We start from the raw sequence: 243793 nt of genomic DNA, 5'->3' as shown, positions 1-243793 counted from the left end.
TTGAAAGTAGGGCTGTATACCCTGCTCTGATAGCAATTGGTACCTCCTTTCATCATCAGGGATTGATAAATGAAAATAGTCTGGATTGCCCTGTGTGTAGGGATGGCAGTCCCACACGCTGCTCTTTGGAGAAGCCCAGCGACTGAGATACTTCAGTGTATTTGATTGAACATGTGTGAATATTGACTTTGCTTGTTTTCAGCCTATGTTGACTTTCCGTAGAGTTGATTTAGGGACATGCTGAAAATTTGCAGAATCCTCAGTAAAATGAATCTTCAGTAAAAAAAAAAAAAAAAAATGCTATATGAAAAATTGTCAGCTCCAGGCTGTTCACAAACAGACCGGGGTGAAAACATAACCTCCTCCAACTTTGTTGGTGGAGATTAAAAATGCCTTGATCGGGCCTGATTCCACGGCTTCAATCTGATCAGGACATCCCTTGAGGTGACCCTTGTGTTTCATTTAAAGAAATTTAAAAGTTCAGCAATTAGCAACTGGAAATAGAAACATTTTCCTTGTCACAGAATAGCGTGACTGATCTTTTGCAATTTTGTTTCCATCTGTTTTTGAACAGTTTTACACAACCATGCCATCCGACTTGGCCAAGAAAAAGGCAGCAAAGAAGAAGGAGGCTGCCAAAGCCCGTCAACGTACCAAGAAAGCAGATGAAGTAATGATGAAATTGAACAACCAGAAATCCAGAGTAATGGAGCAGAAAGCAATGGTGAGCGAAATGACCCCTGAACACATTTCTGCTTGAGGTTATGTCTTTGCCAAATTGGATTTGTGGAGACTATGCATTAAATGAAAAGTTGCGACCTTGTGATGTGTTCCACTTTTATCTTGAAATGTATGCAAAATTATTGAGATTTTTATTTTGATAGGTATTGACAGTTTGACAAAGGAGCTGGATGAATTTGAGCTACGGAAGACAGAGGCGCGGGCAGTGACGGGTGTTTTGGCGTCGCACCCCAACAGCACTGATGTTCACATTAGCAGTCTGTCCCTCACCTTTCATGGGCAAGAGCTGCTATCGGACACAAGCCTGGAGCTCAACTCGGGTAGACGCTACGGCCTTATTGGTCTTAACGGCACAGGTAACCGTGTTCCAATGGCACTGGGAGTTTTTGTTGGGAGCTACTTTATCCAATAAACTGGAACAGCATCTCTGCTAAGATGAAGCGTTTTACAATGAAAATAAACACTGCTTGTGGTTAGGATTATATGATTGTGCAAACTGTGTTATCATCAACTGTGACCTGCCTTTTCTTTTAAGTGTGCTAGATATTTAATTTTTTACAAAATTGAAAATTTTAATATGAACTTCAGTCATTATGAATTACCTCTTATTTCTGTGCAAATCATAAAATTACAGCTATTTGTACTGCAGTTGAAGGTTTACTTAATGTTTGTTCCAATAAGCGACCATTAGCGTGTATGTAGGTGTAGTGCCTTTTGACTGTTTTGCATTGTTTCATGTTATATTGTCAGTTTTTTTTTTGTTTTTTTTTTTTATCTCCCACTGGCCAACAGCCCAAAGGGGAATTGTGTTGTAGTGATTTCCATCAGGCTGTCCCAAAAAAGGGTATAAGCGTTCTGAAATCAACTCCTTACATTTTTAGGAGGAATTCCGTGAAACTTGGTACAAGTCCTTGTTATAGGTTGGTAATATGCATAGTATCATATCATTTGAGTTGGGCCCATTATACCAGAGTTATGGCCCTTGATTAATAAAGCTAGATTCTGTCATTTTCATGTCTGGGTGCCTGCATTCTGAAATCAACTCCTCACATTTTTTTTGATGGAATTTCACGCAACTTGGTACAAATCATTGTTATAGATTGATAAAATGGTAAATGGACTGCATTTATATAGTGCTTTTCCATCTCCATCAAGATGCTCAAGGCGCTTCACAATTATGCCTCATTCACACAAACAAACTCGCACACCGATGTCAGGGTGCTGCAATGCAAGGCGCTTACTACACACCGGGAGCAAGTTGGGGATAAAGGACCTTGCCCAAGGTCCCTAGTGATTTTCTGGTCAGGCTGGGGTTTGAAACCGAGTTTCCTCTGGTCTGAAACGCAACGCTTAACTACAAGACCATCACCTCACCTGATAATATGCATATTATCATATCATTTGAGTTGAGCTCATTTTTACCAGCATTATGGCCCTTGAGTGTGTCAGTTTCATGAGTGGGTGTCTGCATTTTGAAATGAGCTCTTCTCACACTCTTAAGAGGAATTTTGTGAAACTTCGTACAAGTTTTTGTTGTATGCTGGTAATACACATCATTTGAGTTGGGCCCATTTTACCAGAGTTATGGCCTTTAATAAATGTAAACTCTGTCAGTTTCATGAGTGGGTGCCTGCATTGTGAAATCAGCTCGTCACACTTTTAGATGGAATTTCAAGCAACTTGGTACAGGTACAAATCCTTGTTATAAGTTGATAATACACATATTATCATTTTGTTGAGTTGGGCTCATTTACCAGAGTTATAGACCTTGATTAACAAAGCTAGATTCCATCAGTTTCATCAGTGGGTGCTTGCATTCTGAAATCAACTCCTCTCACACACAGATGAATTTACTGTAGCTTGGTAAAAATCGCTCTAGGTTGATAATATGACATTATAATATTGTACAATTGACACATTTTTGCCGAATTATATCACAGAGTAAGTCATTTTGTACAAGCAAAATATTTAAGAGGCCTAAAACCATAAAAGTAACAATGGTAATAAACATAAATGGGTTTTAATACTAGTCTTAAGCGTCAGTGGAGGTTGCCTTTTGAATCCCAACAGGCAGGCTATTCCACAAGGTAGGAGCACTGCAGGAAAAGGCTCTAGAACCTGCAGACGTCTTTTTAACCCTTGGGACACAGAACAAGTCTGCATCCAACTACTGCAGGGTACTAGTAGGTGCATAAGGCTTTACAAGTTTAGCAAGATAGATGGGTGCATGACTATTAGAGCCTTATATGTCCACAAGAAAACCTTGGAATCTGCTCTTAGTCACAGGGTGCCAGTGAAGGGAAGCCGGAACTGGTGTGATGTGAATCGAACCTCCTGATTTTCATCACAAACTCTGCCCTTAGTTGTCTGTACCATCTGTAGACATCTCGTACTCTTATGTGGCCATCCAAAAAAATGAAACATTACAGTAGTCAATTCTGGAAGAAATAAAGGTGTGAATAAAATTTCTGCTTCCACAATTGAAAGGACAGGTCTAATTTTTGGAATATTACACAAATGAAAATGGGCCATCCTAATGGCCTCCTTTAATGTCCAAATCAAGACAATGACTGATCAAAGTTTCACTATGGTTTTTAACTTTTTGTGTGTGTGAATACTTTGAGCACTGTGGAACAAATGAAAGTGACATTTTGAATTAAACAGTATGCAGGAAAAAAAAAACAAAAAAAACTCTTCACCCCAAATCTGGAAATGGGGTAATTTCCAGAAACTTTCATCACCTGCAGGAGAGAAAGTTTTACTGGGTCACCGTTGCTTTCATTGCCAAACCAAATGGAAGCAAACAGTAGCTTTGTTTGTGACATGTTTACATTACACGTTAATTATCTTGTTGTTAGGAAATCCATGCTTCTGTCAGCCATGGTCATCGGGAGGATTCCATTCCAGAGCACATAGATATTACCATTTGACACGAGAGATGGCCCCCAGCGAAAAGACGGCGCTGCACTGTGTCATGGAGGTCGACGAAGAGAGAATAATGCTGGAGAAGGAGGCGGAGAGGCTTGCACACGAAGACTGTGAGTTAATGCCCTGCCTAGCATGGTTAAGAATGATCCCAAAATGGTCTAATCCAAAGTTTTGGAGTTGAGCTTTTCTAATGCAGTTGCATTGTTCCTGTAGTGATGTTAAAACTTCTCTTATGTAGGCGGAATGTGAGAAGCTGATGGAGCTGTACGAGCGTCTGGAGGAGCTGGACGCAGACAAGGCGGAGATGCGAGGCATCTCGAATCCTCCACGGTTTGGGTTTCAGTGCTGCTATGCAGCAGAAGAAACTGAAGGACTTCAGTGGAGGCTGGAGGATGCGTGTCGCTCTGGCCAGGTGAAGACATGTTTATTGAATCACCACACTGTGACCCACGCTGATCCATCCTTCCATCTCTTAGATGCTGCAGCTGGTCTAATTTCACCAACTCATTGCTTGATACTTCAGAATCTTAATGCTCCTTTATTTCTCCAGAGCCCTGTTCATTAAACCCTTCATGCTGCTGTTGGATGAGCCCACCAACCACTTGGATCTGGATGCCTGCGTGTGGTTAGAGGAGGAGCTTAAATCGTAAGTGTGTATAACCCACTTCATCATTTCAGTAGTCCAAAGAGTTGGTTGTACACTGAGCATCCTGTTGGTTTCTATCAGGTTCAAGCGAATCCTTGTCCTTATCTCACACTCTCAAGACTTCTTGAATGGTGTGTGCACCAACATTATCCATCTACATCAGAGAAAGCTGAAGTATTACACGGTAAGAACATGTGGCAGCTGCCAGGTAGCCAGAAACAGTAGTTCAGGTCTTCTTGGATCGAGATCAGATTATACTGTATGGTGGGGTGCGTTACTAGTAATGTGCGTACTTGGATTTGAGTGTCTGGATGTTTTGGATGACCCTGCAAATCTATTTTTATTTTCAGGGTAACTACGACCAGTATGTGAAGACCAGAGAGGAGCTGGAAGAGAACCAAATGAAGCGCTTCAATTGGGAGCAAGACCAGATAGCACACATGAAGGTAAATGAGAGGGACCAAGTGTTGGGTTTTCTTCAATACGCGTTAGGGCTATGTCAAGTTCGGCGAATTAAATAAAACGCATCACCCTGCAGCTGTTATTTAGTTGTTGCTTAATTAAAAAAACCTAGCTAATCTTCTATGACTAATCAATAAGAGTCTGTCTGATTATAACATGCATAATTAACACAGATGCACTGAGTTTATTGCTGGTAAGAGACAAGCAAGCTCTACATGTCAAGGTAGCTGTCCCAAACTTGCTGTGCTTGTTATAAATTCTAGGTAAGCAGGTTCTTGGAAATGTGCACTTGTGTGCCAATCGCCCTACAAAAATGGCATCAAAAATATATTGTAACTATTTTACAGAGATGCCTCTTGCAAAATTACTTTATAATTTCTTGCTCGTCAACAACAGTGTATGTGTCGGACATTTATTGTGAAAGGTTATAACGGCATACATGTGTGACGGGGGTGGGGGGAATCTAAACCGGAAGGTATGGCTGCAAAAACAAAATTGCATGTATGGAATTAGTTCAGGTTACAGAAAAAGATCTTAAGCATGTGGGTCACTCCTCTGAGTCTGGTCTACCGAAACAAAACGGTGCACTATTTTCCTGTGTCAAGTTATGCTGTGTGTATATATTGTGCAATGGGAGCGGCTGTCCCCATAAGTGGTCAAATCCTGTGATAGGGTTCACACGAGACTGCGCTGCCCTGTACAACTAGACAATTAACTTCTAAATCTGATTATTTTTAATACTGCCAATATATGCTGCATAAAGTCCCCCCCCCCCCCCCCCCCATGTCAACTTGTGGTACTGTACTGTACGTGGTCATTTGAAGCCAAGTTTGCTTTGACATCAAAATATCTGAGCAGCCAATACTTGTCTAAAATATTCTATAAAAAAGGTCACAGAAGAGAAGAGTGTGGAACAAAACACATCAAACTGAAATGCAGCCCTGTGCAGGAGCTCCATACTCATCTGGAGGAAAAACCACCTGGCCTCCTTCTCCACTCATGGAGGGACAAAATGTGACAGACTGTATTTGTTATCGGTATCAAACATCATGTCTGCTACAATATGATACAACACCCGACATCATGCCATCTCCGTATTGTCAGTTTGTCTGCTGTATATGTATTAGTTGCTCTAAGTTGCTTGAAGGGGAAAAAAATCTAGCTGAGCACTTGAGGATGTACTCACTGTTTTTTCTAACATCTCCTAGAATTACATTGCCAGGTTTGGCCACGGCTCTGCAAAGCTGGCACGACAGGCACAGAGTAAAGAGAAGACACTGCAGAAGATGGTGGCGTCAGGCTTAACCGAAAAAGTCGTGAATGACAAGGTATTATGTTCGAGCTGCTGAACTGAAACGTCTGACTTACTTGCTCACACTTTATTGAAAAAAAATGGCCAAAGGCTCATGGTTTTGCTTTGCAGTTACTAGCTTTTCTTTCTTCTGCAGACACTGTCATTTTATTTTCCTCCCTGTGGGAAGATTCCTCCTCCTGTTATCATGGTTCAGAATGTGAGCTTCAAATATAGTGACAACACTGTAAGTACAGTTCACATTTAAAGTGTGCATGAAGCTTTTGTTGTCTACATTTATCAGTTGCCCTCATCTTAACATCTCCTACAGCCATACATATATAAAAATCTGGAGTTTGGTATTGACTTGGATACACGAGTTGCGCTGGTAGGTCCCAACGGCGCAGGAAAGTCCACACTGCTGAAACTGCTCATGGGAGAGGTAGGTGTGGTTTCTGGGTTATCCCATCCTTAAGGTTCCCTAGAATCCCTGCTTCATCCTTTTTCTTTATTCTCTCCGTAGCTCCTACCTACTGATGGCATGATCCGGAAACATTCTCACGTCAAGATCGGCAGATATCACCAGGTACCAGCAGGGTTGCGTTCACTGCATCGTTTCCCACGGAGCGGAATTACAATCTTAGTGACGGACATCTTTTGTTTTTCCTGATCTTGTAGCACCTGACGGAACAGCTGGAGCTAGATCTTTCTCCTCTCGAGTACATGATGAAGTGTTTCCCCGAGATCAAAGAAAAAGAAGAAATGAGGAAGATCATCGGCCGCTATGGCTTGACAGGAAAACAGCAGGTAACTTAAAATCAAGTCAACGTGATGGTAAAATTTGTCTGTAAGAACGGACGCTTACAGCTGTGTACATCTTCCAGGTCAGTCCAATCAGGAACTTATCAGACGGTCAGAAGTGCCGGGTTTGTTTTGCCTGGCTGGCCTGGCAGAACCCTCACATGTTGTTCCTGGATGAGCCGACAAATCACCTCGATATCGAGACCATTGACGCTTTGGCAGAAGCCATCAACGAGTTTGAAGGAGGCATGATGCTTGTTAGCCACGATTTCAGGCTAATTCAGCAGGTACGTTAAAGCTACACTGTCACATTAAGGCCTGAGTGAACCACAATAATGCTAAACGTTGACGTCTGTTTTGGCCAAATGACATGCACCGTCTGTACTCTCAACCTCATGTTACGTGGGGAAGAAACTGATTGGATGAATTCACACCTAAAACACATGCAGGCTGCTGGTCATGATCGCAACCAGTGTGCAGCATTGTTGTAATCTACCCAGGACTTTTATGTTTTAAAGTTTTTTTATTTTTTCAATTCATTGTCTTTCTAGGTGGCACAAGAGATCTGGGTGTGCGAGAATCAAGCAATCACAAAATGGAAAAGGGACATCCTGGCATATAAGGAGCACTTGAAATCAAAGATTGAAAAGCAGCAGGCGCATGACATCTAAAGCAGCATCCTCAACACTGAGGCGCTGCTTTGTCTTACATCATGGATTTGACCTGCGGGGGCAAGAGCGGTTTGCAGGGGCAATCCTAAACTCGGAACAGAAACTCTTCCTACGCATCTCGTTGGACATGCCGGTTGTACACGTGTTGTATTTCCAACAGTTTGACAGTGATGCACCATGCTGAACCACACCTAATCCCCCCAAATCTCACCTCAGGCTGCACTCTGATTGGCTGATTCACCTGATGCATTTTTGGAATGCATTCCCTTGTACTATCTTCATAGGAAAGTTATTTTGTCCAAATGTTCTGTTTCACACATGTAATGCAGCAGCTTTTAGTTTTATATTGAAGTCAACTTCCCCTCTGTTAAAACGGGCAGTCACGCCTCATTTAACAATGTAATGCAATAAAGGTTTAAATAAATGGAAAAAAAAACAGCATTTAGAGAAGACTTTAATTTCTTTTTCTGAATACAGTGCTTGTATCAAAAATCACCTCTGGCGGAAAAATAAACTATCTTTGTTAATGAGGACAAAACTGATGACGGTGCTTTGGATTTTGGCTTGTGGTCCTTATGGCTGCATAGATCCGATCTTACATATCGACACTAAAAATTAAAACCGACTTCAACATAAAAACCATAAACGGAGCACAAGATGGAGATCAGGACAATATTTTGCATTCTGTACCTTACTTAAAGATATTACTACTGCAAGGATATTTGAAGGGTCTTGGGAGTCCAGCCAATTAGTCCACACTTTTTGGGGACTTGGGGAAAAGGTGTATGACAGGGATTGTGGGTGGGGCTGCAGGAGTATTGGTTACTAGAGTCATTGCAACATGCGATTGTGTTTCTGTATGACCAAAGTAGGAGCTGTGTCCACATTTTCAAGATTACATCAGACATGTTGCCAGTGGGCATTTGGCTACACCAGGGCTCCCGCTTGTCACTGATCCTGTTTGTGATGTTCATGGACAGGATTTCAATCCACAGTCAGTGACTGCGCATTGTCCAATTTGGTGACCTCAATTCTGCTTTTTTGACCTCTTGCTTTTATGGACCATGTGGTTGGTTCTGTTGGTTTCATCATACTGCGACCATGGTCCTCTGTTGGAAAAGGGTGGGTTGTCCCTCTGGTTTGGGAGTGTTGTTGCCCCAAATGGAAGAGTCTTGGTGTCTTGGAGATCAACAGACTGGCAAAGTATGATGTTCTGCATATGCTGTAATGGCCAGTCGTGAAGTTCCTGTCCTCACCTATGATCGTGAATGTTCGTTCGGTAATGACTGAAAGAACAAAGGAGTAGATACAAGTGGCGGAAATGAAATTTCTCCTGTATCTGGGCTTACGTTCTGGGACAGGGTGAGAAGCTCTAAGATCCAGGAGGAATTGAGGAGATCTTGCTTCACATTGAAACCAGCCACCTGAGTTCCCCTGGTTGTCTCTCTAGGGAGGTTTTCCATCCACGTTCAACTGGGGGAAGGCCCAAGGAAGACCCAAGACATGCTGGAGGGTTTATATTTATTAGTTGGTTTAGGAACACCTTGGGATCCCCCAGGAAGATGCTTGGTCTACTGCGACCTGGACCCGGATAAACGGCAGAGAATTAATATACTATACTGGGATGGAAAAAACATACATGATTATGAGCTTTAAAAGACTGAGGGTAAAGCTGTATTCACTTCAAGCTGGAATGGTCAGTTTCCAAAACTGAAGCGAGACGGACATTCATGTCAAACAGTTATGTAAACATTAAAGATGGCTGCTTTATTTTGTTATTTTTTTAATAGGCAAGACTTCATTTGGTAATGTGCACTGACAGATTTAGTGGCACTAGCTGCAGTGGGAACAGTGCAGGAGTGTTAGTCGTGCTGTTTCCAGACTATACCAGGTGGCAGCGTAGAATTCTAAGGCTACAGCTCAGCAGCAACTGCACTCGGGTGCACGGGGATTAAACACGGGACATCGGCAATCACTGGGCTTCGCACTCTTCATCTGAGACGTCATCAGGGGCAATCCGGCGAGTGTTGCTGGCACGGACGCTGCCGATGTTGGCCAAAGAAAGGAGGCTCGCAATACCAGTCTGACTCACACCGGTTCCATCCAGGTTCACCTGAGCAAGACGTATGTTCTTCAAAAATTTGAGACCTGCAGATGACACATTTTGTCATTTAGGTTGTAGCCAAACCCTTAAAGGTCAGCATGCGTGTGTGAGACCATACCGTTGTCTGTGATTCTTGTGCGGCTGAGATTAAGTTTAACCAGCTGTTTACAGTGGATCAGACCATTCCTCACAATGTTATCGCCCACCTGAGTGCTGGCTAACCCCAATACCTAGAAGACAGATCAACAAGGTGCTCTAAAGTATGGAAGAAAATAGTTACATTTATTCAGCAGAGGCAGTGCATGTTAATTCCTGCTGTAATGACTGGACAGATAGTCACCTGGCTGCCGTCTTGTGTCCTTTAACAGTTATTTTGTCAATCGGTCTCTATGGCACAAGCTTGCATTAATTTCTTAAAGACATTGGACTGTTAAATATCGCTGTCAACAAAGTTGGAGTTTATGTTTTCACCCCTGTTTGTTTCTTGCCTATCGTATCCTGAGGCAAGAACGGATTCAATTTTCAAGGTCAAAGTCAAGAAAAATCCTTTTCTTTAACACTGAATTTTTAAAAATTTGTAATTTCATTCTTTTTGGGAGCATTATGGAGGATGGTATCCTTTATCGACTGACAAAGTTTAAACTGGATCTGATCCAGATTACAGATTTTGTGTCTCAATCAAAAGTGCCTCAATCACTCTTTTCTGTTATGAATTTACCTACACCACCAAAATTGAATGGAGGTTCCAATTTTATGCCTGTCTTCCAATTATTGGTTGGAAACCAAGTACCAAAAAGCAATGACAAATTGTGCATAGCAGAGAAAACCAATGTTCTGTGAAAATGATCTGAAAAAAAGAATTCGGAAATGGAAAAAGAAACATAACACCAAAAAAAAAAAAAAAAAATTCAGCTGTATGAACTAAATACATACTCCTGACATGATCTAATTTAGTTTATGAAAAGTCACTTCTAACAGGGCTTTGACCTTGAAAAATATTTCAAAGGTAAAATTTTGTGGGATTGGAAATTAGTATTGGTGGAAGCTAGCACTCTACAAGCACGGTGCTCTAGTTTGTGGTATGAAATGGGCTTTAATTGGTAAACCATTAATGTGGGTTCTGCTTTTTTTGTGGGGTGGGGGTGGGGGCAGTGCTCACTAAGTTGGAAAAGGTGACTTGGACAATGATGATTTCGGTAGTCTCACCTCTGTACACCACCACAATAGAGTAACAAGTCATCTTATTTTCAGATTGCCCAATTATTTATGACCTATTAAAATGGAGGTACTGTGTTAAAAAAAATTCTAAAGGGGAAAATGTGATATTTATTCAAGATGAAACCTACAATACAAGAATGGCATGTTGCATTCTGTAGTTTGGTGAATGCAGGAATGGGTGGCACCATCACATGCTCTCTGACCAGTATTACAATGCCGGAGATTGCAGTTTTTGTTTGAGCACCAACTTCATTAGAACCTGAATTTCAGCAGATAATGCCAATTTTGAAATGCTTTAAATTCAAGGTAAAAATTTAAATGCCAAATATGGGTTCTGTACCTCAGATCCAATCCTACCATATACAGTGGCTTGCAAAAGTATTCAGCCCCTTGGTATTTCACACATTTTAATTTGTTTATGACATTTCAAATACAAACGTAAACCAGGCTCCTCAATCTAAAAATTTCTAAAATTATCTTCCTTAAACTCAAACTGAAAGTAAATCTCTACAATCTGACATAAATTAATTAAAAATATAGAAGCCAAGATGATGGGTTGCATAAGTAATCAGCCCCTTTGGTATAATACCTGTAAATCACTTTTATTGCCAGTTTTCTTCAGACAAGTCAGGGGATGGATATATGAACATTTCCAAGTCACTGAACATGTCTTATTACTGAATAGGTCTTTATTTACATCAGTTATGAAGAAATACAAACAGTATGGCACTCTATGGTAAATCTGTGTGAAGTGGACAGTTCTGAAAAACTGAGTGACTGTGCAAGAAGGAGAAGAGTGAGGGAAGGCACCAAGACAACCCAGAAGATGTTACAGGCTTCTGTGGCTGTGATTGGAGAAATTGTGCACAGTGCAAGTTTTGGATTTTATATCCTGTACAGCTTCACAATGAAGTGGAGCAGAGGAGGATTTTCTTAAAAAGAAGACCTGAAAGTTCACCTACAATTTGCCAGAAGGTACATATGAGATGCAAGCCTAGATTTGCTGTTTTAGTGAAAGAAGATCCTCCTCTATATCACTTCATCATGAAGCTGTATAACTGGAGATACAAAACGCAGAATTTCCACTGTGCACAATTTCTTCAATCACAGCCACAGAAGCCGAAAACATCTGGGTTGTCTGGGTGTCTTGGTGGCTTTCCTCACTGTTCTTCTTGCACAGTCACTCAGTTTTTGAGAACTGTCTACTCCACACAGATTTACTATAGAGTGCCATATTGTTTGTATTTCTTCATAACTGATGTAAATAAAGTTCAAGACATTCAGTGACTTGGAAATGTTCATGTATCCATCTCCTGACTTGTCTGGAAAAAACAAAACAAACAAAAAAAACTAGCAATTAAACTGATTTACAGGTATTATACCAAAGGGGCTGATTACTTATGCAACCCATCATCTTGGCTTTTAGATTTTTAATTAATTTATATCAAGTTGTAGAGATTTGTTTTCAGTTTGAGTCTATGGAAGATCATTTTAGAAAAAATTAAAATGCGTGAAATACCAAGGAGCTGAATACTTTTGCAAGCCACTGTACTTTTTCTAGGATCTTAAAACAAAAAAGTGGAATCATTTTGGTGTGTTGTGAACAAAGACGCAACAAGCACAGTTTCCTGCTGCACGATGTGAATTCTTGGAACATGAACAACCCAAAGTTTTGTTTTTTCTCTCCCACTGCTGACAAAGACAGATGTGAGCCGTCACCTCACCTGGAGGTGTGGCAGACAGACAATGAGTTCAGCCGCTCCTCGGCTGGTGACGGCTGTGCGGTCCAAACACAGCTCCTCCAGCTCCTGCAGACCACGCAGAGGAGGAAGTCCTGCATCCGTCACCTGAGTATTACTGAGAGACAGCTTCTTCAACCTACACAAAGGACCCAACAAAAATGTTTTTGCTTAATTAGTAAGACTTTAAGACAAATTGCCTAGATGTCCAAAATGCTAAAGTTGTGTCTTTGAGTGCAGTAAGCAGAGTAGAAATGATGAACTAGAGGAAGGACCTGATCAGGCTGGAGAGCTGGCTGACACCCTGGTTTGTGACCTGTGTGTAGTCTTTCAGGTCGAGCTCGGAGAGCAAGGAGAGTCTGGAGAGGAACGATAGCCCACTGTCTGTCACACAGTGACGCCCTGGAAGGGTCAACTGAGTCAACTTTAGATCTGAAAGGAACAGACAGACATTAGGTCCCTCTTTTTCACTGGTTTACTGTCTGCTGAATATGAAGGTTCCTTCATCAACCTGAGATGATCTGCAGGGCGTGGTTCCCATCCACGACAGGGATTCCTGCCAGACTCAGAGAAGACAAGGCAGGGTGGGTGGCGAGTTTCTCCAGGGAGACTTCTGTCACTTCTGTTCCATCTAAGTAGAGAGTCTGCAGGTTGGTCAGCTCGGATAAAGCTGACACATCAGTAATCTGATGGAACACCACCCACCACGACAGGGTGAGTTAAAGTGACAAAACTGAACCACAAATCAAAGCAAGATTTAAATCTGATGTGCTTGAGTGGAGCTGACGGACCATAGTGTGTTTGATGCTGAGGAGCCACAGCTGTGGTACGCAGGTTGGTAGGACGGCCAGGGTGGCTTCAGTCACTGCCGTCTGGTTCAGGCTGAGCTGAGTGAGGCTGGACGGAGCTGACTGGAGATATAACATCATCCCAGCATCCGTCACTTTGGTCTGATCCAGAGAAAGGAAACTCAGGTTTCTCAAACCTTAAAAATAAAATGCATCGTGATGACAGTGGTTAAAAGTTTTATGCAAGAGGTGGAGGAAGCAGCACAAAACTGTAACTGCACATGAAGAGCCGTCAACAAGTCATACGAGTGCTGAGAAAAGCAAACCTGTGACATGTTGCAAACAGGAGTCTGTCAGTTTGCTGCAGGAGGCCAAGTTAAGGTGCTGGAGCTTCACCAGGTTGGACAAGACTGACAACCCAAAGTCTGGAATTGGGGGGGGAGTACAGGTTTAGGTTATTAAGACAAAACAGCACAAAATGTAACCAAACATACTTCAAAACAATAAATAAATAAATCACAGTTTCATCTGAAATATTTGCCAATAACTAAATCCTAAGAGGAAATAAGTGGATGTATTGTTATTGTCATATTGTATAATGCAGGGACAATTCTTCTTTCAACAACTACACCTTATCTTAGGTCTTGAAGGTGTTTAAAAAAGAAAAAAAATGTTGATTTGGAAATAACCAAAGTTTTCACCATTACTGCTAGGTATGATTTGACTTTTTTCGTGATTATTATTATTATTCTAGTGGTGGCAGCTCTTTGGACTTTGCATTGATGGTTATCAGCAACAGATTCAAATGCAACACTTGATCTCAACTGTAAACACTTTATGGGGCAACAAGCCATGATGTTCTTCAGCATTTAATTCCAACATCGTTCACGTGACTTTAATGCAGACACTCTGAAATTTAAAATGCAAATTTCCTCTTCAAGCTCATATTCAGTATTTGTCAGTGTTTTTAATTTATGGACACAACCAAATGCACTATACCAGTGATGAGAGGTGAGTGGACCAGGCTTAGATATTTCAGGGCTGTGAAGGCCCGTAACTGCCGCAGGAGCTCATTGGTGGAATAAGGGTAGCAGTTAAGGACAAACTTCTGCAACGGGCAGCCGAAGAAGAACTCCAGGATGCGCGGACGCAGGAGCCTCTCCCGGATCATGTGGTTGAGCAGAAGCTCGGCTAGTTCTGGGGTCAGGCATGCAAGACTGCTGCTGTACTGCATACTGGGAACTAAAAGCCAAGTGGTTGAAAAAGAAGAAGCAAACACCAAAGTGACTATGAAACAGGTAAAGGATATCTCATGATTCATATAACTACATTGTTCAGTATGTTGAATATTCATCTGTCACCCATCATGAGGTGGACGGTCCCTTGTGTTGCTAAGGCACGAAGGGATGGCACGCTGGGTGTTCTGAAGGGTCTTTTACTGGGCGATGGCTGTTCCTGGGAAGCAATGAGGTACTCAGGCTGAGCAGCTCTTTGCAGACGCTCCACCGCAGCCAGACCTGCTACTGCAGGAGCCTCCCGACCTCGTACATCCTCAGGTTCTGCTTGATCCTCCACTGGGCCCTCCCTGGAGATGCACCAACACAACAGTATGCCAACAGACATTAGTTATGTTAAAGCTGCTCAAAAGAAGGATACAGGCTCATATGAGGTAGTCTGTAGAATATTCATTTTAGACTCCCACCTGAGTCGATTGCCTTGCTCTGGCCACTGGTGCCTGGGCTCAAATCTTCCATGCATCCTGTTTTCTGGAAAGAAAGGCAGCCTCGGCATCCCTACACACGTGTGACAATAATTCATAAAGATATACCAACATGCCAAAGATGAGTCTGTAATGTCTGTTATTATCCAATCTATCTGGTCTTGGGCAGTTTTCAATTTCTATGTACTGTACTATGTCCGATCATAGCTGAGTTGGAGAGGTCAGAATTTATCTTTGAAATGAAGAGTAGAGCAGGTAGCTGAGTGGATAAGGAGCTGGCCTGCCAATATGTAGACCTGGGTTTGAATCCTGCTCATGCTTCCTGTCTATGTACTTGGACAAGACACTAAATTTACATGGTCTCAATCCTGCCGGCTATAAATGGGTACCGGCCTGTCCAGGGGGAGTTGTAGATCTCACTTGCTTGATGTTGTGGAATCTGGAGATGAACACCAATGGGCCTCAGGGGCTATGTAGGATGTGCTGAAGAGAAGAAGGCTTATATTGGCCCTGACAGCCATTGGTGCTGGTCCTTGTATCCACTCCCTGTGGACAGGATGGCACTCCAATGCAGGTTATTTCCCCAGTCAAGGAAAGTACCCATTTACAGATAGGTGGACAAAGACAATGCAGATTAAGTGTCTTGTCCAAGGACAGAGACAAGTAGTGTGACTGGGAATCAAACTCAGGTGGACATATTGGTGATCATCTACTTACATTCCTGCTCTCCAGTATATGTTAAGACTAGAAAAATTTTTTAATGTAGTCTGGTTCTATGTTAAGGTGTAGATGAAGGTCCTGGGGGTCACACCATGAAGTATGGGAGGTGGTTCTCCCTCTTCATTATCTTCTAAATCAGGAGCTTCTTCAGCATCACCAGAAACCAATCTCTGGCCTTGACCTGTTGATCAGCACAAGAAAATCAACAGTCTGCTGTGATGCTCTTAAACAAGCCTATAAATGTGTTGAAACAACTGAAGGCTGTTGTCTGTGCTGAAGTAACGCAAAGAAAAATATGTTATTTTTACCCCAGAAGTGAGAATGCCCAGACGGTGAAGGGAGCCCTTCATAAACCGCTGCCGGACTGAATATCTGGTCTGGTAATGGCGGGGGAACAAAAAAGTCCTGTCTTCCTGCCACCTCCTGGACAGGGACATGTGGTTGAGGAGACGCACCACTTGAAGCGTGGTCATTCTGTCCAACAGGTGGCTGATCTGCTGGCCTTTGTGGATCCTGTGGTGTCTCTGGAGGAGTGATCTGTATACACAATGCAGCATTGGGTGTGAGGCCAAGCGAGCGCAGCGAACAAGTTAGCTCCGCCTCCCCAAAGCGTTTGCGTGGGAAACCCTGGAGGAGAGTAAAGGCAGGGAGGGAGGGGTGGCGGTCAGAGATGTGCTCCACTACAGTCTGCAGAGGGGCATCTGCTGCAAAGCGCTCCCGCAAGGATTCGCCGGACGGCAGCCGAATCTGTAGCAAAACACAAACAACAGCAAATTATCTTACCTGCTGATAATAATAATAAAACTATTATTACCATTATTGTTACTGCCACTTTCACCAGCATAACAATATTGGGAAATTATGGAGTGGAGTTAATATCATTGAAGAGCCTGTTTTACCTTAACCAAGGTATACACTCTGCTGGCTGCCCACTAAATTGTTCTTTAATGATATTACAGTTCTTTGGAGGAACCACTGGTTCTTTTTTGAACTGCTGATTGGTCCGCTGTGTGTTTTTGTTAATTTAATTTATTTTGGGTTGTTTTTGTTTTTCCTTTGCTTTGGTTATGGGTTGGATTTTGAGTGGTGTCCAAAAAATGAGGTGGGCTTCATAGATAATTGGCAAAGCTTCTGGGGAAAACCTGGTCTTGTTAGGAGAGACGGCATCCATCCCACTTTGGATGGAGCAGCTCTCATTTCTAGAAATCTGGCCAATTTTCTTAAATCCTCCAAACCGTGACTATCCAGGGTTGGGACCAGGAAGCAGAGTTGTAGTCTTACACACCTCTCTGCAGCTTCTCTCCCCCTGCCATCCCCTCATTACCCCATCCCCGTAGAGACGGTGCCTGCTCCCAGACTACCAATAACCAGCAAAAATCTATTTAAGCATAAAAATTCAAAAAGAAAAAATAATATAGCACCTTCAACTGCACCACAGACTAAAACAGTTAAATGTGGTCTATTAAACATTAGGACTCTCTCTTCTAAGTCCCTGTTGGTAAATGATATAATAATTGATCAACATATTGATTTATTCTGCCTAACAGAAACCTGCTTACAGCAGGATGAATATGTTAGTTTAAATGAGTCAACACCCCCGAGTCACACTAACTGTCAGAATGCTCGTAGCACGGGCCGGGGCGGAGGATTAGCAGCAATCTTCCATTCCAGCTTATTAATTAATCAAAAACCCAGACAGAGCTTTAATTCATTTGAAAGCTTGTCTCTTAGTCTTGTCCATCCAAATTGGAAGTCCCAAAAACCAGTTTTATTTGTTATTATCTATCGTCCACCTGGTCGTTACTGTGAGTTTCTCTGTGAATTTTCAGACCTTTTGTCTGACTTAGTGCTTAGCTCAGATAAGATAATTATAGTGGGCGATTTTAACATCCACACAGATGCTGAGAATGACAGCCTCAACACTGCATTTAATCTATTATTAGACTCTATTGGCTTTGCTCAAAAAGTAAATGAGTCCACCCACCACTTTAATCATATCTTAGATCTTGTTCTGACTTATGGTATGGAAATAGAAGACTTAACAGTATTCCCTGAAAACTCCCTTCTGTCTGATCATTTCTTAATAACATTTACATTTACTCTGATGGACTACCCAGCAGTAGGGAATAAGTTTCATTACACTAGAAGTCTTTCAGAAAGCGCTGTAACTAGGTTTAAGGATATGATTCCTTCTTTATGTTCTCTAATGCCATATAACAACACAGTGCAGAGTAGCTACCTAAACTCTGTAAGGGAGATAGAGTATCTCGTCAATAGTTTTACATCCTCATTGAAGACAACTTTGGATGCTGTAGCTCCTCTGAAAAAGAGAGCTTTAAACCAGAAGTGTCTGACTCCGTGGTATAACTCACAAACTCGTAGCTTAAAGCAGATAACCCGTAAGTTGGAGAGGAAATGGCGTCTCACTAATTTAGAAGATCTTCACTTAGCCTGGAAAAAGAGTCTGTTGCTCTATAAAAAAGCCCTCCGTAAAGCTAGGACATCTTTCTACTCATCACTAATTGAAGAAAATAAGAACAACCCCAGGTTTCTTTTCAGCACTGTAGCCAGGCTGACAAAGAGTCAGAGCTCTACTGAGCTGAGTATTCCATTAACTTTAACTAGTAATGACTTCATGACTTTCTTTGCTAACAAAATTTTAACTATTAGAGAAAAAATTACTCATAACCATCCCAAAGACGTATCGTTATCTTTGGCTGCTTTCAGTGATGCCGGTATTTGGTTAGACTCTTTCTCTCCGATTGTTCTGTCTGAGTTATTTTCATTAGTTACTTCATCCAAACCATCAACATGTTTATTAGACCCCATTCCTACCAGGCTGCTCAAGGAAGCCCTACCATTATTTAATGCTTCGATCTTAAATATGATCAATCTATCTTTGTTAGTTGGCTATGTACCACAGGCTTTTAAGGTGGCAGTAATTAAACCATTACTTAAAAAGCCATCACTTGACCCAGCTATCTTAGCTAATTATAGGCCAATCTCCAACCTTCCTTTTCTCTCAAAAATTCTTGAAAGGGTAGTTGTAAAACAGCTAACTGATCATCTGCAGAGGAATGGTCTATTTGAAGAGTTTCAGTCAGGTTTTAGAATTCATCATAGTACAGAAACAGCATTAGTGAAGGTTACAAATGATCTTCTTATGGCCTCGGACAGTGGACTCATCTCTGTGCTTGTTCTGTTAGACCTCAGTGCTGCTTTTGATACTGTTGACCATAAAATTTTATTACAGAGATTAGAGCATGCCATAGGTATTAAAGGCACTGCGCTGCGGTGGTTTGAATCATATTTGTCTAATAGATTACAATTTGTTCATGTAAATGGGGAATCTTCTTCACAGACTAAAGTTAATTATGGAGTTCCACAAGGTTCTGTGCTAGGACCAATTTTATTCACTTTATATATGCTTCCCTTAGGCAGTATTATTAGACGGTATTGCTTAAATTTTCATTGTTACGCAGATGATACCCAGCTTTATCTATCCATGAAGCCAGAGGACACACACCAATTAGCTAAACTGCAGGATTGTCTTACAGACATAAAGACATGGATGACCTCTAATTTCCTGCTTTTAAACTCAGATAAAACTGAAGTTATTGTACTTGGCCCCACAAATCTTAGAAACATGGTGTCTAACCAGATCCTTACTCTGGATGGCATTACCCTGACCTCTAGTAATACTGTGAGAAATCTTGGAGTCATTTTTGATCAGGATATGTCATTCAAAGCACATATTAAACAAATATGTAGGACTGCTTTTTTGCATTTACGCAATATCTCTAAAATCAGAAAGGTCTTGTCTCAGAGTGATGCTGAAAAACTAATTCATGCATTTATTTCCTCTAGGCTGGACTATTGTAATTCATTATTATCAGGTTGTCCTAAAAGTTCCCTAAAAAGCCTTCAGTTAATTCAAAATGCTGCAGCTAGAGTACTGACGGGGACTAGAAGGAGAGAGCATATCTCACCCATATTGGCCTCTCTTCATTGGCTTCCTGTTAATTCTAGAATAGAATTTAAAATTCTTCTTCTTACTTATAAGGTTTTGAATAATCAGGTCCCATCTTATCTTAGGGACCTCGTAGTACCATATCACCCCAATAGAGCGCTTCGCTCTCAGACTGCAGGCTTACTTGTAGTTCCTAGGGTTTGTAAGAGTAGAATGGGAGGCAGAGCCTTCAGCTTTCAGGCTCCTCTCCTGTGGAACCAGCTCCCAATTCAGATCAGGGAGACAGACACCCTCTCTACTTTTAAGATTAGGCTTAAAACTTTCCTTTTTGCTAAAGCTTATAGTTAGGGCTGGATCAGGTGACCCTGAACCATCCCTTAGTTATGCTGCTATAGACGTAGACTGCTGGGGGGTTCCCATGATGCACTGTTTCTTTCTCTTTTTGCTCTGTATGCACCACTCTGCATTTAATCATTAGTGATCGATCTCTGCTCCCCTCCACAGCATGTCTTTTATCCTGGTTCTCTCCCTCAGCCCCAACCAGTCCCAGCAGAAGACTGCCCCTCCCTGAGCCTGGTTCTGCTGGAGGTTTCTTCCTGTTAAAAGGGAGTTTTTCCTTCCCACTGTAGCCAAGTGCTTGCTCATAGGGGGTCGTTTTGACCGTTGGGGTTTTACATAATTATTGTATGGCCTTGCCTTACAATATAAAGCGCCTTGGGGCAACTGTTTGTTGTGATTTGGCGCTATATAAAAAAAATTGATTGATTGATTTTGTTTGTTTGTATGTTGTCTTTTGGTTTAATAAAATACTATATGGATGATATGACAGTTCTATGAAACATACCATGAGGATACAGTTGTTATCAACATTCCTCTCCATCTTTCCTTCAAGCTTCTGTCCTTCACTTGTAGGAGACGTCTCTGTGATGGCACGGCTCTGGTTCTTCTCCTGCAAGCTTCTCCGGTCATCAGCTATCCGCTTTAGCACCAACTCACGTTCCTAGAAAGTCAACAAAACAAGATGATATCATTGAAAATTACACATCTAATGGGTTTCCCTCTCTGTGTGGTACCACACTAACAATCAGCTAAATCATTTCCTTTTAGCTTCTCGCAGGGTTGCTCAGGGTCCAGGTTGGATCAGCATGCTGATTTGGCATGTTTCTTTTTTTGTTGTTTTTTTCTTTTTATTGAACATTATAACATACATTCTGCTTACAGCTGGTACACAATTGCCCCCCTCAAAATAATATCTTTAAACATGAAAAACACTTTAAACAAAAAGAAAGAAAGAAAGAGACTGACTGTACCTTTTGATGTACACAAATAAAATTAGGTCCAAGACATAGTACTTATTTACACTGTACCAAAACAAAGTTTTATGATGTTACCAGTGTAGTGAATATAATAAGATACCAACCATCCATCCATCCATCCATCCATCCATCCATTTTCTTCCGCTTTATCCGGAGTCGGGTCGCGGGGAAAAAGGAAAAAAAAAAGGAACAAACATTCCAACTTCTGTAGCTATGAACTAGGGTTTTTTTTTCTATGTAGGTCTCAGATAAAATCAGACCTAATTGGTTTTGCGTACTCTATCCAGTTTTCCCAAATTCTTTTAAATCCATCCCCCTCCAGTTTCAAAGAAGATTTTGCATGTTTCACATTGGATGCCCTTCTGAACTCAAGTCTAGATGTTTAAGAAGAAGAGGGCAGAGTTGGCCTTGAACAGGAAACCTAGTCATTGGGAAGCAAGCATGCACTTGCACCTACAGTGGGGAAAATAAATATTTTACCCCCTGTCAGTTTTGCAGGTTTTCCCACCTACAAAGAATGGAGAGGTCTGTTATTTTTATCGTAGGTACACTTCAACTGTGAGAGACAGAATCTAAAAAACAAAATCCAGAAAATCACATTGTATGATTTTTAAATAAGTAATTTGCATTTTACTGCATAAAATAAGTATTTGACCCCCTACCAACCAGCAAGAATTCTGGCTCACACAGACCTGTTAATTTTTCTTTAAGAAGCCCTCTTATTCTGCACTCTTTACCTGTATTAACTGCACCTGTTTGAACTTGTTACCTGTATAAAAACACCTGTTCACACACTCAATCAATCCCACTCCAACCTGTCCACCATAGCAAGACCAAAGAGCTGTGTAAGGACACCAGGGACAAAACTTTAGACCTGCACAAGGCTGGGATGGACTACAGGACAAGAGGCAAGCACCTTGGAAGAAGACAACAACTGTTATGATTATTTATTAGAAAGTGGAAGAAACACAAGATGACTGTCTGATTCTGAGAAAGCTCAGAACTACACAGGAGAACCTGGTCAATGACATGAAGAGAGCTGGGACCACAGTCACAAAGATTACATTAGTAACACATGATGCTGTCATGGTTTAAAATCCTGCAGGGCAGCAAGGTCCCCCTGCTCAAGCCAGCACACGTCCACACCCGTCTGAAGTTCACCAGTGACCATCTGGATGATCTAGAGGAGGCATGGGAGAAGGTCATGTGGTCAGATGAGACCAAAATAGAGCTTTTTGGAATCAACTCCACTTACCATGTTTAGAGGATGAGAACAACCTCAAGAAAACCATCCCAACCGTGAAGCATGGGGGTGGAAACATCAAACTCTGGGGCTGCTCTTCTGCAAAGGGGACAGGACGACTGCACCGTATTGAAGGGAGGATGGATGGGGTCATGTATTGCGAGATTATGGCAAACAACTTTCCTTCCCTCAATAATAGCATTGAAGATGGGTCATGGCTGGGTCTTCCAGCATGACAATGACCCCAAACACACAGCCAGGGCAACAAAGGAGGGGCTCCGTAAGAAGCATTTCAAGGTCCTGGAGTGGCCTGGCCAGTCTCCAGACTTGAACTCAATAGAAAATCTTTGGAGGGAGCTGAAACTCCAAACCTGAAAGATTTGGAGAAGATCTGTATGGAGGAGTGGACCAAAATCCCTGTTGCAGTGTATGAAAACTTGGTCAAGAACTACAGGAAACGTCTGACCTCTGTAATGGCAGACAAATGTTTCTGTACCAATTGTTAAGCTCTGTTTTTCTAGGGGGTCAAATACTTATTTTATGCAATAAAATGCAATTTAATAATTTAAAAATCATACAATGTGATTTTCAGGATTTTTTTTTTAGATTCTGTCTCTCACAGTTGAAGTGTACCTATGATAAAAATTACAGACCTCTCCATTCTTTGTAGGTGGGAAAACCTGCAAAACTGACAGGGGGTCAAATACTTATTTTCCCCACTGTCCCATGGAAATAAATTACCAATCTGTCTGAATTTTATTAGTAATATTAAGGTTCACTGACCCGTTGCTTGTGTTTTTTCTCTGCCCTGGCCTCCTGAGCTACACGTTGCCTCTCTTGTTCTTCAAAGTTGCTGTTGTCATGCTTGATGCGAGATACCACTGGTAGTGGGTCTGAAGATGGGGAATAGGGCTGCGGTGGTCTCAGCACCAATGAAGGGTCTGCGATTCAAGTCAGAAACACTCTAATAAGATGTAACCATAAAGTAACATCACTGATGTAAACCTAGATAGATAGATAGCTTTTATTGTCATTGTCCTTATAACAACGAGATTTCTGCACTCACATTCCACATACAAACAGCAACTGATCTACAATTATTACTTGTTTACCGTAATAATGGTACACATCAGAATTAAGACAACACATATACATTTGACATTGTTTATGTGCACTAAACTTGAAACAGTCCGTTTTCCAATTGAGGCGATGTGAGTGTGTTGGTAGCCGCTGCAACTGTCAAGTCGCGCCGCCTGCCAGCTTGGGAAGAACGGGGGCCTGCCGCAGGGGGGGAGGGGCAGGAAGAGAGGTAAGAGGAGAAAACTGGAGCATGCTTCAGTCCATGTGTAAGTCTGTCAGTTTATTGTCCTTGTGGGTTGAGATAAGAATGGAGCCAAATAATCTCACCAGAGCCTGAATAAATTCCTCTGGAGGTAAACAATGGGCAATTGACCTTGAGGCTAGATAGCCTGTAGTGTTGCAGCCGAGCAGTGAAAAACACTTTTAACAGTTCCCACTTGAACAGCCAAATCCCAATTATGAATTAAGAATATTCACTGGCCTCTGAAACCTTCAGCTTCAACTGCAAGGCAGGCATCAGCTCCAAGGTGTCATCCAATTTGCATCTGAGTTCAAGAGTCAATGCAGTCTGAGAATGCACTGCCTTGCCAAGCTCATTAATCATGACGGACAAGCGAGGGCCCGTGGTTCTTGATGCCGCTGTCTTGTCAATTTTCCGGCAGATCAGGGCAGCACATAAGCCAAAAAGTACCAGCCCTGCTGCCATGAGACTAAAAAATGAATAAATCCTCGACATCCTAAACAGAGAAAGGCGCCAAGCATGCCACACGCCAGGAACTCCAGGAGTCGAGGATATAGCCCGCAGGATATGTTCCATCTGGGCAGGCAGGATCCCCCGGTCCTGACCTTCTTGTAGAAAAAATGGTGTAAATAGCGTTCAGAGACCAGCTGATCAATTCCATGGTTAATCCAATAGCTCCAGAATCCAATATACGAGGTCTATTAGAAAAGTATCCGACCTTATTATTTTTTTCAAAAACCATATGGATTTGAATCACGTGTGATTACATCAGACATGCTTGAACCCTCGTGGGCATGCGAGAGTTTTTTCACGCCTGTCGGTTACGTCATTCGCCTGTGGGCAGTCTTTGAGTGAGGAGTCGTCCACCCGCTCGTCGATTTTTTTCATTGTTTAGGAATGGCTCAGAGACTGTTGCTTTGTTTGATAAAAATTTTTTCAAAACTGTAAGGCACAACTGAGTGGACACCATTCAATAAATTCAGCTGGTTTTCGGTAAAAATTTTAACGGCTGATGAGAGATTTTGGTCTGGTAGTGTCGCTTTAAGGACGGTCCACGGCGCCTGACGGCGATCTGCGCTTTGAGGCGGCAGCGTCTCGCCGTTTCAAGTTGAAAACTTCCACATTTCAGGCTCTGTTGACGCAGTAAGTCGTCAGAGAACAGAGAACTTTCAGAAGAAGTCGGCATGAGGAGTTTATTCGGACATTCCATTGTTAACGGTCATTTTGTAATGAAAGAACGTGCGGGCAGAGTCGCATGTCGGGCTGGACCCGACCGCGGGGGGTCGCGGCAGGAAAAACACCTCCGTTGGAAATCTTAACGGGCAAGTTGGAACATGCCCAAGCTGTTAAACAATTTCTCAGTTACTCACTTGTTGAAAGCCATTAAAAGCCGCCTGAATTCTACAAATGGTTTTCAACACGGAGGTGTTTTTCCTGTCGCGGCGCACACAGATTTGCCGAGTCGTCACGGAAACGACTCGGCGAATTTGCGCGTACGTCTTTCATTAAAAAAATGTCCTTAAACAGTGGAATGTCCACATAAATTCCTCATGCCGGCCTCTTCTGAATCTTCTCTGTTCTCTCACGATGTCCTGGGTGAATTAAATTAGGATGTTTTCAGCTCGAAACAGGCCGACGACAGCGCCTGGAAGCGCTGCAGGACGTCCCGCTCCGTGGGAAGTCCTTACACCAACAGAAACACCCCATAATCTCTCATCAGCCGTTAAACTTTTCACAGAAAACCAGCTTAATTTCTCGAATAGTGTCCACTCGGATATTCCTCACAGGTCCAGAAAAAATTTTGATAAAGCAACGCGCGCCGTCTCGAGCAGCGTGTGAAACAAAGGAATTCAGCCGAGAGGGCGGGACCACATCTCACTCAAGGCCTGCCCACAGGGAAATGACGTCACCGACACGCGTGAAAAAATTCACGCATGCGCACGAGGGTTCAAGCATGATTGGTGTAATCGCATGTCATTCAAATCCATATAGTTAAAAAAAAAAATAAAAGGGTCGGTTTATTATCTAAGAGACCTCGTAGTTTTGAGGAATTCACAGTCTGGTGAAGTAGGGACTTGAAGGTTAAAAGCAGAGATAAGGGAGAGTGGAGGAGATGCGACCGCCCTCGTCGGAGTCCCAAGCTTTCATAAACCATTTATGTCCTTACAAATACAAAAGACATAATTATATACATATTACATCAAAGAGATTTGATGTGTTTATGTAGCTCCAATTCACAAAACCGTATCCTCTTAACAAGGCTGAATTAGTGCAAAGCATTTCCATTTCCAGCCACAGCTTACAGTAAAGAAGAAGAAACAATTTACTACAACTACTTTGAGTGGTCCAAATAGCTCGAAGCCACACCTCTCTTGTTAAAAGGAAACATATAATTCAGACGTACTTGAGTGTGCTGCTTCTTTAGGAGGGTTGAATGCAGAAAATGCTGTTTCAGCTTGCTGGGGGGACTTGTTGACCAACGTATGCCGTGGATACTGACCCTGCAGGAGCCTATCATTGAACCGAAGATGATAATAAATTAACATTACTCTCTCAATAATAGTCTTTTATAAAACTTTCATTACATTGATTATTGATAATTCTCATTCAAAATAACAACAGCTGGGGAAACTCACCACTCGGTGGCCTCTAGAACAGAAAAATGTCCCGCCTGCACAGCAGCCTGGATCTGTTCCTCTGTGAAACCCATCTCCCTGAGGGTCAGGAATAACTCCCCAATAGTCTACAAGAGACAACACATTATACATGCTACTGAATGGCACAACAGCAAGTTAAAGTGCTGAGCACTGAATACTACTTTTGAGGAGTTCTACATTTCTGAGTGAAAAAAGTGACATTTGTGTGCTTCACACTTGACACTTCAGCCATTACTACAAAGACAATGTATGTGAGAAAGAAAGGGAGAGAGATACAGGAAACAGACCGAGAGAGACACAAGCAAAGGTCACCCATGTCTAAACCCAGGGACATCACAATCTATATTCCACAGCATGTAGCGAGGACCTTGAAATATCCAAATATCAAACTTTTTTTTGGTCTATTTTACTGAATAAACTAGTTAATTATCAAGTTATAAACCTCACCTCAAGTCTTAGGCATATTTACTATACCTAATAACTAATACAATAGAAAACTGTTAGCTATCCAATATTCATCAGTACATACATTGTAGATACATAAAATGTGCAATCACATTTCACTTAAAAAAAAAAAAAAAAAAAAAAGCTGTTAGGCTTTTAGGCTGTTGCTATCGATACAGTTCATACACAAACAGCAAATTGCTGTTAGCATGGCACCATTGTAATTTAAATTAAGTAATGTAATGGGGATACAGGACAAGTTGGCCCCATTTGAACTTGGCCCTGGGTATGAACTGAGCCGAGAGCTAACCCTACCCTAGGCCGAGTTCATGCACAACCCTAACCCTGCCAATGTTGTGAGGGCCCATTCTGTCAACCCACTCAGGGAATTAAAACTTAAAAATTCATTTCTTGTTGCATTTTTACATTTGATAAAGTCATTCTGAAAGCTTTCTGACAGCTTGTCTGTTTTGTTTTGTTTTTTCCTTTAAAAAAACCTGTCAGTGTTTGCATTGATCAGGGTCCCCTATTACCTACGTTTTTTTACTTGAAATTCATCAATTGGCTCCTGTACAGATTTGAGCCATGACATCCCTCTTTATCGTGCAATAATCACAGCAGTTTCTTATTGGCTGCCGTACATACACTGCGGTTTGTTAGTGAATGGCCTACAAAGTTAGGGAATACAGTACCATATCAATAATCAATCAATAATTTTTTTAAGCAGTCCCCTGCAATATAACAGTATGAGAAAATCAGGTTGTAATTACAATCATTTTATTCTTGAGCTTTCAACAATAACTGTCATTGTTTTGTCATATCAGATAGCACACCAACAAAAAATATTTTTTAACTTGAAACTGACAATCATAACTTCATTATAACTGTTGTTGTTACTGCTATATTATTATAAATTTTCTGAACCAGCTTAGTCCTGTTAATCATTTTATTATTAGGGTTGTAGTTTGTCCTAACATGTTTCTGAATCTTATACAACTTTACACTCAGTATTTGTTCTCCACTGAATCTGATCAGACAGAAGCGCCTTCAAACTCTGTTTTGAGACTAACGTAACCTCATTTTAGTCTCAAACAGGCTAAAGTCAGCAAAGTTAAGCTAAATGGGCCAATGTTAGCTCAGTAAACTGTCACGCCTCTGTGACAGTGAAGGGTGTCAACAAACGCAGTTCGCCTGCAGCTAGCAGCTAACATTAGCAAGGCTAAAGCAGCTAGTTAGCTAATGTTACTGTTCAACAACAGTGTCATATTCAAACCGAGTTAGTTAGCTGCAGCTTACCGACGAGGCAGCAGAATTCATGCCGCCGTTTCAACGGTAGTGTAGAAAGAGTAAAGTGAAACTGACTTTATTTTTCTTTAACTTTGTTGACTTCCTGTTTTTGTCTGCTGACCGCGCAGCCACTGATCTATAAAAAGCTCACAGCACGGCTCCACTAGAAGCTGATGAACTCTGATTGTTTGTCGATCACATATATCAGATATGTCTGACGTCACGGCAGATTGTACGGGACCGCCCCCTTAAACGACAAGAAAGAGCCAATCACAAGCCGCGGGGCGTTAGACCACCGTTGCCTGCTGAAGGTCAAGCTTGTAGAGCAAAGACTGATTTTATTTAGTAAGCTCAATGTAAGTACATAATATAATTGTAAATACATTACAAATACATGGATGACACAAGAAAGTGAAAACAGTTATTTCCATTGTGAGCCAGGGACAAAGTTAAGACAAAGATTGATTGATTGATTGAATGAATGAATGAATGAACAAAAACACATAACAGAGAAAACACATCTTATTTTTCTGTAATTAAACATGTCACGTTAAAAATAATTCTCATGTAATTTTCATTTATTCGATTAGATTTTTTCCAAATTCACAGATCAGTTATTTTTTTCAGTATACATCCAGTATGCTGACTTCACCAAAAAAAAACAAACAAACAAACAACAACAACAAAAAAAAAAAACAAAGGAAAAAAGATTACTGCATTTAACACAGCCAGTGTAGCAGCAAACCACCAATAGGGGTCACTCTTTCTCTGTGCATATTAATGTGACCTCAGCATCATGGATGTAAATCTGGAAGTAGGTATGTAGGAATCCACTCAAAGAGCAATTTAAAGATCCAAAGCCTTGATATGATTTGTGCTTTTACAATGCCATTACAATAGTATGTCATAACAATAATAATAATGTGAGATAAAACACAGTGATAAAGTGAGATAAAACCTTCATAAACTGGCTACTGAACAGATATACAACTGTGCTCAAAATGTTACATACACTCATCATTGACATGAATGCTATGGCAATACTGGGCTTTCAGCATTTTGTTTGAACTGTTCTTTTGATGGGGAAGAATAATTGTGCATACATGCATACATGTTGCATGTATGCATGTATGTATGCGGTGAAACAGTCTGTTTCACTGGGACTATGATATTCTCCTCATTGTTGGTCTTTCATCCTGCCTGTGAAAATACTGGGATTTATATGATTTATAACCTGCATGTTGTGTGTCTTGCGTTGAATGAACTGTATTTCTGTAGCATGGTTCCATCTGATGCTGAAAATGCTTTGCAGTGATGCCTCACACTCACACACATGCGTTGCATGACAGTGCTCAACTGCACACCAGGGACAACTTGACGAGGACGTTTTGGGGACTTGATTTTGAGAAAATACTGAGGGTGAGTAAGATTAGGAGAATCACTTGCACTGTGAGGGAGCATCAGTTTTGACATTTTGGCCATGTGATGTGTTTCTCTGTGCATGATCCAGCACGTAGGTGCCTGAGTGTTGAGAACCCCAGTGGCTGGAGAAGGCCAAAGGGATGCTCTGTTTTCATCAGGCTGTGACAAATAGATGCTTATTTTAGATAAGTAGTGATGGACCAGTTGTCTACCTGGGTTTTTCCATCCAGGACCCAACGTCTGTGGTGTTGTGGCATCAGCGCACATACTCCCAGACATCCATCCATTTTCTATCCTGCTTATTCCAATTAAGGGTCGGGGTGGGCTGTGTGCCCACAAGCCCACCATGTTGAACCCCAGACCATCACCTCCCTGTGTTGTACTTTTTGTTTTATCTTGTTAACATGACCAGAGCAGATGGTCACCCCACTGTGCCTAGTCTGCTCGAGGTTTCTTTTTATGATCAAAACACGCTGAGGAAGTTTTTCATTCCCACTGTTGGTAATGTGCTTACTGAAAGGGTGGGTACCTTACTTGTGTATTGTGCCTTGAGGTGACTTATGATTTGATGCTGTATAAATAAAATTAACTGAACTGACATAAGGTGGTGTAATACACTGAACCTCTGACAAAAACAAAACAACTTTACTGTCATTGTGAGCACAGACTATGTTTTGGGTGAGACAATATGGCGGATAATCACTTCAGTGGCCCCGCCCAATGCCGTTGGATTTGAACGTAGGCGAGGCTACGAGCTAGCAGCGCCCTCTGCTGAGGGAAGTGCAGCAATACTGGATAACGGCCAAGTAGGCTCAAAGGTCACGACCGAGAAGTGAACTCCAAAAATACTCATTGAGCATGTCAATGATTTAACTTTAGCGGTAGCACGAATTATGGGTCAGTAATGAAAGGCGGATGTGCACTGCACTGCGAAATAAGGTTTAAAAAAGTACACACACACACAAAAAAACCCAATAACAACAAAAAAACATGCTGTTTCTGGGAAATTGTTCTTTTTTGCCTAAAAAAAGTAATCTTAACAAGCAGGTTTTACACTCGAAAAAAATCTCATTTTAATAACATATATATCTAACGTTGTCTTAATATGATATTACAACTAATGCGTAGTTAGATTGTACCACTTTCAAGCTACAACAATGAAACCCCACCAGGAACAAGGTAGTTTTTGTTTTAAGGCACATACATCGATTCTGATGTCCATTTAGTTTTTGTCGTTCCTTTTTTTTATCAACACCAAGTTTGAACTTCTCTACAGATTTATACTGTATGACAAATAGAAACCGTTACACGAATTTAGTGATTTTCCATTTGTGTGTGACTTAAACGGAACGATCACAGAAAAAGGAATCATTTTTTGCGCATGCGCACCAATTTATGTCCAAAGGAAGCGGTGACAAGCTACCGTAAATTACTACAGGAAATAATACAATGTTCCCAACACAATAAAGGCATCAAAATTTCATGGAATAAATAATCGAAAAAAAAAGTTTATGTTGATCTTGGCTGCTCAGTTTGACACCTCCACAGTACACATAGTTTTGAAGTATTTTACTTCTGTGATATTACCCCAAAAGAACGTGGAACCAGTGACTAACCTTAATCCATACACAAAAAATGCTTTAAAACAGATTGCAGGAGCAGTTATCCTGTTTTAATTAAAATAGCTGAATGTTAAAAGATTTATTGTATCATTTTAATTTGTGAGGTTATTGTTCTATGCTTTCTAGCATTTTCAAGTGTGTTTTGTGTGTGCTGTACAAAATAAAAATATATTATTGCAATTGATGAGGGAGAAAATTGTGAGATATTTATTCATTGTTTATTCAACTGACAATGATTAATATTACAGATAACTGTACTTGTTTTATGACAAGCCACATACATCATTTAAGATATCCCGTATTGTGCACTGTTATGTTTCGAATTTATTTGCAAATATTTTATTTTTTTAATCTATAGCGATATTGTGCTATTAAAAAAAAGACTAATAATCGTGTTCGAGCAGGAGTATTTTATTTCATTGACCACCGGAAGTGCTGTGTGTTCTTATTGTGGTTATTTTGACGGTTGTCCGGCTAATCATTCAGTGAGTTTGAGGTGAGTACCGTTGGATTAATGAGCTGTAACTTTTTAAATTGTCGTTGAAATGGTAAGGCGCTCGGGAATTTCGCTTTATGAAGATGCAGCTTATCTTTAAACTGTCATGATTTTTGAGATGGAATTGTCTGTTAAGATATTTTCCCGAGTAGCGGCTTTGAGTGTCTGGTCCGCGGTCTGGTCCTCGAGTTGTTAGCCGGATTCATACACACACACACACACACACACACACACACACACACACACACACACACACACACACACACACACACACACAGAAAATATATGTTTGAACATAATGTGGTGGTAGAATACGGAGAAATGAGGTATAACATATAAATAATAGCGTGAAGTTCTTGGAGTTATTGTGAGATGATCTCTCTTCCGAGAATTCAAATTATGTTTCTCAGTTAAAACTACCAGTCCAAAGATTCACAACCGAACAAAACCTCATTCTAGCTGACAGGAACCAGAGTTAGAAAACTTGTTAACTAATTAACAAGTAGGTTGCCTGTTGCACATTTTAGCAGATTTTGTCACCATCTAGTGGGTGATGTGAGTATTTCAGGGCTTCTGTTACATTTTCTACTTGAAACCTGCTTGAAACTCAAAATTCAGTTTTTTAAAAAAAGAGGCATTTATAAAGGTCAGAAATGCATGATTCTAATCCAGTTACATTTGTTCCGTAAGTCTGATTGGTTAATCGTGTGAGATTTCTGACCATAAAATATTGTGTTGACTGTGGCAAAATATTTGATCATTTCACTTTTGATGTGTTACTCTGCGTCCTGACCCTGTTGCTAGACAGATGTCAATAATGGCGCTGAGAGCGGCAGAAACTGGTGGAGCGATGATGATGCTGAAATGGGTGAATTTAATCTATCGTACGAAAGTATTGATGTGGATTATGATATAGAATTACTCAATGCAGTTGACGAGATGGCGAAATCTGTGGTTCTGCTCACAGAATTTCCAGTTTGGCATGAAGACGCTGTTGCTATGGTAAGCTTCGCTGACCGATGTAAATATTGCGATTACTGCTGTGATAACCGAAAAATACAGTACTAACTGTGATTATTTGACAACTCGGGACCAGGAATCTAGCAACATTTCTCTAAAACTACGGTCTGCGTTACAGTTGTATCGAACTATATTATAATGCGGGTTTAGATGTAGCCTGGTGAAGCGGTCTTTCGCTGAAAACACGGATCCAGGTTGAATTACTTACAGAAAAATAAACCACGCAAACGATGGAATTGGATTAGAATGGGAATAACCCCCTTGTGTCTGATGATTTGTGGACATTAATGCTGAATTTTAGGGTTGCAAATATCCGTTTTACTGGCCACTGTTTCCCATATGATTTATTTTGCTTACACATGATCACGTGTAAGATGCTTCAACCAATGGGAGACCACAAAATCTGGACACAAAGTGCAGTTTAATTTATTTGACTGTACTGAGATCGGTTTGTCCTTCCTTCGTCCCTGTTTGGCTGAAATTAACTGAAGTGTTTTCCTGTCAGTTTATTTAGGCTGCTGTGACTACTCAGACTCTAATGCCGTGTTCACACCGGGCGCGACGCGAGCAACAGCAGTGACAGGTTGCCATGTAATCCCTATGTAAGGACGCGTTTTGGCGGCAAGTCACGCAGCGCGACGCAATGGACGCGAATGAAGCGACGTAAGTGAAGCAATTTTGAGCGATTGGTGCGATATTGCGTCACATCACGTCGCGTTGCCCTCCTCCCCAAGTTCAAAAATCTGAACTTTTTCGTCTTGTCGTGCCGCGATGACCAATCAGGGACTGAATATGTAGTGACGTGGAGATGTCTGGAGTTTGACTGAAAATGTGAACATGTCCTATCTCTGGTAGCAGCCTGTGAGCAGGACTTATGCCTCTTTTGTCCTTTATTTCACAATTATGACAAGAGTTTTTGGAGCGAGCAGCAGCACCACAGCAGCAGGGAGCTGAGTTTTTTTTTTTTATTATTTCATGTGCGCGCGCGAGCGAATCGTCTGTGGAGATCATTTTACTTAACTACACAGATGTATAATAAAACATCTGTGTAGTTAAGTAAAATAATCTCCATGGACGAAAACAAGGGGTGTGGCCAAGTGGTTAATGCGCTTGGTTTCAGTGCAGAAGGTTCCGGGTTCAAATCCCACCCCTGCCACATTTCTCCATGTAAGGTGGAGTTGCGTCAGGAAGGGCATCCGGTGTAAAACCTGTGCCAAATCAACTTGCAGATCCACCTTGGATTTGCTGTGGCGATCCCGAGTGCAAACAAGGGAGCAGCCGAAGGGACTTAATGTATAATAAAACAAATGGTGACTGGTTTCTAACGTGAACGGGACAGGAGGTCCTCAAACTGGGTCCCGCAGAGGAGGAAAGACCGCTGAAAGCAGCCGTCATCCAGACGCAGCTCCTGCAGCAAATAATGATACTCTCTGTATTGGGAGCTTTCCACAACATCTCGCTCCATGTGATCAAGCTCCGTCATGTTAACTTGACTGACAACCGGAACCGGCGAGCGGAATGGAAGCTCCTCCTATTTGATGACGCACCGGGGCGAATTTTCACAGCAAAAGCAGAGCAACACACCGGGCGAAGGAGGCGTGTCCGTCGCCACGCGACCCCCCGCAAATTTGTAGCATCTGATCGCGCCCGGTGTGAACGCGGCATAAGGTTTGCTCATGTAGCAGCTTGCTCTGTGTTGTTTCTGTTGTGACGCCTCCCGCTCGCTCCCCTCGGGACTGCAAACTTCTGATCTCCGGCATGGGAGGCGGATGCTCTGACCAGCTGGTTAAAACCCAGGCTCTGGCCTCGTGGCCACAGAATAGTTGTAGCTGTTGGGGAGTAAGGTTTGCTGACTATTGCACAGTTACTCCTGCTGGCCTCTGTCACATCCAGAAAAAAAACAAACAATAAAAGCAAAAGGTCTTAATTCAGACACAAACCCTTTCCCAGTTTGTAGGTGAATGACTCTCCTGCCTTCATACCAGTTTCATTCGTATTAACTCATGTTTTCCTATTTAGCTGATGTTATTATGGCTATCAAAGCTGTGAAACCTTTGTACAAGCAACCTGAAGTTGCTTTGTGTGTGTGTGTGTGTGTGTGTGTGTGTGTGTGTGTGTGTGTGTATAGTTGTAGTAGTAGTAGTAGTACTACATATGTCACTGACTAAAAAAAAAAATCTAATATTGAATGATTGAAATATCACAGGGCAGCACGGTGGCTTAGTGGTTAGCACTGTTGCCTCACAGCAAGAAGATCATGGGTTTGATTCCCACCTATGGCCTTTCTGTGTGGAGTTTGTATGTTCTCCCCGTGTTTGCGTGGGTTCTCTCCGGGTGCTCCGGCTTCCTCCCACATCCAAAGACATGCAGGTTAAGTGGATTGGATACTTTAAGTTGCCTGTAGGTGTGTGTGCAGGTGTGAATGTGTTTCTTTGTCTATATGTGGCCGTGCAACACTCTGGTATCCTGTTCAGGGTGTACCCTGCATAATGCTCTATGACTGCTGGGATTGGCTCCAGCCCCCGCGACCCTTAATTGGAGTAAGTGGTTGAAGATGAGTAAGTAAAATATCGCATGGTAACAGGCAGTATAAACTTAAATTTCACGGATGTGTACTTGATTGCTCGGAGCTCCTTTAGCACATTGAGTTGGAGCCATAAAATTCCAGCTTGAACTTAGTTTTCTTTCCAGAGTAATAATAATTTATATATAGTGGCTGGGTATTTGTATAGTTGTCATAAGGTCAGCGGTTTTAGCCAAAACACTGGCCGAAAATATGGTATCATCACACGTGGAGGACGTTCATTGTTCAGCTTCTTTTTTTAAATTCCTAAATTAGATATGAGATAAAACTGTTCAATAGCTAAACATTGACGCTTCATACCACAAATTAAGTGATAATTTGAAAAATAGCATATTGTTTTCCATATCAAGTAGAGGAATAATGATGGAATCACTGGAGGGGAGGGGGCAGATGAGGGAGAAATTATGGAATTCTTTCATTCATTCTTTAGTTGCTTATTGTATTTGATTTATTTTTCCCCCACCCATCTGGGTCACAGTGGTAGCAGACTTAGCAGCTCATCCTACACTTCCCTATCCTCAACCAGGCCTTCTGACTCCTCCTAGGCATTCTTAAACCAGCTGGGAGATGTAATTTCTTCCAGCCTATCCTGTGTCTTCTCCAGGACCTCCTCCCTGGAAGACCTCCCGATGGAGGCGACTAGGTGGCATCCTCCCCAGATGCATGAACCACCTCAGCCGGCTCCTTTTGATGCAAATCAGCATTGGCTGTACTCAGTTTCTCCCAGCTGTTCGAGTGGAATTTAACTTCTTAATCTGTCCCTGAGTGTAAGCCCAGATTCCAGACTGAGGAACCTAATTTTCGCTGCTTGTGTCCCTGATGTTATTCTTTCGGTCATTACCCAAATCTCATGACCGTGGGTGAGGATAGGAGTGTAAATCAAGAACAAAGGCTAAAAATGACATCACTGATTAGTCTACACAATGGTTACAGATGTTAATGAGCTCATGCACTTGGCTCATTGAAAGGAAACATGGCCCAAACAAAGGTGTTGGTTGTTCCCTCTCAGATGTGGTCCAAGAATAAACAACATGGGAAGGTGATAAAAGGATAACGTACAAATAGTCTAAGAGGTTAAAGGACATGTTGCACGTTATTTAATGTCCCGCTTAGCAACACAACATTCAAGTATTCATGATTGTAAGTCTGTCCACGCACATGCGTTAATAATTAGTGGTGGGTGATGTATTGTATTGCTAATTGGCCCTCTTGCTCTGCGAGTCAGCAGGTGCATTTCCAAAAAATGTCTTACTTGACATTTCTCGCCGTTTCTCGGCATGCATGCGATGTACATTTTAGGAAAAGCGGAAACATCTGAGAGAAGTAGTGAAAGAGTGAAAGTAATGCTGCTTTGTTTGATAACGAAGCTTCTGAGCTTTCATTTAAAAGTGATTGCTTGGATTTACCAGATACGGTTGGGAACGTCACCCTGACATCTGGCAGCAAATTTAATTATAATTATGATGATGATGATGGAGCTGCAGCAGGGTTTGATGAAATACTGCCCTACTGTTTGTAGCCAGTGGTTCAGCAGTGGGCCACTGACCTGGAGGCTGCAGCTGTTGGGGATGATTGTGGGGGAAATGCAAAATGGTGAGAAATCACTGATAATTAATTTTGTATAACTGTACTGTCTAGATCTGCACTAACAGCAGATGCGGACAAAATGATTAGCCCCCTGTGAAAGTTAATGTCATCGCAGGTCTTCCAAAATTTCCCAAGTGATTATTTATTTATTTTTATTTTGTAAACACAGCAAGGAAATTTCAACCCATTTATAAAGTTTTATTTTGGATGCTTACAGAAACATTATTTCACAAAGAGCAAAAACCTTGAGGGTCAAAATTAATAATTATTTTCATACTGCATATACATCGGAAGATAAGACTCAGTTATACCTTGATTTTACAAGCTTTGATTGTGTCAATTGGGACCTCTTTGATGGGGTAGACCTGGATATTATTCTCTGGCTGCCAATTGTGCATGATCTGTGCGTGACGACTTCTTTGATGGTGTGGACATATTTAATCTTGGAAATCATTCTAGAAGTGGGTGAGTGCCCTGTTCAGTTTTTTTCCTTTTCATATTGTGTTCTCCTCAGTGTAGCTGGTAGGCTTTAATTTTACTTTGAAAGAGTCTGTGTACGGAGTCTGTTCTGTGTACCAGAGCAGCACTGTTTTAACCTCGTTATAGCGCCCACTGTGAATGTCCACATGGAACTCTCTACTGTGTTTCAGGCTGCCTGATCACATAGATGTATTTCTTAGATTTTTCAGTTATATCAGTGACAACACTTATAAGTGTGCACAAAGGTGAGCCTCTAGCAGAGACTGTCTTTAATCTGTGGCTCAATTCTCAACGTTAGCAGCTACAGGGGAGGTGATGGTCTAGTGGTTAAGGCGTTGGGCTTGAGACCAGAAGATCCTCTGTTCAAGTCCCAGCCTGACTGGAAAATCACTAAGGGCCTTTGGGCAAGGTCTTTAATCCCCTATTGCTCCCGTTGTGCAGTGAGCACCTTGTATGGCAGCACCCTCACATCAGGGTGAATGTGAGCCATTATTTGTAAAGCACTTTGTGTATCTGATGCAGATGGAAAAGCGCTATATAAATGCAGTCCATTTACCATTTACATTCCATTCAACAGCGTGCTGAGACATTTCCTCAAAGGTACATAAATGCTGTTAGAAACATTCCAAGAAGTGAGTACTCACGAGTACTTTGTTTTCGTCAGTCTCTGTAGCTGTTTGTTGTGAATGCTGCATAGCTTGAGACCGGTCACGGAACTGCACGAAGTATTCCCGTTGTATCGTCAGATGGTCACTAACAGCTTAAATCTAAGTTATGATTTCTGTGCAACAAGTTCTTCAAAACATTTGGAAAAACTTTGAAATTAGAAAATACACAAAAAACAAATTGGCAGAAACAGGGGTCAGTGCCTGTAACAGAAATGTAAGAAACTGGCATATTTTAATGTAAGGCCACAGGAAAACCAGCGCCAAGACATAAATAGAAGAACACAAGGTTACGTCTGGCTAAAGAGATCAGCCATGGAGGGTGGGTGATTGGGTGATAAAGCACAAATCTGCATCAGTCTGGGAAATGACACTGGATCTACAGTCTGGTGCCATTCTAATGGAACATACGTAAAATGTGAGTCCCTGAGGTAAACTCAGATTCCCCCATATGAGGTTAAATGTCAGGTAAATGACCTGGGGAGATGGCAATCATTACCTTAACAGTCAGTCTACAGCAATGCAACTTCAGACAACATTTCTCATCCCGTCAAGTGAAAGTTGGCCTGGCGATTAAGTCGTGTGTTGCCAAGAGTGCTAAAGCTTGTCGGCTCAGTCACATGGCCAGCAACCTGTTCAATGTGGCTGTAAATTAAAAAAAAAAAGTGTATCTATGACAAAGCTCCATCCTACAAAGATGATCTGTCAACTGCTGTTCAAGAATGTGGAACCAACATGATGGAAAATATTCTTTTTCCTCCATGAAGTCCTTGCATTAAAGAACAGTCACCGCAATTCCCCCCCCAAAGTTTTTTTTTTTTTCTCAATTGCCACAATATTGAGTTATTCCATCCGTTTTCTCTTGTCACTTTTCCTGGAAGGAAACCTGCCATTAATTCCAGTAATTAGATTTTGTTAGTTTCACATACGAGGTCTGTGAGAGAAGTATCCGACCTTTTTATTTTATGCAAAAAATATATGGATTTGATTCATATGTTTTTACGTCAGCCAAGCTTGAACCTTCGTGCGCATGCGTGAGTTTTTCCACGCCTGTCGGTTGCGTCATTCGCCTGTGGGCAGGCTTTGAGTGAGCACTGGTCCACCCCTCTCGTCGTTGTTTCGTTGCGAGGAAATGGCGGAATGATTTGGGCTTTTTTTCCATCAGAATTTTTTCAGAAACTGTTAGAGACAGGCAGCTGGAAACCATTTGAAAAATTTATCTGGCTTTCGGTGAAAATTTTACAGGCTTCACAGAGAATAAGGAGTGTTACTACAGCTTTAAGGACGGCCCACAATGGCGCACGGTGCGCGTGCTCCGAGCCGCCATCGAGAGGCAGAAACCACCACATCGTTTCTAAACAGATGGCTGTGTGGAGCCGGGACCGTCGTGTGCAATTTCTCTGGTTATCACAAGAGCTGGACATCAGCCATTTTCTGGCAGATTTCACTTTTAACAAGAGATTTTGTCATGGAAAGCCGCGCAGAGGCTTCACACGTCAAAACAGATTCGCTGATGGAGCGAGACAAAGAACACCTCCGTTTTGGAGTGCCCAGCTCTCCACAATTTCTCTTATACTCACTCGACTGGTAAGCCACTGAAAGCCGAGATAGGCATGTCCCAACTTGTCCTCTAACACTCGAAATTCATATTCAATTTTATTCAATTTAGCTTTGCAAAGGGACTATATGACCCATTCAGAAATACTTTCATTATAACTTTTACACTTTAATTTATATTGTGATATATACTGTTACCGTGAAAAGATTCAATTTATATTGTGATATGAATTTTAAGTCATTTCGCCCAGTCCTACCTGTAGCCATGACCACTTGGGATCTGCCTGTCATCATACCTGTACCCTTGTCTGACGTTAAAATGCTTCTGTATGTCTCCCTCTGGAGGCTTGGACCCGTTGAAAGGGCTGCAGCCTAGAAACTAAGATGTTACAAGCAGTTAGTGGGAAACATTTGTAACGCACTTGAACAAAATCCTCCAGCTGCCCCTGAATAGTGCACGATGGAAAGATTTGACACATTGCAAACTTTGAACTGAGGAAATCTGAGGTCAGCTAGTGAAAGAATTATGACTTTAGTGATTTGTTTTTAATCATGAAATAGGTGTTTAGCTCCAGAAGAGTTCCTCTGTCACATGCATAAAACATTTTCAGACGCTGTGTGTCGGGATGGAGGAAGGATGTTTCTCCTCTGCTGATTCATCAGTATCAACTCCACGTGCCTGTGAAGCTAGTTGACACAATATTTTGCTGGTCCCATTTCTGCCTGAAGGACTGACGAAACCTGGTGCCTCTGTTGAATTGTCCTCATTCTCAAGGTCTCAAAAGATAGTGGAATCTGTAATGTTTGTCAGGGCGAATATGGCCTTGTTTGATCTTTGGGTGGAGAAAAACGCAGTCAAATTCCTGCGCTGTTCAGCTTCCTCTGTCCCGTGATCCTTTGTGACATGCGAACATCTCAGCTGTGTTCTTGTTCTTGCAACCACAGTCCCAGATGTTGTTTTTATTATTATTATTTTTTTCTTTGCATCATTTCAGTGAAGTGTGTTGAAGAGACTCGATATGAAGTCATTTGTGACAATGATTTGCGTTCAATTGAGGATAAAATATTATGCACAGTTTTGCAGGGTTTCTGCCTTTCCAGATTTGAATTGCTTATTCATGCAGAAGAGGAGGAAGGAACAGGAGATAATGAGCTTGCAGGTTTTTGGGGGTGTTTTTTTGCTTTGTGATCACAGCTGTTTTTAGGTGAACGTTCAGTGACAAATTCTCATTATTTGACCTGCAAACAAGCCTGAAGGGCTCATTTAAGCAAATCCCAGACCTATACTCTGTTAGCAATGTTTATTTTCATTTCATAATGGCTCAGCTCTTGCTCCATTCTAGTAATGTGTAACCAATTAAGTGGTATTTACCATATTTTTCCAGTATGTCATTTTGGGAGGTCCTGCAACTTGCATGCTGAAAAATTGCGCATTCCTTATTAATAATTAATTAATGAGTACTCGTATCGAACTTTCTCAGGAATCAAAGCACTAAACAAAAATAACTCTGTAATGAAAGAATGAATGAATGAATGCCAATAACAATAAGGTACATTACAACAATGCACCAAGACCCCAACTTAAAAAGCTGATAATACAAAAAAGTGGCTTACTCTCGGGTGTGATTTACATACAAGGGTATTTTATTCCTGATGGCCTGAAGGGGATTATGTTGTGGCAACTTTCCATCTGTCTGTCTCTCTCAAAAAGGGTATAAGCTTTCTGAAATCAATTCCTCTCACACATAGGAATTTTGTGAAACTTGGTACAAATCCTTCTTATATGCTGGTAATGCGCATATTTTTTATATTGTTCCATTTGGGCTCATTTTACCAGAGTTATGGCCCTCAACTAATAAAGCTACTCTGTTAGTTTCATGAGTTGTTGCCTAAATTCTGAATTCTCTCATTTTTAGGAGGAATTTTGGGAAAATTGGTACATTTTCCTTGAAATGTTATCAGAATGAAGTCAGTACTTGCACAAAAGCAGAATTTGCCAGCAGGGATATTGTGCTCTCAGCGCACTCTTGTTTGTTTTCGTGTGTGTGTATATATATATATATATATATAAAAGTACGTCCCTTCGGCTGCTCCCTTGTTTGCACTCTGGGTCGCCACAGCAAATCCAAGGTGTATCTGCATGTTGAATTGGCACAGGTTTTACGCCGGATGCCCTTCCCGATGCAACTCCACATTACATGGAGAAAAGTGGCAGGGGTGGGATTTGAACCCGGAACCTTCTGCACTGAAACCAAGCGCATTAACCACTTGGCCACCACCCCTGCTTCGTGTATATATATATATAATATGTATATATGTATATGTGTGTGTGTATATATATATATATATATACAGTTGAGCTCAAACGTTTACATACAGTGGCGGATTTTTGTTTTTTTGACCATTTTTCAGAGAATATGAATAATAACACAAAAACTTTTTTTCACTCACAGTTAGTGGTTGGGTGAAACCATTTATTGTCAAACAACCAGGTTTACTCTTTTTAAATCATAATGAAAACACAAACTACCCAAATGACCCTGATCAAAAGTTTACATACCCCCGTTCTTAATACCATGTATTGCCCCCTTTAACATCAATGACAGCTTGGAGTCTTTTGTGGTAGTTGTGGACGAGGCTCTCATTTTGTATCACCAGTTATCCATCTTCATGATGAAGTCATATAGAGGAGGATTTTCTTAAAAAGAAGACCTGAAAGTTTAGCTACAAATTGTCAGAAAGTACATCTGCGATACAAACCTGGATTTGATCTGTTTTGGTGAAAGAAAATCCTTCTCTGCTCTTCTCCACTAATAAGCTAAGAGTAGTGATGCAAAATGCAAAGCTTGCACTGTGCACAATTTTTCCAATCACAGCCACATAAGCCCATAACTTCTCCTGGGTTGTCTGGGTGTCTTGGTGGCTTTCCTTACTCTTCTCCTTGCACAGTCACTCAGTTTTTGAGAACTGTCTACTCCATGCAGATTTACCATAAAGTGCCATACTGGTTGTATTTCTTTGTAATTAATGTAAATAAAGTCCGAAACATATTCTGTGGCAGCTTTACCATCAGAGAGCCTCGTCCAAAACTACCACAAGAGACTCCAAGCTGTCAGTGATGTTAAAGGGGGCAATACACAGTATTAAGAACAGGGGTATGTAAACTGTGTGTGTGTGTGTGTGTGTGTGTGTATATATGTATATGTGTGTATGTATGTATTAGGGCTGACACTATTAGTCAACTATCAAAATCGTCTGCAACTAATTTAATAATCGTCATTTTTTTAGCTTTGTTTCTCTCTCAAAACCGCCGCTGTACCTTCCACTGCTTTTCTCTTTTTTTGTGTGTGTGTGTATGTAAATTGTTCTCTGCTCTGCTTCACAATGAGGCTGTGAGTGGTGATGCAACAGATAAAAGGTGCACTATGCACAATTTCTCCAATCACAGCCACTGGAGCCTGTCACTTCTTCAGAGTCATCTTGGGTGCTTTGGTGGCTTCCCTCACTAGTCTCCTTCTTGCATGGTCAGTTTTTGCAAACTGCCTCCTCCTCCTATCTGTCCCCTGACATGAATCAACAAAACTGTGTGTAAAAGAGATGATCTACTGAAAATCCATCAAAGAATACTCCTAGCTGTTTCCAGATTAGACTTAGTCATTGGTTTTTTTTTTTTTGTTTCAGTTGATGAAAATGTTGACAAATATCTGGACATAAAAAAAATCAACAAAATTGGTTTGTTTGTATTTATTTCTGATATTTTAAATTGTGTATATGAAATTTAGGGGTACCATTATGTCTCACCATGACCGTACGACCATAGCAATAACTTTTGTTATGTGTCTGAATAGAGAGCTGTTCCCCAAGAGAATGATGACTATATAAAGAAAATTAGGCATTGATAGGTGGAAGCCACTCTGCCATAACATCCATACCCATTTTGTAAATTGGTGGTCATTATGACAGTGGGTATAAGTATTCTTATTTTCCAAAGCACAGTTTGCTTGTTCCTGAAATACTCCTTTCTCTATTTATTATTACTGAGACTGGGGACTGTGGTACTAGAGTATATTCCTGCCATGGGAAGGGATATCTTTGTAGAGAAATTACTGGCTGGTCGTGTATGGGGAAAGGATGGCCAATCAATTGTCCTGAATACATTTGGTGCTGAACTTGTGACTGCTACTGTTGCTCGAGTGCTGCAGAAAACGGAATGTCCTGGGACACTTTGCATTCCCATCTGTGCATTAAGAAGAACTTTTGTGATTAAATGCTCCGCTAGCGTGCGAGTCTTGGCATCCAACTTTTTCAGTGACTCGCTGACGTACTGGCTGAAGTAATCCGTTTGGTCAGGTTTCTCCTGTTGTCTGCTCTGTATAGAACTACAGTTGTTTTATGACGTGTACTTCTTCCTCATTGAGATCCATTCTCGATGGCTGACACCTGTTCTTTGGCAGTAATTTGATTAAACATGTGGTTGAAGATGATGCCATATCCATAGTACAGTTGTCATCTTCATCACCTCCTTCAGTGTCGATGCCCAAACCATCATCATCATTCCAGCCCAGAAAAAGTTTGCTCTCTGGAGTTGGTGATTGTCTGAAAAGAAAAGAGGAAAAAAGTCACCCGTTGTGGGTGAATAACTTACAATATTTTTGTTTCAGACTCCACCCTTGCCAGTAGACTGGCAAGCCATAGCCAATGTCTCTGAGAAAAAGGAGAATTATCCCTGCTGTATTGGCGCTTTGGATGGCAAGCATGTGGCAGTTAAACAACCTGCTGGCAGTGGATCACAGTTCTTCAACTACAAACACTTTTTCAGTGTCCTACTGTTAGGCCTGGTAGATGCGAACTATCGGTTCTTCTGTGTATGTGGATGTAGGGGCATCAGGCCTTGCTGGTGATGTTGGTATATTTGCACAGTCAACTCTCAAGGAAGTATTAACAAAAAACAAATTGCATTTGCCAGGCCTTGTTTCCAAGGCAGGTATCTCTGAAAAAGTCCCCTGCCATATCGTAGGCGATGATGCATTTCCACTCTCAGAGAGAATCATGAAGCCATATCTGCAACGGCATTTGAACAACCCCAAGAGAATTTTGGGGGGAGGTGATGGTCTAGTGGTTAAGGCATTGGGCTTGAGACCAGAAGATCCTCGGTTCAAATCCCAGCCTGATTGGAAAATCATAAGGGCCATTCGGCAAGGTCTTTAATCCCCTATTGCTCCCGGTGTGTAGTGAGAGCCTTGTATGGCAGCACCCTGACATTGGGGTGAATGTGAGGCATTAATTGTAAAGCGATTTGAGCATCTGATGCAGATGGAAAAGCGCTATATAAATGCAGTCCATTTCATTTTTAACTAGAAACACTCGGAGAGTGCAAAATTCAGCCAAGGCCATGGGGTCACTGATGCCATAACATCTACACGCTGTGGAATCATTGAACCTAAAAAAGTCTAACAATGATGTTTGCTAGTAAAAAAAAAGTTTCATCTGCTATGACTGGATAGCATGTATCCTTAGCGCTTGGCATCACAGTTTATTGCAACTTGCACCTTTCCCAGAAGCTACTGTCATCTGAGCACTGATATTGATACTGCATGTGCTTATAGACAAAAACAAATAAGAGACAAAATTCAATTTATTATTCAACTAAACTGCAAATATATGAATTTTTTAACATTTATGAAACACTTCTCTAAATAAATAACAGTAAATTCTGAAAAAGAACTATTTTTTAAGTGTTGCATGTGCTACACAAGGCCATAGGGTCACTGACCCTAAAGAGATCCCCTCCTTAGCACAGTGATCTATTCAACGATTCAGTGTTACAACCAAAACTATGATACATACACTTTTCTTTCCTTTATATTTGACATCCTTGACCATGAAACATACCACTAGAACTTGGAATCACTTTTATGTCTTTATTAGTTCAAAAGTTATTGTATAAAAACAATTTTTCGGTAATGGCGGTTTTCTGCTGGATCTAGCTCCATAACATTTGAAGCTACATCAAATCTGATGACACCTTACTGAATCAGTACAGACTCAGCTACAATTTGGTGTTAGTTGTGCATCTCTAGCTTCATTTGTCACCTCACACTGACACATTTTCTATTTTCCCTATATTTTTGCATATTCTGGATCACCAGATCTGGAATCCGGATCCGATCATCACCAAACTTTGTTGTTTGATAGACTATATTACACCCTAATTTTTTTCAAGCCTTTCTGCCTTGTTTTTGTGGAGTTAGAAACTAGAATGTCAAAATTCCCCCATCCCGCAATGGTGAAGAATCCTTAAAAAATTCCTGGATCCGGATCGTGATCTGGATCACCACTAAAATTTAATCACTTGTTCCTCTTGTCATTTCCAACCACTCCACAAAATTTCATCAAAATCTGTTCAAAACTTTTTGAGTTATCCTGCTGACAGACAGACAGACAGACAAACTCAACCGAAAACATAACCTCCTTGGTGGAGGTAATAAATAATAGTAAATTCTGAAATAGAACTATTTTTTAAGTGTTGCATGTGCTACACAAGGCCATAGGGTCACTGACCCTAAAGAGATTCCCTCCTTGGCACAGTGATCTATTCAGCAATTCAGTGTTACAACCAAAACTATGATACATACACTTTTCTTTCCTTTATATTTGACATCCTTGACCATGAAAACATAGCACTAGAACTTGGAATCGCTTTTATGTCTTTATTAGTTCAAAAGTTATTGTATAAATATCAAATCTGATGACACCTTACTGAATCAGTACAGATTCAGCTACAATTTGGTGTTAGTTGTGCATCTCTAGCTTCATTTGTCACCTCACACTGACAGATTTTCTATTTTCCCTATATTTTTGCATATTCTGGATCACCAGATCCGGAATCCGGATCCGATCATCACCAAACTTTGTTGTTTGATAGAACATTTGACTATGTTACACCCTAATTTTTTTCAAGCCTTTCTGCCTTGTTTTTGTGGAGTTAGAAACTACACTCAACAAAAATATAAACGCAACACTTTTGGTTTTGCTCCCATTTTGTATGAGATGAACTCAAAGATCTAAAACTTTTTCCACATACACAATATCACCATTTCCATCAAATATTGTTCACAAACCAGTCTAAATCTGTGATAGTGAGCACTTCTCCTTTGCTGAGATAATCCATCCCACCTCACAGGTGTGCCATATCAAGATGCTGATTAGACACCATGATTAGTGCACAGGTGTGCCTTAGACTGCCCACAATAAAAGGCCACTCTGAAAGGTGCAGTTTTATCACACAGCACAATGCCACAGATGTCGCAAGATTTGAGGGAGCGTGCAATTGGCATGCTGACAGCAGGAATGTCAATCAGAGCTGTTGCTCGTGTATTGAATGTTCATTTCTCTACCATAAGCCGTCTCCAAAGGTGTTTCAGAGAATTTGGCAGTACATCCAACCAGCCTCACAACCACAGACCACGTGTAACCACACCAGCCCAGGACCTCCACATCCAGCATGTTCACCTCCAAGATCGTCTGAGACCAGCCACTCGGACAGCTGCTGAAACAATCGGTTTGCATAACCAAAGAATTTCTGCACAAACTGTCAGAAACCGTCTCAGGGAAGCTCATCTGCATGCTCGTCGTCCTCATCGGGGTCTCGACCTGACTCCAGTTCATCGTCGTAACCGACTTGAGTGGGCAAATGCTCACATTCGCTGGCGTTTGGCATGTTGGAGAGGTGTTCTCTTCACGGATGAATCCCGGTTCACACTGTTCAGGGCAGATGGCAGACAGCGTGTGTGGCGTCGTGTGGGTGAGCGGTTTTCTGATGTCAATGTTGTGGATCGAGTGGCCCGTGGTGGCGGTGGGGTTATGGTATGGGCAGGCGTCTGTTATGGACGAAGAACACAGGTGCATTTTATTGATGGCATTTTGAATGCACAGAGATACCGTGACGAGATCCTGAGGCCCATTGTTGTGCCATACATCCAAGAACATCACCTCATGTTGCAGCAGGATAATGCACGGCCCCATGTTGCAAGGATCTGTACACAATTCTTGGAAGCTGAAAATGTCCCAGTTCTTGCATGGCCGGCATACTCACCGAACATGTCACCCATTGAGCATGTTTGGGATGCTCTGGACCGGTGTATACGACAGCGTGTACCAGTTCCTGCCAATGTCCAGCAACTTCGCACAGCCATTGAAGAGGAGTGGACCAACATTCCACAGGCCACAATTGACAACCTGATCAACTCTATGCGAAGGAGATGTGTTGCACTGCATGAGGCAAATGGTGGCCACACCAGATACTGACTGGTATCCCCCCCCCAATAAAACAAAACTGCACCTTTCAGAGTGGCCTTTTATTGTGGACAGTCTAAGGCACACCTGTGCACTAATCATGGTGTCTAATCAGCATCTTGATATGGCACACCTGTGAGGTGGGATGGATTATCTCAGCAAAGGAGAAGTGCTCACTATCACAGATTTAGACTGGTTTGTGAACAATATTTGAGGGAAATGGTGATATTGTGTATGTGGAAAAAGTTTTAGATCTTTGAGTTCATCTCATACAAAACGGGAGCAAAACCAAAAGTGTTGCGTTTATATTTTTGTTGAGTGTAGAATGTCAAAATTCCCCCATCCCGCAATGGTGAAGAATCCTTTAAAAAATTCCTGGATCCGGGTCGTGATCCGGATCACCACTAAAATTTAATCACTTGTTCATCTTGTCATTTCCAACCACTCCACAAAATTTCATCAAAATCCGTTCAAAACCTTTTGAGTTATCCTGCTGACAGACAGACAGACAGACTCGACCGAAAACATAACGTCCTTGGCGGGGGTAATTATCGTTTGTCTAGGGCGCAGCGTGTTGTTCAAAATGCATTTGGTATATTGGCCACTCGTTTTCAGCTAGATCCAGATAAAGCTGTCCATCTCATTTTGGCCTCATTGTGTCTCCACAATTACTTAGTACAGTGGTGTCCAAAGACATTCCAGAAAGGGCCCAGAGGGTGCATGTTTTCTTTGCAGCCACTGACTCCAGCAGGTAATTTTACTGAGAAACTCATCCCATCTGCTCAAAGTGAAATCACCTGCTGGAGTCAGTGATTGCAAAGAAAACCTGCACCCTCTGGGCCCTTTCTGGAATGTCTTTGGACACCACTGACTTCGTGGAGAAAACGAGCACAGCTACATCAGTAGGGTTGGGTATCGAGAACCGGTTCTTTTCGGGTATCGTTAAGAAATGATTTGATCCACTGATATCAATAGCCTTTTTGCTTAAAGATTCCCTCATTGGTCCTTCAGAGCGGCTGTTGTTTTTGAGGGTGTTTGTTGTGCATCTCTAGCTTCATTTGTCACCTTACACTGACACATTTTCTATTTTCCCTATATTTTTGCATATTCTGGATCACCAGATCCGGAATCCGGATCCGATCATCACCAAACTTTGTTGTTTGATAGAACATTTGACTATGTTACACCCTAATTTTTTTCAAGCCTTTCTGCCTTGTTTTTGTGGAGTTAGAAACTAGAATGTCAAAATTCCCCCATCCCGCAATGGTGAAGAATCCTTTAAAAAATTCCTGGATCCGGGTCGTGATCCGGATCACCACTAAAATTTAGTCACTTGTTCATCTTGTCATTTCCAACCACTCCACAAAATTTCATCAAAATCCGTTCAAAACCTTTTGAGTTATCCTGCTGACAGACAGACAGACAGACAAACAAACTCGACCGAAAACATAACGTCCTTGGCGGGGGTAATTATCGTTTGTCTAGGGCGCAGCGTGTTGTTCAAAATGCATTTGGTATATTGGCCACTCGTTTTCAGCTAGATCCAGATAAAGCTGTCCATCTCATTTTGGCCTCATTGTGTCTCCACAATTACTTAGTGCAGTGGTGTCCAAAGACATTCCAGAAAGGGCCCAGAGGGTGCATGTTTTCTTTGCAGCCACTGACTCCAGCAGGTAATTTTACTGAGAAACTCATCCCATCTGCTCAAAGTGAAATCACCTGCTGGAGTCAGTGGTTGCAAAGAAAACCTGCACCCTCTGGGCCCTTTCTGGAATGTCTTTGGACACCACTGACTTCGTGGAGAAAACGAGCACAGCTACATCAGTAGGGTTGGGTATCGAGAACCGGTTATTTTCAGGTATCGTTAAGAAATGATTTGATCCACTGATATCAATAGCTTTTTTGCTTAAAGATTCCCTTATTGGTCCTTCAGAGCGGCCGTTGTTTTTGAGGGTGTTTGTCGGGAAAATGATCATTTCTCTACATTGATTACAGACCCACTGCAGGGTCTGTAACTAGTTTCTGCAGCATGACTCTGCTTTGAACCTTGAACCAAGGAAGCAGCGGATTGAAGCACTGCTTTGTTGGTTCATTGCTTCACTCCTCTTCAGAAGCAGCAACTCCGCTTCTTAACCCCTCTCAAAACCATTAAAATATGTCAATTGTGCGTCACTTTTGTGCGGATTAAAGTGACTAACTGGGACTCCTGTCTTGTTGCGAGAAAAACGAGAATCGTCCTCTGTTCCGTTGCTCCAAACGCTGCACCGCTTTTTGCTGAGTTGAGTCTGGTCGGAATTAATAACATCAAAGCGAATCACCCTTTAAATCAAATGACACCTCTTTCCAAATGTTGTAATACAAATAATAAACTGCAATCGATCAAAAATGTTTTTATCGTCCCAAAATGAGATGTCCTGCGCTGACATGCAGCTGCCCAAGACTGTATGGCTGCAGACCTGCAGACTCCAGCAGCCGTCTGAGTTCAGCTCAGATGTATGGAGAGACTTTCATGCCATTAATGTCTGAACGGAAATGCTTTTGACAAAAACCACAGATTTTGTTTATTTCTATTTATGTCCAGAGATCAAGGATCCACTGACCATTTTCATATTTATCTACTTTAAGACTCAGTAAAATGTTTCTTGACATAAAAACCTGTAAAGCCTGCTTGTAGCACACAGAAAATTTACAGGAGGTATCAATTAGGGAATTGATAAGGAATCGGATTGATAAGTGGAATTGAATGAATGAATGAATGAATGAATGAAAACTGTTTATTTCGAACATTTGATACAACAACAATTACAAGATAGATCAGTAAAGACAACAACAAAAAAGTTCCTACTGTGTACCCAACATGTCCGAAAAGGGGTAGGGTGAAGCATCAGCTTATTTATCCCTACCCCTTCTTCCCCACAACCAGTAATACCCTTTGCCACATATACACATAGATTCCTACACACCTAAACCGATATCAATATATATATATATATACACATATATATACACATACACATACATATACACATCAACATACATACACATATACATACACATATATACACATATACATATATACACATATATATACACAAACATAAATATACACCTACACATACCTACTTACATACAAAATACTATATATTTACAAGCCGAAGCAAAAAACAAAAACACCCTAACCCTCATTACCCTTCCTCCTCCCTATACCCAGAAAAAAACATATTTTTGTACCGCTGTTTGAACTGGTTCATGCTTGGACATTGCTTGAGCCCCACTCCCAATCTGTTCCACATCCTCACCCCACAGACAGAAATACAGAAACCTTTTAATGTTGTTCGTGCCCACTGATGCTTTAAATTAAATTTCCCCCTCAGACTGTAATCCCCTGATCTGTTAAAAAACATATTTTTAATATTTGCTGGAAGTAAATTGTTTATTGCTTTATACACAATTTGTACTGTTTGAAAATGAACCAAGTCTGTGAATTTTAAGAATTTGGATTGTAAAAATAGTGGATTTGTATGATCTCTATAGCCAGTATTATGAATAATTCTTATAGCTCTTTTCTGCATTACTGATAGTGATTGTGTTGTACCTTTATAAGTATTACCCCATACCTCTGCACAGTACTGTAAATATGGTAAAACCAGTGAGCAGTAAAGAATGCGGAGTGAGTTGTGGTCCAGAATATGTTTCGCTTTGTTTAGAACTGAAATGCTTCTTGACAGTTTACTTTGTATATGTTTTATATGAGTCTTCCAGTTTATCTTATCATCTATTATCACCCCCAGAAACTTATTTTCATGTACCCTTTCAATATCTACCCCCTCGACTTGTAACTGAACCTGTATGTCTGTATTACAATAGCCAAATAACATGTATTTTGTTTTACTTAAGTTTAATGATAATTTATTTCTGTCAAACCATATTTTCAATTTTCCCATTTCTATACTGATCCTCCTCAGTAACTCCTGCAAATCCCCCCCTGAACAAAAAATGCTTGTGTCATCTGCAAATAATACTAATTTTAATATTTTGGAAACATTGACAATATCATTTATATAAATTAGAAACAGTTTTGGACCCAATACTGACCCCTGTGGGACGCCACAAGCATTGTCCAAGCATGATGACGTATATTCCCCCAACTTCACAAACTGTTTTCTGTTACTTAAGTAGCTTCTCACCCAGTGCAACACCAACCCCCTAATCCCATACTGTTCAAGTTTATTGATTAATATGTCATGATTAATTGTATCAAAAGCCTTTTTAAGGTCTATAAATATTCCAACTGAATGTAATTTGTGGTCTATGGCATTTGTAATCTCCTCAACTGATTCTATTAATGCAAGTGATGTTGAACTATGTGCTCTGAATCCATATTGACTATCAGTAAGTAATTTATGTTTATTTATGAATTTGTCTAATCTATTATTGAATAACTTTTCTAATAATTTGGAAAATTGTGGAAGCAAAGAAACAGGTCTATAATTTGTGAAGTGGTGTCTATCCCCAGTCTTATACAGCGGCACAACCTTAGCTATTTTCATTGGATTGGGAAATTTACCGGTTTGAAATGATAAATTACAGATGTATGTTAATGGTTCTACAATCCATTCAATGACCTGTTTTACCACCACCATATCAATTTCATTTAAATCGGTAGATGTTTTATATTTACAATTATTCACAATGTCTATAATTTCATTTCCATCCACTGCTGTGAGGAACATTGAACAGGGATTTCTTTCTGAGATTATTATCCCAATCCTCAGGTTGGGAATCGGGAATTTTTTCTGCCAAGCTTGGTCCAATATTTACAAAAAAATTATTAAAACCGTTGACTACCTCATCCTTATTTTCCTTCTTGACATTATTATCAATGAAATACTGAGGGTAACTCTGTTTTTTATTACCATTTTTGATAATGCTATTTAATATATCCCATATTCCTTTAATATTGTTTTTGTTATTATATAATATGTTACTATAATATTCCTTCCTACATACCCGTATAATATTAGTTAATCTATTTTTGTATTTCTTATATCTATTTTCTGCCTCTTTAGTCTTTAGTTTTATGAATTCTCTATACAGTGTATTTTTCTTATTACATGCATTTCGTATCCCTTTCGTCATCCATGGTCGAGCTTGGATTTTTTGTTTTCTGTAGTCTTGTTTAATTGGACAATTTTTATCATATAATGATGTAAATATTTGTAAAAAAGTTTCATATGCACTATCAACATCACTTTCACTGTATACCTTTTCCCAGTTTTGCTCCTGTAAATCCTTCTTTAGTGTGTTCATGTTTTCCTCTGTCCGCACTCGCCTGTATTTATTGATAATGGTATCGATAAAATCTTATCCATACCTATCCCTGTACATCAGTGGATGACACAGACGACCACACTGTTGTCCCCGGGGCCTGGCGGATGGATATAGAGTTGACTGTTCTGGATCCTAACCACAGCAGGAACGCAGCTCACACTGCAAAAACACTCTTACAATCTGATTACTTCACGTCTGAACCAGCTTCAGTTCCCTGGCAGGATAACATGATGGTGCCATCTCAAAATTCAGCACCAGAACCTGTAAATCAGCAGGTTACATTGAGTTTTATTAACACATCATCAGTAGAATTGTGAACAGTGGAAAAGTATTTCAGTAGGAGAATTAAATTCGGAGCATGGTAAAAGGCATGTATGCTTTTCTCTGAAGGGTCTCTACTTTTATTTATTTATTTATTTATTACGTGAGTTGGAAATGTTACACCATATGATATTGCAGGAATGTAAATGAGGCTCACATAAACTTTTATACATGGGCACAATATGTCTCAACACAGAAAACAAAGCATATTTAAACAGGTTTTTTTTTTTTAAGTTAGATCATCACTGACATTTGAAATTAAATTCTGGCACTGGCACGGTCTCTGGGCTTTTGCGTAACAGCTCCTCAGCTGCCTTATCTTCCTCTTCTCCCAGTCATTTGGAACAGAAAATTAATTTCTTATATACAATTACATTTTTGTGTGTCTTACCAATGTATAGACATTGATCCAGACATTTTAAGATTACACCATGGTGAAAAATTACAGCAATAGTAAATATTAGTGATTCACTGGTTATAGAGCAAACTAAAAATTTGGATCCTTCAATGGAGAAAAGGATATATTTGTCAAATCAATGGAACTACTGTATGCTGTACAGCCTCTTTGTGATCTTTTTATATAAAACAAAATTTAAGGGGCGTTCATAAATGCACAATTGATATGACAATATCTATAAAGTAAGTCCCTTCGGCTGCTCCCTTGTTTGCACAGCAAATCCAAGGTGGATCTGCATGTTGAATTGGCACAGGTTTTATGCCGGATGCCCTTCCTGACGCAACTCCACATTACATGAAGAAATGTGGCAGGGGATTTGAACCCGGATCGTTCTGAACTGAAACCAAGCGCATTAACCACTTGGCCACCACCCCTGCTATATGACAATATCTGTATGTTTTAATTAAACTTTTTTCTTCCCTTATGTTATGGTATGACTGTGGATAACAAAATTTCTGTGGAAACCAGAACACAAAGTCGTATTGTGGCTGTCCTCTGGACAAAAGGCCGGTTAACCCTTTGACGCTGAGTGAGATGATGAGTTGGCACTCTTACCAGTGTGGTCGAAGTTCCTTGCAATTTCTTCGATTGCGAATTATCTCTTACCTTTGTCCTTAAACTCCGCAGACTAAATATCATAGAGACATGGAAATTTGGGCCAAATTTTTCCTCCAGCTGCAGTTCTGTAACCATTTCACTATGCGACACCATGTTGAAATCATGTGCCTCGGGGAACAGTCGCGATTGGTCAGCTACATGGACAGTGCAGCGCAGAGGAGGTGCGACCACCACACACACTGTTCCACTGATCTTGTGTAGCAGCAAATATCAAACACGCTAGATCCTGTCTGTGCACACTCGGTACAAAGACGTCACCCCCCACACACGGAGAGGAACTGGCTGCGCAGCCAGTTCCTCTCAGTGTGCGGCAGGTTTAAGTGCCATATGTACCTTTTTTGGCTACAGTGGTAACACAGTAGTACAGCATAGGGTGCTCCATGAAGGGGCCTGCTTCCCTGTAGATACAAAGGGCTCAGTCGAGTCTAAGCTCATGAAAACACAACCGTTTGTTGCAGGTTTGGTAAAAAACATCCCTAAATCCTACACAGTGTGGCTGTCATGTTGTCTACATGCTAACATAAACACATGATGATTTCCCAGGAAGTGAATAAATAGATGATTTGTGTTTGACTGCAGTATGAGATTTGTAGGCTTTTGTTTGGCTTCTTTGAGCCTGTGGGTGTTTTCTTCCCATTGCAGTCGAACTCTCATGAGAGTAAATGGTTATTACACGTACGCTGTGTCAGAGCTTCACAATTGCTTTGTTCTCTGAGAAAATGGCTTTGTGCAGCTGGTGAAACATGAACAGCTTTGTAAGTTTGGATTTAAAAAGGTCTGCGCCTTAACACTGTCGTAGTGGACTGCACTATGAAACAAAGGTTGTTTAACACACGTACACAGAATAATAATTTATTGTCTAGAGAATGTAAAAGTTGGATATTTTCTCTGTTCTTTTGTTTTCATGACTATGATTTTCATGCAATGCTTGTCAGAATTGTAAACGATGCCATCAGATTGCCCCTCACTGAACAGAGTTCAAAATGACACCATTTTCAACAGCCAAAGGGTTTTTCTGCATTGTTTGTTCAGAAAAGTAAAACTTTTTTATATCTGCAAAAATAATGCTGATATCAGTAAGGCTGATATATTGGACCTATTGACAAGGTTGGGTAGGATTACTTTGAAAGAATACATGTGGATTACATGTATGTATGTACATACATTTGGATTACTTGTAATCTGATTACTTTTGGATTACATTTCAAAGTAATCCTACCCGACCTTGCCTATTGATTTATAATGGAGATCCATGTCGCAGAGCTCCATTGGGGGTTTGATAAAAGTCCAGAGCAGAGAGCAGAAAGTGACACAACTTTTCTACATGACTTCTTTCCCAGGTGTAGAAAGTCTAGTATAACATTGTAATGATTTAATGTTGCCAGGATAATGTCAGATGTCTTCAGATCATTTTTTATTTGTCTGCACACATGAATGAACCCAGAGTCTCACGCATATTTTGCTGCTCAGAGATTTTGATGCCAGCCAACCACACAAACGCACTCATCTTCAACCACTTAGTCCAATTAAGGGTCGCGGGTGGCTGGAGCCTATCCCAGCAGTCATAGAGCGCAGGATGCCAGTCTGTTACAGGGCCACAAACAAACACATTCACACCCACTCGCACACCTACGGACAATTTAAAGATTCCAATCCATCTAACCTGCATGTCTTTGGATGTGGGAGGAAACCGGATCACCCAGTGGAAACCCACACAAACACGGGGAGAACATGCAAACTCCACACAGAAAGGCCACAGGCGGGGATTAAACCCATGACTTTCTCGCTGTGAGGCAACAGTGCTAACCACTAAGGCCTGGTTCACACGGCAGGATAATTAGGCCGATATCGGACCCGATCTTCCCCTTCCGACAATCTTAAGATGCCCCAACAATCGTGATGACGCTAAAGATAATCTTATCAGATATTCCTGTCATGTGTTCAAAGCGCTCTGATCTGCTTGCAAGGATGTCAGGGGCGCTCCGATCGCAAATCGGGGATATTCAACATGTTGAATTTTTTTGGCCCGATATCGCAGCGTGTGTTGTGTCCTCTGACCAAAACGAGCATGCATCCTGCTGAATGTGATGTGCAACCAATCAGAAAGCGAGGTGACGGACGTACGGAGCAAAAAATAAAATCAAAACAGCTGTTCTGACTTACCAGAAAGTCCGGTGGTCGTGCTGTCTCCACTCCTTTAAAGAACGCCTTTTCTTTTTCTTTTTGTATTGTTTTTCCTTCTGTTTTAAATAGTCCACAAAGTATCTCCATTTGTTTACTCTGAAGTCACATTTAATCTCGAGAGATTTTGCGCGATTTCCTGTCTGAGCTATGAATGTTTGTGTGTGGTGTTGTTGTCCTTACCGTGTGGCTGAACACTACACACTGTACGACCAAACCTGTTAGAGCTATGTTTTTTTTTTTTTTTTATCTTCACATGTGTGGTCTCTCAGGTTTTGGAAACCTAAAGATAATTTTAAAATCCTGTCGTATGAACCAGGCTTAAGCCACCGTGCTGCAGCCAGCCAACCATTAAAGCAAACATTAAAGTATAGTTCAGATTGTCTTTGAACATTGATGAGGGCGGTGTAGATAATCCGTGAGCGGTCTGCAGGGAATTTCTGCTCTTGATTCAGTATTGCGTCACTCCAGTCAGTTGATACATGGCTGAGATTAGATAAAGATCACCTTTATTTATCCTGAAGGTTAGTTCAATACATAATTACAGAAAATGTTAGTATTAATAGAAATCAATCAACTTAAAAAAAAAAACTAAGTACGACAAATTTATGCAGAATGACTGGTTGCACACAGTGGTGGGCACAGATCTGCTAATTAGCAAAGCTAACTTTTTTGTTAGCTGATTAGCTTTTCAACTAACTTTGAAAGCCATCAGCAGACCAATTAACTTCTGCTAAATTTAGTTCTGACAACTTTTAGACCGCTAACACATTTTTGCAGGCATAATGAATAAAGCTTAACAGTTAAAAACATTTGTAAAGCCTGAAATCATGGATTTTAGTGCCTACATGTTTTGTAGCAGACAGACAGCTATGACAGGTAGAGCTCCATCCTCTACCAGCAGAGGAGATCTGGCTACAGGAGAGAAAGGAAGACGGAGAAAAAAAGATCATTTATTGTCACATCATACAGTCCTGCACACAAATTGAAATTAACGTCACCTCTGTTGTTTTACAAAGTGAAAATATCAGCTATATGTTTTAGTTTTAAGGTAACGCACTAATTTTGAAGGTTTTAGCATTTTCAGACACGCATGCTGAAATGGATTATGGGAAAATTGGTATCCTGTCATCAGTGGTTTGTCGGTATATAGGCTAACAGACAAGTTACTGTAATGTGTGTGTTGGTTTTTACAAATAAATCTGTATTTGTAAATGTCTTTTTTTTTTTTATTTGTAAAAAAAAAAGAAAAAAAAAGGCAGTTTGAAAACTGAAAATTCTGTTAAGTGATTCAGCACTTTTATTGAATGTGTGGCAATTGGTATTCACACCACCATCTACTGGATGGCCAGTAGATGGTAATTTTCCCATAATGCATGTCTGTATGTGTGACGGTAAATGCTAAAACCTTCAAAATTAGTGCATTACTTTAAAACTAAAACGTATAGCTGATATTTTCACTTTGTAAAATGACAGAAGTGACGTTAATTTCAATAACTTGTCTGGAATTTATTTGTTTTAAAATTTTAAGTCAAAACTGTCTTTCTGTGCATGACTCCTGTGATACGCCTTCAAGTCTGTATGGGTGTGAAAATAAATGTTTTTTTCTTATTTCTCTCTTTCTGTCTTCTGTTCCCTTTCTTTCTGATCACCAGGTTTCTTTTGCTGAGAGAAGGCTGATCTGAGACAAAAGTGCTGGCTCATTGTTGTCAGTAACTGCCAGTGTACTGAAGTCAATATCACAATCACAATCACAATCTGGTCAGACCAGATTACTTCAGTCTGGTGTATCCAGCCAATCAGCAGCTGGCTGAGCACACCTGATTTGGCTCATTGTGTGCATTCAGAGCAGGGTGAAATGGACCAACCGATCCTTAATCCAGATGTGGATTCTTGAGTTCCCCACATCCCCCTCGGCTGCGCCACAAGATCATGTTTGATCTTTTCTAACAGTATCGCTGCCTCCAAAGATTACACCAGAAGTATTCCCACAGAGTGAAGATGCTCAGAGTATTCAGTAAATGGATTAATGAAAACTTTTTAAAATCTTTGTTTAGTCTTTAAAGGGGTCTGATTATAAACCGCTTCAGAGAGCTGATGGAGGTCACCAGGTCTCGTAAAAGTCCCCCAGAGACTCCAAGGTGATGGATCTTTCTGTTCTTGGTGAGTGGGTGTGTCTTGCAGCTTCAGCAGGAGTCATGATTTGGGCTTCTGTAACTCATGTCACAAAACCAAAATACATAAGTAAAGCTCCAAAACTAAAATGTGGTTCTAAGATGAGGTTTTTACATGCACAGTTAATGAATTTTGTAATTTTTTGAGGCTATTTAGTAGAAAATCAGTCGTATAAAATTGTAAAAGGTAGGTGGCTTAGTTTGACCCTTTTAAGTATGGATAATGGCTTCTTGTCAATTTGTATGACTGAAAGTTTGTGCCCTGTACTCTGTAAACTTTTGTTAATAAACCATTTTCTTCTTAAAAAAACAAAAAAAAACAAAAAAAAAACTCCCTTCTGTCTGATCATTTTTTAATAACATTTACATTTACTCTGATGGACTACCCAGCAGTAGGGAATAAGTTTCATTACACTAGAAGTCTTTCAGAAAGCGCTGTAACTAGGTTTAAGGATATGATTCCTTCTTTATGTTCTCTAATGCCATATAACAACACAGTGCAGAGTAGCTACCTAAACTCTGTAAGGGAGATAGAGTATCTCGTCAATAGTTTTACATCCTCATTGAAGACAACTTTGGATGCTGTAGCTCCTCTGAAAAAGAGAGCTTTAAATCAGAAGTGTCTGACTCCGTGGTATAACTCTCAAACTCGTAGCTTAAAGCAGATAACCCGTAAGTTGGAGAGGAAATGGCGTCTCACTAATTTAGAAGATCTTCACTTAGCCTGGAAAAAGAGTCTGTTGCTCTATAAAAAAGCCCTCCGTAAAGCTAGGACATCTTTCTACTCATCACTAATTGAAGAAAATAAGAACAACCCCAGGTTTCTTTTCAGCACTGTAGCCAGGCTGACAAAGAGTCAGAGCTCTACTGAGCTGAGTATTCCATTAACTTTAACTAGTAATGACTTCATGACTTTCTTTGCTAACAAAATTTTAACTATTAGAGAAAAAATTACTCATAACCATCCCAAAGACGTATCGTTATCTTTGGCTGCTTTCAGTGATGCCGGTATTTGGTTAGACTCTTTCTCTCCGATTGTTCTGTCTGAGTTATTTTCATTAGTTACTTCATCCAAACCATCAACATGTTTATTAGACCCCATTCCTACCAGGCTGCTCAAGGAAGCCCTACCATTATTTAATGCTTCGATCTTAAATATGATCAATCTATCTTTGTTAGTTGGCTATGTACCACAGGCTTTTAAGGTGGCAGTAATTAAACCATTACTTAAAAAGCCATCACTTGACCCAGCTATCTTAGCTAATTATAGGCCAATCTCCAACCTTCCTTTTCTCTCAAAAATTCTTGAAAGGGTAGTTGTAAAACAGCTAACTGATCATCTGCAGAGGAATGGTCTATTTGAAGAGTTTCAGTCAGGTTTTAGAATTCATCATAGTACAGAAACAGCATTAGTGAAGGTTACAAATGATCTTCTTATGGCCTCGGACAGTGGACTCATCTCTGTGCTTGTTCTGTTAGACCTCAGTGCTGCTTTTGATACTGTTGACCATAAAATTTTATTACAGAGATTAGAGCATGCCATAGGTATTAAAGGCACTGCGCTGCGGTGGTTTGAATCATATTTGTCTAATAGATTACAATTTGTTCATGTAAATGGGGAATCTTCTTCACAGACTAAAGTTAATTATGGAGTTCCACAAGGTTCTGTGCTAGGACCAATTTTATTCACTTTATATATGCTTCCCTTAGGCAGTATTATTAGACGGTATTGCTTAAATTTTCATTGTTACGCAGATGATACCCAGCTTTATCTATCCATGAAGCCAGAGGACACACACCAATTAGCTAAACTGCAGGATTGTCTTACAGACATAAAGACATGGATGACCTCTAATTTCCTGCTTTTAAACTCAGATAAAACTGAAGTTATTGTACTTGGCCCCACAAATCTTAGAAACATGGTGTCTAACCAGATCCTTACTCTGGATGGCATTACCCTGACCTCTAGTAATACTGTGAGAAATCTTGGAGTCATTTTTGATCAGGATATGTCATTCAAAGCGCATATTAAACAAATATGTAGGACTGCTTTTTTGCATTTACGCAATATCTCTAAAATCAGAAAGGTCTTGTCTCAGAGTGATGCTGAAAAACTAATTCATGCATTTATTTCCTCTAGGCTGGACTATTGTAATTCATTATTATCAGGTTGTCCTAAAAGTTCCCTAAAAAGCCTTCAGTTAATTCAAAATGCTGCAGCTAGAGTGCTGACGGGGACTAGAAGGAGAGAGCATATCTCACCCATATTGGCCTCTCTTCATTGGCTTCCTGTTAATTCTAGAATAGAATTTAAAATTCTTCTTCTTACTTATAAGGTTTTGAATAATCAGGTCCCATCTTATCTTAGGGACCTCGTAGTACCATATCACCCCAATAGAGCGCTTCGCTCTCAGACTGCAGGCTTACTTGTAGTTCCTAGGGTTTGTAAGAGTAGAATGGGAGGCAGAGCCTTCAGCTTTCAGGCTCCTCTCCTGTGGAACCAGCTCCCAATTCAGATCAGGGAGACAGACACCCTCTCTACTTTTAAGATTAGGCTTAAAACTTTCCTTTTCGCTAAAGCTTATAGTTAGGGCTGGATCAGGTGACCCTGAACCATCCCTTAGTTATGCTGCTATAGACGTAGACTGCTGGGGGGTTCCCATGATGCACTGTTTCTTTCTCTTTTTGCTCTGTATGCACCACTCTGCATTTAATCATTAGTGATCGATCTCTGCTCCCCTCCACAGCATGTCTTTTTCCTGGTTCTCTCCCTCAGCCCCAACCAGTCCCAGCAGAAGACTGCCCCTCCCTGAGCCTGGTTCTGCTGGAGGTTTCTTCCTGTTAAAAGGGAGTTTTTCCTTCCCACTGTAGCCAAGTGCTTGCTCACAGGGGGTCGTTTTGACCGTTGGGGTTTTACATCATTATTGTATGGCCTTGCCTTACAATATAAAGCGCCTTGGGGCAACTGTTTGTTGTGATTTGGCGCTATATAAAAAAAAATTGATTGATTGATTGATTGAATATATTAAAAGTTATTGGTTTAGCTTTTAGCTGTAACTTCCGCTATTTTTTGGGGGGTGGGGATTATCAGTTTAGCGTTATAAAAGTTAACTTTTCAGATTAACGGTTATCAACATAATTTGTTGGTTAGCTGTGCCCACCACTGGTTGCACATAACTCTGAATAGCTGTTTGTTATGTATTCATCAGGGGGAGGAATTATACAGACTGATTGCCACAGGTAGGAAAGACTTCTTGTGGTGCACCTCAGTGGTTTCGGTCTACGACTGAAGGTGCTCTGACAAGATGTGAGTGTGGCATACATGGGGTGAGAGGTGTTGCACAGGTTGCTGAGCAGCTTCCTCCGCATTCTCCTCTCCTGTCACCTCCACCAGAATCCAGTGCAACCCCCAGGACAGAGTCAGCCATCCTGATGAGGTTGTTGAGTCTGTTCGTGTCAGCTGCCTCCAGCCTGCTGCCCCAGCACACTACAGCATAGAAGATGACACTGGAGACCACAGAGTAATAAACATCTGCAACATATCTTTGCAGACAGTGAAGATCTGAGCCTCCTGAGGAAGAACAGTCAGCTCTGACCTTTCTTATAAATAGCATCTGTGTTTACAGTCCAGTTTGTTGTCTATGTGGATACTCAAGTACTTATAGTAGTCCCCAATGTCCTCCTCTGTTCCATTCATGGTAACTGGGTTCGGACAGGTCTTCCGTCCTTTAAAGTCCACCACCAGCTTCTTCATCTTGGATATGTTGAGTCCGCACCACTCCACAAACCTGTCCACCACACTCCTTTACTCAGCCTCCTGGTCACTGCCAATGCAGCCCACAATGGCAGAGTCATCCGAAAACTTCTGCAAGTGGCAGGACTATGACCGGAACCTGAAGTCTGAGGTACAGAGTCTGAACAGGAAGGGAGACAGGACCATCCCCTGTGGTGCCCCGTGCTGCTCTTGATGGTGTCGGATGTAATTTCCCGAAGACTCACATTCTATGGGCGGCCTGTGAGGTAGTTGGTAATTCAGGCCACCAGTGGAGCCTCCACCTTCATGTCCAGTAGCTTACTGCTGACCAAGTCAGGGCAGATGGTGTTGAACGCACGGGAGAAGTCAAAGAACATGACTCTCACAATGTCGTCTGCCTCCTCCAGGTGAGAATAAGCTCTGTGCAGCATGAAGATGATGGCATCCTCCACTCCTCTGTTGGGCTAGTACGCAAACTGCATGGGGGTCCAGCGATGATTTGAAGACTGTACGTAGGTGTGTCAGGATGAGCCTCTCCAGTGACTTAATTACATGTAATGTTGGGGCCATGGGTCTGTAGTCATTAAGTCTGTTTGGGTTCTTCTTCTTGGGCACAGGAACCAGACATGAGGTTTCCACCACTCAGGAACAACCATTTGGCTCAGGCTCAATTTGAAGATGTGCTAGAAAATCCCACACAACTGGATAGCACATCCCTTCAGCACTCTGAGGGTGAGGCCGTCAGGACCCGCAGCATTTCCCGGACACAGGTGACTAAATACCCGCGTGGATATAGTGGAGCACTTGTTGTAGTGCGCCTCGGTGGCGTTGATGAATGAGTTCATAATTCTCATGGCCGTGGAAGAAATGCTGGTGTTAGGATGGACCTGTTTAAGCACCTTGTACATGTAGATGGCGTAACTCTCCTTCCTGCTCCTCTTTCTCTTCTTACCTCCCTTACCAGCGGTCTTAGTCTCTGCCTTCTTGGGCCTCAAGTTCACTGGTTCAGGCATGTTCCTGATCCTTTCAGCAATATTTAGACGAAACAAATGATATTTCAGAGATTTTTTTTTTCAGAGATTTATACACACTGCATGCAAATGAAACTGTGAGACTCCCTGTGTGTGATTGGTGAATGGCATTAGGGGTGGAAACACTGCTGTTGGGCTCATTTTCATGAGAACCTTTGTCCAGAGCACAGTCGCCAAGCAGTATCTGTACACACACACACACTGATGCACACAAACATCCTAAATGCTCTTTTTTCCACAGACTCTACAGACAGTGAAGCGGCTTAACCATCAGAGCTGTACAGGGTCCTTCCCTGCCCCTTCAGGGTGTACACCACATTCATAGTGGTCAGTCTTCTCTTGGCGTGGTTAGTGTAGGTGACAACATCACGTGTCATGTTCTCCAGGAACACCTTCAGCACACTGTGAGTCTCCTCATAGATAAGATCGGAGAGCCACTTGACGCCACCACAGCGAGCCAGACGGCGGATAGTGGGGTTGGTGATTGCCTGGATGTTATCACGAAGAACTTTATGGTGCCGCTTGTTGCCTCTATTTCTGCTCATACTTCTTACACTCATTGTATCCAACGTTAAAGTAAAACACAACTACTTTAAAATAAAATTGCTCAGTCATCCCTCTGCTGCTGTATACACCATTTGTAAAATTTAATTTGTTTTCATTTTAGTCTGTGTATTGGCTCTCAAAATATTCAAACATCTTTTTCCTTTTGAGACAATGGGACTGCCAGTCTGCACCAAAGACAGGTGCAGCTTTAGCTGTAAACACTGCATAGCCACTGCTGACCGAGTGCTCGGAGGGAGCACTAATCAACATAAAGATGGGTGTACATATACCGAGTGCAGCTGTTGTCAGCTTTGACACTGGAAGTGTTCCAGTGACTGTGTGCACATAGCTTGGCACAGTCCTGTTGAAGTCCAGAATCCTCAGATAAAGTTAGTGTGGTCACTGGGCCGTGAAAAGCAGAGCAGGGAGGCCCTATGCTGAAAGCTTTGTCTGAAGCAGGCTGGTAACTTCCAATCTACAGAGATACTTCAAACAAAAAGGACTGAGACAGGGACTCTAACTCACTTGGCTGCCACAGTCAGAGTGCAGTTAAATTTTGCAGATGGCATAGGAGCCCTGCGTAGGTGACGGCGCTGTTCAGGATTCTGGTGAGTTCTGTCAGCTCATCTTTTCTATTTATGGGACTTTGGAAGTTTGATATCTGCTTGTTTGTCAGGTGTTGAAAGACGTTGGCATTTTAAAAGTTTGTCCTTGATTTGTCTATGAATATGGCAGAGTAGAGTTTTAGGAGGAGCAGAGAGAACATGCTTTGTTGTGTTAATGCTTTTGATAAATAATAAAGTGGAAGATTTAAAGCCTAAAATCCTTGTTTTGGCTAATGTTAAATGTTGGTCAGTGGTTATATTTTAAAATATGCCCCTACGGAACTCAGTGTTACAAGTCATCAGCGTACTAAATTTGGTGTATTGTAGCTTTGTAGAAGAAGTCCACACTGATGCACGATTGTCTTTATACACAGTGTAGTATGTATGGGTGTCCTGCTTAAAATAGACAGTCTTGTGTTGTATGTGCAGAATTTAAAATGTGTTCATGAAGTAATGCAATTCAACTTGTTTTTGTCTAATCAAAATCAATTGGACACTGTAGTCTCGTTTGAGGGTGATCTCAGATCGTCACATCTCAGAAGCTAAGCAGGGCGGGATCTGGTTAGTACTTGGATGGGAGACCTCTTTGGAACACCAGCGGCTGTGTGTGTTTCTCCAGGTGAAACTGGAGTTGCGTCAGGAAGGGCATCCGGCGTAAAACTTGTGCCAGTTACCAATGCGGCTCTGACTATATTCGCTGTGGTGACCCCGAACAAAACAGCTTCCGACGAATGAACAACAACAGTCTCGTTTGAGGGTGGGTGATAAAGGGGTTAAATGAAAGGGTGTACAGTGGTGGGCACAGCTAACCAAATAATAACCGTTAATCTGCTAACTGGAAAGGTATCTTTTATAAAGCAAAACCTATAACCCCCCCCAAAATTTTGCAGAAGTTACAGATAAAAGCTAAATCAATCAATTCAATCAATTTTTTTATATAGCGCCAAATCACAACAAACAGTTGCCCCAAGGCGCTTTATATTGTAAGGCAAGGCCATACAATAATTATGTAAAACCCCAACGGTCAAAACGACCCCCTGTGAGCAAGCACTTGGCTACAGTGGGAAGGAAAAACTCCCTTTTAACAGGAAGAAACCTCCAGCAGAACCAGGCTCAGGGAGGGGCAGTCTTCTGCTGGGACTGGTTGGTGCTGAGGGAGAGAACCAGGAAAAAGACATGCTGTGGAGGGGAGCAGAGATCGATCACTAATGATTAAATGCAGAGTGGTGCATACAGAGCAAAAAGAGAAAGAAACAGTGCATCATGGGAACCCCCCAGCAGTCTACGTCTATAGCAGCATAACTAAGGGATGGTTCAGGGTCACCTGATCCAGCCCTAACTATAAGCTTTAGCAAAAAGGAAAGTTTTAAGCCTAATCTTAAAAGTAGAGAAGGTGTCTGTCTCCCTGATCTGAATTGGGAGCTGGTTCCACAGGAGAGGAGCCTGAAAGCTGAAGGCTCTGCCTCCCATTCTACTCTTACAAACCCTAGGAACTACAAGTAAGCCTGCAGTCTGAGAGCGAAGCACTCTATTGGGGTGATATGGTACTACGAGGTCCCTAAGATAAGATGGGACCTGATTATTCAAAACCTTATAAGTAAGAAGAAGAATTTTAAATTCTATTCTAGAATTAACAGGAAGCCAATGAAGAGAGGCCAATATGGGTGAGATATGCTCTCTCCTTCTAGTCCCCGTCAGTACTCTAGCTGCAGCATTTTGAATTAACTGAAGGCTTTTTAGGGAACTTTTAGGACAACCTGATAATAATGAATTACAATAGTCCAGCCTAGAGGAAATAAATGCATGAATTAGTTTTTCAGCATCACTCTGAGACAAGACCTTTCTGATTTTAGAGATATTGCGTAAATGCAAAAAAGCAGTCCTACATATTTGTTTAATATGCACTTTGAATGACATATCCTGATCAAAAATGACTCCAAGATTTCTCACAGTATTACTAGAGGTCAGGGTAATGCCATCCAGAGTAAGGATCTGGTTAGACACCATGTTTGTAAGATTTGTGGGGCCAAGTATAATAACTTCAGTTTTATCTGAGTTTAAAAGCAGGAAATTAGAGGTCATCCATGTCTTTATGTCTGTAAGACAATCCTGCAGTTTAGCTAATTGGTGTGTGTCCTCTGGCTTCATGGATAGATAAAGCTGGGTATCATCTGCGTAACAATGAAAATTTAAGCAATACCGTCTAATAATACTGCCTAAGGGAAGCATGTATAAAGTGAATAAAATTGGTCCTAGCACAGAACCTTGTGGAACTCCATAATTAACTTTAGTCTGTGAAGAAGATTCCCCATTTACATGAACAAATTGTAATCTATTAGACAAATTAGACAAATATGATTCAAACCACCGCAGCGCAGTGCCTTTAATACCTATGGCATGCTCTAATCTCTGTAATAAAATTTTATGGTCAACAGTATCAAAAGCAGCACTGAGGTCTAACAGAACAAGCACAGAGATGAGTCCACTGTCCGAGGCCATAAGAAGATCATTTGTAACCTTCACTAATGCTGTTTCTGTACTATGATGAATTCTAAAACCTGACTGAAACTCTTCAAATAGACCATTCCTCTGCAGATGATCAGTTAGCTGTTTTACAACTACCCTTTCAAGAATTTTTGAGAGAAAAGGAAGGTTGGAGATTGGCCTATAATTAGCTAAGAAAGCTGGGTCAAGTGATGGCTTTTTAAGTAATGGTTTAATTACTGCCACCTTAAAAGCCTGTGGTACATAGCCAACTAACAAAGATAGATTGATCATATTTAAGATCGAAGCATTAAATAATGGTAGGGCTTCCTTGAGCAGCCTGGTAGGAATGGGGTCTAATAAACATGTTGATGGTTTGGATGAAGTAACTAATGAAACTAACTCAGACAGAACAATCGGAGAGAAAGAGTCTAACCAAATACCGGCATCACTGAAAGCAGCCAAAGATAACGATACGTCTTTGGGATGGTTATGAGTAATTTTTTCTCTAATAGTTAAAATTTTGTTAGCAAAGAAAGTCATGAAGTCATTACTAGTTAAAGTTAATGGAATACTCAGCTCAATAGAGCTCTGATTCTTTGTCAGCCTGGCTACAGTGCTGAAAAGAAACCTGGGGTTGTTCTTATTTTCTTCAATTAGTGATGAGTAGAAAGATGTCCTAGCTTTACGGAGGGCTTTTTTATAGAGCAACAGACTCTTTTTCCAGGCTAAGTGAAGATCTTCTAAATTAGTGAGACGCCATTTCCTCTCCAACTTACGGGTTATCTGCTTTAAGCTACGAGTTTGTGAGTTATACCACGGAGTCAGGCACTTCTGATTTAAAGCTCTCTTTTTTAGAGGAGCTACAGCATCCAAAGTTGTCTTCAATGAGGATGTAAAACTATTGACGAGATACTCTATCTCATTTACAGAGTTAGGTAGCTACTCTGCACTGTGTTGGTATATGGCATTAGAGAACATAAAGAAGGAATCATATCCTTAAACCTAGTTACAGCGCTTTCTGAAAGACTTCTAGTGTAATGAAACTTATTCCCCACTGCTGGGTAGTCCATCAGAGTAAATGTAAATGTTATTAAGAAATGATCAGACAGAAGGGAGTTTTCAGGGAATACTGTTAAGTCTTCTATTTCCATACCATAAGTCAGAACAAGATCTAAGATATGATTAAAGTGGTGGGTGGACTCATTTACTTTTTGAGCAAAGCCAATAGAGTCTAATAATAGATTAAATGCAGTGTTGAGGCTGTCATTCTCAGCATCTGTGTGGATGTTAAAATCGCCCACTATAATTATCTTATCTGAGCTAAGCACTAAGTCAGACAAAAGGTCTGAAAATTCACAGAGAAACTCACAGTAACGACCAGGTGGACGATAGATAATAACAAATAAAACTGGTTTTTGGGACTTCCAATTTGGATGGACAAGACTAAGAGTCAAGCTTTCAAATGAATTAAAGCTCTGTCTGGGTTTTTGATTAATTAATAAGCTGGAATGGAAGATTGCTGCTAATCCTCCGCCCCGGCCCGTGCTACGAGCATTCTGACAGTTAGTGTGACTCGGGGGTGTTGACTCATTTAAACTAACATATTCATCCTGCTGTAACCAGGTTTCTGTAAGGCAGAATAAATCAATATGTTGATCAATTATTATATCATTTACCAACAGGGACTTAGAAGAGAGAGACCTAATGTTTAATAGACCACATTTAACTGTTTTAGTCTGTGGTGCAGTTGCAGGTGCTATATTATTTTTTTCTTTTTGAATTTTTATGCTTAAATAGATTTTTGCTGGTTATTGGTAGTCTGGGAGCAGGCACCGTCTCTACGGGGATGGGGTAATGAGGGGATGGCAGGGGGAGAGAAGCTGCAGAGAGGTGTGTAAGACTACAACTCTGCTTCCTGGTCCCAACCCTGGATAGTCACGGTTTGGAGGATTTAAGAAAATTGGCCAGATTTCTAGAAATGAGAGCTGCTCCATCCAAAGTGGGATGGATGCCGTCTCTCCTAACAAGACCAGGTTTTCCCCAGAAGCTTTGCCAATTATCTATGAAGCCCACCTCATTTTTTGGACACCACTCAGACAGCCAGCAATTCAAGGAGAACATGCGGCTAAACATGTCACTCCCGGTCCGATTGGGGAGGGGCCCAGAGAAAACTACAGAGTCCGACATTGTTTTTGCAAAGTAATGCAATTCAACTTGTTTTTGTCTAATCAAAATCAATTGGACACTGTAGTCTCGTTTGAGGGTGATCTCAGATCGTCACATCTCAGAAGCTAAGCAGGGCGGGATCTGGTTAGTACTTGGATGGGAGACCTCTTTGGAACACCAGCGGCTGTGTGTGTTTCTCCAGGTGAAACTGGAGTTGCGTCAGGAAGGGCATCCGGCGTAAAACTTGTGCCAGTTACCAATGCGGCTCTGACTATATTCGCTGTGGTGACCCCGAACAAAACAGCTTCCGACGAATGAACAACAACAGTCTCGTTTGAGGGTGGGTGATAAAGGGGTTAAATGAAAGGGTGTACAGTGGTGGGCACAGCTAACCAAATAATAACCGTTAATCTGCTAACTGGAAAGGTATCTTTTATAAAGCAAAACCTATAACCCCCCCCAAAATTTTGCAGAAGTTACAGATAAAAGCTAAATCAATCAATTCAATCAATTTTTTTATATAGCGCCAAATCACAACAAACAGTTGCCCCAAGGCGCTTTATATTGTAAGGCAAGGCCATACAATAATTATGTAAAACCCCAACGGTCAAAACGACCCCCTGTGAGCAAGCACTTGGCTACAGTGGGAAGGAAAAACTCCCTTTTAACAGGAAGAAACCTCCAGCAGAACCAGGCTCAGGGAGGGGCAGTCTTCTGCTGGGACTGGTTGGTGCTGAGGGAGAGAACCAGGAAAAAGACATGCTGTGGAGGGGAGCAGAGATCGATCACTAATGATTAAATGCAGAGTGGTGCATACAGAGCAAAAAGAGAAAGAAACAGTGCATCATGGGAACCCCCCAGCAGTCTACGTCTATAGCAGCATAACTAAGGGATGGTTCAGGGTCACCTGATCCAGCCCTAACTATAAGCTTTAGCAAAAAGGAAAGTTTAAGCCTAAACTTAAAAGTAGAGAAGGTGTCTGTCTCCCTGATCTGAATTGGGAGCTGGTTCCACAGGAGAGGAGCCTGAAAGCTGAAGGCTCTGCCTCCCATTCTACTCTTACAAACCCTAGGAACTACAAGTAAGCCTGCAGTCTGAGAGCGAAGCACTCTATTGGGGTGATATGGTACTACGAGGTCCCTAAGATAAGATGGGACCTGATTATTCAAAACCTTATAAGTAAGAAGAAGAATTTTAAATTCTATTCTAGAATTAACAGGAAGCCAATGAAGAGAGGCCAATATGGGTGAGATATGCTCTCTCCTTCTAGTCCCCGTCAGTACTCTAGCTGCAGCATTTTGAATTAACTGAAGGCTTTTTAGGGAACTTTTAGGACAACCTGATAATAATGAATTACAATAGTCCAGCCTAGAGGAAATAAATGCATGAATTAGTTTTTCAGCATCACTCTGAGACAAGACCTTTCTGATTTTAGAGATATTGCGTAAATGCAAAAAAGCAGTCCTACATATTTGTTTAATATGCACTTTGAATGACATATCCTGATCAAAAATGACTCCAAGATTTCTCACAGTATTACTAGAGGTCAGGGTAATGCCATCCAGAGTAAGGATCTGGTTAGACACCATGTTTGTAAGATTTGTGGGGCCAAGTATAATAACTTCAGTTTTATCTGAGTTTAAAAGCAGGAAATTAGAGGTCATCCATGTCTTTATGTCTGTAAGACAATCCTGCAGTTTAGCTAATTGGTGTGTGTCCTCTGGCTTCATGGATAGATAAAGCTGGGTATCATCTGCGTAACAATGAAAATTTAAGCAATACCGTCTAATAATACTGCCTAAGGGAAGCATGTATAAAGTGAATAAAATTGGTCCTAGCACAGAACCTTGTGGAACTCCATAATTAACTTTAGTCTGTGAAGAAGATTCCCCATTTACATGAACAAATTGTAATCTATTAGACAAATTAGACAAATATGATTCAAACCACCGCAGCGCAGTGCCTTTAATACCTATGGCATGCTCTAATCTCTGTAATAAAATTTTATGGTCAACAGTATCAAAAGCAGCACTGAGGTCTAACAGAACAAGCACAGAGATGAGTCCACTGTCCGAGGCCATAAGAAGATCATTTGTAACCTTCACTAATGCTGTTTCTGTACTATGATGAATTCTAAAACCTGACTGAAACTCTTCAAATAGACCATTCCTCTGCAGATGATCAGTTAGCTGTTTTACAACTACCCTTTCAAGAATTTTTGAGAGAAAAGGAAGGTTGGAGATTGGCCTATAATTAGCTAAGAAAGCTGGGTCAAGTGATGGCTTTTTAAGTAATGGTTTAATTACTGCCACCTTAAAAGCCTGTGGTACATAGCCAACTAACAAAGATAGATTGATCATATTTAAGATCGAAGCATTAAATAATGGTAGGGCTTCCTTGAGCAGCCTGGTAGGAATGGGGTCTAATAAACATGTTGATGGTTTGGATGAAGTAACTAATGAAACTAACTCAGACAGAACAATCGGAGAGAAAGAGTCTAACCAAATACCGGCATCACTGAAAGCAGCCAAAGATAACGATACGTCTTTGGGATGGTTATGAGTAATTTTTTCTCTAATAGTTAAAATTTTGTTAGCAAAGAAAGTCATGAAGTCATTACTAGTTAAAGTTAATGGAATACTCAGCTCAATAGAGCTCTGATTCTTTGTCAGCCTGGCTACAGTGCTGAAAAGAAACCTGGGGTTGTTCTTATTTTCTTCAATTAGTGATGAGTAGAAAGATGTCCTAGCTTTACGGAGGGCTTTTTTTATAGAGCAACAGACTCTTTTTCCAGGCTAAGTGAAGATCTTCTAAATTAGTGAGACGCCATTTCCTCTCCAACTTACGGGTTATCTGCTTTAAGCTACGAGTTTGTGAGTTATACCACGGAGTCAGGCACTTCTGATTTAAAGCTCTCTTTTTTAGAGGAGCTACAGCATCCAAAGTTGTCTTCAATGAGGATGTAAAACTATTGACGAGATACTCTATCTCATTTACAGAGTTAGGTAGCTACTCTGCACTGTGTTGGTATATGGCATTAGAGAACATAAAGAAGGAATCATATCCTTAAACCTAGTTACAGCGCTTTCTGAAAGACTTCTAGTGTAATGAAACTTATTCCCCACTGCTGGGTAGTCCATCAGAGTAAATGTAAATGTTATTAAGAAATGATCAGACAGAAGGGAGTTTTCAGGGAATACTGTTAAGTCTTCTATTTCCATACCATAAGTCAGAACAAGATCTAAGATATGATTAAAGTGGTGGGTGGACTCATTTACTTTTTGAGCAAAGCCAATAGAGTCTAATAATAGATTAAATGCAGTGTTGAGGCTGTCATTCTCAGCATCTGTGTGGATGTTAAAATCGCCCACTATAATTATCTTATCTGAGCTAAGCACTAAGTCAGACAAAAGGTCTGAAAATTCACAGAGAAACTCACAGTAACGACCAGGTGGACGATAGATAATAACAAATAAAACTGGTTTTTGGGACTTCCAATTTGGATGGACAAGACTAAGAGTCAAGCTTTCAAATGAATTAAAGCTCTGTCTGGGTTTTTGATTAATTAATAAGCTGGAATGGAAGATTGCTGCTAATCCTCCGCCCCGGCCCGTGCTACGAGCATTCTGACAGTTAGTGTGACTCGGGGGTGTTGACTCATTTAAACTAACATATTCATCCTGCTGTAACCAGGTTTCTGTAAGGCAGAATAAATCAATATGTTGATCAATTATTATATCATTTACCAACAGGGACTTAGAAGAGAGAGACCTAATGTTTAATAGACCACATTTAACTGTTTTAGTCTGTGGTGCAGTTGCAGGTGCTATATTATTTTTTTCTTTTTGAATTTTTATGCTTAAATAGATTTTTGCTGGTTATTGGTAGTCTGGGAGCAGGCACCGTCTCTACGGGGATGGGGTAATGAGGGGATGGCAGGGGGAGAGAAGCTGCAGAGAGGTGTGTAAGACTACAACTCTGCTTCCTGGTCCCAACCCTGGATAGTCACGGTTTGGAGGATTTAAGAAAATTGGCCAGATTTCTAGAAATGAGAGCTGCTCCATCCAAAGTGGGATGGATGCCGTCTCTCCTAACAAGACCAGGTTTTCCCCAGAAGCTTTGCCAATTATCTATGAAGCCCACCTCATTTTTTGGACACCACTCAGACAGCCAGCAATTCAAGGAGAACATGCGGCTAAACATGTCACTCCCGGTCCGATTGGGGAGGGGCCCAGAGAAAACTACAGAGTCCGACATTGTTTTTGCAAAGTTACACACCGATTTAATGTTAATTTTAGTGACCTCCGATTGGCGTAACCGGGTGTCATTACTGCCGACGTGAATTACAATCTTACCAAATTTACGCTTAGCCTTAGCCAGCAGTTTCAAATTTCCTTCAATGTCGCCTGCTCTGGCCCCCGGAAGACAATTGACTATGGTTGCTGGTGTCGCTAACTTCACATTTCGCAAAACAGAGTCACCAATAACCAGAGTTTGATCCTCGGCGGGTGTGTCGTCGAGTGGGGAAAAACGGTTAGAGATGTGAACGGGTTGGCGGTGTACACGGGGCTTCTGTTTAGGGCTACGCTTCCACCTCACAGTCACCCAATCAGCCTGCTTTCCCGGCTGCTCGGGATCTGCCAGGGGGTAACTAACGGCAGCTAAGCTACCTTGGTCTGCACAGACTACAGGGGCCTGGCTAGCTGTAGAATTTTCCACGGTGCGGAGCCGAGTCTCCAATTTGCCCAGCCTGGCTTCCAAAGCTACGAATAAGCTACACTTATTACAAGTACCGTTACTGCTAAAGGAGGCCGAGGAATAACTAAACATTTCACACCCAGAGCAGAAAAGTGCGGGAGAGACAGGAGAAGCCGCCATGCTAAATCGGCTAAGAGCTAGTAGCTATGCTAAGCTAGCGGATTCCTAAAAACATGCAAAGTGAATAATGTGTAAATAATTTAGAGATGATTCAGCAGGAGTAGTGCTTTAGTTAAGGCACGTAAAGATTACACTGGGAAACAAATCGTAATCTAGATAACTAGATCAATCTAACTGCACAGATTAAACAGCTAACAGATACAGAAAAACACCGCTGTGCTCCGGAACAGGAAGTGATACAATACCGCAGTGAGAGCCAACCACCAGTAGAGGCAAGCTGACACAACAACGACCCAGTGCTTCTGTGTCAGATCAGCCTTCTCTCAGTAAGAGACACCTGGTGACCGAGGAGGAAGGAGAATAAAGACAATTTCTCTTTACACCATACTGACTTGCCGGCATATTACCCAAGTCATCTACAGACATACAGTTTTAACCTATGTTTAAAATTTTAACCATACTAATTCTGGACAGGTTATTTAAATTAACGACACATCTGGCTTTTTATGAAGTGAAAATATCAGCTATATGTTTTAGTTTTAAAGTAATGCACTAATTGTGAAGATTTTAGTGTTTTGGACACCCATGCTGCAGTGCATTATGGGTAAAGTTTCACGACAGGAGAAATGCATTGAGACGCTCTGATCAGGCTACTGCACACGGACAACAGCATTAAACTCTTTGTATATTGTGCCTAAAACTCTTGTGAATATATTCTCTGGGTTTATAGACGTTGTTATTGTTTGTTTTATGTAAACATTTCAGAAGTTGCTCAGGCTGTTTCTTGATTATTTTCAATGGGAATAATCACAGAGCTGCGATCGCTTCCTGTTTGCTCTTTAATGTCCTGCTTATTGTCCTTTGCAAAACTGTTTGTCCTCTTTGTTCCGGAGTAATATATATATATATATATATATATATATATATATATATATATATATATATATAAGATGTCTGAAATTCGGTTTGCATTTATTAAATTGCACACAGATTAAATGTAGCAGACATGGACTATTTGAAATATTTGTTTGAGCAAGTTTTCGCGGTCTCTACTGCCATTTACTGGCCAGTAGATGGTAGATATCCCATAATCCTTTGCTTGCCAGAGAGTCGTTGCAGTCTACAGCACAGAGAATCCACATGACGACAATTGTAAATGAACATTATACAACCAAAATGTAAATTTTTATGCTTTCCATCACATTAATAAGAGGTTGCATGCTCGAGACCCTGAAAACTTGCAACAGTGCATTTCTCCTGTCATGAAACTTTACCCATAATGCACTGCATCATGTCCAAAACACTAAAACCTTCAAGATTAGTGCATTAATTTAAAACTAAAACATATAGCTGATATTTTCACTTTATAAAACACCAGGCGTGTCATTAATTTAAATAACTTGTCCAGAATTAGTTTGATTAAAATTTTAACCATAAGTTAAAACTGGATGCCTGCAGATGACTTGGTTGATATGCTGGCAAGTCAGTATGGTGTAAAGAGAAATGATCTTTTTTCTCTTGCATTATCTTCTTTAACCAGCTGTCCGTCTGCTACAAAACATTTGGCAGGCATGTACTAAAACATAACTGTTAAGCTTTATTCACGATGGTTGCAAAAATATGTTAGCGATCTTAATTATTGGAACTAAATTTATCGGAAGCTAATTGGTCTGCTGATGGTTTTCAAAGTTATCTGAAAAGCTAATCAGATAATGAAAACATTAGCTTCCATAATTAATGGTTAGCGGATTGCCGGAACTGTGCCCACCACTGAGGGTGTATAAAACAAAAATTGTGCTTCCAGATAAAGCCCCATGATCATTATTCAAAATAAATTTTGCTAAAACCTACAGACACAACCTCTCCTGTTTGCCTGGTCTTCCCTTCTCCACTGGGAACCGATTTAAAAACTGCACTTTAAGCAACTGCTTCTGTGACTGCAGCTGAAAACAAAACCGTACACAGTCTTTCTGTGTGAAGTGATGCTGTGTTTGTGTTGCGCATTGATAGGCTGTCCCCGGAAGTAGTCAAATCCCGCGATATTGCACAGGGGTTCAAACGAGAGACTGTGCTGCCCTATTGGTACCCTTTAAAAAAATTGAGTGTAAATCATGACTTTTCCAGCTAGTTTTCTTATTTACATGAGTCATTTAGGAAAATGCATATCTGTGTGGAGTAGGTAATTGTCACAAACTGAGTGGAATTTGTGAAGGAAGACGCCAAGACAGCAGTGGCAACTCTGGAGTTATAGGCTGCTGGAGAAACCATGCATAGTGTGAATTCTATTTCTGTCTATTGCATGACCAGATATAAAGATGATGTGAAATTTCAGCTACAGTTTGCAAAATGGCATATGGGTGACTTGAGCCTAGGTTTGATAATTTTCTTGTGAATAAACCTTTATATACTGTATTTGTTTTGTGGTAGAATAAAAATGGTGACATACTGCTTGTTAGTCATAGTTAAGAATAAACTATGATTTGTTATTGCATCACAGCTCTTTATTATAATTCTGTTATCGGAACATTGTTGGGATGGAGGAAAAGCCCCAGTATTTGAAGCAGGTGACAATTATAGCTGCTTGTGGCTTTGCCCCCCCGCAAGACATGCATGTGACTGCTGTGAGCTCATGTCCATCAGAAATCATACATGGATTTATTTTTGTCACTTTGGAGGATGTTGTACTGATTTTGTGAAAAATTGCCCTAGTCTTTGCTATAACCTCTATGTACTAAAACCCATTCTCTAAAAACTACAGTAAGTATAGTTGATGAAGAAGTAGCTATGAGGCGTGTTGTAATTATGATGGGTGTCTCCCTGGGGTATTGGTCAGAACACACAATAACACTCTTTAATCTCCAAATGAGATGTTGGCACAATATGACTGTAAAAACAGATTTTTGTCACCCAGAGATGGTAAATGCAAGTTTACCCCTCCAGACGTTCATCTTGGGGCTGCAGTATATTTTAGCTCAAGAGACTCTTAATCTGGTGTGGAATTCGGTTCATGAGTACTTCCCAGTATGATAAGCAACTTGTTTGATCATGGGACTGTTCTTTGTTCGGGCAAAACACATTTAATCTTGCTGCTTAAAATAAATAAGTAAATTGGCCTGTATTAATTTGACTCTTCTCTTATTTGTTGTTGCCAAAAATGTGCAAAAATAATAATAAAAACAATCTACTTCTTATGTCTGAAGGAAAACTGCTCAAAATGGTGAGGTGTAAGCCTAAACCCCCAAATAAAAACTATCTTCAAGAAGACTAGTTTGATAATACACCTGTTGAACAATATCTAGCATTTCATAAATGTTAATTTATTAACTAGAAGAAACACTGGGCAGCCTGCCATCGTTCAAGTTATGTCTTCCACAGCAAATGTGTATTAACAGATGATTAAACATCCTGTACAGATTCATAAACAAGGAGTTCATAAGTTCATGTGAGTGTTTTGGTTTGCTTTAAAAACTAGAAATTTAAAGCCAGTGTTGGATGAATTTCCTCCTTAAAATTTTACATTAGGAATTGAATGGCTGATTCTCTGTGCAGTCTGTTTTATTTAAGGAACTGTTAAGGTGCATGCATGCGTGCGATGCATTTTAGCAATCTAAATACATCAGAAGGAATACTTCACATCTTATTTATGAGGGTCAGCTGACAAGTTCTGCTTAAAATACCATTATTTCAATAATGAGCAAAATATCAAAGTGAAACTGGTATGAAAATAATCCTTTACTTATTGACTATTGTTAATTCAATTTCAATTCAATTTTATTTATATAGCACCAAATCACAACAAATAGTTGCCCAAAGGCGCTTTATATTGTAAGGCAAGGCCATACAATAATTACGTAAAAACCCCAAATGTCAAAACGACCCCCTGTGAGCAAGCACTTGGCGACAGTGGGAAGGAAAAACTCCCTTTTAACAGGAAGAAACCTCCAGCAGAACCAGGCTCAGGGAGGGGCAGTCTTCTGCTGGGACTGGTTGGGGCTGAGGGAGAGAACCAGGAAAAAGACATGCTGTGGAGGGGAGCAGAGATCAATCACTAATGATTAAATGCAGAGTGGTGCATACAGAGCAAAAAGAGAAAGAAACACTCAGTGCATCATGGGAACCCCCCAGCAGTCTAAGTCTATAGCAGCATAACTAAGGGATGGTTCAGGGTCACCTGATCCAGCCCTAACTATAAGCTTTAGCAAAAAGGAAAGTTTTAAGCCTAATCTTAAAAGTAGAGAGGGTGTCTGTCTCCCTGATCCGAATTGGGAGCTGGTTCCACAGGAGAGGAGCCTGAAAGCTGAAGGCTCTGCCTCCCATTCTACTCTTACAAACCCTAGGAACTACAAGTAAGCCTGCAGTCTGAGAGCGAAGCGCTCTATTGGGGTGATATGGTACTATGAGGTCCCTAAGATAAGATGGGACCTGATTATTCAAAACCTTATAAGTAAGAAGAAGAATTTTACACCGAAGAGTTTTCATCTGCAATTTCAGGCATGCTCAGAATCACCTTCGGCATAACGGATGTGTGTGTGTGGGGGGGGCAACAACGTACAAAGAGGTGCTGTTGAAATAAGGCACCAGTACTGAATTCCTCACGGTGGAGGGTTGTGCACCAGTCGACATTACTGATGAATTTGTTGTTGTTTATGGTGATGCTTGTGTATATATATATCTACAATCAAGAGGTGGGCGAAGCCATGGCAAGTATGAATGATCTGGCCCTCAGCAGACACCCTATAGCAACCACATGCATAGCCTCAAGTGCGGATGGACGAGCTGATTTGTGCCAATCGCTGTGTCAAGCAGAAAGATGTCTGCAACAAATAGTTGGGATTTCAAAAGAGCAGGTCCATCACATTGTCTGAATTACTCGCCAACAGCAAAGTGCGTGTGCATGATGGGTCCCACTGATGCGGACTCTTGAAAAAGCAAATTTGTCAAGAACTTCTGTTTCGACATGAAGGTGATGCTTTCCTCTGCCAGATTGTCATGTGCCCCCCAACTTTTTCCTTTTTACCAAACTGAAGAACACCTGAATGGACACGGTTGCACTCATGATGCAGCGGTGCATCAGTGGTGTTGAAGACACGTGATTTATTCAGACTGGATGCAAAAACATGTCCCACGTTGGTGTAGGCTTATGGAAAGGAAAGGTGACCTTGTAGAAACATAATGACGCTGCCTGATGGAGAACATTTCAAGCTTTAAACAGATATGAGAGTCATGTAAGTGTCTTGCTTGTTATAGCCCAGTCAAACTATGATCTTATATGGGTAAAGATAATCAGAAAATGCTGTTTTACATGTTTGCTCTTATAGTCTTAATCAAGCTAATATTGCTGTCAAACGTGAGGCATATATGCATCCAGTGGATATTTCCACTTTGGAACATTACATTTCTGTTACCATAAAGTCACTATTTTTATGTGCTTTTGGCAAAAATGGAATCTTTCAATCAGTTTGTATGAGTTTCTGTCATTTAAAATATCTCTCTATAATTGATCCAAATTCTCTTTAAAAGCTGCTGAAGCGCCATCAGCATATATAGAGTTTGTCTGCGTTTAGTTGCATTTTTCATTGGGTAAACTTCCAGACTAACTTGACTGGTGCAGGCAATTGAGTTTAATGCTGGATTTAATTTATCATCTTTTTGGAAAACATGTCCTCTCCCAAACTGCAAGTTTTATTTGCCAAATGCTTTGCCTAGCATGCGTGGGTATTGTTTTTGATCATGTGTGTTTGTGAAAGAGAGAACAATGTGACTGTTTTTCTTCTGTTTGGACTAAACTTGGTGGAATTAGGATCAGCCAAGGAGAAAGTGCTTTGATTTTGAAGCAAATCTGTTAAGTCACATTCACTTGCCAAGGTCCAATTGTGGGGTATTTTATAGAACTAGTCAAAGATACAGCTGTGGTTACTGTTAAACACCCCCTGTGAGGTTGGGTACCACATTTATTGTGGTCACATGACCTTTGACCATGGGTGACCCTTAAAGGGCAATCCCGATGTCATAACTATTGAATAGTTTGCAGTAACGTGGTAGGGTTGTGTGTTGGTCAAGCATAAAATGCTTCACTTTTGGAAGGAATTGAAGTGTCAAATCCACACACAACCATAAAGGATGGTATCGTTGAATCACAAAGAACTGTATATTCATCAAATAATGTGCTCACACTCTTCAGTATGCCTTCTATTTTTTTTAAATAAATGATTAATCAAGTAAGTATTGAACATCATAATATAGAGCAATAATTATAGTTGGAGCCTACTTTTTTTGTACCATGTCTAACTTTACTATATAATTCCTGCATCCAGAAAGTATTCACAGCACTTCACTTTTTGCACATTTTATGATATAGCCTTATTCCAAAATGGATGAAATTAATTTTTTCCTCTTTCTTCATACAATACCCAATAATGACAACGTGAAATTTTTGCAGATTTATTAAGAATGCAAAAACTAAGAAGTTGCATGTACATAAGTATTCACAGCCTTTGCCATGAAGGTCAAAATTGAGCCCAAGCACATCCTGTTTCCACAGTTTAATTGGAGTCCCCCTGGGGTAAATTTAGTTGATTAGACATGATTGGGAAAGACACACATCTGTGTACATATAAGGTCCCACAGTTGACAGTGCATGTCAGAGCACAAACTAAGCATGAAGTCAAAGGAATTGTCTGTAGGCCTCTGAGACAGGATTGTCTTGAGGCACAAATCTGGGGAAGGGTACAGAAACATTTCTGCTGCTTTGAAGGTCCTAATGAGCACAGTGGCCTCCATCATCTGTGAATTGAAGAACGGCAGATCCACTAAGACTCTTCCTAGAGCTGGCCGCCTGTCTAAACTGAGAAATTGGGGGAGAAGGACCTTAGTCAGGGAGGTGACCAAGAACCTGATGGTCAATCTGTTAGAGCTCTAGCATTCTGCTGTGGAGAGAGGAGAAACTTCCAGAAGTACAACCATCTCTGCAGCAATCCACCAATCAGGCCTATATGGTAGAGTGACCAGACGGAAGCCACTCCTTAGTAAAGGGCACATGGCAGCCTGCCTGGAGTTTGCCAAAAGGCACCTGAAGGACTCTCAGACCATGAGGAACAAAATCCTCTGGCCTGATGAGACAAAGATTGAACTCTTTGGCGTGAATGAATGAGTGGGAATCACTAAGGTCTGACTCTGAACACAAATGCAGCTAGAATCCATTTAGCTCAGGGATCATGATGTCGAACCTCTTCTCTACGTTCCTTTTCTCACAGTGTCCTCTCCACTGTGGCAAAGCTCAATGCAGCTGCAATGGTGAGAACACCAAACAACCTTTCTGTCTCGTGCCTGCTCACCAAGAAAATCCACCAGGTGCACACTGACATCTATGGACACGCACACTGGCTCGAGCCAGGTTGAGTTTGGACGTGTGTGTGTGTGTGTGTGTATGGGTGGGAAACATGTCCGAACACCATCCAGCTAGTAAGCAATCTGAATTAAATCCAGTTAAAGCCAGAATGCCAACCCCAGTCAGAACAGGGTCACAGATATACTTCTGATGGTGTCCAGGAAGTCATTGACAGCCTGGATTTTAGTCTTGATCCAGGAGAGTTACAAACCCAGACAGTTGGATTCCTCAATCAGGTTCTTAGATGTTGCAGCCGATGGATCCACTGGTTACACAAAGCTTATAGGTTCGTCCAAGATGTCAAGGCCAGTAAACCTGGTCATCTAAGCTGCTGGTTTCCACGATCAGCTGGTTGTGGGTTAATGTAAAGCGGGGGTGGGGGAAATCACCTATGTAGTTATTTTGAGCACACAGTAGATATTTTTAAGTCACATGGTGGCTGAGCTCATAGTCTGTCTTTAATATAAATTTTTATTTACTTAAATAGAACAATCATGAGTACAGGACAGTTAGTTTTCATATAAATAGTGGTGTAAAAATTTTACTTTATCCTTTTTATAATCACCTATGTAGTTATTTTGAGCACACAGTAGATATTTTTAAGTCACATGGTGGCTGAGCTCATAGTCTGTCTTTAATATAAATTTTTATTTACTTAAATAGAACAATCATGAGTACAGGACAGTTAGTTTTCATATAAATAGTGGTGTAAAAATTTTACTTTATCCTTTTTATTAATGTACTATTTATTATCAGGGTTGACTCTCCTGCAGACATGAAGTGTATGTCACACATAGTGTGTGTGTGTGTGTTGCCTGTCTGAGTGGCAGCCTGTGACTCAGTGTTGAATGGGTCCTGGAGTCACATGGCTCCTTGTCAGCAGGCTGGAGGAGGAAACATAATCCTGAGAAGGAAGGCTGCAGTTATCAGCTGCTGCGTGTTTGTCTGAGAGAGCACACACGATCAGCCCAGGCTCTGCATCTTTGTCATTTCATCTCCCTCTGTCTCTGTGTTTGCTTTTGTCTTGCACCCTGACCAGCCCGGCGTCTTTCTTCACGGCAGAGTTCAGATGTCTGGGGTGGCTTCTCTGCAGTAAGCACACAAAGGTACAGCGGTGCACTCCTGCACCTCTGCTTCTGAACCTGTTGCCATGTTTTGAACTTTATGTCTTGAGGTTTGTTTTGTTTTTTCCAGGGCTGCAAAGCTCATCAGTTATCTGGTGATTATTTTACATTTTGAATAATCCATTTGTCCTACAAAATGTGACAAAAATGCCCATTTTCTTCTGTAAACTGGTCTATCAAACCGCAGATATTAAATTAATGGTGGCATAAACTGGAAAAAAAAAAAATGCAGCAAATCCTCACATCTGCAAAGCTATGGGTGTCGGGTAGTTTTGCTTAATATGTTACTAGCCAACATTTATTTGTTCAGAAATGCTTATCTGATCAAATCTACTCAACCATAACGGCATTCCTCCCACTTGTGTCATAGTATCCACTTGTCTTACACAGCTGACGCAGACTTGAGCCCCTGTAATCTGTATCCATAGCAATAGTACATTTTTTTTAATTAATCCCCACAGGTTAATGATTAAAACTTCTCATGCAATAATCCTTAGCATTGATCCTTAATCTGAAATTTTTATTGCCACAGCTGTGAAGCAATATCTGTTCTTTGTTTACTTTTTATTATCTCCATCCTTCTGTTTAATATGTCTATATTTGCTATAATAAAGTGGTGATGGCAGTGTTGAGTTTTATGAATTTATACCAGTGTGGAATTTTGCACCATGTCATTATTTTGGATAAAATTCAAGGTCAACAATTATCTCACTGTTCCATGAGGTAATGTCACAGCAACTCATCAGTTTACATTTTCATGCAAAAAAGATGGTTGGATTGTTCAGAGATGCTTTGTCTGCTGAACTGACCATCCTGTATTGTAATCTAAACTGCTCCCTGTCTTTGTCCCTGTTTTTGTATTTTTTGTTTTTTTATAAGTGCAGGCTTGTTTACTGGTTGAGGTTTTTGACCTTATGATCAAGCTTCTATTTCTGAATGGGCATTCTCATTGGCATTTTATTCAACTCTTCTTTAATTATGGCTCTCTGATGGTGCTGTACCTTGCGTGTGTGGTCTGCACCCGACAGTAGGATGAAACCAGGTTCGTGCCATGAGTTTGAGTCATTCTTTGATTCCATCTGGCTTGCACTTTCCTATAAATATAATTACTGGGTGATTTATGATTTTGATGTGAAACAGACCTTTTATCTATCTTTAATCCCAAAGGTTGCTCAGAGTACATAAAAAAAAAAAAAAAAAAACTTAAGAAATGATATTGGCATTTTTGGCATGTGGTTCCTCAAACAAACTGAGGAACTCTGAGTCGTAGTGGTTGAGCTTTGGGCTTCAGACCAGAGGGTCCTCTGTTCAAAATTCAGCCAGACCAGAAAACCACAAAGGGACCTTGGGCAAGGTCCTTAATCCCCTAGTTGCTCCTGGTGTATAGTGAGCGTCTTGCATGACAGCACCCTGACATCAGTGTGCTTGTGTGAATGGGTGAATGTGAGGCATAATTGTAAAGCGCTTTGAGCTTCTGATGCAGATGAGAAAGCGCTGTATAAATGGAGTCCATTTACTGTTGAATTGCGCTTGTTAATATTTTGTTATATTGCCTCTGTCTAAAATGGATCTTCACAAATCTTTTGACAGAAATGTTTAAGATAAGTGATAAGATAATCCTTTAGTAGTCCCACGACGGGGAAATTTGTCCATTTTGTAGTTGGAGGCAATTTTGGATCAAACCAAAAGTGCGTATACATGTATGAATAAATTTTATTCAGAGATGTGACCTGTGAATAATTAGACCTGACATAAAATGATGCAATGGCAACTCAAAGATTCAGAGATGGTAAATCTCGGCATCACATAAACAAGGTCTTTATTTTTCCTGCCTGTCACTGTGTCAGTCATGAAGGGTCTCTTGAATTCATCTGGGGTTTTTTTGAGTTATTGACACAGGCCTGAGACCAGAGTTAGTTTACTCTGAGGAACAGGATGAACCCATGAAGATCTGGAGTAGATGGCCTTAAATTCTGAAGTTGCTTTGAGATTGTTAAATACTGCAAGATGAGATTCATAGGACCTCACCTGTGTTAATCATCCCTCTTTTCTTGCGAAGATATTTATGTGCAGTGTATCTTGTAGAGAAGGGGAAAAAAAGGCTCTGCTTTTTTTTTGGGGGGGGGGGGGGGGGGGGGGGGGATATTTGAAGCAAGTAGAATATTGTCAACCAAGCTCAAAATTCTTCTGATTTTTCAACATACCAGAGTTGCCCCCCACCACACACACACACACACCCCAGAGAGGTGCATTTACATTGCGGGACAGATGAGTAGGGCATGAAGTGTGTATCTCAAATCTTATTCCTTTCCTGTGAAATGTGTGTTTGATACAAATGACTGAATCAAGGTGATGTTTACATAATTTTTTTTCCCCTCAAAATTGGTGACATGATTAAATTATTTATTTGCAAATTTATTAAAAATAAAAAACTAAGAAATCACATATACTCACAAGCTTGGTGCACCTATCTTGGACAGTTTTGTCCATTCCTCTTTGCAGCACCTCTCAAGCTCCATCAGGTTGGATGGGGAGCGTCAGTGCACAGCCATTTTCAAGATCAAATTTAGGTCAAGAGCACTCTGGAGCAGGTTTTCATCCAGGATGTTGCTGTACATTGTTTCCCTCAATCCTGACTACTCTCCTAGTTCCTGCTGCTGAAAAATCAATCAATCAATCAATCAATCAATCAATCAATTTTTTTTTATATAGCGCCAAATCACAACAAACAGTTGCCCCAAGGCGCTTTATATTGTAAGGCAAGGCCATACAATAATTATGTAAAACCCCAACGGTCAAAACGACCCCCTGTGAGCAAGCACTTGGCTACAGTGGGAAGGAAAAACTCCCTTTTAACAGGAAGAAACCTCCAGCAGAACCAGGCTCAGGGAGGGGCAGTCTTCTGCTGGGACTGGTTGGGGCTGAGGGAGAGAACCAGGAAAAAGACATGCTGTGGAGGGGAGCAGAGATCGATCACTAATGATTAAATGCAGAGTGGTGCATACAGAGCCAAAAAGAGAAAGAAACAGTGCATCATGGGAACCCCCCAGCAGTCTACGTCTATAGCAGCATAACTAAGGGATGGTTCAGGGTCACCCGATCCAGCCCTAACTATAAGCTTTAGCAAAAAGGAAAGTTTTAAGCCTAATCTTAAAAGTAGAGAGGGTGTCTGTCTCCCTGATCTGAATTGGGAGCTGGTTCCACAGGAGAGGAGCCTGAAAGCTGAAGGCTCTGCCTCCCAATCTACTCTTACAAACCCTAGGAACTACAAGTAAACCTGCAGTCTGAGAGCGAAGCGCTCTATTGGGGTGATATGGTACTACGAGGTCCCTAAGATAAGATGGGACCTGATTATTCAAAACCTTATAAGTAAGAAGAAGAATTTTAAATTCTATTCTAGAATTAACAGGAAGCCAATGAAGAGAGGCCAATATGGGTGAGATATGCTCTCTCCTTCTAGTCCCCGTCAGTACTCTAGCTGCAGCATTTTGAATTAACTGAAGGCTTTTTAGGGAACTTTTAGGACAACCTGATAATAATGAATTACAATAGTCCAGCCTAGAGGAAATAAATGCATGAATTAGTTTTTCAGCATCACTCTGAGACAAGACCTTTCTGATTTTAGAGATATTGCGTAAATGCAAAAAAGCAGTCCTACATATTTGTTTAATATGCGCTTTGAATGACATATCCTGATCAAAAATGACTCCAAGATTTCTCACAGTATTACTAGAGGCCAGGGCAATGCCATCCAGAGTAAGGATCTGGTTAGACACCATGTTTCTAAGATTTGTGGGGCCAAGTACAATAACTTCAGTTTTATCTGAGTTTAAAAGCAGGAAATTAGAGGTCATCCATGTCTTTATGTCTGTAAGACAATCCTGCAGTTTAGCTAATTGGTGTGTGTCCTCTGGCTTCATGGATAGATAAAGCTGGGTATCATCTGCGTAACAATGAAAATTTAAGCAATACCGTCTAATAATACTACCTAAGGGAAGCATGTATAAAGTGAATAAAATTGGTCCTAGCACAGAACCTTGTGGAACTCCATAATTAACCCTAGTCTGTGAAGAAGATTCCCCATGTACATGAACAAATTGTAATCTATTAGACAAATATGATTCAAACCACCGCAGCGCAGTGCCTTTAATACCTATGGCATGCTCTAATCTCTGTAATAAAATTTTATGGTCAACAGTATCAAAAGCAGCACTGAGGTCTAACAGAACAAGCACAGAGATGAGTCCACTGTCCGAGGCCATAAGAAGATCATTTGTAACCTTCACTAATGCTGTTTCTGTACTATGATGAATTCTAAAACCTGACTGAAACTCTTCAAATAGACCATTCCTCTGCAGATGATCAGTTAGCTGTTTTACAACTACCCTTTCAAGAATTTTTGAGAGAAAAGGAAGGTTGGAGATTGGCCTATAATTAGCTAAGATAGCTGGGTCAAGTGATGGCTTTTTAAGTAATGGTTTAATTACTGCCACCTTAAAAGCCTGTGGTACATAGCCAACTAACAAAGATAGATTGATCATATTTAAGATCAAAGCATTAAATAATGGTAGGGCTTCCTTGAGCAGCCTGGTAGGAATGGGGTCTAATAAACTTGTTGATGGTTTGGATGAAGTAACTAATGAAAATAACTCAGACAGAACAATCGGAGAGAATGAGTCTAACCAAATACCGGCATCACTGAAAGCAGCCAAAGATAACGATACGTCTTTGGGATGGTTATGAGTAATTTTTTCTCTAATAGTTAAAATTTTGTTAGCAAAGAAAGTCATGAAGTCATTACTAGTTAAAGTTAATGGAATACTCAGCTCAATAGAGCTCTGACTCTTTGTCAGCCTGGCTACAGTGCTGAAAAGAAACCTGGGGTTGTTCTTATTTTCTTCAATTAGTGATGAGTAGAAAGATGTCCTAGCTTTACGGAGGGCTTTTTTTATAGAGCAACAGACTCTTTTTCCAGGCTAAGTGAAGATCTTCTAAATTAGTGAGACGTCATTTCCTCTCCAACTTACGGGTTATCTGCTTTAAGCTACGAGTTTGTGAGTTATACCACGGAGTCAGGCACTTCTGATTTAAAGCTCTCTTTTTCAGAGGAGCTACAGCATCCAAAGTTGTCTTCAATGAGGATGTAAAACTATTGACGAGATACTCTATCTCACTTACAGAGTTTAGGTAGCTACTCTGCACTGTGTTGGTATATGGCATTAGAGAACATAAAGAAGGAATCATATCCTTAAACCTAGTTACAGCGCTTTCTGAAAGACTTCTAGTGTAATGAAACTTATTCCCCACTGCTGGGTAGTCCATCAGAGTAAATGTAAATGTTATTAAGAAATGATCAGACAGCAGGGAGTTTTCAGGGAATACTGTTAAGTCTTCTATTTCCATACCATAAGTCAGAACAAGATCTAAGATATGATTAAAGTGGTGGGTGGACTCATTTACTTTTTGAGCAAAGCCAATAGAGTCTAATAATAGATTAAATGCAGTGTTGAGGCTGTCATTCTCAGCATCTGTGTGGATGTTAAAATCGCCCACTATAATTATCTTATCTGAGCTAAGCACTAAGTCAGACAAAAGGTCTGAAAATTCACAGAGAAACTCACAGTAACGACCAGGTGGACGATAGATAATAACAAATAAAACTGGTTTTTGGGACTTCCAATTTGGATGGACAAGACTAAGAGTCAAGCTTTCAAATGAATTAAAGCTCTGTCTGGGTTTTTAATTAATTAATAAGATGGAATGGAAGATTGCTGCTAATCCTCCGCCCCGGCCCGTGCTACGAGCATTCTGACAGTTAGTGTGACTCGGGGGTGTTGACTCATTTAAACTAACATATTCATCCTGCTGTAACCAGGTTTCTGTAAGGCAGAATAAATCAATATGTTGATCAATTATTATATCATTTACCAACAGGGACTTAGAAGAGAGAGACCTAATGTTTAATAGACCACATTTAACTGTTTTAGTCTGTGGTGCAGTTGAAGGTGCTATATTATTTTTTCTTTTTGAATTTTTATGCTTAAATAGATTTATGCTGGTTATTGGTGGTCTGGGAGCAGACACCGTCTCTACGGGGATGGGGTAATGAGGGGATGGCAGGGGGAGAGAAGCTGCAGAGAGGAGTGTAAGACTACAACTCTGCTTCCTGGTCCCAACCCTGGATAGTCACGGTTTGGAGGATTTAAGAAAATTGGCCAGATTTCTAGAAATGAGAGCTGCTCCATCCAAAGTGGGATGGATGCCGTCTCTCCTAACAAGACCAGGTTTTCCCCAGAAGCTTTGCCAATTATCTATGAAGCCCACCTCATTTTTTGGACACCACTCAGACAGCCAGCAATTCAGGGAGAACATGCGGCTAAACATGTCACTCCCGGTCCGGTTGGGGAGGGGCCCAGAGAAAACTACAGAGTCCGACATTGTTTTTGCAAAGTTACACACCGATTTAATGTTAATTTTAGTGACCTCCGATTGGCGTAACCGGGTGTCATTACTGCCGACGTGAATTACAATCTTACCAAATTTATGCTTAGCCTTAGCCAGCAGTTTCAAATTTCCTTCAGTGTCGCCTGCTCTGGCCCCCGGAAGACAATTGACTATGGTTGCTGGTGTCGCTAACTTCACATTTCTCAAAACAGAGTCGCCAATAACCAGAGTTTGATCCTCGGCGGGTGTGTTGCAGAGTGGGGAAAACGGTTAGAAATGTGAACGGGTTGGCGGTGTACACGGGGCTTCTGTTTAGAACTACGCTTCCTCCTCACAGTCACCCAGTCGGCCTGCTTTCCCGGCTGCTCGGGATCTGCCAGGGGGGAACTAACGGCGGCTAAGCTACCTTGGTCCGCACCGACTACAGGGGCCTGGCTAGCTGTAGAATTTTCCACGGTGCGGAGCCGAGTCTCCAATTCGCCCAGCCTGGCCTCCAAAGCTACGAATAAGCTACACTTATTACAAGTACCATTACTGCTAAAGGAGGCCGAGGAATAACTAAACATTTCACACCCAGAGCAGAAAAGTGCAGGAGAGACAGGAGAAGCCGCCATGCTAAATCGGCTAAGAGCTAGTAGCTGCGCTAAGCTAGCGGATTCCTAAAAACACGCAAAGTGAATAATGTGTAAATAATTTAGAGGTGATTCAGCAGAAGGAGTGCTTTAGTTAAGGCACGTAAAGATTACACTGGGAAACAAATCGTAATCTAGGTAACTAGATCAATCTAACTGCGCAGATTAAACAGCTAACAGATACAGAAAAACACCACTGTGCTCTGGAACAGGAAGTGATACAATTCCGCAGTGAGAGACAACCACCAGTAGAGGCCAGTAGACCACAAAAACATCCCCACAGCATGATGCTGCCACCACCATGCTTCACTGTGGGGATGGTGCCTGGTTTCTCCCCCAATCGCTCAGTTTAGACGAGCGGCCAGCTCTAGGAAGAGTCCTAGTGGATTCAAACTTCTTCCATTTACAGATAATGGAGGCCACTGTGCTCATTGGGACCTTCAAAGCAGCAGAAATGTTTTTGTACCCTTCCCTGGATTTGTGCCTCAAGACAATCCTGTCTCGGAGGTCTACAGACAATTCTTTTGACTTCATGCTTGGTTTGTGCTCTGACATGCACTGTCAACTGTGGGACCTTATATGTAAACAGGTGTGTGCCTTTCCAAATCATGTCCAGTCAACTGAATTCACTCCATACCATATGGACTCCAATTAAGCTGTAGAAACATCTCAGTGATGATCAGTGGAAACCAGATACACCTAAGTTCAATTTTGAACTTCATGGCAAAGGCTGTGAATACTTATGTACACGTAATTTTTTTTGATAATAAATTTGCAAAAATCTCACTTTTTTCCACATCATTTTGGGGTATTGTGTGTAGAATTTGGGGGGGGGGGGGGATTTAAGGCTGTAACATAAAATCATGAGAAAGGACAGTGCTGTGAATGCATTGTATGTTTCAATGTAGGTTGGTTTAGCTAACAACAATATCTTTAAACTTTTAAAAAAGATGCAAGGATAATTTTACTTTTTGTGATATGGTCGTTTGATGTCGAAGCAGAAAAATTGACAGTCTCGATGTGTTGTCCTTAAGTTGCAGGTGTTTCATCATGTGATCCTGCTCGGTTTTTAGTCTTCTCTCCATTCGCTGTTTTGCAGTTGTGAATCTCAGACTGTGACTGCGCGAGAGGTCTGTTTCAGCCGAGTTCCAGTGTCGCAGACCGAACAGTCTGCCCCTAAAAATCAGCCCGCCTTTTGCATCTGCGCATGCGTCATTTCGGACCACAGCAGCACATCTGAGACAGAGTCTCTTTACCCAAAGCAATCAAATGGATTAATGGGATTATTAACCATCAGATGACAAAGGTAAAACCTCTTAAATCATTTTAAAGTCAGTTTTAAGCAGAAACGAGATGAAATTCCGTGATGCTTTGAAATGTCCGACATCAGCTAGCAGCTCGTTTAACCGCGGCGCTCTGATCGCTTCCACCGTCTTTTATGATGAAATAATGCTGAATTTATGTGGAAATGATTGTTGTACAAAAGCTTGTTGCTGAGATAGATGATGAATGGAGTGCAGTTTGAAGCAGAAACGAGGTGTTAATCCGTGAACCGCGTCATCTGGGGGGACCGATTTTTAGGGGGACCATTCAGTCTGCGACACTAATTTAGGGCACAATGTAAACACACTTTGTGGATATGGACAACAAGACAACATCTGGACACGGCAGAAATTCATCACAGGTGCTACATTTCTTCTCTTGAGAGAACGTGTCATCATATTAGCTCATTGAACTCGCTGAATCGACGCCGTCCACATTGTCATTAGCCATTGTTTGCATGGTTTTGAAACACTGGAACTCTACTGGCGCCATGGTGAATTCTGGGAAGCGCGGGGGATTATGGGAAATGTTACGTTAAAAAGTTAATTCTTCCAGAATAGGTGGACATTTGTTTGCATCTCGTCGCACAAATAGTTGAAGTCTTCTCTCGATAACGCTTTATGCTCATGTGTGTGCAGCCAGTTAGTTTGTTTCAATGCTTAAATTGTTCACATAAGGATAGTTTTTCAAAGCCTCCAAAATGTGCTGAAATTTTTAAAATGAACATAAACCTATACAGGAAAAGTTGAGGTGGAAGGACGCAATTTGACATTGTGTTTTTATGTTAACGTCAAGGAAGCTTTTGTAAGACGCAAAGCCCCAAAGTGGCTTTCAGATGGCATTGCAAACTTCTTCCAGGAGACATATAGTTAAATGTAAATGGACTGCATTTATATAGCGCTTTTCCATCTGCATCAGACGCTCAAAGCGCTCTACAAGTAATGCCTCACATTCACCCTGATGTGAATTTCTGTCTCTTGCAGTGTCAGCATTAAAATAAAATCCTGTTAGTAATTTCAAACCTTACACAAGAAACAACCAGTTCCTCTTTTTTAAATGTGACAGATACAGTCTGAATGGAGACAATATGTAGTAATGAGAAGCTTGTCTTGGTAAATCTGCTTGGTATCAAGAAAATTCTGTTTATTTTATTCTGGTCATTATTGTTATCCTAAACGTGTTATTACAGATGAGCCCTGAGGTGGGTAAGCTGGTTCCCATGGTTCTTTGCTCAGGATCCCAGGGTTCTGTAACTTTATCCCTGGGCAGCCAGCCCCATTTCTTCCACAGTGGTGGGCTCTAGATTTTATGAGAATGTAATCTTCAAACACACCCAAATTAACGGGAGGTCTCTAGTTGGCTTCCTTGTTGGCATTACTGAATGGATTGCAGTGCACTGAACTCATTAAAGTTGTTATTCCAAACACCAATGATCCTGTTATGCAATTCAATATTTGATGCATGGATAATCATTTTGGCAGTCCAGATGGAGAGGGCTGCCAAAACCATGTTTAGTCTGCTTATCGTCTTAACTTCAAGTCAGTAAGTGATGTCTCTGCAAAAACATAATCTATATATTCTGAAGTTGTTGTCCAGTTGGCCCAGAGATTGTGTTCCATTCAATCTCTTGTCCATTGATTTTGGTGCTTATTTCTAATACTGTAGGCCCATTCCGTGTTACGTACGTTACAGTTCGGACACAGATTTTGATGATAAATATGGTTATAATTTTTTATTGCTTGGAGTTTCCATTTTGTTTAAACATTGTTTGTGGTCCTGGGTCAGTACTCTTTCATGGAAACTAAGAAAAATTTCCCTCCATTCATCCACTTTTTGGCTACAGCCTGATTTTCAATGTTACGTGTGTTACATTCAGAGAAAAATGAAATGTTGTCACTTTTTTCGAATCCTCAAAAGTCTGTGAAGTGTGCACCTGAGTGCATTTCTCTTGATTATGATTTGAACACCCAGTATATCAAGTTACCATATCAGGTATTGTTGGGGATTTACGAAACACAGAAATCTTTGGATGGGGGAATTTCTGTGTTACGTACGTTACAAAAAAAGTTATGTGCATTACGCGTCTGAACTGGGTTTGAAAAAATCAATTCTTGGGGCATGTTATGAACATTGAATGATTTATTTTTCTTGAAAATAAATATTTTTCACAAAATACAGTGGTTTAGTAGTCTTTTTTTTTTATAATGGGTTCAGGTAGGAAGCCATTCATAAAAAGGAAACTGCAAGAAGAAAAAAGATGAGTTGTTAGAAGCACTTCCTCACTTCCGAGAACATGTCCGTATTAAGCATTTACAGTTTGCTGCATTTGAAGAAGCCAAGAATGACAAGAGTAGACATGTTCTACAAGTAGACTTTGCAGTGGTGTACAGTTGCGAGTACCAAAATGAAATGCAAAGTGCTCTCTGGTCCAGAAGCAGTGTGAATCTTTTTACTGGTTCCCTCTACAGCAAAGGCCAAAGTTGTCGGTCTTTTCTTATAGTTACCAACTCACAAGACAAGGGCAAAGATTCTGTGTACACTTATATAAACAGGTTGTCAGAGTACATTAAATTTGAGCAGAATGACACATTTACCATATTCACAGATGGTCCAACGTCTGAATTCAAGAATCGGTTCATGGTTAAGCTTGTTGCATTGTTGTCTCAGAAGTATGGGTGCAAGGTTGAGTGGAAGTATTTCGCTACTTCTCATGGTAAAGGTGTAGTTGATATAATTGGAGGTTCTGCTAAATCACTTGTGAGAAGTAAGGTAATGAGCAAAGGTGACCATGCAGAAGTTGTACAGAGTTTAGAAGATTTCTATCGAGTTGCAGTTGGGGCTATGCCAGGGGTTACAGTCATTCATGTGTCAGCAGATGAAATTTCAGAGTTTGTGTCAAAACAAAACCCTTGGCAAGATGTAAAAGATGCCCCAGGTATCAGTAAGGTGCATGTCGTTGTTTGTTGTGATGGGGAAAAGGTTGAATTGTTTAGGACCAATGTAGACACAGAAGCTTCTGGTGTTGTGAATGCTGTGAATGTTATGGTACCAGTAAGAGCGGAGCAAGTAGGCCTAGTGAAAGTGATAGTGACCCTCTAAAACCAGGTGACTGGGCTTTGGTTAGGTATGATGGAAAGAATTTTCCAGGTGAGGTGTTAGCTGTCCATGGCTCTGATGTTGAAGTTAGTGTAATGAAACCTGCCAGAAAAGGAAAGTGGTGTTGGCCTGGACGCCCTGATGTCAGTCACTATGAGCCTGAGAATGTTTTGAGAAAGCTGGACCCACCAGTTCCAGTAGGCATGGTTGGAGCAGGTGGCAAGGAAGATATTTTCTGTGAATTCAATTCTGTTGTGTAAATCAAATGTCAACATGCTCACAAGAAAATGGCAGAGAGAAAAAAGACAAAAGATTTTGCTGCAAAAAATGACCTTTAATTTTTTTGTAACACACGTAACGTTACGTGCGTTACACATCTCTCAGGCAAATTTCCATAGGGAAAATATGAAAATCCCAGTGATTTCTTTGGTTTTTATTGTTTATTGACCCATTCTACCTTTGACTAAGAGAAATGCAAACCAAATATGGTCAGTGTTTGGTTCTACATACAGAAAAGGGTAATTTTTGTTACGTGCATTACATAGGCAACTGACTAAATCCTAATCAGATTTTTTTTTCAAAAAACATCAGTAAATCAGCGCCTTGGGGCAACTGTTTGTTGTGATTTGGCGCTATATAAGAAAAAAGTTGATTGATTGATTGATTGAAATCAGGCATTGAGTGACTGTCATTGATTAATGTATGCCTCTAATCAGTAAAAGACTGTTAGACTCTGTAATTTTTGTTTTAGAAATTATAATAAAATGAGAAAAACATATATCATTGTTTTTGCCTTTTTTCTAATCTTGAAAAGTGGCTTATGTTTGATGTGGCACGGATGGCATAAGTGATGAATCAAACTAAAGTTATAATTTTCTACTGGTTTAGATGTCTAAGTTTCCAAAAAAAAATGTATCCCATGGACAAAATTGAAAATTTTATTTTTCTGACCCAGGACCACTTTGGCTGGAATGGCCCTGTAGCACAAAGTGAACGAGAGTCTACAACTCCCCCTCTAAGGTTTCCGGTCCATTGCATGTTACTTCCTCAGCCAAGGCCAGTATCCATTGACAGCTGGATGGACTGGGACAATGCGGATAGTGTCTTTTTTTTTTTTTTTTTTTTAGGATACAAATGTGTAGCCTGAAGCACACACCTGGAATCAAACCCCAGTCCATCTATTGAGAGTCCAACTCTTACCCCACAGATCTGCTTAGCTCTTGTCAGCGATTGTACTTTAATGATACACTGCTATTTGAAAGGCCTTGTCGTGAACAAGGTCACTCGTGTCAGTGCTCAGGCACGATGGATGCTTATCATTTCTTTGATAGCTGCTCTCAGAGAGCCAAGGTGGCTTTTTGCACAGTGTGATTGTAGTAAGACCAGAAGAGGGTCTCCTTATACGTTTCTGTCCCTGCTTGAGTCAAATGTTAAATTCATTACAAATTGGGGCTGTAGATTGGTTTGTGTATATTTGCAGCAGGTCATGCACCTAAATCAGTCTGATTTCATGTTGCCCTTTGACTCCCCTTTGTTCTTGCGTGGGTGTATTTCTTATTCATTTGCTTTGTAAGTGATAAACTTTCAGATGGCTTATGGGTAAGCTGTGTTGGGACAGGAAGAGGGCTTCTTTTTTTTATTATTTCCAAAGATAGAATTGTGACATTCTTCTGTCCTTCATTGCAGCCTTGCACGGAACCAATTTGTTTCAGTCAAACATTTTTCACAGTGACGCTCCTGTATCACTGTATCCAGACATCTCTGTAATTGTCTCACAAACTGCAGTTTTACCCAAGGCCAAAATATGGCCATCAGGTATTGCGAAGGTTTTCCGTCCGTTCATCTGTCTGTGCTCAGGCATAAGTCCAGTCCTATTATTCCCAGCATCTTCAAATTCACAGAGAACATTCTTGGGACTTGCACCTTGGACAAGTTCAAAGATGGCTAACTATTTTAACAGGTTAAAAAGTCACATTATTTTCCAAACTGTTCAGTTTTGTTTTGGCGTGCCCAGGGTGACCACCAGTCAGAGTGGAGCTGTGCCGTGAGGTCAGTGCCAGGCCTGTCTAAAAGCACTTCATTTATGTGTTTATATATATGTTATAGCTTCCCCGGTGTGTAGAACCAACCGGTTTTTAAAGTCGTTTATACCTTCGGCAATTCGACTTTTAAATGCTCCGTAGGTCTACCATGTTTTTATTTATTCTTGCTATTCATTTTGACTTCTTAAGTCTGTTTTTCTTAGTTTTATTGTTGTTATATATTGTTTTATTTTTTCTTAAACGGACTGCTCAAATGAAATTGTCCCTTGTGGGATTAATAAAGATTGATTGATTGATAGTGACAAAAATACTGAAAATGCTGTTTTTGGAACCTCTGAAGTCATTTAGAAGACATTTCGCCGATGTTAGCATGATGGCATCATAGACTGGTTTAGCTAGCTGCAAAACTCTGTTTCCTTTGTGTGATAATATAACCTCTTTATCATACATTATGTAAAAGCTAGCGAGAAATAAACAGTTCTATAACTGAAAATGCTGCTTTTGGAACCTAATAATAGCTCTAGAGCGAAATCGTGGACGTCAGAGTGCACGCTAACGTTCGCCAACTCAAAGCTAACTTTCTATGGAGTTACATTTGTCTCATTAATGCCTTCAAACACACAGAGGGTGACCTACAAATATTCCTTGATTTGCACAACTTCAGCTCTTCTCAAAAGCTCATGTACACGCACATGCAAGGCCCTCATGCAGGCACCATTAAAACATAAATATTGTTTTGATTGATTAAGGGGTTTTATGGGTTGCTGCGGAGCCATGTCACTTTCGGCGAAGTGGCAATCCGAAGGCGAGAATTCGTGCTTCCGCAACTGGCCGTCGATAAAAACCAACTCGGGCTGCATTGATTGTGTATTGAAATCAGCTGGTTTTGTTTTGTCTCTAACTTGCTTCTAACAGCCAGCTGACAGCTCTCATTGCCTGAAACGATGAGATTTATACACCAAGCTGACCTGAAATGAACCGTTGTACATTAAATTGAGGGCGGCCATTTCTGTACAGTCCGCGACAACTCATTAAACATGTACAAATTGTATGAAAGGCAGTTGGATCTGAATAATTAAACAACTGCAAATTATGAATAATACAATGCTCATACAGCCGAGGGTATTTTAGCCTTGCGTTATATTTTTTGATTTTGAAGTTGCTAACACTTGAAAAAAATGAGGGGGAAAATGGCAAACGTATGAGGGTGATTCTTAGACTACGGGCACTTTTATGTCCCTTGATCATATTTTATGAAAAAAAGAAAAAAGGGGAAATTTCACACTTTTATAGTTATCTTTACAATGAAAGTGTTTTAAGAAATTTGTCCTAGTAGTCTATGATGACTTTTTCACCTTTTTTCAGCATCATTATATGCAAATATTGCCGTTTTGTGCTTGTCCCACACCCAGACTTATGATCTTCAGTGATAAAAATGAATATTAAACAAACATTTTTTTCTAATGTTTTAAAATAGCTCTGAATAAAATATCAGTAAAATAATCAAAACATAATTGGGGTATTCAATGTCATACAACTGTTGTGATTTTTTTTAAACGAAATGTAGTTGTCCCACACTATTGCCGTAATTTCCACCACAACAATAATGTCCCTTTAAAAGGTTTGTATGAAAGATTGTGTGGGTAGTTTCTATGGAGATAAACAGTAACATCAGAGCACATGTATATAGCGCCAAATCACAACAAGGCGCTTTATATTGTAAGGCAATGGTGTGGTGGAAATTACATTTACAAGGCCAATAGTGCCCGTAGTTAAAGAATTACCCATGAGCATTATATAACTGTTTTGGAGCATTTTCCTCCATCTTAGATTATTTTGTTGAAGCGAGTAGCCAGCTGACATCACGCAATTTTTACACTGGTTGGCAGTCACTGTGTCATGTCACTCAGCATTGGCATAAAATTTATGTCTGTTTTGGCGCACCCCACCTCGTGGTATAGCGATCATTGTCTCGTCGTTGCAAAACACCCACTCTGATTGAAAATGTACGACAGGTCGTCACTTTGTCTCTGTAGCTCGTAGCTAATGTGACCGTAAGGTAATTTATAAAATATTAACGTGCACGTAATGAAGGTGGAGGTTACGCAAGGCACATGTCGCCACGTTTATACAGTGCACCACTTTATCTGCCTCTTATCTGACTGTAATAGTTGATGACCTTGAATGGCGGAAGCCCGGTACGGCTTGAAATATAAATAAAGATCAACAGTGTTGAAATGAATCCATGTAGTTTATCATCGTTTACAAAAGGCTGCAGTTGTGTCCATGTAGAAATTGTTGCTTGTGAGCAGTTTATACTTGAGTGTCAGAATTTCTGCTTAATCATAATCACATTATGTTTAGGCTACTTAGACATTTTTAAAGTGGTATCTGGGAATGTAAAGGTACTTAACATTCTTCCAGAAAATACTTTCCTCAACCAAAATGTTGACATGAGGTCTCAAAATGGCAGCCTGAGGGCTGGATGTTCACCTGTGAGGCAGAAGATTTTGGCTTGTGGTTTACCGCATTATTTATTAAAAATCATATTTTTACACCATCACACAGGAGTGTTTTCATTCCTGTGTATCTGTCTTGGTTGGATTGGGAGGAAAGTTGGTGAAATGACTGAAAGTAATAAGCGAAGTGCACATCTCGGGCCGTGCGGTGTATTATGGGTACGCTAAATTATTCGGTTACCAATCTACATTCAAAGATGGTGGAAAGCAGCGAGGTGTGCTATGATTTGGACCATTTCAACCGCTGGAAAGTTGGCTAATTAAAGCATTTTTGTAAGATCAGCAGATTACCCGTTACAAACAGGCCTGCGTATGGCAGTAGACAAATGAAAGAAGAACTGGCTGCCCTTGCGTATGCTGCATCGGTACAGAAACTACCATTGGTGCTGACAAAGGAAGAAGAGAAAGCTGCTGTCAAAAATGACTACCAGTCCTTGTTGATAGTTGGACACATACACATTTCTGACCCCTTGAAGGCAACTGATGGATGGTTAGATGAAGTCCAGGGTCTGAAACTGTGGCCACCTTGCATGTTAGCCGATATTGCAGAATATTTGCTAAGCAGGGATGAGAAATCGCTACTCCACCGATTTCATAATGACAACATGGAAGGTGTGTCTCACATATAACCTCTCATATCATATTCTACTTGATAGGCTGGAAAATCACTTTGGGATTACTGGGATTGCCCTTGCATGGTTGACGCCATACTTGACCAGTCATTCTCACTGTGTTTTGTACAGTAACACTACCTCTAACCTTAGTGACATGAAATTTGGGGTTCCATAGGGGTCAGTCTTAGGCCCCCTGCTTTTCTTCCTTTATATAGCTATATTGTTCAGCTTTTGGAAACTTTGTATACATTCGGTACATTAGGTAAGCATGTAATATTTGCCTGGATACCTAGTCATACAGGCATTAAGGGAAATGAAAAAGCTGACAAGTTGGCAAAAGAAGCTCTTGCTGGGTGATTCTTAGACTACGGGCACTTATTATGTCCTTTGATCATATTGTATGAAAAACAGAAAAAAAGGGAAATTTCACACTTTTATAGTTATCTTTACAATGAAAGTGTGTTAAGAAATTTGTTCTAGTAGTCTATGATGACTATTTCACCTTTTTTCAGCATCATTATATGCAAATATTGCCGTTTTGTGCTTGTCCCACACCCAGACTTTTGATCTTCAGTGATAAAAATGAATGGTAAAGAAACGTTTTTTCTAATGTTTTAAAATATCTCTGAATAAAATATCAGTAAAATAATCAAAACATAATTGGGGTATTCAATGTCATACAACTGTTGTGATTTTTTTAAACAAAATGTAGTTGTCCCACACTATTGCCGTAATTTCCACCACAACACTGTAATGTCCCTTTAAACAGTTTGTATGAAAGATTGTTTGGGTAGTTTCTATGGAGATAAACAGTGACATCAGAGCACATGTATATACAACCCCTGGCAAAAATTATGGAATCACCGGCCTCGGAGGATGTTCATTCAGTTGTTTAATTTTGTGGAAAAAAAAGCAGATCACAGACATGACACAAAACTAAAGTCATTTCAAATGGCAACTTTCTGGCTTTAAGAAACACTATAAGAAATCAAGAAAAAAAGATTGTGGCAGTCAGTAGCGGTTACTTTTTTAGACCAAGCAGAGGAGAAAAATATGGAATCACTCAATTCTGAGGAATAAATTATGGAATCACCCTGTAAATTTCCATCCCCCAAACTAAAACCTGCATCAAATCAGATCTGCTCGTTGACATTGACCCTATGCCATGACATTGATCCTATGTGTCTTTTTGCAAGGAACGTTTTCACAGTTTTCGCTCTATGGCAAGATGCATTATCATCTTGAAAAATGATTTCATCATCCCCAAACATCCTTTCAATTGTCCAAAATATCAACGTAAACTTGTACATTTATTGATGATGTAATGACAGCCATCTCCCCAGTGCCTTTACCTGACATGCAGCCCCATATCATCAATGACTGTGGAAATCTTAATAAATCTCATTGGAACGGCACCAAACAAAAGTTCCAGCATCATCACCTTGCCCAATGCAGATTTGAGATTCATCACTGAATATCACTTTCATCCAGTCATCCACAGTCCACGATTGCTTTTCCTTAGCCCATTGTAACCTTGTTTATTCTGTTTAGGTGTTAATGATGGCTTTCGCTTAGCTTTTCTGTATGTAAATCCCATTTCCTTTAGGCGGTTTCTTACAGTTCAGTCATAGACGTTGACTCCAGTTTCCTCCCATTCGTTCCTCATTTGTTTTGTTGTGCATTTTTGGATTTTTGAGACATATTGCTTTAAGTTTTCTGTCTTGACGCTTTGATGTCTTCCTTGGTCTACCAGTATGTTTGCCTTTAACAACCTTCCCATGTTTTTTGTATTTGGTCCTGAGTTTAGACACAGCTGACTGTGAACAACCAACATCTTTTGCAACATTGCATGATGATGTACTCTCTTTTAAGAGTTTGATAATCCTCTCCTTTGTTTCAACTGACATCTCTCGTGTTGGAGCCATGATTCATGTCAGTCCACTTGGTGCAACAGCTCTCCAAGGTGTGATCACTCCTTTTTAGATGCAGACTAATGAGCAGATCTGATATGATGCAGGTGTTAGTTTTGGGAATGAAAATTTACAGGGTGATTCCATAATTTTTTCCTCAGAATTGAGTGATTCCATATTTTTTTCCTCTGCTTGGTCTAAAAAAGTAACCGTTACTGACTGCCACAATCTTTTTTTCTTGATTTCTTATAGTGTTTCTTAAAGCCAGAAAGTTGCCATTTGAAATGACTTTAGTTTTGTGTCATGTGTGTGATCTGCTTTTTTTCTACAAAATTAAACAACTGAATGAACATCCTCCGAGGCCGGTGATTCCATAATTTTTGCCAGGGGTTGTAGCTCCAAATCACAACAAACAGTTGCCCCAAGGCGTTTTATATTGTAAGGCAATGGTGTGGTGGAAATTACATTTACAAGGTCACTACATTTGGCAGGTCATTAAAAATAGACTTATGAGATTTTCAATTTTGTAATAACATTTAAATGAATCACCATAATAATCAAAAACATGTTTATTTAGGTTCTGCTCTTTACTCTGCCCCTGACCAAGGCAGAGTCTCTACATCTGGAATTGGTCCCCAGGTGCCAGACTGCTCCTAGTGGTTGGACATGCACAATGAGACAGGCATAGGAGAATGTGCACAGTCATTTCCTCTTCTTTCCTTCTGTTTCTCCTGTCATTGATCGAGGCATGTTTGTGTCACTTTGGCAGCCGTTCCTGTTTCAAAAGTTCTCTTGCATGCACCCAAACAGTCAGCCCCATATGTGTGATCATGCACAATCTGCATGGACTGAAATGGTTCTCATGTTCATTACTATCGTATCACCATCAGTGTCCAATAAACCAGCCTCTCCGGGGGGGCCTCAGCATGTTTTCATGATGCTGTTAGCCCTCCTTATTGGTTTACTTGCTTTGCATGCGCGGGATCATGCATGTATGAATTTGAATCTTGCTCTCATCCTTGCATGGATTTGAACATCTGCTCAGTTGCTTCAGTGTTTAACTCCTTTAAAATTCACCGTACAGGCAAACTGAGCCAAAACAACAACAAAAAACACATACTGTCCTCATATTTCGTTTTCATACACAGGTATTAGCCTGCAGCTACTTCACCGCTTCATATTTTAAATCTCCAGTTTTGTTTAACTAACCCTTGAACCGGTCTGTCTCCAGGTAATGCTTGCCAAAAGCTGTCTGAGTCCCAGTGAGAAAGAGAAGGGCTAAAGCCCACACCGCTGTAAACCAACCTCACGGAGCCTCTCCAGCAGTGACGCTTCTGCAGAGCCATGAGTAACCCTGCCTCTCCAAACCCGATTAAAGGCACCGTGTCATCGGGTCTTCACAATGTAAGTCCACGAGAAAAAGGGTTTGTGCTCCAGTCATTGGCAACATGAACAAACCTGAATAATGCTGTTATTCTCACAGGTAGCAGTTCAGTCTCTTCCCCCTCTTTCCCCATGAAAATGTAACTGTCCAGCCCCAAAATTGCCTCAGTTTGTGTTTGATCGTTGGCGCTGTATTTATGCTGAATCAGCTTTGTCTCTGGCTTCAGAGTGTGTGTTTTGGACAGTGTTGCTCTGTCTGACAGCAAAATCCTAGTGTGTGTGTGTGTGTGTGTGTACGCATATATATATATATATATATATATATATATATATATATATATATATATATATACACACACACACACTGAAGTTCTTGGTATTGAGCATTTTAAAGAAGAGACAAGAAAAAAGTTAAAGTAGTCCAGAAACAAAGAGTTGCAGTAAGAGAAACTCCTTCTGAAATCCCCTTTTGGTTTTGTGAGTGTCAGCGGTTCCACAACTTTTTCCTTTTTACTAATTCATAAAATAAACGGAATTTGTAATGAAAAAAACATAATTAAGGGATTGCAGATAAATATGTCTGACGAGGCCTGGAGCTGAGCTGGTCGGCAGCCAAAGTAATCAGAGTTCTTCAAGTTAATTTTAGAGTGATTTCAAAGGAATAAAATATAAGCTCAGATTTTTTAAAAAAAATACACTTTTGGGTGGTTCTACATGGCTGTATACCAGTAGCGTTATGCGTAACAGGAATTAGATGGATTGTAGTAAGTGCATTTTTTTATTTTATTGGTTTTTAAGCATGTTACTAGGAAAAACAAATATGAAAAATGATGGAATAAATCAAAGAATTTTCTACATTTGGAGTACAATCTGTATACAATTAGAAGTTGGTTATCTCTACTGGTGCAAATTAGGGGACTTCAAATTGCTTTAATCAATGGGTCTAAAACAAATGTGCCGCTCTTAGGATTTGAATGTCCAGTGCATTACATAACTGAATGTCCTTGAAATTATTTTGGTACCATCGATCAGGGGGAAAAGGGACAGTGCAAATAATGTATCTAAGACATCAGAAATAACCCTGCATTTGAATGGGTTGGAAAAAAATTAACAGACATTTGACATTATTTTTCATTGGCTTATTATTTTCCCCCCTGACCTGGGGAGGGTTCTCGGCCTGACTTGTCATTGTTGGCGGTATGGAATTTGATTAAATTATTTGATTAAATACTTAATGCCATATTTTCAGCTTGTCAGATGTCAAGATTTGCTTTTCTTTCCCTTTTCCCCCCCTTAGAAATGATATGATGACTTATGGGAATAAATAACTTATAATGGATTGACAGAGGACCCCAATGATGAGAACGGCAATGTATATGTGGGTAAAAAGCTGGTTTTGTCATACAAAACTGCAGCTGAAGTGGCAGAGGAGATCTGTCTATTCAACAGGCAGACGTCGGTTACACAGTTAAATGGTCCAAAAACAGCGATGTCCTTGAAGGGTGTAGCAGAAGCATTGTCCACAAAAGTAGGCAGGGGTCAGTACACAATGTTCAATCATACCAGATGGCCAAATCCAGAATCTGCAAATTATCCTCAGAAGAGAGGAGGGCAGTGTGTGCCGAAAAGCCAGAGGCACATATGAAGGAGAAAGCAGACATGAGGTTGGGCAATCTAGTGAAAAGATGAGTTGTGACTGGTTGAAAAGACTAAGAAATTAGTGCGTAAGTGGAGAAACGTGTAAATCGGGTACAGGCCACAAGGAATAAAACAGAGTTTAGAATAAAAGTACACAAGGGAGGAAAGATACAACACTAAGGTGAAATGAAGCGAAACATGACTGAGTTATTAATCCAGAATCCAAACAATTGGTTAGTTAGGACCATAAAATGCTGTGTAGTTTAAACTATATAGTTTAGTGTGTTCACATTCAAGTCATAATTGTCTTGGCTTAGATGTTTAGCAACGAATGAAAATCATTCTTTATAGTGTTTAAAATGTTTATTTGACATATACATCCTTTATGTCTGATTAAGGAAGCTGTCCAGGATAAGATTTGGTATCAGGTAGTCTCTCACAAAGATAAAAATGTGTGCAATATGACTGGTCTAAAGCAGTTATTCTCTTGGCTCTAGCTTGACCAAGTTAATTATTATCTTCTCAACAATGTGTGAGTGCACCTGTGGTTGAGTAGATCCTGTTGGGGTTTTTAAGAGCAGCCGTTATGAAACTGCGTAATGTTGTCTTCCTTCCCTGAAGATCAGCCCTGGTCATGTGATGAGGGTCAACCGAAATCAGGAAAGTTTATCTACAATGAAAGCTGCCTGCACGACTTGTGGATATTTTTATTTTGGACATCGGAAAAACAAATAGAACAATCTTGATGCCTTTTAGGCTGTGGTTGTGCATTTGTAGGAGAACTGATGGACTTTTTATATGTATTTCAGGTGAGTTCAGCGTAGTGATTTCTAAAGTCTGATTGATCTTTCACGGTTTCTGCATCTCTTCTCCTTCTTCACGCATGATCCTAAAAGGTGCACACAGTACCAGCCTATAAGTAGCCTGAATTAGGCTTTTGTTAAATGTCTACGTGAGCTTTGCAACTGGTTAATGTTCAGTCTGGTTCTAGTGCATTTATTATACAATTTTACATTGTCAGTAGCTCATTGACATAACAGTGAGGAAAATAAGTATTTGAACACCCTCCGATTTTGCAAGTTCTCCCACATAGAAATCAGGGAGGGGTCTGAAATTTTCATCTTAGGTGCATGTCCACTGTGAGAGCCATAATCTAATAAAAAATCCAGAAATCACAATGTATGATTTTTTAAAATAATTTATTTGTATGTTACTGCTGCAAATAATTTGAACACCTGTGAAAATCAATGTTAATATTTGGTACAGTAGCCTTTGTTTGCAATTACAGAGGTCAAACGTTTCCTGTAGTTTTTCATCAGGTTTGCACACACTGCAGCAGGGATTTTGGTCCACTCCTCCATACAGATCTTCTCTAGATCTTTCAGGTTTGGAGTTTCAGCTCCCTCCAAAGATTTTTCTATTGAGTTCAGGTCTGGAGACTGGCCAGGCCACTCCAGGACCTTGAAATGCTTCTTATGGAGCCCCTCCTTAATTGCCCTGGCTGTGTGTTTGGGGTCATTGTCATGCTGGAAGACCCAGCCATGACCCATCTTCAGTGCTCTTACTGAGAGAAGGAGGTTGTTTGCCAAAATCTCGCAATACATGACCCCATCCATCCTCCCTTCAATACGGTGCAGTCGTCCTGTCCCCTTTGTAGAAGAGCACCCCCAAAGTATGATGTTTCCACCCCCATGCTTCACGGTTGGGATGGTTTTCTTGGGGTTGTTCTCATCCTCTAAACATGATAAGTGGAGTTGATTCCAAAAAGTTCTATTCTGGTCTCATCTGACCACATGATCTTCTCCCACGCCTCCTCTGGATCATCCAGATGGTCACTGGTGAACTTCAAACAGGCCTGGACATGTGCTGGCTTGAGCAGGGAGACCTTGCTGCCCTGCAGGATTTTAAACCATGACAGCATCATGTGTTACTAATGTAATCTTTGTGACTGTGGTCCCAGCTCTCTTCAGGTCATTGACCAGGTCCTCCTGTGTAGTTCTGAGCTTTCTCAGAATCATCCTTACCCCACAAAGTGAGATCTTGCATGGAATCCCAGACCGAGGGAGATTGACAGTCATCTTGTGTTTCTTCCACTTTCTAATAAATAATCATAACAGTTGTTGTCTTCTACCAAGCTGCTTGCCTGTTGTCCTGTAGTCCATCCCAGCCTTGTGCAGGTCTACAGTTTTGTCCCTGGAGTCCTTAGACAGCTCTTTGGTCTTGGCTATGGTGGACAGGTTGGAGTGTGATTGATTGAGTGTCTGAACAGGTGTCTTTTATACAGGTAACAAGTTCAAACAGGTGCAATTAATACAGGTAAAGAGTGCAGAATAAGAGGGCTTCTTAAAGAAAAATTAACAGGTCTGTGTGAGCCAGAATTCTTGCTGGTTGGTAGGGGTTCAAATACTTATTTGCAGCAGTAACATACAAATAAATTATTTAAAAATTATACATTGTGATTTCGGGATTCTTTTTTTTTTTTTTTTTAGATTATGTCTCTCACAGTGGACATGCACCTAAGATGAAAATTACAGACGCCTTCATGATTTCTAAGTGGGAGAACTTATTAACTTATTAACTTACAAATACTTATTTTCCTCACTGTATCATAGGTGTTACACATCCAACAAAATTGGCCTTTAATAGGGGTGGAACAAAAACAAACAAACAGAAAATCAGTAGTTTACATGTACCAATCTATGGGCTGTGTAGTCTATAAAAAGTGAGGTCTGCAACGTTGACTCATTTTATGTTTGTCATGATCAGATGTTTTTAATGTGATTTCACAAAATGTGGTGTAAAAAAATTCAGGCAGTGTGTTCAGATGAGACTGTAGGTCCACAAACTAATTGTTGAACATTTCAAGTGATGTTATTGCATCTTTTAAACTTTTTGTTCTATACTTGTATGATGAAACCTGACAGGAAAGTGCAATGACTGGAACTGTTCTATCCATCATTACCTTGAAGGGGCACGTTCTGTAAGATCACTAGGTTAAAGGCTTGCTCCACCAGCATGTGCTCTGAGTACCCCTGTTGTTGTTGTTGTTGTTGTCTTCAATAACTTACAAAGAAATTTATTGTTTTCAGATATCTTCCTGACTGGATTAATGAATTAATGATGAAACCTAAACACTGAACACATAAATGTCTTGGAAGAGTGTACCGTAACAGGGCTGGATCCAGAGTGAATATCTGACAGATGCATTTTTGCCCAATGATAAAATAAAAATCGTACGCGTCTTGTTATTCAATAATCTTCATTCTTTTATTTGTGTGCAACATACACTGTCACACTTCTTTTAATATATTTATTATACTTCATGGACCATAATGAACACTTCTTATTTGTATGAACATGATGTCCTAAAAAAACACACTATAACAAAAATTGACTGTAAACAGGATCAAATTTATTGCCAAAATCTTTCAGTTATACCTGAATCTATATATGATTTTTTTTTTTCAGTTGATAAAATCAATAAAAAAATATATATATATATATATATATATATATATATATATATATATATATATTGAGCTACAGACAGTTCACAGAAGACATTTTCCATTGATACCAATCAAAATTAGAAACAGTCCAGCAGGTAACAATATTCATCATGTCCATGACTAAATATACTAAAACAAATACATCACAATTGTAAACATATCACAGTTGTGATATGTGTACAATTGTGATACATTTGTTTTAGTATATTTAGATTTTGTTGTGATTTGGTACTTTATAAGCCAATTGAATTGAAGTTGAACATTTTATTGAGTGTTAAAGTAAATAAATATGAAATTGGTCACTGGATCCTTAAACTTTGGATATAATAAACTCTACATGGTGGATCCTTGATCTCTGGACATAAATAGGAATAAACAAAATCTGTAGTTTTTGTCAAAAGCATTTCCTTTCAGGCATTGTCATGAATGTCTTTCCATATATCTGAGCTGAACTCTTACAGCTGCTGTGCTTCACTTCAGGATGCAATTTGTAAAGAAATACAGCACGTTTCATTTTGGGACGAAAAAAATGTTTTAGTCAATTGTACGTTCTTGTCTGTATTACGTTTGTAAGTGGTGTCATTTTAGGTCAGTGTTTATTGTGAAAGTCTCACAGCCAAACAGTGGCACTGGAAGTATCAGGACTGAAGAGTTTTGACCTTCATTCCTTTGCAGAGGTATTGGCAACGCCATACACCTCTGGTCTTCCATAAACTCTTTAATGCATATTTTGCTTTCAAAGGCAGAGATGCCAGAGACATGAATGTCACCGCCGGCACAAGTGAATCTTTAGACGTGTACACGCGTTCATCACATGCAGATACACTTCTGATGGCTGAAGTCATTGAAAGTGACCCAAGGTGACAATTTCAATTTATTACTCTTATGCTGCATTCACACCGGGTGCGATCAGATGCTCTAAATTCACGGGGGTCGCGTGGTGACGGACGCGCCTCCTTTGCCCGGTGTGTTGCTCTGCTTTTGCTGTGAAAATTCGCCCCGGTGCGTCATCAAATAGGAGGAGCTTCCATTCCGCTCGCCGGCTCCGGTTGTCTGTCAAGTTAACATGACGGACCTTGATCACATGGAGCGAGTTGTTGTGGAAAGCTGACAAATGTCATGAGACGTTCCCAATTCAGGGAGTATCATTATTTGTTGCAGAAGCTGCGTCTGGATGACGGCCGCTTTCAACGGTCCTTCCGCCTCTGCAGGACCCAGTTTGAGGACCTCCTGTCCCGTTCACGCGCGCACATGTAAACAATAAAAAAAAAAGAAAAAAAAAAAAAAAAAAGAAACTACTCTCCTTGCTGCGGGGCTGCAGCTTGCTCTTCCCCAAAAACTCTGTCATAATTGTGTTTAGAAACCAGTCACCATTTGTTTTATTATACATCTGTGTAGTTAATTAATAAAATATTCTCCACAGATGATTTGCTCGCGCGCACACGTAAAACATAAAAGAAACTCCGCTCCTTGCTGCTCCTCGCTCTTTCTCAAAAAACTCTTTCATATTTGTGTTTAGAAACCAGTCACCATTTGTTTTATTATACATCTGTGTAGTTAATGAGTAAAATAATCTCCATGGACGATTCGCTTGCGTGCGCACATAACATAAAAAGAAACTCCGCTCCCGCTGCTGCGGGGCTGCAGCTCGCTCTTCCCCCAAAACCTCTGTCATAATTGTGTTTAGAAACCAGTCACCATTTGTTTTATTATAAATCTGTGTAGTTAATTAATAAAATATTCTCCACAGACGATTCACTCGCGCATGCACATAAAATAAAAAGAAAGAAAGTCCGCTGCTTGCTGCGGGGCTGCTCCTCGCTCTTTCCCAAAAACTCTGTCATAATTGTGTTTAGAAACCAGTCACCATTTGCTTTATTATACCTCTGTGTAGTTAATAAGTAAAATAATCTCCATGGACGATTCGCTCGCGCGTGCACGTAAAATAACGCGATGTGATGCGACGCAATATCGCGCCACAAATGCGTCAATCGCTCAAAATCGCTTCAGTCACGTTGCTTCATTCGCGTCCATTGCGTCGCACTGTGTGACTTGGCGCCAAAACGCGTCGTTCCATAGGGATTACATGGCAACCTGTCGCTGCTGTCGCTCGCGTCGCGCCCGGTGTGAACACAGCATTATAGAGCATCAAATCACGACAGCGTCATCTCAAGGCGCTTCACATAAACCAACTCAACAATAAAAACTAAAACAGATGAAATCAAAGAGCATGATGAAGAGGTTAAAAACATGAAAAAAAAGTTAAACGTAAAAAGAATAAAATCATAGTAAACAATATATTAATCATATGTAATAGCAAACAAATGTGTTTCAGACGCGACTTAAGTCTCTGCAGAGTCTGACTGCCTCAGTAAAACAGGGAGATCATTCCACAGGATTGGGCTACAATAGGACAAAGCTCGATGTCCCACAGACTTTTTATTCACCCAAGGGACACAGAGCAATCCTGCGTCCTGTGAGTGCAGAGCCCGGGCCGGTACGTAGGGCTTAAGTAGATCCGCCAAGTAGGGTGGTGCCAGTCCGTGAACAACTCTATAGGCCAGTAGCAGGACCTGATCTTGCAGAGACAGGCAGCCAGTGACATCTTTGAAAGTTTATTTATTTATTTTTGTTCACTTCCAAAAATATCCAATTTTAAAAGATGTGAGAGGAGCACCAAATTCTTACAACTGAAAAACTAAACCCAACCACAGTTTAGAATCTCTGTTTGATAGCTGACTTATACAGTTACTGTTCAGTTAGTTGAAGCATTTCAGCGCACAGCTTTTGAAATTAATATTGATTGATTTTATTCCTTGTGGTGAAGTGTGTGTGTTTTTTAAATGTGGTTTTATACCTGATGTGAGGCTGTAGAACTGACCTGCAGGAAATTTGAACAGTGCAAACGACCCTTGAGTTCACCACGGCTTAGTCTCCACCCACATAATGTCGTCATCGAGTGATGACAATAAAATGACGTGTCCTGTTCAGAAGTGAGCACTTAGTTTGAAAGGATCAATAGCACTGTTCACACAAACCTTCCTGTCTGTCACATTTTACTGCTTTATTCACCTAATCTCTCGACTGACGTATGTGCTGAGTTTGTCTGGAACGGTTCACCACAGATAAATATGAGGTGTGAAAATGTAATCCATTTCTGTTCGGGTGCTGGAAATCCTGTTAGTGTAACATGAATTTACAAAGCTAATAAAAGCCACAAGACCAATATCGTCAAAGGGGATCTCCAACCACAGGAAGCAACCACAAATAATTTCCAGCATCAAATTGGCTGGTGCTTCAAATTCACAGCATATGACGTAGAATGGGGGTGTAACTGGAAAACTGTGAAAATCAGGCCTTGCAGAGGACAAAATTCAGTTACACCTTTATGACAGTGATTAAACTGAGTAGATAAATGTGGGTCATACAGTAGTTAAGTACACGTATGTATTTGAAGCAACAGTTATTCTGTTGGATTGAAAGAAGCATACCTGCATTGTTATTAAAATGGGTAAGAGTACCTGTGGGCATAACTTTCACCCAAATAATTAACCTGTGTATGTGTTTGCATGCATTATGTTGGTAAATATGTTTGTCTGGGAAGTTCCTGAACCCATTTATGTACCAAGTTAAGTGAACTTTATGTGAAAAATCTCAGCTTTGAACTTTGACCTGCAAGGTCGATAAAAATTGACTAAAGGACCTGGGAGGAATGGAGAATCCAACAGACAAACTATATAATTATACAATAATGGCCCTGTGCAAGTTACCATAGAAACAGCACATGCTATATTATGAGTTGGTAGCTACTGACTTTTTAAATGTCCAGTAATGCTGTATTCTGCCATTTTTATTTAATTTTAAAAAGTTATTTTATTTATATAGTCTTTCTTTTTCTCTGTTCCATCTATGATGCGTTCTGTAACATTTTACACTTGAATTATCCTCCCCACCTGAGGGGGCGCTATAACGCAATCTTCTGCAGGCACCAGATTCCAGGTAGGGATGTGAATCGTACAACAACCCACGATTCAATTCGATTCCAATTCTTGGGGTGATGATTCCATTCAGAATCGATTTTTGATTCAAAGAGCTCTGAGAAATAGTTATATTACTTTAAAAATGTTTATGTTATAGAAAATGCAGCTTTGCAAGGTCAGTCAAGTGATTCTAGATGTAAATTTACTTATCTGCTTTGCTCATTCGGAGTTGGCTGGCAGTTTAGCGAAGCGCTGGTCAGTAGTTGGCAGATACCGCTGCTCCCCTCTTTTAGCTCCGGGTGATGGCGTAGCATGTGGGCTTGCGGATTTAAAGTGTTTCCGAAGTACTTGACTTTCATTTTGCAGATTTTGCACACTGCATAAGTCATGTCAAGCTCCTTCTTACGCAGCAAATAATAAAATCCAAAATGTGCCCAAACATTTGCCCTCAGCAAAGATGGTGCTGGCTGAATTAGCTCTACGTCCGCCATGCTAAGCTACAGCCACTGAACTCTGCAGCTCACGAGTGTTTGAAGCACACACCCCCCCCCCCCCCCCCCCGGGCGGGGACGCTGTAGTACGGAAGCCGTTGCCTGACAAACAGTACACGCAGCAAGTAAGCAAGAAAATGTTTAAAAAAAAAAAAGCTTTTTAAAAATCGATTCTTGGACATTTTGGATCGATTCAGAATCATAATAAATAAGAATCGAACGATTCGGACGTGAATCGATTTTTTTTTTTTTTTTCCCCGACACCCCTAATTCCAGGAGCCTCCCCAATTAAGCCCACAAACTGACCTAAACATGGCTTGAAATGCAGAGACTAATCAAACACAGGACGTGGGTATGATGTGATCACACCAACATCCTCTCGGCTGTTGCTCCTCCAAATGCTGACAATGTAGGATTTGAGCCTTGTAACACAAACTCCTCCACGCACTGTAGGGTGTCTATCTCCTTCACATACCCAAGCTCCACACTGCTTGTTTAACCAGTGTTTTGCTTCACAATAATAAATTCTTTGTCATTTTATTCCCATTTTGACAGACGTATATGAAGCTAAATGGGAGGGTCCTTCTGCAAATGGCCAACAGTCTGAAAGTCGGAACATGTTCAGTTCCTATCGTGTGCCCATCATTGAATTATCCTTCTGCTGAAACATGTCAAATACATGTTGTGACATATTAAAAATTATTCTTGTTCTCTCCCCATTGCCCTAAAAATGTTGAAGTCTTTTGCATATTTAATCCAATCAATTTATCTGGCACATCTGACAACCATGTGTGTGTTTCTAAGTCTGATTTTTGTGTTTCTGGTTAAAGCTGTATAATTGCGTTAGCAGTTTGATTAGGCTCGGTGAATCCATAGGGCCAGAACAAAATCATTAGCAGATTTTTGTATATCTACAAACTCTGAATTTAATTAAGTCCAACTTGCAGATTGTACTGTAAACAGTTTCATCACAAGCTGTCAACAGTTGTGTACATATTAATTTATAGGTTACAGTAACACCCGTACGGTGCACCTAATCTGTTATTATATATTTAAAATTAAATGTACTGGCAGCCTGCCTTGCTTCGGAAAGCTTTAGGTGACAGATTTGCTCACAGCTAAATGAATGCAGCATGTGATGTGAACTCTGTCACACACAAAGATGTTTGGGCCCCTGAAATTATGACTACTGCAAATGTTACCATCGCTGAATGGGGCAAAAACTGCTCATAGACAATGTAGGAGCCAGTCTCTTGGCAGAAAAGCAGTACATAAATTTATCTTGGTGAAATCATGAAAATAAATTAATAGCACTTATTACAAATACATGTGATAAAGTATATTATCTTGAATTGACAATTTAGGGGCAGAATGTCCTTGGAGATCTTTGAGCTACAGTAGCTAACGGGTGCTAAGCGCACTATAAGCTGAACGGCAGTCGGCCTGTTACGTAACATCACGGTGTAATAATTGAGTCAGTCTGTGCTTGGAATCTTTGTAAATCTGTGCAAACGACAGCTTAGATTTCTTCATAATCATCTGTCCCACTCTACTGTGATGTGACTAATGAAGAGCGCAGAAAAGAAGGTTGCAGATGCTTTAGGTTGTAACTACATTAGAGTTGTTTTATTGGTTCCCCTCCCTCGTCTTCGTGTTTTGTCGCTCAGTTCTTGGGGGACTGTCGTACGGTGTACGTGCAGACACTCTTTCTGACTTGGTCAGACACGTGAATGAGTTCACCGGTGCTTTTTGTTCAGCGACACTGCGTAGGTGATTGTTAGAAAAGTTATATTCCTGAGGATTAATTAATTTTATTCTTAAGCAAATACAGAGCCCTGTTAATCCAAAATGTTAATAAACCTCAAACCTGAATGTTTAAAAGTGGATTTTGGCTTTCTCAGTAAAATATGTTTGCAAAATTATTAGATGTATTTTCAGTTGACTTCATGTTGAACTGAGCTTTTTGGTTAGCTGTGCATCAGAATCGAATTAGTTGCCAAGTAAGTTTGCACATACAAGGAATTTGATCTGGTGTTATTGGTGCATAAACAATTAGAAAAGAATAAAAAACAAGTGAGAAGTAAGAGTCAAATAGGCAAAACTATATTCACTGTTAAGTAAGTATAACGTAATGGGATGAGACAGTGTAAAAACAGGTGATTGGAGTACATGTGTGCATTTAGCTAGTTTCATGATCAGTTCATTATGGATTTAGGCAGGTCATTATTTAGAATATGTCTGTTCTTGTTGCATTTTATCTTGAGGTTTCATTTTTGCAGATGTGCACATGAATTGGTTTAATCCTTCAGATCTTTTTTTTTCTTCTAGATGTATATTTCTCTTATTGCTTTACATGCATCTTCTAAATCACTTTTCACTTTCAATCAGACCTGATGCTGAACATGGCTTCTGTCCATGTTTTAGCCTTGCAAAATAAATGTTTTGAAAAGCATAAGATTTGTAGTTGTTGCACATTTGCATTGCCCTTCAAGGTTTGTGAACTGAAAACACCTTGGTCAATATTTAGCCTTCATGTAGCAAAGTTAAAATCTTGGGGTGAATGTTGATTAAATGTCTGAGGTTTCTTTGTGTGTGTGTGTGTGTGTGTGTGTCTCTCTCTCTCTCCCTCTCTCCCTGGTTGTTCAAACACTCTTTGTTCTTTCAAGCTACATTTGTCCTCAAAGCCAGAATGAGAGTCTTGTTTATTCTGCCCTGGTACAATGGGCAGGTCAGTGAAGGTGGCACGTTCTAAGATAGGACTGTGATTAGAGAACCACGAGGCTTTGATAAGCAGGTGGAGAGGGAGATCTCCTACCTGCAGCTCAGAGTGGAAGTCTCACAGCTCCAGTGCTGTAATGATTTCAGGTTGTGACGCTCATTGGAAAAGCGTTTATTGCTTTAGCTTTAAGATCACGTTGCCATGACTGAGGTGAGTCTGAGAAAATTCTTGTTGAACTCAGAAAAAGCTCTTTTACCAGATGGCTGTGATGAGCATGGTGAGGTTTTATTATTATTATTATTATTTATTAATTAAATGAACTGAGAGCACATAACTACCAATGAGTTTATGTGACAGTTTGTTGGTTTGGTTTCCAGGATTATGCACAGAGCCAAATTTATTTTAACATAACTTAACCTGGAATAGATATTAAATTTTGAGACTTCAGTGGTGTGTATATTGACCCCATACTATTACTACAACCCCTGGCAAAAATTATGGAATCACCGGCCTCAGAGGATGTTCATTCAGTTGTTTAATTTTGTAGAAAAAAAGCAGATCACAGACATGACACAAAACTAAAGTCATTTCAAATGGCAACTTTCTGGCTTTAAGAAACACTATAAGAAATCAAGAAAAACAGATTGTGGCAGTCAGTAACGGTTACTTTTTTAGACCAAGCAGAGGAAAAAAATATGGAATCACTCAATTCTGAGGAAAAAATTATGGAATCACCCTATAGATTTTCATCCCCCAAATTAACACCTGCATCAAATCAGAGCTGCTCATTGACATTGACCCTATGCCATGACATTGACCCTATGTGTCTTTTTGCAAGGAATGTTTTTGCAGTTTTTGCTCTATGGCAAGATGCATTATCATCTTGAAAAATTATTTCATCATCCCCAAACATCCTTTCAATTGTCCAAAATATCAACGTAAACTTGTGCATTTATTGATGATGTAATGACAGCCATCTCCCCAGTGCCTTTACCTGACATGCAGCCCCATATCATCAATGACTGTGGAAATTTACATGTTCTCTTCAGGCAGTAATCTTTATAAATCTCATTGGAATGGCACCAAAAAAAAGTTCCAGCATCATCACCTTGCCCAATGCAGATTCGAGATTCATCACTGAATATGACTTTCATCCAGTCATCCACAGTCCACAATTGCTTTTCCTTAGCCCATTGTAACCTTGTTTTTTCTGTTTATGTGTTAATGATGCCTTTCGTTTAGCTTTTCTGTATGTAAATCCCATTTCCTTTAGGCGGTTTCTTACAGTTCGGTCACAGACGTTGACTCCAGTTTCCTCCCATTCGTTCCTCATTTGTTTTGTTGTACATTTTTCGATTTTTGAGACATATTGCTTTAAGTTTTCTGTCTTGACGCTTTGATGTCTTCCTTGGTCTACCAGTATGTTTGCCTTTAACAACCTTCCCATGTTGTTTGTATTTGGTCCAGAGTTTAGACACAGCTGACTGTGAACAACCAACATCTTTTGCAACATTGCATGATGATTTACTCTCTTTTAAGAGTTTGATAATCCTCTCCTTTGTTTCAATTGACATCTCTCGTGTTGGAGCCATGATTCATGTCAGTCCACTTGGTGCAACAGCTCTCCAAGGTGTGTTCACTCCTTTTTAGATGCAGACTAACGAGCAGATCTGATATGATGCAGGTGTTAGTTTTGGGGATGAAAATTTACAGGATGATTCCATAATTTTTTCCTCAGAATTGAGTGATTCCATATTTTTTTTCCTCTGCTTGGTCTAAAAAAGTAACCGTTACTGACTGCCACAATCTTTTTTTCTTGATTTCTTATAGTGTTTCTTAAAGCCAGAAAGTTGCCATTTGAAATGACTTTAGTTTTGTGTCATGTCTGTGATCTGCTTTTTTTTTTCTACAAAATTAAACAACTGAATGAACATCCTCTGAGGCCGGTGATTCCATAATTTTTGCCAGGGGTTGTACTACTAAAACACATCCACCTCAGTATTAATCTCTGTGGTGACATTCATTTGTCCCAGTCCTCTGCTTTTGAGGTCATGGGGTGCCTGGAAACACCTCAGAGTCATGAGGTCATTGGGGAGAAGTGTTTACCAGTGCCGACATCTTTTCAGGACAACAAAGGTCCAACTCTGTACGATCCTGGTGCGTCAGACTTTGATACTAACCAGTGACCTTAGAGTATGTCTGTCTGTGGGGTACCAGATCTCCTCGGAGGATCCTTCGGTAGTGCTGGAATGACTGTGTCAAGCAAGTGGTTACTTGGGGAGACTCATGAACATTACTTGTATTGTTAGGGAACATCAGCTATGACATTTTGGAAATGTGCCGCATTTTTCTGGGCATAATCTGACACGTAGGTGTCTAGAGAAAACAAAAGGGATACCCACATATCACCTGGCTTCAACAAATGGATTGATACTTTTAAGAGGTATTCTAGAGCAATTGTCTGCCTGAGTGGTTGCTATCCAGGACCTGGGTTTATTCTGTGATATGATGGATGCAGAGTGAGCACACAGTCCCAGACTTGATATGTGTATTTCTAAACTGATAATACTCCAGTTAAATCCACATGTATTTGGACACTGACATTTTTGGTTATTTTTTGCTCTTACAGCCTGTTTGAGTTTAAAGAAAGTAGATCTCTGTAGGTGGCGCTCTCCTGTAGGAGTCCTGCAGTCACACAAATACCTCAAAACCATAGGCACATTCTGCACTCGGGCCTAGATGAACCCTCAAAGCCACCGGAGCTTATCAAGACCAGGTAGGTCTTGATATAGGTTATTGAACTCCAGGTCAATATTGAATTTGTACTTGACAGACTGACCTGTCTGTCCTTCACTCGTCCGTCACTGTTGGGCTGCTGGTAATTGCCAAGCTTTGTTTTTATCTGCATTCAGTACATTATACGTGTCTGAGTAAAAGTTTTGGGTTGTAGGAATTTGTGTTACTGATGCCAGCTTTGACATGCATTTAGGCACAAAAAAAAAAAAAAAAAAATCTGAAATCAGCAGTGCTGTGAATATATTATGAACCCTTGAATTTCCTGGCTGCATTTTGCTGCCTCCGATTAGAGAATATTAATGCTCACATGATGCTGTTAGACAGGATGGTATAAGTCATAAAAAGCTTATTTTATTGTTGTCGTTACAAAATTACAATTCAAACCCCCCCCGTCATTCAATGAAGATGATGCTTTAATAATAGTTTGTGGAATTAAATGATTCTGTTTTGGCATATTTAGCATCCAACATGTATATTTTTAGATAAAATTATTTAAAAATGTCATATGTGCAGTAGGATGTGTTCGGCGCCGTTTCTTTGTCTTTGTATCGTTCAGGTGTTCTTGGTGGTTATGTCATCTGACATGTATATTATCTGGTCTCATTCATATTTGCATATTTGGCTTTAAATTTTATGTCACTGCTCCCGTGTTTACATCAGCACTTTGTTTTTTTTGTTTTTTTGTGTTTGTTTTTTACAGTACCCATCTCAGACATCTCAGCTTTAGGGTTGGGATCCACCCATCATTCTGCTATTTTTCACTAAAACCAGTTTCTGGCAATACAAATAAAAATGTGATATGGGTAGGCGGTGGGCTTCATTTCTTTGATGCCTCACATTTTGTTTTTACTTGGACCTTTTTAAAAAAAAAAATCTTGATTTGGGACTGGCAGGTGAGAAAACAGAGTGGTATTGTGTTAGTTCTCCTGTCAATTTAATGGGGTGGAAAAATGTTGCGAGAGCACCCACAAATGCTTTATCTCAGAACTTTCAGCATTTTCATTGAGTGTTTATATATACGAGGTCTGTCAATAAAGTATAGGTCCTTTTTATTTTTTTCAAAAACTATATGTATTTCATTCATATGTTTTTACGTCAGACATGCTTGAACCCTCGTGTGCATGCGTACGTTTTTCCACGCCTGTCGATGACGTCATTCGCCTGTGAGCACTCCTTGTGGGAGGAGTCGTCCAGCCCCTCGTCGGAATTCCTTTGTCTGAGAAGTTGCTGAGAGACTGGCGCTTTGTTTGATCAAATTTTTTCTAAACCTGTGAGACACATCGAAGTGGACACGGTTCGAAAAATTAAGCTGGTTTTTGGTGAAAATTTTAACGGCTGATGAGAGATTTTGAGGTGATACTGTCGCTTTAAGGACTTCCCACGGTGCAAGACGTCACGCAGCGCTCTCAGGCGCCGTCACCCTGTTTCAAGCTGAAAACCTCCACATTTCAGGCTCTATTGATCCAGGACGTCGTGAGAGAACAGAGAAGTTTCAGAAGAAGTCGGTTTCAGCATTTTATCCGGATATTCCACTGTTAGAGATTTTTTTAATGAAAGACGTGCGGACGGATTGCAGCGTCGGCTCGCAGCCGCTGCGATGCTCTGCCACAGGAAAAACACCTCTGTTGGAAGCCTTAAGGACAAGTTGGAACATGTCCAGCTGTTAAACAATTTCTCATATACTCACTCCACTGAAAGCCATCAAAAGCCGCCTGGATTTTACAAATGGTTATCAACACGGAGGTGTTTTTCCTGTGCCGCCGCACCGCGCCGGCTGCGTCCCGACGCACGTCTTTCATTAAAAAAATCTCCTTTAACAGTGGAATATCCGGATAAAATGCTGAAACCGACTTCTTCTGAAACTTCTCTGTTCTCTCATGACGTCCTGGATCAATAGAGCCTGAAATGTGGAGGTTTTCAGCTTGAAACAGGCTGACGACGGCGCCTGGGAGTGCTGCGCGACGTCTCGCACCGTGGGAAGTCCTTAAAGCGACAGTATCACCTCAAAATCTCTCATCAGCCGTTACAATTTTCACTGAAAACAAGCTTAATTTTTCAAACCGTGTCCACTTCGATGTGCCTCACGGGTTTAGAAAAAATTTTGATCAAACAAAGCGCCAGTCTCTCAGCAACTTCTCAGACAAAGGAATTCCGACGAGGGGCTGGACGACTCCTCCCACAAGGAGTGCTCACAGGCGAATGACGTCACCGACAGGCGTGGAAAAACTCACGCATGCGCACGAGGGTTCAAGCATGTCTGACGTAAAAACATATGAATGAAATCCATATAGTTTTTGAAAAAAATAAAAAGGACCTATACTTTGACAGCCCTCGTGTGTGTGTATATGTATGTATGTATATATATATATATATATATATATATGTATATATATATATATATACATAATATGAAATAAGCCTGCACTTGGAATTTGTTTCACCAACCGCGAGAAGCCGCTAGTGACATGACTAACTTCACTAATGGACAGTGATTAAAAAGTACTCGCCCTCAGCAAGAACCAAGCTTCTGTCTAATCTACTGTTACAGGGGGAGAAGTTTCTCTTTCTTTCCCTGAAGGTCAAAGTATTGGTACATGTGGTTATAAGGCAGTAAGGGCTTTTTATGTCGATCTGAAATTTGACCCCAGTGACCTTTACCCAGATTATTGACTTTGCACTGATCTTACCAGGGCATTTCTGTAACCTTTTAATGTGTGTGCCACATTTGGTACAAATTGGTTTGCAAATCAAATTCCTTGACCTGCGCAGAAATGAATTCTTTAAAGGGCATTTTATGTTCAACCTTCATTGACATACCACAGTGTGTGGAAATCTGCAAAAGAACCCGGAAGGAGCAGGCGAGCAAGCAGACAGGGAGATGTGGCCTCTGCTCTGATTGACCTTTTGTAAATTTGATGTGGACAACTCCAGAACCCACCTCCATTTTGGTACAATTGTAGCTCTTCATAAATCTATTTAAGTCCATCAGACTGCAGAGAAGGTAATACATATGCGGTTGTGTTGGCTGTCCTGAGAACAGTTTGACAGAGCATCAAATGGCCAGTGGCACGGCTTGTTCGTTGCAGGAGGTGTAGTAGCTACGTGGTGGCTGTGGCAACATTTGTTATGTTGTGAGGCGGTGACATGACAGTCCTGGTTTACAGAATAAATCCACTTACAGGCTGTGTTTTAGCAGTTCATCCCACCAACAGAGGGGCACACCGCAGGAGCTCCTGCTGCAAGAAAAATGATCTATTATCGTTCGCATGATGCCTGTCACACCACAGCGTGGAAAAACTGATGGCTGTTGTTTGCAATTTAAGGCTCATTTTTCAAGTGTGTGTGCAATGACTGCTTAACTGTGTGATGATGACTGGAATAATTATGTGACTGCTCTGCCCTCTAGTGTTGGTTTCAATGAAATGGCGACTGCAGGCTTTTAAAGTTGTAAATGGAAAAGTGACTTGTTTCTTTACTAGTACTTTTCCATTTGAAGCAGATGCTCACAGTGCTTTGCAATGATGACACACACCCCGGTGTCACTCTATCTAGACCAGCCATTCCCAAACGTAACAATGTGCCTCATTTTGAATTCTAAAAATTGTTTGTGGCCTCTGAAAACGTTTTGATCAATTAATGTTAAACTATAGATCATATAATGGAAGAATAACGCTTAATTTAAATCCAAAGGCTTTGTTTTATTCTTTCTGATAACCTTTTAAAGTGTATACTGTAGTCATAAATGTTTTCATAATTTTAAATTTTGTACAAAATTTAAAAGTAATCATTTTATTATTTTGTCTGCACATGGTGGGCAGACTGTTTCCCTGATGTTGCACTATTTGACCTTTTCTCACATTACAAATGTAGATAAATAAAAGCAAAACTCTAGCTTTAGACGCGGGTCTGCTTTGCTTTTGTTCATTTTGCAGCCAGCGGCTCCTGCTGCATCAACACTCCACGGGCGTCCACGCCCGGAAGAGGATGAAGATGGAGACTTGAACAAAGCCTTGGGCGTGCAGCGTTTCCAGCAGATCCTCAGTCCCGCTGCTGACGTGCGTGAGGAGCAGCACCATGGCTGCCACGAAGAGGACATTCAGTGTGAGTCTCTCTGTCGTTGTTGCACGTGTGTCATTTTTCACTGTGGTGCAGTTAGAGAGCTCGATGTCACTCAGTCAGTTGCCCCATTGTCTCCAAACGTGGTGTGTGCATCGTACATAGAAGCCTGTTTATTTTGAGGTCAAGGTCATTTGAGAGTGCTTTGCAAAAAATCTTGAGTACAATAACTTCTTTTTTTTAATTGCTTGTTTGTCACTAAACTTAGTATGTCTGCTGGGCATTGTGACCCCAAGAAGCCTATTGATTTGGGAGTCAAAGGTCAAAATCACTAAACTGTGCTTTGTAAAAGCCCTCATTTGTCAGTGTCAAGCCTTTCAACATTTGCCCAGGGTGCCTTGAGTGAGTGCGAACTATGCACTTGTTCAAGAACCCAACGGGGCTTGACCTCATGGAACGTGCACACTGTTGGGGGTTGGGGGGGTGGGGGTGCTTTCACAGTGGTTAAATCCTTACGGTTTCTTCTCTCTCAGATCATCGTCAATCATCTCACCACATCCACCGGCCTCTGTCCAAGCTGCCTTCAGAGGGACGCCGGAAGAAGAAAAAGAAAAAGGACAAGGAACGCAAAAGCAGCTATGTTTCCACCACTGGACCCATAGAGGAAGGAGAAGATGAAGAGGAGGAGGAGGAAGACGGGGCAGACACAAGCTCTGCTCCGCCTAATTACGAGCATGTCAAAGCTGCTGAGGTAATCAATTCAGCAGTATGTTGAGACCAAGTGACTTTGCAAGAAGGAGACGAGTGAGGGAAGCCACCAACACACCTGTGATGACTGTTACTTCCTTCAGGAGCTCAATCATTAATTCAATTACTTTTGCATCCATTAAAAAATAAAATTGGCAGCCCACATGCAAAAAACATTGTTCACATGGTCTGGATGTAATCATTCTCAATTCAGAGTGGACGGTCTGCTTTTTGAATTTCTGTGCAGAACGTTTCTCTGACTCATGCTGCTTCTATTTTCCACAAACCATCCAACAGGTGGCGGTGTTCAGCAGGTCCAGCTGGATGTCTGTGGGATATGCATGAACGGATCAAAGTTGCTTTTTTGTGAATTCATTATTGCTTACCACAAGAAAAGGCGAGGGAATATGAGTCCTTGTCACTAAACAAATAAAAATACGAGGGGAATCAAAATAATGACTTGCTAGTGCATAATGCAATCTGCAACCTCACCAGTAGATGACGCCAAATCCTGCACACTGTTGCTTTAGTCATTTAGTTTCTGCATTGTAATTATTGTCAAATTTGATTAGCGTGTCTGTTGGAGCCTTGGTTTGACTTTTGCTCTAATTCTCTGCATTTCCTCCACAGTTCTTTCTTTCAGACGAAGATCTTGCCACCAAACCTGGCGAGGAGAGTGTCTCTCGTGAGCTGGACATTGTGCCGCACTCCGGTGTTGGCATCGACAGCGAGGATGGGACTTCCACAGAGTGAGTCGAGCGAAGGTTTCAAAACATCCCACTGGGTTTCTAATCCTCTATTAACTGCGTTTCATTTTTTGTTGGAAACTGCTGAAGCCCCCCCACCCAGGCTGGTGAGGTTTGCGCTGTATGTTACCATGTCTCTGGCATCCAGTGTGCCTGCTGGGTTTGATCTCACGGACCGAGCTGTTCGCCTCATAAGAGACTTGTATATCAGCTTTCGCCACAGGCTCCACCTGTGACATTTGCGTGTCTACTTTATTAAGGTCGAGTCTGTGCTGAGAAAACCTCCTGCCTAAGCCTTTTGGTTTTCAGCGCATCAGAGAACAACTTGATCACAGAAGATTCTTATTTCTGAAATGTCTTTATTAGATGTTCCTCTGGCTCTGTAGTTTTTTGTTTTTCTTTTCAAAGAATCAAGGTCTAAGAGATACGGTGGAGAATTGACCTTTAAATCTGAGTGAGTTTATTACATTTGGATCAGAAATTACAGCAGATGAGACGCGTTTATGGTTCAGTGGAGAGATTATGGAATGTAGTACTTGATGAAACATTTTCTTCTGTTGAGTCCATTGTCACTTTGTAAGAGTTGTTTGCTGAAAACGTTCAGTCGGCTTAAAGAGCTGTTGCCCAGTTTCTGAGCGACAATTCTTTTCTTCTTTTCAGTACGTTTTCTGCATCCGAGCCCTCCACTTCCCATTCAGCGCTCCCTGAACACATCCCGCTGGTCCGTGTATCCTCCGCCAGCCGCGGCTACGATCTACATGAGCGCCGGCGCACAGGCAACATGACGGGCGCCGAGCAGGCCAAGTACGAGCGCATTCCCACCGACGAGAACGAGGCTCAGACTCTGGCCTCTGCCGACCTGGATGACATCAAGAGTGAGTATGAGGAAATTGTTTGATTTAATACGCTGAAGGATTTTGGTCAGATGGGCTGGAACTGACATCTGTAAGCTAAGATGTTCTACAGAAATGTACGGAGCTTTGTTGCTGTAATAGACCCCAGTTTCAATAATGTGTTTGTGGATGTTTTCTTATTGATGAGTTTTCAGAAGAGACCTCTGAAGAAATTATCTTCATATTATGTGCATAAAATGAGATATCATCTCTGCCAAATCCCAAGAGCAATGCATAACTGACGTATAATTCTTATCCTATATGTACTTCCTTAACAATTTCATTTTTTGGCTGGTTTGATGCATACATGCATTTCCAGATTAATTAGGATAATGGGATTGTTCTTGTGTACATGGATCCTTGGGTACCACTGGAATAACTTTATATCAGATGAGTGGTTACTAAGACAGACTATCATGAGGAGCATCACTTGCATTGTGATGGAGCATCAGCTACAACATTTTGGCCATGTGGTCCATTTATTTGTGCATGATCCAGCATGCAGGTGTCTGATTGTTGAGGACCCCGGTAGCTGGAGAAGGCCAAAGGGATGCCCATGTTTTACCTGGCTGCGGTAGATATAGTTATTTTAGAGATGTCGGAATAGACCGGTTGTCTGCCTGGGTGGTTGCCATCCAGGGAAATTGAGGTTCCAGCAGCATTGTATAGCACCACACAGGGTAAGAAGCACACAAAGTATTAAAAGTAGGGAAAAAATGATAATATAAATATACTCGTAAATACCAGAAATACTGCTCACTACTGATTTGCTGGCTACTACTGCTCCTCTCCTTCCTGTCCTCTGTCTTGCTGTTACTACTTCCTCCCTCCGAGGTGAGGAGTTTTTCAGTCTGTTGGTTCTGCACTTGGGAAGGAGCAGTCTGTAGCTGAAGACGCTCCTCTGGTCGTTTATGACAGTGTGCAGAGGGTGACTGGGATCTTCCATAATGTCCAGCAGGTTATCCAGTGTTCTCTTCTCTGCCAGCATCACCAGACAGTTCAGCTTCTACAGTGTTGCAGTTTCATTTGATGTTACGGAGGCAGAATGCTCCAGAAGGATCAGAGTGAAGGCAGCGAACACTTGCACCCTGCTGCCCTGTGATGTTCCAAGTCACAGCATGGGTTGAGATCACAGGCAGTGATATTTACGTTAGGAGATGACACCCCCCACCCCCTTGGCAGAGAGCATCAGCTTATCAGAGCGTGTGCCAGACAGTTTCACTTTATTAAATTAACTGTTTCCACCATCAGACGAAGCCTCTGGAATCAGGCCTGAAAGACGACGGCAGGTCTTCTGTTCGTTACCTAGAAGCTCTAGAAGCTCAAAAAGCTCACTTCCAATTACTCCACCGTCTTTTATCAGCCTCCCGCCAACATAAATCATCCTGGGAAGCCAGCTATGTGGCTGGCTGTTACTCAGTAATAGGAATTATTAATGACTGTTGCTCTGTTTTTGTTCGCCCGGACCAGAGTGACTGTTTCACCCCCCGCTGGGTCAGACACCTTTCAAATCAAATCAAATCAATTTTATTTATATAGCACCAAATCACAACAACAGTTGCCCCAAGGTGCTTTATATTGCAAGGCAAAAGCCATACAATAATCACAGAAAAACCCCAACGGTCAAAACGACCCCCTATGAGCAAGCACTTGGCGACAGTGGGAAGGAAAAACTCCCTTTTAACAGGAAGAAACCTCCAGCAGAACCAGGCTCAGGGAGGGGCAGTCTTCTGCTGGGACTGGTTGGGGCTGAGGGGAGAAAATCAGGAAAAAGACATGCTGTGGAAGACAGTAGAGATCAATCACTAATGATTAAATGCAGAGAGGTGCATACAGAGCAAAAAGAGAAGGAAACACTCAGTGCATCATGGGAACCTTCCAGCAGTCTAAGTCTATAGCAGCATAACTAAGGGATGGTTCAGGGTCACCTGATCCAGCCCTAACTATAAGCTTTAGCAAAAAGGAAAGTTTTAAGCCTAATCTTAAAAGTAGAGAGGGTGTCTGTCTCCCTGATCCGAATTGGGAGCTGGTTCCACAGGAGAGGAGCCTGAAAGCTGAAGGTGCTGCCTCCCATTCTTCTCTTAAAAACCCTAGGAACTACAAGTAAACCTGCAGTCTGAGAGCAAAGCGCTCTATTGGGGTGATATGGTACTAAGTGGTCCCTAAGATAAGATGGGACCTGATTATTCAAAACCTTATGGGTGATATGGTACTAAGTGGTCCCTAAGATAAGATGGGACCTGATTATTCAAAACCTTAGAAGTAAGAAGAAGAATTTTAAATTCTATTCTAGAATTAACAGGAAGCCAATGAAGAGAGCCCAATATGGGTGAAATATGCTCTCTCCTTCTAGTCCCTGTCAGTACTCTAGCTGCAGCATTTTGAATTAACTGAAGGCTTTTCAGGGAACTTTTAGGAGAACCTGATAATAATGAATTACAATAGTCCAGCCTAGAGGAAATAAATGCATGAATTAGTTTTTCAGCATCACTCTGAGACAAGACCTTTCTAATTTTAGAGATATTGCGCAAATGTAAAAAAGCAGTCCTACATATTTGCTTAATATGCGCATTGAAGGACATACCTGATCAAAATGACTCCAGATTTCTCACAGTATTACTAGAGGTCAGGGTAATGCCATCCAGAGTAAGGATCTGGTTAGACACCATGTTTCTAAGATTTGTGGGGCCAAGTACAATAACTTCAGTTTTATCTGAATTTAAAAGCAGGAAATTAGAGGTCATCCATGTCTTTATGTCTGTAAGACATTCCTGCAGTTTAACTACTTGGTGTGTGTCCTCTGGCTTCATGGATAGATAAAGCTGGGTATCATCTGCGTAACAATGAAAATTTAAGCAATGCTGTCTAGTAATACTGCCTAAGGGAAGCATGTATAAAGTGAATAAAATTGGTCCTAGCACAGAACCTTGTGGAACTCCATAATTAACCTTAATCTGTGAAGAAGACTCCCCATTTACATGAACAAATTGTAATCTATTAGATAAATATGATTCAAACCACCGCAGCGCAGTGCCTTTAATACCTATGGCATGCTCTAATCTCTGTAATAAAATTTTATGGTCAACAGTATCAAAAGCAGCACTGAGGTCTAACAGGACAAGCACAGAGATGAGTCCACTGTCTGAGGCCATAAGAAGATCATTTGTAACATTCACTAATGCTGTTTCTGTACTATGATGAATTCTGAAACCTGACTGAAACTCTTCAAATAGACCATTCCTCTGCAGATGATCAGTTAGCTGTTTTACAACTACCCTTTCAAGAATTTTTGAGAGAAAAGGAAGGTTGGAGATTGGCCTATAATTAGCTAAGATAGCTGGGTCAAGTGATGGCTTTTTAAGTAATGGTTTAATTACTGCCACCTTAAAAGCCTGTGGTACATAGCCAACTAATAAAGATAAATTGATCATATTTAAGATCGAAGCATTAATTAGTGGTAGGGCTTTCTTGAGCAGCCTGGTAGGAATGGGGTCTAATCGACATGTTGATGGTTTGGAGGAAGTGAGTAATGAAAATAACTCAGACAGAACAATCTGAGAGAAAGAGTCTAACCAAATACCAGCATTACTGAAAGCAGCCAAAGATAACGATATGTCTTTGGGATGGTTATGAGTAATTTTTTCTCTAATAGTTAAAATTTTATTAACAAAGAAAGTCATGAAGTCATTACTAGTTAATGGAATACTCAGCTCAATAGAGCTCTGACTCTTTGTCAGCCTGGCTACAGTGCTGAAAAGAAACCTGGGGTTGTTCTTATTTTCTTCAATTAGTAATGAGTAGTAAGATGTCCTAGCTTTACGGAGGGCTTTTTTTTATAGAGCAGCAGACTCTTTTTCCAGGCTAAGTGAAGATCTTCTAAATTAGTGAGACGCCATTTCCTGTCCAACTTATGGCTTATCTGCTTTAAGCTGCGAGTTTGTGAGTTATACCACGGAGTCAGGCACTTCTGATTTAAGGCTCTCTTTTTCAAAGGAGCTACAGCATCCAAGGTTATGCTCAATGAGGATGTAAAACTATTGACGAGATAATCTATCTCACTCACAGAGTTTAGGTAGCTACTCTGCACTGTGTTGATATATGGCATTGGAGAACATAACAAAGAAGGAATCATATCCTTAAACCTAGTTACAGCGCTTTCCGAAAGACGTCTACTGTAATGAAACTTATTCCCCACTGCTGGTTAGTCCATTAAAGTAAATGTAAATGTTATTAAGAAGTGATCAGACAGAAGGGGGTTTTCAGGGAATACTGTTAAGTCTTCAATTTCCATACCATAAGTCAAAACAAGATCTAAAGTATGATTAAAGTGGTGGGTGGACTCATTTACATTTTGAGCAAAGCCAATTGAGTCTAATAATAGATTAAATGCAGTGTTGAGGCTGTCATTCTCAGCATCTATGTGGATGTTAAAATCGCCCACTATAATTATCTTATCTGAGCTAAGCACTAAGTCAGACAAAAGGTCTGAAAATTCACAGAGAAACTCACAGTAATGACCAGGTGGACGATAGATAACAACAAATAAAAATGGTTTTTGGGACTTCCAATTTGGATGGACAAGACTAAGAGTCAAGCTTTCAAATGAGTTAAAGCTCTGTCTTGTTTTTTTTGTAATTCACTTTTTATTGCTTTATGAACTTTAAAACAGTAAAACCAACACAACCAACACACACACACAGTGGGACAAGAACAAACCCACTACAGCTACAGTAAATTGTTAACAACAAGAAAAAGGGGAGAAAAAAAGGGGGGTGGGGTTGAGTGGGTGGCAGGAGAGATATATATACCACGAGTCCCAGGTTAATGTTCTCCAACTCTTCCGCTCTCCTCCCACAGTCACCTCTCCCCTCCACTTCACAGCCAAGATCTTTTACAGTCTGAGTATTTCATCCTTCACATGACAATCAAACTACTACATTTCACCTATCACCCATTTTGTAAGTGGTTCAGATAGGGGCCCCATAATTTCAAAAACACCTCCTCTTGGTCATTCAGTCTAAAAGTCAACTGTTCATAGTTGGCCATTTTGGTCATTTCTTCTAACCATTCATTGATTGGAATAACATTTTTTGATTTCCAGTGTGTAAGGATGATCCTACAACCTGTCACAAGGGCCAATTTACACCATAGTTTCTGTTGACCGGATAACCTCATTTCACTTGTTATCAAACCTAAAATACACAAGGCGGGGCCCTGAGGCATATCTATCTCCAGAACTTTGTTGATAACTAATATTATCTTTTTCCAAAGGTTCTGTGTCATTTCACACTCATACAGCATATGTACAAGTGTTCCCTCCCACCTCTCACATCTCCAGCATAACTCAGAGTCACAGAGCTTTAACCTTGCCATCTTACTGGGGGTCCAATACATTCTATGTATAATTTTGTACATAATTAAGCGAGTCTGTGTCTCTCTTGATATCTTATGCCAAGACGTAGTAATTTCTTCCCACTTCTCCCCAACGATCTCACCCCCTAAATCCTTCTCCCATGCCCTCTTAAGAGCCTCAAGTTTGGGTGGAAGAGATTTTCTCATGAGACTATAATATTTAGATGCCCCACCTTTAACCCCCCGGTTAATCTGCATTATTTTTTGTAACTCGGATTGAGTAACTAGTGGAAGTTTTTATTTTTGTTGCAGTATACAGCTTTGTAACTGCAAATACTTCCAAAAATCCTGTTTGGGGAGTTTGCATTTACTAGCCAATTGTTGAAAGGACATTAAGTTGTCACCCTCAAAAACATCTCCAACATATATAATCCCTGTTATAGCCCATGATTTCCAATACAAAGTTTTTTTCCCTACTTTCAACTGCTTATTATGCCAAAGGGGTGACTGTTTAGTAAAAAAGGGGGTCAGAGCCAATAATATCATGTGATCTTTGCCAAGTTTCTTTGGCAAATAACAGTAACGGATTACCAGACGGACTTTCACATCCAGTTTGAGAGATAAAAGCTTGCAATGGAATAGGCTCCGTCAGTTCCTTTTCAATCAGAACCCAGCCAGGGGCTTGGGCTTCTGTGTTGTCTATTTTAGCCAACTGGTTGAGAGAGAAGGCATAATGATACCAATCCATTCTTGGAAGATTGAGACCTCCATCTTCAATTGCAGCATTCATCTTATTTCTGTTTAAACCAGGTCTTTTGCCTCCCCATAAAAAAAAATTTACTGTTACGTTGAATTTTTTTAAGTAACGGGGATGGGAGACTTATGGGTAGCAAGTGCAAAATATAGTTAATTTGTGGGATAATCATCATTTTCAGGACATTTATTCTACCCAGCAGAGATGATCCTAATTTAGCCCAATTCTGTAGAGTGTTCTCAATTTTCATCAGGGTGGGAAATAAATTTTCTGTCATAATATCTTTTAAACCTGGCGTGAGTTTTATCCCCAAGTACACCAAATCTGAAGGGAGCCAGTTAAACTGCCAATTCTGTCTAATACTTGGTGGGCATAGTCTAGACCAGGGGTGGGCAATCATGTGCCATAAAGGGCCGAGACACTGCAGGTTTTCCGTGCAACCAGTCACCTCAGCAGGTGATTTCATTAATGATCAGGTGTCTCAGCAGGTGATTTCATTGACAACCAGGTGTTTATGTTCAGAGGAGAAGCTCATCAGCAACCCACCTGCTGAGGTGAATGGTTGCATGGAAAACCTGATGTGTCTCGGCCCTCGATGCCCACCCCTGGTCTAGACAGTGGCATTGCCTCAGATTTTCCCCAATTTATTTTATAGCCTGAAAGAATAGAGAAAGTATCAATTAAAGACAAAATTTGAGGAACCGCTGTCCCTGGATTTGAAGTCACTAACAGAATATCATCTGCGTAAAGAAATAGTTTGTGCTCACACTTTCCAGCTAAAATACCCTTAATAACTGAATTCTTCCTGATGGCCATTGCTATGGGTTCCAGTGCCAGTGCAAAAAGTAGAGGGCTCAGGGGACAGCCCTGTCTTGTACCCCGGAATAGAGGGAAACAGGAGGATAAATTCCCATTCATCAAAACCGAGGCCTTGGGATTACAGTATAGGAGACTAACCAAATTTATAAAGGAGGGACCTAATCCAAACCTGTTTAGTGTTCTGAACAAGTAAGTCCAGTCCACTCTATCAAAAGCTTTCTCTGCATCTAAAGAGAAAGCCACTATAGGTTCAGTGTAGTTCCTTGCCTGCCAGATTAGGTGTAGTAATCTACGTACGTTATCTGCTGAAGACCTTCCTCTAATAAACCCTACCTGATCCAGATGAATCAGGTTGGGTAAATGTACCTCTAGCCTCCTGGCTAATACCTTGGCCAGTATTTTAGCATCTACATTTATAAGAGACACTGGGCGATAATTTCCACACTGTTGTGGGTTTTTACCTTTCTTATGTATCAAGGTTAATACTGTAGATTGCATGCTCTCTGGCATATTACCCCTCTTAATTTCAACTCGAAAAACTATCACTAGCCTTGGTGCTAGTAGGTCCACAAATTCTTTATAAAAATCTATTGGCAGCCCATCATTTCCAGGAGCTTTCCCAGGGCTCATCTTCTTTATAGCTTGCTGAACCTCTTCCAGTGTAACATCTCCCCCAGTCTCCTTTTGATCTTCCTCAGATAGGGTAGGTAGATCCATTTGGGACAAAAACATATCTATATCCTTTTGCTCTATCCCACCCTGTGAAGTGTACAATTTTTGATAGAATACCTTAAATACTTCATTAATTTCTCCTCTGCCTGTCACTATTGTCCCATTTTCATTCTCCACCGAGGTTATTAAAGTACGATTATGTCGCTGTTTTACTCTTTGGGCTAAAAATCTCCCTGCAGCTTCTCCTTGTTCGTAATACTTTTGTCTACATTGGAATAACGAGAATTCAGCCTTTTTTTTTTGCAGTATAGAGTTTAGTTCAATTTTCAATTTATTCAACTGGGTAAAGATTGTTGGGTCTAGTTGGGATGCATACACTTTTTCCAGATCCTTAATTTCTTTTTCCAATTCAAGTAATCAGACAGTGGCTTGTTTTTTCATATAAGAACTATGTTGTATTAAGCGGCCCCTCAAACAGGCCTTAAATGCATCCCATTCTAGTCCACTATTGGAAGCTGAGCCTTCGTTAAATTCCCAGTACTCAATGATTTCCTTCTTGATAAAGTTGCACGATTCTTCACTTTTGAGCAAAGAGGTATTAAGTCTCCACCAACCTCGGGGGTTTCGTTTTCCGTTTTAAAACCCAACACCACCTCAACTGGTGCATGGTCTGAAAGTACAATATTTCCAATTGAAGTAGAGACAACTGCACTAACTAACTGTTTTGATAATAGGAAATAATCTATTCTAGAATATGAAGAGTGTGGATTTGAATAAAAAGTATATTCCCTTTCGCGGGGGTGTAGAGTTCTCCAAATATCGGTTAAGCCCAACTCGTCTTCCAGAACATCTATGGCTAGTTGTGATTTATGTACTAATCCCACCCTGGTAGCTTTTGATTTATCTAGGGCTTGGTTTCTTATCTGGTTAAAGTCCCCCCCAATAATTATGTAAGTATCCCCCAATTGTTTAGCCACATTACAAATATTAGCAAAAAAATCAGGAGAGTCTGTGTTTGGTGCATATATATTAATAAAAGAGCATCTGCTACCAAACATATCTGCACTTACTGCTACCCACCTGCCCTCCCTGTCCGAGAGTTGTTTGTGAATAGTGATATTTACACCTTTACGTAATAGGATACAGACACCCCTTTGGCTAGATGAGTAGGCACTATAAAATACTTTGTTGACCCAATCCCTCTGCAGTTTTGTTGACTCCTCATTATCTAGATGAGTTTCTTGTAAAAAAAAAAAAACAGACATCTACCTTTTTTTGTTTAAGGTACAGGAGAAGTTTCTTTTTTATAGCAAGATTGGCCCCCTTAACATTCCAAGAAATAAATTTAAGTGTATGAACCATCCTAAAATCTATTATTTTACTCTCAGCCCTCATATTGAACTTTGAAAAACCAACCCATGAAGATGTAATCATGTGACAGCAACTTGATATCATTGTGACTGTAATGTACACATAAAAGAAAAAGGCCAAAAACAGAGAGAGAAAAAAACAAACAAACAAACAAAAAAAACAACAGGATTGCTCCTTTATCCCCAAAAACAAGACACGAAATAGTACGTCCGTGAAACACCTGAGGTCCCGACCCGGCCTCCGCAGTCTCCCCCCCCCCCCCCCCCCAATATATTCATATGATCATTTACAGCACCAGGGAAAGATAAGTTTATACAAAGAGCCAGACTTTCAAAAACAATAAATAAAATAGCCCCACTAAGATAGAAAACACCCATCACTCCTTATGATTCAGTATATAAAGGACAAAAATAAATAAATAAAATAAAATAAAAAATTCAACACCCGCAAGTCAGCATTTAGAGCATAAATTCAAATAGGAATCACTGGAATACCAGTGTTTGACACTTGCATTAACATGCTGAATGTCTATCATACATCTTTAGTGGCCTAAACAGTTCTTCAGCTGTTTACTACATAAACATCCTCAATAATATTTCCAGTCCAGAAGAGGTAAAAGATTAGAAACGTAAAATACCTGTGTAGAATATAATTTTAAACTGTGAGAAAAAGAAAACGCATGAAAAACCCAAAAATGTTTTGCTTTGCTTCAGCAGTGAACCATATGAACCTGAGTATAATTGTGTTTAAAAACGAAATCGGAATGACTCACGTAACAGTTCGTTTAAGTGGAGCCGTAAGCGGCACCATCCTGTCCGTCTCCGCGGTATTTTATTCTGTCTGGGTTTTTGATTAATTAATAAGCTGGAGTGGAAGATTGCTGCTAATCCTCCGCCTCGGCCCGTGCTACGAGCATTCTTAGTTAGTGTGACTCGGGGGTGTTGACTCATTTAAACTAACATATTCATCCTGCTGTAACCAGGTTTCTGTAAGGCAGAATAAATCAATATGTTGATCAATTATTATATCATTTACTAACAGGGACTTAGAAGAGAGAGACCTAATGTTTAATAGACCACATTTAACTGTTTTAGTCTGTGGTGCAGTTGAAGGTGCTATATAATTTTTTCTTTTTGAATTTTTATGCTTAAATAGATTTTTACTGGTTGTTGGTGGTCTGGGAGCAGGCACCGTCTCTACGAGGATGGGGTATTGGGGGGATGGCAGGGGGAGAGAAGCTGCAGAGAGGTGTGTAAGACTACAACTCTTCTTCCTGGTCCCAACCTTGGATAGTCACGGTTTGGAGGGTTTAATAAAATTGGCCAGATTTCTAGAAATGAGAGCTGCTCCATCCAAAGTAGGATGGATGCCGTCTCTCCTAACAAGACCAGGTGTTCCCCAGAAGCTTTGCCAATTATCTATGAAGCCCACCTCATTTTTTGGACACCACTCAGACAGCCAGCAATTCAAGGAGAACATGCGGCTAAACATGTCACTCCCGGTCCGATTGGGGAGGGGCCCATAGAAAACTACAGAGTCCAACATTGTTTTTGCAAAGTTACACACCGATTCAATGTTAATTTTAGTGACCTCCGATTGGCGTAACCGGGTGTCATTACTGCCGACGTGAATTACAATCTTACCAAATTTACGCTTAGCCTTAGCCAGCAGTTTCAAATTTCCTTCAATGTCACCTGCTCTGGCCCCTGGAAGACAATTGACTATGGTTGCTGGTGTCGCTAACTTCACATTTCTCAAAACAGAGTCACCAATAACCAGAGTTTGTTCCTCGGAGGGTGTGTCGCCGAGTGGGGAAAAATGGTTAGAAATGTGAACGGGTTGGTGGTGTACAGGGGGCTTCTGTTTAGGGCTACGCTTCCTCCTCACAGTCACCCAGCCGTCCTGCTTTCCCGGCTGCTCGGGATCCGCTGGGGGCTAAGCTAAGCTAAGCTACCTTGGTCCGCACCGACTACAGGGGCCTGGCTAGCTGTAGGATTTTCCAAGGTGCGGAGCCGAGTCTCCAATTCGCCCAGCCTGGCCTCCAAAGCTACGAATAAGCTACACTTATTACAAGTACCATTACTGCTAAAGGAGGCCGAGGAATAACTAAACATTTCACACCCAGAGCAGAGAAGTGCGGGAGAGACAGGAGAAGCCGCCATGCTAAACCGGCTAAGAGCTAGATTAGATACATAGTGAAGACTAGACGTGAAGTAAAGACGTTCAGATAGTGGAGACTTTATATTCGACTTTCCCACTTTTACAAGTAGCAGAATTTGTGCAGCACGAGGTTACAGCAGCCGTGCCAGCCCGAATTCTATGACGCCCACCCAAAATCTCTTGTAATTGCTCGATCTGCCTCAGCCTTCAGTTTTGCATCATGGAGATACAAGACAGGGGATTTTTCCAAGTACCAAAAAAAAAAAACCCCAGCATGATGAGCAATAAGGTGAATGTGTATTTCAGATCGTATGTAGGATAGCTGCCAAACAGCAAAATCTCTCAACGTTGGATGAAAATGGTTTTGTTTCGTGTCTGATCTCTGAAAGGACTCAGACTTGATGAAGGATCTTAAAAACTTTACAGTGTGTTACTTGGCATATGAAGATAAGATTCTTAAAGTGACTTTCTGCGTTATTATTATATTTTATATTATATTTCTGATCAGACGTCTCAGTCATGTGAAGTATGTTTAATTGAACTTTATAAACTTCTGGACTCAAATCAAAGGTGGCAGCAGAGGTTTTTATCCTGTCGAGCTGACGCACCTGTTTGGATCATTTCTGCTTGGTGTGCTGGTGCCACTTTGTGCGCATGATGCGGTGCCAGCGTGGGTAACTTTACTCCCTGCAGTGGGACCACAGGAACAAAAGCTGAGCGGCCTGGTGGGCTGAGATTTCTCAGGGTCAAGCCATGTGAGCCGAGGGCTGCAGAAGCAAACAATAACACACTGTGAAGTTTTTGACATAACCGCTGTGCTCGGGCCTGAATAGCAGTTTTGTCACTCTCAGCCCCCCGGCCACACCCCTTGTTGTTGACAGGCTGCAAGACATTAAGTTCAAAGCATTTTTCGATCATGCATTCATCAGTACATCTATCCTGTCTCTTGCCAATCAGGCCATCGTTTTGAGGATGTTCCCGGTGTGCGAAGACACCTGGTCCGAAAGAGCACCAAGGGACAAGTGGCTCATGGCAACAAGGACAGTAAAGAGCCAAGTGCCCGCAGCCGTAAGCAAGATCGCACGCCACATGAGGTGAGACGCGACGTCGAGGCTCATACACCCTCAGCTGTTATGACTGGGTGTTTTCACAGATAGTAATTGATAACGAAAATAATCATTTGCAGCTTCATTAAAGAAGTTTTAGTAATTTCACTATGTTCTTGTTTATTAACGCAAACACCAAATTTCTAATGCGTAGTCAAACCAGCCCTTACCAATAAATAGTACTGATAAGTATATAAAAAGTAAACTGGAAGTATACTTGAAACATACTTGCATGTACTACTTTTTGGTAAGGGAGGTCTAAATCATGTATACCTTAGATCACACCTGGGAGTCAGAACCCTTTTTAAAGTTGGGGGAGCAATATTGAGTTCGGGGTGCAATTTGGTCCCCCAGACCCCCAACTCAATATAGCTAGCTTTCAAGCTCACCTCTCTTTTTAAAGAATTTGGTTAGTAGCTGCTTTCCCTCATTTAGTTTTCTTTCCCTGTCCTTTTTTTCTCTTCTTTTTTGAAATCTGTACTTTGATTTTTTTTTTTTAGGAAAGACATTTTATTTCAGCCTAAACACTAGGGCTGCAACTAACGATTATTTTAGTAATCAATTCATTGGTCGATTATTTTTTCGATTAATCGTTTTGGGGTTTTTTTTTACTTACATGTGAATTTTGCCATTATTTCTTTAAGCAAGTTATTATTAAAAGGCCTTTATTACGCAACATCGTTTGAGCTTGTAACAAAGTTATGTTATATTCTAGTCAAAAACATACCTGAAGTAGTGTTTTGTTTTATTTTGCACATACATACATCACCGACACACCACAAAGAGATTTCTATCAGGTTTCACTTGATTATGAGCATTTTTAGATGCCTACAGCAACTGTCTCAACCACTGACAACTTATTACAACAAGAGTCCACAAAACTATTTTAAAGGCCTGACTAAAGTGTAATATGTGATCTTTAAAAACATATTTTCATGAAAAAAAGACAAATATGCAGTTAACTGCATTTTATATTTTCTTGCGTAAAAACACAGCTTAGATGTGGTTTGACCGAAACAAATTGTCATTAAACATATAAAACAGGGGTGAAGTGGAAGTTTAAGCGTCATTTATTTCTATATTTATTTATTTATTTATGTTCATTGTTAGTTGGATTTGTCTTTTCTGTTGTGTTTAATCAGGTTCTTTTGTTTCTTTCTCTAAAACAGGATTGTAGCATTACTGGTTATTATTACTATTATTGTTGCTATTATTACTAATATATAAATAAAAAATAAATTAAAAAATATTACAATTTGTAATACATTTGTCTCTTTTATGACAAGAAATGCTGAGCCATGCATTATTATACAGAAAACAAATGTGCTGACATAGGTCAGATTAACATAAAAAGGTAAATATTACTCACAGACATATGCTTTTTGGGGTTTTAGTGGGGGAAAATTAAGATAAAGCAAAATAAAACAAGTGCTCAACAAAGCACTGCTTCGATCTGCGAATCACTGCTTCGATTGGTTCAAGGTTCAAAGCAAAACCGCGTTGCAGAAACGGTTGATTGATATGGAAGAAATGAAACATTTGCGGGAAAACAAAGTTATTTAACAACTAATCGATGACTAAATTAATTGACAGCTATCTTAATAATTGATTAAATCTACTAAACACCTCCTCTTTCTGTCAGATCCCGTTTGGGATATGTGTGTGTGTGTGTGGGGGGGCGGCAGAGTGCCACCTGTGCGCCTGGACTAAACCATTATACAACTGTGCAGGGGTGGGAAGGGCCCTCATAGATCTTTCAATATTATTGTTAGAGCAGAATTATGTTTTGCAACATTCATACATTCATTCAAATTATATTCTTTTACAACATGAAATGTATGGACATTAATAACATGCAACACAAAAATGTATTTAATGCCAGTTTTTTGTGGGCCTCCCCATGCTCTGGGCCCTGGGTACATAGTACCCTTTACCCCCCAGTCCGACGCCCCTGCACGCTATTATCTGTCTGTGCATTTTTAATGTCTCAACAGACATGTTTCCTCTTTTTTTATGTGGGTAGACTTGTTTGTGTGTATGCACGGGAAGCAAAACTCCAAGAGTGACCGGATTGTAATGAAGAAATTACAGCAATCATGTCTTGCCAAACAGGAGAGAATGCAGCTGCTGAGACACAGAATCAAGTGAAGGAGAACAATGATGCAGTTGCAGTGTGTGTGTGTGTGTGTGCTCAACAAAAATATAAACGCAACACTTTTGGTTTTGCTCCCATTTTGTATGAGATGAACTCAAAGATCTAAAACTTTTTCCACATACACAATATCACCATTTCTCTCAAATATTGTTCACAAACCAGTCTAAATCTGTGATAGTGAGCACTTCTCCTTTGCTGAGATAATCCATCCCACCTCACAGGTGTGCCATATCAAGATGCTGATCAGACACCATGATTAGTGCACAGGTGTGCCTTAGACTGCCCACAATAAAAGGCCACTCTGAAAGGTGCAGTTTTATCACACAGCACAATGCCACAGATGTCGCAAGATTTGATGGAGCGTGCAGTTGGCATGCTGACAGCAGGAATGTCAACCAGAGCTGTTGCTCGTGTATTGAATGTTCATGTCTCTACCATAAGCCGTCTCCAAAGTCGTTTCAGAGAATTTGGCAGTACATCCAACCAGCCTCACAACCGCAGACCACGTGTAACCACACCAGCCCAGGACCTCCACATCCAGCATGTTCACCTCCAAGATCGTCTGAGACCAGCCACTCGGACAGCTGCTGAAACAATCGGTTTGCATAACCAAAGAATTTCTGCACAAACTGTCAGAAACCGTCTCAGGGAAGCTCATCTGCATGCTTGTCGTTCTCATCGGGGTCTCGACCTGACTCCAGTTCGTCGTCGTAACCGACTTGAGTGGGCAAATGCTCACATTCGCTGGTGTTTGGCACGTTGGAGAGGTGTTCTCTTCACAGATGATGCGAAGGAGATGTGTTGCACTGCATGAGGCAAATGGTGGTCACACCAGATACTGACTGGTATCCCCCCCCCAATAAAACAAAACTGCACCTTTCAGAGGGGCCTTTTATTGTGGGCAGTCTAAGGCACACCTGTGCACTAATCATGGTGTCTAATCAGCATCTTTATATGGCACACCTGTGAGGTGGGATGGATTATCTCAGCAAAGGAGAAGTGCTCACTGTCACAGATTTCGACTGGTTTGTGAACAATATTTGAGGGAAATGGTGATATTGTGTTTGTGGAAAAAGTTTTAGATCTTTGAGTTCATCTCATACAAAATGGGAGCAAAACCAAAAGTGTTGCGTTTATATTTTTGTTGAGTATAATAAAAGAAGAAAAGGTGGGCACCATCAAAGGAAAGTAGAAGACGTCTTTTCCACATCCTTGATATTTACTGATGTGGCTGGTTATTTTGTTTTGGAATATCCGGTCTATATATTCAAAATATATGGTTTAATGCATTGTATTTAAAAAACAACTTCACTTTCATTCAAAACTATTCCAGAAACATTTTATTGTATAAAAACAGACTGTGTAACTTATGATCTTTGCAAAAATGGCTCATCAGTAGCAGAGTGAGTGTGTCTTTGCTGCACTAAAACATATATTTTAACCTCACCTCAGCTTCATCTCAATGAAGCCATTTCTGTGTAATGTAGCACTTGACATTTTTGCTTATTATGGGGTTATTTTATGATTTTTTTGGGGCTAGAGTAGTAATTCTGAGCCTTTGAGTGGATGGCAGAGGAGGCATCTTTTTCTTTTTTAAATAATCTGAGGTAAAAATCAAAGCATTTAGAGGGTGTTGTTATTACATGAGTCACAAAAGTCTCAAATGAGTCATGTCAGGCCTAAATAATGTTTATAGCAGGAGTCTGTCTGTTAAAACTCACATAGAATAGTGGGACTTTGAGGATGTTTAACATTACACCTCAAACACATAAAATCTAAAAGTAGATAAACTAGTTTCGCACAGTATGTCTTTAATAATGGTCCTACTTGATCAAAGCCATTGCAACCCTGGATGGAAAAACTTAATGAATTTGAATTTATTTCATTTATATAGCGCCAAATCACAACAAAGTTGCCTCAAGGCGCTTCACAGAAGTAAGGTCTAACTTTCCCAACCCCTAGAGCAAGCACACAGGCAACAGTGGTAAGGAAAAACTCCCTCTGATGATTTGAGGAAGTAACCTCAAGCAGACCAGACTCAAAGGGGTGAATCAAAGATTTTTACAGTTTTGCATGTTCAACAGAAATGTAGCTCTATTTAATTGATGCCTGTTAAGGGTTACACCCAGCAAGCAGTGCAACAGTCCACTGGTTCACACAACAGAATCCGATACGAGACCATATAGGGGGAAAATACAGGTGTGCTGAAATGCGGATTACCCAATGAGTGGATATTTGGAATTATTCATTTTTGTTTGTTTTTCATTGGCGTTATTTAAAATAAATATTTCTGGCCTGGCAAGAGCTCTTGTTCCGCCTGTATAGTTATAGGTGAAACACTACAGGTGTACCGGAAAGTACTCAATCTATTGGTCTTTGTTAAATGGACATTTGACTTGACCAACTCGCCTGTTATTGCCCTGGCAACAATTCTCTCCTATCGCAGCCACTGCAGCATTGTTTTTAAGTTGTCAGGGGTTTCTTGGTGGCTTCATACACAGTCACCCAATTTTTTTAGGCTTTAGCATCACACGTTTACTTCACGTGTTACCAATTAATACAACTGAACTGAAGTTAATATTCAGTGATTGCTCTTGTGTTCGTCCTGTGACATGTCAAAATCCAAATGGTTGGAAAAGTAACGGTTTGTTACTTTAAATAATTTTTTGTACTTGAGGACATGATGTCGTAATATCATCTTTTAATTATTGTGTAAATAAACCACAAACCTGTTTTTTAAGTGACTACTTTTTCAAACAAGTATTTATAAGGACAAACAAATTGCGAATTAGGCCTTTAAAGCTCTAGTGTGTAGGATTTAGGGTGTTTATAACCAGTAATAGAATATATCATTCATAAATATCTACTCATTAGTAAATAATTATCTGCAACAATGAATCAGTGTGTTTGTAAGTTTATAATGAGGTGTTCACCGCTGCCCCCTCATGGAGGCACTCATGTTGATATAGTTTCCCAAACATGACATACATACTCCCCCATCTGCATTTTGCAACACAGCCAGACTAAAGAATCCATGTTGCCAAAGAAGAAAAACATAAGGAAACACAATTGTGACTCGCCATGGCATAATGCAATCTGCGATTTCACCACTAGATGGCACTAAATCATAAACCTGTTAGAATTTGAGAAGAATTGTGGAAAAGTCCATCAATTTGGAGAAAATCGAACTTTGTCATTTTGTGAGTGAGACTGGGGGCAGCGGTGCAATAAAAAATAAATGAGTTCTTACAGAAGAAAAGGAAAATGTGTGAGGGAGAGATGGTTCTGTAACCAGACATTAGGAGCTGCTGAGAGAAAGAGCCCTATGTTTTATTAACGCAGTAGTGTATATACACACACACACACACTCACACATGTTCTCATGCACAGAGAGAAGTCCCTAGCAGATGGGTTAACCAACAGCACCCTGTCAAGTATGTGAGTGTGAAGGTATGTGTCACTGTTTGAATCCGTTCCTGCACCGTTTCCCTGCTCTAGTCACCATCGGTGGTTCTGCTCCGCTCTGCCTCACGGACACGGGGCATGGGGCTGCACTTCCCCTCCAGCCAAATGGAGCAGTACCAAGAGGTGAGGCTGGCCGGCCGACTATAGGTTTGGCCGGTGTGAGCGTGTTTTCACAGGCATGCACACTGAAGGAATAACCTCTGCCAATGTTTTTGCCCAGATTTTTAAAAAGTGATTAGTAAATTGGAGTGACTAGTAAAATTTGTATCTGGAATATAAACTTCTAAATCTGTGCTACATGCAGGTAAAGAGATAGAAATTGGACATTTGAGATTCTTCAGTGGGGTGTTGTTGACCTTGGCGGAGGCGTGCTCACTGAGTGCCTGTTTGGTTTCTTGACTTTAGCTAGTTTCATGGGAGGTGAGTGACGGGTGGGGGGTTATAACTGACCAGCATGGTGTTGCATTAAATATCCTTTTATCAGCTGCTGTTTTCTGAGGCTGCAGGTGTCTGACAAGACACGGTAGCTGTCAGTTAAAATATCAGCATGTTTGTGGTTTTTCTTTTAAACTGTGATTAATTCAGTAAATTCCCCTGAATAAAATTTGACTTTCATGCACAGAGTGATTTGAAGGACTCACTTGGTTTCTGGCTTTCCAACACAGACATGCAGTCACTGAAGTCACAAACACAGTCAAGTTTCAACGTACTCGCTGATGAGTTCAAGTGCTTCTTTGCTGCTAGAGTTGTTTGGCACAAACTCTGCCTGGGTGCCATTTTGGGTCAAGTTGGCGTGGATGATCTGAGTCTGACCTCCTGTTCTGTCTGTGCCAGGTGTTTGTGGAGCTGAATGAGCTAACTATGGACAAGAATCAGGGAATGCAGTGGAAGGAGACGGCCCGCTGGATCAAATTTGAGGAGGATGTGGAGGAGGAGACGGACCGCTGGGGAAAGCCTCACGTGGCATCGCTCTCTTTCCGCAGTTTGCTTGAACTCCGAAAGACCATCTCCCATGGTAACGTAGTAGAAGATGCAAGGTCATGTTTCCCAACTGTGAAGCTCTTTCCTCAAGATGAATGATTGTGGATGCGTGTCTGCAGGTGCTGTGTTGTTGGACCTGAACCAGAAGACCTTGCCTGGCATTGCCCACCAGGTGGTGGAGCAAATGATCATCTCTGATCAGATTAAAGCTGAGGACCGTGGCAATGTCCTGAGAGCTCTGCTGCTGAAACACAGGTGTCTGGAAGAAACACACATGTGGTGTAGGTTGTTAAGGGAAGGCCGGTCAGGATGGAGAACGTTAGTCTTTTTTAAGAGTCTTGTGTGTGAAAATAACTTTTGACAACATCTTAATACTTTTGGAAAAAATTGTATTTTCAAATTGCATCAATTAGCTGTAGTAGGAAAGGTGATCTGGCTAAACTATGGTGGCTGATAGGCAGTGGTGGGCACAGTTCCGCTAATCCTCTAACCACTAATTATCAAAGCTTATGTTTTCATGATCCGATTAGCTTTTCAGATAACTTTGAAAACCATCAGCGGACTAATTATCTTCTGATAAACGTTAGACTGCTAACATATTTTTGCAGGCGTGGTGAACAAAGGCTTAACAGTTACATTTATGAAGTCTAAAATCAGTTGAGTATCTACTTGTTAAATGTTTTGTATTAGATGTGCACTTCTGTCCTCTGCAGGCAAAAGAGAACTGGTCACAGAAAAGAAAAAAGATAATTTCTTTTGACCCTATACTGATACGCTGGCAATATCACCCAAGTCATCCAGAGGCTTACAGCTTTAACTTATGCTTAAAATTTTAAACAAACTAATTTTGGACAAGTATTTAAATTAACGTCACATCTGTAAGTTTTATGAAATGAAAATATCAGATATATGTTTTAGTTTTAAAGTAATGCAGTAATTTTGAAGGTTTGAGTGTGGACATGCTGTGTCCAGGTGCATTATGGGTAATATCTGTATATTCACGACAGAAGAAATGCATCTGTTATACGTTTTTACGAGCAAAAAATGAAGTGTTTTTAAATAAAAAATGAAGATAAAATCTGTGGTAATAAGCATTCTTACATTTTGACATCTCCCCCTAAGCTTTTAACTCAATGAAGTGGGTCAGGATGGCACAGGATTCCCCAACTTGCTATCATTTTGCACCTTATATTGTTAGAGATGGAGACCAAAGGAGGGTTTTAAATGTGTGGAGGTGAGATTTCTCCCGAATTAGAAAGTAAAAGCCCCCACATTCATGCCCATTTGTGATGTTGAGGTGACCCCCAAAGTACACATGGCTTACAAGTACTGACACGAGGCTGCTGCTTCAGAGATCCACAACCGGCAAATTTTCTTGTCAGAGATAAATGTGTGCAGCAATTAAACAGCAAGACATAACACACTGACATTTTCTACCCAAGTAAGTAAGTATTTTCCCACTCTAGAACCAATGACACTGAATGACTAACTCACCTTTGCTACGTAACAGAGATCGTCACTTTTACACTTGCAGGAATGAGTGAGTCAGAAAACACGCGCACACCACGGAGACCGGATGTTTTGATTCCTCTGCTGATCACAAAGATGGCTGGATCCGGTCGAGCTTGTGGTCATTTGTAGACAAAACAATCAGTCTTTCCATTAGTACCAAGTATTAGCTTATTCGCGCTGATTACGAGAAACGGCGGCGCAAATACTACAGCAATGATCCGGAACTGGCAAGTGACTGCACCAGAAGCGACCGTGGTGTTAAAACTCAAAATCAGCTTGTTAGTAGTTGCAAGTGTATTGGAAGCAATAGTAAAACTTTTCACTTATCGATTAGCTGTAGCTTCTGATAAATGTTTGGGTGGTTTATCGGTTTAGCTTTATAAAAGATAACTTTTCAGTTAGCTGATTAGCTGTTGTTGAAGCTAACTTTTTGGTTAGCTGTGCCCACCACTGTGTGTGTGAGATATATATATATGTATATATATATGTATATATGTATATATATATGTATGTATATATGTATGTATATATGTATATATATATGTATATATGTATGTATGTATGTATGTATATATGTATATATGTATATATGTATGTATGTATATATGTATATGTATGTATGTATATATGTATGTATATATATATATATATGTATGTGTATGTGTCACTGGCTTGGTTCCTCATACTCTCCCTATTTGTACCTGTCACTGCTCACCCTAGTCACCCGAGCGATGGGAAGGAGCACACTACCTCTTTCCCCAGGAACCTCTCAGCCACCAGCCTCGGTGGTCTGATAACACACCACTACAGCACTAACCACGCCCACCTGCCAGAGCGGTCTCTCACTGACCCCCTCATGGGCACCATCAACTCTGCAAAAGAAGCAGACACGCGTATCGACATGGAGAAGGACGAGCTACAAGTACGGCATGATCTGAAGTAGAATCTCTTCCCTTGTTTGTTTGAGGATGTTTAACAGGAGATCACAATTTGCAAGTGTTCTGTATTATCCAGATAAGTGCTTCTGTTTCCACCAGGACCCACTCATGGTGACAGGTGGCATTCATCGGTCCAAATCTAAACATGAGATGAAGCTACTGGAGAAGATTCCAGAGAACGCTGAGGCCACAGTTGTCCTTGTGGGTTAGTTATCTACTACACTTATTTCAAACTACAACACAAAATACCCTGAACCAGCTTCAGTTCTTCCAGGTTATACTTGAAGGTCTTTGGTGTTGCAGGTAGTGTGGGTTTCCTGGAGCAGCCCACTATGGCATTTGTGCGACTGCAGGAGGCAGTGGAACTTGAGTCAGTCCTAGAGGTCCCCGTTCCTGTCAGGTTCTTGTTTGTTCTACTGGGACCCCCCACCACCAGCATGGACTACCACCAAATAGGACGGTCTATCTCCACACTAATGTCTGACAAGGTCAGTGCTACCAATGTTTTCTTTCTTAGTTATTTATTTTAAACAAAGCAGCCATTTTGATATATGGCGAATGTTTCAATAATATATTCACGTTGTTGGATCTTTCAAGAAAACTTGCATCTACACACTGCAATAGCTTCAGCACTTGGTTACTGTGGCAAGTTGACTGTAATTCCCTGCCAAATGAAAATAGTTTTTCACCATGGTAAAATTCTATTTTTCTTTTTTCAAAAATAGTTTCATGGATGTGATCTATCTTAAGATATTCTGAGGTACTCTGTATTGTGTGGTGAGTTGTGGTACTGCATGAAACAAGCTGTATTCTATAAGCTGTAACACAAGTGTGAAGAATCTACAATGGAATCTCTTTTTGAGAAGACAATAGTTAAAGATCTACATATATATTTATTCTGAGAGCAATGATCACTTTGAAGCAAATAGAATCAATTTGTTAATGGACACCTGAAGCAACAAGAGGAGGAGCTAATAGTCACTGTCCTAATACAACCATCATGGTAACACTGGAGATAAACAGTGGTGAGCGCAGCTAACCAAAAAGTTAGCTTTGATATTCGCTAACTGAAAAGTTAACTTTTATAACAATAAACCGATAAACTGAAAAACAAATTAGCGTAAGCTACTGGAGGAGTTTAAGTATCTCGGGGTGTTGTTCACGAGTGAGGGACGGATGGAGCGTGAGATCGATAGACAGATCGGTGCAGCACCTGCAGTGATGCGGTCGCTGTATCGGACCGTCGTGGTGAAGAGAGAGCTGAGTAGGGGGGCAAAGCTCTCGATTTACCAATCGATCTACGTTCTGATCCTCACCTATGGTCATGAGGTTTGGCTCATGACCGAAAGAACGAGATCGAGTACAAGCGGCCGAGATGAGTTTCCTCCACAGGGTGGCTGGGCACTCCCTTAGTGATAGGGTGAGGAGCTCGGTCACTCAGGAGGAGCTCGGAGTCGAGCCGCTGCTCCTCCACGTCGAAAGGAGTCAGTTGAGGTGGCTCGGGCATCTTTTCCGGATGCCTCCTGGACGCCTCGCTGGAGAGGTGTTCCGGGCACGTCCCATTGGGAGGAGGCCCCGGGGAAGACCCAGGACACGCTGGAGGGACTACATCTCCCGGCTAGCTTGGGAACGCCTTGGGGTTCCCCCGGAGGAGCTGGGGGAGGTGTGTGTGGATCGGGAGGTCTGGGCGGCTTTGCTTGAGCTGCTGCCCCCGCGACCCAACTCCGGATAAAGCTGAAGAAAATGGATGGATGGATGGATACAGCTAACCGCTAACTTTTAGTACTGACAAGCCAGTTTTGAGTTTAAGCACCGCCGATGCTTCTGAGTAAAATCAAAGGTGATCACAAACCCAACACGAGTCAGAGCTTCTGTCTTTGTGCACCCTGCTCACTGCTGTAAGGAAGACTCATTTATATTCAACATACACTGCCCCAGACAGGTGGCAAAAGGCATAAAAAGCAAAACAGGTTTGATTTAAAAATCAAACAAATTCCGGACGGTTTATTGATAATAATGTTAACTGTCATTTTTACAAAGTGAAAATATGACAAATATCTTTTAGTTTTAAATTAATGCACTACTTCTGAAGGTTTGAGCATTAAAAGTCAGATGTCAAAAGGCATTATGGGAAACTGAGCCTCCTCATCACTGGTTGGCTGTTAATTTATTATTTATTATTATGCTTTGTTCTATACATACTTAAAATGTATAGAACACTGTCATCTACTAGATGGGAGTGAGAATGCCTATTGCCACACATTCGCTATACGTGCTGAATCACACTTAAACAGAATTTTCAGTTTTCAAATTGGCTTTTTTTACAAATGAAAAAAATGACATTTACAAATACAGATGTGTTTGTGAAAACCAACACACATTACAGTACCTTGTGTGTTGGTTTGTACATACGAGGTCTGTGAGAAAACTATCTGACCTTTTTATTTTTTCAAAAACTATATGGTTTTGAATCATGTGCGCTTGTATCAGACAAGCTTGAACCTTCGTGCGCATGTGTGAGTTTTTTCACGCATGTCGGTTGGGTCATTCGCCTGTGGGCAGGCTTTGAGTGAGCACTGGTCCACCCCCCTCGTCGGATTTTTATTGTTTAGGAATGGCAGAGCGACTGCTATTCCTGCCAAAGACGTGCGGACGGATTCGCGCGTCAGGACGCAGCCGCTCATGGCGCGGGACAAACAACACCTCCGTGTTGGAAACCATTCGTAAGATTCAGACGGCTTTCAGTGGCTTTTCAGTCGAGTGAGTATCCGAGAAATTGTTTAACAGCTGGGCATGTTCCAACTTGTCCTGTGAGACTTCCAACACGGAGGTGTTGTTTGTCCCGCGCCATGAGCGACTGCGTCTCGACGCGTGAATCCGTCTGCACGTCTTTCATTACAAAATCTCCTTTAACAGTGGAATGTGCCGATAAAGTGCTGATCCCAACCTCTTCTGAAACTTCTCTGCTAGTCACATGACATCCTGCATCAACAGAGCCTTAAATTTGGAAGTGATCTGCTCGTTCCAGCCTGTCGACGGCCGCTCGGGGCGCGGGGCGCCCTCCGCCGCTATGGGCCATTTTTAATCCAGTTTTAATGGTCCTTAATCCGTGTGATACCGGTAGAGTCTTCACCGAAAGCCATCTGAATCTTCCAAATGGTTTCCATCTGGCTGTCTGGCAGAGTTTCTGAAACAATTTTCATGGAACAAAGCAGCAGTTGCTCCGCCATTCCTGAACAATAAAAATCTGACGAGGGGGGTGGATCAGTGCTCACTCAAAGCCTGCCCACAGGCGAATGACGCAACCGACAGGCGTGAAAAGACTCACGCATGCGCATGAACGTTCAAGCTCGTCTGATGCAAGCGCACATGATTCAAATCCATATAGTTTTTGAAAAAAATAAAAAGGTTGGATACTTTTCTAACAGACCTCGTATGAATAAACCAACCAACCACTGATGACAGGAAGCTCATTTTCCCATAATGCCTTTTGGCACGTGTGTCTGTAAATGTTCAAACCTTCAAAATTAGTGCATTACTTTAAAACTAAAACATATAGCTGATATTTCCACTTTGTAAAAACGACAGAGGTGATGTTAATTTTGATAACCTGTCTGAAATGAGTTTGTTTAAAATTTTAACCATAAGTCAAAAGTGCCTTGCTTTCCATGTCGTCTGCGACACATCTGCAAGACTATGGCTGTGAAAATAAATTATCTTTTTTTTTTCTTCTTTTCCTTTCTCTTTGGTAGCCAGGTCTCCTCTACTGGCAGAGAATTGAGCTGTACCTCTCATAACTGTCTGTCTGCTACAAAACACATATCAGACAGGAAGTAAAGTGTATGATTTTAGGATTTACAAATGTTTTTAACTGTTAAGCTTTATTCACTATGCCTGCAAAAAGATATTAGCAGTCTAAAAGTTATCGGAACTAAATTTAGTAGAAGTTAATTGGTCTGCTGATGGTTTTCAAAATTAGCTGAAAAGCTAATCAGATTACAAAACGTTTTTAACTTTGCTAATTAGCGGTTAGCGGATTAGCAGAACTGTGTTTGACTTGAAGGACGGCGTTAGACTTGAACACTGCACCAGTCTCCTAACATCATACCAAAATACAAAGGAAACCCAGCAAGTGACTGCTCAGATCAAAGATTTGAAGAATTCAGTTTTATGTCCATGAAATTGACAATGTGCTTTATTTTTTGTACTCTCAGGGTTCAATATGAACATAAAACAAACTATGGAAAAAGTCCATCGAACAGTTCACATCTGAATACCCCCCCCCCCACACCCACACACACACAACACACAAGGACAAGCCTTTATACAAGTATAGCAGCATTCTTTTAAGAGTACTTCTTTGTCTTGTACCTCTCTATCATGTGCCATCATATGTCCAGATTTGGTTCATTGTTTGCATTTAGATCAAATCTACCCCCCCCCCCCCTCGCCTAAATCACTAGATCGCTTTGCTTTTATGAGGTTGCTAGACAGAGATGTGTAGAATGAAGGTCCACGTTAGTGTAACCAGTGATCTAAGGCAGGGGTGCTCAAGTTCGGTCCTGGAGAGCTACCTTCCTGATACTCTTAGTTGTCTCCCTGCTCCAACACACCTGAATCCAATGAAAAGCTCATTAAAAGCCTGCTAACAAGTCTTTCATTGGATTCAGGTGTGTTGGAGCAGGGAGACAACTAAGAGTATCAGGAAGGTAGCTCTCGAGGACCGAACTTGAGCACCCCTGATCTAAGGCATCAAGTGGATGTCTTTGGTACTTGGTCTCTTTGGAGGATCTTTGGCTGTTGGAATGAAGACAAATGGATGTTTAAGGAGACTCAGATAATTAGTATCACATGCCTTGTGGGAGAACATCAGTTATGATATTTTAGGGATGTGTTGTTTCTGTGCGTGATTCACCACGTAGTTGCCTCTGTCTCAAGGAAGTCAACGGCTGGAGAAGGCTAAGAGACTACCCATGTTTAATGTGACTGTGGCGCATAGATGGTTACTTTTGGAAGAAGAGGATGGAACAGTTGCCTACCTGGGTGGTTGCCATCCAGGACCCACGGTGGTTCTGTGATGTGGTGAATGTAGCACTTGCTCCCAGACTTGACTTGACTGGATCCCCTTCACCAAAATAATAAGGTGTCATTAAGGGTAAAGTAATGATGTCTAATTCTGTGTCCAGCAATTCCACGAGGCGGCCTACCTGGCAGATGACAGGCAGGACCTGCTCAACGCCATCAACTGTTTCCTGGACTGTAGCATCGTGCTGCCCCCCTCGGAGGTCGGCGGCGATGAGCTGTTGTACTCTGTGGCTCGTTTTCAGAGAGAGATGCTGCGTAAAAGGGAAGAGCAGGAGGTCAAACTGTTGGCCAAGGAGGCCAAGAACCTTGAAGAAAGAGGTAAACTATTCCACCTAAACATTCAGCAGAACCTGCTGGTTCTTAATGTGATTTCAACTGCTCTGCCACAACTTTATTTATGGTGAAGTTAATAATCTTCTCTATATCTACCTCCCAGAGGCCCTCCTTACACCTTCCAAAAAGTCAGATGACCCCTTGGAACGCACTGGAAGACCCTTTGGTGGACTGATAAGAGATGTACGGCGACGTTATCCAAAATACATCAGTGACTTCAAGGATGCTCTGAACACTCAATGCATGGCCGCTCTTATCTTTATCTATTTTGCCGTCCTCGCTTCAACCATAACATTTGGTGGCCTTCTGGGTAAGTTACTTCTACAAAACTAAGAGTTGACCCTCACTGTTGCCAACATGGAGCCATTGCATGTGGAAAACCTTCTTTTATTTGAGTCTGTCATGATGTCTGTGGTAACAAGCTTGTTATCTTGATTGTAGGTGAGAAGACGGACGGTCTGATCGGTGTGTCTGAGCTGATTGTGGGTACCGCCGTGCAAGCCGGGCTCTTCTGCTTGCTCGGCGCTCAGCCGCTGCTTATTGTGGGCTTCTCCGGACCCCTGCTCGTCTTTGAAGAAGCTTTTTACAGTGTGAGTTTGTGGTGAACCATATCACCAATATTTTAGTGTCTGTATCTTTTCCAGTTGGCCTGCACAAAAAAAGTCTACCCCCCCCCCGGGATTTGATTTGTACCTGAGGCCATCAAATATGGCCATCGAGTGTTGCGAAGACTTTTTATCCGTCCATCCATCTGTCTGTCTATGCATAAGACCAGTGCTACTACTGCCAGAGGCTCCGAATTTACAGGGAACAATCTTAGAACACAGATCTTGGACAAGTTCAAAGATGGCTAGCCTTGACCTATTTTAATAGGTTAAATTGTCACATTCTGTACCTAATTTTATGGCATGATCTTACGAACGCTAGCTTGGTGATGTCACTTCCTGATTTTGCTAGCTAACTTCGCTTCATTTTTGGCTAGAAATAACACCTTTCTCATATATTATGTAAAAGCTAGCGAGAAATAAACACTTCTAAAACTGAAAACACTGTTTTTGGACCCTAATAACATCACTGAACTGATTTACAAGACTATGCACGGACGTTAGCGTGTACTCTAACTTCCGCTAACTCAAAGCTAACTGCTATGGAGTTAAATTTCTCATTCTTGCAAATTCACAGAGGGTGACCTACAAATATTCCTTGATTTGTACAACTTTCGCTCTTGTCAAAAGCTCATACTTATATGCACACACGCAAAGCCTTCTGCAGACGTTGTTAAAATGTAAATATTGTTTTTGATTGATTCACAGGGAGCTTTATTGAACATGTACACATTGTACGTAAGATAATAGGTGCTTAATAATTAATTAAACAACTGCAAATTATAAAGAACACAAGGCTCATATGGCTGGGGGTATTTTAGCATTGCATTATGTTTCTATTTAGGCTGCTTTATGTAAATATGTTGAAATTCATGCTTTTTAATTTCAAAATGAAAATGAATCCCCACAATATGATCTTAAATAAAAATATGATACATAAAATGGTTATCACATGTACTTGCTTCTTAACATAATCACTTTTACAGCCAACTGCATTTAGACAAGTCAGGGGGATCAAACCAAGGATATTAACTCACTGACTGACTTGCTGTTCAGTTGAATTAATCATTAAGAAGTGGAAAGAATGATGCAGTACTATGCAAAAGTCTTAAGCGCAACTTTAAAAGAAAGTGAAACAAGTTTTCTGAAGGTCATTTTAGTTATAGTAGTGCTTAACATTAATGACTAATCAAAATAAATATATCTGTAACTGCCCATTACCGTTAAAACTGAATTCTATTTGCTGAACTATCCCATGGCTTTACAGTGTCTTAATGCTGATTGATTATTCTGTGAATTTTTTTTTTTCCAAAATATGCTCCAAATGGTATGATTTGTTGGTGAAATAGGCATCCAGGCCTGTTATGTCGTGGATGAACATGACTTTTATGCAAAGCGACCAAGAGTACTGAAACTTTGGGGAATGATTGTACATAGTCCAGCAAATTTCAAGGAATTTTATAGACCTTTTGTAGGATTTATTACAATTTTTATGGATTCTGTTTATTGGGGGCAGGAGGGGTCACCCTGTATGTGTGCAGTCTGGATATTGACCACATGGGGGTAGTATGACTCCTACTTGGTATGCAATTACAAAGCTCCAGTGCATCTGGAAAGTGTTCACAACTCTTCACTTTTTCCATATTTTATGTTACAGCCTTATTTCAGAATGGAGTAAACTCATTTTTACCATTAAAATTCCACTCACAACACCCCATAATGACATCATGAAAAATGTTTTTGCAAATTTATTAAAGATAAAAAATAAGAAATCACGTGTACGTAAGTATTCACACCCTTTGCTTAATACTTTGTTAATGTACCTTCAACAGCAATTACAGCCTCAAGTCTTCTTGAACATGATGCCACAAGTTTGGCACACCTATCTTTGGGCTGTTTTGCCCATTCCTCTTTGCAGTTGTGCAGTTTTGCCCATTCCTCTTTCCTCCAAACATGACGCCTGGCATTCACACCAAAGAGTTCAATCTTTGCCTCATCAGGCTAGAGAAATTTGTTTCTCATGGTGTGAGTCCTTTGGTCCCTTTTGGCAAACTCCAGGTGGCCTGCCATGTGCCTTTTACTATGGACTGGCTTCCATCTGGCCACACCACCATACAGGCCTGATTGGTGGATTGCTGCAGAGAGGGTTGTCCTTCTGGAAGGTTCTCCTCTCTCCACAGAGGAATGCTGGAGCTCTGTCAGAGTGACCATCGGGTTCTTGGTCACCTCCCTGACTAAGGCTCTTCTCCCCTGATCACTCAGTTTAGACTTCATGCTTGGTTTGTGCTCTGACATGCACTTTCAACTGTGGGACCTTATTTATACACATGTGTGTGCCTTTCCAAATCATCTCCAATCAACTGAGTTTACTCCAGGTGGACTCCAGTTAAGCTGTAGAAACATCTCAAGGATCATCAGTGGAAACAGGATGCAGCTGAGCTCAGTTTTGAGCTTCATGGCAAAGGCTTTGAATACGTATGTACGTGTGATTTCTTAGTTTTGTTTTTTTTTGTTTTGTTTTGTTTGTTTTATAAACTTGCAAAAAAAAAGCCAAACTTTTTTCACATTGTCATTATGGGGTATTGTGTGTCGAATGTAGAGGAAAATATCAATTTCAAACGTGGAATAAGGCTGTAACATATGGAAAAAGTGAAGCATTATAAAAATTTTCTGGATGCAGAGTGTGTGTGTGTATGTATGTATGTATGTATGTATGTGGGGGGTGGGGGGGGTGGGGGGGTATGTAGTGCTGTCCAAAAGAATCAGAATCAGAAACATTTATTGCCATATGAGTGAACAAGTTCACAGCATTAGGAAATTGCTGTGGTACTTGGTGCTAACATTAAAAAAAACATAAAAAAAAATAGAGCAGTAAAACAAGTGATATATAATAAAACTTTACTCTATAACAATGTTACAAAATGTACAGAATGTATGAGCAAAGATAAATAAATGGTGGTGATAGCAACAATGTAGAGTTCTAAAGGTTCTTGTTGAGGAGGCTGACTGCAGAAGGGAAAAAACTGTTCTTATTCGCGGGAGGTTCTGGTCCGAAGGGACCGTAGCCTCCTGCCTGAGGGGAGGAGGTCAAAAAGGCTATATCCAGGGTGAGAAGGATCGGCTCTGATCCGACCTGAACGCCCCAGTGTCCTGGAGATGTACAGGTCCTGGAGAGATGGAAGGTTGCAGCCAATCACCTTCTCAGCAGAGCGTACGATGCACTGTAGTTTCTGTATGTCCCTGGTGGTGGCTCCAGCATACCATACAGTGGTGGAGGTGGTGAGGATGGACTTGATGATGGTAGTGTAAAACTGCACCATGATCCTTGCTGGCAGGTTGAATTTCTTCAACTGCCGCAGGAAGTACATCCTCTGCTGGGCCTTCTTGCAACAGAAGTAATGGTGGACTCCCACCTGAGGTCCTGGGTTAGAGTGATTCCCAGGAAACAGAAGGTGTCCACTATGGTGATGGGGGTGTCTGCCAGGGTAATGAAGGGGAGAGGGGCTGTGTTCTTCCTAAAGTCCACAATAATCTCCACTGTCTTCTCTGTGCTCAGCACCAAGTTGTTATAGCTGCACCAGGACAATGAGGACACCAGTCGGACCTCCAGCCTATAGGCAGACTCATCCCCATCAGAGATGAGTCCGATAAGGGTGGTGTCATCTGCAGACTTGATAAGCTTGACAGACTGGTGATCAGAGGTGCAGCAGTTGGTGTACAGGGAGAAAAGCAGAGGAGAGAGGACACAGTGCTGAGAAGTACTGATACTGGTGGTCCGGGAGTCCGAGACATTCTTCCCCAGCCTCACGTGCTGCTTCCTATCCTTCAGGAAGTTGGCAGTCCACCTGCAGGTAGAATCAGGCACGTTCATCTGGGAAAGCTTATCTGGGAGAAGATGGCATCTGGGAGAAGATGATATTGAAGGCAGAACTAAAGTCCACAAACAGGATCCTAGCATAGGTTCCCAGGGACTCCAGATGCTGCAGAAGGAAGTGCAAAGCCAGATTGATGGCATCATCCACAGACCTATTGGCTCTGTAAGGAAACTACAAGGGGTCCAAGAGGGAGGCCGTGAGAGATTTGAGGTGGAAATGACTTCATGACTACAGAAGTCAGTGCCACCGGTCTGTAGTCATTGAGTCCAGTGATCCTCGGTTTCTTGGGAACAGGAACAATGATGGAGGTTTTGAAACAGTCAGGCAAGTGGCAAGCCTCCAGTGAGGAGATGAATATGTCTAAACACTGGGGCAAGCTCATTAGCACAGTGTCTGAGAGTGGCAGGTGGAACACTTGATATTTCACACATTTTAATTTGTTTATGCCATTTCATATGCAAAAAAAAAATACAAAAAAAATACAAAAAATGTTTTCTAAAATTAAAGCAAGTCTCTACATCTTGATATAAATCATTAATTAACCATATAAAAGCCAAGATGATGGGATGCTTTGGTATAATAACTAAATCAGTTTTATTGCCAGTTTTCTTCAGACACTCAGGGGATGGATACATGAACATTTCCAAGTCACTGAATATATCTTGAACTTTATTTACTTTATTTATTAAATTATGGAGAAATACAAATAGTATGGCACCCTATGGTAAATCTGAATGGAGTAGCTACTTATTAAGAAATAAGTGACTGTGCAAGAAGGAGAAGAGTGAGGAAAGACAACCTACGTAACTTATAGGCTTCTCTGGCTGTCTGGAGAAATTGTGCACAGTGTATGTTTTAAAAAGAACTGAAAGTTCAGCTACAATTTACCAAAAGGTACATCTGAGATGGAAGCCTAGATTTGATGGTTTTTGGTGAAAGAAAATCCATTACTTATGCAACCCATCATCTTGGCTTTTAAAAATGTATCTAATTGGTGGGGAGTAAATGTTAAAACCCCACATTTATATAGAAGTGTGTTCTAAACGCATACATAGTACTGTAAATCTTGTATTATGCTATTTTTTTCTCCAGTTTTTGATTAATTTAATTGAACTATGAGATATTGGCTTTAGAGAGTAGAATTGTATTAATTTTACTGATGAAGCCAGAATTTTTGGGCAGCTCCTAAAAAAGTTTAAACAGTTTTTTTATAAGCACCATCTACAAAGAACACCTTATACATACATATCAATGTCGAGTGTTATGTTGGCCTGAAAGATTTCTCATTGGTTAATGTTTAATGGTGCTGTGTGACAGTTCTGCAAAACTAACAGCATGGAGTACCTGACGGGCCGTGTCTGGATCGGACTTTGGCTCATCATCATTGTGACTGTCACTGTGGCTGTGGAGGGCAGTTTCCTGGTCCGCTTCTTCTCCCGCTTCACTCAGGAGATCTTCTCTTTCCTTATCTCCCTCATCTTCATCTTTGAAACCTTTCTCAAGCTTGTCAAGGTACTTCTGAGACTCAAAATAACAAGTTCTGATTTCATAACAGTTTTTGTTGGCACGTCTGGTCCAGTTAATACACATAATATGCACAAACAATAATATAATACTAATTTTGAGCATTCATTTCACTTGTAGATTTTCCAGAAGCACCCACTGCAGCGCTGTTCTGTTGATAATGGCACAGAAAGACACGAATCAGAGGAAAATGTCACAATGAGCAACGTCACCCTGCCTCTGAAGGTCCAAGGAGAGCCCAACACTGCACTGATGTCTCTCGTGCTCATGGCTGGAACGTTCTTCATCGCTTTCTACATACGCAAGTTCAAGAACAGTGCATTCTTCCCTGGAAACGTGAGCCGCCACGCTATCAAAATGTGACTGTGCATTTCAGTGGTCATTCTGCAAGTACAGTTGTTCAAAATAATAGCATGTTTAAAAAAAAAGTGAGTAAAGCTCAAAATCCTTAAAATAGCTTTTATTTTCATACACGCAAATGCATTGGGAACACTGCACATTTTATTCCAAATCAAAACATTAAGAAAACTGATCAAATTTATTACTTTACAGAAATTGAAGAAAAATGGTGTCGGTATTTTTCTTTACAAACTCAAACATTTACTGTATAAACTGAAAAATGTTTGAAGATTTAGCTTTCCTGTGAATCACTGAACTAATATTTAGTTGCATAACCACTGTTGCATGGAGTTGACCAACTTCTGGCACCTGTGAAGTATTTATGTTTTAGCCCAGGACAATTTCTCTACATTCCACAGTTCCTCTGCATTTCTTGGTTTTGCCTCCGGAAACAGCTTTTTTTGGGTCACCCCACAAGTTTTCTATTGGATCAAGGTCTGGGGATTGGGCTGGCCACTCCAGAATGTTAATGTTGTTGGTCTGGAACCAAGATGCTGCTCACTTGCTGGTCATTGTCTTGTTGAAACACTCATTTCAAGGGCATTTCCTCTTCGGCATATAAAGCAACATGACCTCTTCAAGTATTTTGATGTATTCAAACTGATCCATGATCCCTGGTATGTGATAAATGGGCCTGACACCATAGTATGAGAAACATCCTCACATCATGATGTTTACTCCACCGTGCTTCACTGTCTTCACAGTGTACTGTGGCTTGAGTTCAGACCCTCGATCCAAAAAGAACATTCTTGCTTATATCAGTCCACAAACTGTTGCATCACTTCTCTTTAGGGCAGTCAGTGTATTCTTTGGCGAATTATAACCTACTCAGCATGTAATTTTTTTTCAACAATGTAACTTTGTGGGGGCTTGTTAGCATAGTTTGCATAGTTCTTCCAGCTCTTCCACAATTTCTCGGATAGTCACACGACTGAAAAGCCACCGAAAGCCGTCTGAATCTTCCGAATGGTGGACAAGCTGGGCATGTCACAACATGTCCTGTGAGACTTCATCACGGAGGTGCTTTTGCTGCGCCATCAGCTTTGTGCCGATGAATTTCGCTGCAACTCTTTTCATGGCAAAATCTTCTGTCACAGTGGAATGTGCCGAAAAAGTGCTGATGTCCACCTCTTCCACAATTTCTCGGATAGTCACATGACGGTCCCACATCACCACAGCGTTCACTTTGGAATGATCTGGTCATTTCAGCATGTTGATGGCTGCCCGGAGCGTGGCTCGCTCTCCACCGTTGTGCGGACGTCTTTAAACCGGTTGTACCGCTCCTTAATCTGTGTGATGCCCATAGGATCGTCACTGAAAGCCGTCTGAATCATCCGAATGGTTTCCACCTGGCTGTCCTCCAGTTTCTGGCAAAATTTGATGCAGTCGTGCTGCTCCAGTCGTTCCGCCATTTCCTTGCAAAGAAAAAATGACGAGAGACTCCACCCATCCTCATACAAAGGCTGCTTACAAGCAAATGACGCAACCGACAAGCTTGAAATAAATCACGCATGGCCACAAAGGTTCAAGGTTGGCTCATGCAAGCACACGTGATTCAAATCCATCAGGTTTTTGAAAAAAAATAAAAAGGTCGGATACTTTTCTAACAGACCTTGTGTGTGTGTGTGTGTGTGTGTATATATATATATATATATATATATATATATTTCTTTTTTTTATACACAGGCTGTGCATCCGACTTACAACAAATAGTTCAACCACAGCTCCCTAATAACACCAAAAAATTCAGAGCAATAGGGCACCTTAACAGTGATGTAAATTTGATTGTATTGTTCATTACCTTCTGTGTTCAGGTTCGTAGGATTATTGGAGATTTTGGCATGCCGATTGCAATTCTCGTGATGGTGCTGGTGGATTACAGTGTTAAAGACACTTACACGCAAGTAAGAAAGTTGCAATGCTTCTGAATGTTATCCCGCCTTCGTTTTCAGGCATTCACAGTACAAATACTTCAGTCCATGTCGCTTATGTGCTCAGTCTCATATTTGTCCTCTGTCCAGAAACTGAGTGTTCCCAGTGGGTTCTCTGTGACAAGTCCCCAAAAACGCGGCTGGATCATCAACCCTCTGGGCACCGAGCAGGACTTCCCCATCTGGATGATGTTCGCCTGCTTGTTACCTGCTTTGCTGGTTTTCATCCTCATCTTCATGGAAACCCAGATCACCTCGTGAGAAACACAGAAATGCTGATCATGCAAGAATACACACAGAAATAACAGTGGCTAGTGAGCAGATAAGACCAGCCACCCAAATTGAAATTTGTCTTTTCAAGAATTGCAAATACCATCTTCCTGGTTTATTCATTGTTGAATTCCATCATGTTGTTGCCTATTGTGCGCTGGGTATGCTGCCAGAGGTTTCCCTTACCAAAAAAATAGTACTTATAAGTATATAAAAAGTAAACTAGAAGTATACTTGAAACATACTTGCATACGAGGTCTGTCAATAAAGTATAGGTCCTTTTTATTTTTTTCAAAAACTATATGGATTTCATTCATATGTTTTTACGTCAGACATGCTTGAACCCTCGTGCGCATGCGTGAGTTTTCAAGCATGTCTGACGTAAAAACATATGAATGAAATCCATATAGTTTTTGAAAAAAATAAAAAGGACCTATACTTTATTGACAGACCTCGTATACTACTTTTTGGTAAGGGTTAAAACATGCAGGGATGTGGGTCTTTAGCCAGACAGATTAGGATGGGAATCTAGAACTGGTTCCACATTTCTAAATAAATCGCAACCTTTCCTCGTTGCAAGAACTAATGTTTGGCGTTACGTCTGTCATGATGCCAAATTGCATCAACTGCACTGTCAACAAAGACAATGAGTGCAATCATCCTGAAAACTGCTGTAGGTCCACATTTGTCCACAATAATTACTCTATCAAGAAATTCTCATCAATTCCCATCTCTTATATACAGACTGCTCATTAGGACTCTCTATGGCTCCATGTTATTGAACAGTTATGTCCTTGCCTGGTATTTTTATTAAAAAAAAAAAATCGAACCTGAAGTGGTTTTAACTTCTTCTGCTGTGTGGTTCTTCCTTCATGCAGTCTGATTCTAAGTAAGAAGGAGCGGATGCTGGTGAAAGGTTCTGGCTTCCATCTCGACCTGCTGCTGATTGTAGTGTTGGGTGGCATATCGGCATTCTTTGGCCTGCCATGGATGGCCGCCACCACTGTTCGCTCCGTTACTCACGTAAATGCCCTCACTGTCATGAGCAAGGCCGTCGCCCCCGGAGACAAGCCTCGTATCAAGGAAGTGAAGGACCAGCGAGTCACCGGGTTTCTTGTGGCTGTGCTTGTTGGTGAGACACCTTTTCCCCCCCCATGGCATATAGACCAGCTGTGTCATCAAGATCAGTCTAAATTGAGGACATTGTCTTTTCCCAGGCCTGTCCATCGTAATGGGGGATCTGCTGGCTCAGGTTCCGCTCGCTGTGCTGTTTGGTATCTTCCTGTATGTGGGTGTGATGTCACTTAACGGCATCCAGCTCACAGAACGGATCATGCTGTTGCTCATGCCGCCAAAATACCATCCTGATGACACCTATGTACGCAAGGTAAGAGGATTTTGTCTCTGCCTCTCAGGCTGGAAAGGCATGTCCTGAAAATGATCCAGGTGACAACTGTAGGAAATAAATGCACTGAACAAAAGTATAAACACAGCACTTTGGTTTTTGTTCTCATTTTTCATGAACTGAACTCAAAGATCTAAAACATTTTCTATATACACAAAAGACCTATTTCTCTCAAATGGTGGTGGTGGTGGTGTTCATTCGGCTGCCCCCGGTATTGTTCGGGGTCGCCACAGCGGATACAGCCAGATCCGCACTGGTAATTGGCACGTTTTACGCAGGATGCCCTTCCTGATGCAACTCCAGTTTTACCTGGAGAAACACACACAGCTGCTGGTGTTCTCCCATCGAAGTACTAACCAGATCCTGCTCTGCTTAGCTTCTGAAATCTGACGGGATCAGGCTGATTTGGCACAACTCGTAGAGGAGAACAAAAGAGTTTTAAGAGGGGAAATTGTCCTGGGATCACAGCACAAGGAAAGAGGTAGACTTGGGAGCATATTGCCCAACAAATCAATGCGTCGTTCTCTCTCCGTGTGCGCATAAGTGACGAGTGTGAGAAGCGCTGGTACATGGTACAATCCAAAGTGAGAGCAGAGATTGCAGCACAAAAGGTCTAGTTCAAAAATAATGAAGCCAAAGTGTGACATAACCATCAAAATTTAAAAGTGGTCTTTTTTATGAAATGTTATCATTTTAGGTATAGTTATAGTATATCAGAGTTTCAATATTTCTTTTGGTCTCGGTTCAGTCATTGCTAGAAATTATCAGTGCATATATTCTATAATGTGCAAGAGCGTAACGCTTGCGACAACAGTTGGAGGTATCTTCTTTAGTCTGCAGAAGCCTGAAACAAAGAAATTCTGTCCATTAGTTCCTGGTATTATTGAACAAGTAATATAATTATTCTATTGAAGCACAGTAGGAGATATAGCTAAAGTTATGACACAAATACAGTAGTGTTCAGAATAATAGTAGTGCTATGTGACTAAAAAGATTAATCCAGGTTTTGAGTATATTTCTTATTGTTACATGGGAAACAAGGTACCAGTAGATTCAGTAGATTCTCACAAATCCAACAAGACCAAGCATTCATGATATGTACGCTCTTAAGGCTATGAAATTGGGCTATTAGTAAAAAAAAAAAGTAGAAAAGGGGGTGTTCACAATAATAGTAGCATCTGCTGTTGACGCTACAAACTCAAAACTGTTATGTTCAAACTGCTTTTTTAGCAATCCTGTGAATCAGTAAACTAGTATTTAGTTGTATAACCACAGTTTTTCATGATTTCTTCACATCTGCGAGGCATTAATTTTGTGCCCATATCATGATGCTTGCACCACCATGCTTCACTGTCTTCACTGTGAACTGTGGCTTGAATTCAGAGTTTGGGGGTCGTCTCACAAACTGTCTGCGGCCCTTGGACCCAAAAAGAACAATTTTACTCTCATCAGTCCACAAAATATTCCTCCATTTCTCTTTAGGCCAGTTGATGTGTTCTTTGGCAAATTGTAACCTCTTCTGCACGTCTTTTATTTAACAGAGGGACTTTGCGGGGGATTCTTGCAAATAAATTAGCTTCACATAGGCGTCTTCTAACTGTCACAGCACTTACAGGTAACTCCAGACTGTCTTTGATCATCCTGGAGCTGATCAGTGGGTGAGCCTTTGCCATTCTGGTTATTCTTCTATCCATTTTGATGGTTGTTTTCCGTTTTCTTCCACGCGTCTCTGTTTGTTTGTCCATTTTAAAGCACTGGAGATCATTGTAGATGAACAGCCTATAATTCTTTGCTCCTGCGTATAAGTTTTCCCCTCTCCAATCAACTTTTTAATCAAACTACACTGTTCTCTTGAACAATGTCTTGAATGTCCCATTTTCCTCAGGGTTTCAAAGAGAAAAGCATGTTCAACAGGTGCTGGCTTCATCCTTAAATAGGGGACACCTGATTCACACCTGTTTGTTCCACAAAATTGACAAACTCACTGACTGAATGCCACACTACTATTGTTGTGAACACCCCCTTTTCTACTTTTTTTTTTTACTAATAGCCCAATTTCATAGCCTTAAGAGTGTGCATATCATGAATGTTTGGTCTTGTTGGATTTGTGAGAATCTACTGAATCTACTGGTACTTTGTTTCCCATGTAACAATAAGAAATATACTCAAAACCTGGATTAATCTTTTTAGTCACATAGCACTACTATTATTCTGAACACTAGTGTAAATCAAGGACTTTCTCTCAGCGTTACGCTTGCGACAGTTTTACCTTGCTTTAGAAACATGTTTTTTCTAGGAAATGACATTTCTACCTTTACAGAAATGTATTACTGTTTGTTAGTATGAAGCACAAACAAACAAACTGACAAAATACAAGGTTATTTCTTTAACATTCAACTTTAAATGATAATGCTAAATATCAAGGTCACACAAAATTGATGAAAAAAGTGCTATTTTTGGGGTAAATTTTGTGGATATCTCCGTGTGGAATTTCTCCATGAAATTTTCAGTACCTGTCAAAGAGACTATAGGCAACTCACAGATAAATCTGGATGGTGCTAAATAAAATAATGGCTTGTTCATGACCATTGCAATGCAAATCAGCAGTTAGGCTTCATTATTTTTGAACTAGCCCAAAAGCGAAGTTCTTTTCAAAGAGGTGAGTGTTGTAGGCCACCATTTAGGCTGCTGACATCGCTTACTTTGAAATTGATTGCATGAACGTTACAGAATTTGCATGCAATTTACACTTTTCCCGTAGCCAGGTATCGCAATATTGTGATGACCTTCATCTCAGGCGTTATTACGTTACTACACTGAGTGGGAAAAGTAAGCTCATTCCTGATAGTGTCAACCACAAACATTATCCCTGCACCATCAAGCCTTTAGCGTGTTACTGAATCACTGCCATTCTACATACGGAGAATATCTCTCCTTCTGATCCGTCTTTCTGCCATCTTCTTTGCTTAAGACACTCTGAGGCTTCTTAAAAGCCCTCCTCCCTACTCTTAACAGTTAGGAGCTCTATAAGGCCTTAGATGCTTTGTGAATAGTTTTTATCTTATCAAGGGAAAATTCAAAGAAAATGTCTTAGAATTTTTTTTTGAATAATGTCACTAAGAGCTACTTTTAGCGTTAGGATACTTTGTGGATACGGCCCAGATCTACAATATTTGAATGCTTTTTAAGCCATCTCACGCTGATGTGTGTTTCCTTCAGGTGCGCACGCTGCGCATGCACCTGTTCACGGGCATCCAGCTGATTTGTCTGGCGGTTCTGTGGGCCGTCATGTCAACGCAGGCATCGCTGGCCTTCCCCTTCGTCCTCATCCTCACCGTCCCTGTCAAGATGTTCCTGCTGCAGCGCATCTTCACGGTCAGAGAGATGCTCTGTGTAAGTTGACCTCACGGGGGCGCCATTTAGCTCTAGTAGTGAATTGATTGTACTTTCTGGTATCATTGTTCCTATTTTTTTTACAATTTGTCTGCTTACATTGTTTGTAGGATTTTTATTTTATTAAATTGCCAAAAAACTCAGTATTTTTTAAAAAGAAATCTGCATTACTATGAGATGATTTATGCAGGTTGTGATGAAAATGTGAGCTGTGTGTGTGTGTGTACATGCACTAAAAGTGACGTGTGTGATCGCTCTCCCCCTTTTCTAGTTGGATGCAGATGATGCTGAGCCAACGTTTGATGAGAAAGAGGGCCAGGATGAGTATTCAGAGGTGCACATGCCCTCTTAGCGGGAGCCAAAATCCGTCACTCTACATCATCATCACCTGGTGACAGCATCCCCTCAAACTTTGATGCTCTCTGAGATCGGCTTGTTGCCCTAGCAATGTGCCGCCTCTTCACTGCTGAGACTTTGCCAAATGTGGGTCTGATTGGTTTCTGCTTTGGTCAAACATTTTGTCATGGAGGAAAGAAAAATCAGCTCAACAGATCAAATAGTCGTTACCGTATCTTCTCTCATGCTGTGCTTTTTACAACTGTGTTTCAGGGGATGAGAAATTCTAAATCAAATGATCTCAAGCTCAAAATCACATGCCTTTACATGAGATAAGATTTGCAGACAGATGTATTTTTTTTAGCCCTGAACGTTTGCTGATTCACATTGAATATGTGGAGGATGAACGGGACACATTCCTTTATATTAACATACTGAGTTATTGCTATCAAAGTGTCACATTTTATATGTTTTTAAGATCACTAAGCGCCTTATGAAGGAAAAAAATAAACTGAGGTGTGTTTCACGTAACGTCTTAGACAGTCGATAATGTTGCCCGCCTCTAAAAGCTTGTAGCACTTTTAAGACACCAAATCAGAACTATGGTTATACTTAGTCGTTATTTTATTTCTTCATAATTGTCCTTGAACTTCACTTTTTGCCTTGTAGACATCTGATTGTTTTGTCAGTAGTAAAATGTTTGCTTTATTAGTTATCCAAATGTCAATGCTTTCATTGATGGCGTGTCACCACTAGGTGGTGATCTTTCAGGAGCATTTGCACGCTGGGAAGCATAAACGTAAATAAAGATGGTTGACGCTCAGGTCATTCTAGGTTTTTCACAAATTAAGTCAAAATAACGTGGAAAGTTGTGCTGCCATCTTGCTCGGGCGACGTCACAAGGAACTGGATACTTGATGTTGGATAGGGGAGGGTGGATCCACGCGGTCTAATTGAGGAAGCTATCTTGTTAACCAGCTGTGTCACGGAGTCTGGTTTTTAAAAATCCTGCTCTGCTGGAGTATTGCTATCTTTGCAGCCAGTCGTTGCACAATCAATCAAATGATGTTTCAGAATTATTCAAATTATTATTAATTATTGGGACACATAACTTATATAATTAAAACTAGGGGCCTCACATGACACATGAGAGGGTGAAAAATATCCAGTCGACGAAAATATAATTTTAAATCACTGACTGCATGGCCCAGGAGTACTTAATGGCCTGTATTGTAACCTGCCACTAGGGGGTAGCAGAGATCTTTTGATTTCACTTTTGTACTGCTTGTCGAGTGCCATCTTTATTTACAATATCAAGAATTGGTTAAAAATACGTTAATGAAGTGGTATATTTAACTTACTTTAATAGTCGCGCACCCACCTTTCGAGCACTCGTGCACTAATTTACTAATGTACTGATTCAGTGTGTTCAAGAAATGACTTGTAATTGACTGATTTTCTTTGTTTCATGTTTGTGTAGTTTTGTGGTTGCAACAGTTCACTAGTTTCTCAAGACTGGGTGCAAGCTGGTGATGACATTCCATAATTTCATTACTTTTTTTTTTGTCTTCTGCTATTCATTCAGCTAACTGTTGATGACTGAATTTCTAAGCAACCTCTGCAGATGATCTCAAGATTCATGCTTTGCTGAGAAGGATAAATGTTTCTTGCCTTTGATCCTCTGTTACTCTCAAAGGTGTGTTTGTATTTCTGGCATGACTTCATTTTCATGAAACTGCCACACTTTAGTGCTTTTGTCGGTGCCACAAAACTGCACAAACTACAGAGTGCCCGTGGGAAGACAGAGTGCCTGCTGCGTTCTGAATGACACGTGTTACAATAGTTTGCACTTTAGAGATACTCAACAATCATTTTTCAGCTCTTCATTATTTATTGGTAGTGTTTTGAGGCATTATTTCTGTGACAATATTTGGTGAGCATTTTTAAATGTGCACATGAAGTTGGATTTTTCAGCGCCATGGCCTTTGACAATGGAGGAGATATTTATGGCAAGTACATTGAGTATTGTGCCTTCGGTGGAGATGAATGTTATCCTGGATTTTGCGGGTGATGAGCGTTGACTTTACACATTTTACAATTGAGAAGCCGTATAAAAGAAAACACTGTAGTTTGTGGTTATGTTGATGGGGTCCTTCACTGTAGGTGCTGTAACAATGTCTTGTATAAATAGTGTCGCACTCAACTGGAAATCCGATTAATTGCCGGAAAACGTTTGTCTCTGCTGTGCATTTCATGTTTTTAATCTTTCAAAGTTGTGAAATGCTGATGCAAAAGCAATACAAAAATCTGAACCGCTATCTGTGATGTTCCCTTGTACATTGATGGTTCAAACAGTGATGACAAATTAAAGTTATTTTTATTTATTGTGGTTCCTCGTGTTTTTGTCTTTAAACATCTGGAGTGATGTTGGGAAATAGTCTGACATCTGGTATTGATCAGCGTTGGGAAATATCAGACTGCAGCCAACAGGGGAAAAAAAAAAGCAGAAGCTGTCTGGTTTCTTCCAGGAAAAGAGCTGTTGGTGGTGGTTGTTTTGCTGGTTCGTGTGTTTCAGACATGGAGAGTAAAATGACGGCTTTGTTGTTGCTGCTGAGTGCTGGAGCTTTGTTGTTTTCCACAAACGCTCAGGAAGGTTACGGTAATCTCCCTGAGATTTACAGGACAGGAGTGCATCTGGCCCTGCTGAAGATACACTCCCATCCCGGAATCCAGCAGCATTTTCTCTTTTTCAGAAGTCTCCAGAAATCAGACATTGGGGTATGTTGCATGCTTTTTTCTTTTTTTTTTTTTAAAGTTGGCATGATTTGCTTTATTGTCATGTGAACTGAAGAGATTCTATCAGAATGGATAAACTAATAATGTGGTGACTGATAGCAAAGAGGGAGTTCAGTCGAGTTTGCTTTTGAATCTTGTCTTCCAAAAAATGCTTCACAGCCCGTTGAAACTACAGAACAGAATATGAAAATCACAAGAATTTGCATTTGAACTTTGCTCTTTACAATGTGTGGCTATGAAATAAAGCAGAATTTAATCGTATTACTAGCTGTAATTTTATTTTTGAAAGTAAAATATGTATTTTTTTTAATCTTCCTGTGAATAGCCAGATTTTTTTAATGATTTATTTAACACTAAACACTTTAGCTTCTTAATTCATCCAGATATGCTAAAATTGGTGTGATTTTAAGACACAGTAGTAATGCTGACATTGTGACTGTTGACCTAAATAGAATTGGTTACAAACACTGAACTGAAGACTCCATAAATTATTTGAATATGCTTCATTCAATTTATTTATAGAACATATGTCACACCAAAAAGCTACACAAGGACATTTTTAACCTGGCCAACCTGTGAGCAACACCGTTGCCAGCAGTGCTGAGGAAAAACCTTAAGCAGACCAGATTCAGTGGGGTGACCATGTGGTTTGGCCATACTTAAAAAAAAAAAAAAAAAAAAAACACCCTGCCAGCAGGTGGTTCAAGCTTTCTTTGCGTACCACCTCCCGAGCCCCCATGTGGCCCATCTGAGTCACAACAATTTGGCTAAGATGTGACTCTGACTCGCAGGTCTACATTGGCGATGGTGCTGTCATACTAACTTTGCCTTCGAGGGGACTAAATTTAACTAAGATGTCCATACTTTCCTAGTATGTACAATGAGTAACAGCCTTTTCACCTACCACATGCATTAAGCGTGTATCCAGGTAACTATGCTGTAATGCAGTCTGTCTATATTTACCAATATTCACCTTCATATCTGTTCAACCAAGTGTTCTATCAAATAGCAACAACACACATGGAAATGTTCTCTTTACGGTACACATAAAGGTAAGAGGTAATTGGAGAATGGATTGGGTTGAATTTTTTTTTTTTTAATATGACGATCACAATAGCAGTCACTTAAAGGTGCTCCTTCTGAATAAGGTTTAACCAGACTCATCCCCTGAGCAAGCACACTGGGAATAGTGTTCAGAAAAAAAAAAAAAAAAACTTCCTTAAGACCTTTGATTATAACCTCAAGCACACCAGACTCAGTGTGGTGACTGTCCATGCACATATCCTGCACCACCTCCATATACTTCTCTACCACACCAGACTTCCTCATGAAGTCAAAAGCTTTCTTTAAGTCTGCAAACAAACAATGCAATTCCTTCTGGCCTTCTCTATGCTTCTCTAGTTGCAGATCAAATACTGCATCTGCAGTGCTCAGTCTGTGTAATTTAAAGCTATTCATACTGAAAATTACAGAAAAATGATGGATAGGTTGTTGAGATATGAATTTCATGCCTTTCTATGAATCTACTTTCAGATTATTACTTCCCCACTTGTGCAACCAACTTTTGACCGACGACTGAATTTTGACAGGTGGCGTTTTGTTCTTTTTTCTGTCATTAGACGATGTTTCACATTTATTGGACTTAATCATCTTAATAACGTTGTAAGTGTCCATTGAATGTATCTTAAGGCTGTGGTGCAAATGACACTAACCAAAGGAGAGGTTGAAAAATTAGGTTTTACATTTGATGCAACTTTGCATAAAAATGCAAAGGTAGAAAAGGCCGTAGCCCATTGTAGGAGATTGAGTTCACTTAATGAAATGTGGGAACAGATTCATTTTGTTTGACTGTTTTTTGGGTGACGCACAGTGTGGGAGTTTAAAGATTTGCAAATGCCTTTTTTTAACAAATAAAAAAATAATATATATACAAATACACATTTATTTATAAAAACCAACACACAAGTTACAAAAAGGAAGTTTGTGTTTGTGGATCACAAAACGCTTGTGAAAATCAAGGAGTATTTGTAGATCACCCGCTGTGCATTTGCATGTATTGACACAAATTTAACTCCGTAGAATGACATACCAGTCCATTCTGAGAACTATGCAAAATTCAATTATTAATTTACAAATTAAAGGTAATAAATGTAAGGCAAAGGTGACAAAGTTCTGTCTATGGTACTCTGGACAATCACACAAATATCAAGTGATGCTATTATGTGGTTGCACTGAATTTAGAATTTGAGTTTGAGGTTACCTGGCATTTAATGTTAACTACAATGACCAATATGAAGTTAGCCCTGTCACATACATGTAGTCGGAAATCATCAGCGTAGATGGGAACATTTGTTCTGTAACTGAACAGAATTTGGGCTGGTGCTAACGTGTATGTGTGTGTATAGATAGATGATCGAGAATAGAGCCATGTGGAATGCCATATTTCACAGCATGAATTTGTTGTGATAACACTTTACGTGACATTGTTTATGAGTAAATTTAACCAAAAATGTTCAGAGATGCTAAAACTACACCTTTTGAACAGTTTGAATATTCATTTGCATTAATCGTCTCCTCTTGTCCTCAGCATGGATTCAATGTGAGCTACGTATACCATAACTTCCACCTTAAAGCCACCAAGTGCCTGAAAGGAGCCGCAAACACCACGGCATGTCACTTCAGGAATGACAGAGTAAGAACCTTCTGGTTCAGGAATGTGAAAGGTGGGGGAGTCTTCCTGGTCTGACTCATGTGTTGTGGTTTGTTTGTGTGTGTATTCGTACAGCCACTGATTGACTGTGCAGTTTGCTACAAAACTTACAACGGACAGATTGAAGAAGTGCCCAAACCGTATGTTCACTGTATTCACAAACCGTCACTGACAGAGGCAAGCTTATGTCTGTACTTGGTCGAAATCCTCAAACTGCGCTTTTATTCCTTTTTTTTTTGTAGCATTATCATAAAAGTTTCCTTTTGTGTTTTAATGACAGGTGATGAAGACGACGAGAGTGCAGCACTGCACCGAGATGACTTACAACATGGGCGGCCCAAATCTCCTTTCCTCGTCAAATTGAATATTTTGCACTTCAGAAAAAAAAAGTAATGCAACTTGCAGACATGTCTAATAGTAATGTGGTTTATGCTTTATGATTAGTTAGATTTAATGCAGCTTTTTAAAGTTTCCATATTTTTGATAACCCACCTCATCAGTGCTCCCTCTGTATTATTGCTAATGTTAGTGCATCTTAGTATTTTTGGATCCAACATTTTTAATATTTCGCTGTTTTATTACAGCTAATTTGTTTATTTTGATTTAGGAACAAAGTATACAATGTCTCCTGACAGAAATAAAAGCTATATTTCCTAAAGCTACTCAGCTGGTGTGAACAAGGTCGTTTTTATTAATACAATAGTAAAATTTCTCCCAAATCATTCAAATTGATGCGTTTTGATTAAAAAAACCCAAAAAAAAACAAACAAATGCGACACACAACATGCACCAGTTACATACATATGTTGAAAGCAAGGGTCTCACTTGTTTTGGCACACTATTGCTATTGCATTGTGACTTAATGATCACTGGTCTTTGATCCTGACCTTTCATCCTGACTTGATTGCTCTTTGCTTTGATCGTTATGGCATTGTTCCTTTCATATTTGTGTATTATGTTTTTTTATTATTTTTAAATCTTTAGTTTACATTTGAAGCTTGTCTAAGGTTGTGTATGTTGCTGTTTATCGGTGTCTCTCTCTGCCTCTCTTGTTCTGATTTTGGCTCAAAGGACTTGGCATCAAAAGCTGCAGCCTGACCTTTTGATCATCATCATTTAACTTTGATTTAGATTCCTGGTTGTTTTGATCCTGGAAAGAGAACTAGAGTGGAATTAGGATCAAAGGTCAAAACAAGATGAGCTTAAAAGGAATCTGGATCAAAGTTCAAGGATCATAGGTAGGGTCTGTCCCTTGATTAGGATTAAAGAATTCAGGATTGTGATCTCAGTTCAAGGATAAAAAGATAAGATTTTAAAATGTCAGAATGTAGATAAAAGCAGGATATGAACAAAAGGAATCCCGATAAAGGGTTATAGGTCAGATCTGTGACTTTAGATCAGTGATCAAAGGACTTGGGATTAAAGATCAAAAGTAGGAGTGCCATGGATGATAATAATGAAATTACCAAACTGAGTGTCCTGAACTGAACATGAGAGGGTTGATGTGTGTTAACAGAATATTAAACTGTGGTTCACTCCCAAGCACGGCCAGGTCAGGTGATGATCAAATAACTAAACAAACAAATGAAAGTTTCCATTCAAAATACAGTTTATTCACAGTAAAGATGTTTAAAATGAATAAATATTAAGACATATAACCTATACATACAAAATCATTTAATTAATTTACTCTGGTTTAACTTCATGCTTTTCCATCTCCTGGAGGTGATGGCTCTTTGTGCCCAGTAACTACCTCTGCCAAGGAGGTCATGTTTTCACCAGCATTTGACTGTTAGCAGGGTGACTTGAACAGTAATGAATGGATTTCAATGAAATGTGGTGAGCAAATGGATAATGTTCCAGGAAATAAGTGATTACATTTTGTTGTGATCCGGAATATATTCTGGAACTGAGATCCAGAAGAATGTTTGACACATGGCAACAATTTAAGTCAGTTGTGAGGGGATGGTGATGAATTTTGGTGAGCAGATGGATAATGTCCTAAAAAAAATTGGATCTGTGACTTTTTGCGGAAGATGTTCTAAGAAATATGTCTTTGGCAGATGTACGTATGAGTTTCTTCCAGTTGGATGAGCTCCAACAGAACAAACATGTCAGGGAGAGTGGGGAAAGAAGAGCCACTTTTTACTTATGTTGTCCTGGAGGTAAGGCAAAATTACACAGAAATAGAATGAAAACATATACCTTTATTTCAGGATGTCTCTTATCAAATGAAATGATCAGAATGCATCTGTGACAAAGCTGCCCAAAATAATGACTTCTTAAAAAAATAGAAAAAAAGGGGGGTGCTCCTGTGACTCAACTTGCCCCACGTTAGGGATAAGCTAAACCAAACCAGTGGGTGAGTGGAGCCATCTGGGGGTAAACTGAGTTTCAAAATGTAAACCTGAGCTAATAAAACATGTTACCAGTTTTGAACATGTGAGAACAAACCACCAGTTAGTTTCAAAACCATTTAATCAAAACAACTATTCTATATTCCAACATTCAAGTTTGCAGGAGAGTATGAACTGTTGTTCCCTCCGTGCGGTTCCTCCAGCCTTGTGTGGTTGAAGAAGCTTCTTCAGCACATCACTGTGGGAAAGATGCCTCATCCTTTTCCTTGAATGCAAAGGTGGGTTTCTTACAGTCTGTGATCCCTCGGATTCTTCTGAGAAATCAGCCACTCACTTCGTTGCCTGCAAGGCTGTCAACCAAGCCAATGTCATGGTGGCTCCTGCATGTGGATGCAAATTTTACAATGACAAAGTCACCAACTACCAGATCTGAGACATCTGGATCACTTCTTTCCTCGCTGCTGGAGCTCAGAAGTGTCATCAAATGGGACGACAACATCACTGTTCTCAGAGCTCTTTCCACTGTGATCCTGGTTTGGCTGTCATCCAACCATCAAGAGCTCTGTTGTAATAGGTCTTAAATGGACCATACACACTCTTATCCAGAGGCTTCAGCCGATGGGGGGTGTGGGGTGGAATTGTGAGCATAACAATATCATTTGTTTTTGCTATGTCCAACATCTTCAGTGAAATGTGGTCTTCACAGTTATCCAAATTAGCAGCAGTGGCAGGTCAGAGGAGCATTTGGTCTGCTGAACCAGATGTTGAAGAAACTCAGCAAAGGTGTCTTCATTGACTCAGCCAGATCTGGTCGAGGTACTACTTGATCCTAGAGGTGCTCCTGTAATTAAGTGGTCTTTGTATCTAACCCTTGGGAAGATAAACATGATAAGGACTGCATTACGAGTCGCATCAACAGCACAGACCACAGTCAAGTTTGCCTTTTCCAGCAGATGTGATGGCGTCCACTTGCTTCCTTCCTTTTTCTACCACTACCTGCTTTGATGTCTGAACTGTTGTTACGCCTGTTTTGTCAAAATTATAAATCATGTTTGGAGGGAATTTATGCCTGTAAAACAAAGAAAAGAGAATGATGATAATCAGAATATAGTCCATGGGCCAAGCAGGTAGGTGATGAAACAACACTTACAAATCCAGCCACAGTGTACCATGGCCTACACAAAAATGTATGATAACCATCCCAGGGTGGGAGTTATAGCCAGGTGTCAATGAAGAATTACATAGGGGTCAAAATGTAAAAATGGTCCAATCATGTTAAAAACTACACCACATTATTCATCTGATCATAACAATTCCAAAAAGGTATAGTTTGGACTATCTATGACAATGTTGTGGAGTTATGGGGTAAACACTGTGTAGCGGGATGAAAGTCCCGGGTCCCAATTGAAAAGACGTTCCCGCTAGCTTGGCTAACGGGGAGTTCCCCTTTGGCTGACCTGGTAGAGGAATGGTCTTTTGTGCGAGCCGCGTGGGTTCGATCCCCACCGTCATCCCGGCCATGAAGGTCCTGCTGCTTCAATTTGGCGTCACGAACAGGATGTGGGTCACAGAGTATGCTAACATGCACCTGTGACTTCGGGACGAAGTCAAAAATGGTGGGGAGATGCGTAGCGGGATGAAAGTCCCGGGTCCCAATTGAAAAGACGTTCCCACTAGCTTGGCTAACGGGGAGTTCCCCTTTGGCTGACCTGGTAGAGGAACGGTCTTTTGTGCGAGCCGCGTGGGTTCGATCCCCACCGTCATCCCGGCCATGAAGGTCCTGCTGCTTCAATTTGGTGTCACGAACAGGATGTGGGTCAAAGAGTGTGCTAACATGCACCTGTGACTTCGGGACGAAGTCAAAAATGGTGGGGAGATGTGTAGCGGGATGAAAGTCCCGGGTCCCAATTGAAAAGACGTTCCAGCTAGCTTGGCTAACGGGGAGTTCCCCTTTGGCTGACCTGGTAGAGGAACGGTCTTTTGTGCGAGCCGCATGGGTTCGATCCCCACCGTCGTCCCGGCCACGAAGGTCCTGCTGCTTCAACAGCAAAAACGGTGACAAAGGTCATTTTCAGTTAGTACAGGGGTCAAAAGTTAAAGTTGCTCCAATTTCAGTTCAGGTTCTAAAAAGGAACAGTTAACACCGTCTGTCACGCTTAGTTATCATGTTACAGACTAACACATGTAACATGTCACAGAATCCAATGGACGTCGACCTTGTTTGACCTTTACTTTGGAGACCAAACTTTCAATGCAGACATAACTATTTCATTTATTAATCATTTTATTTCAATACTGGTCAAATTTTTTTCCCCCTTTATACTGTTATAAGTTCAACTGTTCCTCTTCGGACATTCCACAGTCTGTGTAGGTGGAATTCTTTCTACCACTCCCTGTGGAACTACTGTGATTGTCTCTGCATCCAAAGTTTCAACAGCATCCTTCTCTGAGTTCTTCAGTCCTGTGTCAAAATCAAAATCAAATTCAAAATGATCAACCTCATCCTTGCTCTCTGAGTTTGCGTGCTTGTTTTACAACAATTGGTAAACATGTCTATTCACAGACACCATGTACGTCAGAGGACCCAGAACTTTAGTAACTTCTCCTTTCACCCATTTCTCTCTTCCCCTGTAACTTCTGACAAGTACAACTTGACTTACAGTGAATCCTCTGAGTCTCCCTTTTGCGTGGGACTGTTTCTGAGCAAGCCAAGCTTGCAAATTTCAGAGAATTTTAGTTTCAACAAAGACAACCTGTCTTTTCAAGAATAGTTCTGCTGGAGTTTTCCCAGTTGTTACATGTGGCATATTTCAGTACCCAAACAAGAATTTTGCAACACATTCTTGCAGTGTTATACCATCAAGTGCTCGACTTTTGGCTAAGGACCTCTTAAAATTTTGCACAATTTCAATTTATTTTCATTTATATAGCGCCAAATCACAGCAGAGTTGCCTCAAGGTGCTTCACACAGGTAAGGTCTAACCTTACCAACCCCCAACGCAACAGTGGTAAGGAAAAACTCCCTCTGAGGAAGAAACCTCAAGCAGACCAGACTCAAAGGGGTGACCCTCTCCTTGGGTCATGCTACAAAAATAAATTGCAGAAATAATTCACAGACGAATATACAAGAACGTTGGTGCACAGGACAGGAGGGTCACCAACACAAACACAACTCCCATCTCTGGATGGAGCTGCACCTTAATCAGAGAAAAAATTGAATCAGGCATCAGAAAGACAAAAAATACTGTATAATTTGCGAGCATTAATCAACAAGAAAAACAGAAGAAATATTAAGGTGATCGCCGGCCGCTAGCCCTAAGCTTCACTAAAAGACCCAGAATTTAGGTAAAGTTGAGGCCGCAGTCCGCTCCAATTACTAATAACATAAATTAAAAGAGTAAAAAGTGTAAAACAAAACTGTACCAGTATGCTAGACATATGAAAGGGAAAATAAGTGCGTCTTAAGTCTGGACTTGAAAGTCTCCACAGAATCTGATTGTTTTATTGACGCAGGGAGATCATTCCACAGAACAGGGGCACGATAAGAGAAAGCTCTGTGACCCGCAGACTTCTTATTCACCCTAGGGACACAAAGTAGTCCTGCACCCTGAGAACGTAAAGCCCGGGCTGGTACATAAGGTCAGCTAGGTAGGGAGGTGCCAGTCCATGAATAATTTTATAGGTTAGTAGCAAAACCTTAAAATCTGATCTCACTGGGACAGGAAGCCAGTGAAGAGACGCCAAAATGGGTGTAATGTGGTCGAACTTTCAACTTCGTGTCAAAAGTCTGGCTGCAGCATTTTGAACCAGTTGGAGAGCCCTAATGCTAGACTGCAGTAAACCAGAAAATAGAACATTGCAGTAGTCCAATCAAGAAGAGATGAACGCATGGATCAGGGTCTCAGCATCAGCCATAGACAGGATGGGATGAATCTTTGCTATATTTCGCAGGTGGAATCAATCAATCAATCAACTTTTTTTTTTATATAGCGCCAAATCACAAACAGTTGCCCCAAGGCGCTCTATATTGTAAGGCAAGGCCATACAATAATTATGAAAAACTCCAACGGCCAAAACGACCCCCTATGAGCAAGCACTTGGCTACAGTGGGAAGGAAAAACTCCCTTTTAACAGGAAGAAACCTCCAGCAGAACCAGGCTCAGGGAGGGGCAGTCTTCTGCTGGGACTGGTTGGGGCTGAGGGAGAGAACCAGGAAAAAGACATGCTGTGGAGGGGGGCAGAGATCGATCACTAATGATTAAATGCAGAGTGATGCATACGGAGCAAAAAGAGAAAGAAACAGTGCATCATGGGAACCCCCCCACAGTCTACGTCTAAAGCAGCATAACCAAGGGATGGTCCAGGGTCACCTGATCCAGCCCTAACTATAAGCCTTAGCGAAAAGGAAAGTTTTAAGCCTAATCTTAAAAGTAGAGAGGGTATCTGTCTCCCTGATCTGAATTGGGAGCTGGTTCCACAGGAGAGGAGCCTGAAAGCTGAAGGCTCTGCCTCCCATTCTACTCTTACAAACCCTAGGAACTACAAGTAAGCCTGCAGTCTGAGAGCGAAGCGCTCTAATGGGGTAATATGGTACTACGAGGTCCCTAAGATAAGATGGGACCTGATTATTCAAAACCTTATAAGAAGAAGAATTTTAAATTCTATTCTAGAATTAACAGGAAGCCAATGAAGAGAGGCCAACACGGGTGAGATATGCTCTCTCCTGCTAGTCCCCGTCAGTACTCTAGCTGCATTCTGAACCAACTGAAGGCTTTTTAGGGAACTTTTAGGACAACCTGATAATAATGAATTACAATAGTCCAGCCTAGAGGAAATAAATGCATGAATTAGTTTTTCAGCATCACTCTGAGACAAGACCTTTCTGATTTTAGAGATATTGCATAAATGCAAAAAGGCAGTCCTACATATTTGTTTAATATGCGCTTTGAATGACATATCCTGATCAAAAATGACTCCAAGATTTCTCACAGTATTACTAGAGGTCAGGGAAATGCCATCCAGAGCAAAGATCTGGTTAGACACCATGCTTCTAAGATTTGTGGGGCCAAGTACAATAACTTCAGTTTTATCTGAGTTTAAAAGCAGGAAATTAGAGGTCATCCATGTCTTTATGTCTGTAAGACAATCCTGCAGTTTAGCTAATTGGTGTGTATCCTCTGGCTTCATGGATAGATAAAGCTGGATATCATCTGCGTAACAATGAAAATTTAAGCAATACCGTCTAATAATACTGCCTAAGGGAAGCATGTGTAAAGTGAATAAAATTGGTCCTAGCACAGAACCTTGTGGAACTCCATAATTAACCTTAGTCTGTGAAGAAGATTCCCCATTTACATGAACAAACTGTAATCTATTAGACAAATATGATTCAAACCACCGCAGCGCAGTGCCTTTAATACCTATGACATGCTCTAATCTCTGTAATAAAATTTTATGGTCAACAGTATCAAAAGCAGCACTGAGGTCCAACAGAACAAGCACAGAGATAAGTCCACTGTCCGAAGCCATAAGAAGATCATTTGTAACCTTCACTAATGCTGTTTCTGTACTATGATGAATTCTAAAACCTGACTGAACCTCTTCAAATAGACCATTCCTCTGCAGGTGATCAGTTAGCTGTTTTACAACTACCCTCTCAAGAATCTTTGAGAGAAAAGGAAGGTTGGAGATTGGCCTATAATTAGCTAAGATAGCTGGGTCAAGTGATGGCTTTTTAAGTAATGGTTTAATTACTGCCACCTTAAAAGCCTGTGGTACATAACCAACTAACAAAGATAGATTGATCATATTTAAGATTGAAGCATTAAATAATGGTAGGACTTCCTTGAGCAGCCTGGCAGGAATGGGGTCTAATAAACATGTTGATGGTTTGGATGAAGTAACTAATGAAAATAACTCAGAACAATCGGAGAGAAAGAGTCTAACCAAATACCGGCATCACTGAAAGCAGCCAAAGATAACGATACATCTTTGGGATGGTTATGAGTAATTTTTTCTCTAATAGTCAAAATTTTGTTAGCAAAGAAAGTCATGAAGTCATTACTAGTTAAAGTTAATGGAATACTCAGCTCAATAGAGCTCTGACTCTTTGTCAGCCTGGCTACAGTGCTGAAAAGAAACCTGGGGTTGTTCTTATTTTCTTCAATTAGTGATGAGTAGAAAGATGTCCTAGCTTTACGGAGGGCTTTTTTATAGAGCAACAAACTCTTTTTCCAGGCTAAGTGAAGATCTTCTAAATTAGTGAGACGCCATTTCCTCTCCAACTTACGGGTTATCTGCTTTAAGCTACGAGTTTGTGAGTTATACCACGGAGTCAGACACTTCTGATTTAAAGCTCTCTTTTTCAGAGGAGCTACAGCATCCAAAGTTGTCTTCAATGAGGATGTAAAACTATTGACGAGATACTCTATCTCACTTACAGAGTTTAGGTAGCTACTCTGCTCTGTGTTGGTATATGACATTAGAGAACATAAAGAAGGAATCATATCCTTAAACCTAGTTACAGCGCTTTCTGAAAGCCTTCTAGTGTAATGAAACTTATTCCCCACTGCAGGGTAGTCCATCAGGGTAAATGTAAATGTTATTAAAAAATGATCAGACAGAAGGGAGTTTTCAGGGAATACTGTTAAGTCTTCTATTTCCATACCATAAGTCAGAACAAGATCTAAGATATGATTAAAGTGGTGGGTGGACTCATTTACTTTTTGAGCAAAGCCAATAGAGTCTAATAATAGATTAAATGCAGTGTTGAGGCTGTCATTCTCAGCATCTGTGTGGATGTTAAAATCGCCCACTATAATTATCTTATCTGAGCTAAGCACTAAGTCAGACAAAAGGTCTGAAAATTCACAGAGAAACTCACAGTAACGACCAGGTGGACGATAGATAATAACAAATAAAACTGGTTTTTGGGACTTCCAATTTGGATGGACAAGACTAAGAGACAAGCTTTCAAATGAATTAAAGCTCTGTCTAGGTTTTTGATTAATTAATAAGCTGGAATGGAAGATTGCTGCTAATCCTCCGCCCCGGCCCGTGCTACGAGCATTCTGACAGTTAGTGTGACTCGGGGGTGTTGACTCATTTAAACTAACATATTCATCCTGCTGTAACCAGGTTTCTGTTAGGCAGAATAAATCAATACGTTGATCAATTATTATATCATTTACCAACAGGGACTTAGAAGAGAGAGACCTAATGTTTAATAGACCACATTTAACTGTTTTAGTCTGTGGTGCAGTTGAAGGTGCTATATTATTTTTTCTTTTTGAATTTTTATGCTTAAATAGATTTTTACTGGTTATTGGTGGTCTGGGAGCAGGCACCGTCTCTACGGGGATGGGGTAATGAGGGGATGGCAGGGGGAGAGAAGCTGCAGAGAGGTGTATAAGACCACAGCTCTGCCTCCTGGTCCCAATGCTGGACAGTCACAGTTTGGAGGATCCAAGAAAATTGGCCAGATTTCTAGAAATGAGAGCTGCTCCATCCAAAGTGGGATGGATGCCGTCTCTCCTAACAAGACCAGGTTTTCCCCAGAAGCTTTGCCAATTATCTATGAAGCCCACCTCATTTTTTGGACACCACTCAGACAGCCAGCAATTCAAGGAGAACATGCGGCTAAACATGTCACTCCCGGTCTGATTGGGGAGGGGCCCAGAGAAAACAACAGAGTCCGACATTGTTTTTGCAAAGTTACACACCGATTTAATGTTAATTTTAGTGACCTCCGATTGGCGTAACCGAGTGTCATTACTGCCGACGTGAATTACAATCTTACCAAATTTACGCTTAGCCTTAGCCAGCAATTTCAAATGTCCTTCGATGTCGCCTGCTCTGGCCCCCGGAAGACAATTGACAATGGTTGCTGGTGTCGCTAACTTCACATTTCTCAAAACAGAGTCGCCAATAACCAGAGTTTGATCCTTGGCGAGTGTATCGTCGAGTGGGGAAAAACGGTTAGAGATGTGAACGGGTTGACGGTGTACACGGGGCTTCTGTTTAGGGCTACGCTTCCTCCTCACAGTCACCCAGTCAGCCTGCTTTCCCGACTGCCCGGGATCTGCCAGGGGGGAACTAACGGCGGCTAAGCTACCTTGGTCCGCAGCGACCACAGGGGCCTGGCTAGCTGTAGAATTTTCCACGGTGCGGAGCCGAGTCTCCAATTCGCCCAGCCTGGCCTCCAAAGCTACGAATAAGCTGCACTTATTACAAGTACCGTTACTGCTAAAGGAGGCCGAGGAATAACTAAACATTTCACACCCAGAGCAGAAAAGTACGGGAGAGACAGGAGAAGCCGCCATGCTAAATCGGCTAAGAGCTAGTAGCTACGCAACCTAGCGGATTCCTAAAAACACACAAAGTGAATAATGTGTAAATAATTTAGAGGTGATTCAGCAGAAGGAGTGCCTTAATTAAGGCACCAAACAGGCCATGAAGCAGCACAGGTAACGCACGACAACAGTGCTAAAAAAAAATAAAAACGAAAGCGTTAGCAAGCTAGTTAGCTTGCCAACGCTGATGAAAGTTAGCTGATAAAAGTGCTCCGTCGCGATGTTTCGACCGTTAGAGGTCTTCCTTAGGCGTTGGAGCACAGTAAAAAAGTAAAAAAAAGTAAAAAGGTAAAAAAGTAAAAAAGTCTTGAAAAAGACTGTTAGTTCAAAGTCCAAAGCAGCAGGTAGCAGTCTCTGTGTAAACAGTCCCAACAGAGAGCCAGATTAAAGAAAGCAGTCCTAGTAATATTTCTAATATGGAGGCCAAAGGACAACAAAGGATCTAAAATTACCTCAAGGTTCCTCACTTTGTCAGGGTGATGTATGACACACGAGCCTAGGCTGAGTGTTAACTGGTCAAATTGATGCCGATGTCTCACTGGACCAAGAACCATCATTTCAGTCTTTTCAGAGTTTAAAAGTAGGAAGTTTCTAGACATCCAACTTCTTGCTGCTGCAAGGCAATCTTCTAAGGATTTTATGTGAACAAGATTACCAGCAGTTATCGGCATATATAACTGAGTATCATCTGCATAGCAGTGAAAAGTAATCCCAAAACACTGCAATATGTGCCCAAGGGGTGCTATATAAAGGGAGAAAAGCAGGGGGCCTAAGACAGACCCCTGAGGAACCCCAAATTTCATGTCACTAAGGTTAGAGGTAGTGTTACTGTACAAAACACAGAACGACTGGTCAAGTATGACGTCAGCCATGCAAGGGCACTCCCAGTAATCCCAAAATGACTTTCCAGCCTATCAAGTAGAATATGATGATCCACTGTATCAAATGCAGCACTGAGATCTAACAGCAGCAGAACCGTAGTGGTGTCCGAGTCCATTGTAAGCAGAAGATCATTCACCACTTTAGTGAGAGCCGTCTCTGTGGAATGATTTTTTCTAAAAGCTGACTGCAGTGGCTCAAAGAGATTATTCTCAGTAAGATAGTCTACAAGCTGTCGTGACACCACTTTTCCGTGCAAGAACCAGATCCAGGGTATTTCCATCGATGTGCATCAAATCCCGAATGCATTGCCGAAATCCCAATGCATCCACAATTTCCATAAATGATTTGCAGAGAGGATCAGAAGGCTTATTTATATGAACTTTAAAGTCACCAATGATCAGAACGTTATCTGCACTAGTTGACAAGTTAGAGATGAACGCACCAAATTCATCTAAGAATTCAGAATATGGGCCAGGAGGCCTATATACAGTGACAAAGTAATAAGGCTGATTTTTATTCTTCTGGCCTTGGCAATGCGTAATATCCTGAGCGGAGCGGAGAATCAGATGCTCAAACGAGTTATATTTGTGAACCCCAACAGCTAATAAGCTAAACCTAGATTTATAAATAAGAGCAACACCCTGTGGCATTCAGTCAGTGAGTTTGTCAATTTTGTGGAACAAACAGGTGTGAATCAGGTGTCCCCTATTTAAGGATGAAGCCAGCACCTGTTGAACATGCTTTTCTCTTTGAAAGCCTGAGAAAAATGGGACATTCAAGACATTGTTCAGAAGAACAGCGTAGTTTGATTAAAAAGTTGATTGGAGAGGGGAAAACTTATACGCAGGTGCAAAAGATTATAGGCTCTTCATCTACAATGATCTCCAATGCTTTAAAATGGGAAAAAAAAAAAAAAAAAAAAAAAGACGCGTGGAAGAAAATGGAAAACAACCATCAAAATGGATAGAAGACTAACCAGAATGGCAAAGACTCATCCATTGATCAGCTCCAGGATGATCAAAGACAGTCTGGAGTTACCTGTAAGTGCTGTGACAGTTAGAAGATGCCTGTGTAAGCTAATTTATTTGCAAGAATCCCCCGCAAAGTCCCACTGTTAAATAAAAGACATGGGCAGAAGAGGTTACAATTTGCCAAAGAACACATCAACTGGCCTAAAGAGAAATGGAGGAATATTTTGTGGACTGATGAGAGTAAAATTGTTCTTTTTGGGTCCAAGGGCCACAGACAGTTTGTGAGACGACCCCCCAAACTCTGAATTCAAGCCACAGTTCACAGTGAAGACAGTGAAGCATGGTGGTGCAAGCATCATGATATGGGCATGTTTCTCCTACTATGGTGTTGGGCCTATATATTGCATACCAGGTATCATGGATCAGTTTGGATATGTCAAAATACTTTAAGAGGTCATGTTGCCTTATGCTGAAGAGGACATGCCCTTGAAATGGGTGTTTCAACAAGACAATGAAGCACACTAGTAAACAAGCAAAATCATGGTTCCAAACCAACAAAATTAATGCCTCGCAGATGTGAAGAAATCATGAAAAACTGTGGTTATACAACTAAATACTAGTTTAGTGATTCACAGGATTGCTAAAAAAGCAGTTTGAACATAATAGTTTTGAGTTTGTAGGGTCAACAGCAGATGGTACTATCATTGTGAACACCTCCTTTTCTACTTTTTTTTACTAATAGCCCAATTTCATAGCCTTAAGAGTGTGCCTATCATGAATGCTTGGTCTTGTTGGATTTGTGAGAATCTACTGAATCTACTGGTACCTTGTTTCCTATGTAACAATAAGAAATACACTCAAAACCTGGATTAATCTTTTTAGTCACATAGCACTACTATTATTCTGAACACTACTGTATATAAGATGCCTAAAAGTAGGTTTAGGTTTGAGACATTCCACGCGCGTTGTAGGTAGCAGACACAAAATCTTTGCTATTACTGGAACAACCACTGGGCAATCCTCAATTTCAACATGATCCAATATAGTAATGGGTATTAAGTTTGCAAAGCATATCCCTCTATGATTTTTATGGACACGTCTACGGGAGCAGGCCACAGTCTCAACTTGTTGAATTTCCCTCCCTGGCAGATAAACTGCACTATCACCATAGTCGATTTTCTGCACTAATTTCCCCGCTAAGCTAATGGATTCCACACCCACATTTGTCATAAGCCTTGCAGGGTCTCTAATCACCTGCTCCATGGCCTGCTGTAGATTCCTAATGTTACCCTCCCTGTAGAGCTCTATCTATGTTCGCAGACAAGATGGCGGCACCTTCCCCAGTAGGGTGGAGGCCATCCGGCATCACCAGCCTTTCAGCCAATCCATTTAAAGCTGAATTGGCTTGACAGCATTCTTTTCCATGGACCTGAAGCCCATTTATACATATGTACTGGAGCTGTAGCTGGTACACTATACTGATGTTTACAGATTTTCCACTGATTAATCTCAATTTCAACATCATCGTCCAATGTTGGCCACCATAATAAGCTTCTACCCAAGGACTTAATTTTTACCATGCCCTAATGATTATCATGTAGCTCTGCAATTAATCTGTTTTGCAAAGTTTCTGGAACGATTACTCGGATTCCCCAAAGTAAACAGTCATCCTCCAGTGTCTGATCAAATTTTCATCTCAAATATGGCTGAATTTTAAATTTCATTACCCCTAAAACGAGGACTAATGCTTCTTTTTCAATCTGCGAGTAATTTTCTCTGCTTTTGTGAGCATTCTTGAAGGAAAAGTGACGCTTCTCACTTCCGTCTGGTATTTAGTGAAATTACAGCACCCCTACCGCTGCGGGTGATGCATCGCAAGCAAGTATGAGTGGTACCTCTGAGTTAGCTATAGCTTCCTTAAAAGCCTTGGTGCACGAGTCTGACCATTCCCATTTAACATCTTTACATAGCAACTTTGTCATGGTTGCTCTATTACGGTAGACAGGTTTGGTATGAACTTGAACTTCCCATAATAACTTAACGAGAGGAAGGACCTCAATTCAGTCACGCTACGTGGGTCCCGGCCTTGGAAATAGCCTCATACTTGTCCCTCGGGATGAATTCTCTCTGCATCAGTCATGTGTCCCAAATACACAGTATGCTGGGAAAAAAGCGCATTTGTTCATGCTCACTCGAAGGTTGTGACTTTATAGCCTTTTTAACACTTCTTTCAAAGTTCTCATGTGCTGCTTGTGGTTGTGGCCTGTGATCAATATGTCATATAGGTAACATGACTACATCTAGTGCAGCAGATAAATCCATTTTTGTCAGGAAAATACTTCAGTTAGACAAAAAAGCATGACTTTTTTTGCAGGCCAAGTCTACAGATTTACTAGATAGCCACCCAAAATTTCAAGATGGCCGCCTTTTTTTCAAGATGGCCACCAATCAAGTTTTTAATCACACAGATTGTGTGCTTCTGGTCATGTGTTTATGAATTTTTGTTGGTTTTATATAGCCTATGCAATGTCAATGGACAGGAGCATTATGTATTTTTGGTAAAGATTTGATTTAGCATATATAAACAAAGAAAGGGACCTTTCTGAAAGGGACACAATTTCTTCCTACCTGGCATGAATTTTCTTTTTTTTCAACTGCTAATATTTATAGAAGTCAATACATTCAAAGTAGCACAAAGTAAGTCTGGTTACTCTATTTTTCTGCTAAAATGTTCATTACCTGATGTCATTATCCAGCAAGATTGCTACTCACATAATGGAGATCTCCTAGCTCGCAGTAGAAAAACTGAGCTAATACACAACAGGAAGGCACACTTTTCAGTAGTAGAATATTTTTTAATCTGTTCTTTATTATATATTTTTTAGATATCCATGGTGCATCTTTGTATTCATGAATTCTGTTATTTCTGATATTTTGTGACATGCGAAGATTACTATAGATATCTCAAAATTCTTGCATTAAGAATAGGTTCTAAAAATAAGGCGACACTGTGCGAAAACATTCAAATACCAATTTGATACTTCTTTGTTTTTATACTTGGTTATTATGATTTGCTGGTATGCTCTTTATTAACACCACAGGATCATTTATGCATATCAATACAAATTCTAGAAGCAAATTCTCTTGCCTTATAAATGAAGAAATAAAGGTGTATCGAAAAGAGATGTTTTTTTTTTCTTCGTTAAACACCAAGCGTGTCTCAGCGGTCATTTTGTATGCTATCTTTAATCACAATGCTAAATGCGAGGTCTATTAGAAAAGTATCCGACCTTTTTATTTTTTGCAAAAACCATATGGATTTGAATCACGTGTGATTGCATCAGCCAAGCTTGAACCTTCGTGCACATGCGTGAGTTTTTTCACGCCTGTCGGTTGCATCATTCGCCTGTGAGCAGGCTTTGTGTGAGCAGTGGTCCACCTCTCTCGTCGGATTTTTATTGCGAATAAATGTCTGAACGATTTGGAGCTTTGCTGCATCAAATTTTTCCAGAAACTGTGAGAGACCTCCAGGTGGACACCATTCGGAAAATTCAGATGGCTTTCAGGGACGATTTTATGAGGATTACACAGATTAAGGAGTGCTCCAGCCGGTTTAAAGACCGCCCACACCGGCTGAGAGCACGCTGCGCTCCGAGCGCCTATTGACAGGCTGAAACCCCGCTAAAACAACCAGATCATTTCCAACGTGAAGGCTTTGTTGATCGGGGACGTCGTCTGACTTCCACAAAAATGGCAGAAGACGTGGACATCCGCTCCTCTTTCCATGACAAAAACTCCTGTAACAGTGAAATGTGCTGTTCATTTCCACACTGGACGCTGTGTTGATCCGGGACGTCATCTGACTTCCACAGGAATTGCGGAAGACGTGGACATCTGCACTTTTTCGGCACATTGAGACAGACGTGCGGAGGAATTCCACGCGTCGCGGTGGAGCCGCATGGCGCAAAGCAACGCCGTGATGAAGCCTCACAGGACATGTTCTGGCATGTCCAGCTCATGCACAATTTCTCGGATAGTCACACGACTGAAAAGCCACCGAAAGCCGTCTGAAAGCCATCTGAAAGCCGTCCTGTGAGACCAACATGGAGGTGGTTTTGTGCCGCACCATGAGCGGCACGGTGGCGCATTCCTTCGCTCCTCTTTCCATGAAAAAAACTCCTGTAACAGTGGAATGTGCCAAAAAAGTGCTGATGTCCACGCATTCTGCCTTTTTTGTGGAAGTCAGACGACGTCCCGGATCAACAAAGCTTCACGTTGGAAATGATCTGGTTGTTTGAGCGGGGTTTCAGCCTGTCGATCGGCACTCGGAGTGTGCCGCGCTCTCAGATGCTGTGGGCGGTCTTTAAACCAGCTGGAGCACTCCTTAATCTGTGTAATCCCCATAAAATCATCGCTGAAAGCCATCTGAATTTTCCGAATGGTGTCCACCTGGAGGTCTCTCACAGTTTCTGGAAAAATTTGATGCAGCAAAGCTCCAAATCGTTCAAACATTTTATTCGCAATAAAAATCTGATGAGAGGGGTGGACCACTGCTCACACAAAGCCTGCTCACAGGCAAATGACGCAACCGACAGGTGTGAAAAACTCACGCATGCGCACGAAGGTTCAAGCTTGGCTGATGCAAACACACGTGATTCAAATCCATATGGTTTTTGCAAAAAATAAAAAGGTTGGATACTTTTCTAACAGACCTCGTATATTACTTTGGCATTTTCAATTCCTGTTTTGCAGAGTAGGACAGGGTTTGAATGCTTAATTGTGTTTTTTTTCCACATGTAAACACAAAATTTAACCAAAATTGGTACAATCGGTGGCCATGTTGAAAAATGGCAGCCATATTGAGATTTTGTGTGGCTATCCAAACTTTTCAAAAGAGTGGGTATTATTGAGCAGCAAAAATGGTGACAAAGGTCAGTTTCAGTTTGTACAGGGGTCAAAAGTTAAAGTTGCTCCAATTTCAGTAAAAAATGCCATCTTGAAATTTTGTTTGGCTATGCTAACTTTTCCAAAGAGTGGGTATTAATGAGCAATTGTACCAAATTTTATGATTCCTTAACAAACTGAAGTTTTTTTTTTTCTTTTTTTTGCTTATCTGCTGCACTAATCTAAACCTTGCAACACTTGATCCATTAGTTTTTGGAAAATGGCAGGTGCGCTAGCCATGCCATAAGGCCTCTGTTCACTTTGTATAAGCCCTTATGTGTGTAAATAGTCAAATACTGTTTTGACTCTTCATTGTGACGAATCAAGTTTGGTGAATTTGACACCTCTTGCGAACTTTGTGAACAAACCTTGTGATTTAGGAATGGGGTACTGATTTACCGCCAACCAAGGGTTTATTGATACTTTGTAGTCCCAACAAATCCTTATAGAATTATCCATTTTCAGTATGTTTACAGTGGGTGAAGCCCACTCACTGTAACTCACTAGTGTTAGAATCCCTTCCGTTCCATTTTGTTCAACTGCTTTTCCACTGCATCTGTAAGTGCATAAGGCACAGGTCGTGGCTTACAGAACTTTGGAGTAGCCCTTTTTGTCACATGCAGTTTTGCTTTTATACCTTCTACTTTACCCAGGCTAGGTTTGAACGCTTCTGTGTATCTCTTACACAGTTCTTCCATGCTCTCTAGTGCAACTCTGTTTACAGAAGACCCGTTTAGTTTAAGCCTGTTTATCCAGTTCGCCCCATCAAAGCTGGGCCATTACCTTTTACCACACATAAGATGAGTTTGTGACTGAATTCCTCATCTTTAGTGAAGTGATTTACATGATTTTATATATAGTATGTTAGAAAATGGCTTTGTCAAATCAGGACCTTCAGCGTGCACTGGGGCGGTTTGCAGCCGAATGTGAAGCGTCTGGGATGAAAATCAGCACCTCCAAATCTGAGGCCATGGTTATCAACCGGAAAAAGGTGCTTTGCCCTCTTCAGGTCGGTGGAGTGTCCTTGCCTCAAGTGGAGGAGTTTAAGTATCTCGGGGTCTTGTTCTCGAGTGAGGGACGGATGGAGCGTGAGATCGATAGACGGATCGGTGCAGCACCTGCAGTGATGCGGTCGCTGTATCGGACCGTCATGGTGAAGAGAGAGCTGAGTAGGGGGGCAAAGCTCTCGATTTACCGATCGATCTACGTTCCAATCCTCACCTATGGTCATGAGATTTGGCTCATGACCGAAAGAACGAGATCGCGAGTACAAGCGGCCGAGATGAGTTTCCTCCGCAGGGTGGTTGGGCGCTCCCTTAGAGATAGGGTGAAGAGCTCGGTCACTCGGGAGGAGCTCGGAGTCGAGCTGCTGCTCCTCCACATTGAAAGGAGTCAGTTGAGGTGGCTCGGGCATCTTTTCCGGATGCCCCCTGGACGCCTCGCTGGAGAGGTGTTCCGGGCACGTCCCATTGGGAGGAGGCCCCGGGGAAGACCCAGGACACGCTGGAGGGACTACATCTCTCGGCTGGCTTGGGAACGCCTTGGGGTTCCCCCGGAGGAGCTGGGGGAGGTGTGTGTGGATTGGGAGGTCTGAGCAGCTTTGCTTGAGCTGCTGCCCCCGCGACCCGACTCCGGATAAAGCGGAAGAAAATGGATGGATGGATGTTACAAAATTACCAACAGACCTGTATAAATTTGCTTTGACATAAGTTATTTTACCTGATATGCAAAAAATTAATTTGACAAGTAAAAAAACAAAACCAAAAAAAAAAAAAAAATAAAAACAACAAAAAAACACTGCTTTTTCTGTGTATATATATAAAAAAAATACTTACCCCTTCTCCCATGTGTTTCTCTGCATCACAGCAAGATGGAAATGATGGGTGGTTCCTGAATTTATAGTCACATGACAAAATGTGCACGGTTACCTCGATACAAGGGATGGATCAACTTACCCACTGGCTCATCTTACCTCACTCTCCCCTATGATTTTATCAGGATACAGGAGAATCCTGCCCCAGGTGTCAGCTGGGCCCGGGGCTAACCCTACCCCCTAAACTGGGCTGAGTTCTCTTGTTACCTTTTAGATCTTACAAACATTTTTGACCGTTAAACTTTAAAATATGCAGGCTGACTTAGTCAGCAGAACTAAATTTAGTGGAGATGAACTGGTTCCCCAATCTTTTTCAAAGTTAATCATTAAGTGGTGGACTTGAAACCAGAGGATCCACAGTTCAAATCCCTGCCACACTGCAAAAATCACTAAGTGCCCTTGGGCAAGGTCCTTAACACCCCAGGTGCCTCTGGAGTAGAGTTGAGCACCTAGCATAGCAGCTCTGTGATATCAGAGTGTGTGTTTGTGTGAGTCATCATTGTAAAGTGCTTTGCACTTCTGATTCAGATGGAAGCCTATGCCAGGGTTCAGGGTTGAAACCGGCACCCCTCTGGTCACAAGCCTGCTGATTTCTACCCTCATTGTATGTAAAAGTACATAAAAACTGCTTTCACCCCTTTTAACCTGTAATGTTCTTATTTTTCTAAGAATAAAATATTGAGTTTGAACATTATGCTAGTTTCAGCTATCTGTTTTTAATTTAGGAACTGTCTAATTGAACTTTGAACTCATCCGGTACAACTCTTAGTGATCTGCTGAGGTTATACTGCCACCTACAGGTAATATCTTTGTTAGCACTTATAATTACGTAACCTACTTTTCTGACACACATTCTTAAATTTGGATAGCAAAACATGAGCGTGTGCTGCAGAGCCAGAAAAGGTCGTTGACCCTCATAGCTGACCTTTAGTGTTTGTCCTGAGGCCGAAGGTCTTCAGGCATGTCTGTTTGATTCCACTGATCCACTGTAATAACCAGGATTAGTATTATTCCCTTTCTAGCACACTGTGGACTCTGTGGAATCTTCCTGGTGTGAATGTGTTTTGCAAAGCTTTAAGCTGCTGCGGGAAGTAGAAGATAAACCAGAACCAGATGGCACAGCAGCTGTAGTCTGTGGAACTTCCTACAGCCATAATAGGACTTGTTTTGGATATCAATATCGATCTCGGAGGGAGAAAAGGCGTTTGATCCTTGCTGCTCTTCAGTCACAGAGGAAAATGGTTGCAGTGTTGCTGTTGCTGATTTGTGTTGGAGCAGCGTTCCACACCATCAAGGCCCAGCAGGCTGATCAACTGCCTGATAGCTACAAGAAGGGGGTAGACATGGCGCTCACACAGCTCAGCTCCCATGCTGGTGTACTTCACCATTTTCACTTTTTGAGAAGTCTGGAAAAATCAGACATTGAGGTAAACAAGTCGTCTGCATAGCATCTTAGAATCTTGTCTTCAATTGTCCTCTTTACTTTAACATTCTCTGTTAATATGCAATAATTATATTTTATTTAAAATGTTTTAAAATGTAATTCATTGGCAATTCATAAAATACTTTTACAGCCATTTTATACTGAATACTTTTAAGTAACAAATATTTAATTTGTATAATCAAATACAAATACAATAATAGCAAATAATGTAATTTATTTATATTAATACATAAAACATATATATTTAAGCTTAATTTTCATTTATGTTGTCAAATAAAATACTTTAACACAATTTATTATTTAGATATTGATTTTATAATTAAATTGCATGTACAAATACAAATGTATACAAATATAATAAAGGTAAGTCACTTCACTTTCTCCCTTGTTTCACTCGGTCGCCACAGCAGTTTCTAGAGGGATCTGCAAGTTGTTTTGTTGTTGTTTTTTTGTTTTGTGCACTGGATGCCCTTCCTGATACAATAATTAATTTTAAAGGCCACTTACAGTGTGCTGTGTATGAATGTCGGGGGGGGGGGGGGGAGAGTCTCACTAAACAGTAGAGGTTTGTGTTAGATTTTTTAGCCATTAAATCAAATAAGCCATTAAAACAAATAAGTACAAAGTACACATTTTTACTTTGTTTTTTGTAAAAGCACCTCCATTCTGCCCCCTACTGGACTGTAATGACATAAAATGTTTATTTAATCCACAATGACCTTGAATAGCATGAAAGAAATATTTCTAGGGACAAACAAAGCATATTAAAAACGGAGAACTATGGCACATAGCTGCAGATATACCTAAATTACATTTTAGTGTTGGAGTTAGGTCTGATAAATCTTCCACACTCCTCCACCAAATATCAACAAAGAATATTGATATTCTTTACAATGACTGCTGTACTTTTCTTAAAGAAAAGTTTGGATTCAGGACTTTTGGTAGATCAGTCAGTCAGAATGCAGACCTCACAAAGTACAAAACACGTTTTAAAACGTTTATTTAATTTCCATGTGTTGTATTGTCTAGTTGAGCCTTACATAATGGAGATAATAACAAGTAGACTGATAAACTCACTCATGATAATTCAAGCCTTGTTTGGATCATAATCTTCCCCAAATGTCACTTGTCATGATCAGCCTGCTGATGTTCATCTGCCTTAACAAACCAGCCTACTTTATTTTTATCTGCTGTTTGTGTACAGTAGTGTTCAGAATAGCAGTAGTGCTATGTGACTAAAAAGATTAATCCAGGTTTTGAGTATATTTCTTATTGTTACATGGGAAACAATGTACCAGTAGATTCAGTAGATTCTCACAAATCCAACAAGACCAAGCATTCATGGTATGCACACTCTTAAGGCTATGAAATTGGGCTATTAGTAAAAAAAAAAGTAGAAAAGGGGGTGTTCACAATAGTAGCTGTTGACGCTGCAAACTCAAAACTATTATGTTCAAACTGCTTTTTTAGCAATCCTGTGAATCACTAAACTAGTATTTAGTTGTATAACCACAGTTTTTCATGATTTCTTCACATCTGCGAAGCATTAATTTTGCTGGTTTGGAATCAAGATTTTGTTCGTTTACTAGTGTGCTTGGGGTCATTGACTTGTTCAAACACCCATTTCAAGGGCATGTCCTCTTCAGCATAAGGCAACATGACCTCTTCAAGTATTTTGACATATCCAAACTGATCCATGATACCTGGTATGCGATATATAGGCCCAACACCATAGTAGGAGAAACATGCCCATATCATGATGCTTGCACCACCATGCTTCACTGTCTTCACTGTGAACTGTGGCTTGAATTCAGAGTTTGGGGGTCGTCTCACAAACTGTCTGCGGCCCTTGGACCCAAAAAGAACAATTTTACTCTCATCAGTCCACAAAATATTCCTCCATTTCTCTTTAGGCCAGTTGATGTGTTCTTTGGCAAATTGTAACCTCTTCTGCACATGTCTTTTATTTAACAGAGGGATTTTGTGGGGGATTCTTGCAAATAAATTAGCTTCACACAGGCGTCTTCTAACTGTCACAGCACTTATTGGTAACTCCAGACTGTCTTTGATCATCCTGGAGCTGATCAATGGGTGAGCCTTTGCCATTCTGATTATTCTTCTATCCATTTTGATGGTTGTTTTCTGTTTTCTTCCACGCGTCTCTGGTTTTTTTGTCCATTTTAAAGCATTGGAGATCATTGTAGATGAACAGCCTATAATTTTTTGCACCTGCATATAAGTTTTTCCCTCTCCAATCAACTTTTTAATCAAACTGCGCTGTTCTTCTGAACAATGTCTTGAACGTCCCATTTTCCTCAGGCTTTCAAAGAGAAAAGCATGTTCAACAGGTGCTGGCTTCATGCTTAAATAGGGGACACCTGATTCACACCTGTTTGTTCCACAAAATTGACAAACTCACTGACTGAATGCCACACTACTATTATTGTGAACACCCCCTTTTCTACTTTTTTTTTTAACTAATAGCCCAATTTCATAGCCTTAAGAGTGTGCATATCATGAATGCTTGGTCTTGTTGGATTTGTGAGAGTCTACTGAATCTACTGGTACCTTTTTTTTCCCATGTAACAATAAGAAATATACTCTCAACCTGGATTAATCTTTTTAGTCACATAGCACTACTGTTATTCTGAACACTACTGTATGTCAAGCTGGGCATGTAGTTCTCATCGCCAGATCGAACTACATAAACTATGCGGCGAACATGTTGACAACACTGTTTGAGTAAATAATGAAGTGACTGTACTCTCTTTCAGTCTGGATTTGGTGTTCGATACCTCTACCACCACTTTTACCTGAAACCCACGAGGTGTGCCAAAGGAAGTGTGGAAGCAGACCCTCAGAGATGCCCCTTCAGGAATGACAGAGTCAGTAAATAGTACATAGTTAATGTAAAACAAAACATCATCAGCATATGTGCTCATAGTGTTTGTGTTGACAATTTTACAGCCACTAATGGATTGTGCCGTTTGTTACAAAATGCTGCAAGGTGTGGTAGAAGAAAACCCAAAGCCTTACGTCCACTGCATCCAGAAACCAAGGCTCACAGAGGTATGACTGGTTTCTTGTTAGTTCAGGCATTTGTGGTGAATTTTTTGTTAAACCACTGGTCTTTTCAAATATTAGTGTGTAACACTATTCAATGACTGATTATTTTATTGCAGGAAATGAAGACAACCAGGACAGAACATTGCAGAAAAATGGTGTACAACATGGGCAGCGTGATACTTATGGCTGTGGGGACCTAATGCACAGATTTGCAAGCTTGCTAATGCGCTAATCAAAAATGAGCACTAACCGAAAATGAGCTCAAAACATCTTAGAAGAGTTTATATATATATATATATATATATATATATATATATATATATATATATATATATATATATATATATATATAAAAACCTTTTGAAAGATGGGCACATGACAAAGCTATAAAAAACTGATTTATGTTTTATCTACAAAATATTGATGAATGGATAAATTATAAATGTGTCATCTCCAGTTGTGGATTAACTACCAAAAGCATTGTGATGTGAGAGTTATTTGTTCTGCTTATCACTTTATTCCTTATTATGGAAGTTACTGTTAAATAAAATTTGAACGCTTTTCAGCTACAGATTAAAGTAATTTAAGCCACCACACATAGATCATAATAAACTGCTACCCAAAAATCTGTCCGAATGTGTCTTCAAAACGAGTCAACAAAAATTTTAAAAAGTTTATTCCTGAGTTCGGCTGATACAACCGTCTCATTGGATCTTGTTCTGTCTTTCTTTATTTTTCTTTTTTCCCCTCCAAAAAACAGTATGGGGCATGAATTCATACATAAATTAGGTCAGCAAGCCTGTTTTTACATGTCTATTAAATTTTCTACAATTCATGAATGTGAAAGATTTTCTCCTCCCAGTTGACTGACAGGTTTATCAATCCTGATGTAGTGGAGCAGACAAGTCTGACTTTTGGCCAGAATTGTTCACTTGGTGATACAAGCATCAGAATTGGTATGAATGTTCCTTATAAACAGTGTTTGAGAAAAAAGTGCTGGCCCTTTGAAAATCCAATATGGCAACCAGGTAGGGGTCAATGAAGAATTACACAGTAGTCAAAATTCAACAATGCTCCAGTCATATTGAAAGCTATACCACATTATGGGTCTGATCACAAAGATTCCAAAAAGGTAGTTTGGACTATCTATGACCAAACGTTATGGGGGAAAAACAGCAAGAATGGTGAAAAAGGTCAGTTTCAGTTTGTACAGGGGTCCAAAGTTAAAGTTGCTTCATTTAAAAAAAAAAAAAATCTGATGCAAATTATTGGTTGAGTTACAACCCCAATTCCAATGAAGTTGGGACGTTGTGTAAAATGTAAATAAAAACAGAATACAATGATTTGCAAATCCTCTTCAACCTATATTCAATTAAATACACCACAAAGACAAGATATTTAATGTTCAAACTGATAAACTTTATTGTTTTTGTGCAAATATTTGCTCATTTGGAAATGGATGCCTGCATCACATTTCAAAAAAGCCGGGACAGTGGTATGTTTACCACTGTGTTACTTCACCTTTCCTTCTAACAACACTCAATAAGCGTTTGGGAACTGAGGACACTAATTGTGAGTGTCATGACTGGGTATAAAAGTCTCAGCCATTCACAAGCAAAAATGGGGTGAGGATCACCACTTTGTGAACAACTGTATGAAAAAATAGTCCAACCGTTTAAGAACAATGTTTCTCAACGTTCAATTGCAAGGAATTTAGGGATTCCATCATCTACAGAAAATTCAGAGAATCTGGAGAACTTTCTACACGTAAGCGGCAAGGCCAAAAACCAGCACTGAATGCCCGTGATCCCTCAGGCGGCACTGCATTAAAATCAGACATTGTGTAAAGGATCTTACTGTGTGGGCTCAGAAACACTTCAGAAAACCATTGTCAGTTAACACCGTTCGTTGCTACATCTACAAGTGCAAGTTAAAACTCTACCATGCAAAGTGAAAGCCATACATCAACAACATCCAGAAACACTACCACCTTCTCTGGGCCTGAGCTCATTTGAAATGGACAGACACAAAGTGGAAAAGTGTGCTGTGGTCTGATGAGTCCACATTTCAAATTGTTTTTGGAAATCATGGATGTCGTGTCCTCCGGACAAAAGAGGAAAAAGACCTTCCAGATTGTTACCAGCGCAAAGTTCAAAAGCCAGCATCTGTGATGGTATGAGGGTGTGTTAGTGCCCATGGCATGGGCACTAACACATCTGTGATGGCACCATCAATGCTGAAAGGTGCATCCAGGTTTTGGAGCAACACATGCTGCCATCCAAGCAACATCTTTTTCAGGGACGTCCCTGCTTATTTCAGCAACACAATGCCAAGCCACATTCTGCGTTACAAGAGTGTGGCTTTGTAGTAAAAGAGTGTGGGTACTGGACTGGCCTGCCTGCAGTCCAGACCTGTTGCCCATTGAAAATGTGTGGCGCATTATGTAGCACAAAATATGACATCAGAGACCCCGGACTGTTGAACAAATGAAGTCATACATCAAGCAAGAATGGGAAAGAATTCCACCTACAAAGCTTCAACAATTTGTGTCCTTAGTTCCCAAACGCTTATTGAGTGTTGTTAGAAGAAAAGGTAATGTAACACAGTGGTAAACATACCACTGTCCCAGCTTTTTTGAAATGTGTTGCAGGCATCCATTTCAAAATGAGCAAATATTTGCACAAAAACAATAAAAGTTTTTATCACTTTGAACATTAAATATCTTGTCTTTGTGGTGTATTCAGTTGAAAATAGGTTGAAGAGGATTTGCAAATCATTGTATTCTGTTTGTATTTACATTTTACACAATGTCCCAACTTCATTGGAATTGGGATTGTAATATGGTTTCAAAAAGGAGTAGTTTGCACCTTGTGTGATGCTCAGTTGTCACGTTACAGGGTAACATATGTAACATGCCACAGAATCCAATGGACGTCGACTGTTTGACATTTACTTTGCAAACCAAGCGTTCAACACAGTCAAATCTATTCCATTTATTAATCCTATTAGTTCAACCAATAATTTGCACCACTTTTTTTTTTTTTTTACCAAAAATGGAGCAACTTTAACTTTTGACTCCTGTACAAACTGAAATTTTACTTTGTCATCAAGCTTAATGTTTTTACCCTATAAATCCATAACATTCAGCCACAGATAGTCCAAACTATACTTTTTTGGAATCCTTGTGATCAAACAAATAATGTGGTATAGTTTTCAATATGACTGGAGCATTTTTAAATGTTTACCCCTGTGTAATTCTTCATTGACCCTTACCTCGCCGCCATATTGGATTTTCAAGTGGCCAGCACTTTTTCTCAAACACTGATTTAAGAAGAACATTCATGCCAAATCTGATGCTTGTATCATCAAGTGAAAGATTGTTTCCATTATCTGTTGCACTAATGATAAGGCCTAGCCTCTAAAAGTTCACATCAATCAATCAATTTTATTTATATAGCGCCAACAAACAGTTGCCCCAAGGCGCTTTATATTGTAAGGCAAGGCCATACAATAATTACGTAAAAACCCCAATGGTCAAAATGACCCCCTGTGAGCAAGCGCTTGGCGACAGTGGAAAGGAAAAACTCCCTTTTAACAGGAAGAAAGCTCCAGCAGAACCAGGCTCAGGGAGGGGCAGTCTTCTGCTGGGACTGGTTGGGGCTGAGGGAGAGAACCAGGAAAAAGACATGCTGTGGAGGGGAGCAGAAATCAATCACTAATGATTAAATGCAGAGTGGTGCATACAGAGCAAAAAGAGAAAGAAACACTCAGTGCATTATGGAAACCCCCCAGCAGTCTAAGTCTATAGCAGCATAACTAAGGGATGGTTCAGGGTCACCTGATCCAGCCCTAACTATAAGCTTTAGCAAAAAGGAAAGTTTTAAGCCTAATCTTAAAAGTAGAGAGGGTGTCTGTCTCCCTGATCCGAACTGGGAGCTGGTTCCACCGGAGAGGAGCCTGAAAGTTGAAGGCTCTGCCTCCCATTCTACTCTTACAAACCCTAGGAACTACAAGTAAGAGTGCAGTCTGAGAGCGAAGCGCTCTATTGGTGTGATATGGTACTATGAGGTCCCTAAGATAAGAAGGGACCTGATTATTCAAAACCTTATAAGTAAGAAGAAGAATTTTAAATTCTATTCTAGAATTAACAGGAAGCCAATGAAGAGAGGCCAATATGGGTGAGATATGCTCTCTCCTTCTAGTCCCCGTCAGTACTCTAGCTGCAGCATTTTGAATTAACTGAAGGCTTTTCAGGGAACTTTTAGGACAACCTGATAATAATGAATTACAATAGTCCAGCCTAGAGGAAATAAATGCATGAATTAGTTTTTCAGCATCACTCTCAGACAAGACCTTTCTAATTTTAGAGATATTGTGTAAATGCAAAAAAGCAGTCTTACATATTTGTTTAATATGCGCTTTGAATGACATATCCTGATCAAAAATGACTCCACGATTTCTCACAGTATTACTAGAGGTCAGGGTAATGCCATCCAGAGTAAGGATCTGGTTAGACACCATGTTTCTAAGATTTGTGGGGCCAAGTACAATAACTTCAGTTTTATCTGAGTTTAAAAGCAGGAAATTAGAGGTCATCCATGTCCTTATGTCTGTAAGACAATCCTGCAGTTTAGCTAATTGGTGTGTGTCCTCTGGCTTCATGGATAGATAAAGCTGGGTATCATCTGCGTAACAATGAAAATTTAAGCAATGCCGTCTAATAATACTGCCTAAGGGAAGCATGTATAAAGTGAATAAAATTGGTCCTAGCACAGAACCTTGTGGAACTCCATAATTAACCTTAGTCTGTGAAGAAGATTCCCCATTTACATGAACAAATTGTAATCTATTAGATAAATATGATTCAAACCACCGCAGCGCAGTGCCTTTAATACCTATGGCATGCTCTAATCTCTGTAATAAAATTTTATGGTCAACAGTATCAAAAGCAGCACTGAGGTCTAACAGAACAAGCACAGAGATGAGTCCACTGTCTGAGGCCATAAGAAGATCATTTGTAACCTTCAGTAATGCTGTTTCTGTACTATGATGAATTCTAAAACCTGACTGAAACTCTTCAAATAGACCATTCCTCTGCAGATGATCAGTTAGCTGTTTTACAACTACCCTTTCAAGAATTTGTGAGAGAAAAGGAAGGTTGGAGATTGGCCTATAATTAGCTAAGATAGCTGGGTCAAGTGATGGCTTTTTAAGTAATGGTTTAATTACTGCCACCTTAAAAGCCTGTGGTACATAGCCAACTAATAAAGATAGATTGATCATATTTAAGATCGAAGCATTAAATAATGGTAGGGCTTCCTTGAGCAGCCTGGTAGGAATGGGGTCTAATAGACATGTTGATGGTTTGGATGAAGTAACTAATGAAAATAACTCAGACAGAACAATCTGAGAGAAAGAGTCTAACCAAATACTGGCATCACTGAAAGCAGCCAAAGATAATGATACGTCTTTGGGATGGTTATGAGTAATTTTTTCTCTAATAGTTAAAATTTTATTAGCAAAGAAAGTCATGAAGTCATTACTAGTTAAAGTTAAAGGAATACTCGGCTCAATAGAGCTCTGACTCTTTGTCAGCTTGGCTACAGTGCTGAAAAGAAACCTGGGGTTGTTCTTATTTTCTTCAATTAGTGATGAGTAGTAAGATGTCCTAGCTTTACGGAGGGCTTTTTTTATAGAGCAACAGACTCTTTTTCCAGGCTAAGTGAAGATCTTCTAAATTAGTGAGACGCCATTTCCTCTCCAACTTACGGGTTATCTGCTTTAAGCTGCGAGTTTGTGAGTTATACCACGGAGTCAGGCACTTCTGATTTAAAGCTCTCTTTTTCAGAGGAGCTACAGCATCCAAAGTTGTCTTCAATGAGGATGTAAAACTATTGACGAGATACTCTATCTCACTTACAGAGTTTAGGTAGCTACTCTGCACTGTGTTGGTATATGGCATTAGAGAACATGAAGAAGGAAACATATCCTTAAACCTAGTTACAGCGCTTTCTGAAAGACTTCTAGTGTAATGAAACTTATTCCCCACTGCTGGGTAGTCCATCAGAGTAAATGTAAATGTTATTAAGAAATGATCAGACAGAAGGGAGTTTTCAGGGAATACTGTTAAGTCTTCAATTTCCATACCATAAGTCAGAACAAGATCTAAGATATGATTAAAGTGGTGGGTGGACTCATTTACATTTTGAGCAAAGCCAATTGAGTCTAATAATAGATTAAATGCAGTGTTGAGGCTGTCATTCTCAGCATCTGTGTGGATGTTAAAATCGCCCACTATAATTATCTTATCTGAGCTAAGCACTAAGTCAGACAAAAGTTCTGAAAATTCACAGAGAAACTCACAGTAACGACCAGGAGGACGATAGATAACAACAAATAAAACTGGTTTTTGGGACTTCCAATTTGGATGGACAAGACTAAGAGTCAAGCTTTCAAATGAATTAAAGCTCTGTCTGGGTTTTTGATTAATTAGTAAGCTGGAATGGAAGATTGCTGCTAATCCTCCGCCTCGGCCCGTGCTACGAGCGTTCTGGCAGTTAGTGTGACTCGGGGGAGTTGACTCATTTAAACTAACATATTCATCCTGCTGTAACCAGGTTTCTGTAAGGCAGAATAAATCAATATGTTGATCAATTATTATATCATTTACTAACAGGGACTTAGAAGAGAGAGACCTAATGTTTAATAGACCACATTTAACTGTTTTAGTCTGTGGTGCAGTTGAAGGTGCTATATTATTTTTTCTTTTTGAATTTTTATGCTTAAATAGATTTTTGCTGGTTATTGGTGGTCTGGGAGCAGGCACCGTCTCTACGGGGATGGGGTAATGAGGGGATGGCAGGGGGAGAGAAGCTGCAGAGAGGTGTGTAAGAAGACTACAAGTCTGCTTCCTGGTCCCAACCCTGGATAGTCACGGTTTGGAGGATTTAAGAAAATTGGCCAGATTTCTAGAAATGAGAGCTGCTCCATCCAAAGTGGGATGGATGCCGTCTCTCCTAACAAGACCAGGTTTTCCCCAGAAGCTTTGCCAATTATCTATGAAGCCCACCTCATTTTTTGGACACCACTTAGACAGCCAGCAATTCAAGGAGAACATGCGGCTAAACATGTCACTCCCGGTCCGATTGGGGAGGGGCCCAGAGAAAACTACAGAGTCCGACATTGTTTTTGCAAAGTTACACACCGATTCAATGTTAATTTTAGTGACCTCCGATTGGCGTAACCGGGTGTCATTACTGCCGACGTGAATTACAATCTTACCAAATTTACGCTTAGCCTTAGCCAGCAGTTTAAAATTTCCTTCAATGTCGCCTGCTCTGGCCCCCGGAAGACAATTGACTATGGTTGCTGGTGTCGCTAACTTCACATTTCTCAAAACAGAGTCGCCAATAACCAGAGTTTGATCCTCGGCGGGTGTGTCGCCGAGTGGGGAAAAACGGTTAGAAATGTGAACGGGTTGGCGGTGTACACGGGGCTTCTGTTTAGGGCTACGCTTTCTCCTCACAGTCACCCAGTCGCCCTGCTTTCCCGGCTGCTCGGGATCTGCCAGAGGGAAACTAACGGCGGCTAAGCTACCTTGGTCCGCACCGACTACAGGGGCCTGGCTAGCTGTAGAATTTTCCACGGTGCGGAGCCGAGTCTCCAATTCGCCCAGCCTGGCCTCCAAAGCTATGAATAAGCTACACTTTTTACAAGTACCATTACTGCTAAATGAGGCCGAGGAATAACTAAACATTTCACACCCAGAGCAGAAAAGTGCGGGAGAGACAGGAGAAGCCGCCATGCTAAACCGGCTAAGAGCTAGTAGCTGCGCTAAGCTAGCGGATTCCTAAAAACACACAAAGCGAATAATGTGTAAATAATTTAGAGGTGATTCAGCAGAGGGAGTGCTTTAGTTAAGGCACGTGAAGATAACACTGTGAAACAAATCGTTATCTAGGTAACTAGATCAATCTAACTGCGCAGATTAAACAGCTAACAGATACAGCAAAACACCGCTGTGCTCTGGAACAGGAAGTGATACAATACCGCAGTGAGAGCCAACCACCAGTAGAGGCAAGCAAGAGCAAAAAACCTTCCTTAATCATCACATAGTATTTTTTTTTTTTCAGTGGTTCAGTGGCTAAAGAAGAACATGGTGCAAACTATTCCTTTTAAAAACCCTATCAATCAGTAATTTGCATCACTTTTTACCAAAATTGGAGCCACTTTTGCACCCTGTACAAATTGAAATTGCCCGTTGTCACCTTTTTTTTTTTTTTTTTTTTTTTTTTGCCGTGTTCACCCATAACTCCATAACATCCAGTCACAAATAGTACAAACTATACCTTTGTAATCTTTTTTTATCAGACAATTAAAGTGGTATGTATTTCAATATGACTGGAGCATTTTTATGTAATCCTTCACCTTGTGATGGTAACCATACATGTTGTATAGGCCATGGTGTTCTGAGGCTGGATTGTATCCTTTCCGCTACCACATCTCATGGTATGTCGTGATTCAGCAGCACGAAATATACATTATGGGTTTGTGATATTGTCACAAAAAGCGCCATATTTCCGTAATGGGAGCACAAATTTATTGTAATACATTCTCTGAAGGCTGCACGAAATTAAAAGTGAAATGGCGTGGGGGGAGGGGGGGTGGTTATGGTTAAGGTCGGTGGAAGGAGTAGGGTTAGGTTATTGTTAAGGTTGGGGGTAAGAGTAGGTTTAGTAGTAATGAGTTAAAAAAAAAAAAACTCATGAAAATTTTAATCAATTCGTGATGGGAGCACACAAAAAAACAAAAACAAAAAACAAACCGTGAGACTGGGTTGTGTTTCCAGTCCTTAAGTGGTACTGAAAACCTTCTTGGCCCATCTACTACTTTAGCTTTAGGTGACAACATTCAAGTTTTAACAGGTTTACAGCTTTTCTCAAGAAGATAATTAAAGTTGACATTAAAATTGCAGGTTGCATCAGGTGTCTCTTTGTGTGGAATGTTTCCCTCAGGGTATAAGAATAAAATTTTTATTAACATTTATAAGGATTACCTTTTTAATTAGGTTTCCAACTGTACTACTCAGGAAACAGAAAAATGACAAAACTGGAGTGGAACCAGTGTTGTAATGTAATGAAGTAGACATACTTTGTTACTGTACTTAATTAGACTTTTGATGTATCTGTACTTTACTTTTTTATTTACATTTGTGGCGACTCTCACTTTACTCCACTACATTTCCTCAATAAAATGAATACTTTTACTCCGATACACCTCCTGTGAACATCTTCGGTACTCGTTACTATAATATAAAAGTAGAAGAAATTTGATTGGGCAATGCCTGTCTGTAGTGAAAATAAGCCAGAGCGCAGCTGCACCGGGAAGAGATACAGTCCTCTACAGCCAGAGCGCAGCGTCTTCCAGCCCTGCTGTATCAAGTGCCATGTCTTGTGTTGCCATGTTAATCCCCTATTGCTCCCGGTGTGTAGTGAGCGCCTTGTATGGCAGCACCCTGACATCGGGGTGAATGTGAGGCATAATTGTAAAGCGCTTTCAGCGTCTGATGCAGATGGAAAAGCGCTATATAAATGCAGTCCATTTATGTCTGATATAAAACAAATTTAAAAAACAAAAAAAATATATAAAAGATAACAGGTTGAATTTGCACCCCCTGCTGAGGAAAAGGAGACTGTGGAGGGTGAAAACATCTGTGCTTTGGACTCCAAATGCGCACATGTTGATGCACACACATACACATGGATCAGCTCTCGCTGGAGTCCAGCACACAATCAGAGTTAAGAGGAAAACTTCTGTACCGACAAAACTGGTCGGCATGGCTGTTTCGTTTATTTTATTTGAAATGTTCACGGAGAAGCGCTGGATTCCAGAGCGCAAAGGGCGCTGCGTTCTGTTGCTTTGCAGTGGTTGGTAGTGGTGATACTTGCATTGTTTTTTACTTTTCCTTAAATTTGGCTACAACTGTATAGTTATAAATGACTGTTCTGTTTCACAAGTACCTGGCTGTTGTGTTTAACAGACAAGTGTGTGGGTCTTCCAGGAAAAAGACTGTCTTCAGAAAAAGAACAGAAACTTTATTTACAGCTATATACACCCACCTGTTGCTCACTCATCCCATCACCAACATCAACTGCTCCGCCAGAGGCAGATCCAGCCTTTTATAGGGGCTGAGGCCCCCTCCTAGTTTCTCCAGACACCACACTGGCTTTCTTTTCATGTTGCCATTTCACTCTCCACTCATTTTAGATTTGACTTTTACTCAATAGTTTTACTTAAAGTACATTTTATATGAGAAATTTACTTTTGATACTTAAGTACAGTAAATGTCAGATACGTTAAGACTTTTGCTCAAGTAATATTTTTAAAGGAGACTTTAACTTTTACCAAAGTAATTTTATGGTAAGATACTTGTATTTTCAGTCAGGTATCACTTTGAGGTACTTTATACAAGACTGAGTGGAACACTGGGATTGAAATACTGTTGGGCTGGTAAGATGAAGGTGTAAAGAACCAGCAGCACCACTGTCGAGAGAGAGATACTTGCAGTATCTAAGTGCCAGTCACTGGTCTTTTTTTTTAAGTTTTTTAGTTGTGTTTTGATGTCCCATAGTTATTTTAGTGCGTATTCCAGTTCATCCATTTTTTTATAGCACATGTTATAATTAACTAGATGTTTTAGTTCAGGCAGCTGATTCTCCTACATTCTACATACTAGTGCCTTTTCATATCCTTATGGATGTTGCGTCACATGGTTGTGACGAACACCAAGAATAGTGCTTCCCCCCCCCTCTCTCTGTATAGTCAATGATTGCACTATGTTGTTTCATATTTTTGCTTTGTTGTATGATGTTTGCATTTGCATGCAATGATACTTTCATATGAAGTGATGCATGAAACATTTTGTTGTAGCCTACAATAAAAGGCTTTGAATAAAACTTTATGAACATCACATGTTGCACATGCTATCTATTTTCCTTTGAACTACAACATGCAAGTGCTTTTCAAATGCTGCACTGTTTTGACAGATTTAACTGAATCGTCCTCGGGGGGGGGCTGTTTCACAAGTCTTTTGTCCTAGACCTGGGCACTGACCTTTACATTCATAGCCTTCAGAGTTGTTAGTGAAAGACCAGATGGCTCAGAAGTGATGACCGACCCAAGCTGGTTGAGATTCTTCAGAGATTTGGCATATATAGGAAATTTCTATCCTGGACTAGACTTCTTTGTCCCCATGCTGTAGCCTTAACAACTGCTTTTAGCACCCTTTAAATTGTACAAGGGAACAAGACAAGTTTGTTCCTGTCTCCATTGTTGTTTACCTCTGCAATAGAGTCACTTGCCATAATGATAAGAGATATGTAACACTGTATGCTGACAATGTAATTTTGTTTTGCTCAGTTTTGAAACAGACTTTACCGGCTTTACTGGACGTAACAAACTATTTTGTTACCTTTGCAGGATACAAAACAAATTACTCCAAATCTGTGTTATTATTTATGGATGAAAAGGAGAGGCAAAACCCTCCAATTCATACTCCTTTTATGGCCTCACTGAAAGATTTCACCTACTGTGATGTTAAGATTCCCCCAACTACTGACAAAATTGTTCCTAATAACTGTAACACTGTGACAAATAAGGTTGCTCATCTTATAAACAGATGGACAAATTTACCCATCTCTTGGACTGGATTAATAAATGTCTATGTCTAACTTGTTGTGTCTTTTCCAATCTATCTCACGTGCTCCCTCACTTTCAATTTTTCATTTAGTTTAAAAGCTTTTTTCACCCTGTGATAGAGATGGATTACAACTACCAAATCTTCAGTGGTATACTGGGCTGCTCCTCCAGCCTGGGTTTCAATAGAATCACAATTAACATTCATTTAAATCTGTACATTTACTCTGCAAACAAGCTGAAACTAATCAAAGAGACTAAAATCCATTTTAAAATATACATTAATGGCTCGGCATAACTCTTTTGCATATCTGCATGAAGAAATCACTAAACTATCTCAGGTCTCCCCATTTATGGCCATGATGACTTCCAACCTGGTAGAGCAGACTCAGTTTTTAAAATCTGGGCATCTCAAGGTATGTAGCCAAAGTACCTGACATCGACAAGGAAAACTTGATTCTCATGACATATGACATAAGATATGGGATTCCCGCAAAATGTTTTTTTTTTTGTTTTTTTTTTTAAATACAGTGCATCTGGAAAGTATTCACAGTGCTTCACTTTTTTTTTTTTTTTTTGCGTTTTGTTATGTTACAGCCTTATTCCAAAATGGAGTAAATTCATTTTTTTCCATTCATGCCAAAGAGTTCAATCTTTGTCTCATCACACCAGAGAATTTTTTTCTCATGGTCTAAGAGTCCTTCAGGTGCCTTTTGGCAAACTCCAGGTGGGCTGCCATGTGCCTTTTACTAAGGGGTGGCTTCTGTCTGGCCACACTACCATACAGGCCTGATTGGTGGATGGCTGTCCTTCTGGAAGGTTCTCCTCTCTCCACAGAGGAATGCTGGAGCTCTGAGAGAGTGACCAATGAGTTCTTGGTCACCTCCCTGACTAAGGCCGTTCTCCCCTGATCGCTCAGTTTAGATGGATGGCCAGCTCTAGTTACAGTCCTGGTGGATCCAAACATCTTCCATTTGCAGATGACAGAGGCCACTGTGCTCAGTTGGACCTTCAAAGCAGAAGAAATGTTCTGTACCCTTCCCCAGATTTGTGCCTCAAGACAATCCTATCTCGGAGGTCTACCAACAATTTCTTTGACTTCATGGTTGGTTTGTGCTTTGATGTGCACTATCACATCAAATATAGACTCCAGTATAGACCCATAGTCACATACAGACTCCAATTAAGCTGTAGAAACATCAAGGATGATCAATGGAAACAGGATGCGCCTGAGCTCAATTTTGAGTGTCACGGCAAAGTCTGTGAATATTTACTATATGCACGTGATTTTTTTTTTATACCTTTTATAATTAATACATAAAACAAAAAACAATGACAGTAACATAACAATAACAAAACAAACTGGTCAAGAATGCACAGATATTTGACATGATAACTCCGAAGACAAGCAGATCATGTCCAAAGTCAATAAAATGCCCAAGTTTGATCATTGTCATGAGGTCCACAATTAGTGACTTCCATAGAGATGCAGAAGGAGGGTCCTCCCCTACCCACTTCACCATAATACTTTCCCTAGCTATCATTAAAAGTGATTGAACCACACTCTCGTTTTGTTTAAATGGAACAGGGATGTGACCAAGCAAGCACATCATTGGGTTTACAACAACAGCTTTACTGATATTGACACAGACCTCCTTCCAAAACTTTTGGATTTGAACACATTCCCATAAGCAATGATACCTCGTACCCATATGAGTTTTACACTTAAGGCAATTTGGTGATGTACCCGCATTGTATTTACTGAAAATATTAGGAGAAATGTATACAGTGTGTAAAATATTGTACTGCAATTCTTTAAACGTATTACAAATTGAGATTTTTGATGGCAAGGTAAGAATTTTTCCCATACCTGTAAATTTATTTCACATTTAAGCAGAACACCCCAAGATTTCCTCAGCCAAGCCAATCTGTCCACACTGAGTGAATATATTTCATAATAGAACTTAGAAATGAAATGTTTATGTTTTTTATTATTGATTAGAAAAATCTCTAGTTGATATGATTCTGGTGTAAACTTAAGAGATTTAACCCTCTGCTGTACGTTGTGCCTCAATTGTAAATATTTATAAAATCCTTATTCGGTATAGAGTATTGAGTCTTAAGAGATTCAAAAGATTTGAATTTACCCTGCACGAAGAGGTCGAAAAATCTATGAATCCCAGCAATATGCCAATTTGTAAAACTTGTTCCTATAGTTTGTGAAGAAAGATTTGGATTACCCACTAGTGTGGACAATATTTGAAATGGTTGGCTGCATTTACAAAGTTTTCCAAGTCTGTTCCAGGCCCATATAACATTATTTAGTAAGGGGTTATTTTTAACTCCGCTTGATACTCCACTCATCTTGATCCCAAGTAAGTTACAGGCGATGGTAGTTTACATAGAACACATTCAATATTAAACCATGGTAAGTCTGAGTTTTCGTGTATCCACACACTGAGAATCCTAGCTTGTACTGAAAGAACATAATATTCTATATTGGGTAAGCTCCATCCGCCCTGTTCTTTGGGCAACTGAAGTGTCTCTACTTTGATTTTTGGCTTTCTTCCTGCCCATATGAAGTCCACCAGGGCTTTATTAATGATTTTAATGTCTTCAGAATTACAAATGATAAAAAGCATGCTTATAGGATACAATATCTTCGGTAGGATAACCATTTTTATAAGATTAATTCGGCCCAGAAAAGATATGGGAAGAGGCTTCCACCTTGTCATTGTTTCATAAATACCCCTGATCATCCCATTTATGTTTTCCCTGTATAATTGATTCATATGTGGGGTAACCCAACTCCTAGGTACATAAAACCTGATGGCTCCCAGCGAAAAGGCTAAATATATGAAGGCTCCACATTTCCTGAGTCAACTAAAGTCATAATAGCTGACTTGTCAAAATTCACTTTGTAGCCCGATATAAGACTGAAATCTCCAATGCATCTAGTCAGGACTGGTAGAGAGTTAGAAGGGTCTGTCATTGTCAGAAGTATATCATCCGCATATAGCAGAATCTTATGTTCTCCCTCCCCAATTCTAACGCTAAGAATATTTGGATTTTGTCTAACAGCCATAGCTAAAGGCTCGATGGCCAAAGCAAACAGCAACGGTGAAAGGGGGCTGCCCTGAGCCGTGCCTCTGCTCAAGTCAAAAGGAGAGGAAAGCAGACCATTAGTTAAGACTGACACTATTGTGGCTTCATATACCAATTTAATCCAGTCCACAAAGTTAGGGCCAAAGCTGAATCTTCTCAGTATTTCAAACATATACTCCCATTTGATTCTATCCTTTTCGGCATCCATAGAAACCACTTCCCCTGGTTTTTCATTAGAGTTTAGAAATTAAATAATATTAAACAGACATCTGGTGTTATAGTAAGAGTTGCGGCCCTTAATAAATCCGGTCTGGTTTGCTTTCACTATTTAACACATTACTTTCTCCAACCTAATAGCCAGTATTTTTGAGAGAATTTTATTATCAATACCAAGAAGGCTAATAGGCCTATATGACAAACATAATTCAGAATTTTTGCCCTTCTAAGCTATGAGTATAATATTAGCTTGGTACATAGATTCTGGGAACCTAGCTTCCTTAAAAGATCTGTTGAATACTCTAAACAAAAGACTGCTCATTTTCCCCTTCATGGTTTTAAAGAACTCAATGGGATACCCGTCGGGGTCAGGACTTTTCCCAGATTGAAGCAAATCTATTGTTTGTCAATCTCTAACTGGCTTATAGGAGACTCTAACAAATTAACCTGAGCTTCGGACAGCCTAGGGAACTTCAGGCCATCCAAAAAAAAATCCAGAATTAAGTCTTGAAAGGTCCATTTCAGAGCTGTACAATTTTGAGTAAAAATCTCTAAAGCTCTTATTGATTTCTCTGTTTCCTATGTGCTTTACATTAATTGCAGTTATATATGTATCTGAAGGAGCATTCCTTGCAAAACGACCCAGAAAACTGTTGCATTTATTAGCAGACGCGAAGAGCCTTTGTTTGGCAAACAAAACATCCTTTTCAACTTTGCGTTGAATCAGGTTGTTCAAAGTTGTTCTAGCACCTTTGAGTTCATTTAGTGTTTCATATGATCGGAATTTATAATATTGTTTCTCTAATTGTTTTATATTATTTCCCATTTCTGATTGTTGTGCTAGCCTTTGTTTTTTTTCCTATGAGCTGTATATGAGATAATTATGCCTCTCATATAAGCCTTATAACAATCCCATAAGATTCTCGGGTCAATATCCTCAGTGTCATTACTCTCTAAGAACAATGTTGTTTGCTCAACTAAAAATTTAACACATTTATCATCTAAGAGAAGCAATATGTTCATTCTCCAGGACATAGAGCGCTCAATAGCTCGCAAAGGTTGTATGCTGAGAAACACTGGAGCATGATCCGAAAGACCTATGATACCTACGTATATCCACTTTTTCAACCAGCTGACATATACGTTTAGACACAAATATATAGTCTATACGGGATGCAGAAAGATGAGGATTTGAGTGAAAAGTAAAATGTCTCATCAGTGGATTGTTGTGTCACCAAACATCAACAAGATTAAGCTCAGTAAGTATTTGTAATAGTAGTTTAGAGTTCTTGGTGAGAGTTGATTGTGGGGGAATCCTGTCTAACTCTGGACATAACATCCAGTTAAAATCACCAGCTAATATCACATTATCACTCTCCATGTCTGCTAATTCAGCTAATAATGTTAAATAAAATTCCTCGTCCTGTATATTTGGGGCGTATACGTTGGCAAAAAGGACATTCTCCCCATGTAACACCCCCTTGACCAATACACATCTCCATTCCTTGTCTTTATGGGTGGATATAGCTGCAAAAGGGAGATTTTTGTGTATTAAAATTAGAACTCCTCTTTTATTTGTAGAATAAGATGAATGAAAAACTTGGCCCACCCATTCTTTACAGTATTTCCTATGCTCATCATCAATTCTCCTGCAAGAAAGCAACATGAATCAACTCTTTTTTCAGAGAATTCAAAATGGACTTTTTCTTAATCACATTATTGGAACCTTTTACATTCCAAGTACTTATCTTAAATGACATATGCAGCAAATACAATGCGATTTATGTATATCCCCCCTTTAGTATAGCAATTAGTACAAATAGACCAGTCTGTAACCTCAAACATAAACTTCAAGAGAACAAGTTTCATGCAAAACCCAACCAACAGGCCTGAACCAAAAAACAGCCTCATTACAAAATAAAATAAAATAAATAAATAAAATAAAATAGTAATAATAAACAAAAAACACACCACAGACACCCAAATAATGCACTAGGTGTACTCTACACTAAAGTACAACTAAAGGGGAGTCCCAACAAATCCCTACACTAGATTAACTCAACCATAAACATAATGGCTCAGTAATATACAAATAATATTACAACAATAAACCTCAAGCATTCGACGTACTTTACGTGTCATTGTGATTCTGCTTATTTGGCTCACAGCAGTTTCATCACATAGTCATTTACCTCCTTCGTGGTTTTAAGAAAAAGACTGGCACCATCTGAGTTGAATATCTTGATGGTGGCTGGGTATAAAAAGGAATATCTGATCCCGCATCTCTGAGTGCTCTGCGTGCGCCAGCTGTCTCCTGTCTCTTCTTTGCCACCGCTGCCGAAAAATCTTGGTAGAAGGACGCTGTGCCTGCTTCGGTAACCACTGTACCCTTTGCCCTGGCTGCAGGGAGAATTTTCTGAGCAGTGTATAGTAGTGCAGCCGAACCAAGACTGCTCGCGGTCCCAATGAACCCAGGAGCCTCATCTGTGGCCCACTGCAGTGCGCTCTATCAATCACGATGTCCCACTGTAAGCCCAAGACCTCTGGTATCCACTTGTGAAAAAAGTCCACTGGCGATGCTCCCTCAAATCCATCCTTCAAGCCCAAAATTCTCACATTTTGTCTTCTGCCCTGGTTTTCAAAACTCTCCAGCCTTTCCAGGGCTCTCTGAAGGTGGGTCTCCAAGGTGTTAATGCGAGGCTCTCTTACCATGGCGTCCTCCAAATCCAAAATCCTCTGCATAACCGTGTCCATTTGCCCAATGAAACAGTCGCATTTCCCAGAGAGCTTGTTTAGAGGCTTCAGCTTGTCATCGAGCATTTTAGATATGTTGACCGTCACCTTGACCACGATTTACTCGTTTTCATTGTCATGAAGGCTACCTGGCAGGCCCACATCCTCGACCTCGCTTGCTGTCTCCTCCGGGTAGCTTTCGCCTTTGGTCCACATTTGCCCATTTCTCTCATCTTGCTTGGTCCAGACTGTATAATAAAGTTGTCCAACGACATCACACGCACACTTGAGGCAGTTTCAATTCAATATGAGACTAAAATAAATATTTTAAAGCACATCCAGTGCGGAGAACAAAACCCACGTCTACGCCTCTACATTCGTCATTGACACCCCCATGCATGCGTGATTTAAAAAAATAAAGTAGTAAGTAAATAAATTTTCAAAAATTTCACAAAAAAAAACCAAAAAACCCCAAACCTTTTTTAACATTGTTGTTATGGGGTGTTGTGTGTACAAGTGTGAGGGAAATGAATGAATTTCATCCATTTGGGAATAAGGCTCAAACAAAACAAAATGTGGAAAAAGTAAAGTGTGTGAATACTTTCTGGATGCACTGTATTAAAAACTATGACCAGCATATCGTCTCAGTAACCTTGGCTGTATGATTGTACCTCAAGCTTCAGACAGATACTAAAATTTTGACACAAAAACTTGCCCTAAGCCAACCATCTACCCCACCCCAACCACCACCTCCTCAAAAGTCATCCTCCAAAAATCATGCAAGCACATGCCATAAATAATAATAATAATAATAATAATAATAATATGAGTGAAACATCGCACAGCGGCGTGACGCTCACTCATGGTACAGGGTGTCCTAAACAGGAAGTGCCAATTTTCAAATCCACAGTAAAACTGGAAATGTTCAAATTTCAAACACTTCCTGGATTGACAGATGAGATCCCATGGAATCTCACGGGAATTCAGTGGCAAGCTCACACTCAAACAGGAAGTGCCAATTTATCAGTCACAGTAAAACAGGAAATGTTCAAATGTCAAACACGGTTGGCAAGATGGCATCATAGCGTGAGCACCTCGCCTGTCGAGCTCCAGTGAGATTTGTTGAATAATCTGGCTAAATTACTTGTTCACCTGGTGGAATTTCACACACATGCGTGAGAGATGCTCTATAATGAGTCTGGCCGATTATTTTTCCAAAATGCCTGAGTCGAAGTCCAAAGGCAAGATAAAGATGGGCAAAAATGCTAACGATGCTATGGTGGAGCTGCCGTGCCAGAGGCTGAAGAAATTAGCGACGGGGAAACTACTATTGAAGTTGAAAGCGGGAGTGAAATGGACCAAAAACAAGAGAATCAAAAATCACTAGAAAGTGAATTGATAAACAAAGAAAAGGCGTGCAAGCATCATGATATGGGCATGTTTCTCCTACTATGATGTTGGGCCTATATATCGCATACCAGGTATCATGGATCAGTATGGATATATCAAAATACTTGAAGAGGTCATGTTGCCTTATGCTGAAGAGGACATGCCCTTGAAATGGATGTTTCAACAAGACAATGACCCCAAGCACACTAGTAAACAAGCAAAATCTTGGTTCCAAACCAGCAAAATTAATACCTCGCAGATGTGAAGAAATAATGAAAAACTGTGGTTATACAACTAAATAGTAGTTTAGTGATTCACAGGATTGCTAAAAAAGCAGTTTGAACATAATAGTTTTGAGTTTGTAGCATCAACAGCAGATGCTACTATTATTGTGAACACCCCCTTTTCTACTTTTTTTTTTTTTTTTTTACTAATAGCCCAATTTCATAGCCTTAAGAGTGTGCATATCATGAATGCTTGGTCTTGTTGGATTTGTGAGAATCTACTGAATCTACTGGTACCTTGTTTCCCATGTAACAAGAAGAAATATACGCAAAACCTGGATTAATCTTTTTAGTCACATAGCACTACTATTATTCTGAACACTACTGTACATTGCCTCTCCTTCACCTTTGTTGTGGGACAAAGTCAACACCCTAAGATCAGCTCTTAACTGCCTACTCGCAAGAGATGCAGAGAAAAAAATTAAATATACTAGATAGAGATTTTATGAGCATGGGGATAAGCCTGGGAAATGTTTGGCATATGTTAAAAACGGGCAGAATCTTTAACTATTGCAGCAGTGTCAGATAAGGAAGGCCATAAGGTATATGACAATAAATTAATTAATACCTGTTTTAAAAAAATTTATGAGCAATTATACACGGCCGACAAAATCCCAGAAAGGAAAGTACTTATGGATAATTTCTTCACACAATTTAGCTTGCCTAGTTTGTCAGAAGACCAGAGGGCTTCCCTCAATGGTCCCATAACTGAATTGGAATTGATTAGAGCTATTAAAACCTTACAAAATGGAAAGACGCCAGGCCCTGATGGGTTCTGTTGTGAATTTTATAAACAATTCCAGGACATCCTTGTGCATCCTCTGCTTAATATGTTTAATCATTCTTTTACAACAGGAGAACTTCCACAAACATTGAAACAGGCGAATATAACCCTAATTTTAAAAAAGGGTAAATGTCCTGAATCCTGTGTATCCTACAGGCCGATAGCCCTTTTAAACGTGGATAGAAAACTGCTTTCTAAAATTCTAGCCTCTCGTTTAGAAAATCTTTTACCTTCACTGATAAAAAATCAGACAGGTTTCATAAAGGAGCGGCATTCCACCAACAAAACTCTATTAGAGGTCTTGTGCTTTCTCTCGATGCAGAGAAAGCATATAATCGCATCAAACGGCCCTTTTTATTTTACACATTAGGTAAATTTGATTTGGGTGAAAATTTCATAAAGTGGGTAAAAATTATATATAATAAACCACAGACAGCAGTTTTGACAAATGGATTCTGCTCCAAATATTTTGCCACACAAAGAGGAGTGATGCAGGGCTGCCCTCTGTCACCCCTCATTTTTGCGCTGGCCATTGAGTTTCTCGCTGAGGGCATAAGGGTAATGCCCACAATAAGCAGTTTACAAATAGGACACTTATGCTACAAAATTACGCTGTATGCAGATGATGTCTTGATTCTCTTGACTGACCCTGAAACGTCAGTACCAGCTCTTATTCAACTAATCAATCATTTTAGTTGCTTCTCTGGCTACAAGGTCAACCTGTCCAAATCCGAGGCTTTGCCCCTCTCAGCAATGCCAACTATGCTGCCACCCTTCCCGTTCAAATGGTCTCCCGATGGGTTTGTGTACTTGGGCATTTCTATCACACCATCTCTTGGCCAGCTTTACAACTCCAATTTTGTGCCTTTGCTTTCCAAAATTAAACAGGACCTGGAACACTGGGATTCACTCCCAGTTTCATGGTTAGGCCGTATTGCCTTGGTCAAAATTAATGTGTTACCTCGGCCCCTGTATCCCATTCAAATGATTCCTGTTTTATTCTCTAAAAGAGTGTTGAAGCACATAAATGGATGACTCAGTTCCTTTATTTGGAACAAACGTAAACCCAAGTTGAAGATGAGAGTATTATGCTTACCAAGTTCGAAGGGTGGCTTAGATATGCCAAATATAAAAATACATCAACTGTGTGCCCACTTAAGATTTGTAAATGGCTGGGTTAAAGGTCAAAATTCAATCTGGATGGATACTGAATCAGCATTATCACAATGCAAACTTAGTGGCTTACTATTTTTTAATAACTTCAAAGAAATCAAAACTTATTGTACAAATCTGATTACCATTAACACTCTAAAAGCATGGCGGCTTGTATGTCGTCAAGACGGCAGATCAAATATAACATCAATGTTCACGCGGATTATAAACAACCATGACTTCCCTTCAAGGTCCTCAGACTTTGGTTCCTGGAAGTGGGCTGGTAAAAATATCAAAACACTCTTGGATCTTTTTTCAAATAGACTCATGTCATTTGAAGATCTTAATAACACTTATAATCTGAGCAAATCTGATTTTTATTGCTTTTTGCAAATAAGACTGTTATGTGTCGGACGCAGCTCGGAGAACCGACCAGCGTTTGAAGGACCCAGTATGAAATAAGCAGAGCACGGTACAAAGGCTAACTGAATTTAATACATAACAGTGATCATAATAATAATAAAAGGTGCGGTCTGGCGTGGTGCGCTCCCAGCAGCGCTAATGGTCCGGAGCCAGAAGCTGTTTCGGACCCAAGGACCCCGCCGACACCCCCCAGGTGGCCGCAACAACCGAGTCTGTGAAAGAAGGAACCATTATGTGAGTCCACACTCTACACACAGAACACTTAAAGGTGTACAAACAGCAAACACTTCCTGGCTTGATTACTGATCAGCTTCCAACCTGCAGGCATGGAACATCCCGTTCACAAATCACCACCGCAGTGGAAGCTGATACATGACTAACATACAGCTCAATACAATAAGGTGTGAGGGACACCACATTTACTGACTGTATAACTGTTAGTCACAAAATCCAACGTACCTCAGGAAGTGTGCTGACGAGCGTGAGACCTCACCCTCTCCTCTTTCACAGACCGTGCATCAAACCTGGACATTCTCAGCGTCCGCTGCTGATGAGATGGCTCCCAAGACGACGATCTCACCCGTCTGGTCACAAGGTCGAGTCTCTGGCAAATGCACACTGTGCACTTCAGTCTTAAATGCCAACATACTCCAATCCCTCCAGATGCACCTCAGCTGTGAGTCCTGACGAGTCGCAGGTGATCAGGGTGAAGTCCTAACAGCCTCAGCAACACAGCCACTCAGTCCCAAATGCACGCCACCTGGGAGGAAACACAAAAGGCAAACAAACCAGCAGCCAGGCCCCCCCAGCCATACAACAGTACCCCACCCTCACGGGAAGCCTCCCGGCGACCACACACACCTGGCCCAGGAGAAACACCCCCCTCCAGGGACCATGGCTGGAAACCACGTCCGCGTTAGTCCTCCAACAGACTGGTTGAACTGGCTGCATCTTTGCCTTTGTTTCTGACAGTCTTAGCACAGGTGTGGCCAGGAGTTCCTACACCTGTGCGGTCAGCCTTTAACCAAACGTGTGATTAGTCAAAAACAAAACAACCAAAACATCCCCCCCCCCCCCCTCCCCAGGGGACCATCCCATCAAACCCCAGGGAAGGGGAGAAAGGAAAAACAACCCAAACCTATAAACAAAAATACCAAAACACCCCCCCCCCCCCCCCCCCCCCCCCAGAGGACCGGTCCATCAAACCCCAGGGAAGGGGAGAAAAGAAAAACAACCCACATGTAAACACACAAACAAAAATGCCAAAAGACCCCCCCCTCCTCCCCCCCAAACGACATGCAGGGACCAACACCCCCCAGAGGGCCACCCGCCAGCTCCAGGAGTAATAACCACGGCCGAGGTCCCTCTGGGATCCACCGTCACCCACGGGGACTACCAGCGCCCCCCAGAGGACCACTCGTCAACCCCAGGAGACGCCTCCCCACACGACCAATGGACCCAGCCCCGGCCGCCCACGGCTAGATGGACCCAACGCCTTTTCCCCCCCAGAGGACACCACAGTCAAACCCTGAGGGTGGAAACTGGGGGAGGAAAAACAAAACAAAAACCCCAAACCCCCCCCCCCCCCCCTCCCGGGTGCAGAGGCCACCTGGGAAACGCCCAGTACAACCTAACTGCACCCCTCCAGCAATGCCGACACTACGGCACCCCCGGCTGGAGTCAGAGGAGAAGAGAGGGCATAACAAAAAACAAAGAGAAAAAACAACCCAAATACCACCCCATCACCCCCCAGGGGACCGTTCCATCTAACCCCGGGGAGGGGGGAAACAAAAAGAAACAAAAGAAAAAAAAAAACAGACCAACACACAGTTGTTTGGGTCCCCGTCTTTCCTTTTCTTTTTCTTGTGTAGCAAAGGCTGCAGGATCACACCCCCAGACAAACAGTGGACAACAAAAAACAAAAACCCACTCAAAAAACACCCACACAAAATGAACCAACACAAAACAAATCAGTGAGTTATACCGTCAAGCTCAACCACATGGAACACACCTGTTCCTACTCAAGAGCTTGACGGTACCGTGATTCAGTCACCACAAGGGGGAACCAGAGTGCTAAAAAATGAAAAACCCCCTTTGGTGACAAAAAACAAACGAGCTGCATCTTCGTGCGCAGCTGTGTGCAACACAACCAAAATGTGCTCAACTAAATAACGCCGGAGCTGAAACAACAGACGCAGTAGTTACCTTTTATCCGGGGAAACGGGGCTACGACTGTAGCACAGGAAGCCCAGCGACCCGTGCTAACAGAGCTCCGCCGTGCGCGTGAACCCATTACAAACGCACTCTTGCAGCTCCCGTTTAAGCCTCTTATCCGGTCGGAGTGTGACGCGAAGCTGTCGCCAGTCACACTCCACCACGACCCACGGATAAGGCACAAACACAGGACACGGCTGCAAGAGAGCACAAATTAGTATCCAGTAATGGGTTCTCAAACACGCACCTTCCGGGCGGAGAGCACCCGCAACTGATCCGGATAACCACTGAACGTCTGCTGCCGCCTTCCCGGCGCGTTACCGTCTCTGCTACCGCTGGGTCCGTGATGTTTGGCCAGAGACTACTGTTATGTGTCGGACGCAGCTCGGAGAACCGACCAGCGTTTGAAGGACCCAGTATGAAATAAGCAGAGCACGGTACAAAGGCTAACTGAATTTAATACATAACAGTGATCATAATAATAATAAAAGGTGCGGTCTGGCGTGGTGCGCTCCCAGCAGCGCTAATGGTCCGGAGCCAGAAGCTGTTTCGGACCCAAGGACCCCGCCGACACCCCCCAGGTGGCCGCAACAACCGAGTCTGTGAAAGAAGGAACCATTATGTGAGTCCACACTCTACACACAGAACACTTAAAGGTGTACAAACAGCAAACACTTCCTGGCTTGATTACTGATCAGCTTCCAACCTGCAGGCATGGAACATCCCGTTCACAAATCACCACCGCAGTGGAAGCTGATACATGACTAACATACAGCTCAATACAATAAGGTGTGAGGGACACCACATTTACTGACTGTATAACTGTTAGTCACAAAATCCAACGTACCTCAGGAAGTGTGCTGACGAGCGTGAGACCTCACCCTCTCCTCTTTCACAGACCGTGCATCAAACCTGGACATTCTCAGCGTCCGCTGCTGATGAGATGGCTCCCAAGACGACGATCTCACCCGTCTGGTCACAAGGTCGAGTCTCTGGCAAATGCACACTGTGCACTTCAGTCTTAAATGCCAACATACTCCAATCCCTCCAGATGCACCTCAGCTGTGAGTCCTGACGAGTCGCAGGTGATCAGGGTGAAGTCCTAACAGCCTCAGCAACACAGCCACTCAGTCCCAAATGCACGCCACCTGGGAGGAAACACAAAAGGCAAACAAACCAGCAGCCAGGCCCCCCCAGCCATACAACAAAGACATTACATTACTCATAGTACATCACTAATTGATCACCCTGAAACATCTCCTGTTGAGAAAATGCTGTTTCAACAACATTTCAAAGTGTCTCTGAGCTCATTTTTTTTGTACACTCAATGGTCTATCCAATTGTGACACAGAGAGAGTGAGAGTTGTGTGGGAGAAAGAATTGGCAGTAAACATAGATGAGGAAACATGGGATTCAGTTTTGTCTAATGCAAAAAAGATTTTGATTTGTACACGTGCCAGAGCAATGCAACTTAAAATTATACACAGATGACATATTTCTCTGCACCGAAGGCATTTTTTTCAACCATGCACTCTCCCGCTTGTGTCTTAAGTGCAAAACTAATGTGGGAACTTTAACTCATTGTTTCTGGTCATGTTATAAAATTCAAACATACTGGTCTGAAATTCTCTGTGAAATAAGGAAAATAATTCATATTAACATTGAAATGGATGCTGTCACCCTGATCCTGGGGCTTCCACACAAATGTTTGAAAACATCAGCTGTCAAAAGGCTATCAACATTCTAACCTTTGCAGCCAGGAAAAACATTCTTCAGAAGGTGAAAGGTTTTTGTCATGCTAATGCTCCCCTGAAGGATTTACTCAATAAAGTCTGAAGAACCTAAATGACATATGGTGAGAAGCTGACAAGCTTTGATCATTCATATACGTGACATGGATATTAATAATAACAATAATTATGTAATTATCTGTAATAATAATTACAGCTTGATGGATGGGTGCAGGGCAAACAACAAAACTCTTAATGAAAACGACAAAAGCATCCAGTTCTCACAAAGAAAAAAAGGAGGCATGGCACTCCTGTCCCTGCCACCACCTCCACTTCCACACCTACAGGGACTAAAAAGATCATATCAACGGTGTATATTTTCACTGCCCTCTGCTTCTGTCATGATTCTGCCTGTTCGGGGCTCATGTCTATGCCCTCCCTCTTTGATCCTCAGTCTTTGATTTTCTGTTTGTTATATTGTTTTCTGTTATATTATACTGTTAATCATTTATTTTCTGTTTATCATACTTTAGTCATGTGTCTAATTGTGTTCTACTTTCTGTCCAGCCAGTGTTTTTTTCCATTACTCCATTGTGTAATGGAGTAAGTTCCATTATAGTTTTGTCTTAGGCTTTATTTTCTTGTTGATCGCTTTTCAGTTCTTACATTTATTTCCCGGTTTAATTTGGACTGCATTTATATAGTGCTTTTCCATCTGCATCAGACACTCAAAGCACTTTACACATCAATAGGGGATTAAGGACCTTCCCAAGATGACCTTAGTGATTTTTCGGTCAGGCTCGGATTTGAACCAAGGATCCTCTGGTCTCAACCCCAACGCTTTAACCACGAGACCATCACCTCCCCTAATTAATTTCTCGGGTCACGGGATTCCCGTGGGATACCCAGGGGATGGGAGTCAAGTTTACTATTTATCACGTGATTGGGACAGTACAGGATAAAAAGTTAATGGGAGCAGATGGAAGTGGGAACCAAAAAAAATGAAGAAAACAAAGGACAGGTCCCACCGTTCTGTAGTTTTCTTTCAGTAAGCCTACACTGTAACGCAAGTCAAAAGAACTACACAGCCCAGAAGCCAACAGTGTTTCTGACCGCTGCTTTCCCCTGGAATTCAAAGTAGAAGAGCAATGGACGGAGCAAACACCAGCAGAGAAACCAGTGTGTTCAAAAGTGATTCGCAAGGCAAAGTCAGAAATAACGACTTTTCTATTAAGCTCACAGAATTGGCAGGGAAGTCACAAACATTACTGAAATTCAGGAGAGTCGGTGTGACGGTGTTAGTACACTGTATGCTGCTTGTAAAACATTAGGAGAGGCGCAATCAATCCAGAAAACGAAGATGCACTTTTTTTTTCCCTATACAGCAACATTTAAGTCAAGAACATGTTAGATGTTAGTTGAACGTGATGATTCTGATAGGTAGCCCGAATTAGTTTCTGGGCAGTGTTTTCTTGCAAACATGTTATGTTTGGGTTTATTCAACTAAGGCAGGCATGGTGTGACCCGTGTTTTCTTTATTTTTATTATATTATTATTATTGCTGTAACTGACCTCCAAAAGAGGTAGAAACACAGACTTAACAGCTGGTCCTCCATTGAAAAACTTTAAGACCATAGGCTATGCATTATTCATGTTTTATGTCTTTTAGTGAAGTTTTTTATTTGGATTAAGGCAATACATGCCCCGATATTACCACAGATGAACTGTTCCTGTTGCTATATATTTTGAAATAAACCTGCAGAACACAAAGTAATCTAAAAAAAATGGGAGATCAGATCAAATTCAGTATTGACTAAAAACTAAAAGAAGGAAAAATGGGAGTGGGAGCAGGAGTCATTCTAAATGGGAGCGGGATGGGAGTGGGAGTCATTTTACCAGGAGTGGGGTGGGACAGGATTTTTTTTATTTTATTTTTTTACTCTGGCCCGGGCTTGGTATGGGACAGGAATTTTTCTGTGGGAGTGGTATGGGACAGGAGTGAAAAATTACTCCTGTGTCACCCTGTAACAGTTACAGCCTGTCTCCTGAGGGACATTCAAGCCTGTACATGTCATCATATTTGATTACTGATTCATTCATTCACTACTGCCATTGTAAAATTGAGTGAATTTGACTTTGCAGTAGAGAAAAACAAACATAGTGCTGTTCAGGAAAGAATTTTTAAGGAGTGCAAACAAAATTTGTAAAGCAAAATTGTGAGTTGTCCAACATCGCAGATTGGCCCTTGTTTCAGGATCATGAACAAAAACTACCTATCCAAAAATGATGAGCTCTGCAAGGGAGACTACCTGGTTTCCAACAACGGGCAGTGGAAAGCCATCTTCCAGGTGAGAAGATCAGCTCACAGGGGCAAAAATTTTCCCAAAATGTTACATTAAAAAGTCCATTTCTGTCAACAGGAAGATGGTAACTTTGTCATCTATGGCTGGCCGCTGACGTGGGCTTCAAACACATGAGGATTAGACGTGGTTCGCCTGTGCATGCAGAGTGACTGCAACCTGGTTATGTACAATAAAAAGCTTAAACTCTTACAGGCCCGGAGAAATCAACATGTGCCGTCTTCATCTAACTGATGATGGCAAATTGGTGGTGAGCAGAGAAACCGAGGAAATTTGGACGTCCAAATGAGGCTGTCATCAAATCAAAGCTTCTGTAACAGAGTGGTGCACGAGCACCTGGTCCATTTGTCAACTGAACTCAAATAAAATCAATATATCACAATTCATGAATATATTGTTGTGGTGGTTGTGTGTGTGTGTGTTGCAATGACTTTTTTTGATAGTCTAGTGTCTGATTTAAATTTTACCACCATCAAGAAGGTTCTGTTTTCATTGCAAAAATGTTAGAGCACAAGCCAAGAAATAAGTCATGCATTAAGCCGCTGTGTCCAACCCTGTTCCTGGACAGGGTTGGACACAGGGAGATCATTCTATGTAGAGACTTTCAAGTCCAGACTTAAGACGCACTTATTTTCCCTTTCGTATGGCTAGCATACTGGCATAGTATAGTTCTATGCTTTTTACTCTTTTAATTCATTTTATTAGGAAACAGACTGTGCCACGGCCTCAACTTTATCTAAATTCTGGGTCTTTTAGTGAAGCTTAGGGCTAGTGGCCGGCGATCACCTTAGTATTTTAATGCTGACAAATTATACTGTATTTCTTGTTTTTCTGATGCCTGATTCTGTTTTTTCTCTCTGTTTAAGGTGCAGCTCCATCCAGAGATGGGTGTGGTATTTGTGCTGGAGACCCTCCTGTCCTGTGCACCAACAGCATTTCTTGTATATTCGTTTTGTGAATTGTTTTGTAATTTATGTCTGTTGCATGGCCCAAGCAGAGGGTCACCCCTTTGAGTCTGGTCTGAGGTTTCTTCCTTAAAGGGAGTTTTTCCTTACCACTGCTGCTCTGGGGGTTCGTAAGGTTAGACCTTACTTGTGTGAAGCACATTGAGGCAATTCTGTTGTGATTTGGCGCTATATAAATAAAAATACATTGAAATTGAAAAAAAATGGGGGGGTGTTAGTGCCCATGGCATGGACAACTTACACATCTGTGATGGCACCATCAATGCTGAAAGGTACATCCAGGTTTTGGAGCAACACATGCTGCCATCCAAGCAACATCTTGTTCAGGGACGTCCCTGCTTATTTCAGCAAGACAATGCCAAGCCACATTCTGCACGTGTTACAACAGCGTGGCTTTGTAGTAAAACAGTGCAGGTACTAGACTGGCCTGCCTGCAGTCCAGACCTGTCGCTCATTGAAAATGTGTGGCGCATTATGAAGTTCAAAATACGACAATGGAGACCCTGGACTGTTTAACAACTGAAGTTATACATCAAGCAAGAATGGGAAAGAATTACACTACAAAGCTTCAACAATTAGTGTCCTCAGTTCCCAAACGTTTATTGAGTGCTGTTAGAAGGAAAAGTGATGTAACACAGTGGGAAACATACCACTGTCTCAGCTTTTTTGAAACGTGTTGCAGGCATCCATTTCAAAATGAGCAAATATTTGCACAAAAACAATAAAATTGATCAGTTTGAAAATTAAATATCTTGTCTTTGTGGTGTATTCAATTGCAAATCATTGTTTTCTGTTTTTATTTACATTTTACACAACATCCCAACTTCACTGGATTTGGGGTTGTAATTGAGTTTCACATGTTTCAGTAGGTTGCCATTTCGTTTGAATTTCTTTTTAAAATTTTATTTTTATTGAACTTTATAACAAACATTTTGCTTGCAGCTGGTGAACTCTTTTTTTTCCCCCAAAAACAATAACTTTCAATTGAACATGACATTCAAAAAATAAAAATAGGAGACTTTCCTCTGTCTTACTTTAAATCAAACATAAACTGACCATATTATTCCATGTACACAAATAAAGTTGGGTTCAAGGCATGATGGTTATTTCCGTTCAACTGAAACAGAATTTTAATGTTACCAGTGTAACAAAAAAAAAAAAGTAAAAAACTGTACAAAAGAAGTAGGAAGGAACAAACTTTCCAACTTCTGTAGCCATGAACTTGGGCTTCTAAATATGTTTTTTGTCCCCCCCCCCCCCCCCCCCAAGTCCACCTCAGATAAAATCAGACCTAATTGGTTTTATGTACTCTATTTAGTTTCCCAAAGTCTTTTAAATCTGTCCCCCTCCAGTCTCAAAGAAAATGTTAGCTTTTCCATCACATAAATATTCTGTATTACCTCCACCCAGTCCTCCACCTTTGGTGCCTCATTGTTTATCCACACACACTCAGGCTCATCTTCAACCGCTTAGTCCAATTAAGGGTCGCAGGGGGCTGGAGCCTATCCCAGCAGTCATAGAGCGCGAGGCGGGGTACACCCAGGACAGAGCGTTCCGCATGACAACAGCTCCCCCTGCTGATGATGTTAGTGACACGAGCAGGGCTGAATTGAGATTGAATGACAGACAAAGGAGGCTGGCATGCGGAGAGTGTTTTTACTGCGGCTCGAGTGAGCATATGCAGAAAAACTGCCCCAAGCGGTCAAAACGACAACGCTCGCCCTTAGAGACTGGGCTAAGGGTGAGTCATCATACTCACGAGGGAAAGACACAAAAATCCGCACGAGTCCCAGTCAAGATCCTCTGTGGGGATTTAACCCTTCATGCCCCAGCACTCATCGATATGGGGTCAGAGGGGAATCTGCTGGATAGCAGATGGGCTAAGGAAGTAGGGATCCCTCTAGTGGCCCTTCCTTCACCATTGAAGGTACGGGCACTAGATGGCACCCTTCTACCTTTAATAACACACCAGACACAGCCCTTAACACTGGTTGTGTCTGGAAACCACAGGGAGGAGATTATGTTTTTTGTAACACCTTCTACCTCCAGAATTATTTTGGGTTATCCATGGATGAGTAAGCACAATCCCCGGATCGACTGGCCGACTGGGGTTGTGGCTCAATGGAGCGAAACCTGCCACCGGGAGTGTCTAAGATCCTCGGTCCCACCCGGCACGACTGTTAAAGAGGAGGTCCGTGTTCCCCCCAATCTGGCGGCGGTGTCAGCTGAGTACCATGATCTTGCTGATGTTTTCAGCAAAGATCTGGCACTCACCCTTCCCCCGCACCGACCGTATGATTGTGCCATTGATTTGATTCCGGGCGCTGAGTATCCGTCCAGTAGACTGTACAACCTCTCACACCTTGAGCGCGAATCAATGGAGACCTACATCCGGGACTCTTTAGCTGCCGGGTTAATCCGGAACTCTTCCTCCCCGTTAGGTACTGGTTTCTTTTTTGTGGGCAAGAAGGACGGCGGACTCCGTCCATGCATTGATTATAGAGGGCTGAACGAGATCATGGTTCACAACCGACACCCGTTGCCTCTATTGGATTCAGTGTTCACGCCCCTGCATGGAGCCAAAATGTTCACAAAACTGGATCTTCCTAATGCTTATCACCTGGTTCAGATCCAGAAGGGAGATGAATGGAAGACGGCATTTAACACCCCGTTAGGTCACTTTGAGTACCTGGTCATGCCGTTCGGCCTCACTAACGCCCCCGCAATGTTCCAAGCTTTGGTAAATGACGTCTCGTGGGACTTTCTGCATCGGTTCGTCTTTGTATACCTGGACGATATCCTCATCTTTTCCCCGGATCCTGAGACCCATGTTAAGCATGTACGTCAGGTCCTGCAGTGGTTGTTGGAGAACCGACTGTTTGTGAAGGGCGAGAAGTGCGAGTTCCACCGTACTTCTTTGTCCTTCCTGGTGTTCATCATCTCCTCCAACTCCGTCGCACCTGATCCGGCCAAGGTAGCGGCGGTGAGAGATTGGCCCCAACCGGCAAGCCGTAGGAAGCTGCAACAGTTCCTCGGCTTCGCAAATTTCTACAGGAGGTTCATCAAGGGCTACAGTCAGGTGGTTGGTCCCCTGACAGCCCTGACCTCCCCAAAAGTCCCCTTCACCTGGTCGGATCGGTGCGAAGCCGCGTTTAGGGAGTTGAAACGCCGGTTCTCGACTGCGCCAGTTCTGGTGCAGCCCGATCCTAACCGCCAGTTTGTAGTTGAAGTGGATGCCTCTGACTCAGGGATAGGAGCCGTGCTGTCCTAGAGCGGGGAGTCCAATAAGGTTCTCCACCCTTGTGCCTATTTTTCCCGCAGGTTGACCCCAGCAGAACGGAACTATGACGTCGGCAATCGGGAGCTCCTGGCGGTGAAAGAGGCCCTGAAGGAGTGGAGACACTTGTTGGAGGGAGCTGTGGTTCCATTCACGGTTTTCACTGACCATCGGAACCTGAAGTACAACTGGACCGCTAAGCGTCTGAACCCCAGGCAAGCCCGTTGGTCACTGTTCTTTGGACATTTTGACTTCCGGATCACATACCGAGCCGGGACCAAAAACCAACGGTCTGACGCACTGTCCTGGGTGCATGAAGAGGAGGTCAGAACAGAGCTGTCGGATCCACCTGACACCATCATCCCGGAGTCCGCTATCGTCGCCACCCTCACGTGGGAAGTGGAGAACATCGTCAGGGAGGCCCTGACGCGTCACCCGGACCCCGGCGGTGGACCAGCAAACAGATTGTACGTCCCACCAGACGCAAGAGCTGTGGTCCTGGACTTCTGTCACAGTTCCAAGCTCTCCTGCCATCCACGGGTGCGAAGAACCGTGGCAGTGGTCCAGCAGCGATTCTGGTGGGCGTCAATGGAAGCCGATGTCCGGGTCTGCACCACCTGTGCCAGGGGCAAGGCAGTTCATCAAACAGAGAGAGGACTCCTCCAGCCGTTGCCGGTGCCCCAACGCCCCTGGTCCCATATAGGCCTGGACTTCGTCACGGGTCTCCCTGTGTCCCAGGGTTACCATCATGACGGTAGTGGACCGATTCTCCAAGGCGGCCCACTTCGTGGCCCTCCCGAAGCTCCCGACGGCCCAGGAAACTGCAGACCTCCTGGTCCACCACATCGTGTGTCTGCATGGTATCTCCACGAACATCGTCTCAGACCGTGGTCCCCAGTTCTCCTCGCAAGTCTGGAGGAGTTTCTGTAGGGAACTGGGGGCCACTGTGAGCCTCTCGTCCGGGTACCACCCACAAACAAATGGACAAGCAGAGCGGGCTAATCAAGATCTGGAGCAGGCCCTAAGATGTGTGACCTCTGCGCACCCAACGGCCTGGAGTCAACATCTGGCCTGGATCGAGTACGCCCACAACAGCCAAGTCTCATCGGCGACCGGCCTTTCCCCCTTCGAAGTGCGCTTGGGGTACCAGCCCCCATTGTTTCCGGCTGTGGAGGGAGAGGTCGAGGTCCCCTCGGTCCAGGCCCACCTCAGAAGGTGCTGTCGGGTGTGGTGAACAGCCCGCTCTGCCCTTCTGAAAGCCCGGACGAGGGCGAAGGGCCATGCAGATCGCCGACGCACCCCGGCCCCCGCTTACCAGCCCGGGCAGGAGGTCTGGCTATCTACGAAGAACATTCCTCTGCACACGGACTCACCAAAGTTGACGGACAGATTTATCTGACCCTTTCCCATCATCAAAATCATCAGTCCAGCCGCAGTGAAGCTGAAACTCCCAGCTTCACTGCGGATTCATCTGGTATTTCATGTCTCAAAGATCAAGCCCTGCCACACATCCGACCTCTGCACCCCCGGAACAGCGCCGCCTCCTGCCCGCATCATCGACGGGGAGCCTGCATGGACCGTAAGAAGGCTGCTTGATGTTCGTCGGAGGGGTTGGGGGTTCCAGTATTTGGTGGATTGGGAGGGGTACGGACCCGAAGAGCGCTCCTGGGTGAAGAGGAGCTTCATCCTGGATCCGGCCCTCCTGGCTGACTTCTACCAACGACACCCCTACAAGCCTGGTCGGGTGCCAGGAGGCGCCCGTTGGGGGGGGGGGGGGGGGGTCCTGTTGTGTGGGCCGCCCAAAGAGGAGGTACTGCTGGCCAACACCAGAGGGCGCCCTGCCTGTTGTCGGGTTTCAGGCACCAGAGGGCGTAGTCGCCTCACAGGAGCCCGGAGCTGACAGCTGTCAGTCATCACCTCATCATCATCACATACCATAAATGCCTGGGAGAGACATCACAACTCCCCCGGGTTATCAGCTTACCTGTCAGGTAATCCAACTCAGCCGTTCTGTGCTATACGCACACGTTTATTGCAGCAGAGCTTTTTAATGTCGTTAACCTTTTTGCACAGTTGCAGCTTGTAGCCGAGTTTGTGGAAGTTGGAGGAGTTGGTGTCTCCACTCCTCACTTCTGACTTGATTAAGTGATACATAAGGCACTGCACGTACTCTGTGTTCCTGTGTTTGGAGGTGGAGATTTTTCCCTCAGGAAGGAACTGTATTTTTTGCTGTTTGCTGGGTGTACACCCACCCACCTATAACCTGTGTCTGTTCCTGCCAGCAGTACCGGATCTGACAGCTGGGAGCAGTGGCCACCTGGGGACTCAGGACTTGGCGGCTCCGGTGTATTGCAGGTCTCCGTTGGCGGTGGAACCTCATGGGTCTCGGCTCTTCTCTGGATAGGCGTCTCCTACTCTCGGGCCTGCCCATGCGTCACCTTTTGTGTAGATTGATTGACAGACTAAAAGCATATTGGGTTGTTGTGCACATTTGCAGAATAAATTGTTATTTATTCGGACTTCCTACTGGCCGTTCATTTACGCCCCCTGTCGTGGGTCCGTGTACTTCACTTTCCCAACATAATTGGCATGTCTGTGGAAGGAAACTGGAGCACCTGAAGGAAACCCATGCAAACACAGGGAGAACATGCAAACTCCACACAGAAAGGCCACAGGCAAGAATTTAACCCATGACCTTCTCGCTGTGAGGCAACAGTGCTAACCACTAAGCCACTGCGCTGCCCCATTCTTCATCCATTTTCTGGTAATTGCTTTTTTGCTTGCAATCAGCATTATTCTATTAATATGTTTGTCACCATATCTTGTTTAGTTTAGTTTATTAGATTATTTAAGGGACAATGTACAGCATCATTAAGCTCAATGACAGAGATGAGCTGCACCAGATTACAGCTAAATAGCTCATTTTCATCCGCAGTCCCTGGACACATTAAATAAATTAACAATGAAACTGCACAAATCCTCTTCCACAATAAATCACTTTCACAGGCTGTTAAAGATTTTGTATATATGTTATCACTGTTAAACATTTGTACCTTTGTCTTCTTTCTCATGAGAACGGTGTTGTGCTGTTTTGCACCTAACCCTGAGAATGTACGTGTTATTCAACCTTGTTTTAGCATGCTGGGGTCAATCTGAACTGGGAATGAAGAGCTGGATGTACTTATTATTATTATAATAAGTAAAAAAGCCTTAAAAAGCTAAAAAGCCTTCAGTTAATTCAAAATGCTGCAGCTAGAGTGCTGACGGGGACTAGAAGGAGAGAGCATATCTCACCCATATTGGCCTCTCTTCATTGGCTTCCTGTTAATTCTAGAATAGAATTTAAAATTCTTCTTCTTACTTATAAGGTTTTGAATAATCAGGTCCCATCTTATCTTAGGGACCTCGTAGTACCATATCACCCCAATAGAGCGCTTCGCTCTCAGACTGCAGGCTTACTTGTAGTTCCTAGGGTTTGTAAGAGTAGAATGGGAGGCAGAGCCTTCAGCTTTCAGGCTCCTCTCCTGTGGAACCAGCTCCCAATTCAGATCAGGGAGACAGACACCCTCTCTACTTTTAAGATTAGGCTTAAAACTTTCCTTTTTGCTAAAGCTTATAGTTAGGGCTGGATCAGGTGACCCTGAACCATCCCTTAGTTATGCTGCTATAGACGTAGACTGCTGGGGGGTTCCCATGATGCACTGTTTCTTTCTCTTTTTGCTCTGTATGCACCACTCTGCATTTAATCATTAGTGATCGATCTCTGCTCCCCTCCACAGCATGTCTTTTTCCTGGTTCTCTCCCTCAGCCCCAACCAGTCCCAGCAGAAGACTGCCCCTCCCTGAGCCTGGTTCTGCTGGAGGTTTCTTCCTGTTAAAAGGGAGTTTTTCCTTCCCACTGTAGCCAAGTGCTTGCTCACAGGGGGTCGTTTTGACCGTTGGGGTTTTACATCATTATTGTATGGCCTTGCCTTACAATATAAAGCGCCTTGGGGCAACTGTTTGTTGTGATTTGGCGCTATATAAAAAAAAAATTGATTGATTGATTGATACAACTGTGTTTTTGTAGCCGCTAACGACTGGGAGTGAAGCATGACGGGGTCATGCTGAACTGGGAGTAAAAGAACTGAAGGTTGTTTTGACTGTTGTGATGTGATGCTTAGTGTTCCAGGCAGATGCAGAACAGCTGATAACTGCAACAGACGAACGAGATGTGCTGACCTTCGACGATAAGAGTAAAAGAAAGAAACTGTTTTTCCTTACAGCTGCACTTATTGACGTATGTGTTTATGTTACGGGAAGAAACTTGTCTTGCGTCATCCCCCCACCCTTAGGACAAGTTTTTTTTATGTGATGAGGGCTTCTCTAATAAAAAGAGCGGGAGAGCAGGCCAGACTTTAGTGTAGCCTTGGTGTACAGCCTGACTGCACTCCGCGCGAGATAAATTTGACTTTCTGTCTCACTGGTGTTTCTTGACTCTGTTTGTCTTATCAAGGTTTTAAGAATGTTTGGAGGAGAAAATACCCAACATTGACTGGGGGCTCGTCCGGGATCTCAACAATACCGGAGGTGTCCGGCGGAGGTCGTCAAGTCCAGACGTAAATCCTTGGCCAAGGTCCGATCGATCGATTGATCGTGTCTGCAATTGTCGACCACCGTTGGCATCGTCTGGTTGACGAGATTTTCCCGAAGAAGACAGACAGGAGGTCGAGTCAGTGAGTAGAATTTCTTTGTAACAGTACTGAGTGAGTGGTGATCAGATCACATAAAACAGTTAAACTCCGTAAGCGATGGCGTGGAATCGTCTGTTAATGTAAAGCAGTTAAAATCCGCGAGGAGGGTGGACTCCTCTACGGTTGCGAGGGACGCACGTAGTTAAGTTCCGAAGGAGGGTACGGACTCCTCTGTTTTAATACGTAAAGGAAATCCCGGGTAGAAATACGTGCACTGTAAAAAGGCAGTTAAATCTCGCAGGGACGGCGGAGTCCCCTAATGCAGGACATTAGTTAAATTTCACGGGAGGGCGAGCTCCCCTGGCCTAAGAATACGAATACGCGTACGGTTATTAAAAGTGTTTCTATGTGTAAATAGTGTTTTGTGTAAGTGTAAATAGAATAACTGTGTGGAAGTGTAATACTTTGGACAACGTTAGTGACAACCGTGTGTGGATGCGGAGGCAAGTGATTCCGCTTCCTACGGGGAGGTGAAAGGAATCAACCACACGACGGCAAATTAATTGTCACGTCCAAAGAAAGTGTGAAAACTTCAGATTTAGAACACCCTAGGTGTGCCCCCGTCTGAAGTCCAAATTATAACAAGGGATAATAAAAATGGGGGGTAAGACGTCTAAAAATAAGGAAAATTTATCAACTGACGACTGGAAATTTATGGAAGCAAAAAATCCAAAAGCAACAAAGAAATTGGAGACCTAGATAAATAAACATGACTTTGACGGACGACTGAACCTGATCAGCATACAGAAGCTAAAGAAGGAGTTAGAACAGGAACATAAAGGTGATGAGAAAAAGATGCAAAAAGTAGGGGCAGATTTAGCGGCATTTTGGGAGGAGGAAGCAGAGAACAGACGGAAGGGAGCAGAGAAGCGACGATTAGAGAAAGCAAGGAAAAAGAAAGCTGTAGGTAAGGCAGAAGAAGATGTGATAATTCAGCACAGAGAACCAGAACAGCCTCAACAACCACCGCCGGCTGGATCGGCAGTGACCACAACACCTTTATCTCCTCTGCCAGAGGATGACGATGTACCGCCACCACAGTATGATTTGGCAGTAAAACCTAAGGTAAAAAGTGAAAAACCAGAAAAACCAGAAAAACCACAAACACGCAGTCAAGCGAAAGTGCCTACAGCCCCTCCCATGGTGGAACACAGTGACCAGGGAGGTGCCTATCCTATGATAGAAGTACCAAATCCTCGTGCAGGAACAGCAGGACATCGATCAACCATGCTCGTATATCGAACATGGAATGCTGATGATATCAAAGCAGCAGTCGACATGATACCATCGCCACATGTCGATATCGAGGGATTTATGCAGGATATAGAAAACATTAGAAATTCTTACCACCTTAATGGACCTGAAGTCCAACAGGTGTGGATGAAAGCATGTGGCCCTAAATGGAGTCAGATACGCGGAGACTGGAATCCTGCAGACCAACAAGGCGTACCACTGACACATGATGATCTAGTCTTGAAAACAAGAGTGGAAGCTATGATTACACGTGCAAAAGGTGTGTTAGGACCAAAGATAAATTATACTGAAATTACCAGGACAACTCAGAAAGAAGGAGAGCCATGGACAGAGTTTAGATGCAGATTTGAGAGTGTATTTAGGGTCCATAGTGGCATATTGCCAGGAACACCTGTGTATGAACAACAATTGAAAAACGCTCTGATCCAACATTCCAACAAGGATATAAAAGCTTGGATACAGAAACATTGGATTGGACTGCCAACAGGCACATTGGAAGAAACACACACCCACTGTTGTCATGCAGAAGAAGTCTTAAAGCAGAAAAAGACAGGAAACAGCGACAAAGGAGTGTATGTAGCACACGGAGATGATGAAATATATTACCAACAGGGTAACTTAAGACAGCAGAAGCAGTGCAAACGCCCCCAAAAGCCATGGCAAAATAGACAAGGTGGACAGCCACAACGTCAAGGACCATGGCAACCACAACAGCAGCACAGACAGGGAGGGCCACCACGTGGTCCCCTGATTTGTTGGAACTGTGGAAGAGAGGGACATATGTATAGAAATTGTCCGAATCCACCTACTGATGGAGCAGCAGGAGGAATTCCACAACGGAATAATCCTCCGCAGCCACAGTATCCACAATGACTAGAATCCATAATCTATGATTCCACATCAGATAGGCAGTCTGAATGTGATATGGATCTGTGTGCCTTACTGGGAAATCCGGTACCAAAACCAGAAGTGACTTTGTTGGTAAATGGACGACCAGTGACATTCCTTTGTGATACAGGAGCATGTAGAACCACATGTAATGACAACATACCTGTCCATCAATTAAGCAACAAAATTTTTAGGGTTCGCTCTGCAAATGGACAAACATCAGACGTCCCTATCACTAAACCCATAACGCTGACAGATCCATTTGGCCTGACATGTACTATGTCAGTGTTGAACATGCCACAATGTCCAGTTAACCTCTTAGGACGAGACGGATTGACTGCATTGGGCTTGTCCATAATTGTGGAACAAGGGAAATTAGTTGTTGAACGCACAGGAGGCGTTAACATGGTAAGAGAAGAAGGCGATGACCCCACATTCCACTATTACTATACATTTGACATTTCAGAAGAAGATGCTGCAGGATGGGGTACAGATGTCGTCTTGCAAGCGACAGCCCTACTAAAAAATCCTGAACAAAAGATGTCACCACCTGACCTGCATGTCACAATGTGGCATAAAGACCCTCCAGGTCCGGATGGTGACTATGAAAACAAATTGAAAAACGTTTCACCTGTGAAGCTGACAATGACCGATTTGATTCATGATGGCAACTCAACAGCTGTCATAACAGTAACAGGTGCCACTGAAGATGTTTCAAAATTGAGATTCACAGGTATGCCATTACATGTGTCACTTTGTAAGCCATATTTGACAGAATGGCAAGAATTGGGACTGACAGTCATAACAGTTTTGTCAGCCACTGATTGGAGCAGAGTTGGACCACGAACGGAGTTCAGCCCATCAACTAAATTGTATAAAGTGCCAGTTAATGTCTCATTGGTGCTGACAGCTGGAACACACATTGATGTGTCCACTTCACAGTCCTGAGTGTTTCAGTTGAGTCCTGAAGAAGATGATCTTCTTTCTTCAGTACCATCAGGATTGTGGACAACAGGTCCTTCAGACGTAGGACTGATAAAAAATGCACAACCTGTAGTTATACGACCAAAAACAGAATACAGACCATGTGTAAGACAGTATCCATTGAAACCTGATGCAATTGAAGGAATCAGGCCAGTAATAGAGGATTTATTAGCAGCAGGAGTAATAGTGCCATGTCCAGATTCACCATGTAACACACCCATATTTCCTGTGAAAAAGGCTCCGCCCTCAGTGGGGTGGAGAATGATTCAAGATCTGCAGGCAGTAAATGCTGCTGTGATTAAAAGAGCACCATGTGTTCCAGATCCACACACCCTGTTAAATTCGCTGAGACCAAATTCTAATAGTTTCTCAGTAATTGACATAAGTAATGCATTTTTCTCTGTGCCAGTACACCCAGATAGTCAATTCTGGTTTGCTTTTACCTTTAAAGGACAACGATATACATTCACCAGATTACCGCAGGGTTACGCAGAGAGCCCAACTATTTATTCTCAAGTCATGTCAGCATGTTTAGCCAATTTCGTTCCACCGGCAGATAGCCAACTATTAGTGTATGTTGATGACATTTTGATTGCCTCTGACACACGAGAAAACTGCATAACTGACACAGTGGCATTATTATGTTTCTTATTTGATAATGGCCACAGAGTGAGTAAAAACAAAGTTCAGTTGTGTAGGGATAAAGTAAAATATTTAGGACATGAATTATCAGCCACAGGGCGCACGATCCTGTCTGACAGGAAGGAAGCAATTTTGCACGCTCCAAAACCACAAACCAAAAAGCAGATGATGTCATTTCTTGGACTGACTAATTACTGCAGGGCATGGATTCCCTGCTATGCAGAGTTGACTAGTCCGCTTTCTGATTTGATGTACAAAGATGATATTTCAATGTCAACTGTGCTGGAATGGAACAAAGAAGCTGAGGAAGCTTTTGTAAAAGTCAAACAAACATTAGTGTCATCCACAGTTTTGGCACTACCAGATTATAGTAAACCCTTCATTCAAACAGTTGATTGTAAGAATAAGTTCATGACTAGTGTTTTGGTTCAAGTGTATGGCTCAAAATTGAGGCCAGTTGTCTACTACTCATCTAAATTGGATGCAGTAGCAAGTGCTTTACCACCATGCGTACAGGCTGTTGTTGCAGCCTCTATGGCTGTTCAAAGTAGCAATAATGTTGTTCTATTCCATCAGTTGACACTGAAAGTTCCACATGCAGTTTCTGCACTTCTGTTGCAGACAAACATGAGCCTTTTGTCCCCAGCAAGACATCTTTCGTGCATGTCCTTGCTATTATCACAACCACACCTTACGGTAGAGCGATGTACAACATTGAACCTGTCCACATTGATACCTTTACCTGAGGATGGTGAGCCGCACAATTGTCTTGATGTAGCAACAGTCTGTACGAAAGCACGCCCAGACCTCCGGGACACACCCATCCCAAACAGTACAATTGTGTATGTGGATGGTTCTTCCACTAAAAATGCTTATGGGCAAACGCAATCTGGATATGCTGTTGTCACAAATTCAGAAGTATTGGATTCTGCTTCATTGCCATCGTCGTTTTCAGCACAAGCAGCTGAATTAGTTGCTTTAACTGCAGCTTGCTATCTGTTTAAAGGTACGGCTGTATCAATTTATACAGACAGCCAGTACGCTTTCAGCACAGTGCATGTGTTTGCAAAACTGTGGGAAGAGCGTGGAATGGTGACATCATCTGGAAAGCCGGTGACTCATGCCACTCTCCTAACTGCACTACTGCAAGCTGTGAAATTGCCTCAACAAATTGCTATATGCAAATGTGCGGCTCACACCAAAGGCTCTGACAGTGTTTCAAAAGGAAATGATTTTGCTGACAGAGCAGCAAAAGAGGCAGCAGCAGCTTCTTCTATTTTTGTTGTACAGGAAACCACTCCAGATTTGCATTTAGGTCGTACACTGCTTGCTGACATGCAACAGCAGGCGACTGAAAGAGAAAAACAAATGTGGATAAATAAAGGAGCTACATATGCAAATGATTTGTACGTATGACCACGAAAGAAACCCATATTGCCAAAAAATATGTTTAAGTGGGCAGCTATTATGAGCCATGGCGTGACGCATGTCTCATCAGGGGGTATGATATCGCAATTGCAATCTATTTTTTGTCTTTATGGGTTCGATGCATATGCAAAACAGCATTGTAGAGCATGCATGACATGTGCAAAACACAACTCACAAGGCAATATGAGACCCCAAAGAGGCAAATTTCCAACACCACAATATCCCTTTCAAGTGATTCATATGGATTATATACAGCTGAGTAAACATGAAGGGAAGGAATTTTGTTTAGTCATAATTGATGCCTTCTCAAAATGGGTAGAATTGTTCCCTACAAAACATGCAGATGCACTTACAGTGGCTAAGGCATTGTGCAAAGACATCATTCCACGATTTGGAATACCAGAAACAGTCTATTCAGATAATGGAGCACATTTTGTTAATACAATAGTACAATATGTAGGAGAAGCGCTACAGGTCAATCTCAAAAATCATTGTGCTTATCATCCACAAAGTGCCGGATTAGTGGAAAGGATGAATGGAACAGTAAAAAACAGACTTAGAAAGACAATGGAGGAAACAGGCAGACCATGGACACATTGTGTAGATTTGGTAAAAATGTATATAAACATAACTAGTACCATGGGGTTGACACCGTATGAAACATTGTTTGGCAGAAAATATCGATTGCCATATTATGGGCAAATTTGGGATGTACCTGAGGAAGCCAATTTGGCAGATTACATGAGAAAAATGTTAGAAGGACAACGAGGGAGAGTTCCAAACACTGATGATCCCATTTCTCCACAGGAGGACCCTAAAGTGGTACCTGGAGACTGGGTGTTGATAAGAAGCATCAAGAGAAAACACTGGCATTCACCTAAATGGGAAGGGCCCCATCAAGTACTACTCACAACACCCACAGCCTTGAAAATTGGGGAAAGAAGTACATGGATTCATTTAACTCACTGTAAGAAAGTCATTTCTGCAGACACAGACAAACAGTAAGAACAGTAGGACAAGACTAGTAATAGTGTGTGAGCTTGGTGTTAAGATCCAGGTTAGACACGAAAGCTAGCAGAAGACATTAAGAAGCCACTGTTCTGAACATAGGTGTGCTGTAGTGTGCAGAAATGGCGAAAGAAAAAACAAAAATAACGAGGGTTTCTGGACCCCATGGACAGTCCTTGTTATGCTACTTTTCCTTTTCGGATTGGGCTTATTATTAAAAGCCATAAGCACGGGACATGATGATAAGGATCACCTCCGCAGATTGCAGAGACCAAAAAGAAGTAACGAAGACCCCAGTCCGATAATAAATGCCACAGTACATAGCTGTGATAGGAACAATGCGTACCGATTTGGTGTACAAGCCTGCATTCCTAGAAATGCTTCTGTGGTCATCTCTGTACCATATAGTGCTCTTACCCATGGAATATGGGATGGTGACAGAGGGACTAATTACGGAAATAGTTTCTCATGGTATATGACCAATGATCAACAAGATAAGAGATGGGAAACGTTGGTAGCCGATGAATGGAGTAGATGGACACCAAGATGGGCACAAACCGAGTGGGCTAAGTACCAGAGTCAAATTCTCAAAATGCATCAAACAGATGATAAGCTGTTTATAGTGGTGAATACCACAGAAAAAGGAACCATATTCCCACCTGATATAGAGGGAGACTGTTGGTTGTTCCTCCTTTGGGTATACAAACCAGGAAAAGATCTGTATTTCCATTTTTTCCTCTGTGAAACAGATAGAGTACAGCAACCAATATTGACAGAATTGAGTACGTCAAAGGGGGTGTCCATACAAGCAAAGGGGGTGCCCATACAAGCAAAGGGGATGTCCGTACAAGGCACAAAAGACATGAAGGCAGATGACTGGTTCCTAGTAACTACAGGAATTAGTGGACAAAATAACAATTGGCTTTTAATGGCAGAACAAGCAGGACTAGCAGCAAAGAAGGACTGTGTTGTATGTATGGGACCCAGACCTATATTACAGGTAATACCGGCAGCATTACCCAAAGACTGTCTGCTGACTGTTATGACACAGACATACATTGCAGCAAACAACAATTGTTCTAAGTGGGACAAGATCTATCCATTGACCAAATTGACTAAGATCAAACCTTTATTTTCAAGCAAAGTTGGGCATGCTAACCATACATGTGTAAACTTGACAGGGACAACTAAGACTTTGGGTAGCTTAAACCACACTGCCTGGTGTAAGGATGTGGTCCATAGTACTCCCACATTCAAACCTGTCGGTAGGAGTGACGTATGGTGGTGGTGTGGTGATAACAGAATCTTTGACAGACTGCCACGAAATGTGTCAGGTTATTGTGCATTAATATCATTATTGTTACCAGTTAAAGCTATACCCATGACCCCTGAAGACGTTACGACATATGCAGCCTCTCTTATTCCTGAAGATTGGCAGAAAGGCATAGCCAGACATAGAGTAAAAAGAGAGTGGAAAGGAGTAGGAAATCCAACATATATTGACGCAATAGGAGTCCTCAGAGGAGTGCCTGACGAGTATAAACTGGTTGATCAAATAGCAGCTGGATTCGAATCTTCCATCTGTTGGTGGTGTTCAATTAATAAAAACGTGGACAGAATAAACTACATCCACTACAATGTACAGAAATTAGGAAATTGGACTGAGGAAGGATTTAAGGCTGTCCATTCACAGTTAGAAGCCACGTCCCTTATGGCCTTCCAGAATCGTATTGCTCTGGATATGTTGTTGGCGGAGAAAGGAGGTGTTTGTGCCATGTTCGGAGAACAATGCTGCACATTCATTCCCAACAACACAGCTGCAGATGGCAGTCTCACTCAAGCCATTGACGGGCTGAGGACGTTGAACAGGAAGATGAAAGAGCACAGTGGAGTAAACACCGAAGGCTGGGATTGGTGGCTGGAAGGGATGGGAAAATGGAGGTCTTTGATTTCTTCACTATTAGTGTCTATAGCAGTATTTGCTGCAATTCTAACATTGTGTGGATGTTGTTGTATTCCATGTCTCCGAGGCCTTGTAAATAGAATGATAACCACAGCAATAAGTCCAGGACCAGGAGGGGGTCCAGCATCATATCCACTCCTGGGGAAAGACGACGAGGAGGAGGACGATGACTCTCATGACCTGTACCCAGACCAATGGAAGTATGATGACCCAGACACCGATGATGGTGACAATGATGACATCACCTCTGGGGTGTAAGCCTATAGAACATACCATGATGAACCTCTTAGTGAAAATCTCAAAAAGAAGTGCTAAGCTGGGTGATGCCTACTGTATGTTTAACAGGCGATAAACAGGAGGGGAATGTTAAAGATTTTGTATATATGTTATCACTGTTAAACATTTGTACCTTTGTCTTCTTTCTCATGAGAACGGTGTTGTGCTGTTTTGCACCTAACCCTGAGAATGTACGTGTTATTCAACCTTGTTTTAGCATGCTGGGGTCAATCTGAACTGGGAATGAAGAGCTGGATGTACTTATTATTATTATACAACTGTGTTTTTGTAGCCGCTAACGACTGGGAGTGAAGCATGACGGGGTCAGGCTGAACTGGGAGTAAAAGAACTGAAGGTTGTTTTGACTGTTGTGATGTGATGCTTAGTGTTCCAGGCAGATGCAGAACAGCTGATAACTGCAACAGACGAACGAGATGTGCTGACCTTCGACGATAAGAGTAAAAGAAAGAAACTGTTTTTCCTTACAGCTGCACTTATTGACGTATGTGTTTATGTTACGGGAAGAAACTTGTCTTGCGTCATCCCCCCACCCTTAGGACAAGTTTTTTTTATGTGATGAGGGCTTCTCTAATAAAAAGAGCGGGAGAGCAGGCCAGACTTTAGTGTAGCCTTGGTGTACAGCCTGACTGCACTCCGCGCGAGATAAATTTGACTTTCTGTCTCACTGGTGTTTCTTGACTCTGTTTGTCTTATCAAGGTTTTAAGAATGTTTGGAGGAGAAAATACCCAACACAGGCAAACAAAGTCAGACCATATCACAGTCAGTCACAATCACATCATATCACATACATGCATTACCACAGAACACTTCACCATTCTCTACACAATACTAATCAATTTAATTTCTACTGGTATTTACAACAGACCTTAAGTTACTTTAAAATCCATGCCCCCTAGAGGCTCTACTATTACACATCTAAATCACAAAACAAAATAGATTGTATGTAAGAAAACATGGAAATAACATTGAACAATTTCTTACACAAATTAAAAAAAACAAACAAAACTTCATGTCCAGTTTCTCCAGGTAAAGTACCTCAATTGAATGTGGAAGGTCTACCTTTAGTACTTCAGTCATACACGTCTTTAGTTCCTGCCAGTAGTTTCCAATGGAAAACCAAGAATTGGATATTTTGGGGCAAAATCACAGAATTTAGAATTTTTCTCAAATTCTGAAAAACAAGATTATTGTAACTTTTTGTCCCACATTTTTTAACAGTTAATTGCTGCAGCTTTTTCATTGTTATTAGTCAACAGGGGAGGGCACTGGTTATATCCACCCCACCCCCTGATCATGTGACTTGACTGCATTTGGTAGAAATAGTCATATTCGTTTGGGTTGTGGTCATGTCCCGTACGACATACAGAAATGTTCAAAAAAATTCCCCATATCTCTAACTTTGGCCAATAACTATTCATTTGACGTAGCCTTAGTTAATTATTTTAATTAGTTATTGTATAATTGGCTTTTAAAAGATGTCCCGTATGACACAACATGTGTTGTACGAGACACGCCCCATACAACACATCACAATCAGTCATGGATTTTCAAGTCTTTGCAGAAGCAATTTTTCACCAATTCAAAAGGATTTAATTAGTCACTATTTGAGACAATAGATGGCACTGCCAGGTGGAAAATTCAACTGAGAAAAGATCAAAGTGTTTGGCTGTATCTTTGAAGTCTGTGATCAAGGGCTTCAATTTTCCCAATTTTTCATTGCAATTTCAACATCTACAACCCCTGGCAAAAATTATGGAATCACCGGCCTCGGAGGATGTTCATTCAGTTGTTTAATTTTGTAGAAAAAAAGCAAATCACAGACATGACACAAATTTCAAATGGCAACTTTCTGGCTTTAAGAAACACTATAAGAAATCAAGAAAAAAAGATTGTGGCAGTCAGTAACGGTTACTTTTTTAGACCAAGCAGAGGAAAAAAATATGGAATCACTCAATCCTGAGGAAAAAATTATGAAATCACCCTGTAAATTTTCATCCCCAAAACTAACACCTGCATCATATCAGATCTGCTCGTTAGTCTGCATCTAAAAAGGAGTGAACACACCTTGGAGAGCTGTTGCACCAAGTGGACTGAGATGAATCATGGCTCCAACACGAGAGATGTCAATTGAAACAAAGGAGAGGATTATCAAACTCTTAAAAGAGAGTAAATCATCACGCAATGTTGCAAAAGATGTTGGTTGTTCACAGTCAGCTGTGTCTAAACTCTGGACCAAATACAAACAACATGGGAAGGTTGTTAAAGGCAAACATACTGGTAGACCAAGGAAGACATCAAAGCGTCAAGACAGAAAACTTAAAGCAATATGTCTCAAAAATCGAAAAATGTACAACAAGACAAATGAGGAACGAATGGGAGGAAACTGGAGTCAACGTCTGTGACCGAACTGTAAGAAACCGCCTAAAGGAAATGGGATTTACATACAGAAAAGCTAAACGAAAGGCATCATTAACACCTAAACAGAAAAAAACTATTTTACAATGGGCTAAAGAAAAGCAATCGTGGACTGTGGATGACTGGATGAAAGTCATATTCAGTGATGAATCTCGAATCTGCATTGGGCAAGGTGATGATGCTGGAACTTTTGTTTGGTGCCTTTCCAATGAGATTTATAAAGATGACTGCCTGAAGAGAACATGTAAATTTCCACAGTCATTGATGATATGGGGCTGCATGTCAGGTAAAGGCACTGGGGAGATGGCTGTCATTACATCATCAATAAATGCACAAGTTTATGTTGATATTTTTGACAATTGAAAGGATGTTTGGGGATGATGCAATCATTTTTCAAGATGATAATGTATCTTGCCATAGAGCAAAAACTGCAAAAACATTCCTTGCAAAAAGACACATAGGGTCAATGTCATGGCATGGGGTCAATGTCAATGAGCAGATCTGATTTGATGCAGGTGTTAATTTGGGGGATGAAAATTTACAGGGTGATTTCATAATTTTTTCCTCAGAATTGACTGATTCCATATTTTTTTCCTCTGCTTGGTCTAAAAAAGTAACCGTTACTGACTGCCACAATCTTTTTTTCTTGATTTCTTATAGTGTTTCTTAAAGCCAGAAAGTTGCCATTTGAAATGACTTTAGTTTTGTGTCATGTCTGTGATCTGCTTTTTTTCTACAAAATTAAACAACTGAATGAACATCCTCCGAGGCCGGTGATTCCATAATTTTTGCCAGGGGTTGTATAAAGAGGTAAGTTCAGATTTTTTTTTAATATAATTAAAAGCAACAGAAGCTGAAATAAAGACATATTGCTGTAATGAGTGTAATGAATCTTCGTAAGATCTTTGTCTTCTTTATGACACTGGGCTTCTGAAGAGGGAAGTGGTGTCCAAGTATGTACAAGACTACATGTAGTTTTCTGCATGAATGATGTTCCATGATTTTTTTGTATGAAGCATGATGGGGTTGGAAGTAGGGATGTCCCGATCGGGTTTTTTTGGCCCTGATCCAATTCTGAGTCATCTGATTTTGAGTATCTGCCGATACCGAGTCCCAATCCGATACTTTAAAAAACTGAATGAACAATGAACAAATGCTAAATATATAATAATTTCATTTTAGTCACCTTATTTTAAATAGTGCACTTCTCCTTGAGGTAGCTTGAACAATCAAGTAATAATCTACCAGACTTAAAAAAATGTACAAATTTCCATGTTATTTTATTTGTCTAAAAATAAATGTCCAAGGTTCCGTATGTTAAACAACAAATTATCTAATCTCAAATAACAGGTGGTTTTAATTTATAGATGAAAGGTTTCTAAAGAACCACTTATTGATTTAGCTATTTTAATTACAAGTGTTCTAAACTTTTTAAAACAGTAATCAGAAATTTTGAGGTAACAAACAACAACAACAAAAAACATTTCCAAGGATTTTTCTTCAGACACGTGGTTTCTGCACTGAGCTGTGGTTCAAATTCCTGCCTGACTGGAAAATCACTAAGGGCCCTTGGGCAAGGTCTTTAATCCCCTATTGCTCCCAGTGTGTAGTGAGCACCTTGTATGGC

At 41.0% G+C, this 243793-nt stretch overlaps 5 protein-coding genes across 7 annotated transcripts; 3 read left to right on the top strand and 2 right to left on the bottom strand.

The window, feature by feature from the left end:
- Window positions 1-575: 575 nt before the first annotated feature.
- Window positions 576-7968, top strand: LOC117507331 (ATP-binding cassette sub-family F member 2-like). The gene is given in 16 exon segments (XM_034167177.1): window positions 576-668; window positions 671-724; window positions 885-1097; window positions 3600-3779; window positions 3909-3979; window positions 3981-4081; window positions 4220-4315; window positions 4397-4499; window positions 4666-4761; window positions 5986-6105; window positions 6226-6315; window positions 6400-6510; window positions 6592-6654; window positions 6747-6875; window positions 6953-7156; window positions 7421-7968. Coding segments are annotated over 16 exon segments (1833 nt in total). The 5' UTR covers window positions 576-586; the 3' UTR covers window positions 7541-7968.
- Window positions 7833-28229, bottom strand: si:ch73-173p19.1. Of its 3 annotated transcripts, none has more exons than XM_034167163.1 (18): window positions 28077-28229; window positions 26316-26422; window positions 26084-26190; window positions 23142-23302; window positions 20644-20799; window positions 16138-16576; window positions 15921-16010; window positions 15092-15182; window positions 14751-14974; window positions 14389-14631; window positions 13716-13814; window positions 13390-13586; window positions 13113-13284; window positions 12877-13033; window positions 12587-12740; window positions 9763-9874; window positions 9517-9688; window positions 7833-9121 (listed from the first exon to the last, which is right to left on the bottom strand). In XM_034167163.1, the coding sequence occupies exons 1-18, from the start codon at window positions 28095-28097 to the stop codon at window positions 9112-9114; spliced, it is 2712 nt and encodes a 903-aa protein (XP_034023054.1). In that variant the 5' UTR covers window positions 28098-28229; the 3' UTR covers window positions 7833-9111. The 3 variants fall into 3 exon arrangements, with proteins under 3 accessions (XP_034023054.1, XP_034023049.1, XP_034023059.1); XM_034167158.1 differs by having other exon boundaries at window positions 13113-13287; window positions 13393-13586; XM_034167168.1 differs by having other exon boundaries at window positions 13113-13287; window positions 13393-13586; window positions 23142-23299.
- Window positions 28230-31584: 3355 nt separating this feature from the next.
- slc4a2b (solute carrier family 4 member 2b) lies at window positions 31585-165372 on the top strand. The gene is made up of 24 exons (XM_034167135.1): window positions 31585-31607; window positions 82771-82837; window positions 102667-102839; window positions 121884-122052; window positions 122541-122758; window positions 123385-123503; window positions 124161-124375; window positions 136479-136615; window positions 143082-143262; window positions 143348-143483; window positions 145461-145662; window positions 145778-145883; window positions 145982-146166; window positions 150865-151081; window positions 151200-151406; window positions 151538-151686; window positions 156894-157088; window positions 157221-157436; window positions 159314-159403; window positions 159521-159687; window positions 160579-160832; window positions 160918-161087; window positions 164325-164498; window positions 164770-165372. The coding sequence occupies exons 3-24, from the start codon at window positions 102780-102782 to the stop codon at window positions 164848-164850; spliced, it is 3648 nt and encodes a 1215-aa protein (XP_034023026.1). The 5' UTR covers window positions 31585-31607; window positions 82771-82837; window positions 102667-102779; the 3' UTR covers window positions 164851-165372.
- Window positions 63315-63644, bottom strand: LOC117523701 (histone H2B-like). Its single transcript, XM_034188693.1, has one exon. The coding sequence runs from the start codon at window positions 63642-63644 to the stop codon at window positions 63315-63317; it is 330 nt and encodes a 109-aa protein (XP_034044584.1).
- A 1954-nt stretch (window positions 165373-167326) lies between the features above and the next one.
- Window positions 167327-170716, top strand: si:ch1073-406l10.2. The gene is made up of 4 exons (XM_034167147.1): window positions 167327-167612; window positions 170218-170322; window positions 170416-170517; window positions 170621-170716. Exons 1-4 carry the CDS (start codon window positions 167412-167414, stop codon window positions 170702-170704), a joined length of 492 nt encoding a protein of 163 aa, XP_034023038.1. The 5' UTR covers window positions 167327-167411; the 3' UTR covers window positions 170705-170716.
- Window positions 170717-243793: the final 73077 nt, after the last annotated feature.

Source organism: Thalassophryne amazonica, chromosome 1, assembly GCF_902500255.1.
Source record: "Thalassophryne amazonica chromosome 1, fThaAma1.1, whole genome shotgun sequence".
NCBI classification, from domain to species: Eukaryota; Metazoa; Chordata; class Actinopteri; order Batrachoidiformes; family Batrachoididae; genus Thalassophryne; species Thalassophryne amazonica.
The sequence above is the reverse complement of the archived record's forward strand: the minus strand, read 5'-3'. Positions and strand labels throughout refer to the sequence as shown.

Bases quoted from the DNA above. Each gene is read 5' to 3' on its own strand.
- si:ch73-173p19.1 (XM_034167163.1), bottom strand. From the start codon at position 28,097: ATGAATTCTGCTGCCTCGTCG. The intron at 26,191-26,315 runs GTGAGTTTCCCC...GTTCAATGATAG, and splicing joins GTTCTAGAGGCCACCGAGTG to GCTCCTGCAGGGTCAGTATC. The intron at 9,875-12,586 runs GTGAGGTGACGG...TCTGTCTTCTAG, and splicing joins TCTGTCTGCCACACCTCCAG to GTATTGGGGTTAGCCAGCAC.
- LOC117523701 (XM_034188693.1), bottom strand. From the start codon at position 63,644: ATGCCTGAACCAGTGAACTTGAGGCCCAAGAAGGCAGAGACTAAGACC.
- slc4a2b (XM_034167135.1), top strand. From the start codon at position 102,780: ATGAGTAACCCTGCCTCTCCAAACCCGATTAAAGGCACCGTGTCATCG. The intron at 145,663-145,777 runs GTACGGCATGAT...TGTTTCCACCAG, and splicing joins TGGAGAAGGACGAGCTACAA to GACCCACTCATGGTGACAGG. The intron at 151,687-156,893 runs GTGAGTTTGTGG...GCTGTGTGACAG, and splicing joins TTGAAGAAGCTTTTTACAGT to TTCTGCAAAACTAACAGCAT.
- si:ch1073-406l10.2 (XM_034167147.1), top strand. From the start codon at position 167,412: ATGGAGAGTAAAATGACGGCTTTGTTGTTGCTGCTGAGTGCTGGAGCT. The intron at 170,323-170,415 runs GTAAGAACCTTC...GTATTCGTACAG, and splicing joins GTCACTTCAGGAATGACAGA to CCACTGATTGACTGTGCAGT. The intron at 170,518-170,620 runs GCAAGCTTATGT...TTTTAATGACAG, and splicing joins ACAAACCGTCACTGACAGAG to GTGATGAAGACGACGAGAGT.